Genomic DNA, 288,358 nt, shown 5'->3' with positions numbered 1-288,358 from the left:
GACTAGCAAGAAAGATAGAAATAAATAATCCTGTCAAAAAATTAATTGCACACATGCAAAGCTACCAAAGAGATTTGCAAGTTTCTATGGGGTCTAAACCTACCTAGAAGAAATAAGGTTTAAGATAAGACCTGAATGATAAATAGGAGCTAGTCAGGTAAGGAGTGGGAGACCAGCATTTCAAGCAGGTGATACAGCATGTATGAGAATCCTTGGGCAGAAAGAGCACACAGCAGAGGCAGTTAACTGCTCACCAAAATCTGTGCTCCTCCTTCTAAAGCATTCCATTGTTCCTGGGAAGGTATGTCCCTGGGACCAGTTCTTGCCAATGCATGTGTGTGGAAGTGATGGTGTCACTTCTGGGTCAAAGTGTGGCTCCCCCATCTCTCTGCTGCTGGCTGGATGAGGCTCTCCAAGGTTCTAACGGATGGCAGAGCCATAAGAGAGGAGGAGCCTGGGACCCTGAATCCCCTCCGAGAAAGAAAGATACCCATGGACCAGGTGCATGTATAGAATAATTAATTTTATGTGTTAACTTGACTGGATTAAGGGATACCCAGATAGCTGGTAAAAACATTATTTCTGGGCATGTGGTGAGAATATTGTTAGAAAAGATTAGCATTTGAATTGGTAGACTGAGTAAAGAAGGTCACCCTCACCAATGTAGGTAGGCATCATCCAAGAATAGAAAAAAAAATTTAAAAAGGAAGAAAAAAGACAAATTCACTCTGTTCTGGAGCTGGAACATTTATCTTCTCCTGCCCTCAAACATCAGACCTCCGGGTTCTCAGCTCTTCAGTCTTCAACCCGGCTTCCCTGGTTCTCCAGGTTGCACACAGCATATCACAGAACTTCTTGGCCTCTATAATCAGGCAAACCAGTTCCCATAATAAATCCCCTCTTATGTATGTATATATACACTATCAGTTCTGTTTCTCTGAAGAACCTTGACTAATACAACCTACATTCGCCTGAACAAGAAAAAGAAACTAATGTGTTAAGTCACTGAAACTTACAGGCTTATTTGTTGCAGCAGCTGGTCTTGTCCTCACTAATCCAAACACCATTTGTGGAGCCAAGGGGCAAAAAGAATGAGAGAGAAAGTGTGGCAAGATGTCAAGGTTTAGAGTTTCTAAAGCCTTGCAAGCTGTGTTAAAAAATGTCGGTATTTATCCTGGCAGCAAAGGGAAGCTATTCTTTAAAAGTTCTAATTGAGAGAGAAGCACCTACAGATTTGTGTATTTAAAAGGTCACTTTTCGTATAAGGAGTAAGGAAAGGATCCAGTTTCAGCTTTCTACTTATGGCTAGCCAATTTTCCCAGCACCATTTATTAAATAGGGAATCCTTTCCCCATTTCTTGTTTTTCTCAGGTTTGTCAAAGATCAGATGGCTGTAGATGTGTGGTATTATTTCTGAGGACTCTGTTCTGTTCCATTGGTCTATATCTCTGTTTTGGTACCAGTACCAGGCTGATTTGGTTACTGTAGCCTTATAGTATAGTTTGAAGTCAGGTAGCATGAAGCCTCCAGCTTTGTTCTTTGGATCGTTTCCTTACTCCTTATACGAAAATTAATTCAAGATGGATTAGAGACTTAAATGTTAGACCTAATACCATAAAAACCCTAGAAGAAAACTTAGGTAATACCATTCAGGACATAGCCATGGGCAAGGACTTCATGTCTAAAACACCAAAAGCAATGGCAACAAAAGCCAAAATTGACAAACGGGATTTAATTAAACTAAGGAGCTTCTGCACAGCAAAAGAAACTACCACCAGAGTGAACAGGCAACCTACAGAATGGGAGAAAATTTTTGCAATCTACTCATCTGACAAAGGGCTAATATCCAGAACCTACAAAGAACTCAAACAAATTTACAAGAAAAAAACAAACAACCCCATCAAAAAGTGGGCAAGGGATATGAACAGACATTTCTCAAAAGAAGACATTCATACAGCCAACAGACACATGAAAAAATGCTCGTCATCACTGGCCATCAGAGAAATGCAAATCAAAACCACAATGAGATACCATCTCACACCAGTTAGAATGGCAATCATTAAAAAGTCAGGAAACAACAGGTGCTGGAGAGGATGTGGAGAAATAGGAACACTTTTACACTGTTGGTGGGATCATAAACTAGTTCAACCATTATGGGAAGCAGTATGGCGATTCCTCAAGGATCTAGAACTAGAAGTACCATATGACCCAGCCATCCCATTACTGGGTATATACCCAAAGGATTATAAATCATGCTGCTATAAAGACACATGCACACGTATGTTCATTGCGGCACTATTCACAATAGCAAAGACTTGGAATCAACCCAAATGTCCATCAGTGACAGACTGGATTAAGAAAATGTGGCACATATACACCATGGAATACTATGCAGCCATAAAAAAGGATGAGTTTGTGTCCTTTGTAGGGACATGGATGCAGCTGGAAACCATCATTCTCAGCAAACTATCGCAAGAACAGAAAACCAAACACCACATGTTCTCACTCATAGGTGGAAACTGAACAATGAGATCACTTGGACTCGGGAAGGGGAACATCACACACCAGGGCCTATTATGGGGAGGGGGCAGTGGGGAGGGATTGCATTGGGAGTTATACCTGATGTAAAGGATGAGTTGATGGGTGCAGCACACCAACATGGCACAAGTATACATATGTAACAAACCTGCACATTATGCACATGTATCCTAGAACTTAAAGTATAATAACAATAATAATAATAATAAATAAAATAAAATAAAATTAAATTAAATTAAATTAAAAGGTCACTTTTATCTGCTTGCCTAATGTCAGCTTTGGTTGTTGCTAGATTGGTGGAATGTCAGAGGATTTCATTTTTATCTCATTCTTTGGATCTTTCTGAACTGCTTAAATATCTTGTGATTAATATATTTCACTTTAAGCGCCCCCCCCCAAAAAAAAGTCATTATTCACTAAAGTGAAAATTAACATAATTCCTATAATGTGGACATTACTATCTGTAATGTAGACAATGAGATGCAAAGGGCAGTTAGGAGGTTATTGAAGCATTTGGGAAGAGATGGTGGTGGCTTAGCGTAGAAACACAGCCAGAGTCTCATATTACTCTCCTGCCTAAACCTCTCAGTGTAGAGTCCCAGGCTTCTGTCCAGAAGAGTGAACAGAAGAGTCCATTAGAAGCCACTAAGAGGTTTAGGCAGGAGAGTAATATTAACAGCAATCTGATATGTGTGTTTCAGTTTCTTGGCTGCTGGGTGAGAATGGGTTGCAGACCTGCAGGGGCACGTCTGAAGCAGAGATGCAGGGGGAAGGCCACCAAGGGCAGTCAGGCCTGGAAAGGGAGGAGCTCTTCAGAAGGCAGATGATTGGAAGTGAGAAGCGGGCAGCAGATGGGTGGCAGCAAGGATCACACAAGGGTTTCTGGCTTGGCCAATGGGGAGGTGGAGGTGTTGTTTACCAAGATGCAGAGTCCCAGAGCAGGAAGGGTTTTGTGAGGGAGGATGCTCAGTTAGGGATGCAGTGGGCCAGAGCAGGCAAAGAGGAATCCAGCAGAGCCTCTTTCTCCCCTCCTTCATAGGGACAGGCACTTCCTGTCAAACCTTGGACCAAATTGCTCCATTGGGAGCAATGCAAGAAGAGGAAGCAAGGAAGAGGGAATGGAGAAGAAGAAAGAGGGGGAGGAAGAAAGGGGAGAAGAGGAGGGAGGGGAAGAGAAAGAAAAGGAGAAAGAAGAGAAGGAGGAGGAGAAGGAAGCAAAATTGGAAGCTATCAGCATTAAAAGTGATGGTGCAGGGAGCTGACTGAACCAGGGAGAGAGGTGAATGTTGTAGGTGAGAGGTAAAAGTGATCAAGAGAAAAAGGAAGGCTATGCATGTCCTGAGTCTGCTGTTTGAGTCTTAACAAGGTTAATGTCTTCTTTGGGTAATCAGAAGAAACTATTTAAATGAAGTCCTGTGGGGTAGAGGAGGGAGGAGATAGGAACAGGCAGGGCCGGTGGAGTAACTAGAGAGGTGGTGGGATGGGAATGGTAGTACAGAGGTGCTGGGGCCAGACTGCCTGGGTTCAATGCCAGGTCTACTGCTTTCAAGCTGTCTGACCTAAGGCAGGTGACTTGACCTCTCTGGGCCTCGGTTTCCTCATCTATTAAATGGGAGTGGTAATGATATACCTAATTCCTAGGATGGTTAGAACATGCTCAGTGCCTGGCACATGGCAAGTGCTCAATGAATGTCAATAGAGTGAATGAGTGAGTCGCAGCTGCCACTGCTATTTATAGCAAAGGAGCACTTTTTACAATCACCTAAATGCCGTAGGAGGAAATTTTCCACCCTGTAATCTTAGTGATCTTTCAGGACCCAAAACTAGTTATATTATTCAACCACATAAGACTCTCCAATTAAAAATTAAATCCCAACTTCTTCCTGCAGCCTTGAGGTCTTACACAATCCAGCCCTGCTCACCACTCCAGACTCAGCACATACCACTCACCCCTCGTTCACATCACTGCGGCCCCACGGCCTTTTCTCCCCCATTCCTTGATTTCCCACCTAGGTCTTTGCACATGCTGTGTCCCTGCCTAGAACATCCTTTCCTCTGCTCTTCCCAAGCCCGGTTACCCATTGTCCTGCACATCTCGGCTAAAATGTCCCATCTCAGGTTTCCCTGACAGCCCTGTCCAAAGCCGGCCACTCACTGTCAATCTGTGTCAAACCCTCTTCCTCTTTCCTTCAAGACACTCAGCACATTCATCATTACTTATTTGTTTGTTCCCATGGGTTTTGTCCACCTCTCCACCCCCACTAGCCTGTGAGCTTCCTGAGAGCAGACCATGAGTTTTGCCCTCACCCTTGTATGACAAACCCCTGGCACGGCCTCATTAAAAGTGTGGTAAATAGGCTGGGCATGGTGGCTCATGCCTGTAATCCTAGCACTTTGGGAGGCCAAGATGGGAGGATCACTTGAGGTTAGGAGTTCGAGACCAGCCTAGCCACATGGTGAAACCCCATCTCTACTAAAAATATGAAAATTAGCCAGGCGTGGTGGTCCATGCCTGTAATCCCAACTACTCAGGAGGCTGAGGCAGGAGAACTGCTTAAATCCGGGAGGTGGAGGTTGCAGTGAGCCAAGATTGCACCACTGCACTCCAGACTGGGGGACAGAGTGAGTGAGACTCCATCTCAGAAAAAAAGGCCAAGCGCAGTGGCTCACGCCTATAATCCCAGCACTTTGGGAGGCCGAGGCAGGAGGATCATGAGGTCAGGAGATTGAGACCATCCTGACTAACATGGTGAAACCCCATCTCTACTAAAAATATAAAAAATTAGCCAGGCCTGGTGGCACGCACCTGTAGTCTCAGCTACTTGGGAGGCTGACACATAAGAATCACTTGAACCCAAGAGGTGGAGGTTGCAGTGAGCCAAGATTGCTCCACTACACTCCAGCCTAGGCAACAGAGTGAGACTCCATCTCAAAAAAAAAAAAAAAAAAAAAAAAAAGTGTGGTAAGTAAAGGAACTCCAGAGATCCTCTCACCTTCACGTGGCTTCCCACAAACTCTGTCTTCCAGGAGAGAACAAACACACAGGGCGAGTGTGTTCCAGCCTGCCGTCGGGGGCAGGCTGGTCCATGGAAATGAAGTTGGCATTCTGATGTTTGCAAAAGAGAAAAATGGAAGTGGAGTGGCTGGTAGCCCAAAGATAGGACAAAGAGAAACAGAAGAAAAATATTAGAGCACCCAGAATACAGACCCCTTCTCACAGGCTTCAGGGCTCTATCTAATCTGTCAGGCAGAATAGCAATTCTTAGTTTTCTGGTCTGCTTCCCCAGTAGACTGTGAGTTATATAGCAAGACACATGACAATGCTATGATGATGCTGTGTCCCGTCCCCATCTCCTCTGAGCGCCACGCCTGACATGGAGTCAGCACCCAACATTATTTGTTGAAAGGCTGTTAAATCCTGTGTCGGGTTTCTTCCCTACTTCCAGCCTGTTCTGCAAAACAGGCAAAAACAACTGGCTACTTTCAGACCCTTATAGATTTTAACAGGAGATGAGTCCAAGCAGGAATAAATAAATGTGTTTTTCCTGATAGAAAACCCTCCATGGCATTGATTTTCTTGGTGTTGTCGATGATGACTGCATTTATTTTGTTATCTCTGCTTTTAAACACAGACTAAACAAAGACCCTAGATATTCAAGGTCGATCAACTTTCAAATATCCTTTCCTCTTGTCCTCATAACTGCCCTTGTGTTTCCTTCTTTCTTTTTTTTTTTTTAAAGACAGGATCTTGCTTTGTTGCCCAGGCTGGAGTGCAGTGGTGCAATCTCAGCTCACTGCAACCTCCACCTTCCAGGTTCAAGTGATTCTCCTGCCTCAGCCTCCCGAGTAGCTGGGACTACAGGCATCCACCACCACGCCTGGCTAATTTTCATATTTTTATTAATAGTGGAGACAGGGTTTCACCATGTTGGCCAGGCTAGTCTCGAACTCCTGGCCTCAAGTGATCTACCCACCTTGACCTCCCAAAGTGCTGGGATTACAGGCGCGAACCACCACGCCTGGCCTGCCCTTGTATTTCTAATCTCTGGTTCTAGGTTCTGGATTAAGAAAAGCCCAAGTACAGACTTTGTCACCTGGAGAGAAAAAGTCATTCTAGGGTTTGCTGAATTAATCACAAGGACAATGGCTGCTGAGGCTAGCTGCTTTGCTGTGTGCCAGGCTCTGGGCTGCGTGCCTTGCAAGCATTATATATTTTTAAAGCCAGGACTCTGTGAGGTGGGGATTCATTTTGTTCCCACTTTACAAAAGAGGAAACTGAGGCTTAGGTTGTCAAACAACCTATTTGAGGTCATCCAGATAGAAAATTACAGGCTTATAGGGTGGGGTGGCTCACACCTGTAATCCCAACACTTTGGGAGGCCGAGGCAGGTGGATCATTTGAGGCCAGGAATTCAAGACCAGCTTGAGTGACAGAGCAAGACCCTAACTCTAAAAAACATAAAAGAAAGAAAGAAAGAAAGAAAGAAAGAAAGAAAGAAAGAAAGAAAGAAAGAAAGAAAAGAGAGAGAGAGAGAGAGAGGGAGGGAGGGAGGGAGGGAGGAAGGAAGGAGACAAAGGAAGGAAGGGAGGGAGGAAGGAAGGAAGGAGAGGAAAGAGGAAAGAAAAAAAGAAAAGAAAAGAAAGAGAGAGAAAAAAAGAAAGAAAGGAAGGAGGGTGGGAGGGAGAATGACAGGCTCCACACCTATGTGCTGTGAAAGCTCATGCTCTTGACACTGGGTCCCATGGTACTTGTTTTATTTTTGTTTTCACTGTTACCCTTGATGGGAGCTGGGTCCTGTTCCCCCGCACTTGTAAGCAAGGCTTGTTCCACAAGAGGGCTTTGATAGGTCAGCCTCCAAAAACCATGGGGTTCCTTTGCTGGATGTAATTCTTTTTCTAGTTACTCAACTTCCTGGGCTTTTCACCAGCGAGGAACTATATTTTTACAGATCCATAAAGAAATTCTATCAAAAACTAAAACAAAAAACATCACACTGCCACCAGCGGTAATTACTGCACCGGAGAACCTCACACAGGAGAAATCCAAAAAACACATGATAGCCAGAGTGCGTTCTATCGTTAGCAAGGCAGAAAAGCTACCTTGCCCCTCATTCTTCCTCAACCTTCCTCCCTAATATTGTCATTTAATTTCCGGCTGCTTCTCTTTCTGTCCAGCCCAGCCTCCAAGAAGAGCTCACAGCAATGCCAGGATGACTCTCCGCATATGCACAGAGCAAGGCGTTTTTCCAGCTGTCATTAGCGCTGCCTACGGTGTGCTCTAAGAGGGAGACAGGCCTGGCGTTCTCCAAGCCATTAGAGCACCTGAATAATTTACTACTCTCAGCAAAAGGGCCCTTTCCCTGCACAGTTTCCTCCCACCTCTTCAGGTTTCCTCCAAAGAACTCCTGGGAGCCGACAAAAGGGAATGAAGTGGCATTTTAAAGGAGGGCCTAATCTAAATCTAAAGGAGGGCATCTAAAGTAATTATCTGGGGCCAGAATCCAATTTTGAAATCAAGTAAAGTCACACCAAGATTGCAGTTTTCTCTGTGAGTTTAACCCTGCTGGGGAGAGAAGCAGGGAAGAGACTTCGTGAGAAGCCCAAGGCAGCTTTGATGAGCAAATTCGGCCGAGAGCCCTTGCACCCAAGTGTTGGTGGCTGGTAGGGAACCTCAGAAATGAGCACACAGCCTGGGTGACATTGTAAGGCAAGACAGTGGGGAAGGAAATTTGATGCATGGTATGCATCCTGTTGACATCTGTCCCAGCCTGGGACCCTTGTCTGCCCTCAGAGGACATCCCAGCCCCCTCCGCTGTGTTGCCAGGGCTCCTTTGCTAACTGGCTTCAGGTCCATTCTGCCAACAGGAGGCCCACATAGAGATCAGAGGACACAAGGAAGGGAGAAGCCAGGATATCTCTCCCCCGTCTGGGCCACAGGCAGACATCCTCACAGGAGTTGCTTCTCCTCTGCGACTCCAGCCCCTGCTGTGCAGGCCTGCCCGGGCTCCAGCTTCCACCAGATCTCAGCTCCTGAACTCTACCTTCCTTTCTCTGTCCCACCAGCCTCGGGTGGTGACAGCTTTCTGCCACGGCTGGATCTCTGATTTCATCATCATCCCGTGTTTAACCAATTCCTGCATTTACATCTCTCTGTTTTAAAAACTCAGCATCATTTCTATTTTCCTGATATGACCCTCACTGATAGAACCACCAGAACTGGCTCATATGACCCTGAAAATATCTGATTTTCAAGAATGCAATTTTGCACGGACAGCAACATATACCTGCACCATTTCAGCCCTTCAGATACATCCAGAGTCATAAAGCAAGGCCTCCCAGGGGTCAAGGATCCCTCAAAAAACCTTCCCAACCAAACTTTTGCCCTCTTTGGAGTAATAAAGCAAAGCAAAAAGAATGGGCTTTTGAATCAAACCCACTTGTGTTCAAACTCAGGCTTTGCTTTCTATCAGAAGGAGGACCTTGAGCAGGTTATTTAAGCCTCTTGAGCCTCAGTTTTCTCACCTGCAAAATGGGGAGAATCATCTCTCTATTTTATATGGTTGTCTTGACAGAGAAAGCACCGTTCCTGGCACCCAGTTAATGGTTCCATTAATGTTGGATTCCTGGACCTGAGTAAAGTCTACAGTCACCACAAATACCTTCCGAGGGTGGCAAGTCAGCCTCTAGCACTTGTTCTAGCATTTTTGGTCCTTTGTGAACCTCCAAGAAATGTGAAAGAGTGTTCACAGTATCAGAAAAACCATGATGCCTCCTGAGAAAATACTAGAGATAAGTCATCAGAGAAATACAAAACAAGAACAACAACAAAAAACTCTTTCCTTTAACAGGGAAGTAGCAAGTTCTTGTATCAAATAATAAAACTTTGGACACATGAAACCTACCTGGTTTACGCTTTGACAGAGATGAAAGAAAGAGGGATTTGGTTAAAACGCTTCTGCAAAGGCCGTCCGTTTGGATCGGGGAGAGATGGCTACTGTTTTACAGATTTGGAACTGCCCCAGGGACCTTATTGCTCAGAATCCTTTAGTCTACAGCTGCTATGACAAACTGAAAAGCCAGTCCTGACTTTCTCTTGTGATGTTTAAAATAAACCAAGGGAGTAAAGCCCCTGAGCGAGAATGTGGATTGTTTTTTTTTTTTTTCTTCCCCAAATAAACCCCTGCTTATAACTTTCTATTGCCCATCAGATAAGGGATTATCCTGCTGCTTTTGTGCCTCTATTGCAGGGGCTTCTGAAATAAAAACTCGGATATCTGATCCACAGGCGTGTGAGATGAAAACACTCTTATCCTGACATCTTGATGGATTTCTGGAACAGGGTCACAGATAACAAATCTATGCACTGTCTATCTCTGGATGCTGGGTAGGAGGTAGCCTGGGAGGCTTGAAGACTCAAAACAATCCCTCTCTCCTCTGTGTCAAGGGTCCCTTTAGGTAAAAATAAAGTTATAAGGTGGTAGAGCCCAAACTGCCTCCACTCAGAGCTGTTGCAAATCCAACAAGAGAGATCCAGCATTATCAGATATCTATGTGTGCCATGTGATGCCCACTACAGCAAAATCCGCTAACTGTGCAAGAGGTCATAGGGGTGGGGGTGGCACAAGAAGCTAGAAGGCTTAGCACGCATCTCAGAGGCTCCTCTTTGTCCCTCCTCAGTTGTTAGGTGGCCTCTTGCCGCTCTGAGTCTCTGAGCCTTCATTTTCTCAGTTGCTATATGAAAATACCAGCCTGGGCAACACAGCAAGACCCCATCTCTACAAAAAATTGAAAAATTAGCCTGGTGTGGTGGCACACACTTGTAATCTGAGCTACTCAGGAGGTTGAGGCAGGAGGGTCGCTTGTGCCCAGGAGTTTGAGGCTGCAGTGAGCTTTGATCACGCCACTGCACTCCAGCTTGGGCAATAAACAGAGACCCTGTCTCAAAAAATTAAAAAATAGGCTGGGTGCTGTGCCTCACACCTGTAATTCTAGCACTTTGGAAGGCTGAGGTGGGAGGATCGCTTGAAACCAGGAGTTTAAGACCAGCCTGGACAACATTACAAGCATCCATCTCGATATTGCATGTTCTCACTTATTTGTGGGATCTAACAGTCAAAACAATTAAACTCATGGAGATAGAGAGTACACGGATTGTTACCAGAGGCTGGGAAGGGTAGTGGGGGGCTGTGTGGAGGGAAGTAAGGATGGTTAATGGGTACAAAAAAATAGAAAGAATGAGTAAGACCGTACGATTTGATAGCACAAGAGGGTGACTATAGTCAATAGTAACTTAATTGTACATTTTAAAATAATTTAAAGAGTGTAATTGGATTGTTTGTAACTCAAAGGATAAATGCTTGCAGGGATGAAGATCCCGTTCTCCATGATATGTTTATTTCACATCGCATGTCTGCATCCAAACATCTCATGTACCCCATAAATACATACACCTACTGTGTACCCACAGATTTCTTTTTTTCTTTAGTTTTTAAAAAAGAACCATTTCGCCGGGCGCGATGGCTCAAGCCTGTAATCCCAGCACTTTGGGAGGCCGAGGTGGGCGGATCACGAGGTCAGGAGATCAAGACCATCCTGGCTAACACGGTGAAACCCCATCTCTACTAAAAACACAAAAAATCAGCCAGGCATGGTGGCGGGCGCCTCTAGTCCCAGCTACTCAGGAGGCTGAGGCAGGAGAATGGTGTGAACCCGGAAGGTGGAGCTTGCAGTGAGCCAAGAGGGTGCCACTGTAGTATGGCCTGGGTGACAGAGCGAGACTCCATCTCAAAAAAAAAAAAAAAAGAACCCATCTCTACAAAAATTTTAAAAATTAGCCAGGGATGGTGGTATGCACCTGTAGTTCCAGCTACTCTAGAGGCTGAGGCAGGAGGATCACTTGAGCTGAGGAGTTTGAGGTTACAGTGAACCATATTCATGCCACTGTACTCTAGCCTAGGCAACAGATCAAGACCCTGCCTCTAAAAAATAAAATAAATAGGTAAATGTAAAGTAAAAAGGGAAATGATGATACTCCTAACAAGAAAGATAATCCATGGCCTACCTCCCTCACAGCATTACTGTGAGGCTCAGAGGAGAGAACAAAAAAGTGTTTGATGATAATAATTATTAAATTGTATTGCCTGAGATTGGTTCTTCCAGAAGAATATGAGGGGTTTATTTGGAAGGGGTCTCCAGGAAGCACCTGGAGAGGATGGGAAATGAGACAGAGAGGGAAGAAAGCCAGGAAATGGTGGGCATAATGAGCTGTGGGTGCCTTCGGTGAACTCTTGCTGGGAAACTCAAGGACCTGGTGTAGGACACACCTCAAAGAAATCACAAGCAGGGAGAAGGTAAGTTGATTATTAACTCCCCATCAGTATTGAGGGTTGACTTGGGGTCTGGATGCCTTGACACTTCTGGCTGACCTGATGCACAGGCAACCGTAGGGACTCTGGGAGCCAAAGTAGACCATGCATCTGTGCTAGGAGCCCTAGGACTGCAAGATATCTTTGGAAGCAAGACTTTCAGCCCTAAAATGGGACAGTCCTGGGCACACCAGGAGGGCTGGTCACCCTAGATCTAATCTGTCTGACAGCTGCTTCCAGAGACATTAACCATGTGGCACTTCCAGCATATCCTAAGGACAAGTGAGGATGCCCCCAGGATCAGACTGAAGCCCACAGGGAGGACAGCCTTCAGTGTGCAGAGGTGAGTGCTAGGAGACCATAGGGATAGCACCAAGGCACCTGCAGCTGTGTGCCATGAGCCAAGTGCTGTGCTGAGTCCTTTCCATGGTGTGTCATGTCGTCTCATCATAACCCTGTGAAATGACACAGCTCAGCGAACCACAGAGTGAGTCACCAGCAAAACTGGTATCAAAGCCTGTGATGGCTAGGCCATGGTGCCCCGTTGTTTGGTCAAACAGCAGTGTAGATGTTGCTGTGGAACCATTCATTTTATATGTGATCAACATTTAAATCAGAAGACTTAAGGTAAAGCAGACTACCCTCTGTAATGTGGGTGAGCCCCATCTAATCAGTCGAAGGCCTTAAGAGCAAAGATGGAGGACCCCCAAAGAAGAAGAAATTCTTCCTCCAGACTGCAAGGTAGAAATCTGGCCTGAGTTTCCAGACTTCAGACTCAAGACTGCTACATCAACTCTTGCCTGAATTTCCAACCTGCCTGCCTGCCTTACCTGCCCAGGAGATTTGAGACTTGCCAACCCCTACAGTTGTATGAGCCAGTTCATTAAAATCTCAATCTCAGTCTCTCTCATATATGACTTGTCTTAGGTCACTAAATTTTAGGCAAGTCCAAAAATAATTAGCTAAATAAATAGTTGTTGTCTTAAGCCACTAAATTTTGGATATACATACATACATATATATGTGTGTGTGTGTATGTATATATACATCCTGTTGGGGTGTGTGTGTGTGTGTGTGGATAGAGAGAGAGAGAGAGAGAGAGAGAGAGAGAGAGATCATATTGGTTCTGTTTTTCTGGAGAACCCTGACTAATGAAAGCCCAAGTCTGTTGGCCTCCAGAGACTACTCATGTACTCTGTGCTACTCTGTAATTTGTAAGCTGAATAGTGCCTCTAATTCCCATGCTGCAGGTCTGGTCTTTAGCTCATTGACTGGCAATTATTCATAAAGTTCTGGTCTGCCTGGGAAAATTGCAATAGGGAATATACACCTTGCCCCTCAATATCCATTCTTCCCTTCTTCCTTTAGTAATAAATTCCTTGAATTTTACCTGGGCACATAGCCACCCAAACTAGCTGTAGCTAGCTGTAGCCATGAGAATTTCTGACCGATGAGATGTCAACAGAAGTAATGTGTGCAATTTCTGGGGCAGTTGTTTTAAAGGGAAGAGGTATGCCTCCATTTCCCCTTCTCTCTTTCTTCCTGGAATGTAGATGTGATGGCAAGAATTGGAATAGCCATTTTAGACCATGAAATGATAGCCACGAGCTGAGGATGGCAAAGCAACCAAGTAGAAGGTGCTTGGGACCATAGTGATTGGGAAATTACCACATTAATCCTGGACTGCTTTCTGAGACTCTCACTGAGAAAGAAATAAACTTTTATCTCATTTTAGGCCTCTTGATAACAGGCAAATCTGTATCTAACTAATATGAAGAGGCCAGAGTAGGAACTGGCCCCTGCCATGTGCTTTCATGTTCATTTTTCAAAGTCAGACACAATCGCCCACTACCTTTTTAATCTAATCATTAAAGTAAATGGCTCATTCCTGGTGGCTCAGAAATCTGAACAATTTCTTAATGCTAAGATTTTTTTTTAACAACTAAACTTGGGCATCTCCCCCCTGTAGTTGATTAATTGCATTCGTGGTCCTAGTTAATGTTCTCCCAATAGGCATGCCCTTCGCAACATGATTTTGCAGATTCCCACATCAACAGGTGAGGTTTGCTTTCCCACCCCTTAAATCTGGGCTGGCCTCGTGTCTTGTTTTGGCCACTGAAGTGTCATGAAAGTGGTGGTGTACAACCCCAAACCTGTGCCTCAAGAGACTTCGTGTGCTTTTGTGCTCTCTTGAGAACTGTCACTGAGAACAAGCTTGAAATAGAGGGTTAAACACTAGGTGAAGCAGATATAACTCATCCCAGCCAAAATCATCCTATATCACCTAGCCCCCAGCTGACTAAGACAGATGAGACCCAGCCAAGACCAGGTAAGCCAAGCCCAGACCTAAAGGACCACCCATTTTTCAATCCAGCTTAAATCTGCAACTCACAAAATCATGAACTAAATAAATGGTTGTTGTCTTAAGCCACTAAATTTTGGGTGGTCTGCCACATAGTAATAGCTAACTGGTAATAGTTAACTAATATATATACCCTCTTATTCTGTGTGCTATTCAAGAGCTCAGTAGAAAAGAGCTCCAAGGCAGAACTCCTGAGGTCAGGAGTTCGAGACCAGCCTGGCCAACATGTTGAAATCTCGTCTTTAATAAAAATACAGAAATTAGCTGAGCATGGTGGTGCACACCTATGATCCCAGCAACTCAGGAGGCAGAGGCACGAGAATCACTTGAACCCAGGAAACAGAGGTTGCAGTGAGCTGAGATTGTACCACTGTACTCCAGCCTGGGCGACAAGATGAGACTCCATCTCAAAGAAAAAAAAAAGAAGCAAAGAGCTGAAAGCTTTTGGCTTCCTACAAATGGATGAGTAAATGGATATCACATCTTAAGAAGGTTTTTGGCAATATCTAACATTTTAAATAAACACGTTCTTTAATCCATCAATACCATTTCTGAAAATAAATTCTACAGAAATAGTTGTGCATATACTGAAAAACATATATCAAATATGGTCCCTATAACATTGTTTATAGTGACAAAACATTGGAAAAAATCCACATATCCATCAATTGGAGACTGATTTTAAAAATTATGCTATAATATCCGGCAAAGAAGAAGTATCAATTGCTGTTGTAGTCATTTTCATTCACATTTTTAAAAAATTATGCTATAGCCATACAATAGAATATTATGGCCATGAAAAAGAAAGAATGAGTAGACCCTTAAGTTCTACAAGAAAAATGTACAAGATATATTAGCAAAGAAAACAAATAGCTAAACAGTCTATACAGTATGATCTCATTTATTTAAATCATGAATGTTGATCACATGTGTATACACTCTAGAAAATACGTTTCTAAAAACATTTTAAAAATCTGAGAGTAGGCCAAGAAAACTTTTAGTAGTGGTTGGCTTTGTGGATTGTGAGAGGGTGAGAGAATTCTTGCACTTTTTACTCTATTTCCTTGTGATGTGGGTTTATTTACGAAAATGTGTATTATCTTTATAATTAAATAAAATAATCACAGGGAAACTTTTAAGCATTCATGGCCACAATGAGCAGGTGACAGTGTACTGATCAGGCTTTTTGGACAACATTTCTTTGAACTCAAGTCAGCTTTATTATTTTTAAATTAATTATTATGGGCATATGATCATTGTGTATATTTATGGAGTATATGTGATGTTTTGATACAAGTATACAACATGGAATGATCAAATTAGGATATTGAGGTATCTATCACAAGCCAGCTTTACTCCTAAATGTCATTTTCAGGACCACTGCTAGTTCATACGGCCCTTTGTACGAATTAAGAAAAGGAGCTCTTCCTCCAGCCCCGCCCCCTGTGGTAAACTGAGTTTGGGCTGGACTTCACTCCCAATTACCTCTTACCCTTCAGCAGTGGGCAACCTACATAACCTTACCCAGCAACTCTAGTTATCATTGATGTATTGCTCTCTTTGGTGGATTTAGATGGGATGTGAAGTAGAAGAAAGAGGAGGAGTCTTACTCATTTTCATTGCTCATGAAGCTGTAGGGGAGACAAATGTCTGCATATAAATCCATGTTGGTAGTCTATTCTGAACCTAAGAAAATAAAAGCCATGAGGAGTTCTGAGGATGTGGAATCAGGGCAGCACTGAGGATGCTGCACAGCTAATTCATTCTCTGTCCACTTACTTTTTTTTTTTTAAGTCTGGGATACACATGCTGAACGTGTAGGTTTGTTCCATAGGTATACATGTGCCATGGCGGCTTGTTGCACCTATTAACCCGTCATCTAGGTTTTAAGCCCCACATGCATTAGGTATTTGTCCTAATTCTCTCCCTCCCCTTGCCTCCACCACCCGACAGGCCCCAGTATGTGATGTTCCCCTCCCTGTGTCCATGTGTTCTCATTGTTCAACTCCCACTTATGAGTGAGAATATGTAGTGTTTGATTTTCTGTTCCTGTGTTAGTTTGCTGAGGATGATGGCGTCCAGCTTCATCCACGTCCCTGCAAAGGACATGAACTCATTCTTTTTTAAGGCTGCATGGTATTCTATGGTGTATATGTGCCACATTTTATTTACCCAGTCTATCATTGATGCCATTTACTTTTTAAAATGAACCAGAGGGAAACTCAGTTTACAGAGAAAAATTGGAGGATTGATGACTTTTCCCAAAGCATTACTGGTCACTCTAAGAGCTCCTTATAGATCATTATCTACCTGTTCAAGATGAACAATCTTGGAGAAATTTGATTTATTTCATAAACATTTTGGGGGGCCACCTGTAGGACAGGCATTGTGCTGGGTGCAGGGGATGAATGGTTAGTAAGATAAATATGATCCCTGCCACCATGGATCTTAAAGCTGGGCCACGAAGAGATAAATCAATTAAATAATCACACAAATGCATAATTACAATATGCAATGGGGCTATGAATGAAGCCATGGAAGTGTATAATAGGGGGGTGGTCTCGTCTAGGGAAGTCAGAGAAGATTTCCTGGAGGAAGAGACATTTGATCTGAGGTCTGAAGAACATAGTGGGCTTAACTAGGTAAAGACAGAAGGGGAGAACTTGCCATCTGTTCATTCAACAACATTTTATTAGTTCCTTCTCAGGCCATCCACTGTTCCAATGGGGAGCAAGAGATCAGATGAAGCAGGAGAATGAAGTCAAGATATTTGTCCCCAAGTCCTTCTTTGCAAAGTTGCCTCAGGATGACTGTGTCCCCTGAACTCAGTGATCCTCCAAGGTGACCTGCTCTAAACAATTCTCTCCTTCTGTGTTCCAGTATTCATATTCTCTCCCTCTCTCTCTCTCTCTCTCTCTCTCTTTCTCTCTCTCTCTCTCCATTCATCTCTGCCCAGGAATGGTAACAGCTCTTTTGCTTCTAGTCCTGGGTCCCTGCACTGTCCCTAGGTGTTCTCTTCATTCACATCTTTTTAATCAGTCCCTTTATAAATAACTTGTCCTTAAATTATCCTGATTTCAGTGTGCCATGTTTCCCACTGGGACTCTGACTTATAGAGAAAAAAAATCATAAATTACTCCTGCATTTTCTGCCTGAGCAATTAGGTGGAGAGTTGTACCATTTGCCAAGATGAACACTTGGAGAAAAAAGGGTCCAGGGTGGGAGGAAGAATTAAAAGCTACTTTTGACATATTAGTTGAGCTTCCTAATGAACATTCAAGTGAAGATGTGAGTATATACACAATTCCTAGGTATATATATTACTGCAGGGTAGAGGTTGGGGCTAGAGATATGTATCTGGGAGTTGCCTGCACATCCATAGCATTTAAAACCTTAAGACTGAACGAGATTGCCTAGAAAGGAAGAGAGATGAAGCAGAGAAAAATAACAAATGCACAGGTCCTGCAGCAGAAGAGGTGAGGCACTCTGCTTTTAAGGAACTTGGAAAAAGCCTTTCTGGCCGGAGCAGAGAACCAGAGAGTGGCTTGAGATGAGGCTGCAGAGGCGAAGTAAGGTCCCCATGGTGAGGATTCAGGTCTTTATCTTAAGAGCCTTGGAAGCCATTGAAATGTTATAGGTACACAGGATCAGATCAGTGATTCTAAATGGTGAAGGAGAATGAATTAAAGCTAAGTCCCTGCTGACTGGAAATCAGTCATGATGAAAATAAAACCCATTTGAACATATGGTAACAATGACATTAAGAATTGGGCTCCAGAAATGTGGTTTACCTAATTTCTCAGGACTTTTGCTTTGGAGCAAAGTAGATGTGCTGGGAGGAGCACTGAGAGACCCTTCCCTTTCCCCATTTTACCTTTAAGAACCTACTTCGCAGGGGCAGACATCTCTTCCCCACCAAGCTCTCTGATTCATGCATCTTTGCCACTTCAACTACTGCTTTTTAATTCAGTTTGCTTTGACCAGAAAAAAACTTGCAGCTGAAAAAAGAAGTCTTCCTGCCGCTTATTTCCCCAAGTTCCAAGTGTGAAGGGGGGAACTAAAGCAGTCCTATTTTCACATCATCAACTGCCCAGCTGGATTGTAGCAGTTAAACATGAGAAGTTGCAGGTGAAGCCCACAGCAGCTGTAAGTGTCAGAGCTGGGAGGCACAGGCTGGTTCCAAAGGCAAGGAGAATTGATGGCAATGAGGACCAAAGACTGGCCAGGGAAGAAAATCCAGAATGTAGTCACATCTGATGGATGAAATAGGACCCTAAAAGGCAAGGTTTTTAGACATATCCCCTACCTTCCCTGAACCACTAAAATGCCCCTGGCACCACACAGCAGAGGAAAAAAAGACATCAGCTATTAAGTTCCATTTCTGTCTGAAACAGCAGCAAGATAATTTCCCATCAGTGACCTACATTGTGGCTGCAGCCACGGCTGAATCTGCAGAAACTGACTCCCAGCTCAGGTAAAGGCAAGCAGTTGGAGTTGTCTGATACATCAATGCATGCGTCGAGTAAGTAGCAAGGGAGTTGACCTGCTAGTCTTGAACTTCATGCTTTTCACCCTAAGTTCACTTAGATTCACCTGATCAACCAGTGGCTTTGTGCCTTTGAAATAGCCGTGCGTGCTACAAAGGCTGTATGTGGCTCAGGAAGGCTTTGCAGTGGCAAAGTAACTTTCAGGAAATCTGATGTTTCTAAAATCTGAGTTTATGAAACAGTTATGGGAAGTCATTCACATCACAAGACAATGCTTCCTTTTCATCAAATGAATTCACAACTGGTTTTCCTAAAATAAGTCTAATCTCCTATGCAATTAAGGAGATAGACCAAAACTCTGACACGAGAGCCTGAGATTGGGGAAGAAAGGATAAAAGAAATTTGAGGAAAGCCTGATAATAGCCCAAATCAAGCAAACATTCAAATTCAAACAAACAGCAGCAATTAAATAATAACAACAATTAAAATGTATAGAATACCTGACCTTGTGCCAGGCACTGTTCTCAGCCCTTTACCTAGATTTACTTATTTAATCTTCATAAAATTTAACCTCTAAGATAAGGACAATTATTATCTCTACTTTACAGGTGAGGAAACTGAGGCAAAAAGAGGTTAAGTGATTAGTTGATTTCTAGTAAGTAGAATAGCCAGCATTCGAGCCTGGATAGTCTGAGTCCCAAAAGTCAGTAGGACAATATGGCCCTTCTGACACAAGAAGTTCAATAATGAGATAGGGTTGGATTGTTTCTAAGTCCCCTTTTGTTGCTGACATTCCCTGTGTTTACAAGTCCTAGGGAGTCATAGCTCTGTTTCACATGAGCAGAGGCATTTATTCCTGGATTCCAAGTTGGAGGCCATCTTGATCTGGACTCCCTCAAAAGCAAAGCCTGAGATATGGACTTGGGTACAGATCATTTATTTGGGAGGTGATCCTGGGTACAGGGATGAGGCAATAGGAGAGTGAGATGAAAAGGGAAGAAAATCCATTAAAGATGTGTTAGTGAGCTGGTTACCTCTGTGGGCAACTATGGCTTAACCTTGCTGGGGAGCCTCCAATGGACCATGTGTAATATGCCTCACAATGTCCTTCTGAAGGACAACCTGGGGCATTTATCCACAAATTCTTATCTCCCCCAACCCCCACCATGGAATGAGAGAGATTTCTGAGAGTGTTAACTCCCCAGCTCTTCCAGCCACAGACTGAGGAGCCTCCTGCGATACAGAAGAGATCTCTGAAACACAAAAACGTAAGAGGCCGTGCAGTCGTTGCGCTGTGCATCAGAAGACATGGAGTCGTGGTGCTGTCCATCCTCTCAGTGCTGAAATCAGGTTGCGCAGAGGGGATGTGACGCAAAACACAAAAATCATCTCCAACAGATGCCAGGGGGTGACCTCTCTTGCTACCGTCCATTCAAAACTTGAAGTTGCCCTCCACAGCCCTATGTCTCAGCCCCTCTCTCTCTTTCCCTTATAATGAAGACAAGGACAATTCACTGGAACCAAACTCCCCAGGGGTCCAATCCAGCAGCACTTCCCATTTACCTCTTCCAGGCCTCTAGTAAACTATATATAGGAGATTTGTTTTCAACTATTACATCCAGAAGATATGTTTCACACCCCACATTTACTTCCATCTGTCTAGATAACTACAAATATTCCTTACTGGTCTCCCTGCCATCCTGTCCTGCCCATTCTCCAACCTTCAACCAAAAGCTACTTTCTGGAGAGAGAACTTGATTGTTTACCTCCTGCTTAAATCCCCCAAATATATCCCCATTGCCTTCAGGACATAATCCTAACTCCTCACCATGGCTCATAAAGCCTCTGCCTTCTTCCTTCCTGGTCTGACCTTCACCCTTTCTTGCCTCCAGCCTCTCCACATGTACTCCACACTTAAGCCACATGAACTCCCAGCATTTCCCCTGTACCCCTCTCTAAGCCTTTGCACATGCTATTCCCTTGTGCCGAAATATTTTGACCTTTTACCTACATATTCTTCAAGACTCAGCTCAAAAACTGTTCCCCTTGGGAACTGTTGGCTTGAGCTTCTCAGAACATGCCACCCACACTTCTTTCCCCATCCCACTCTCAACCATGGAGTAGGCCTTTGATCCAGACCCAGTCAATGAGTCAACCAGAGTCTGCCATCCTTCTGAACAACGTGAGCTTTTAGGAATAGACATGTGACCCAAGCTTAGCCGTTTTCTTTGGGATGTTCTAGTAAAACTAGTGAGGAAGACAACCTCTTTCTCTTGGTTTATATGATGGAAAGATGTGATTCTGTAGCTTTGAGGTGAGCATTTTTCATCATATGGTAAAAATGAGACAGTAGCAGGAGACAATGAGGCCAATGCGCTGGGGGTGTATTGGTCTGGACTCCTGGTTTTGAATGACAGAAACCCAATTCAAACCCATTTTAGCAAATAAATAAATAAATAAGAATTTATGGGGCCAGGCAGAGTGACTCATGCCTGTAATCCCAGCACTTTGGTAGGCCAAGGCAAGAAAATCACTTGAGCCCAGGAGTTCAATATCAGCCAGAACAACATAGTGAGACCCCGTCTCTATAAAAAATAATAATAATAAGTAAATTATCTGGGCATGGTGGTGCGTGCCTATGGTCCCAGCTAAGGGGAAGCCAAAGTGGGAGGATTGCTTGAGTCCAGGAGTTCAAGACCAACCTGGGCAACATGGCAAAAACCCATCTCTACAAAATACATATATATAAATTAGTCAGGCATGGTAACACACACCTGTAGTACCAGCTACTCAGGAGACTGAGGTGGGAGGATCACTTGAGCCCAGAAGGTCAAGGCTGCAGTGAGCCAAGATTGCCCCACTGTCCTCCAACCTGGGCAACAAAGTGAGATCCTGTCCCTACCACTGAAACAAAGAATTTATGGGCTCACATTATTGGAGAATCTAAGGGTATATGTTTGACTCAGATCAGGCTTGGCTTAATCCAGAAGCTTAACTAATTCTTTCTCTCTCTCTCTCTCTCTCTCACACACACACACACACACACACACACACACACACACACACCCCAATCACTTAGCCATCCTCATCTCCGCTTGGCTTCACTCTACATGATAGGCACCACCAGCTCCATGCTCATATTCTTCTAGCTTAGAAACCCAGTGGAAAGGATACTTCTTCACCATAAATTTTTCAATCCCAGAGAAGTCTCCTCTGATTGCCCCAGCCTGGTCATGCACCCACCCCTATAGCTAGGGGTTTGGGAAAAATGGGTCACCATGATTAACAGGACCATAAAGCAGGAGTTGGCCAACTATGACCCATGGGTCAACTGGCCTGCTACCTGTTTTTTTGTAAGCAAAGTTTTATTGGAATACAACCACACCCATTCAGTTGCATATTGTCTATGGCTGCTTTCCTGCTACAATGCTTTGGTACTGAACTCAGAGCTCAGCAGTTGAGAGAGAAACCATATAGCTTGCAAAACCTAAAATAATTACTATCTGGCCCCTTCTGAGAAATGCCTGCTGACCTCTGCCATAGACCATGGGAGAGGAATGAGCTCCCATTTTGCATATAGCAAAAGCCAGCACTGCCTCTCATTGTATGACCTTAGGCACGTCACAACCTCTCTGAGCTTTGGGTTCCTGATCTATAAAAGGAAATAACAATACTTTCCTCACAGGATGGATGGATTGATGGATTGATGGATGGATGGATGGATGGATGGATGGACTGATGGATGGATGGATACATAAAGATATCTCATGCTAAAATTTCTTTGTCCAGCATTGTGTTGGAGGAGTGATTAATCTGGAGTGAGTCAAATGGGAGACACACCAGAGAAACACTCCCTTACAGCAGATAAAGAGCTTCATACAGAGTCACTCACGCAGTAAGCACTCAATACATGGTAGACCAAACCAGAAAAGTTAATCAAAACCCAGAGAAAGCAAAGCTGCTCTGCTCAATGAGTGTAGAGTAAATAACTTTGCAGAGGTACAGAATGACTTTCAGCATTTTGTCCTCCCTCCTGCCTACTGAGATTCTGACGCAATTATGTCTCAGTCAGAAGAAAGCAATTTTGTCCCCATTGTATAGAGAGGAGGGGATGATCCCTGCTTTGATGTTCAAACACCTCAGGTGTACAGTTGCACCTCGGGTGCAGCTGCAGATGACCACCAACCCAAAATGCACTAGGTCCTTTTATTTAGGGGGTGGGTGGTGGCTGGGGGGAGTTTGTTCAATGCTACCACAGAAACAAAGTGTTTTCATTTTAAGCAGCGGAATTGCTTCCAAAATCACTTCCTTAATTCCTCACAGAAGGTAGCACATCCACTCGTAAGGGAACATTCTGAAGACTGAACAAGAGACAAAACTCTGAACGCCACAGCTGCTTCCTATCAACAGCCTCTTACTCTTTCTGAGGTTCAGTTGCCTCATCTGTAAAATGAGAGGACAACTGTTTCCTTCCCGGAAGATCCCTTCCATATGTATAGACCGAACAGTGTTTCTACTTGCTATTTTTGCCTTTTAAATAAAACACACTATTTCCTAAAACCTAAACAAGAATCCCAGGTGCACATTTACCAACCACTTTCCACGGGCCAGTTATCTGCTGGGTCCTCTACACACGTTTCCTCCACAGAATCTACACACCCGCCTAAGAAAGCAGGGGCTGTAGTTATCCCCCTTGTCAGATGGAAAAACTAAGGCTTAGGGAGTGGCTCTGGCTTGCTCAAGGCCATCTATCAAGTGAGTAGTAGATCCAAGATTTGAACTTAGGTCTGTCTGACTTTAAATCCCACAATTCTATTTTGCACTTGAGGAAACTGAGGCACCAAAAAGCTAAATGAGGCACCAAAGGTCTCATCCTGCTCCCAGTCACCATTCTGTATTCCACAGGAGTGGGTACAGCAGGAGTCTGAGGCTCAGGGACCCGAGAGTGTATTTGGATGAAGCATTCCATATGTAATCACGTTGCCTCTTCACACGAACCCTCTGAGGTAGGCAGTATAATTATCTCTATTTTTCAGTTGAGGAAACTAAGCCTCTATGAGGCCAGAAGTGAGCCAGTGATGGAATGAAGGCAGACTCCTTTCCCTGTTCTAAAGATGGTACCAAGCCAACTGGTAGATGACCAGAGCTTGTCTATTCTCCCGGGGCTCCACTGCCCAGCTGTCAGATCCCACGAGAATCTATTCATCACCCTGTGCATAGATCAGTGTGGCCTAAGGGTTAATTAAGAGCAAGGGCTGGACCTAGACTTCCTAGATTTGAACCCCTCCTCCACTGCACACTAGCTGTTGGGCGTGTTGCTTAATCTTTCCTGGACCTCAGTTTTTCCATCTATAAAATAGGATTTAAAAAAATAGTTTTGGGATTTTTGTTTGTTTGTTTTGGAGACAGGGTCCCACTTTGTCACCCAGGCTGGAGTGCAATTGTGAAATCATAGCTCAGTATAGCCTCAAACTGCTGGCCTCAAGTGACCCTCCTGCCTCAGCCTCGCAAAGTGTTGGAATTACAGAGGTAAACCACCTCACCCAACCAAAATGTAGTTTTTATAGCTCTTCCTTTTCACTTCCCTTTGGTAGCCATTAGGTGGTACAGAGCAAGACAGGAGACGGGGAGAGGTCAGGAGTAGGATGAGAAAGGAATTGGTATGGGGAAGGGGGTGTGGCCAAAAAAGCAGACTGTTCATATATAGGAAGATTAATCAAATAAGCAACTAGAGTAAGAATAATGTGTGTCACTTTAGTCAATATTAGATAAGGGAGTTACAAATATAGAAAGGGAGAAAACTAGAATAAACCCTGTGGCATTGAATTAGAATTAGAGTTCTATGGTTTTCAATATATAGACTGGTATAGATTGATATATACAGATGATTATGCATATCTATATATTTACTGATGTATATATCAATGCATAGATGTGTAATATGCATATATTTGTTTATCAATGCATATAATATGCATATATTTGCATATGTGTGGGTGTTTATATATTCATATCCATATCTTCCCTACTTCTGTCTCTTAGAGGACCTGGGAAAAGCAATACCCCAATGTTGATGAGTACACCTCATGCCCAGATCCTAGCTTCTAAAAACCATTCACCACTAAAAAGAGACAGAGCTTTTTGGAGAAATGACTGATTGCAGGGCTGGAGCAAGGAAAATGCAAGATGAAACTGGAGTATCCTGTACCAGAAAGCGAAGGGACACTCGAAGAATGATGCGGATGGATCAAAAAGACCTAGGAGTCAGTGTGAAAGAGCTCCTACTGGCCAAACCAGGGACAATGATAGTAATTAATTAGAACCCCATGAAATGAAATTGGCAACAATGAGTCCACACAGTGATCAACTGATAGATAGATAGATTGATTGACAGAAAGATAAAGTTAGATGAGGAATGGGATTTTCACATAGCCTCAAAGTATTTCCCACAAAATAGATACCAATTATAAAAAGGAAAAGGATAACTTTACTTGTAGAAACCTGGCAGACACTGCTTTAATCAAGTGATCAAATTGGATATCATCAGTAATGAGACAGATCAAAATCATGTGCCACCCAACAAGATGCAAGGAGAACCCAGCATCCCTTCTATAATACTCTTGCTAAAGATGCACAATCTGAATTTAATCATCAGAAAACATCAGATAAATCAAATCTGAGGGACGTTCAACAGAAAACTGGCCCATAATCTTCAAAAGTGTCAAGGTTAGGAAAGTCAAAGAAAGTCTGAGAAAGCATTTCACACTGAAGGAGATTAAAGATATATGACAAGTAAATGTGATGCCTGATCCTAGGTGAGATCCTTTCACTCCAAAGGACTTTCCTGGGGGCTAGATGGTCGTGATGTATTCTCGTTCATTTCTTGGTTAGGATGGTTGTAGTGTGGCTAAGCAGGAGAATATCTTTGTTTGTAGGACATAAACACTAAAATATTTCTAGGTGATGAGGAAGCAGGTAGCAATTTACTCCCAAGTGATTCAGTGGGAAAAAAAAAAAACTTTGGTGCTGTACTCACAACTTTTCTGTAAATTTGTGATTGTTTAAAAAAATGGCTAAGTACATAACAAAGATAATCTATCTACTACATGAGATATGAGTGCTAAGCACAGTGCGTGGTGTAAAGTGAGTTCTCAATGTTAACTGTTAATATCAACATCTTTTCCCCCTTCCTCCAAGCCCACGTAGATGGACCATGAGGCACCGTCGGTCTGGAAGGTCAATTAATCAGGCAATCTGGGCACCAGTCCAACAGGAACCATTACCTATCAACAAACTGATCTTGTCCCAATAGATCAAACACTTAGCACCCATTCCTACAGATACAGCAAAACATTTGTTTTCATTAGAGCATTTTACAGACAAGCCATATGATCCATCAGCAATCTGTTGGCTCAACCTGCAAAATATATCCAGTATCCAACACCTCTTATCACTTGCACAGCTGACACCCTGGAAGGAGACATTGTCTTCTCTCACCTGGATCATTGTAACTGCTTTCTAATGAGTTTCCCTGCCTTTGCCCTCAATGCCCTGCAGTCTACCCTCAACACAGCAGACAGAATGGTCCTGCTAAAAATAAAATAAGATGGCCAGGCACTGTGGCTCATGCCTGCAATCCCAACACTTCGGGAGGCCGAGGTGGGCAGGATCACTTGAGGTCAGGAGTTCAAGACCAGCCTGACCAACATGGTGAAACCCCGTCTCTACCAAAAGTACAAAAATTAGCCATGCATGGTGGTGCACACCTGTAGCTCCAACTACTTGAGAGACTGAGGCACAAGTATCGCTTGAACCAGAGAGGTGGAGGTTGCAGTGAGCTGAGATTGCACCACTACACTTCAGCCTGGATGACAGAGCAAGATTCCATCTCAAAATAAATAAATAAATAAATAAATAAAATTAAAAATACATAAATAAAATAAGATTTTAAAATCAGATCCCACTTCCTCTGTCAAAGTCTTCCAGAGATGCTGTACTTCATAGACTTGACAGTGGTCTACAAGGCTCTGTGCAGTCTGCCCCATATCTCACCAACCTCATCTCCTCCCACATTCCCTCTTGCTCACACTGCTCCATTTACACTGTTCCATGAGCACAACAGAGAGGCACCCACCTCAGGGCCTTTGCACTGGCTGTTCCCTCTGCCTGGAATGCTCTTCCCCCCTTATCCACACAGTCAACTCCCTCCCTTCTTCAGGTCATTGCTCAAATGTTACCTTCCCAGTGAGGCTTCTTCTGACGCCCTATTTAAAATCACAACACCCATCATCTCAGCACTCCCTACCCACTTCCCCATTTCATTTTTTCATGGCAATCTTCACTTTCTAAAGCCTCTGTAGTATTTATTTACTCATTTTGTTTGTTTTTTGGACTGTTCATAATTATCATAATACAATCACATACCACATAATGTTTAGGTCAATCATGGACCACATAAACCTACAATAGTGATCCCATAAGGTTATAACAGAGTTGGAAAATTCCTATCACCTAATGACGTCATAGCCATCATAAGATCATAGCATAACGCATTACTCATTTGCTTGTGGTGACGTTGGTATAATCAAATTTATTATGCCATCAGTTGTATGAAAGTATAGCATATGCAATTATGTTCAGTATATAATACTTGATAATAATAATAAATGTCTATGTCACTGATTTATATATTTACTATACTTTATCATTATTTTAAAGTGTGTTCCTTCTACTTATAAAAAGAAAAGTTTGTACATCTGACAAAGGACTAATATCCAGAATCTACAAGGAACTCAACAAGAAGAAAACAAATAACCCCATTAAAAAGTAGGCAAAGAACATAAACATTTCTCAAAAGAAGACATACAAGTGGCCAACAATCATATGAAAAAATGCTCAACATCACTAATCATCAGAGAAATGCAAATTAAAACTACAATGAGATCCCATCTTACACCATTCAGAATGGCTATTATTAAAAAGTCAATAGATGTTGGCAAGGATGCAGAGAAAAGGGAATGCTACTGGTAGGAATGTAAATTAGTACAACCTTTATGGAAAACAGTATGGAGATTTATCAAAGAACTAAAAATAAGCTACCATTCAACCCGGAAATTCCACTACTGGATATATATCCCCCAAAAAATAAATTATTGTATAAAAAAAGACACATTCACTCATATGTATATCACACCACCATTCACAATAGCAAAGTCAAGGAATCAACCTAAGTGTCCATCAACGGATAATTAGATAAAGAAATTGTGGCTATATATATACACCACAGAATACTATATGGCTATTAAAAAGTATGAAATTGTGTCTTTTGCAGCAACATGGGTGGAATTGGAGTCCGTTATCCTGTGGGAAATAACTCAGAAACAGAAAATCAAATATCGCATATTCTCACCAATAAGTGGGAGCTAAACGATGGATACACGTGGACATAGAAAGTGGAATAATAGACACTGGGGACTCCAAAAGGGGGAAGAGTGGGAGGGGATTGGGTGTTGAAAAATTACCTATTGGGTACAATGTTCACTATTCGGGTTGTGGATACAATGGAGGGCCAAACCTCACCATTACACAATATATCCATCAGTGCAACTGAGGAAGACACTGAGAAGATACTGATAAATTCTGGAAGAATTACCACATCTACAACTACATCAAGAACCTTGCTTAGGCTTGGGGCGATGTCACCAAGAAGTATATAAATGGCATCTGCAAGAAGATACTCAAGAGATTTATCCATGACGTCAAAGGATTTGCCAAGGTTGAAGAGGTTGCAAAAATCAACACAGCTGTGGTTGAGATGGCAAACAACTTTGCACATGTGCCCCTTGGATCCATAATAATGAAAGAAAGTTTGCTGTAAAGCAGGATGCCATGTTAGGCCAGAAGCAGCCTCATACATCTGTGTTTACCAAGACTCGTGGCTGCATCATTTTCTTTTGCGCTCTTGTTCTGTCATCATGGTCCCTAAGTGCACAAAATCGACAGCTATTGTTGCCGGTAAGAGGCCGTGTAGAGTGACTGACCTGGAAATGAAAAAATGAAATTGAAAGTGATGGTCGTTGCTCACTAGGCAAGCATGTCCCATTCCTACAGCTATGATCTTGAACAAGAACAGAGTGACTGGAGTTGTTTAAGGATCTACTTCATTGAAGGCAACAAGACTAACAAAAATGGGGCCGGGCATGGTGTCTCACACCTGTAATCCCAGCAATTTGGGAGGCCGAGGCTGGTGGATCGCCTGAGGTCAGGAGTTCAAGAACAGCCTGGCCAACATGGCGAAACCGCGTCTCTACTAAAAATACAAAAAAATTAGCCAAGCATGGTGGTGCGTGCCTGTAGTCCCAGCTAGTCGGGAGGCTGAGGCACCAGAATCGCTGGGACCTGGGAGGCAGAGGTTGCAGTGAGCTGAGATCGCACCACTCCACTCCAGCCTGGGTGACAGAGCAAGACTCTGTCTCAAAAAAAAAAGAAAAAAGAAAGACCAACAAAAATTTGAGATGGCCCCAAATCAGACATGAAGAAACTTCTACTGACCTGGATTGAAGACCAGACATACAAGGGGATCCCTCTCAGCGCCAGGATGATCACGGCTTAAGCAAAAAGTTGGCTTTGCAATGCTGAAAGAAAAGGCTGGACCCGACTATGATGTTGAGTTTACTGCTAGCGCTGGGTGGTTTAAACAATTCAAGAATCGTTATTCATTACATAATGAAAATGTGAGTGGTGCATCTACGAGTGCTGATGTGAAGGCAGCTGAAGAATTTTTGGAAACTCTAGATAAGCTGATTGTAGAGGAAAATGACTTACCAGAGCAAATCTTCCCTATTCTGGAAACAGATGCCTGAAAGGACTTTCATCCATGGAGGCCAAGCCAATGCCAGGTTTCAAGGCTTTTAAGGACAGGATAACCATCTTGTTCTGAGACAATGTTGCAGGCTACCAAATGAAACCCTCTGTGGTCTGGCCTTCAAGCCATGACCTTCAAGCATATCAATAAGCACACATGCCAGAGGAGTAGAGGAGGAAAAAGAAGTCATGGATGACCCATTCCTCTTCCCAGATGCCCTCCTGAATTGCTCTGCCAGCAAAATGGGGAAACACTGATAGAGGAGAAGAACATGCCTTTCACAATTTTGCTTAGTGTTGATAATGCTCCCACCCATACTCCTTTTATTGGTGATCTTCATCCCAATATCAAAGTGGTGTTTCTACCTTTGAACACCACCACCTTGAACTAACCAATGGATCAAGGAGTTATACAGCAGCTTGTGAGGCCTACTATCTGAGGAGGACCTTTGCCCAGCCTACCGCTGCAACTGAGGAAGACACTGATGAATTCTGAAAGAATTGCAATGTCTATAACTACATCAAGAACCTTGCTGAGGCTTGGGGTGGTGTCACCAAGGGGTATACAAATGGAATCTGCAAGAAGATACTCAAGGGATTTGTCCGTGATTTCAAAGGATTTGCCAAGAATGAGGAGGTTGCAAAAAATCAACAAAGCTGTGATTGAGATGGCAGACAACTTTAACCCAGGTGTGGATGAAGATGACACTGAGGAGCTCCTAGAGGTGGTTCCTGAGGAATTAACTAATGAGAAGTTGGAACTGGAGCAGAAATGCATAGTGAAAAAAAGGCAAGAGAAAAGAAAACTGCAGAAGAAGGAAAAGAAGAATCCCCAAGAAAAACTCACAAGGACGGGTTTAGTAGATGTTTCTGTAGACCTCAAAAAGCTCCTTAAAGAGTTTGAAAACAATATGGACCTCAACACTGAAAGGCTTTCATCAATAGAGGGGAATGTTCATAGTGTATTATCTGCTTACAAGCACATCTATGTGCTTGTAAGGAAACAAACCAAAAAGGAAACAAACCAAGCAAACCCCTATGGACATGTTTCTGAAAAGAGTGACGTCCCTTCGAGAGCCTCAGCCATGTCCTTCAGGAGGGACTCCAGAAGAAAGGACTGTTATCATAGGAGATGACAGTTCCGTGCAAGTTCTTGCCCCTGAAGACCTTCCAGTGGAAAAGCTGTGAAGTGGAAGGTAACGATGCTAATACAGCTAATATAGTGTGTGTGTGTTTAACAATGTCTGTGTGTGTAGGCCTAGGCTAATGTATGTGCTTGTGTTTTCATTTTTAACAAAAAAAAGTTTAAAAAGTAAAAATAACATAAAAAGTTCTTAAAGTAAAAAAAGCTTATAGAATAAGGATATAAGGAAAGAAAACATTTTGTACAGTTATACAATGTGTTTGTGATTTAACAATGTCTTTGTGTTTTCACAAGAGTCAAAATTTTGAAAGATTGAAGATAACTATTGGGTACTAGGCTTAATACCTAATACAACAAACCCCCATGACACAAGTTTGCCTATATAGCAAACTTTCACACGTACCTCCAAACCTAAAATAAAAGGTTTTTTTAGGTATATAAAGTAAAAAGGTTATAGTAAGGTAATTTATTTTTGAAGAAAGAAATTTTTAAATAAATTAAGTGTAGCCTAAGCAGACGGTGTTTACAAAGTCCACAGTACTGCACAGTAATGTCCTAGGTCTTTGCCTTCACTCACCACTCACTCACTGACTCACCCCTCACCCAGAACACCCTCCAGTCCTGCAAGCTCCATTCCTGGTAAGCTGTCTACACAGGTGTACAATTATATTTATCTTTCTTTTTTTTTTTTTTTAAACGGAGTCTCGCTGTGTCGCCCAGGCTGGAGTGCAGTGGCATGATCTCAGCTCACTGCAACCTCCGCCTCCAGGATTCAAGCAATTCTCATGCCTCAGCCTCTCGAGTAGCTGGGAATACGGCTAATTTTTGTGTTTTTAGTAGAGATGGGGTTTCACCATTGACCAGGCTGGTCTCGAACTCCTGACCTCAAGTGATCTGCCTGCCTCGGCCTCCCAAAGTGCTGGGATTACAGGCATAAGCCACCTCCCTCAGCCTGTATTGATCTTTTATACTGTATTTTTATTGTACCTTTTCTGTTTAGATATGTTTAGATACACAAATACTTACAATTGTGTTATAGTGGCCTACAGTAGGCAGTACGGTAACACGCTGAACAGATTTGCAGCCTAGGAGCAATAGGCTACGTTATACAGCCTAGTGGTACAATAGGCTATACCATCTAGGTTGGTGTAAGTATACTCTATGACGGTTGAATGAGAACGAAATCACCTAAGGATGCATTTCTCAGAGCACCTCCCCATCATTAAGCCACGCATGACTGTTTTGCTCTTTGAGGGCAGAGGTTTTGTCTGCTTATTTTCACCAAAACATTCCAGCATCTAAACTGTGCCTGAAACATGACAAAAGCAATCAGGGAATATTGTTGAAAATGAATGAATGAGTCATTAAATGAATGAATGAGTTTTTGCATGGGGGAGAGGAAAGAAAGGAGGAGGAGAATAAACTGCAGGAACCACACCAGGTGGTGACACTCTCCAAGATCAAAGTCTCCGTTCTCTGCTGGGTCACTCAACAGCCACCAGTCCAGTCCCCATCCACTCTGGTCCCATGGTTATTAACACAAATGGAGGGAGTGACAGATTTGGAGTTTTGTTGTTTTTGAGAAACAGGGTCTTTCTCTGTCACCCAGGCTGGAGTATAGTGGCACGATCATGACAACCTCAAGTTTCCGGGCACAAGCAATCCTCCCACCTCAGCCTCCCAAATAACTGGGACTATAGGTAAACGCCATCACACCCAGCTAATATTTTTATGTTTTTGTACGGACAGAGTCTCACTATGTTGCCCAGGTTGGTCTCGAATTCCTGGCCTCAAGTGATCCTCCCACCTTAGCCTCTCAAAGTACTGGGATTACAGGTGTGAGCCACCACACCCTGGCTCTAGATTTTTTTAAATTAAGGTCTCCACTTGGCAGCTCCTCAAAAACAATTCCCACATGATCTAGTAATTCCACTCCTAGGTATGTACTCAGAAAACTTGAAAGCAGAGACTCAAATGGATATTTGTACATAAATGTTCATAGTACTATTCACAATAGCCAAAATGGGGAAACAACCCCAATTCTTCCACCAGATGAATAAATGGATAAACAAAATGTGGCCTAGCCATACAATGAAATATTATTCAGCCTTGAAAAAGGAATGAAATGCTGAAACCTGCTAAAAAACATGGAACCTGTAAAACATTATGCTATGTAAAAGAAGCCAAACACAAAAGGACAAACATTGTATGATTCCACTTACATGAGGTATGTAGAATAGGCAATTTCAGAGAAGCAGAAAATAGAAACATGTTTGCCAGGGGCTAGGGAGAAGAGAATGGGGATGGGAATTATTGCTTAACAGGTACAGAGTTTCTGTTTGGAATGATGAAAAGGTTCTGGAAATGGACAGTAGTAATGGTTGAACAACATTGTGAATGTCCTTAATGCTACTCAATTGTATATTTTAAAATGGTGAAAATGGTAAGTTTTATGTTCTTTACGTTTAGCACAATTAAAAAAATGAAAGTTCATGTATTCCATGGCATTTGAAGTCTCCTGTAGCAAGAGTGAGACAGATCTATAGAACTCACAAGCAAACATACCAAGATATAATTAAGTTTTTAAAACGTTGAATGGTTTCCGTTTGGTTGTAGGCGGGGGGGTTGGTTTTTGTTTGGGATTTTTGTATTTGTTTGTTTGTTTTGTTTGTTTGTTTGTTTGTTTTTTGGGAGTTCTTTTGGTAACGAGGTCTCACTCTGTTGCCCAGGCTGGGGTGCAATGGTGCAATCTCTGCTCACTACAGCCTCCACCTCCACCGGGGCTCAAGCCATCCTCCTGCATCAGCCTCCCGAGTAGCAGGGACTACAAGTACGCACCACCACACCTGGATAATTTTTGTTTTATTTTGTTTTTGTAGAGACAGGGTTTCACCATGTTTCCCAGGCTGGTCTGGAACTCCTGAGCTCAAGCAATCCACCCGTCTCAGCCTCCCAAAGTGCTTGGATTACAGGCATGAGCCACCACACCAGCCTTGAATGGTATTAATAATACGAACACAGTTGTATTAAAAATTAAATGTTGCCAGGAGTGATGGCTCATGTCTGTAATCCCAGCACTTTGGGAAGCCAAGGTGGGAGGATCACTTGCGGTCAGGAGTTCCAGACCAGCCTAGGCCACACAGTGAGACACCTGTCTCTACAAAAACATTAAAAAATTATCCAGATGTAATGTCACTCGCCTGTGGTCCCAGCTACTCAGGAGGCTAAGATGGAAGGATCACTTGAGCCCAGGAGGCGGAGGTTGCTGTGAGCTACGATCTGCCACTGCACTCCAGCCTGGGTGACAGAGCGAGACCCTATCTCAAAAAAAAAAAAAAAAGTAAATGTGCATACATATCTATTAATTCATTCAATAAATATTTATTGTCTTCATGTGTCAGACACTATTCTAGGAGCTAGGATTCAGCACTGGGGAAAAAAGTCAAAACTTTCTGCTTCATGGAGCTGGCATAAGTTACATTTTGTTAAAAACAAACAAACAAACAAAAAACCACAAGAATAAAAAAGGATATATAAAAGGGGATGAGAAAGCTTCCACTTTTGGACCCCAAATCATCCCTCATTGTGCAAGAATTTCTTCTTGGCTTTTTCTTACCCAATCTGATAAGGAAGCCTTAGTTCAAGGAAGAGAGGAAGATTTGTAGAAAATTCTAAAATTGGATTAAGGGAGCTTAGCAATGATCAAGCCAATATTCTCAGTGCAGCAGAGAGGTTAGAAATTCTGGCCCTGACATCAGGGAGGCCCGGACTCAAGTCCCACTTCCTCCATAAGTGGCTATGTGACCTTCATTGAGCCATTTCACACATCTACACCTCAATGTCCACACCTGCAGAACGGGGATAAAATTAGAGATGAGATAATGTAGAATGCAATTGCCCTGGCTGCTGGGACTGAACTGGAAATGTCAGCTTTCCCAGACTTCATTCATTCATTTGTTCTACATCCAGGAACTGAGGGGATGTGGATCTGCATTTGCTGCTTAATATATGATGATAACAATGGTGCTAAAAGCTGGATCTACATTGACTGTCTGTAACTTCCCAAAATTCACATGTTGAAGTCCCAACCCTAGGACCTCAGAATGCAACTGTGTTTGGAGATAAGGTCTTTAAATGGTTAAGTCAAAATGAGGCCAAAAGGGTGGGACCCTTATAAGAAGAGGAAGAGACACTAGGGATGTGTGCACACGTAGCAAAGCCGCAAAGCCATGTGAGAGCATGGTAAGAAGGCGGCTGTCTGCAAGCCAGGGAGAGAGGCCTCAGGAGAAACCAACCCTGCTGACGCCGTAATCTTGGACTTTCAGCTTCCAGAACTGTGAAAAATAAATTGCCATTGTTTAAGCCACCCAGCCTGTGGCATTTTGTTATGGCAGCCCTAACAGGCTAATACAAATGGTGAATAAAACAAAATGAGGTGTCTGCCTTCATGGAGTTTATAATCTAATGCAGTATTCCTCAAAGTATGAGCATACAATTACTATAAGAACTTACATCTGTGAATGCACATATTGCTTAGGACTAGGCCTGATATATAACAAATGATAAGAATACACAAGTCCTGCAATCTTTAATACAGATGGGGAAACTGAGGCCCAAAGAGACGGTGGGACTTACCTCAGAGCTCAGTCCTGGCTAGTAGCTCCATCTTTGACCCAACTGATGACCTATGGAAAAAAATTTCATTCTTACTGCCTCTATCACCTTAGTCTAGTAGTACCAACAGTCATAAATTCTCACTAAAGCATTGCATAGAGAGTTATTTTAAATAATTCAAAATAAAAATGTGCCAGGGCACAAAATAGAAAATCTCATTACTCTCCAAGATGAATGGACATGAACTTTTCCAACTCTGAAAGGGAATAAAATGGAATGTAGCACTATCTGAAGTCTACCAAGAGATCTGGTGTATTCTACATCAAAGAACCACAAAAATAAATACTATTGGTTTTAAATTTGTGTAAAGGGGCCTGGCGTGGTGGCCCACGCCTGTAATCTCAGCACTTTGCAAGGCCGAGGTGAGCCTTGAGGCCAGGAGTTTGAGACCAATCTGGCCAACATGATGAAACCCCATCTCTACTAAAAACACAAAAATTAGCCGGGTGCAGTGGCACATGCCTGTAATCCGAACTACTCGGAAGGCTGAGGCACGAGAATTGTTTGAACCTGGGAGGTGGAGGTTGCAGTGAGTCGAGATTGCACCACTGCACTCCAGCCTGGGCGACAGAGTGAGACTCTGTCTCAAAATAAATAAATAAATAAATAAATTCATGTAAAGGAAAAACCAACCACCAAGAATTTTAAATCAGTAATTTTTTGTTTGTTTGTTTGTTTTGTTTTTTGAGACAATGTCTTGTTCTGTCACCCAGGCTAGAGTACAGTAGCATAATCACAGCTCACTGCAGCCTCAAACTCCCAGGCTCAGGTGATCCTCCCACCTCAGCCTTTTGAGTAGCTGGGATTACAGACATGTGCCACAACACCCAGCTATTTTTTTTTTTTTTTTTTTTTTTTTTTTTTTTGTAGAGATGGGGTTTCAATATGTTGCCTAGGCTGGTCTCAAACTCCTAGGCTCAGCGATCCTCCCACCTCAGCCTCCCAAAGTGCTGGGATTCCCGGAGAGTGAGCCACCACACCTGGCCTAATCAGTAATTTTATCTCTGAGAATGTCACCTACAGAAACAACCCTAAGTTGAAGGAAAACAAAAGCATTTTGCACAGTATGTATACTGAGAAAAATGAAAAGCAACCTAAATGCCTGTTAACTGAGAAATAAGTACATTCCACTCAGTGGAACATTATTCAACCATAACAAATTATGTATGACACCTTTACGGGAAATATTTATGTTATCAGGTCAAGTAAAAAAATGGAATATAGAATTGTATATAGTATATGTAGTAATCACAGTTGTAATAAATTAAAAACTAAGCATATAAAAATACCAGTGGGAAATACACTAAAACATTAACAGTGATTGTCTCCATCTGTCTCCTCAACTGTATTTTCCAGATGATCTACAATGATTATAGACATATTCCTTTCAACATAGAAGAAAACCAAATTGATTTTTAAAATATATTTTATAATGTCAGGAAAAAACAGAGTCTGAATTGCCTCCTCAAAAAAAGTCTTATATTCTAAGACTAATAGCAAGAATAATAACAGGAATGATAACAACTAACATGTATCAAGCACTTACTACATGCCAGGCACTTTTCAAAGCATTTGACTTTGATTCACTCACTTAAGCTTTTTCCCATTCATTCTATTGCGGCTGCACCCACCACCCTCCTTGTTATTCCTCAAACTGTTCGCTGCCTCAGGGCCTTTGCACCTACAGTTCCCTCTGCCTGGAAGAGCTTTTCCCTCCTCTTCCCTCCTTTGTATATCCATATGACTCACTTTCTCCACATCTTTGCTCAAAGGAAACATCCCTAGAGAGGCCATTCCTGACCGTCAAACCTAAAGCAACACACACACTCACACACACACACACACACACCCTCTCTAGCCCCACTACCCTGGTTTATTTTTCTTCATGGCTTATTCTATTGATCGCAGCATGAAATTTACTCATTTATTGCCTATTACCCCCATTAGAACATCTCTCTGTTTTATTCACTGCTGTCTCCAGCACCAAGAATAACACACCTATCACACAGTAGATATTCAATAAAAGATAACTAAATATACCCCTAAATATAACCATCCTAGGAAGTAGTTACCTTTATTCTCCCATTGTACAGATTATAAAACTGAGGCATAGAGAGACTAGATCAGGGTCACATGGCCAGTAAGTAGCAGAGCAAGGGTTCAAATGTACAGTCTGGCTCCAGAACTCAAATTCTTAGCCAACAAATGGCTTGATGTGGGGTTGTAATCGTCATGATATTGATAAAGATGGGACAGATTTTTTGAAAGATATCTCCAAAAAAGACAGGCCAAGGGAAATATCACTTTGGTCCATTAAGCATAAAATGTGGGTCTTCAATCCAGAAAAGAAAAACTGGTTTGTGCAAGTGTAATACAGCTCGCCTCCTTTGATTCTTAGCTGTTCTGTGCTCTGGAAAAATAAACCTAAGCTAATCTGTGGCTAAATTCACACTTCAGAGTACCCCCATTGCCTTTAAGATTAACGCAGTCCAAAAACTGTGGGATGCATACCCTCCAGTGTTAGCGAAAGAGACCATGCAGTTAGGACCAGCCCATTTACAAGGTCATCTCCACATCGGTCATCAAACCAACCCTGTAAGTTGGGGACTCTCACCAGGCATCAGCAACACGAGGACAGGGACTGTGTGTCTTATTCACTGTTGAGTCCCAAGCCCCTCAAGTGTCATCTGGCAAACAATCAGCAAACAGTGAGTATTGAAAAGTGGAATTAACATTAGGGATGGAAAAATGGAGGCTCAGAGAGGGGACACCACTTTTCCAAAGTCACACAGCTAGTAGACAGGAAACTGTCCAACCTCACTGTGCACATAATCATTTTGAGACTGAGAAAAGGGAGGCTCCCCAAACCTGTTTGGTGATGTACTGGTCATGAGAGGTGGCTGGGAGAAGTGTGAGCGGCTGAAAGCCTCCAACTACTGCACTTTTCAGGGTCCCTGATGACCCACAGCCTGTGATATGTGAGTGGACGTTTGCCAGGGTCTTTAGAGAAAGGTATTTTTGCTCTTAAAAACAGGCACACAAACGAAAATGGAGCCTCTTCCATGGATGGACATTATATTACATCTGAAAATAACATCTAGAATGGAGAGAGCTATCTTATCACCATTAGGGCTACTTACTGACATTAAGATGACAAAGGAGAAATATAAGGAGAACGTTGGTCTTGGTGAAGTTGTCAAAGCACTGAATTAATCCTGGAGTCACTGTTACATACGATAATAACTTTTTCTTTCTCGTTTAAGCCAATTGAATCAGGATACTTTTTCTTTTGGTCACATCAAAAGCATCCTGGTGCATACAAATAGCTACCATTTAATGAACATTTACTATGTGCCCATAGCACATGGCACCTGCAACTCTGCCACCAGACTAAATGGTGTATGTTTCTTCTCAGATTTAATCCAGTGCAATCTATGAGGCAGATACTGTTATTAACCTCATTTTACAGATGAGAAAACTGAAGCTCAAAACAATATGAAAATCAACCAGAGTCCCATAGCTAGTGGCAGAGCTGGGATTTTAACGTGGGATGGTACCCTTGTGGCTTACCACTCTTCTATAAAACCGCCTCCTATGGCTGTCTACCGGCTGTCCGCTCCCATCTCTGCCCCCATTCAAAACGCCACTCACATTGACAAATTGATTCAGAGAGCAGCTGCTGCACCCACGAACTTATGAATCAGATCTACTAGAAGCGATTGCAATCTTTGAACAATTCTGTGAAGATACTTAAGAGACATCCTATGAAATCCAAAGCAGATGTGATTTACCACCAAGGATGGAAATTCAAGCTCCAGATGGAGTAGAAAGATGAAATTGGCAAAGGAGAGCTCACTTTGCTTTGAAACACCCTACACCTGCCTCTCTCAAAGCAAGATCCTAATTTAGTTCAAGCACTGCTTGCAGAATTTTTTTTCTTGTGATAATCTTAAAACACAGTGGTAAGTGCTCTGCTCCAGTGGTTCAAGCACACATTTCAGAGAACAACAAATTTTCCTGGCAATAAACTGAGAAGATACATAACGTGCCTGGATGATTTATACACCAGAGAATCAGAAAAAAGCCACATAGATAAGGACACAACCAAAGAAACCGGCAGACATTTAACGAGACCAAGTGTGCTAACTCCAAACAAAGCAAAAACTCATACATAATGATGTTGGACAACATGACCCTTTGTTGTAGGGGGAAAAATCCAGGGTGGTATACGGTGTGATATTAAAATCAATGTTGCCTTGTGGTTTGGTCTAGTAACTATCATTTCAAACTCTGGATCTCATTCATAAAGTTTATTTATTTACACAACTTTCACCGTATCTGTTTGACTATCAGTCAGAACTCTCCAGCTTATAGCTGAACAATACTCAACTTTTAAAGTTTAAAAAAATCAAACAAAAATTTATTGTCCTTGACATAATGCTTGGGAGTCTTTTGCTTCAGGTACAGCTGCATCCAGGCACTCAAATGATGTGATCAAAGCTTGGTCTCTCCCCAGGGCATGACTCTGCTTTTCTCTGTGTTGACTTTATTTTCAGTTTCCTTCCATGTAATGAGCTGCAGCTATTCAGGATAACACTGTGCTTTTATTATATAGCTATGTACTGTACTGGAAAGCGAGTTTCTTCCCCACGCAGGTGAGTTTCTTGTGGATATTGACCTCATCTACATGGCAGCTAAAGATGAGGATGAGTAAGGACTGAGCAAAGCTGTTAAAGATGGTTATTTGAGGATCTTTGGCGGAGTTCAAGAGATCAAAAGAATGAGCTAACATATGAAAGTACCTGGCATATAGTAGGTGCTCAATAAACGTTTCTCACTGTAGCAGAGATGGAGGGTGTTGCACCATATCTTCTATGTACTCATCAAATGGCATGCATCTGTGACTGCCTGCCCCAGGTGGGGTTTTTTGGCCCATTTGCAGGGTAGATCAGAAGTGACAGGGCATTCATGCCATCAGGAGCAACCCAGTCCACAAGAGGTGAGTGCTGAAGGACAAACTCCCCTCAGGTAGGTTAACTCTGTAGCTTGTGTTCTGCACCCTCTCCCAGCGTTCCCCAGCAGGACTGAACTCCAATCACCCACAGTGCAAACAGGCTCAATCTGAACAATATCCTTCATTTTATTTATAGATTTAGAAGGTACGCATGCAGTTTTGCTACATGGATATATTTCCTAGTGAAGTCTGGGCTTGTAGTGCAACCATCATCCGAATAGTGTACATTGTACCATTAGATAATCTCTCATACTTCAGCTCCCTTGCACACTCCCACCCTTCCAAGTCTCCAGTGTTTATTATTCCACTCTCTACGCCCACGAGTGCACATTATTTAGCTCCCACTTAAAAGTGAGAACATGCAGTATTTGACTTTCTATTTCTAAGTGATTTCACTTAAGATAATGGCCTCCAGTTCCGTCCACATTGCTGCAAAAGGCATGCTTTCATTCTTTGCATGACTGAGTAGTATTCCATGGTATATATACCATGTTTTCTTTATCCATTCATCTGTTGATAGACACTTAGCTTTTGTGAATAGTGCTGTGATAAACATACAAGTGCAGGTATCTTTTTTCTTTAATGATTTCTTTTCCTTTGGGTTGAAACCCAGTAGTGGGATTGCTGGATCAAATGGTAGTTCTATTTTTTGCAGAACAAAATCTGTTGACTCTCTTCCCCTCCCTGTCTCACCTCCCAACTCCCTGACCTGTGTTTTCTGAGATCACCTGCCAAATAAACCATTTGTACCCAAATTCTTATCACAGAATGTGCTTCTGGGGAAACCCAGGCTAACACGAACATGAAGGCAAACAGCCTAGAGTCATAGAATTTTACACTGAGATGAAAGTGAGGCTGGATTTTAAGCCCGGTGTAGCAGAAACTATGTCTTCTCTTTATTTCTCCACTGCCAGAGCAGGGGTGGGCACACAGAAATGTTGGCTAAATGAATGAACAAAATACTTTAAATTATACTGAAATACAACACAAACACACACATGCTTAACTCTAGCTTAGCATTTACCTAATCTGGATTTGACTTCTGCATCAGCAGCTGGGAGTTACTGGTTAGGAAATAAGGATAATAGGATTCAGGGAGGGATGGAAGTAATGAATTGGGAAACAAGACACATGAGTCATGGTTCTATCCTTGCTACCCACTGGCTGTGGGACCTCAGGTGGGTGATCCAAGCTTCCAGACGTCTTCATCCTCATATGCAAACTGGGTAAAACGTGGTGGTTAAATGCACAGATTTAGGAGCCAGGCTGCCTAGATTCAAATCTCACCTTGGCCACCGACTACCAGCGTGAGTTCAGGCAAGTTACCAAACCTCTCCTGACTTTAGTTACTCTAGTACAAGGTTTCTCAACCTTTAGAGCTATTGACATTTTGGGCCGGATAATTCTTGGAGGGGAGGGGCGCTGTCCTGTGCATTGCAGTACATTCAGCAGCATCCCTGGCCTCTATTCACTAGACGCCAGTAGCACCCATATTGGAGACAACCAAAAAATATCTCCAGACCTTTCCAAAGGTACTCTGGGGGAGATATCACTCCCAATTGAAAAACACTGCTAGAAAATGGAACAATACTAGAACACACCTTATGGAATTGATGTGAGGATTAAATTAAACAATTGAAAGTCTTAGAAGAGTGCCTGGTACTTAATGAATACTGGTTGAGTGATTATTATTATTATTATTATTATTATTACTTATTATCATCTGCCCTATCAACATTTACATATAAATTGTGGGCAAAAGGAGCCAGTGTAACTCAAGGTTAAAAGTGACTTTGAGGCACCCATTTTGACTCTGATTGCAATTGACCAACTGAAATATATAGAATTAGGAAGACCCAAGGTTGAATTCCAACACTGCCACATACTGATTGTATAGAATTGCCAGATAAAATATAGGATGTCCAGTTAAATTTAAGTTCAGTTAGACAACAAATAATTGTTTAGTATGTTTCCGAAGATTTCATGGGATACACTTAAACTAAAAATATATTTGTTATAGAAAACTCAAATCTAGCTGGGTATCCTGAATTTTTATTCACTAAATCTGGCACCCCTATAAATGTATGACTTTGGACAATTTAACCTCTCTACACTTTAGTTTCCTCATCTGCTGAGTGGGGATAAAACTTCCTACCTCATAGAGTTCTTGAAAAAATTGGAAAAAAAATAGTAAATATGCAGTTTAGCCCAGGCCTACAGTAGGCATGAAATAAATGGTAGTTGTCTGAATTATATATGCAGGGATTTTAAATGCTATGTTTGTTATTTACAAAGAAGGTGAGATCCTTGAGAACAATGCTGTCTCGTTCTTTGCTGCGTCTCCAGCATATAGCAGGCTGCAGGAATAGCCTGCACTCAGGAGCCAAACACCCTGGACTGAAGATCCCAGTTCCATCACTTAACTAGCTGTGTGACTCTGGGCAAGTCACTTAACCTCTCTGTGCCTCGCCTGAAAAATAGAAATAATATAACCCACAGTGTAGGGTCATTGCAAAGATTAAGTGAGTCAATAATTAATACAGAATGCTTAGAAAAGAGCCATAATCCTGTTATGTGCTCACTAAATCCGGAAGGAAGGAAGGAAGGAAGGAAGGAAGGAAGGAAGGAAGGAAGGAAGGAAGGAAGGAAGGAAGGAAGGAAGGAAGGAGGGAGGGAGGGAGGGAGGGAGGGAGGGAGGGAGGGAGGGAAGGAAGGAAGGAAGGAAGGAAGGAAGGAAGGAGGGAAGGAGGGAAGGAGGGAAGGAGGGAAGGAAGGAAGGAGGGAAGGAAGGAGGGAAGGAAGGAAGGAAGGAAGGAAGGAAGGAAGGAAGGAACGAAGGAACGAAGGAACGAAGGAAGGAACGAAGGAAGGAACAAAGGAAGGAAGGAAGGAAGCTACACTTTTACCACATCTCAATCTATAGAAGGTCCACCTACCTCTTTCCTAACAAGATAGTTACAAATCTCTACGATTTCTAGCACTTCTCTGACATTAAGATTCCAACCTTAAGCTGGGTGCAGTGGTTCATGCCTGTAATCCCACCACTTTGGGAGGCCGAGGTGGACGGATCACTTGGAGGTCAGGAGTTTGAGAACAACCTGGCCAACATGATGAAACCCTGTCTCTATTAAAAAGACAAAAATTAGCCAGGTGTGGTGGCGTGCACCTGTGATCCCAGCTACTCGAGAGGCTGAGGCACAAGAATCACTTGAACCTGGGATGGGGAGGTTGCAGTGAGCCAAGAATGCACCACTGCATTCCAGCCTAGATGACAGAGCAAAACTCTGAAATAAATAAATAAATAAGTAAGTAAATAAATAAATAAATAAATAAAATTTTAGAAAGATTCCAACCTTCACATCTGACCACATTTAACACCGTTTCTGATCCAGGTCACTTAAAGCATCCCATTCCAAGCAATAGCTAGGATCCTGAGATAGGCTCAATGGAGCAAAATTAGCAAACAAGCAATATTTTACGATAGAGCTTTGAATTTAATAGAGCCAAGGAGCAGGCTGACTGCAAGCAGCAGAAGTTAAATGGTGACCTTTTCAAAATTTGCTTTCTGTGATGCAAATGCTAGCGTATGGCTGCAATCAGATGTTTATCATGTCTGATTAGGAGATTTATGGCCACATAATTCTAAAAGCACAGAAAACAGACACACACCCTAATTCACCTGTGCCCAATTTCTTAACCAAGCTTCTTAATATTTGGCTGTTCAATGTGACCCAACCATTTTCCATGCCCCAGACACACAAACGTCCTATTAAGAATGACTGCATTTCCACTGCAGTTATTTTTCCCACCTTCTATGCTGGGAAGTGGGGAGGAGGGAAGATGCTGAAGGAGAAGGGAGCTGGCAAAGAAAGGAGAGAAAAATCTAGAGCGTTGAGGAGGAGACATCAGAGACTAAAGGATTCTCACTTGTCATGTTCATCATTCTTCACACTCCTCCACTCCATGCCCCCTAGAGAATTTCAGGAAGTTATTGAGATTTGCAAACGGTATTAAATTCCGTGGCCACAATCCCCTACCTCTGCAGAACTTCCATGCACTCAGATTTTTCTGACGGTTGATTCAATCAAAATTTAGTGAACTAAGCATCTATTGCTCCAAACTGAGATGCTGTTCAATTCAAAAAATATTTACTGGGCATCGAGTGTTCCAGGGTAACTGTCCTGAGAAGAAGAAAAAAGAAGTGGGTGCAGAGGAGAAGACAGGGAAAGGAGAGATGAAAGGATGGGGAAAAGAGGGGGTGAACGGAAAGGAGGGATCATTAATGAGCCCCCTAGTTATTAAAGACTGTGTAGTACAGTGGTTAAGGTCACAGCCAATGCCCTGCTGCTTTTTTTTTTTTCTTTTTGAGCTGGAGTTTTGCTCTTGTTGACCAGGCTAGAGTGCAATGATACTATCTCAGCTCACTGCAACCTCTGCCTCCTAGGTTCAAGCAATCCTCCTGCCTCAGCCTCCGGAGTAGCTGGGATTACAGGCACGCATCGCCATGCCCAGCTAATTTTTGTATTTTTTTTCTTTTTTAGTAGAGACGTGGTTTCAACATGTTGGTCAGGCTGGTTTGGAACTCCTGACCTCAGGTGATCCACCTGCCTCGGCCTCCCAAAGTGCTGGGATTATAGGCATGAGCTACCACGCCCGGCCAGTCAGAGCCCTGCTTTGAACCCCAGCTCCACTATCCCCCAGCTGTATGGCCCTTGATGAGTTACCTACCCTCTCTGAGCTTCCATTTTCTCATTTGTACATGGAGATAACTGCCCAGAGCTGCTTGAGCTGTTGTGAGGATCCAACTGTGTGCTTGGCACATGACTCAGTACCCACCAACAGGTAGATGTCACCTCTGTTACCAGACGTCATGCGGAACACTTTGGGGTCTCATCCTCACCTACCCCTGTGATAAAGGTGTCAGTCTGATGTGTACAGATCAGGTTCGGGAGCTGGAGCAGATGATCAGGACTCAGCCCTTTGGTGTCTTTCAGCCATTTCCAGCTGCCAATATCTGCATCTCTGTGGGGGGAGGGGGGCTCCCTTCAACTTTTATAAGTTCCAGGGTACATGTGCAGGTTTGTTACATAGGTAAACATGTGCCATGGTGGTTTGCTGCACAGATCATCCCATCACCTGGGTATTAAAACCAGGATCCATTAGCTATTCTTCCTGATGCTCTTCCTCCCGTCACCTCTCCCCCTGACAGGCCCCAGTGTTACCTCCATCCTTTCATGTGTCCGTGTGTTCTCATCGTTCAGCTCCCACTTATAAGTGAGAATATGCAGTGTTTGGTTTTCCGTTCCTGCGTTAGTTGCTAAGGATAGCAGCTTCCAGCTCCATCCACAGCTCTGCAAAGGACATGATCTCATTCCTTTTTATGGCTGCATAGGATTCCTTTGTGGGGCTTTTTATAGAACCACGAAAGCCTCTCTGGCTGTGCAAACAGAACAGGAAGTACCAGAGTGTAACACAGCCCCCAGCCCCACCCAGGAGGTCACCTTCTACTTACCAGTCCCCTGCCTGCTCTGGAGGCCAGCGTAATGATACACCCATAAACCACTGGCCTTGGAGTCAGTTTCTTGGGAGACCCCAAAAGAAGACAGAGGCTCAGAGGGATTGAGGCAATTGCCCAAATACACACAACTATGAAATAAAGGAGGGGAGGGGTTGAACAAGATCCATCGCACAGGCTTGGATCACTTACCATCTGATCTCCCTAAAACCAATGACCTGTCAATGCTTAGGAAGAAAGCGCCAATCAATGGGAGTTTTCCTGGGCACCCAGGAAAGGGAAAACCCTACAGACCTCGGCCATAGTCTCCTCCTATTCCTCTGATGATAGATTGCAGTTTCTCTGCCATCTCAGGTTTCCTCATCTAATATAGGACATTCTGCCTTCTCTATCTCAGGATACTTGAAGAGATGATTGAGGGAGCATTTCTAGAGACCTTTCTCCAAAACAGTGGTCCTGTGAGAGGTGGTGTAAAAAATAAAGGGCTGAAATAAGGTGGGGGCAATTCTGGGTTTGTTAACCCATTCTGGGAGCCTCACAACATCATTAACGTATTAAAGGCTCTGAGAAGTCCTGCAGAAAACCACCCTGTTGACCATAAAACACTTTTTGAATTAATTTTCAAGATCCCCGTAGAAACTACTGTTCCATAGAACACATTTTGGCAAATACTAGATTAAGGGTTGATTAGAAATGTAGTATTCATCTCATTTACTGTGTAGGATTTCATTAACTCAGATGGTTATCTAATTAAGGTGTGTGGATATGGCCATTGGGATAAGATATGCATAGGTATAAGTAACACACCTGGTGACAAGTAGCTATCTTAGTCCATTTGTGTTGCTATGCAGGAATACCTGAGGCTGGGTAATTTATAAAGAAAAAGGGTTATTTGGCTTATGATTCTGTTGGCTGGAAGAATGGGCATCTGGTGAAAGCCTCAGGCTGCTTCCACTCATGGTAGAAGGCAAAGGAGAGCTGGTATATGCAGAGATCAGGTGGTGAGAGAGGAAGCAAGAAGGGGTGAGAGGGGAGGTGCCAGGATCTTTTTCAGCAATCAGTTTTCGTGGGAACTAACAGGGAACTCGCTTACTCCCCTGCCCCAGGAAGGGTATTAATCTCTCTTCATGAGAGGTTCACACCCATGACCCAATCACTTCCCATTAGGCCCCACCTCCAACCTTGGGGATCAAATTTCAATATAAAATTTGCAAGGAACACACATCCCAACTATAGCAGAAGCCAACACCAGCTAGAGCTGCCCAGGAAATATTATGGTACCAACTGGCGAACACCATCCATATCACGAGATGACAAGAATTCAAAGGATGTAAAAGAACCAGGTGGGGCCCCTGGAAAGGGGTCCCCAGAAGCTTCCGCCTTCGGGCTCTCCTTATCACTGCTCTTGCTGTTGATCCTGGGTTGTGTGATATAATGCAGGACGTGGTGGAGCAGAGGGGAAAATGGAAAAGGTAACATAATACGGAAAGGGGCCTGGCTATGGGAACTACAGGAAAAGTTGATTTATTCAGCATTCAATCCTGTATCTCCTCAATTCACTGCTTCATTGCATTTTATTCCTATTAGCATAATATGCAGAGTATTTCCAAACATATATAACCATTCATACTTATGTCTTTATAATCCTCCAAGCCAATATATTGTGTATGTTTATTGCTTATCTGAACGTATTTCTCCCTTCTAATACAACAGATTTCCCTTCAGCATGAGCCTCCCCAATCCTCCCCACAAAATACCTATTCATGTCTGGGAGGAAGTAGGAAGGAGAAAAAATTAAACAACATTGGTCATGAGTTCACCACTGTTGAAGCTGGGTGATAGGTACTCACAGACTCATACTATTTTGTCTACTTTTGCACATGTTTGGCATTGCCCATAGAAAAAGCATAAAGTATATATTTAAATGAGAAGCACATTGGGGAGGAACATGCTGAAGGGAAATCTGTTGTATCAGAAAGGAGAAATATGTTCACATAAGCGGTAAACATATACAGTGTACTGGTTTGGAGGATTATAAAGATGTAATTATGAATGGTTATATATGTTTGGAAATACTCTGAATATTATGCTAATAGGAATGAAATGTAATGATGAAGGAGTGAGTTGAGATACAGGATGGGAAGAGGAGGAGGAGGGGGCTAGAAGGGATTTACATTTGGGGTTCAACAAAATAGGGTAGAGAGTCTGATGGAGACTGAGCCCCACAGGCATTACTCCCAGTTGCCCTCCAGATGGGGGCCCCTCCTCCACATGTCAATGACAGTAAGCTCTATACAGATTTTTAAAATATAGTAACTGGGGCAGAGCACCTGAGCTAGTGGGTGTTTTGGTGGTCTTCTTGGGAGAAGGTCTAGAGTAGAGTGTGTGAAAGGGCTGAGTATACCTCAGAGAACATGATCATATGGCATATTGAGGTCTACCTCAAGCCCCTACACTCAAGAACGTCCCAGGCATTGCTCTCTGGCACAGTTGTGATCACTGTAAATAAACTAAGTGTGGCAGATGGCAAATTATCTCCCAACCTCTGTTTTCTACTTTTTCCATAGCCGTCTTTCTCAACAGAAGCACTGCTGGTATCCTGGATGGCACAATTCTTCATTGCAAGTGAGTGTCTCACGTAGTTTAGGAAATTTAGCACACCTGGCCCCACCCATCAAATTCCAAGAATGTTCCCCAGTCATCGTGAAGACCAAAAATACCCCTGCATATTTTTAAATGTTTACTAGGAGGGTAATTATGCCTCCAGTTGAGAAACACTGTTCTATATAAAATGTTTGGGTGGGCACAAATTCACCTAGCCAGACATTACATTGTTAGCCCTCCATGTAGCTAGATGTGGCCATGTGACTGAATTCTGGCCAATAAAATGTGAGTAGAAGTGATATGTGGGATTTCTGGGTGCTATTTTTAAAGGATAGTGGGTGGTCTCCATTTAGTCTTCCTCCTTCCCTTTGGCTGGAATGTGCATGTGATGGCAGGAGCTAAAACAGCCGTCTTGGACCATCAGGTGAAAGTCAAATGTTTCAAGTGCTAAGCAATAAGATAGAAAGAGCTTGGCCATTGTGGAGTCACTCTACTGGCCCTGAACTATTTACCCAGATTGCTATATTAGAGAGAAATAAGCTTATATCATGTTTAAGACGCTGATTTTTTTTTATTAAATGTTTGTGAATCCATATTACCTACAGTGTTCTACCTGGGACATAACAACCTAGGATGACAGAGCTCATTCTTCTGGCAGATTTTGTAAGTTGACATGGGTTACTAACATTAGTGGCACCTGCTGCACCCGATCTTTTCCCTTGTTGCTGCCAAAGAGAGTCAAGTCATACAGGAAGAAGAAGAACAAGTTAACTTACGCACCCAGAGCCAGGTCTATAAAGTCCATTCCCTCATAGGCCTTACTTTTCCAGTGTTCAGCAAGTAGATGGAGCTCTGTCCTCCTTACATTTACTCCCCTCCCTCCCCAACCCGCCAAAGATGCCAGTACCGCAGGGAATCACTAAAAGGGGTAGGAGATAGGAGCAATAACAAACATCATTATATTTTCTACTAAATTCAGTGTTTCCCAATATTCAGGCAATCACAAACCTCTCTTGCATTTTTTGTCATGTCTGTGTATAAAAATAACATTAATGACCACCTACATTTACACGGCATTTAACTGCACATCAGGCACTATTCTAAGTGAACTTATATAATCCTAATGAAGATCCTATGAGTTAGAATTATTATCTTCATTTTACAAATAATGAAACTGAGGCAAAGAGAGTAAAGAATACACAGCCTGTAAGTGGCAAAGCTGAGATTCAAACCCAAGCATGCTGACTCCAGAGCCCAGCAGTTAACTACCAACTACATTGCCAGGATATTACCTAGTACATAGAATACCAAACAACAGCCCATAGGCCAATCCAAACCCTGTTTCTGTAAATAAAGTTTTATTGAAACACAGCCACACCCACTTGGTTACATATTTTCTATGGCTACTTTCATATTATAGTGGCATAGTTGAAACAGAAACCATATGGCTCGCAAACCCTAAAATATTTACTATCTAGTGCTTTACAGAAAAAGCTGGCTGAACTCTGACCTACTGTATTATTTATTAGTTTTCTTAGATTAACTTATTGTACTCAAATAAAATTCTCTTAAAGGAAAATTTCATATCACTACCATAAATGGAAAACCAATATTTGCTGAAAGGAAGAGGAAAAAAATGTAAAAACAATGGAAACAAAATAATGTAAAATTCTAGCTAAATATTTTCACCTCCTCCCAGGCTCTGAGTCTAAGATTCTGTCTGTTTGCTAAAGAGAGGGATTGGAGCAAGTGTTAGAGATCCACAAGCACACAGCTGAGACTTTGTTCATGATCTCATCTGGAAGATTGAAAAAGATGGAAAAGAGGATCCACCTTTCTCTATATGACTCACAAGATTACGTAATGCTGTGCCCCCAAATTGTTGCAGGTACCATCAGAAATCATCTGGAATACTACAGATGGGACAACATCCTGCATTAAAGCAGATACTTATCACATGAATCACCAAAAGAGCAGTGATGGACACGCATGTCATCCATTCAAAATAGTGACCCTTTTTTTTTTTTTTTGAGATGGAGTCTCGCTCTGTCACCCAGGCTGAAGTGCAGTGGTGTGATCTCAGCTCACTGCAACCTCTGCCTCCTGGGTTCAAGCAATTCTCCTGCCTTAGCCTCCCAAGTAGCTGAGACCACAGGCGCCTGCCACCACATCTGGCTAACTTTTTGTATTTTTAGTAGAGACGGGGTTTCACCATATTGGCCAGGCTGGTCTCGAACTCCTTACCTTGTGATCGACCTACCTCAGCCTCCCAAAGTGCTGGGTTTACAGGTGTGAGCCACTGCGCCTGGCCGACGCATTTATTTTTTAAATTGGCATTAAACAAGAGCCTCACTGTCACCCCTGAGAATCATATTCTTAGGGAAGAATAGTGTTTGCTTCCCATCTTGACTTAGAACTTGAAAGCCATCTCATGGTCAGAAAATTAGAGACATAACCTCAAGCAGTGCTGCAAGTCTAGCAGGGGAAGATAACAGAGATTTTAAATAACTTGCCCAGGGTCACCTGGCTAAACCAAGATCCAGACCTCAGTCTCATTCCGGGTTTTGAAATATTCATAAATTCTGACTTTCAAGAAACATGTCTCCAAATTCAAAAGAAGTAAAGATTTACCAGCATTTAACAAAAACCTGACTGTCTTATTCCATTTTTCTGTTGCTTATAACAGAATACTTGAAACTAGGTGATTTATAAATAAATTTTACTTCTTAAAGTTATGGAACTGAGAAGTTCAAGGTTGAGGGGCAGCATCTGGTGAGGACCTTCTTGCTGATGGGGACTCTCTGCAGAGTTCCAAGGTAGACCAGGGCATCACACAATGAGGGGGCTGGGTGTGCTAATGTGTCAGCTCAGGTCTCTCTTCTTCTTCTTATAAAGCCACCAGTCCCAGTCCCTTGATAACACATTAGTCCATTAAACCATTAATCCATGAACAGGTTAATCCATTCATGAGCCCTCATGACCCAATCACCTCTTAAAGGCCCCACCTCTCGATACTGCTACACTGGGGATCAAGTTTCAACATGAGTTTTGGAGGAAACAAACACTAAAACCACAGCAATAATTATTTACAAAAACAAAATTAAACACAACAATCACTGTTTTGAAGGATGACTCATATAGATTGTTATCTTTTTTGTTTCTTCTTGTTTTTAGAGACAGGGTCTTGCTCTGTTGCCCAGGCTAGAGTGCAGCAGCATGATCATAGCTCAAGTGAACTCCTCGGCTCAAGTGATCCTCCTGCCTCAGTCTCCTGAGTAGCTGGTACTACAGGCATGTGCCACCATACCCAGCTAATTTTTTTTTTTAATAGAGACAGGGTCTCACTATGTTGCCCAGGCTAGCCTTGAACTCCTGGACTCAAGTCATCCTCCTGCCTTGGCCTCCTATAGTACTGGGATTACAGGCATGAGCCACCACACTCAACCCCCTAAATCCAGTTTTTGAACATAAACTCCTTACTACGGCCTGCAAGGTTCCACAAGTCTAGGCCTGCCCACCTCTCAGACTTCACCTCTCACTTCTCTCCCTTGTCCACTATGCTCCAGCCACACAGGATGACACTTAGAGGAGGCTGTCCAGTGCACTAGATGCCAGGAGTACCACCCCCTCAGTTGTGACAATCAAAAATGTCTCCAGGCATGGCCACATGCCCCCTGAAGGAGAAGGGACACAAAAACGCCTCTGTGGTATCTTTTCTTTATCCCAGTGAAGGATATGTAAGTCGCTAAAGCCACCCTGTGGAAAGCATTCTAAATATGCACTCTCCTCCGAGGACAGTGGGTTTGTCACTTGGAGGACCACTTGTGGTTTATTCACTAAGATGGGCTTGGAGTGTGCAAACTTGAACCCAGGCTGGAACAGAGTGGAACTGCTTGGTATCAGAAAGGGTGAGGAAGTGCTCTTATAAATGGGAGCTGAATAATGCATGCAATGGACAGAGAATGTGGAATGCTAGACATTAAAGACTCAGAAAGATGGAGGAGCACAGAAGGAGGGTGGGTGATGAGAAATTACTTAATGGGCACTGTGTGAGTCTGTTTTCATACTGCTGATAAAGACATACCTGAGACTGGGCAATTTACAAAAGAAAGAGAGGTTTAATGGACTTATAGTTCCACGTGGCTGGGGAGGCCTCACAATCATGGCGGAAGGCAGTGAGGAGCAAGTCATGTCTTACAGGGATGGCAGCAGGCAGAGAGAGAGAGCTTGTGCAGGGGAACTCCTCTTTTTAAAAACCATCAGATCTCATGAGACTTATTCACTGTCATGAGAACAGTGCAAGAAAGACCCGCCCCCATAATTCAGTCATCTTCCACCAGGTTCCTCCCATGACATGTGGAAATTGTGGGAGTTACAACTCAAGATGAGATTTGAGTGGGGACACAACCAAACCATATCAGGCACAATGCATATTATTCAAGCAACAGATACATTAAAAAGCCAAGACTTCACCATATGCAATATATCCATGTAGTTAAATTACATTAGTATCCCCTTACATTTATACACCTTTAGGCCAGGAGTAGTGGCTCATGCCTGTAATCTCAGCAATTTGGCTGAGGCAGGAGGATTGCTTGAGCTCTGAAGTTCAAGACCAGCCTGGGCAACATGAGGAGACCCCATCTCTAAAAAAAATAAAATTAAAAATTAGCCAGGTGCAGTGGCACAGAGCTGTGGTCCCAGCTACTCAGGAGGCTGAGGCAGGAGGATCGCTTGAACCTAGGAGGTCAGGGCTGCAGTGAGCCATAATGCCATGATCACATCACTGCACTCCAGTCTCAGTGACAGAGAGAGAGCCTGTCTCAAAAAAAATGTTTTAAATAAGAAAATATACACTTTTTTGTTAAAAGTGGATTTGAACTTCTGAGAAAAAGTTGGAGGAATTAAAAGGCTAAATCGCTTACCCCATTGAAAAAGAGAAACTCCGTGGCAGTTAGTTCCAAAGAGGGCATCCATTCCTTGTTCTCCAAGGAGGACAATAGAAATTGCTGATGAGGATTTTTTTAATTGTCAAAACACTTGTGTGCAAGACAAGCCCTGCCTCCATTTCACATTGAAATCTTCAGCAAAGTCCACTTTGCTCAGTAGTGCTTTTGTGTGACAAGATTCTCTTAAGGACCCTGTAGAGGTGTAAAGTTTTGTGTCCAAGGTTGTCTCAAGATTAAAGCAGAGACCACATGAGCACAGGCAGAAGCCACAGGACAAGGGTACGGCTGCCATCTGAGTTACCCACTGCGCACCTGTAAAAACTCTACAGATAGATGCAAGCTGGGAGACATGCAGCCCCATATCACCCTGTTTCCCCTACCTGGAATATTTTCCCCTCACCCCCAACCTGCCCATCTGATCCTCACACCTGCCCATCTGACTCTTAATTAGGCTAGCTGGGTGTCAGGGTTAGCCTCATCTCCCACCCCAGGGACTTAACCCACTTTGTTATATTCACCTGTTTAATGTTGCTCCCACCAACCCATCCCACAGACAGTGAATGGCAGCAAGGACTGTACCTGTCTTATTCCACCACAAAGTCCTCAGTGCCTAGAACAGTGCCCAGCCCAGAGGGAGCCTTTAACAACTATGTATTGAGCAAATGAGTTCTAGATTGACCTGAATTACAGGAGATAAAGAAAGCAAAGGGAGTGGATGGCTACTGGTGCCCTGCCCAGAATCTCTTTATCCCCAGCTGCTGTAAAGCACTCACAGTTCCACCCTTCTCCAAAGAATTGGCCTTAGCCAGATGAAAACCACTTTCCCCAGGAGGCTCTGCCCTAACCTACCCATAGGGCAGCCAGTAATTGATAGACACTGTGGTGCAGAAGGCTGTCCTCCTTGTCTCAAGATGACACCAACTCCATGGTGCAATTTATGCTCCAGAGTTCCCCCGTGGCATCAGGCTGAAGTTATCTCCACCTAAGACCACAGCTGTGCTTAGCATTTTTTCTGCCCTCTCCTGCTTTTCTCATTCCAGTTCTTCTGAGAACTCTCCCTCAATAAATCACTTAAACAAGAATTCCAATCTCAGAGAGCCTTAAAATGGGAATAAATCATTGTGAGTTTCAAGGAGTTGAAAAGATATAGGAAAAGCATCTCAATACTACCTAATACATACTGAGGCTCAATAAATATTTATGAAATGATTGGATGGATGGATGAATGGACAGATGGATGGATGGATGGATGGGTGGATGGATGGATGGGTAGATGGATGGATGAATGCGTGGATGGGTGGGTAAATGAGTAGGTGGGAGGTGTTTGGATGGATAGATGGATGAATGGATGGATGCATGGATGGATGGATGGATGGGTAGATGAGTGGGTGGGTGGGTGGATGGATGGATGGGTAGATGAGTGGGTGGGTGGGTGGATGGATGGATGGGTAGATGAGTGGGTGGGTGGGTGGATGGATGGATGGGTAGATGAGTGGGTGGGTGGGTGGATGGATGGATGGGTAGATGAGTGGGTGGGTGGGTGGATGGATGGATGGGTAGATGAGTGGGTGGGTGGGTGGATGGATGGATGGGTAGATGAGTGGGTGGGTGGGTGGATGGATGGATGGGTAGATGAGTGGGTGGGTGGGTGGATGGATGGATGGGTAGATGAGTGGGTGGGTGGGTGGATGGATGGATGGGTAGATGAGTGGTTGGGCAGATAGATGGACAGGAGGATCTATTACCCTATGAAGACAAAAGCAAAACATACTGACTTCACATTGAAGGGAGCAGTAATAGATCATCAGATGGACCTGAGTCTGAATCTTTCTCTATATCTTTCTAGCTGTGTGATCTTGGGCAAGTTACAAACACCTCTGAGCCTAAATTTACTCATTTGTAATATGGGGGATATTCACGACATCTACTTTACAGATTATTATAATAATCCAATGATTTAATGTTTACATAAAGATGTTAGCACTGTGCCTGGCACATAAGGGCTTGATAAATAGTATCTACTATTTTTATTACTACTATCATTTTTATTATTATTTTTATTGACCCAATTAAAAGTGAAATACATTGGAAGGCCCAGGTGGGAGGATCCCTTGAGGCTAGGAGTTTCAGACCAGCCTTGGCAGCATAGTGAGACTTTGTCCCTACAAAAAAAATTTAAATTATCTGGATGTAATAGTGTGGACCTGTAGTCCCAGGTACTGGGGAGGCTGAGGCAGGAGGATTGCTTGAGCCCAGGAGGTCAAGGCTGCAGTGAGCTATAATCCTATGATTATGCCACTGCACTCCAGCCTGGGTGACAGAGGAAGACCTCATCTCAAAAAAAAAAAAAAAAAAAAAAAAGCAAAGTGCATTCCCCTGTTGTGTCGTAATATAGTTAAACAAGCAAAAGGTAATTTAAAAAAAAAAAAAAAAAAGCAAACACCAGTAGCTAATTGTTCAAAGGGGAGAGATTAAGTTCAAGAAAGCGAGCTTTTTCTTGTGTTGGTGAAAATTAAACCCGACACAAAAAAGCAAGTTAATTTATTGGAGGAAAGAAAAAAGTAACGATCTCATCACGGGGCGATACCCTATCTGAGGTCTGTGAGCCTGGGGCCTCCCGAGAAGCATTTATCAATGAGTATTTTCACAACCTTTTTTATCTACAGCCAATCGATAAGTGTCTCCAGGTCCCTCTCTGGTTTGTGATTAGTTGTTTTCATTATTTCTGGTTTGCTAGATGCAGATGGGTCTGTGTGGCACCGTTTTTACATTATCCCTAAACACCAAGAATTAATAGCATAGAAAGTTCTGAAAGTGTGAGACAATGGGGCAAATGCTTTTCTCCCATTGGATCAAGCAAAGATACACACGATCCACTGCTTCTCCTCTGACCCACACCCATGCTGCCACCGAGTCCAAGGCACCACTGGGAGCCTCTTCCCTGGTCTCCCTGTTTTTTCCCTCACCCACTGCTGCAAGTTCCCCTCGCAGCAGACACAGGAATCCCATTCAAATGTAACTCAGATCATATCGCTCCTCTTCTCAAAACCTCCTCCCGGCTCCTCTTTATTTTTTTTAATTTTTAATTTTTTTAGAGATGGGGTCTCACTCTGTCACCTTTGCATGATCACAACTCACTGCAGCCTCAAACTCCTGGACTCAAGGATCCTTCTGCCTTGAGTAGCTGGGACTATAGGTGTGCACCACCCTACCCCGCTAATTTTTTTTTTTTTTTTTTTTTTTTTTTTTTTTGGTAAAGACAGGTCTTGCAATGTTTCCCAGACTAGTCTCAAACTGCTGGCCTCAAGCAAGCCTCCCACTCCAGCTTCCCAAAGTGCTGTGATTATAGGCATGCCATGGGTCCCCTTCGTAATCAGAGGGACAACCTAAGTCCCACGGTGGCTCCAGGGCTCTTCCCAATCTGCCCCATTTCACTGACTTTGTTTTTCATTACTCTCCCCTCTCCTTACTTGCTCCACCACCAGGCAAATTAGCTTCCTTGCTTTTACCTAAACGTTCCAGGCAGACTCCAACCTCAGGGCCTTTGCACTTGCTGTTCCTCTGTACAGAACACTCTTCCCTCGTTATTAACATGCCTCACTCTCAAACTTTCTCCTGGCCTCTGCTCAAATCTCACCTTGTGATATGGGTTTGGATTTGTGTCCCTGCCCAAATCTCACATCAAATTGCAATCCTCAATGTTGGAGGAGGGGCCTGGTGGGTGATTGGATCATGGGGGTGAATTTCCCTCTTGCTATTCTCATGATAGGGAGTGAGTTCTCCCGAGATCTGGTTGTTGTAAAAATGTGTAGCACCTCCTTCTTTGACCTCTTGCTCCTGCTCCAGCCACGTAGGACGTTCCTGCTTCCCCTTTGCCTTTCGCCATGATTGTAAGTTTCCTGAGGCCTCCTCCCCAGCCATGCTTCCTATGCAGGCTGTGGAACCATGAGCCAAGTAAACCTCTTTTCTTTATAAATTACCCAGTCTCAGGTAGTTCTTTATAGTAATGTGAGAAGGGACTAATACGCCTTGTTAGGGAAGCCTCCCCTGACCTCCCTCCCTAAAATAGCAGACATACCCACACCTCACCCACAGTCTACTTCTCCTTTCTCAGTTTTATCTTTCTCCATAGCATCTACCACTGCCAGCATCCCATATAATATGTTCATCTCCCCCACTAGAATGTCAGCACTGGAAGAGCAGGGATCTTTCTCTAGTTTGTTCTTGCCACCTAGAAGAGTGTCTGGCACAACAAATAAGTGCTATACTAAATATACTATATGATATAAACATAAAGAGTATTGACACAATATATAATATTATATAATATATACTGTATATTATATGTATGTATTATATATGTAATCATATGATATTGCAATTATGCTGCATATAACATAATGAAATATTATTAAATATTTATATATAATAATTTATATTATGTTACATATAATATATAGTACATAATGACATGGGTAATAAATACTATATATTACATAAAACTATAGCATATGTTATAATATAATTATATATTGCATGTGATCATAATATAATATAAATGTATAGCACATAATACAAATATTTTTTAAGTAGTTGCTCAGTAAAGAGTCACTGAAGGAAGTAATTGGCCAGGCACAGTGGCTCATGTCTATAGTCCCAAGGCTTTAGGAGGCCGAGGCACAAGGATTGCTTGAGCCTAGGAGTTCAAGACTAGCCCAGGTAACATAGCAAGACCCTGTCTCTACAAAAAAAAAAAAAAGAAATTAATGTTAAAAAATAGAAAGATACATGAGAACTAAAACAGAACAGGCTGAGGAGGGCCAGAGATGACTGGCGGAGAGTTGGCCCCGGGTGATGGCAATGGAGGTGGTAAGAAGTGCTCAGATTCTAGACATGGCTTAAATATGGAGCAGACAGGATTGGTTGATGAATTGGATGTGGAGTAGGAAAGAAAGAGACGAATCAAGGATGACTCCAGGTTTGGGGTCTGAGCAACGGGAAGGATGGAGTTGCCACTCAATGGCATTGGCAAGACCATGGAAGGAACAGGGTCTGTGTCAAGAGACAGTGAATATCAGGAGTTTGGATTTGAACATCTAACTTTGAACTTCCTATGAGACATCCTAGTGGCGGTGCTGAGTAAGCAGTTGGCTGTGCAGGTCTAGAGCTTAGGGGACCCGCCAGGCTGGAAATAGCAAATTTTGAAGTCATATACACTGAGATGGCACTTTAAGTCAAATGTAGGTGGAGAAGGATGGAAGGACTCAGTCCTAGGACATGACGCTGTTTAGAGATGGAAGGAAAACCAGGAGAATGTGGTGTCCTGGAAGCCCAGTGAAAAGTCAGTGAGTATAATGAGCATTTGTAATTAACCTGCTCAGTATCCACACCTCTTCTTCCAGAAACTGCCCCTGATTTTCACTTGGATATCTACCCCAGCCCTACTTGGACCATGTGATCTGCATGTGGCTGTATGCTCAGTTCCAAGCATACAGCACTATGAAAACATGTTGGTTTAGGGATATGCAGGTGACTTCAGCCAAGCCAATCAGAGTGAATTTCAGGACCACTGCAGGAACTACTGGGAAACACTATTTTCAGAAGGATTTGAATGTTGCAGTGAAGCAGAAGTTGCTGGCAATCATCGCACCATCACAGGGGCAGCTTGTTATCTGTAAATGAAGCCCACACAAACAAAGCAGTCTGGAGGTGAAGAAAGGATCTTGGTGACTTCACTTGCTACCTGGATCAAGCCACAACTGAAGCTTGAGGTGTCCTAGACTTTTTAGTTATGTGAACTATTTAGCTTTGCCAGTTTGGGTTGGACTGTTTTGGTAACTCGGAAAAAAATAATTCTGACGAATTCAGAAAGGGAATTGATAAAATCAGTAGGATATATTTATCCAATAGAATATTTTTATGCCACTAAAAAGAATTAGGTAGATCACTACCTGTTGATCTGGAAATATGTCCATGATTATTAATAAGCAAAACAAGCAAATCAGACTTCATACGCACTAGGATGTCTATAATCAAAAAAAAAAAAAAAGACAATAACAAAGGTTGGCAAAGATGTGAAGAAGTTGGAACTCTCATACAGGGCTGGTGGAAATATCAAATGGTGCAGTTGTTTTGAAAAACAATTTCACAGTTTCTCAAAATATGTAACATAGAATTAGGTGCGGTGGCTCACACCTGTAATCCCAACACTTTAGGAGGCCAAGGTGGGCAGATCACTTGAGGTTAGGAGTTCAAGACCAGCCTGGCCAACATGGTGAAAGCCTGTCTCTACTAAAAATACAAAATTAGCTGGGCGTGGTAGCATGCCTGTAATCCCAGCTAGTCAGGAGGCTGAGGCACGAGAATCACTTGAACCCGGGAGGTGGAGGTTGCAATGGGCCAAGGTTGAGCCATTGCACTCCAGCCTAGGCAACAAGAGCAGAACTCCATCTCAAAACACACACACACACACACACACAGAATTACCATAAGGCGATTCCATTCCTGTGTATATACCCAAGAGAACTAAAAACATATGTCTACACAAAAACTTGAATACCAACGTTATCAGCAGCATTATTTATAACAGCCAAAAAGTAGAAACAACCCAAATGTCTATCAACGGAGGAACAGATAAATAAAATGTTGTATACCCATCTAATGAAATGTTATTCAAACAGAAAAGGGAAGGAAGCACTGATTCATGCTAAACACAGATGAACCTTGAAAACATGATGCTAAGTGAAAGAAGCCAATTGCAAAAGGACAGATATTATATTATTCTATTTATATCAAATGTCCAGAATAGGCAAATCTAAAGAAATGGAAAGTAAAATAGAGGTTGCCAGGGACTGAGGGAAGGGGAAGGAAAACGTGTATTACTGCTAATGGGTTTGTTTTAGGAGAGACCAAAATGTTCTAAAATTAGATGTGGAGATAGTCATACAACCCTGTGAATATACTAAAATAATTAAGTTGCTCACTTTACATGTGCAAATTATATGGTATAAGAATTATATCTCAATAAAGCTATTTTTAAAGGGAAATTATAAAATCATATGTGTAGTATGATCCTACTTTGGTAATTAATAAATATGATTTAAAAAACAATTACATGTATGAGTCTCTACATTACAAGATGGAGACTATTTAATTCCCCAGGGTTCCTCTTGAAATGGGCAATGTACTTGTGAGGAAGAAACATTTCAGTAAGCAACTTGGAGAGGGTGGGAGCCCCAGACATGCCCAACTAGCAAGATGTGATCCCAAAACTGCCTTCTAAGGGGGAAGGTCTTCTTAACTGGGGGGTCCTTTGTTAGTTGCAGCCTGTGATGAACTGGGCTTGCAATTGAAGCAGGATCTGGTGCGCTGTGGAATTGCTCTGCAGAATTGCAACAGGAAATTTAGGGAGGAGACCTGGGAGAGGAAGAGAAGCAGGTGAGACTGAGGGAGAAGCCCCTGCAGTGACAAGGCCAAGGGCAGGGAGTGCCTTGGGGGTGCCTCATAGTATAATCTCTTCCTCTGCCTCCTCTAAGAAGGCTTCTATAAGCTCTGCATTGCTCCCCGGTGCTGTGTGCATGGGATGACTTCTTCTGCAAGAACTCAGAGACGTGCTAGATTCTCATGGGGGTTGGCATAGGAAAAATCACAAATCACACTAAGACTTGGAAGCTGACATCTGTGATATGTGTATACATAAATGTAGAAAGTACTCCAAAAGTATAAACGCCACAGCATCAACACCAGTTACCCCAGAGGTAGAACTGACATCAAGGAAGAAGATTCCTTTACATTCTTCTGCCTTGTTTAGATTTATCACGATAAGCATGAACGATTTTGTCGTTCTTAAAAACTAAAAAAGACTACTCAAGCTGGGCGTGGTAGCACGCACCTGTGGTCCCAGCTACTCAGGAGGCTGAAGCAGGAGGATCACTTGAGCCCAGCGGGTCGAGGCTGCAGTGAGCCATGATGGTGTCACTGCACTCCAGCCTGGGCAACAGAGCAAGAACCTGTCTCAAAAGAAGAAAGAAAAAAGACAACTCAAGTGCCACTTTCTCTAGGAAGTCTCCGAGGCAGAAATAAAAACTCCTCCTCTGCATTGCAATTAAACTTTGTTCCTTCCGCTATTTCAGCACTTGTCACTTAAGGAGAATTCACTGTTCTGGGAGCCATGGAGGACAGAAGTTGTTCATTTTCTCTCTCTGATACGGAGCCTATTAAAAGGTACTTTGTAAATATCCGGGGAATAAATGAACAGGTGAGTGAGTGAATGGGTGAGTGAGTGAGTGAATGAGTTCAGCTATGCCCACAGCAACCTGAATCCCACCAGCCTTTGTCCAAGCTCATCCTACTGAGACTGGCTAAATGACAAGGGTGGCCATTTGGGGATGCTGAGCCACCCCAAGGAATCTGGGATTAATTACACTGCCACCAACACCTCAGCAGCGTGGATTTGCAAGTCTTAATTACATGCAGGGACCAGCAGGAATGCTCATTCGCTAACTCCGACCCCAGAGTCTCCAGTATTATTCTTTACACCCCTGTCTCTTCCTGACACCTCTAGCTCCCTAAAGAAAGCAGGGGACAAACGGGGAGCAGAGACGTGCTTCAAACAGGGAGAGAGAAAGGGCTCAGGCTGCAGGAAGCTCATCTACTTCAGCCTCAGACCTCAGGGCTCAGGAGGGAAAATAACTGTCTTCTTGTATTCTTTTAAATGGCTCAGCCAGAGGTGAGGATGGGGAGCTGGGTCCTTGCCCAGAGTCAAAATCTGCATTACAAATGCCTCTCAAACCTACCGAGGGAGGAAGGGATGCTCTTGATAAAGTCTGTTCTCCCAGCTGAGCTGAGAAAGACTGTAGTCTCCTTTGTCTCTGCCAGGAAGCTGCAGGCTCCCAAATTTCAGCTATTGGATCAGCATTTCGGCACTGGTTTTAAGGCATCTGACAGCTGATCACTCCTATCCATCACTCTGGGTGGATACTTAGGAGATCAGGTGGGAAAGGAAAGGAGTATGTTCCATGAGATCCTTTGAAAAGTAGACTTAGTTTCAAATGTCAGCTTCACCACTTAACCTGCTGTGTGGCCCTGAGCACATTGCTTAACTTCTCTGAGCTTCAGTGACACCTCTATTATTTTTTAATCCCCCTACTGCCTGGTGCCTGGAAACTGTTTCTCTCCCAAGATTTTGTCTTGAAATAAGGTATTATTGTCTCTGGGAATTCTCTTCTAAGATGCAAAAACGTTTTGAAAAGTCTCCAACTCAGCCACGAACATTCAAGAATGGATCCAGGTTGGGCGCGGTGGCTCAGGCCTGCAATCCCAGCACTTTAGGAGGCTGAGGATCACTTGAGGTCAGGAGTTCAAGACCAGAAACTACATCTCTATTAAAAATACAAAAATTAGCCAGGGGTGGTGGCAGACACCTATAATCTCAGCTATTTGGGAGGCTGAGGCAGGAGAATCGCTTGAACCCAGGAGGCGGAGGTTGCAGTGAGCTGAGACCATGCCACTGCACTCCAGCTTGGGTGACAGAGAGAGATTCCGTCTCAAAAATAACAAAAACAAAAACGAATGGATCCATTTATCAGAGATAAGCCGGTTGTTCAGCAGGGTTCTGAGGATGGAAGACAACAGACAGAGATATTTTGACTGGAGGAGAGAAGCCCAGAGAGGAAGCTGCCCCCAAAGGCAAGGAGAATAGGGTTGATGAGGGTTGATGCCACAGAGGGTCCTGGGGACAGGATCCGGACCTCAGCGTCCCCATCTCAAACAACAGACAATGTAGATAAAACCTTATTGAGCACTTACTAGCTGCCAGGCATCATTCTAAGGGCTTCACAGATTCTCTTTATGTTTATGAAAACCCCCTTTTATAGATGATAAAACTGAGGTCAGGGAGGTGAAGTAACTTACTCCACAGCTCACCCCACCAGTAAATGGGACAGCCAGCTTGAATTTCCAGAGCCTTCACTTGACAACAGTGGATAGCTATGGTTCTTTGAAAGCACTGAGATCCTTGGACAGGGCCATCAAGTGCAGGAGAGGGCAAAAGGAGAAGGCAAGGTACAAAAAGAAGTTGCTGAAAGACAAGCACCAGCCCCTCTCCACCTGCTCCTGGATCTGCCTCTCTGCAGCCGAGATCTCTATGAGAGGCACAGGAATCAGTACCCTGGTTTGAGTGGGTCCCTAACAAGGGCTGGCTGGCCTGCATGATACGTTTTCCTTCTTTGCTCCCTCTCAATGCCCCCCGAAACTGTTACCATGGAGACCACCTCTCTAGTGGCCAGATCCAGAAGCTGGAGCCAAGTGCCAGGAGGCTGAGAGAAAGGGCTGGCACTGCTTGTATGGAACAATCACTGGAGGCACCAAGGAGGTGGTGCCAGGGTTTACCAGATGGCTGGGGGCAGGAGGCCAGCCCATCTTCACACAACAGGTCTCTAGTTTTGCGAGGGTCTGCAAGGCTCCCCTCAAAACAACAAAGCTTCTACCAGAAAAAAAAAAAATAGCACAGAAACACACATTTTCTGTCTTTAATCATGTCATGCCTTAGATATTCTTGCAGCACCTACTACATGCCAGATCCTATCAGGGTGCTAGGATATAATTATAGGGAATACACAGATCAATATATAAGCCCCCAGTATAAAGTAGTATAAGAACCCCACGTAGAGGATATGGACGAGTTCAACAGTAAGTTGTTCCTCTGCTAGTTTTTGTTTTGAGGTTCTTTCATGGCCATGCTTATTTTCATATTAGCATTAATAATAATACAGCCAGCCACAGAAGCTCCCTGTAATCCCAGCAACTCGGGAGGCTGAGAGAGGAGGATCACTTGAGCCCAGGAGTTCAAGACTGCAGTGAGCCATGATCGCACCACTACACTCCAGCCTAGGAGACAAAGCAAGACTCCAACTCTAATGATAATAATAGTACTAGTAGCAGTGATATCTAACATTCAATCAGCACATAATACACAATGGATCTTTTTTTTTTCGGGGGGGGCAGGGTCTCACTCCTATCCCTCAGGCTGGAGTGCAGTGGTGTGATCTCAGCTCACTGCAGCCTGGACTTCCTGGGCTCAGGTGATTCTCTCACCTCAGCCTCCTGAGTAACTGGGACTGCAGGTGTGCATCACCATGCCCATATTGAGCCTTTTTTTTTTTTTTTTTTAAATAGAGATAGGGTTACACCGTGTTGTCCAGACTGGTCTCAAACTCCTGGGCTCAAGTGATCTACCCGCCTCAGCCTCCCAAAGTGCTGGGATTATAGGAGTGAGCCACCATGCCCAGCCCCACAAAGGATCTTATATGCATCAACTTCTGTCTCCACTATCACGCTATGATGTGGGCATTGATTTTATCATTGCCATTTCACAGACGATGGAATTGAGGCTCAGGGAGATTTATTCACTAACCCAAGGACAAACATCTGGTGTTCTATTTCCCATTGCTGCTGTAACAAATTGCCACAAATTTAGGAGCTTTCAACAATGCAAATTTATTCTCTTACAGTTCTGGAAGTCAGAAGTCCAAAATCAGTTTCACTGGGCTCAAGTCAAGGTGCCAGGGGAGCTGGTTCCTTCTAGAAGCTCTGAAGGGAGAATCCATTTCTTTGCCTTTTTCAGCTTCTAGTGGCTTATAGGCATTCCTTGGCTTGTGGCCCCTACCTCTAACTTCAAAGTGTATCAGCCCAATCTCTGCTGTCATCATGTCTCCTCTTATCTCTGACCCTACTTCTTGCCTTTTCTTTAGAGACAGGATCTCACTCTGTCACCCATTCTGGAGTGCAGTGACAGAATCATAGCTCATTGCAGCCTCCACCTCCTGGGCTCAAGCAGTCCTCTCACCTCAGCCTCCCAAGTAGCTGGGATTACAGGCATGCACCACCACATCCAGCTAGTTAATTTTTTGCAGAGGCAGGGCCTTGCTATGTCATCCAGCATGGTCTTGGACTCATAGGCCCAAAAGATCCTCCCACCTCAGACCCCCACCCTCACCCCCAAGTAGCTGGGTCTACAGGCATGCACTTGTGTTTGTTTTTAGTAGAGACAGGGTCTTACTATGCTCCCCAGGCTCTGCTTCCCTTTTATAAGGACCTGGGCAATGGATTGGGCTCGCCTGGATAATCCAGGGTCATCTCTACATCTCAAGATCCTTAATCACATCTGCAAAGTCCCTTTTGCTGGAAGGCACATATCCGTGGGCTCCAGAATTAGGATATGGACATCTTTGGGAGCCATTACTCCATCAATCATAGCTGGTCAGGGGCAGAGCCAGGATCCAAATCACCAGGTCTGTCTAACTGCAGAGTCTGTTCTTAAAACCACAAGGCCACCAAGAATATCCCTGACACCTCCTTTTCAGGGAGGGGACTACCTGGTCTCTCCAACCAGCATGGAGGGGGATTCACCAAAAGCCCACTCCGCAACAAGCTCAGCAGGCTTTACAGTCAGAAAGTCCCGGGCTTCAATCTCAACAATGACCCATGCCAGATCTGTGTCCTTGGCCATGCACTTGGCCCTTTATGAGTCTCAGTTTCCTCAGCTGTAAAGTGGGAATAATTAGATCCACCTCACAGGGCTGTTGTGCAGGTTAAATTAGGTTATGTAGAGAAAGGGCTTAACACAGACCCAGTGTAGAACTAGAGCTCATTAGACAGGAATTATCATCATCATCATCATCGTTATCATTATTATTAGAAAGGTAGAAACTGGCCACAAGCCAGCCCTTCCAGAATAACCTTGTTAATACCTGGATGCTCTCTTTGGACTTCACCTTGGATATCCTAGAGTTTAAAAAGTAAAACTCAGGCTGGGTGCTGTGGCTCACACCTGTAATCCCAACACTTTGGGAGGCTGAGGCAGGCAGATCGCTTGAGCCCAGGAGTTCAAAACCAGCTTGGGCAATATGACGAAACCCCAGTCTCTACAAAAAAAAATTTTAAATGCAAAAATTAGCTGGGCATGGCGGTGCATGCCTGTAGTCCCAGCTACTTGGGAGGCTGGGGCAGGGGGATCACTTGAGCCCAGGAAGTCGAGATTGCAGGGAGCCAAGATCACGGCATTGCACTCCAGCCTGGGTGACACAGTGAGACCCCGTCTCAAATTTTAAAAAGGAAAACTCTCTCTTTAGGGCCCAGATACTCTTCCCAGGATCCTCTAGGGCCCAGACACTCCTCGGGGAACCCCAGGAACAGAAAAGAGAGCCCTAATCACAGGTGAAAAGTTTAACAGCAAATGTAAGGTGCTAACAGTTTCCCAAGAGGAAAAACAATTGCAAGTTTTCTACCCTGTTTCTCGGGCCTATTAAAGGGGTGTGTGTCCTCAGAAGCAGAGTAACTACACTTAACCTCAATTACACCAACAGAGCCTTTCAAAAGCCAGAGTCATGATGTGGAAGATCAAGCAAGAAGCACATGGACTCATTTCAGCATTGCAAATGCAGTAAAGGCTGTAATTAAAGGCCTCCTGGAGTATTTCCAAATGAATGGCCCACCCCCCAAAAAATATTTTGACAGGCGGGGCTGAGCTTTTCAATAGGCATTGCTCCTTATGTAAAGCAGAGCGTGGGGTGGCAAAAGGCTGTTTTGTTTCCACGTTATTTCTTCACTGGAGTCTTTATAGTCCGGATTTCATTACAGTTCCAAGAATGCCACACTGAAGATCAGAGGAAATGTGGTAGTGACAACTGAGATTCTGGCGGATGTGCCTATATTTGACAAATGCTTTAGCCGCTAGCCATAAGCACATCCGTTCAAATTAAGGAGTAGGAGGGACAGTTACCCTACTGCAGGCTGCTAATTTCATTGAAGGGACTCTAATTATTTTTCCCTTTTTTTTTTTCTTGCTGGCTAGGACAATGCTAGTTACATAAGAGTATTTCTATTGCTAGAATTAAATATTGAAGTAAAAAATAACAACAACAGCCCTGGCCAGGCACAGTGGCTCACACCTGTAATCCCAGCACTTCGGGAGGCCAAGGCAGGTGGATTACCTGAGGTCAGGAGTTCAAGACCAGCCTGACCGACATGGTGAAACCCCACCATCTCTACTAAAAATACAAAAATTAGCTAGGTGTGGTGGTACACGCCTGTAATCTCAGCTACTCAGGAGGCTGAGGCAGGAGAATCCCTTGAACCCAGGAGGTAGAGGTTGCAGTGAGCCGAGATTGCACCATTGTACTCCAGGGGAAAAAAAAAAAAATCCGAGATGCTCTGGGTAGGATGAGTAGGGATCTGGATGGAACTAACACATTCCCAGAAGAGTGGCAGGAATGACGTTCTTATGGCAAAAGTCTTGCACCTTTCCTAGGGAAGTAAAAAGAATGCTCAGGTGTCTGCACCATCAGTCATGGTGGTGGTTACATGACTGCATTCATTTGTCTGAACTCATTAAACTAGGGAGCTGTGAACCAGCTCTCTCCTATGAAAATGAAAAGATATCATTGCATTTGATCAACGAAACTGATTCACAGGCTAAAAGGTAAGAAAGAAAGAACGCTTGACATCTGCCTATAACTGGTTCTTGGAAGTGTTCTGCTTGCTAAAAAGCTGAATTATCTAATGGTTCATTTATTGAACAAGGGTTTTCTTGAGCACCTACTATGTTTAAGACACTGTTCTGGGCTTTGGGAAAACAGCAAAGAATGAGATGACAAAAATCTTTGTCCTCACAGAATTTACATTCAAATGGGGAGAAATAACTGTAACTAAGAAAGTGAATGCATAAAATAACTTTAGACAGCCGGGTACGGTGGCTCACGCCTGTAATCCTAGCACTTTGGGAGGCCAAGGCAGGGGGATCACGAGATCAGGAGATCAAGACCATCCTGGCTAGCATGGTGAAACCCTGTCTCTACTAAAGATACAAAAACTTAGCCGGGCGTGATGGTGGGCACCTGTAGTCCCAGCTGCTCGGGAAGCTGAGGCAGAGGAATGGCATGAACCCAGGAGGCAGAGGGTGCAGTGAGCCGAGATCATGCCACTGCACTCCAGCCTGGGCAACAGAGCGAGACTCCATCTCAAAAATAAATAAATAAATAAATAACTTTAGACACGTTTAAGTGCTATGAAAATAATCAAATAAGATAATGGACTGCAGAGGGACTAGGTGAGCTACTCCTTTAGATAGACCAAGGAAGGCTTTTTTTTTTTTTTTTAATTGAGACAGAGTCTCACTCTGTTGCTCAGGCTGGAGTGCAGTAGCGCAATCTCTGCTCCCTGCAACCTCCACCTCCTGGGTCCAAGTGATTCTCCTGCCTCAGCCTCCCAAGTAGCTGGAATTACAGGCACCCACTACCATGCCCAGCTAATTTTTGTATTTTTAGTAGAGACGGGGTTTCACCATGTTAGCCAGGCTGGTTTTGAACTCCCGACCTCAGGTGATCTGCCCCGCACAGCCTCCCAAAGTGCTGGGATTATAGGCATGAGCCACCACACCGACCTAAGGAAGGCTTCTTAAAGGAAAAGCCATTTGAGCTGAAACCAGAAGGAGAGGCACCAGCCAGAAGGAACAGCAAATGCAGAGGTGGTAACAGAGAGATCAGTGTGGTGCGGCTGGAGCCAAGAGAGCCGGTGAAGTGTAGAGATGAAGAAAGGAAGCATGAAAAGATGAGATGGGAGAGCGGGGCAGGGTCAGATCACTCCGTCCTTTGTGGGCTGTAGGAAGAGTCTGAGTTTTACTCTCAAAGCAATAGGAAGCCATTGATAGATTTCAAGCGAGGATGCAAATGTGGAACAACTATTCTAGTGGTTCAAGGCATGCTTTGGGAGCTACATTAGTTGCTCTGTCACCATGGACACCAGGACCATTGGCCCACTGTGTGTCAGACTTGTGCTGGGGTTGACTTTCCAGAAAGTGGGGCTGGTTATGTTTCCCATCACTGGGATGCTTCTGAACAATAGGCACCAAGATAACAGGTTGGTTTGGGGGGCAGGTCTGTAATTTATTCATGCATGTTGACAGGTGCTGACTCTAGGCACTGGGGATGCCGCAGTAACAAACAGACCAGATCCAGTCTCACACCAGGCTCTGTCATCAGTGCGAGAAGGTGGCAGAGAAGGGGAAGCACAGAGACGTGAGAGCACCAAGAAGGAGCACGTAGCGCAGACTGGAAGGAATCCAGGATGGCTTCTCAGTGAAGGCGAACTGAACAATAGGCAGGAGGTGGAAGGAGAGAAGAAACAGGATTCTAAAGAGACAGAATATCGTGTCCAAAGACCCAGAGATTTCAGAGGAAACTCAAGGAACAGCAATAAGACTCAGCTGGAGCAGAGAATGTGAGTGAATGGTCAGATCTGCACGTTAGGAAGAGCAATCTAATTCCAGCTACTGAGGAGGCTGAGGCGGGAGGATCGTTTGAGGCCAGGCATTTGAGACCAGCCTGGGCGACATAGCAAGACCCCATCTCTACATAAAATAAAATAATTAGTCAGACATGGTGGCATGCACTTGTAATCCCAGCTACTTGAGATAGGGAGAGGTAGGGGTCGAGGATAACCCTTGAACTTCTACCTTCTAGGTCAATCGTCTGGTGGTGGCATTAGATAAGAAACAGTCTGTGAGGGTTTGGGGAAGATGGTGCTCACGAAACATCCAGATATGACATCGTCCAATAAGATCACTACAAACCACACGTGGCTATTTTTTGAATACTTGAAATATGGTTAGTATAACTAAAAAAGTGAATTTTTATTTTATTTAATTTTCATCTATTTTAATCTTAGTGTTTAACTCAAATCTGATTCAGTTCCTGGAGCATTTTAAAGGATGATTGGGACTTAATGATGTCAATATACTTTGCCAATTGTAAATATAACAAAATAGAAATCCAGATCAAATATTTCTGATGAAAAGTGAGCATCCAATGTGAAATGTGCTATAAGTGTAAAGCAGATTTTGAAGACTTGGTCCAAAACACAAAAAGAATAGTATGTCTGCCACCCCTTTTATCACAGCTTACTGTGCATTTAACCCAGAAGCTCAAGCCCTTGGAGATGATCAACTGCTGGCTTCTCACAAGAAGGTTTGCATTTCTCAGGTCTTAAGTTGTGGCATCTGAAAAGCCAGTTTCCCCAAATATCTCAAGAAAACATCTTGATTAAAAGCAGAAGTCCTTAATTAATGAAACAAATAATTAACCTTGAGAACAGAAGTGTTCCCCCAAAGCACAATATATGAATTTGCTAATTTAATTCAATAAATATTTACTAAGAATCTACCATGGGCAGGACACTACTTAACAATGTCAGCCAGGCGCGGTAGCTCATGCCTGTAATCTCAGCACTTTGGGAGACCAAGGCGGGTGGATCACCTGAGATCAGGAGTTCAAGACCAGCCTGGCCAACATGGTGAAACCCCATCTCTACTAAAAATACAAAACTTAGCCAGATGTGGTGGCACACACCTGTAATCCCAGCTACTCGGGAGGCTGAGGCTGGAAAATCACTTGAACCCGGCAGACAGAGGTTGCAGTGAGCCAAGATCGCCCCACTGCACTCCAGCCTGAGAAACAGAGCACAACTCTGCATCAAGAAAAAAAAAAAAAAAAAAAGAGGAGGAGAGAAAGATATAAAAATGCGGTAAGAGAATAAATGAATGCATAGAGGAAAATTTTAAAGTCCCAGGGCATGTGTGGGGAATAGCAAATCATCCCCTTTGGCTTTCCAGGAAAGTTAAGACCAGGTACTAGGCTAAGGAGTCTGTATTCGATACCAGAGGTAATAGAGAGCCACTAAAGGTTTTAGAGCAGGAAAGTGACTTCAAAGCAAACTGCCTTCTGGTTAGCCATAAAATGAACTACATGTCGAGCAAAGAACAGTATATTAAATGGACAAGAGGCCAGGCTAAAATCACAGCAAGGCATTTAGGAGGAAGAGAAATTGCAGAGAGAAGCTAAGACAAATCTGGTTCATTGGTGTTTGAGAATTTCACCAAGAGCCACACTCAAGAAATCGTTTATTTATCAACTCTGTAGTGAAGACAGAACAAGTATTCCCTCAGGGCCGCAGAACTTGCTGGAAACCCTTCAGATGCTCAAAATCAGGTAGGTGATTAAAAAGCACTTTTACAACTGAGTGCTTCTCTTTCTTTTAGCTATGCTATTTAGTGTGTCTTCCAATTAACATAAAACTGCATTAGCCAGTTCCTTGACCCAATGGGAGGAGAAAGAATTCATTGCTCAATTTTTAATATGCCCTTTTAGATTGCAAAGGAAAAAAATGGGTAATTATGTACATAAATATACTGTTCAATTCCTGCATTTAAAAAAATGCTGAACAATTCATCTGGCTTCTATTAAATCTGTGCAACTATTATCTAAAATTATTACAAGAAGTAGGATATAATGAATAGACTTTTGAAAATAAATAGTATGGGTATGCTATATAAGCAATCTGAGGGTGGTGAATTGTTCAAGTCAGAAGGAACCTGTGATATTATGCAACTGACCCCATGCATTTTACAAATGAAAGTAGCCCCGAGAGGCCAAGCAACTTCCCTAAGTCACACAGCAAGCTAGGATCTTGGTACATAGGGAAGTGGCATCTATAAGTACAGGTATGTGGTGCCTTTAAGTGTTGACTCTCTGCCACCCATTGAGCTAAGCACTTTTTATGTATTATCTGATCTCCCCTTAAAGCTCCTATGAAGTAGGTACTGTTTTATCCCCATTTTACAGATGCGAAAATAAGTGAAGTTGCTTGCTGATGTGGTTTGGATTTGTGTCCCTGCCCAAATCTCATGTTGAATTGTAATCCTCAACATTGGAGGAAGGGCCTGGTGGGAGGTGATTGGATCATTGGGGTGGACTTCTCCCTTGCTGATCTCATGATATTGAGTGAGTTCTCACCAGATCTGGTTGTTCAGATCTGTTTAGCACCTCCCTCTTCTCTCACTCTCTCCTGTTGCCATGTTGAAGTCATGCTCCTTCCCCTTCACCTTCCACCATGATTGTAAGTTTCCTGAGCCCTCCCCATCCATGCTTCCTGTTTAGCCTGCAGAATTCTATCCAATTAAACCTATTTTCTTTACTTGAGGTCAGGAGTTCAAGACCAGCCTGGTCAATATGGTGAAACCCCATCTCTACTGAAAATCCAAAAATTAGCTGGCCATAGGGGCAGGCACCTGTAATCCCAGCTACACGGGAGGTTGAGGCACAAGAATCGCTTGAGTCTGGGAGGCGGAGATTACAATGAGCCGAGATGGCGCCACTGCACTCCAGCCTGGTGACATACTCCAACTCAAAAAAAAAAAAAAAACTCTTTTCTTTATAAATTGCCCAGTCTCAGGTAGTTCTTTACAGCATATGAGAACTAGACTAATATAATTGCCCTAACCCTAACCCACAGCTAGTAAATAGTAAAGTTGGTAAGTGGTGAATTCTAGCAAATGCTAGAAGTTGAACTGAAGTGTTAAACCTGTGCTCTTTTCACAAGAGCATATGCAAATTAAAATATTAACTCCGAGACCATGAGCTCACGTAGAACAGTATACAGGGTCACGTCACAGCTTGTGGAAGGGAAGGAGCCAGGGCCAAGCAGGTATTAAGAGAAGAAAGATACATAGATAAGTGGCTGCTCAACACCTCAGCTATCTAGAAGATTATATCACTCGCCTCTACTTTTTTAACAGAATTTTTTTGAGATTCAAGTGATACACTCCATATGAATGACCTTGGAGAGTTAGGAAGAGTTATCCAAAGAATACATTGAACAGACCTTTATAATTATTTCAGGAAGAGAGGAAGAAATCTCTCTGAGCACCCTAAAATGTTATAAAACCCACTGGCTAAAGGAGGAACCCCAGATATTCACTCAGAGCCCACTGCCTCTTGGGTTACACACAATGTACACTAGTAGTTACTAGGTTTCCCAGTTCCACAGGAGATTCAGAACTCTGACTTAGGTCACAAAAGGCTTAGAGGAGAAAGACTTGCTTGGATATAATGGATGAAAGCTAGGCAGATACAGAAAGAGCTAAGGGGAACTATAAAAGCAAATAAAAAGGCTTGCAGGCTAGGGCTATTTAATGCAAGGGCAAACAGTGCTCCATTCCTCAGGGAGAAATCACAGTACAGTGAAGAGTGTGGAGCCTGCTGGAACTATGGGCAAGTCCAACCTCCACCACCCATAAATTGTATAAGCGTTGGCAGGTTACTGCACTTCTGAGTCTAGCAGTTTGTTGTTGGTTTCGTTTTTTGCTTTGTTTGGTTTGGTTTGGGGGTTTTTGTTCTTGTTTTTGGTTTTTGTTATTTGTTTGTTTGAGATGGAATCTTGCTCTGCCACCCAGGATGGAATGCAGTGGTGCAATCTCAGCTCACTGCAACCTCCGCCTCCCGGACTCAAGCCATTCTCCTGCCTCAGCCCCCCTCGTAGCTGGGATTATAGGTGTGTGTCACAACACCTAGCTAATTTTTGTATTTTTAGTAGAGACGGGGTTTCGTCATGTTGGCCAGGCCAGCCTTGAATTCCTGACCTCAGGTGATCTGCCCACCTTGGTCTCCCAAAGTGTTGAGATTACAGGTGTGAGCCACTGCACCCGGCCTGAGTGTGGTGGTTTTAAAATGTCTACAGATTATTTGATATTCCCCCTTTCAAGAGGTAGAGCCCCTTGAATTCTCCTCCCCTTCTAACAAACAGAATAAAGCAGAATTAACCATGTACAACTTCAGACACTAGGTCACAAAGGCTTCCATCTTAGTCTCTGCCTGTCTCAGATTGCTCACTCTGGGGGCGGCCAGCTGCCATGTTGGGAGGCCACTTAAGCAGCACTATGGAAAGATCCACGAGGCAAGGAACTGAGAGGCCTCCAGTCAACAATCGTGTGAGCGTGTCATCCTGGAAGTGGATTTTTCAGCCCCAGTCAAGCCTTCAGAGGGTGGCAGCCCCTGCTACATTCTGACTACAACCTCATGAGAGGCCTTCGGCCAGAATCACTCAGCTAAGCTATCCTGAAATGCTAATCCTCAGAAACCACATGAGATCATAAATGATTGTCATTGTAAGCTGCTCTATGTTGGGTTAATTTGTTATCTAGTAATAGAAAACTAATACACTGAGACACCATTTCTCCATCTGTAATATGAGAATAACAAGTGAGGATAGGGAACATAAGTAGGAATATATAAGATGTCTAGCAAATGCCTGGCATGTGGTAGTTGGTGAATATATGTCAGTTTCCCTCCCTACCTTCCCCTCAAACACACCTGAGAGTGTAACTCTCAGCACAGATGACTGACTTTTATAATATGGAAAAAAGTTAAATTGTTCTGTATCCTTTTTTAGAAAGCAACACAATTTTTAAAGGTGAGGGAGGTGATTCTTTAAAGGTGAGGGAGGTTGCCAGTAAAGTCACCCTCAGTAAAATAGAAAAGTTATATCAACACACTAGCAAATTGATAAGCACACAATCCCTTGACTTCAGACAGATCTAGGCTTCAGGTATCAGCTCTGCCACTGTACCAGCTGTGTGCTCTTGAGAAAATAACTTAACCTCTCTGAACCTCATATTCTGCACATAAAGAATGATTATCTCAGTGGGGTATGATTCAGTCACCTGCAAAATGTACTTATTTAGAACTTTGCCTACCTTGGGGTTCCAGATAAAATGGCCAGCAATTGCCAAGAGAAGTCCAGAACCAGTTGCCTGGTTAATGTGTCCCCTCCCGCCTTCCACAACCAACAAACCAAACGCACACATTCAACTAGGCAGTATGCCGGGGGGCTGGGTTATATACATCCCTTTCCCTTTGTCAGAGGCATTCAAACCAGAGTGACTCCATCTGGAGTGAGGGCTAAGAAAAACGAGACTGGGACTTGCTGGGCTGTTTTCCCAGGATGTTAGGTATTTCTAGCCTCTAAATATTTACAGTTAAGAGAACAGATTCATAATGTTTACTAAAAAGTCCTAAGCCAAAGAATGTCCTGATATCCCGATATCTTGAGAACAAAAGCATTCCTAATTAAAGATAATAATATTGATCCTTACAAAATATAGTAATTAAGAAAATTGATCCTTTATCACAAACCCTTGTAGCAGAGGACATCTTCCCATGATTTTGTTGTTGCTGTTGTCATCCTGTGTATATACAAGCATTGTACTTAGGGTGGGTGTATTCCTCCTCTTAATTTCGGGAACACACTACTCTGTCTATGGAGCAGCTGTCCTTTCAACTGCTTTACTTTCTTAATAAACTTGCTTTTGCTTTGCACTGTGGACTCACCCAGAATTATTTCTTCTGCAAGATCCAAGAACTTGCTCTTGGGGTCTGGATCAAGATCCCTTTCCAGTAACATCTTCAAGAGTGCTTTTGCTACTGATGGGACTCAGGACACACTACTCCAAAATATAGCACCTTGATATATATATAGATAGATATATAGATATATAGATATATAGTTTTTTTTTTTTTTGAGATGGAGTCACACTCTGCTGCCCAGGCTGGAGTGCAGTGGCCCCCGGTCTCTGCTAACTGCAAGCTCCGCCTCCTGGGTTCCCGCCATTCTCCTGCCTCAGCTTCCCAAGTAGCTGGGACTACAGGCGCCTGCCACCATGCCCAGCAATTTTTTGTATTTTTTTTAGTAGAGACGGGGTTTCACCATGTTAGCCAGGATGGTCTCGATCTCCTGACCTCGTGATCCGCCCGCCTTGGCCTCCCAAAGTGCTGGGATTACAGGCGTGAGCCACTGAGCCTGGCCAGCACCTTGATATTTGAGAAAACAGGCGAAGCAGGAAGATCTCTCTCACCTTTCCCCTTGAAGCAATCATAAGACAGTCATTCAAGAGATGCCCTCCCTACACCGGGGGGAAAGGAGCATCCTAATCTCTGAAGACACAGAGAGCTGAACAAACAGGCCTTGTTAAGTTTCCCCAGTTTATTACCATTAGATCATACCCCTTTTGTCCAATTATACTTCTCTATAACTATCTACTTCTTCATCACACTCTCATCACAGGAAAAACACACAGATTTCCCTGTTTCTTTGGGTCTTTATTTTTCCAATGGCTCCCATATCACATAAAACTTAAATAAATTTATATATTTTTCTCTTGCTAATCTGTCTTTTGCTGTATGAGCCTCAGCCATGAACCTAAGACGGAAAGAGAAGATATTTCTTTTCTGCTACTCTCTTTCTCCTACTTTTTTTTTTTTTAATAGGGTCCCATTGTGTGATGCCCAGGCTGGAGTATAGTGGTGTGATCACAACTCACTGCAGCCTCGAAATTCCTGGGCTCAAGCAATCCTCCTGCTTCAGCCTCTTGAGTAGCTGGGATTACAGGCGTGCACCACCACACCTAGTTGATTTTACACTATTCATTTTAATAAAACTTCACATTTATAAATATGTTGGGATTGGGGTAGGGGAGCCTCAACACATACCATGACTTGTCTTAGCCCTGCCCCTACTAAGGTTGGCCTCATTTCTGCAGTGATGAGAACTCCTCTAGCTTCCTCCCCCAAAAACAGTCATCAAGTGTCTGGGAATGTTTGGATGGTAAGCCAGGGAGGTGAACTGTAATTAAAACACAGATGGATAAAGCAGGTACTCCTTTAACCTGCAAATTGAGATCCTGGCAGCCAGCAAGCTCCATTTTGAGCTTGGTGGGCAGAGGGCTTTGTTAGAAAGGCACCATGAAGGAGTGGAAGGAATGGGGATTAAAGAAGGTTAAAGGACTTGGTTAAAGAAGCCAACAAAACCCTCCCAATGGCTGAGTTGCAATTTTTTAAATTACTATTACCTACTTGAGACATATTTTGAAAGACGTGAAGAAGAATAAATGTCCCCAGGAGCAGATTAAGAAGTAAATATCCCCAATACATCTGAAGGCTCTTGTGTGCCCCTCCTCAGCAATACCCACTTCTGCCTTTGCAGAGGGAGCCTCTATTCTGAATTAGGTGTCATTCCAGCCTCATGCTGTTTTTATACTTTTATTACCTATTTGGCTTGTTTGTTTGTTTTTTGGAGACAAAGTCTCGCTCTGTCACCCAGGCTGAAGTGCAGTGGCATGATCACAGCTCACTGCAGCCTCAATCTCCCAGGCTCAAGCAATCCTCCTACCTCAGCCTCCCAAGTAACTGGGACCACAGGCTACACAGGTGTGCGCCACTACGCCTGGCTAATTTTTTTGTGTTTTTTATAGAGATGATTTTGCCGTGTTGCCCAGGCTGGTAATGAACTCCTGTTCTCAAGTGATCCGCCCACATCGGCCTCCCAAAGTCCTGAGATTACAGGCATGAGCGACTGTGCCCAGCCTATTTATAATCTATTTGTGTAATGTTTATCCCTAACTTTATGTAGTTGCTGTGCATATTTTTAAACTTCATGTTAAAAAATAGTCTATATATACTTTTTGGTGCAACTTGCTTTTATTTTCTTGGCATGTTTTTTGGGGGATTCACCCATGCGGATTCACAGAGCCCTGGCTCACTCATTTTCAGTGGCACGAATGTAATGTACATATCTACTTTCCTGTTGATAGGGCAAATTTACATCCCTATTCCCAAATACACTGTGCACAAGATTATAAAAGGAAATAGAATATAAATATTGAAGGCTCCTGTTTTATCAGAGGTATATATCCTAGGAAATGAATCAAACATTTTTCCTATTTACCCCAAAGGACGGCTGTAAGGGTTGAAGAACATGATGATAATAATAAAAGTTAACATTTATCAAGCGCTTGCAGCCTGCCAACTTCAGGCTAGGAGTTTTGCATTAATTGTGCATTTAATCCTCAACACAGCTACTGATACAGTTTGGCTCTATGTCTCCACCCAAATCTCACCTTGAATTATAATCCTGGTAATCCCCACGTGTCAAGGGCAGGACCTCAGGTGGAGGTAATTGAATCATGGGAGTGGTTTCCTCCGTGCTGTTCTCATGATAATGAGTGAGTCTCATGAGATCTGATGGTTTTATAAGCATCTGGCATTTCCCCTGCTTGCATGCCTTCTCTCTCCTCCCGCCCTGTGAAGAGGTGATTTCCACCATGATTGTAAGTTTCCTAAGGCCTCCCCAGCCATGTGGAACTGTGAGTCAATTAAACCTCTTTTCTTTATAAATTACCCAGTCTTGGGTATGTCTTTATTAGCAGCATGAGGACAGACTAATATAGTAAATTGGTATCGAGGTAGTGGGGCACTGCTGTAAAGATACCCAAAAATGTGGAAATGACTTTGGAACTGGGCAACAGGCAGAGGTTGGAACAGTTTGGAAGGTTCAAAAGAAGAAGGAAGACGTGGGAAAGTTTGGAACTTCCTAGAGACTTGTCGAATGGTTTTGACCAAAATGCTCATAGTGATATGGACAATGAAGTCCAGGCCAAGGTGGTCTCAGATAGAGCAGGGAGTAGCCAATAATGTCCCATTTTACAGATGAGGAAGCAGTGGCTCAGAGAGAGGGGAAGTTATTTGACTGAAGACTTATTGCTTGGAGGAGACCAGGCTAGGATGGAACTCAGATCTCTGTCTCACAATGCCGACTACTTAACTTCAGACCCTATGACAGAAAAAGCACTTAGGGTAGGCAGTGAGCTCTCAGTAAGTTGTCATGATTGTTATCCATAAAAATGAACCATTTTTAAGTCAGGCAAGACTATCAGAGGTGGCATTAATTACTCAGCACAACCTAGGGAGAGCACCTTGCAGTATACCCTGTATTTAAATTAAGAAGAAGAAAACAGATGACTGAGTGGATCAACCTTTTCCAAAATCTGATTCTAATTATACCCCCAGGTAGTGCCCTAAATCTGCAAACATTGGAAAATTGCACCACTGTGATTCAGGAATATATGTTATACAATCTCTTTTCACCAGGCTCCGGGTTCAGGGTTAGGAAATAATGCCCTTATTGAGCATATAAATTGTACTGAGTACAAAGCTGAATTCTCTAGCATAGTGACTCAGCCCTCACAGCAACTCTGCAGGCAGACACTGTTATCATCCCGTGATGCCCTCCAGAAGCCTGAGGCTCAGAGAGGGCGAAGCCACTTATCTGAAGTCACTGGGATAGTTAGTGGCAGAAATGGTGTGCCTGTTAATCACTATGCAGGGGGCAAAATCAGGACAGCTATGTGCCAAGTCTCTCCAACCCCTAAGAAAGTTTAAGAAACACTGCATTTAACTTTTTTTTAATATCAGTTAGAGAGGGGAAGGGTGATGGAATATCACTAACATTTTGCTTTATACATGGTTGTATTTATTCTATTTCAACAAGCATACATTTTCCTTTACAGTTAAAATTTTTAAGTCCCAAAGAACATCCAAAAAATCAGGTGAGCAAGTTGAAAAATATTCCAAGCTATAACTAACCCATTTATTCAGGGCCTTCTCAATAAAAAACCAAACTCCTACAAATCAAATTGCAATCAGTAGCCTGTGCCCAGGGCAGGGTCAATATAAACCCTGAACAACTTGACAGTAGAGGTTCTCACCTCAATTTATAAAAATATTAAAATGTAACCACATAAAATATAGAGAGAACTGGGGGTTGAGTCACCATTGACTAGTTGATGCAATGTTACATTGTGTAGGCATGAGATGAAACATGTATTAATTTCAGTTTTATGGTTTTCTTCTTATATTTCAGAGGCTACAACTTATTTCTAGGATGCAAACATTCCCACAGGCCCTCATAAGGCTTATAAGCACCTAGCACTGAGCCTCGTGGTGCCGCATGGATAAACCAGCTGCCATCTTGGCCACATGAATCGAAAGTTAACTTGGTCTTGCTACACACACACCACAACTCGTTTCTCTATTCTTCCATGTTGGTCCTGATAATATGTCAAAGCCAATGTGCAGGCAGTGTGAAAAGATGCTGACAGCAGAATGCTGAGCAGACAAATGATTAATGACTGTGCTGCGGAACAGAGAGGTTAATTACTGACGTCTAAGATATCTGAGGGGAACGTGTTACACACCCATATTACCAATTAACCTCACACCTAAAAAATCATAGTCTGCAATTAATAGAAAATGACTGTCATCCTAATTACAAGGTCTATACAAGAGGCCAGTATTAGGCAAGGAGACTTTTTTTAAAAAAAAATCTCTTCCTGGTTAGTTCCCTAAATTTGTTGGCACCCTTTCAATAAGTTATGCTTAGATTCCATGCCCTTCTTAAAGCTGTCCCCAGAAATAGTAGTTGCTGGTGCTGCTGCTACTGCTGTTATTGGTAACTTTTATTAAGCACTTACGATATGCCAGGTGCTGTGCTGAGTACTTTGTGTGCATTATCTCCCTCCTCCTCCCACTTCACTTATTCATGACCCCTGCCTGCTGCAATTTTTCACTTTTCAGTCTCAAACACTTGGTCTCTAGGGTTTCACAGTCTAAGGAATTCAATTTTACCAAGCACTCTCAAAAGTGGGTGGTCTGTCTAGACTCAGACCAGCCAAACTCATAAGAGTACAATGTATAAATCAGATGGCTGATTTATTGATTCTATTGAAAACCAGAATCATTCAGGGGGAAAAAACTCACCTTCTTCACTAAGCACATTACTTCCTATTCTGAATGTATTCAGGAAGCTATAGCCCACACTACTGATGTCCCTATCACCTTTCTTTGCACACTGAATTGACAACTTCTGGCTGCCCAAGTGTGCTAAGCCAGTGGATAGAGCAGGTCAGAAGTGTCAATGAGATAACACCCCTCACAGCTTTCCTCAACTGATGGATGACTGGTGTGAGTGAAGAATACTTCCTCAGGCACACAACTTTGCACACTGTGCACAACACGGCAGTATGTTCAACCCAGCCTCCCAGAAGTCTTCTGCAGGATTGAGCACCGTTGCCCTCAGCAAAATTCACTCACTACTGCACCCTGTGGTGGCTTACTGGCTTTCACTATCTTACTGCATGCCCTACTAGTGCTTCACGGAATCACCCACCAAATAAACTTTCACACTCAAAATCCTTGTCTCGGGGTCTGCTTCTAGGAAAACCCAGCCTAGCACAGAAGTTATTTGTAGTCCTGGAATCACAGTCAATTGGACAATCATAATGTTGGGTCGCTCCATTCTAGGGATTTGCCTGATGCATGAGTCAGCTTCTCTTGCTTATAGGTCTAGGAATCCTCTTTTCTGGACAGTTTTGGACATACATGCTGACCAGTCTATGCTCCTTCTATATGAAACTTCTATAGAGTCTCAGTTAACAGTCTGTCTTCAGAGGGCAACCAGATGTTCATCTTTTAATTACAAACTTGTTTCATGCACCTACCTGACACAAGTGGAAGTCTCTGGGCTCCCCAAAGTCATCAATCTCATACATACTCCCAGCCAGGATTGGGGATAGGTCATTTACTTTTTTCTTTTAACAGAATTTTTTTTTTAAAAGACAGGGTCTCACTTCCATCGCCAAGGCACAACCACAGCTCACTTTAGCCTCAACCTCCCAGGCTCAGGTGATCGTCCCACCCCAGCCTCCCAAGGCTGTACTCCCAGTCTTGGGACTACAGGAACACACCACTATGCCTGGCTAATTTTTTTGCATTTTTAGTAGAGATGGGGTTTTACCATGTTGCCCAAGCTGGTCTCAAATTCCTGGGCTCAAGTGATCTACCTACCTCAGCCTCCCAAAATGCTGAGATTACAAGCATCAGCCAATGCAACTGGGCTCTTTTAATAGATTTTTAGTTACACAAATAATACATTAAAACATTATATTTTTTATAAGAATTAAAATGGGACGGATAAAGCTCAATTCCCTCTTGAACACCATCTTTTCTCAATAATCCCAGTTCCCTCTCCTCCTCCCCAGAAATAACCCTGTGTCAGTTTCGTGTGTACAGTTCCAAGCTTTTTCCTGTGACTTTATGCAGAGATATGAAGTCATGGAAAAAGTTTGGGTGGGGAAGGTTAATGTGTCTTTCCTCTGTTCATACACTACACTAGCAACAAAAAGTAGAAAAAAGGAAATGTAAAATGCAATGCCATTTACCACAGAATCCAAAAATATTTTTAACCTACAAATAAATCTAACAAAAGATGAGCAAGACCTCTACAATGACAACAACAAACATTACAAAAAGGAGTTAAAGAAAATTTACATAAATGGAGAAATGTCCCATGACCATGAATTGGAAGATTTAATATTATAATTTTAATTGTCCCCCAAATGGTTTATGAATTCACTAGAATCCAAATAAAAATCTAGGGTCTACTTTTATTGAAATTTATTATCTGATTCTAAAATTTATGTAGAAATGCAAACAACCTAACAAAAATCAAGCAATATAGAAGGAGAGTGGAAAACTTAAACTACTGGATTTCAAGTCTTACTCAAAGCTATAGTTATTAAAAATATGGTGCTATTAACAAAATAATAGATGAAAGACTGATGAAACAATACTAAGTCCTAAAGCAGAGCCACACGTATCCAGTCACCTGATTTACAGTGAAGGCATTACTGCAGTTTGAGAACACAGGAAGGGGAAGATAATGGTTGTTTGAATAAATGGTGCTGGATCAATTGCATATCCATGTGGATACTAATACAAACCAAAACTTTGACTCCCTATCTTACACCATACACAAAAGTTAATTGTAAAGAGACCATGTGACCTAGGCAACATCATGAGACCCCGTCTCGAGGAAAAATTTAAAAGTTAGCCAGTCATTGTGGCACATGCCTGTGGTCCCAGCTACTCAGGAGGCTAAGGTAGCAGGGTCACTTGAGTCCAGGAATTCAAGGTTGCAGTGAGCCATGATCATACCACTGCACTCCAGCCTGGGCAAGACAGCGAGATCCTGTCTCAAAAATAAGAAACAAAACAATGAAGAGACCATGAACATATTTAACAAATTATCTATCTTGCTTTTCCCACTCAATGATGTTTTGAGAACCTACCTTTTGTCCATACATACCAACCTACATAACTGTTTTAATGGTGGCTGAGTAGCCCATGCCAGATGTCTCATGGTCTGTGGAGCTGTTCCCTTCACACATGTCTATGTATTTTCTCCAGTAGTGTCAGAGAAATGGAATTGCTGCAGCACAGGAGCTGGGTCATTTTTTTCAGGCCAAGTAGAACTTCCATTTTTCTTCCAAATTTCATTCTCAGCTAGCATTGCTATTGTGTGGTTGCTCCCAGGGGGGACGGAATCAATACTCTACCCAAAATTGGCTTGGATGTCAAGAATGATGAGGCCACATGTGCACTAAGAGTATGGAAGTAATTATTAACTCACATAATGTTTCTTTCTGAGAAGAGCAGGAAAAACACCCAAGCTGGTCTGGAATGGCTTGAGCAAAGGGAGGGGCAATGGCTTTGGTTTTTATTGTGGTTAGAGGGGTGCGGTTGAATGACGGTACTGCGTGGGTGGTTGAACTTCTCCACCAATGCCAAAAAAGATAGTGCACAGGATTTCTTATTGGCTTACCCAGATACGAGGCAAAAGGGGAAGGAGGAGGGAGACGGCTTGGAAGCTGTCAATAGTCAAACATCAAAAATGGAGTATCTCAGCTAAGGGAAATATTTTGCTACATGATTACATACCCTCCGGATCAGTAACTAGTCACTAATTGATTATCTTAGACTCTGGTTTTAGCTTATCATGTCAGGTTAGGCTAGGTTATCTCTTGACTCAGTTTCCCCATCTGAAAAACCATTAGAGAAAGCCACCAAGTAAGAGATATATCTAAGCTGCTCACTGATCTTTTTGTTGAGCATTTACTAGGTGCTAGGTACTATTCTGAGAGCTTTTTCATGAATTAACTCAGAGCCATGTAAAAACTCAATGAATTAGCAGTTATTATCCTTATTTTACAGGTGAGAAAAATGGAAGCACAGAGAGGTGAAGTGATTTGACAAAATTACATAGCCAGTAAGTGTGGAAATGGGCCTCAAGATCAGGCTGTCCAGACCCAGAGCCCAAGCTCTTAATTACTATGGTAGGCTGGGGACTCCTTCAGGAGAGTGACAAATGCCTGTTTCCACTATGCTGTGCAACTTCAGAATCAAATAGAATACCATGTGAGTAATGCCCTCTAGAGTTGTGCAAAAGTTGGGCCTTGCATGCATCAAACACAATGCCTGGAATATAGCGAGTGCTCAATGCACATTGGTGAATTAATCAATACATTTATGCATAATAATAATAACAAAGTGCCGTTATATTATCTATGAAGATACAAAAACCAATACAATAAAATCAACCAAAGAGCTCCAGCTCACACATTGGACATTATTTCAACCTCCCACATCAATAGCAACTAAAGAGAAACTCCCCAATACTAATTAGACTGAGAGCTCCAAGAGAGCAGAAACCGAGTCTGTTTTGTTTTTGCTGGAACCCAAGGACCCCAGCACAGGGCCTAGCATGGAATACTCACTTCAAAAGTATTTGCTGAAAAATGGATGGGTATTTGGACAGAAGATACTCAAATGAATAAATGGAGGGAGGGATTATTATATAGATGATGGATGGATGGATGGATGAGTGTGTGAGTGGACGGAAGAAAGATGATTGCATAGAGAGATGGGTGGGTGGGTATGTGGGTGGAATGAGCAGTTAGAATTATGGACTCTGTAGTTAGACTGCCTGAGTTCAATTCCCAATTCTGTCAATTATTCCAGGAATACAGATGGAATAAGAGGCCAGGAGGTGACCCAAAAGTAGGCCCAGAGATGGAATGAGAGGGTAGTTTGTGAATGAAATAATTGTGGAATACTAGAGCCAAAAAGAACAAATTTAATCAAGCACCCTTTTTGTACAAATGAGACTACTAGAATTCAGAGAGATGAAACTATTGGTCTGAAATAACACAACTGATGAGAGGCAGTACCAAAACAAAAGTCTAAGTTTCCTGACTGTCTTTATTCAATCTACAAACATATATTGAGCATTTACTATGTACCAGGTACTATACTAGGTGCTGGATATACTACATTGAGCAAAACAGACACAGGATCTATTCTCAGAGCACTCAAAATCTGAAGGGAAGTGAGTGTTATATGGGGGAAGTACTAGGAGTTAGGGGAGCATATAACAGTGACAACTAATCTAGTCTAGTGATCAAGGAAGGCTTCCCTAAGGAGGTGGCATTAAAGCCAAGACCTAAAGACAACCGAAAAGATGGATAGGAGTCATTCTAGGAGAACCACTCTTAGATAGCTCTATCCCCAGGATAACTGCCTAATCTCCCTGGACCTCATTTTATATTTAGATGTGGATAATAATTAGCACAATAGACAGCACTCAACAAGTGTTGGTTCTCCTTTCCTTCCCAGGAAGGTGGCCTTTCAATCTAACACACCATCTATGAGGAAAAAGAGTAGCTATATGTATCATCTAATAACACAAACCATAATTATTCTTTTATTCACTCTGTAATATTTCTTGAGCACTGGCTGTCAAGAGCTTTGCTAGACATGGATGTGCAGTTCCTACTCATCAATTCTAATGGAGAATGTATCAGTCAGGATGGACTAGGTTCTGCTGTGTAACAAACACACCAAAATCCCACCAGCTTAACACAACAAAAGTTTACTCCTGCCCCAGAGTCTGTTGCAGGTCTAGTAACTTAGAAATCCAGGTGTTTTAATCACCTCTGGCAACTATAACAAATTAGCATAAATTTGGGCAGCTCAAACAGCAAACATTTGTTTCTCACAATTCTGGAGGCTGAGAAGTTCACAATCAAGGTACCAGCAGATTGGGTTCCAGTGAGCATCCCCTTTCTGGTTTACAGATGATCATCTTCTTGTTGTAGCCTCACATGAGCAAAGAGGGAGAGGCAGCAAGCTCTCTGGTGTCTCTTCTTATTAGGGCACTAATCCCATTCATAAGGGCACCACTCTCAGGTCCTAATCATCTCCCAAAGCCCCATCCCCTCACATCATGTTGGGGGCTGGAATTTCAACATACAAAGTTAGGGAGACACAATGTTCAGACCATAGCACCAAGTTCAAATGATACCCTGATTTCCCATTTTCACCATGAGGACTTCAGACTCAGACTCCATACAGCAGAAAAAAGCACACAGAAAACTCACACAGGCTTTCCCAGGCTTAGGCCTGGGAGTGATGTATGCCCCTTCTGCTCACAGCCCATTGACAGGCATGAGTCATATGGCCCTGCTTAACTACAAGGAGCTGGGAATGGAGAAGTGCCGGGACCATCTGAGGAACATTATTGTCTCTGCCACAGAAGAGATACACACTCAAGTCAGCACACAAACAAGGATATACAGTCAGCCATCAGTATCTGCAGGTTCTGCATCCATAGATTCAACCAACCACAGATCGAAAATTTTCCAAAATAAAAATTAATACAACGGCCAGGGACAGTGGCTCATGCCTATAATCCTAGCACTTTGGAAGGCCAAGGCGGACAGACCACTTGAAGTAAGGAGTTCGAGAACAGCCTGGCCAACATGGTGAAACCCCATCTCTACTAAAAATACAAAAATTAGCCAGGCATGGTGGCAGGCACCTGTAATCCCAGCTATTTGGGAGGCCAAGGCAGAAGAGTCGCTTGAACCTGGAAGGCAGAAGTTGCAGTGAACCAAGTTCACACCACTGCACTCCAGTCCGGGTGACAGAGATTCCATCTCAAAAAATAATAATAACAATAACTATTTTAAAACAATACAGTGTAATAACTATTTAATTTTAATTGTAATCTATTTATTTTGAGACCAGGTTATAAGACTGGCTAATTTTTGTATTTTTGGTAGAGGCAGGGTTTCACCATGTTATCCAGGCTGGTCTTGAACTCCTGACCTCAAGGGATGCACCCAGCTCAGTCTCCCAAAGTGCTGGGATTACAGGCTTGAGCCACTATGCTCAGCCAACAATACAGTATAACAACTATTTACATAGCATTTACATTGTATTAGGTATTTAAATAATCTCGAGGTGATATAAAGTATACAAGAGGACATGCATAGGTTACATGCCAATACTGTACCATTTTATGTCAGCAACTTGAGAACCCACAGATTTTGGTATTCAAGGGGGTCCTAGAACCAACCTCCGGTGATACTGAGGGACGATTGAATTACCATAGCGATACTGCCAGGAAGTTTTTAACTGGATGACCTGGCTTGGGCTCCTGAATTAAGACTTCAGAATGCAGTAGAGACAAACATAAAACCACAGATGAAAAGAAATAAGTGACAATCCATCACAGACTGTCTCAAAGGCAGGTGAGGAGTTCTACTGAGTTATCTGTCCCCGCAGTCTAGCAGTATCCAAGCAGTGATTTCATTTCTGAGCACAAATCACCAAAACAATGCAGAGTGCAGCAATAGAGCCGCACAATTCCCACAGCATCTGTAAGAACAGCCCGGCATGGCATCATACCCAGACTTGATTTACTGGGTGCCATTCTGAAAGTGAAAAGTTCAGCACATCACAGCCTGTGCTTAACTGGTACTGAAGTTCAGCTCAAATAAAACTCGCCAGAGGTCTCCAACTCAAATGGCTACAGGGACCACAAAATGAGAGAAGTGACCTCATGGGACAGGGAGCAAACAAGGTGGCACATGCCCATAGAATGGTGCTCTGCAGGGCCAGTGCAGTGGGTCACATATACCTGCAATCCCAGCACTTTGAGAGGCTGAGGTGGGAGGATTGCTTGAGGCCAGGAGTTCAAGACCAGCCTGGGTAACATAGTAAGATCCCATCTCTTAAAAATTTTTTTTAATTATCTGGTTGTGGTGGCACACACCTGTGGTCCCAGCTACTCAGGAGGCTGAAGTAGGAGGATCATTGAGCCCAGGAGTTTGATGCCAGCCTGGGCAACATAGCAAGACCCCACCTCTATTTAAAAAAATTAATTATCTGGGTTTGGTGGCATACACCTGTGGTACCAGCTACTTAGGGGGCTGAGGTGGGAGGATCCCTTGAGGCCAGGAGTGCAAGACAGGTCTAGGCAATATAGTGAGACTCCATCTCTACCAAAAAAAAACAAAAACAAAAAAACTAAAAAACACTTTTTTAAAATTAGCTGGGTGTGGTGGCACGTGCCTGTAGTTCCAGCTACTCGGGAGGCTGAGGCAGGACGATCACTTGAGCCTAAGGTTTTGAGGTTGAGCTATGATTGTACCACTGCACTCCAGCCTGGGCAACAGAGTGAGACCCCATCTCTTAATTAACTAATTTTTTTTAAAGGTGCTCCTCAATATCACCTAAGTGTTGCTACCTGTGATTAGTTTTAGATTTTAAGAGAAGTGGAAATCTGGATTTTTATATGAGATTTCTCAGTTTTTAAACATGGAAATTAAATAAAATTATTTCAAACACACTTCAGGTTGAACAAAATGTAACTGCCATTCAAATTCATCCAGCAGTCCTAAGTGCTCTGTATCAGCTCTAAAACTATACAACCCTGAGCCTGAGCCAAATCTGAGTCACCCCATGAGCCATTTCCATGACACTGAGCCCTGATGTCCACCCCACTGGGGGACTCATGGAATGAGGAGGAGCTGTGCTATCTTTGTGGATTACAGAAACAACATGGACTTTCTGGTATTCTGTGGCTTATGGGATTCTAACAACAGAGAGAAAGGACCTGCTCAAGGTCACTGGGTGAAAGGTGATTGAGTCGAGGCTGGAACCCTCATTCAGCAGGGTAGTCTCCGAGGCTGGTGGCTGCAATTGCTCAGTGGAATCAGCCACACATAAGTGCCACTCCAGCTGTGCCACTCACTGCCTCTGGGACCCTAGGCAAATCCATTGTCCTCTCTGAGGCTGTTTTCTCAGCACTAATGGGTGAAAATCATAGATGAAGAAATCAGTGTCATGTAAATGAAATCAGTTAAAGTCTATGATGCAAGTGGTCCAGAGCCTGGCCCCATTATTATTTTTCTTTTACTTTTTTTTTTTTTTTTCTGAGATGGAGTCTTGCTCTGTCACCCAGGCTAGAGTACAGTGGCATGATCTCAGTTCACTGCCACCTCCCCATCTTGGGTTCAAGCGATTCTCCTGCCTCAGCCTCCGAAGTAGCTGGGATTACAGGTGTGCACCATCACACCCAGCTAATTTTTGTATTTTTAGTAGAGATAGAATTCCACTATGTTGGCCAGGCTGGTCTTGAACTCCTGACCTCAAGTGATCTGCCCACCTCGGCTTCCCAAAGTGCTGGGATGACAGGCGTGAGCCACCACAGTTTACTATTTTTCATTCCACAAATGTTAATTATGCACCTTCTGTGTTCCACTTACCAAGGATACAGACAAGGTCCCTGCCCTCATGGAGCAAACGGTGCAGGGTGCGGGGGAGACAGACAGGAGATGAATGAACAAATGGATTTATAAAGTATTCATTGTTGTGATTAAAAAGAAATAAAGCTAGCCAGAGATGGCTAGAAAGTGAGAGGAGGTGTCATGTTAAACAGGGTGGTCAGGGGAGGTGTCATATATGTTGAGACCTGGAGGAAATGGGAGAGCCAGGCAAATCTCCCAGGGAAGAGTATTGCAGGCTGAGGGAACAGCCAGTGCAAAGCCCTGAGGCAACGCATGTTCTTGGAGATGTTCAAGGAACAGCAAGTAGGTCATGGTGGTTGGAACTGAGAGAGTAAGGGTTGTTTTTATTTGTTGCAGGAGCAGAGTTGAGGACAGATACTGGGCATGGGGAGTTAAATGGACTGAAGTCGCCAGGAATTTGGTTAGCCCTAAGGCGGAGAGAAAGCACAGTTTGTAAGAGGAAGCCTGAGAACAAAGTTGAGAGGCAGGAATAAGGTAGGCCAGTGAGCAGTGAGGCCTGGGCAGGAGATTTGGGTGTACCAACCCTCCCGGGTTGGCCCCCACTTCCCCCTCCAGCCTCATCTTTCAATAATTCTACTAATTGCCCCCTCTACCAGCCTGGTCTTCTTCCTCCATTCATACCAGAAACCCTGTGTTTCTCCTGCCTCAGGGCCTTTGCATATGCTGTTCCTCCCGCCTGGAACACTCTCCCCCGTTCCCCCTAGAATCCCACTCCTTTTTCCTCCCCCTATTTAATCTCTGTCCATCCTTCAGATTTCACTTTAGGTGTCTGTACCTCCAAGTAGCCTTCCAGATTCCCCCAGCTGAATTACAGCCCCTTTAGAATGTTCCTGGTACCCCTGTGCTGCTCCACATGTCACACTGTGGTCTAATTGCCAGGTTACCATCTGCCTCCTGTGTCCACTGGTTTCTTGGCAAGGGCAGAGTGGGATCTGGGTTCAGTTCTACACCCACAGGCCCCACATCCCCAGAAAACGGGCTTAACTGGCCTAGGAGAAGGCAAAGTGCAGCTGCTGAGAATGTGGTGGAGAGAGGGAAAGAGCGAGGCAGGAGGGCTCGCAGGATCTAAATAATGCACCCAGACATTGAGCTTCTCTTAGAATTTGACTTTACATATTGATATGATTTGGCTGTGTCTCCACCCAAATCTCATCTTGAATTATAGCTCCCATAATCCCCGCATGTCATGGGAGGGACTCGGTGGGAGATAATTGAATCATGGGAGCAGGTTTTTCCCATGCTGTTCATGATAGTAAGTCTTACAAGATCTGATGGTTTAATATATGTCAGTTGTTCCCCTGCATGCACTTTCTTGCCTGTCGTCAGGTAAGACATGCCTCTGTTCCTCTTTCACCTTCCGCCATGATTGTGAAGCCTCCCCAGCCATATGGAACTGTGAGTTCATTAAACCTCCTTTCCTTTATAAATTACTCAGTCTCGGGTGTGTCTTTATTAGCAGCATGAGAACAGACTAATACATCTACATTTCCACAGTCCACTCCATTTAACGGTGTGCATAAAAGGATTGCTTTTGTTCATTCATTTGCTCAACAAATATTTATCGAGCATCTTCATTGTGCCCAGCAATAAAAGGAATGATAAACATCATAGAGGCACTAATCTCACTTCCATATACCTCAGTTCTCTCAATGAAAGCATTCACTGAGCCACCTCGATGTGCTTAGCATAAGCAGGAAACACAGAACTGTGAAAGGCACCTTTCTTTTCTTCAAGAAGATTATAGTCTAGATTTTTGAAGAGATCATCTTGTAAGAATGAATAGAAGCCAAAAACAAACCTCCAATATTCACCAAGGGCTCACAAAGAGCGAGGTGCTCTCCTAAGTGCTTATATCCATTGTCTTAGCCTTCTGCTCAGCCCCACCATGCACCCACACATTCATTCAACAGGTGTGCAGTAAATTTTCTGTGTGCCAAACATCGCTCTAGTTCCCAGAGGTTCAGCAATGACCAAGACAAAGTCTCTACTCTCACATAGATGACCTCTATAGAAGGAAACAACCAAAAAATAAATATACAATATAAAGTCAGGAAGTCATAAATGAGATAAAGAAAAATAAAGCATAAGGGGCTGTGATGTTGTGCAAAAACCTGAATGAAATAAGAGAGCCAACCACACAAGACAAACGTTCCAAGCAGAGGGAACAGCCAGCACAAAATTCTATCAGGTAGATTACTACCATTGCCAGTTCCCAGATAATGAAACTGGACTAACTCTAAGACTTAGAGAGATTAAGCAATTATCCAAGATCACATAGCTCAGAAGTGACAAAATTCAGATTTCAATCCAAGTCTGATTCCACAGCTCATGATTGTCATCACTGTGTGACATTTTCACTCTCACAAGAACCATATTAAGACTATGAATTTGCCTTTGCACACTGCACTAGCTATATCCTAAAGAAACTGATGCATATTTTTATTACCTCTTTCTCTGAATATTTCATAATTTCAGTGTGATTTCCCTTTGACCCAAGAGTTGCCTCAATGAGGTTTCAAATTTCCACAAATCAGAAGGGTTTTTTTGTCTTTCTCAAAGGAAACAAGGGTTAAGTCAAACTCAGTGGAGATGATTCACAGTATTTATGTTGCATTCTATAGTTTATAAAGCACATTTATTCTTCTTCTTCAAAACCCAATGAAATGAATTAGATGGGAAAATAGCCTTCTCATTTTACATACCTCACAAATGTAAATTCCTAACCCAAGAAGAGACAACTAGCAAGTGGCCAGAATAACTTCCCACTATACCTACTGCAGCTCCATAAAGGATCTACCATGTGGAATTTGATGCTAAACTCCTGAGATATCTAGGAGACGGTATCGTGTGGTAGTGAGCAGTGGCCTCTGAAGCCACCCTGAGGTCCAAATCCTCATATTCCTACTTAGAAGTTGTGAATGTCTTCATCTCTCTATGCCTCAGTTTCCTTAACTGTAAAATGGCCATACATAGTAGGACCTTCTTCATTAGACTGTTGGGAAGATTACCTGAGGACATGGTTTCCATCATTCCCAAAATGAAATACAAACACCTTACTATGCACAGGGCCTGTGCAAAGTCATAGGCAAGGCTGCAAGTGACCTGGCCCCTACCCACCTGTCTGCACGCTCCCTCTAGCTTCATTCCTCTGCCAGGCCTTCTTGGACTACTCTTAGCTTATTCCAGCCTCATAGCCTTCACCCTTGCCATGCCTTCTTCCTGGAACATTTTCCTCACAAATCTTCTCACGCCTTACTCCCTCACTGCATTCAGGTCCTTACTCAAATGCCTTTTCAGATGGCCTGACATCCCCCTTCCAGTATTTCTGTCCACTCCCCACAGCTATATTTGCCTTCACAGCACTTAGCACAACCTGCAAGTTACTTATTAGCTAATTTATGTATTGCCGGCCTTCCTTGCAGGTAGAAGAGTCCCATGAGGACTGGAATTTGGTTTATTTTATTCATTACTTTGTCCCCAATTCCTCCAGCAGCTAATAAATAAATAGCGGCTTTGTTAATACAAGCGTGGAGGGCACAGCACAGGGTAGAATGGGGAGAACTCTGGGCCCCTCATCTGCTACATCGCCTGAAGCAGCTCAACCTTTATATGACACATCAGATTTCATTGCAGAAGAATTTCACGGAATTTTTTCTTCTTTTTACATATGAAAAGTAATCATATGGATCAGACTACCAGCATCAGACTGACCTTGAGGCACTTGCTAAAAATACAGTCTCCCCAGTCCACACCTCTACCTCCTTGGACCCACAGAATTTCTGGGGGACTACCAGGAATCTGCATATCAACAAACACCCTGGGTAGTTCCTCAACAATCTAAAGTTTGAGTTCTACTTATCTAGAGGGCTCTTAGTCCTTATTGAATCCCAACATCAGGATTTGAGGTGTGTTGATTCTCTAGAACACTCCTTTTGGCACCACCTGGCCATTTTAGCCAACTTTTTTTTTTTTTTTTTCTTTGAGACAGAGTTTCACTCTGTCACCCAGACTGGAGTGCAGTGGCACAGGATCTCAGCTCACTGCAAACTCTGCCTCCCGAGTCCAAGCGTTTCTCCTGCCTCAGCCTCCCGAGTAGCTGGAACTACAGGTCTGCACCACCACGCCCAGCTAATTTTTGTATTTTTAGTAGAGACGGGGTTTCACCATGTTGGCCAGGCTGGTCTCAAACTCCTGACCTCAAGTGATCCACCTGTCTCGACCTCCCAAAGTGCTGGGATTACAGGTGTGAGCCACTGCGCCCGGCGTAACCTTTTCAAGAAACGAGATTCAATGCGCAGTGATGAGGCCATCCAGGTTTTCAACTGCGAACTCTCCCTTAGTGAATATCACTATGTGGGAAATCATCAAATAAAACTTGACTGAAACTGACTATAATCAACTTGATTGGATTGAAGGATGCAAAGTATTGTTCCTGCGTGTGTCTGTGAGGGTGCTGCCAATGGAGATAAACATTTGTGTCAGTGAACTAGGAGAGGTCGACCCACCTTCAGTCTGGGTGAGCACCATCGAATCAACCGTCTGCAGTTAGGATACAAGCAGGCAGAGGAACGTGGAAGGACTACACTGGCTGAGTCTTCCGGCCTCCATCTTTCTCCCGTGCTGGACGCTTCCTGCCTTCGAACATCGGACTCCAAATTCTTCAGCTTTTGGACTCTTGGACCTAAACTAGTGGTTTGCCAGGGGCTCTCGGGCCTTTGATCGCTGACTGAAGGCTGCACTGTGGGCTTCCCTATTTTTGAGGTTTTGGGACTCAGACTGGCTTTCTTGCTCCTCAGCTTGCAGACAGCCTACTGTGGCACTTCACCTTGTGATAGTGTGAGTCAATACTCCTCAATAAACTCCCTTTATATATACATCTATCCTATTAATCCTGTCCCTCTAGAGAACCCTGACTAACACACCGTCCCTCTGCACACGTGCATACCTCAAAGCCTCAAACAAACAATAATTGGCCCCCCCTAGGCGTCCCCAGTTTTGTTCATTCCTTCCTGGGAGAGCCACTTCACATAAAGTAGAAGTAAATAATTTAAAGTTCCATTCTTAATAACAACTGCAGGAGCTCTTGCTGCACTGTGAGACAACCAAGAGTGTGCCCCCATGGAGTAATTCCGTCCCTGGACTTCTGAGCCATCACGCCCAGGAACGACACCTGAGGTGACCCGCCCCTCTGGAGGTGACCCCCGTGTTTGGACCACACCCCCAGCCTGACACAGTTAATTGGATCAGAAGTAGACCATGTGACCCTGGTTGGACCAATCAGATTCTTTGTGCTAGATTGAGGTGGGAGGTGTTAGTTCAGGCTCAAATATCTGAAAACTCAGCAACTTCCTGGGCCCTGGAGCACAGATAGCGGTGTCAGAGTGAGAGGCATGATGTTGCCGGGAGTGTAGATATGAACATAAACATCTGGTTCCCTTGTTCCTGCTCTTGGGTTCCCTGTGGTGTGCAGATATTCTTAACTCTATTCTCCTTTTGTGTTTTACCTTCAATAAATCCATTCCCGAACAGACTCCAAAATACAAAGTCTCAGATATTTACACGTGAAAGATCCAACAGGGCCTGATAGTTTTTGTGACGCTGCGGACTTCCTTGAACCTTGGTTTCCCCATTTTCTGCAGCCATAATCACTTCTGAGTCCCCTCCCACCAACCTAGGGTTAATCAGGGAATCTTAAGAGTCTCAGAGTCCATAAAGACTCTATAATTTAGCCTTTTAATTTTTTTTTTTTTTTTTAAGACAGGGTCTCACTCTGTCACTCAGGGTGGAGTGCAATGGCACAATATCGGCTCACTGCAACCTCCACCTCCTAGGCTCAAGCAATTCTCCTGACTTGGCTTCACAAGTAGTTGGGACTGCAGGCATCCGCCACAACCACCTGGCTAATTTTTGTATTTTTAGTAAAGACGGGGTTTCACCATGTTGGTCAGGCTGATCTCGAACTCCTGACCTCAAGTGATCCGCCCGCCTCAGCCTCCCAAACTGCTGGGATTACAGGCATTAGCCACCGCACATGACCAGCCCTTTAATTTTGTAGATTACAAACCGAGGCATGGATATAGGATGTAGTTTGCTCAAGGCCACACAGCAATTGAAATAGTAAGGCTAGAAGAGGAACCCAAGTCTCCTGGCTTTTAATGCAGAGCTGCTGCTAGACCTTAGGGAAATGCAAAGGATGGTTCCTTCTTCCTTTCATCCCTTTATCAATCTCCTCCTTTTCTTCTTTTTTTTTTTTTAATTATAGATGTTTCTAGGAGAGCGAATATGAAGGCAAGGGGAGGAATATAGTGCTTCAGAGGTCAAACTCTTGGATAAAGAGAAACTTGGTGCAAATCCTATTCCCTATCTGATCTTGAGAAAAGAACTCAACTTTTCTGTGCCTCAGTTTCCTCATCTGCAAAATGTTGAAAATATTGACTTCAGAGGGGCTGCTGTGAGGATGGAATGAGACAGTGAACAATACCTGGCAGTATTGAATAAATTCTTAAAACAGTAGCTGTTATTGTTGTTGATAATAATGTCGTTATTAGCCATGCAGACAAAAGAACTCAATGAAAATTAGGTCATACCTAAAAGAAGTGAGGCTGCAGGCAAGTGAGGACTTAATAAAGCATGAAAGTCAGAGTTACCTCCCAGCCACTGTCCTCCCTCTGACATACAGTCAATTCAGTTATGGGAGGCAAAGTAAGTTTTAATTCCAGGGAAAATTCACGAAGCCACCCACCCAGCAAGTTTCTGGGGCATTTATCCATGTTTGCCAGGAAACACAAATAGAATCATTGAAAGAGCCATAAACTCAAGGAAAATAAAAAGATGGAGAAATGTTCATGAACAAAGATATGAATCACAACTAGCCATAAGAGAAAAGCTGGCATCAACCAAAATGTCTGTCAACCGGAGAGTAGTTATATAAATCCAGACATGACTGCTCAATGAAATATTACACACACATTAAAAATGTTGTTCATGGCCAGGCTCTCACCTGTAATCCCAGCACTTTGGGAGGCCAAGGCAGGTGGATCATTTCAGCCCAGCATTTCAAGACCAGCCTGGGCAACATAGTGAAACTCCATCTCTACGAAAAATACCAAAAAAAAAAAAAAAAAAAAGCTAGCTGGACATGGTGCATGCCTGTAGTCCCAGCTAGTTGGGAGACTGAAGTAGAAGGATTGCTTAAGTCCAGGAGGTCAAGGCTGCAGTGAGCTATGATCACGACACTGCACTTTAGCCTGGGCAACAGAGGGAGACCCTGTCTCAAAAAAAAAAAAAAAAAGTTGTCATGGCCAGGCATGGTGGCTCATGCCTGTAATCCCAACACTTTGGCAGGCCGACGTGGGAGAATTGCTCAAGCCCAGGAGTTGGAGGCTACAGTGAGCTACAATTGCACCACTGCACTCCAGCCTGGGTAGCAGAGTGAGACCCTATCTCTAAAAAATCATCATCATCATAATGTTCATGAAGACAGGCAAGACACAGAGACATGCTTAGGAAGAAATGTAAAAAGGATACAAAACTATTGTGCACAGTATGAACAGTCATGATTTGTGAAATTATGTATCAAAAAAAGACAAAGAAAATTGCACCAAAATGTTCACATTGGTTCTTTGGATGATGGAATTGTGGATAGTGTTCACTTATCGTTTTTTTATTTTTTTTTCCAAATTGTTTAATGAGTTTGCCCTGTTCATAACAAGAAAAAAATACATGTTAAAATTTAAACATTTGTTGGTAGGTGTGTGAAGGAATCTTAGATCTGGGAAATACATTAGAGGTCATCTGGTCCAAAACATCTTATTCAACGGAAAAAGAAACTAAGCCCAGAGAAGTTGAATAACTTTCACAAGGTCACATAGCTGGTGAGCAGCAAAAGTGGGACTGAACCCAGGTGTCTTCAGTGTCAGTTCAGCTTTGGTTCAAGCACAACAGATTACTAACCTATGCATAGTATAGAGGGAAGGAAAACCAAACAGAAAGGGACATGGAAAAGAAAGAGGGAAAGAAGGAAGGAAGGGAAAGTGGGAGGGAGAGAAGGAAAATCCTAAAACACTTCCCAAGCTACCTACTTCTTTTCCCCCCAAATATTTTGAGTCATTTGTGGACCTGCTCATTTCCATAAAGGCTGAATAATCTTAATTTTGTCAAGATTCTTAATATGGTTTGGCTGTGTCCCCACCCAAATCTTAAATTATAGCTCCCGTAATTCCCACATCATGGGAGGGACCCAGTGGGAGGTAATTGAATCACGGGGGCAGGTCTTTCCCATGCTTTTCTCATGATGGTGAATAAGCCTCACGAGATCTGATGGTTTTATAAAGGGGAGTTCGCTTGCATATGCTCTCTCTCTGGCCTGCCACCATGTAAGACGTCCCTTGCTCTTCCACCATGATTGTGAGGCCTCTCCAGTCATGCGGAACTGTGAGTCAATTAAATCTCTTTCCTTTATAAATTACCCAGTCTCAGGTACGTCTTTATTAGCAGCATGAGAACAGACTAATACAACTCTGCCAAACATTCTTCCTCACTAATATTCCCCCAAGGTAAGAAAACTTGCAGGAAGTAACCAAGGAACAATTTTTGCCTTCTAATTTAATTACCACAGCGCTTGTCTATTAGAGCACTCACCAAGAACTTGGATTTAAATGTTCCCCGCAAAGCCAGTGTGGAATGCAGTGGACTCGGTATCAAGAAAAGTTAATTTTGAATGTCAGTGTAATTCCTACAGGAAAACACTCTTCTATAATTTACCTTCCCAATTCATTAGTGCTTTGACAGTGTAGGGATTTGATATTTTAGTCACATCTTGCAAACTAATCTGCACAAATTCGTTCATAAAAAGACTATCTTGACTAAACTACATTAAAGTGCAAACCAGCTAACTTCCCCACCTCGCCCCCGCCCTCAAATACTGTATACAAAAGACAAGACAAAAGTGTCTGCTAAGTCCTTGGTTAAAAATGGCCTCACCTGGAAAGAACGCTTTCATAGTCATGCCCTTTTAAGAAGGGTGTGGGAGATGGGAAAGACAGGGGGTAGGGAGATGTAGAAAGACAGAGATAAAGAGAAAGAGAGCATTTTATGTTAAATCCAGGGAGATGTGGAGAGAGAGGCAGAGAACAGAGACAAAATGATTGAGACAGACACAAAGAGGCAAAGAGATAAAAACAGTGAATGAGAGACAGACAGGAAGACAAAGAAACTGACAGAGAGAGAAAGATAGAGATAGAAATAGACAGTGTATCTGTTTTTGCTCCTCTCTCTATAGCACCAGGACAGCCCTTAGCCTATAGTTGAGGCTTCTTGTGTATGTGTTTACTTAATCAGCTAATTAATGAGTCAGTGAAACAGTGAATGAAATAGCTGGAAATATGTCAAAATCGAGTTTAGAAATACGAAGATGGGGGAATGTCATAAGAAACAACTTGGCCAGTTATGATGGTGCACGCCTATGGTCCCAGCTACTCAGGAGGCTGAGGCAGGAGGATGGCTTGAGCCCGAGAGGTTAAGGCTGCAGTGAGCCATGATCACACCACTGCACTAGAGCCTGGGTGACAGAGTGAAACTATGTCTCCAAAAAAATTAAAAAGAAGAAATAAAAGAAACAGGTAAGGGAGTTGGCAGTAGTTGTCTCTAGGGATGGACCAGGAACAGAGGAACAGAAACTAATATTTTGTTATAAATATGTTATAATCTGACTTTTAAACTATGTACTTGTATGACTTTGATGCAATACAGCTAATCTTTTAAACAAGATCATAAAAATTAAATGTAATGGCTGTACCAGAATTTTTTTTAATACAAGAAGAAAGATGAAAAGGAGCAAGAGGAGTTTTCCAAATGGTGAGAATTTGGGAAGAGAAGGTTCATGAAGTTCAAATGATACGGGTGCCCACATTTTAATTCTGCGAAAAGTAATCCCTGGGATACTTTGTTCTGAAATGTCTGTCTGAGCCGTGCTTTGGGTGAAGCCAGCTCTGCAGCTATGGTCACTATGGGATTCAGAATCGGGCTCAAGCCAAAAGCAACCAATCAGGGCATGAGGGGGAGACCACAGATGAAACTCTACCCAATGGAAGTACAACCTATTTGACAGTGGTAAACCCAGCCAATCAGATCCTCTCTTGGAAAGTATAAATACCAGGGCAGGCATTCCTGCTGCCCTTGAGACACCATGGGATTGGGGGAGACGGTCTATGAATGTCTTGAAATTGTATACAAAAAAAGTATGTGCTGTAGTTTCCTAGGCACGACAGATAGCTTTAATCAGATTTTCAGAGGAATCTATCATTAAGAAAGAGGAAGAACTAGTAAAATAATAAAATGTTTTAACATTTTTTAATTGGAAGACTTCATGTAAAAAAACCTAGATTTCCAACTTCCCAAAACATACAGTAACATTGAACCTGTCATTTTTCATGGTAATGATTGCCCAGAACTGAGTTGCTGCTGCTCCTATAGATGGAGCATGTGTTCCCAACTCACTATATTCCCACCACTCTTGTGTTTTCTGGCTCTGCCTGCTTCAGTTGTTGACATTTCATGCTCGGACCCTGTAAGCAGCTGACTTTGCAACTCCCAGCTGTCAGAAAGTGGCTAGTTCAGACTAAAATGTAAGTGGTTGCTATGTTCACATTTTTGCAACAGGAGTTTATTGAATCCATCAATCCCTAATGAAGTTCATAGGGCACGTCATTGAGTCCTTCTCAGGTCATGTTTTGGTTCAGGTAGAACCAAAATGACAGAAATCTAGTTCTGGCCATTCTGCCTCCTAAAGATTTATAATCTTCTGTAGATCTTCCCAGATTTCTCTCCATTCTGTTTTTGTTGTTTTGGTTTGGGTTGGTTTCTTAGGAAGTTTTTTGTTTTGTTTTGTTGCTTTTTGAAGACTCATTATTAGTTGCTGGAATTATAGGTTTGCCCCTCAAAAGATTCTGGCCCCCTAGCAAAAGGTGAAGTCAGTAGCACCCTTTGATTGACTCATACTCTTGAAAGCTTGTTTTCTTTCCTGGCTCTGAGGTAACAGTCACAGCCAGCCACTATTGCTGGGGTCATGCTGCGAGAAACCCTGTTACCTTTGCATAATAAAAAGCTGCACTGTTTGAAATTGTCTCATGCTGGGCCCATTTTTCTAGCTGCTTGACACCCACATAGGGACAAAACGACTTTGAATTCAGGGGTGGCAGCGAGGAAAACAAAGGGGTCCTATGTCAGAGTCTGTGCTGCTCTTTATCCTACAAGCTTGAGAACAGTGACTTCCATTATAACTCAGAGGGGAAGAGAGATTTCTTGCCTGAGGCAGGTGTCTAAGAGACTGAACCTCTACTTTACTTGAGTTAATTACATTTGATTCAGTACTTCCTGAATATCATGATGTGAAATACAGTATGTGTGACATGTGGGAATATAAGAATGAGGAAGACAGAGCTATGGCTCCCAAAAAACTTGAAGACTAGGCCAGGCACAGTGGCTCACACCTGTAAGTTTAGCACTTTGGGAGGTTGAGGCAAGAGGATTGCTTAAGCCCAGGAGTTCAAGACCAACCTGGCCAACAAAGTGAGGCCCCATCTCTACAAAAAAAAAAAAAAAAAAAAATCAAAAAATTAGCTGAGCATGATGGTGTCAGAGGCATTTGAACCAGAGCAACTTCATCTTGAATAGGGGCTGGGTAAAATAAGGCTGAGACCTACTGAGCTGCATTCCCAGAAGGTTAGGCATTCTAAGTCACAGGATGAGATAGGAGGTCGGCACAAGATACAGGGCAAAAAGACTTTGCTGATGAAACAGCATACGGTAAAGAAGCCAGTCAAAACCCACCAAAACCAAGATGGCGACCAAAGTGACCTCCGATCATCCTCACTGCTCATTATATGCTAATTACAATGCATTAGCATGCTAAGAGACACACTCACCAGCAGCATGACAGTGACAAATGCCATGGCAACATCAGGAAGTTACCCTACCTGGTCTAAAAAGGGGAGGAACCCTCAGTTCTAGAAATTGCCTACCGCTTTCCTAGAAAATTCGTGAATAATCTGCCCCTTGTTTACCATAGAATCAAGAAGTAGCAGTAAGTACAAGCAGGTGAGCAGCCCATGCTGCTGTTCTGCCCATGGAGTAGCCATTCTTTGTTCCTTTATTTTCTTAAAAAACTGCTTTCACTTTACTCTATGGACTCGCCCCAAATTCTTTTTAGCGTGAGATCCAAGGACTCTCTCTTGGGATCTGGATCGGAATCCCTTTCTGGTAACAGTGGCACATGCCTGTGTTACTAGCTTCCCAGGAGGCTGAGGCAGAAGGATAGCTTGAGCCCAGGAGGTCGAGGCTGCAATGAGCCATTTTCATGCCACTGCACTCCAGCCTGGGGGACAAAGAGAGAGATTGTATTTAAAAAAAAAAAAAAAAAAGGAAAATCTATTGAAAAAAATACAGTAAGTTAAAAAAAAAAAAAAAAAGTTTTACAAGAGGGAATAGCTCAGGGCCCCAGGGCCCTGATAAGAGTAAGACCAGTGTGAACACTGTCATTTTTTTGTATAGCCACACCTTCCAAAATAAACTTCTTCCCTTCACCAAAATTCTTCCCTGCACTAAATTATGTGGGGCCAGATCTGAGCTTCAGGGGTGTGAAAATAAGAACTCAGGGCTGGCTGCAGTGACTCATGCCTGTAATCCCAGCACTTTGGGAGGCCAAGGCAGGCAGATAACCCGAGGTTAGGAGTTTGAGACCAGCCTGGCCATCATGGCAAAACCCTGTCTCTACTAAAAATACAAAAATTAAGGCCGGGTGAGGTGGCTCACGCTTGTAATCCCAGCACTTTGGGAGGCCGAGGCAGGTGGATCACCTGAGGTCAGGAGTTTGAGACCAGCCTGGCCAACATGGTGAAATCCCATCTCTACTAAAATATACAAAAATTAGCCAGGTGTGGTGGTGCATGCCTGTAGTCCCAGCTACTCAGGAGGCTGAGACAATAAATTGGACAGTCTGGCCACACAGGGTCTGCGATTCTGCCTGGCAGCCGTTAAATCTCCCTAGTGGGGCTCCTGGTGACCCCCACAGCTCATCTGCTCAGCACAGCACGGTGGTTAAGAGCCAGGACTCTGGAGCCACCTGCCTGGAGTCCCACCCTGACTTGGCACTTGCTACTCATGTGATCTTGGGTAAGCGACTTTCACCTTGCCTACCTGTTTCCCTATCTGTAAAATCACAGTCATCACAAGTAGCAAGTTCAGGGGGCGTGGTGAGGATTCAATGAATGAATAACTATAGACAGCGCCTGGTGCATAGTTGAAATCAGGTAAGAGTTGGACCCATTGTGCATCTGCCTGGCCCCATGTGCATCCCAGTTTGCAACCCCTGGTTTAGGAGGTGAAATAAAAAGGATATATTGTCGGGATGGGGTTTGGGTAGGGGGCGGAGATGCCCTCTGATTAACTACAGAAACCCTGATCCAGGGAACGTGCTATGACCTGGAGTGGGAGTGAGGATGCAGGTAAAAATCAGACACACTGTGACTCTAGTGCCCAGATTTCAGCACTTTCTGAGTTTCCCGTCTTCCTACCCCTTCGAAAGATCCTTGACCAAAACCCGATGCGGGGTCCCAGCCGGCTCCAGGAGATGCACACATCCACCCTGGGTAAAGGCGCACATCACGGGTGGGTAAAGGCGCACATCCGACACCCCGTGGCTACCGGAGAGGAGCTACCTCGCCACAGCCACCCCGCGACCACCTGTTTCCCTCTCGGAGACTCGCAGGAGTAGCCACGTTGGGGGCCCCTGCCGGGACCCGCCCCTCAAAATCCCAAAGGATAGCGCGGGTCCCGCGCCGTCTCCCCGCCCCCAAGTCCCTCGTCGCCCCACCCCCGGTTCTAGCGCATCCTCCCGCTCCAGCAGCCCCATTCCGGGAGGCAGCGTCCCGCGTCCCCGCCGCGCCCCCACGGGACCCCCCACGGCCCCCTAAGCCAGCACGTGCTGCAGCTCGGGAGGGCAGGACCTGGTGGCCCTCAGCCCCCGCTCGCCTTACCCGCCTGCAGCGTTGGTGGGCCCGTCCCTCCGCCGCCTCCAGTGGTGTCGCCTCTTCCACCGCTGCCACCACCGCGGCAAAGCCACCAGCGCGTGACCCTCGAGCACCAACACCACCCCCCGCCAGGCTCTGCCCTTAAATGTGGGAACAACCGACGATCCTCATCCCCCCACTAGAGGGAAGCTCAGAAAGGGTTAACAAGCCAAGATCAAGGGTTAGGAACACCACTGCCACCTTCCTCCACCAACCCTCTACCTTCTCCATCACCCCCTCTCCCTCTTCTTCCTCCTTCTCCCTCCTCCACCTTCATTACCCCTTCTCCCTCCTCCACCACCCCCTCCCTCCTCCACCACCCCCTCCCTCCTCCATCTTCATCACTCCCTCTCCCACCCCCTCTCCCTCCTCCACCACCCCCTCTCCCTCCTCCACCACCCCCTCTCCCTCCTCCACCACTCCCCTCCCTCCTCCATCTTCATCATTCCCTCTCCCACCCTCTCGCCCTCCCCCACCACCCCTTCTCCCTCCTCCACCTTCATCACCCCCTCTCCCTCCTCCACCTTCATCAGCCCCTTCTCCCTCCTCCACCACCCCCTCTCCCTCCTCCACCACCCCCCTCTCCCTCCTCCACCCCCTCTCCCTCCTCCACCAACCCCTCTCTCTCCTCCACCTTCATCACCCCTTCTCCCTCCTCCACCACCCCTTCTCCCTACCCCACCACCCTTTCTCCCTCCTCCACCTTCATCACTCCCTTTCCCCCCTCCCTCCTCCACCTTCATCACTCCCTCTCCCTCCTCCACCACCCCCTCTCCCTGCTCTACCTTCATTACTCCCTCTTCCTCTTCCACCACCTCCTCTCCCTCCTCCACCTCCCACTCTCCTCTTCCTCTCTCTCCCTCCTCCATGCCTCCTTCCTCCACCACCCCTTCCCTCCTCAACCACCTCTTCTTCCTCCTCCATCACCCCCTCTTTCTTCTCCACTACTCCCACCCCCTCCTTCCTCCACCTCCACTACCCTCTCCCTCTTCCACGCCCCCTCCCTCCTCCACCCCATCCCTCTTCTACCTCCACCACCCCCTTCCTCCTCCTCCCCTTTCCCTCTTCCACCACCCCTCTCCCTCCCCCATCACACCTCTCCCTCCCCACCACACCTCTCCCTCCCCTACCACCCATCTGTCTCCCCCACCACCTCTCCCTCCTCCACCACCCCTCCCCCCACCCCCTCTCCCTCCTCCACCACCCCTTTCCCTCTCCCTCCTTCACCACCCCTTTCCCTCCCCCACCACCCCTCTCCCTCCCCCACCACCCCTCTCCCTCCCTCACCACCCCTCTCCCACCTCCACCACCCCTTCTACAGTTGGGTTTCTCTAAGGGTACAGGCAGAATCCCTTCACATGCCCCTCCCTCCCCCTCAATCATTCCCTCATTTTACTGTTCCCCAAATCACAGAGGCCGTTGCCCCCTGGGGCATTTGCCCTTGCTGTTCCTATACTGGGAACACTTGCCCCCTCTTCTAAGGATCCTCAAAGGAAAATTGAGGGGAGTGGAGGGCCTCAGGGAGTCAGCCAACCAAAGTCCCTCCTTAGCTAGTCTCTGATGGAACTGCTGACCCCAATGTGCAGGGTTTTCATTGAGTGGCTCAGTGCCTAACCTGGACTTTCAGCTCATTTATGAAACTTTCATTTGTGACCCAAATGAAAACGAGTAGTTGTTGGACGTATTCACAAATTAGCTCAAGTAAAGTGCTAGGGAGAGTGTCTGGCACACAGTTGGCACTCCATAATGTTAGTTATTATCTTGTACCTGCATTTGACATGATAGCCATTCCAAGGATGAAATGGAGCAGAACATCTTTCCAGGGCTGAAATCATCTCATTCTCTGCCTCCTTAAGGCAACTGATGCAACCCAGAGGATTGTGGCCAAATGTGGCCTGCAGAACATATTCTGTTTGGTTTCATTGGTGTTCTAGAAAAATGTGACTTCATTGCCAATACTTAAAAACAGAGATCAGACCAGGCATGGTGGCTCATGCCTTTCATCACAGCTCTTTGAGAGGCCAAGGAGGGAAGATTGCTTGAGGCCAGAAGTTCAAAACCAGCCTGGGCAACATAGTAGTGCTGTCTATAAAACCTATGTCTACAAAAAAATTTTTTAACTTAGCCTGGAGGCTGAGGCTCAGAAAGTTCTAGTTAACTCTCCATGGTCACACAGCTAATAAACAAAGGAACTAAAAGTTGAACAGTCTTTGTAACCCAATAACCTTAGCATATTAAGGGAAAGTAGAAAGGGGAGGCCAGGGGTGGTGGTTCACACTTGTAATCCCAGCACTTTGGGAGGCCAAGGTAGGAGGATCACCTGAATCTGGGAGCTCAAGACTGGCCTGGGTAACATTGCGAAATCCCACTTCTACAAACATTACAAAAGTTAGGCGGGGGTGGTGGCATGCACCTGTGGTCCTGGCTACTCAGGAGGCTGAAGTGAGAGGATCGCTTGAGCCCGGGAGATAGATGTTGCAGTGAGCCAAAATCGCTCCACTGCACTGCAGCCTGGCCAACAGAGTGAGACCCTGTCAAAAGAAAGAAAAAGAAAGAAGGGAAGGGAAGGGAAAGAGGAAGGAAGGAAGGAGAGAGGGAGAGGGAGAGGGAGGGAGAGAGAGAGAGAGAAGAGAGAAGAGAAGAGAAAAAAAGTGGTTTACACCAAGCCTTTTTTTTAAAGGAACGCTTTTATTAATAGCACACTTTGAATGCCAATTTGTTGGGATTGTTTAACAAGATTTAAAATTTTAGCTTCATCTAAATTGGCAGTGCCCACTCCCACACGCACTCCACCTCCTTATTTTTCTCATTTAAGCATTTTGAAAAATTCTAAAGGTTTGACTAAAACTGAAAATGCTTCTTATTTCATCCATCCCTAGTTACTGGCAACCGGAGGTGTCCTTTCTGTTTCTCTCTTTTTTTTTTTTCTTCAGCTTCTTTATTTATATTTTACTCTTTGTAGTTTGTAAATTCCCGCTTACCAGCTGCTTGCAACATCAAAATGGCTTTACTGTTAGATTTCCAATTAGGGTTATGCAGTCTTTTGGCTCCATAAACACACACATAAGAAGAAATGTGTGTATGTGCACACACACATCTATATGCTCACACTCCCACTCCTAATGGGTTTGTTTTTTTGTTTTGTTTTGTTTTGTTTTTGGAGATAGGATTTCACTCTGTTGCCCAGGCTGGAGTACAGTAGTGCAGTCTTGGCTCACTGCAACCTCAGCCTCCCAGGCTCAAGCCATCCTCCCGTCTTAGCCTCCCAAGTAGCTGGGACCACAGGCTCACAGCCACCATGCCTGGCTAATTTTTGTATTATTTGTAGAGACAGGGTTTTGCCACGTTTTGCATACTGGTCTCAACTCCTGCTAATAGGTTCTCGATGTCTCTCTGCGTCTCATTTCCCAAAATGTATTTAAAGATCTTAAATTCAAACAACAAAGTCACTGACAGTTTTTAAGGAGCAATTTTTAATGAGTATAATTATACCTTTCATGGGAAATTTTTGGAAAAGTTTGGTTGCAACAGTTAGTCATAAATATGATTCTACATTATAGCTGATTTTTATTTTATTTGTACTTATTTATATTTAGAGACAAGATCTCACTGTGTTGCCCAGGCTGGAGTGCAGTGGCAAGATCATAGCTCACTGCAGCCTTGACCTCCTGGGCTCAAGTGATCCTCCTACCTCAGCCTCCTGAGTAATTGGGACTACAGGTGTGTGCCACTACACCAAGCTATTTGTTTGCTTGTTTGTTTGTTCGGTTTTTTCTTCTTCTTCTTTTTTTTTTTTTTTTTTTGTAGAGGTGGAGCCTGGATATGCTGCCCAGACTCTTGGCCTCAAATGTGGCTCCCATATTGGCCTCTCAAATCAATGGGATTACAGGTGTGAGTCACTATGCCCAGCCAATTTTTCATTTTTAATGCTATTCTGGTTATATTTTCTTAAATAATTTTTGCCTTTTAAAGATATGATGGATGACCAGGCACGGTGGCTCACGCCTGTAATTTCAGCACTTTGGGAGGCCAAGGCAGGCAGATCACTTGAGGTCAGGAGTTCAAGACCAGCCTGGCCAACATGGCAAAACCCCATCTCTACTGAAAATACAAAAATTAGCCAGGCATGGTGGCGCATGCCTGTAGTACCAGCTATTCAGGAGGCTGAGGCAGGAGAACTGCCTAAATCCAGGAGGTGGAGGCGAGATTGTGCCACTGCACTCCAGCCTGGGTGACAGAGTGAGGCTCCATCTCAAAAAAAAAAAAAGATATAAAATATTTACAGATGAAATGCTGTTACATCTGAGATTTGACAATAAGGTGGCCAGAATCATACCACAAAGATCAATTGGCAAATGCTTTACCTAAAAAGGCTTTGACCTGCTGTATCAGCTAAGATCCTTCCAACTGAGAGTGAATATAACACAGTAAACTTTAAACTGGGGAGAAGAAAAGAACTTATTGAATTGTATAACTGAATGAGGAAGGGGTTGAGCTAACTTTAGGTACCTGATATTCCTCCATTGCTGCTTGGCTCTTCTGTCTGCATATTGTCACCTAATGGGGACAAGCTGGCCACCAGCAGCCCCAGGCCACATTTTCTCAGATTCAAGTCCAGCTTCAGAAGGGAGCAGTCTTCTGGTGACTCCTGCCAGCATTCCTGAAATTCACTCTAATTGGCCAGTTTTCATCTAATGCCCATTCCTGAGTCAATTAGTGTGGCTAGTGGAATGGGAAGCACTGGATTGGCTTAGCCTGGGACACGTGGAGAGGAAGGGGAATTGACGATGGGTCTGTTTCTCTGCTGAGGACACCTGCGTTGCCAGCAAGAGAAAACTAATACAGCCTGCACCTGACATAGAATTTTTCAGAAAGTCCCACTACAAGGTGAATTACGGGTGTCTGACATATAATAGGATACGTTAGAAATATATGCAATAATTCATTAGACATCTATAGTGAGGGGAGTGCAGATCAAGTTCTGAAGTCAGACCAGCCCGGGTTCAAATCCTAGCTCTACCACTTGACCCTGGGAAAACAACTCTCTTGAAGCCTCAGTTTAATACTAACCCCTGTTTCCTCACCTGGGAAAGGGGGTTAATAACGGCACTCACGACCAGGTGTGGTGGTTCACGCCTGTAATCCCAGCACTTTGGGAGGCTGAGACGGGCAGATCACCTGAGGTCAGGAGGTCAAGACCAGCCTGACCACATGGCGAAACCCCATCGCTACTAAAGATACAAAAATTAGTCGGGCATGGTGGCACATGCCTTTAATCCCAGCTACTCAGGAGGCTGAGACACAAGAATCGCTTCAACCCGGGAGGTGAAGGTTGCAGTGAGTGGAGATCACGCCATGGCACTCCAGCCTGGGTGACAGAGTGAGATTCCAGCTCAAAAAACAAACAAAAACAAACAAACAAATAATGGCACTCACCTCCTACAGTTGCTGTGAGCTTTCAATAAGGTAATAAATACATGATGCCAGGCGAAGTGATTCATACCTGTAATCCCAGCAACTCAGGAGGCAGAGGCAGGAGAATTGCTTGAACCCAGGAGTTTGAGAACAGCCTGGGCAACATAGCAAACCCCCATCTCTCCTGGGTTCAAGCCATTCTCCTGCCTCAGCCTCCTGAGTAGCTGGGATTACAGGTGCCTGCCACCATGCCCAGATAAGTTTTGTACTTTTAGTAGAGATGGGATTTCACCATGTTGGCCAGGCTGGTCTTGAACTCCTGACCTCAGGTGATCTGCCCATCTCAGCCTCCCAAAGTGCTGGGATTACAGGCATGGGCCACCACACCTGGACAGAATAAAATTTTAAAAAAGACAATATGTGGGAAGTCCCTGGTGTATAGTAACCCTCAGTAAGTGGCAGATGTTGTTGTTTATGACTATTACCAGAAACGGGGCCCTAACAGATCATTATGGCAATGATGATCCTAAACAGTGAAAAACTTAACATGATTCTGGCTTTGAAAGCAAAAAATAGAAACTAGGCTTAGGACAACCTGTTGAGACATTTCTGCCAGGGCTATTTTTATTCTCCAAAATGTGATGTTGGAAAGAAACTCACATTTGTATGTGCCAGGTAGCAACATATTTAATCTGACTTCCAAGCAGTGGATATTTTCATTCGCACTTTTTTGGATGAGAAAATTGAGACTGAAAGATGAGGTGGAGATGGAGGATTATAGCATTATCTTTGTGACAGAAGTGGTAACATACATCAGTATCATACCCTTAATGCTTGAAGATCTGTAATAAGTAGCCAAGGAAGGAAGCAGATAGCACAGGGTAAACTGAAGAAAGCAAATGAATTATCTATTTACACAGTGTGGCAGAATTAATGGAACCAACAAGGGTGACAAGGTACACAGGGCCTAGCTACCATGAGAGCTGTGACCACCCCTAGGCAGACGGAAGAAGACTCAGAGTCACTATGGGAGAAGAGTATGAATGGGGACCAGTATGGCAGGATTTCCTAATTTTTTCAAGTGTAAATCCAATTTATTTATTTATTTATCTATTTATTTATGAGACAGAGTCTCACTTTGTCGCCCAGGCTGGAGTATAGCCATGCAATCATAGCTCACTGAAGCCCTGACCTCCCAGGCTCAAGCGATCCTCCCACAACAGCCTCCCAAGTAGGCAGGACCACAGGCAAGGAGCATTACACCTGGCTACATTTTTTTTTTTGAGAGGGGGTTGTCTCACTGTGTTGCTCAGGCTGGTCTCGAACTCCTGGGCTCAAACGATCCTCCTGCCTCAGCCTCCCAAAGTGCTGAGGTTACAGGCGTGAGCCACCATGCCCGGCCAGCTTTTTTAGATAAAATCTCCAAGTATATAAATGTTAACAATTGATTTCAAAGAATTTTAAACACGGTGGAGGCATCCTCCAAAATGAAATACATATCCAGACAGTTGCAGATAGTTTATGACCTCTGCTCTAGACTTTTAGGGCACCCTGTGTGTCCACTCCTTTTGAGGTTGGTAGATGTATTTACTTCTCTTGCTTGATTGCTTTTCTCTTTCTTCCTTGGTCCCTTGGATTCCTTTGGTCCTCTCCAGGGAGACAATGTGGGTTGTCAGTCATTCAGTTCTGTCCATTTGCTCTACAGAGTGGGATGGATGGGTAGGCAGAGGAGGAAGGGAGCACTTTGGTGATCATAAAATGGAGAAGTGGGGAGTAAAAGGTCCTCACTAGGGTCTCACTTCAAGCTTGAGCATCTATAAGGTGCTACTCAAAGTGTGTTCTCTGTATTTTTTTTTAATTAATTTTGGAGACAGGGTCTTATTGCCCAGGCTGGAGTGCAGTGGCTCCATGATTGCTCACTACTATCCTGACTTCCTGGGCTCAAGTGATTCTCCCACCTCAGCCTCTCGAGTAACTGGGACTACAGGCAAGTACCACCACCACGCCTGGCTAATTTTTTGTGGAGCTCAGGGTAGGTCTCAATGTGTTGCCCAGGCTGGTCTCAAACTCCAGGCATCAAACAATCCTCCCACCCTGGCCTCCCAGAACCCTGGGATTACAGGCATGAGCCACCACGCCTGGCCAAAGTGTGGTCTATAGACTAGTAGCATTGGCATCACCTGGAAGCTGTCTAGAAATTCAGATTCTCACAACCCACTCCACACTTACTGTATTAGTCCGTTTTCACACTGCTATAAAGAACTCCCTGAGACTAGGTAATTTATAAAGATTTAATGGACTCACAGTTCCACATGGCTGAGGAGGCCTCAGGAAACTTACAATCATTGCAGAAGGCAAAGGGGAAGCAAGGCACATCTTATATGGTGGCAGGACAGAAAGAGTGAGGTGGGGAACTGCCACACAGTTTTAAACCATCAGATCTCATGAGAACTCACTCACTATCACAAGAACAGCATAGGGAAACCTCCCCCAAGAGCCAATCACCTCCCACAAGGTCCCTCCCCTGACACGTGGGGATTGCAATTTGACACGAGATTTGGGTGGTGATACAGAGCCAAAGCATATCACCCACTAATGCAGAAACTCTGGGAGTGGTGCCCTCAGGGAATCTGTATTTGAACAAGTCCTCCAGGTGATTCAGATTCAAACACTTCAGTACTGAAGTTTGAGGTTAGATGACTCCTGAATGTTTTATGCTAACATAATTTATGTCTCTTTTTCCACCTTCAGTTACATTTGTCCCAGTCTGTTATCCTGGCCAGACCCCAGAAACAAGAGGAGACTAAGAACCCCTGGCATCACATTGAGAACCTTGAATAGCTCTACCCACTGCCTTTGGAATACATAATCTTATAATTCCATAATGAGCAAATAGCCCAATTAAAATGTGGGCAAAATATTTGAACAGACAGTTCACAAGAGAAGATATATAAGTGGCCAATGAACACATGAAAAAGTGTGTAGCATCTTTTTTTTTTTGAGACAGGGTCTCACCCTGTCACCCAGGCTGGAGTGCAGTGGTATGATACAACTCACTGTAGCCTTGATTTCCCAGGGTCAAGTGATCCTCCCGCCTCAGCCTCCCAAGTAGCTGGGACCACAGGTGTGCACCACCACACCCAGCTGAATTTTTTAAAAATTTTTTGTAGAGACAGGGTTTTGCCATGTTTCCCAGGCTGGTCTCCCAACTCCTGAGCTCAAGCAATCTGCCGGCCTCAGTCTCCCAAAGTGCTGGGATTATAGGCGTGAGCCACTGCACCCGGTTGTATGCAACATCCTTAATCAGTACGAGATGCAAATTAAAACCTCAATGAGGCCGGGCCGTGTCTGCTGAAAATATAAAAATTAGCCAGGCATGGTGGCACGTGCCTGTAATCCCAGCTGCTTGGGAGGCTGAGGCAGAAGAATCACTTGAACCCAGGAGGCGGAGGTTGCAGTGAGCCTCCGCCTCCTGGGTTCAAGTGCACTGCACTCAAGATCACGCCACTGCACTCTAGCCTGGGAGACAGAGTAAGACTCCATCTCAAAAAAAAAAACAAAAAACAAAAAACCAACAGCAATAACAAAAATCAAATCAAAACAAAAAAAAACCTCAGTGCCTCAATGAGATACCACTACACACACACCAGAATAGCTAAAATTAATAAGACTGACAATATCAGGTGTTTGTGATATGGAGCAACGGATTTTTCATCCATTGCTGGTGACTATGCAAAATGGACCAGCTTTGGAAAAGAGTTTGACAATTTCTTACAGCGCTCAGCATACACTAAACACGTGACCCAGAAATTTCACTCCTAGACATTTACCCAAGAGACAGGAAAACATACACCCATACAAAGACTTGGACACAGCAGCTTCATTCATAATAGTCAAAAACTGTAGGTGACCCAAATGTCCACCAATATGTGCACAGATAAACAAATTATGGTCTATCCATACACTGGAATACTATTTAGCAATTAAAAAGGAATGAACACAAAAATAACATGAATGAATCTCAAAAACATTATGCTGAGCAAAAGAAGCCAGACACAAAAGATTATATATTGTTTGAATCCATATATATGAAACTCTAGGAATTTTTTTTTTTTCTTTTTTTTGAGACAGAGTCTTGCTCTGTTACCCAGGCTGGAGTTCAGTGGCACAGTCTCGGCTCACTGCAACCTCCACCTCCCAGGTTTAAGCAATTCTCCTGCCTCAGCCTCTGGAGTAGCTGGGATTATAGGTGCCTGCCAGCACACCCAGCGAATTTTTGTATTTTTAGTAGAGATGGGGTTTTGCCATGTTGGCCAGGCTGGTCTTGAACTCCTAACCTCAAGTGATCCACCGGCCTCGACCTCCCAAACTACTGGGATTATAGGCGTGAGCCACTGCACCCAGCCTGAAACTCTATAAATCTATAGTGATAGAAGGCAGTTCAGTGGTTGTCTGGGGTTGAGGACATAGTGATTGATGGCAAAGAGGAATGAGGAAAGTTTCTGGGGTGACAGAAATGTCCTATATCTTCATTGGGGTGGCAGTTACAGGGGTGTATACATCTGTCAAAACTCATCAAACTGTCGACCTAAATTGGATGCATCGTTGCATGTAAATCACAGATCCATAAAGTTTATTGTTTATAGAGTTATTGCATATAAATTACACTTTGATAAGGGTATTTTTAAGTGTTCATTTTGGCCCAGCTGTGCCCAGGCCAGAGAAAATTGCTAATAGCAGAAGGGACAGTGTGTTTTGTGAGCCCTGAGCCTGTGGTCTCATAGATGTTCTCGCTTCAGCTCAGAGGCAGTTCCTCAGCGTGGAGGTTTTTCCCACATCAAATAACTTCAAATGCCCAATAATTGGGAAGTGAGTGTCTTTGGCTCAGTGCAATTACCAAGCACTCCTCACTCTGACCCTTGAGCCAGCACAGTGAACACCAGGCTACAGATTCTTCAAGGAGTGGGAGGAGACACCCTCGGGGCTGTCTGGGAATTCTCACCAGCCAACTGCAAGCTCCTAATTGGAGTCAGGTTCATCAGGGTTACGTTCTGTGGTTCCTGAGCCTTTGGGGTGGGAAAAAATCCACATGCGTGGGGAGGCACTGACATGACAGCAAGTCAGATTGGTTTCTGACCACGGCAGCAGAGCTGTCATGTCACACAACTCTAGGGGACGCCACTCTTGAAGAATGTTATGAGAATGAGCCCTGGAACCGGACAATGTGACAGCCCCAAACCAGGCACCTCTGTGAGGCGGGCTCTGGGAATATAGTAAGTAAACAAGATAGACATTGTTACCCTCAAAGAGGCTTACAATCTGGGGAGGAATGTAAGCATTGAACAGAGACAAATAAATATATCATTACAAATGATGATACACGCTAGGGAGGAAAGGAACAGGAGCTGCAGAGGGGACCACATGGGGTACTGAGCTTGGGCTGTGGAGGGCAGGGAGGCTTTTTGGGGGAAATGACCCATGCAATGAAACCAGAAAAGAGGAACAAAGAGAGCATTCCAGAAAGACAGAAGAACCCAGAGAGAGGCCCTGAGGCCACAGAATCTCAATGTATCTGAGGAGGTGAAAGCCCAGTGCAACTGGAGTGTTAAAGGAGGCAGCAGCCAGGAAGCAGGTCATACCTGACTCGTAGACCATGATGAGAAGGTTGGATATCATCTCGAATGCAATGGTGAGTGTCTTCATTTGGGTTCCCCCAGAAACTGACCCTGAGTCAAAGATGTGACTGCAAGTAGTTTATTTGGGAAGTGATTTCAGGAGGCACTAGAGAGGAAGGGAAAGGAAGGAAGCCAATACAGGATGCATCATTAAGCAGCTTACCACTGGGACAACTGGGGCTCAAATCCAGCAAGGAGCCTGAGGAGATCCATAGAGCACTACTCAATGGAATCCCAACCAAGGGGTGAGAGATCTGGGATATTTATCCATCAACTTCCATCAGTCATTGGTTGAGGAATACTGCGGGTGGGGGGGGGCGGGGCTGGGGGTGGAGTAGTGTTTACTCCTGGCACTTCTAACCTGCCCTTCAAATAGCCAGATAAAGCCCCCAGACTAAGAGTCAAAGGGGCTGCTGTTGGAAGCCATGGGGTCTGCATGCCCAGAAATGATGTGTGCCCAGGACCTATGAGCAGGGCATCCACAATATCTGCAACCGGGAGCCACTAAAGGATTTTAAGCAGAGTGATTCTCTTTTTCTTTTTGAGACAGGATCTAGCCCTGTCACCCAGGCTGAACTGCAGTAGTTCAACCTTGGCTCACTTCAGCCTCAGATGATTCTCCCACCTCAGCCTCCTGAGTAGTTGGGACTATAGGCATGCACCACCACACCTGGATAATTTTCATATTTTTTGTAGAGACAGGGTTTTGCCATGTTGCCCTGGCTGGTCTTGAATTCCTGGCCTCAAGCAATCCTCCTGCCTCAGCCTCCCAAGGTGCTGGGATTACAGGCATGAGCCACCACGCCCGGCCACGTAGAGTGATTTTTCTGGAGAACAGACTGTAGGCAACAGAAATGGGAGCAGAAATCTAGCTCAGAGCCTGCTGCAGTGGTTCAGACAGGAGATGGTGGTCGCTTGGCCCAGAAAGGTGGCAGTAGGGGTAGGGAGAAGTGGGAAGGTACAGCAGGGTCTGGTGATGGATCAGATGTAGGGATGAGGGAGAGAAAGCTGTCAAGGATAGCTCTTAAATTTCTAGTTTTAGTGACTGGATGAATGAAAATGCTATTCTCTGAGAGTGGTAAGATTAGAGAAGAGGATACTGGTATTATTGTGAAACTCAATTAAATTAAATGAGCTATTGTAGGAGACAGCACCTAGCCCAGGGCCCATCCTGTGCTAGGTACTCAGTGTGAGTCTGCACTTTTCCTTTTTTTTTTTTTTTTTTTTTTTTGAGATGGAGTCTCACTTTGTTGCCTGGGCTGCAGTGCAATGGTACAATCTCAGCTCACTGCAACCTCTTCCTCCCAGGTTCAAGCGATTCTCCTGCCTCAGTCTCCCAAGTAGCTGGGATTACGAGTGCCCACTACCACACCAGGCTAATTTTTGTACCTGTTTTAGAGATGGGGTTTTGCCATGTTGGCCAGGCTGGTCTCGAACTCCTGACCTCAGGTGATCTGCCTGCCTCAGCCTCCCAAATCCCTTGGTTGGGATTACAGGCATGAGCCACCATGCCCAGCCGGTTCTGTGCTTTTCGTTCCATTCCCACACTCTGATGACAAGATCAAGGCCTGCCAGGGCCCATGACAGATGATGAGTTTGAAACATTTAATCTCTGGGAAATAACCCACAACAGAAGCAGACATCACAGCTCAAATTGGCAGGTTACAACCCAATCCTGGAGGCAAATTCCAAAAATTACCTTTATTCTGGCTACACTAGGGCCAAAGCTTTTTCCTGCCTTGCAGTGATTATGGCATAAACTGAGTCTTAGGGCAATGTGGTCATTTTCCACTGTTGGTGTGCTTTTAACTCAGTATTTTAAAACCATTCATAATTTTCCTCTTAAAGCATGGCTCCAAAATAAAAACAGGAAAGCAAATATTTAGGATTTGTTCCAGAAGAACTGAATCAGTCACTCATGTATTCAACAAACATTAGCATCCAATGTGTATTAGTCCGTTCTCACACTGGTATAAAGAACTATCTGAGACTGGGTAATTTATGAGGAAAAGATGTTTAACTGACTCACAGTTCTGCAGGCTGTACCAGAAGCATGGCTGGGAGGCCTCAGGAAACTTACAGTCATGGCAGAAGGCGAAGGGGAAGCAAGCACGCCTTACCATGGCGGAGGAGGAGAGAGAGAGCAAAGGGGGAGATGCTACACACTTTTAAACAATCATATCTCTTGAGAACTTGTTCCCTATCATTAAAAATGGCAAATGATGCAGTCACCTCCCACCAGGTCCCTCCACCAACACTGGTGATTACAATTCAACATGAGATTTGGGTGGAGACACAGAGTTAAACCATACTAACATGTTTTCAAGGCAACTGGTGGAAAGACAGAAGCCTTCTTAAGGAGCTAATTCATGTGGACAGAGATGAGATGGTTCACAAACAAGAAAGAAATTGACACGAGGAGTCAGACAAGAGGTGGTTACTTCCACAAGTGGCTTTACTGGGAATGGTGAGCCCTGAAATGGTGTGACTGACATAAAGGTGGAGACACATGCAGAATTCCCTGAAAAGGGAGTGCAGATCAGCACAGTGACTTCAGAAAATTGTTCTGTCTACTAAAACTGAACATGCATGCACACTCTATCCCACGAATTCCATTCCTAGGTATATTCTAAAGAGAAACGCTTCCAATTGTTCACTAGAAGACACGTACTAAAAGGTTCCAGGTAGTACTCATAATAGCAAACAAAACAAAAACTAGAAACTATCAAAATGTTCAACAGTAAACAGGATGAAAAATTGTGGCATATTTACAAAATAGAATACTATACAGCAATGCAAATAAATGTTTTACAACTACATGCAGCAACATGGATGAATCCCACAAATATAGTGTTGAACAAAAGAAGTCAGACACAAAAGAGTACATACTATATGATTCTATTTATATAGAGTGCAAAAATAGGCAAAATCAATACATGTTAATAGAAGTCAAAATAGTGGTTCCCCTTGTTGAAGGATAGTGACTGGAAGAGGACACATGGGGACTTGGGGGCTGGGGACTGTAACATTCTGTCTCTTGACCTGAATGCTGGTTACATTGGCATGTTCAGTTTGTGACAATTCATCGAACTACACACTCAATGGTCTATGTGTTTCTTTGTATGAATGTTTTACTTCAATATGAGTTAAAGGCGGGCACAGCAGCTCACACCTGTAATCCAAGCATTCTGGGAGGCTGAGTTGAGGGGATCACTAGAAACCCAGAAATTGGAGGCTGCAGTGAGCTATGATCACACCACTGCACTCCAGCCTGGGCAACAGAGGAAGACCCTGTCTTAAAATAATAATAATGATGAGGCCGGATGCAGTGGCTCACACCTGTAATCCCAGCACTTTAGGAGGCCAAGTCAAGCGAATCACTTCAGCCCAGGAGTTTGAGACCAGCTTGGGCAACATGGTGAAACCCCCTCTCTACAAAAAATACAAAAGTTAGCCAGGCATAGTGGCATGTGGCTGTAGTTTCAGCTACTCGAGAGGCTGAGGTGGGTGGATCACTTGAGCCCAGGAGATGGAGATTGCAATGAGCCATCATGATGCCACTGTACTCCAGCCTGGGTGACAGAGTAAGACCCTGTCTCATAAATAAATAAATACGTTTTTTTAATTGGAGAAAAAAATAATAATGAGTTAAAATTGGAGGAAAAAGTTACCTGAGCACCTACTGTGTGCAAAGCCCCTTTATTTCACCCATCTGAGGCAGGCAAACCCCAAAATTGGGGCTCACCCCGGGAGGGTTCTTGGCTTCACGTAGGAAAGAATTTAAGAGCAAACCAACACAGTAAAGTGAAAGCCAAACAGAGTACAAGCAAATGGCTGCTGCATAGGCAGAGCAGCACTCCTGGATTGCTGGCTAGCTACATTTATAGCTACTCCTTAACAGTATGCTAAATAAGGGGTGGGTTATTCACAAATTTGCTAGAAAAGGGGTGGAGAGTTCCCAAAACCCAGGGTTCCTCCCCTTTTAAACCACATAAAGTAACTTTTGGACATTGCCATGGCATTTGTAAACTGTAAAGGTAATGCCAGAAATTACCTTTATTCTGACTACACTAGGGCCACAGCTTTTTCCTGCCTTGCGGTGATTGTGGCATAAACTGAGTCTTAGGGCAATGTGGTCATTTTCCACTGTTGGTGTGCTCTTAACTTAGTATTTTAAAACCATTCAGGGCCGGGCACGGTGGCTCAAGCCTGTAATCCCAGCACTTTGGGAGGCCGAGACGGGTGGATCACGAGGTCAGGAGATCAAGACCATCCTGGCTAACACGGTGAAACCCCGTCTCTACTAAAAAATACAAAAAAAAACTAGCCGGGCGAGGTGGTGGGCGCCTGTAGTCCCAGCTACACAGGAGGCTGAGGCAGGAGAATGGCGTAAACCTGGGAGGCAGAGCTTGCAGTGAGCTGAGATCGGGCCACTGCACTCCAGCCCGGGCGACAGAGCGAGACTCCGTCTCAAAAAAATAAATAAATAAAAATAAATAAATAAATAAAACCATTCAGAATTTTCCTCTTAAAGCATAGCTCCAAAATTCCAGAAATTACCTTTATTCTGGCTACACGGGTGGGAATGTCTTTTAACATGCAAATGCATTATAATTAGTGTATAATGAGCAATGAGGGCAACTAGAAGCCACTTTCATTGCTATCTTGATTTTAGCTGGTTTCAGCCGGTCCCTTTACTGCATCCTATTTTGACCGGATTCTGTTTTGATCAGCGGGGTTGTGACCAGGGTCATGGCTAGTGCTTAGAAAACAGGTCCTGCTGATTTCCTACCTCACATCTTCCTTTCCAATGTAAGCAAATAGATTATTCCAACTTCTACCTCCACAGTCAATGATTATCCTTGTATATGCCTCATGGGGGCCTGTGAGTGTGTCTTTAAGATGTGCCAAGCACAGCGGTTCATGCCTATAATCCCAGCGCTTTAGGAGGCCAAGGAGGGTGGTTCACTTGAGCCCAGGAGTTCGAGACCAGCTTGGGCACCATAGTGAGGCCCAGTCTCTATAAAAATAAATAAATGATAAACCTGGAGTTGATGGACTTTGTGGGGAGGAGTAAGTAGTCCTTAAATGGGCATCAGGGGAGCCATGAATCTCCTACAATTATATGCAAAATGTTGCTTGTCTAGGAATTTTCCTGGGGAGATAGCCTAAGGCATTCTCAGATTCTCAAAAAGATTACCGACCCAGGATGAGCTCAGAATCTCCAGATTCTCCCAGTCTTGCTTAAAGCACACACGTGTTTTCAGAGCTCATACCTGTAGTTGTTGGGATCAATTACACCTTGCTTGATTCATTTCACATCATTCCTCTAAACTAGCAAATGTACAGCCGTGTCCTACCCGTCATTTGTCAAAGCTTCAAAGAATCACACCATGTCCCGTTCTGATCACTTCACATAACCACTCCCCAACACCAGGCATATGTCTGCTTCTTGTTTCTTACTGTCCCATAAAGGCTGCTGTGAATACCTTTGTACAGATTGGTTTTTCCTCCTAAAGAGTCTTCTTGGAGTGTTTTTAAAAATTGCAGGAAGTGGGTCAAATGGTACCAACAGTTTAATACTCCTGGATTGCTACCAACCACATTTTCAATGCAGCAAGAATGGCTATTAAAAATCACCTACGGCCGGGCGCGGTGGCTCAAGCCTGTAATCCCAGCACTTTGGGAGGCCGAGACGGGCGGATCACGAGGTCAGGAGATCGAGACCATCCTGGCTAATATGGTGAAACCCCGTCTCTACTAAAAATACAAAAAACTAGCCGGGCGAGGTGGTGGGCGCCTGTAGTCCCAGCTACTCGGGAGGCTGAGGCAGGAGAATGGCGTAAACCCGGGAGGCGGAGCTTGCAGTGAGCTGAGATCCGGCCACTGCACTCCAGCCTGGGCGACAAAGCGAGACTCCGTCTCAAAAAAAAAAAAAAAAAATCACCTAAAGGATATGACAAAAGGGATTGTTTTAGCTTTAATTCATCATTGATCTTCCTCTTGTCCCCCCATAATAATAGTCATCTATCCTTGATAAAATAGGAGAGTGAAACATAGTTATTACAATAATGGAAAAATACCTATTTTCTGGCAAGATATTTCATGCTTCTGTGCCCTTGGAAGTTCCTCTGAAATTTTTTCCTATCATTCACCATAACCAACATGTCAGTTTCAGGGTAAACAGGCAAGATGGGGGGGGAAAGGGTGGACCGTTGCCATAGCAACAAAGGATTTCAGTGATGAGTATCCATGGTGATTGTTGCTACATTCTGAGTGGCTTTAAATGCTTTATTTAAAATACATAACAATTGTGCAGCTGCTGAGGATGTTATGAGGGGAAGAGAGAAAGGGGCTATTTGCTCTTTTATGGATACGTGCTTGGCATGGTTTGAAGGATGAAAGATAAGGTGGTTTAAGGACAGACATACTCCATTTGTGATGCTATTTAGCAGTTAGCAAAGACTGCTATCCCTCTAACACAGAATGCTCTCACATCTCTGGGTCCCACTTGTGCCTCGATCGCCTACTCGACAGGGTAAGGCCTAAAATAAACTCAGGCAGAAACCAGCCCCCACTCTGCTCCTTCCCAGGGCACCCTGCCCCCACCTTGGAATAGAAACACATGGGGCTCCAAGGAGAACTGAGAGCTCCCAAGGGGCAAACCTCATTGGATGCTTAAAATAGCCAGGGATGCCAGGGATTGCAACACAGGGGCTCTTTATCCTTTTCCATCCCCAAATTCACATGGAATATGAGTTGGAGAAACGGGGCTAGACCTAGGTCTTCTAATTCCTAATCCAGGGTTCACTTGTCCTTTTATATTAGAATAAAGTTTGGCAATGAATAGTAGAGACCCAACATAACAGGAACTTTAACAAGATGGAAGTTTCTCTTTAAAAGAAAAAAAAATAAAAATAAAAATAAAAAAGCAGTGGCTCAGGGACCAGGCTCTTTCCGTCTTGTTGTTCCACTGTATGAAGACTCCATTCTCAGGATCACTTCATAACTGAATATGGCTGCCTGATTCCAACCATCACATCCAAATTCTGGGACACTGGAAAGAGGAAGAGATGAAGAGATAAAAACAAAGGGCCCAAACAGCCTTTTTTTTTTTTTTTTTTTTTAAGAGACAAGGTCTCACTCTTGTTGCCCAGGCTGAAGTACAGTGGTGTGATCATAGCTCACAATAGGCTCAACCTCAACTCCTGGGCTCAGGTGATCCTCCCACCTCAGCTTCCTGAGTAGCTAGGACTACAAGGTGCACACTAGCATGGCAGGCTATTTTATTATTTTTTTGTGTGTGTAGAGACAGAGGATCTCACTATGTTGCCCAGGCTGGTCTTGAACTCCTGGCCTCAAGCAATCCTCCTGCCTTGGCCTCCCAAGGTGCTGAGATTACAGGCACGAGCCACCGTGTCCAGCCCCCAAACAGCTATCTTTTAAAGAAGATTTCTTCCGGGCCGGGCATGGTAGCTCACACCTGTAATCCCAGTATTTTGGGAGGCTGAGGCGGGCAGATCACTTTAGCTCAGGAGTTCAAGACCAGCCTAAGCAACAAAGTGAGACCTTGTCTCTACAAAAAATACAACAAATTAGCCAATCATGGTGGTGCACACCTGTAGTCCCAGGTACTCAGGAGGCAGAGGCAGGAGGAGGGCTTGAACCTGGGAGGCAGAGGTTGCAGTAAGCTGAGGTCATGCCACTGCACTTCAGCCTGGGTGACAGAGCCAGACCCTATCTCAAAAAAAAAAAAAAAAAAAAAATCCTGGAAACTGTTATCTGACACTTCCCCTTATATGTCATCTACTACAGGGCCTTACCTAGCCACAGTGGAAGCTGGGAAATATATTATTTATTCTGGGTGGCTGTCCTGTGACTATGGAGCGATGGGAGAACCAATAGTGGGGGATAGTCAGAGTCTCAGCCATATCCTCTTAAGTGAAGGTGAGAACCAACCTAGCCGCCCTCCCTTTGCCCTCTCCTCCTTCCTTCCCCACCTCCTCCTCTTCCTTCTTGCCCCCTCCACAATCTCCAACTTATAGGGCACCACACAAACATCCACTGAGAAGGCAGCTTGCTTTATCCTCATGCTTTGAGTAATGACAATGACTCAAACACTACCGTGCCCTCAAGCTGCCCTCTTGAGTAAGTCTTTAGAGTTGTCCATCCATGGAAGGTCAAGTTCCTTTCAATGACAAGTCTAGAGTCATTGACACTCATCAGGCTGTGAGCCCCAAAACCATAGGGACACTGTCCTGTGAGGGTCTTATAGGCATAGGGAGTGAGGGAAGGAAAGAGGGAGAAAATGCTATCAAGCAAAAGGGACTTGCTGCCTGATGGGCTAGAAAACCAATACCATGACACTGGGATTTTGAGAAAAGAAAAGCTTTATATTGAAAGTCAGCTCCCGAAGAGACAGGAATCAAGCTCAAATCTTGTCTCCCAGGGCTGGCTTTAAGCAGTAATTTTATTAGAAAAGGTTTAGGAGGTGGATATTGGAATTAGTAGGTGATTGGTGGAAGGAAAGAGGAAGGCTGGAAAGTTCTGGGCCATGGGCAGTCATCTCTTCCTGCTATCTCATTGGTCTCATGTGCAAATTTGAGGGGAGTTAGTATGAAACACATGGTGGAAAGTCGGGCTGTGACGTCAACAAGCCCGTTCTGCGCGGACTCCAGTTGGCCCTATTGGGTCCAACCAAGTTCAGCCAGTTCCTTTATCTCCTAAGTGGAGGGAGTTTCCGTGTGTCAGCAAGTTGTTCCTTTTCTTATCTGCCATTCTGGAAACTCAAGATTTTCTGTTAGTCATTGGTTTCTTTAACTCTTTGGAGGATGGTTTCAAAAGAAGTTCTCACTGTCCAGATTCATCTAGAGCGAGGACTTGTGGTGGTGGTTGAGATTGCACACAATCACCTTGGGAGAAATTCATTCCCTTTTCTATTCCCTTCCAATCCTTCTGCTTATGAGGAGGAGAAAGTCTCAGGCTAGTGCTACAGGGTTCTGAACACCTCTCCCGCCTTTGCTAGTGTTTTTTTTTTTTTTAATAAAGAGGGAACAGATCTCGGCCCAGAGCTTTAAGTATCCCTAGATATCCCTCAATATTAAACCTGGCGTGCAGGGCAGATGCTAACTTTTGTTTCACAAGAGTTGATGTTTTATCGAGTAAGTTGCCTTGCTAGAGCTTAATAACGTTGTTTTGTTTGCCTCGTATTTATTGTCATTTACTTTCATTTGGCAAGCAAAAGGATTTTCCATTTATATTTGTGACATTTTTCCTTTTAAATAAATGTCTTTACATTTTAAAAAGTGAATTGATTTAAGGGGAAAAAGAGTTAGCTAAACAATAGTATGGGTGGTACAGGGATATGTTAAAAGCGTAACTGAAATATGAGATACACAGGTTTGATGGAAAATACAATTTATTTACTTATTTTTGTTTGTTTTTATATATTTAGAGACAGGGTCTTACTCCATCTCCCAGGCTGGAGTGCAGTGGTGCCATCATAGCTCACTGTCGCCTTGAACTCCTGGGCTCAAGCGATCCTCCTGCCTCAGCCTCCTGAGTAGCTGGGACTACAGGTGCGTGCCACCACAACCAGCTAATTTATTTTTATTTTTATTTTTATTTTTGTAGAGGTGGGGGTCTCACTTTGCTACCTAGGCTGATCTCAAACTCCTAGTTTCAATCTATCCTCCTGTGTTGGCCTCCTAAAGTGTTGGTATTACAGTGTGAGCCACCATGCCTAGCTGAAAATACCATTTATAAGGCTAGAAAAGGCCTGTATTCTAATCTGAGTTCTTCCACTGCCCTACTGTGTGGCCTCAGACAAGTCTCTTCATCTCTCTGAGCTTCTATGTCTTTACCTGTAAAAATGAAGAAAACTGGGCTCAGTGGTTGCTAAAATCCCTGCTGTAAATGACATGAATTCTGGGCATCTATAGAACCCCAAAGTAATTTCTGGGGACCCCAGACATCACTCCTGTAGCGACTTCAGCTTCAATTGTGGCTTGCCTTAATGAACATTTGTGACTACCTAGAACAGCAAACACTTAGCTTAGTGATGGAGATTCATCTGTATTCAGAGCCAGGCGCACTGGTTCATGCCTATAGTCACACCACTTTGGGAGGCCGAGGCGGGAGGATCGCTTGAGCCCAGGAGTTCAAGACCAGCCTGGGCAACATGACAGAACCCCACCGTCTCTACCAAAAAAAAAACCCCACAAAAATTAGCCAGGTGTAATGGCACATGCCTGTAGTCCTGGCTACTTGGGAAGCTGAGGTTGGAGGATTGCTTGAGCCTGGGAGGCGGAGGTTGCAGTGAGCTGAGATTGTGCCACTGCACTCCAGCCTGGGCGACAGAGCAAGATTCTGTCTCCAAAAAGAAAAAATATCTGTATTCAGAACATTACCAATAAATAAAGATTTTTAAAGCCAGTGGAGAGCCATCTCCCAAACATGCAAAATTAGACTTAATTATTTTTAAAACAATACATCTCTTAATTTGCAAATGAGCAGAACTGAATGCTAAGTAAGGTCTTATTTTGGATGCTAACTACAGTAGCTTTTTCAACTGGAGATTTTCATACTCTGTCTTCACACCTCCCCCCAAATGTTTATTAATAACTCTGCCTTTTCCTTGGTTTTAAATTATCTCTAAATATTAAAGCTTGTGTGCAGAGCAGATGCTAACTTTTGTTGTACATGAGTTGCTTGTCTTATTATGACCCAAAACAAAGACTCATTTCCCATTTTCTCAAAAAATGCTGGGAGATGGTCTATTTCGGAGCTCTGGACTTCCAGCCAGAGGGAGACAAAGACCCACTCTCTGACCCTCAGACATGTCCATACCTGAGTGCCCAGGCATCTCAAGAAATGCATGTTAAAACCACAGTTGGATATCATTTTACACCCATAAATTAGAGAAAATGGAAACATATGACTATAGCAAGTGTTAGCAAGGATGTGGAATTCTTATAAACAAGAAGCCGGTGTAGGAAGGTGGCAGTTTGTGTGGTGGACAGAATGGTGGCTTTAGAGTCATTCATTCAACAAATACTTATTGAGCCCCTACTGGATGCCAGGCGCTATTCTTGGTGCTGGGAATGCAGCAGAGACTAAGACAGACAAAATGCCTTGCCATGGAGCTGATGTTCTCGTGGATAAGCGTGAACCACACACAAAATAAGTAAGTCATAGGGTATGTTAGATAATGAGAGGTGCTAGAGAGAAAAAGAAGGAAAGAAGGAGCAATTGAGGTGGTAAGAAAGAATTGCAAGTGTCAACAGGGCTGTCAGAGAAGGGTCAATGAGATGACTGCTGGGTAGAGACTTTAAAAGGAAACAAGCCTATGTGGATATTTGAGGAAGAGTATTCCAGGCAGGGGGAATAAAAGCCAGTGCAAAGACCCCGTGGTAAGAGTGTGTCTGGTCTGCTTAAGGAAGAACCAGGGGGCCTGTATGACTCCACTACAGTGAGCAAGGAGACGAATTGCAGGACAGAGAGGGAACATCTGGGGCTTATAATCAGGGTAAGACTTTTGGCTTCTACTATAGGGGAGTCACAGGAGAACTCTGAGTAGCATCCCTCAGGCTACTGGGTTGAGAACAGACTATAAGGTGGAAGGCAGTAGGGAGGACATAATCAGGGAAACCCAGGAAGAGGCTATTACAATAGTACAGGTAAGAGGTGATGGTGAGTGGACCAGGTGGGAGCAGCGGGCGTGGGGAAGAGAAGGGAGGTACTGAGTATATTTTAAAAGTAGAATCAGTGGCACATAGACACCATGGAATACTGTGCAGGCATAAAAAAGTATGAGTTCATGTCCTTTGCAGTGACACGGATGAAGCTGGAAAACATTATTCTCAGCAAACTAACACAAGAACAGAAAAACAGCTGGGTGCGGTGGCTCATGCCTGTAATCCTAGCACTTTGGAAGGCCGAGATGGGTGGATCACGAGGTCAGGAGATCAAGACCATCCTGGCTAACACGGTGAAACCCCGTCTCTACTAAAAATACAAAAAATTAGCTGGGTGTAGTGGCGGGCTCCTGTAGTCCCAGCTACTCAGGAGGCTGAGGCAGGAGAATGGTGTGAACCCGGGAGGTGGAGCTTGCAGTGAGCTGAAATTGAGCCACTGCACTCCAGCCTGGGCAACAGAACAAGACTGTCTCAAAAAAAAAAAAAAAAAGAAAGAACAGAAAACCAAGCACCGCATGTTCTCACTCATAAGGGGGAGCTGAACAATGAGAATAGATGGACACATGGAGGGGAACATCACATACCAGGACCTGTCGCAGAGTAGGGGGCTAGGGGAAGGATACCATTAGAAGAAATATCTAATGTAGATGATGGATTGATGGGTGCAGCAAACTACCATGGCATGTGTATACCTATGTAACAAAACTGCACATTCTCCACATGTACCCCAGAACTTAAAGTATAATAAAATAAATAAATAAAAATAGAATCAATAGACTATACTGACTCCAAATAAAATTAAGTTCGAATCCCAGCTCGAAGACGTATCAGCTACCTTTGGTGAGCCTCAGTTTCCTCACCTGTAAAATGGGGATAATCATTCCCAACAGGGCTATGGATGAGGAGGCAAGTGAGCTGGTGCACAGTGAATCGAAGTTGCTATTAGTGGCAGTAATAGTAGTTATTTATTTATTTATTTATTTATTTTAATACAAGGTCTCGCTCTGTTGCTTAGGCTGGAGTGCAGTGGCATGATCATAGCTCACTGCAACCTCCATCTTCTGGGCTCAAGTGTTCCTCCCACCTCAGCCTCCCCAGTAGCTGGGACTATAGGCACACACCACCATGCCTAGCTAATTTTTGTATTTTTAGTAGAGATGGGGTTTCACCATGTTGGCCAGGCTGGTCTTGAACTCCCGACCTCAAGTAATTCTCCCACCTTGGCCTCCCAAATTGCTGGGATTACAGGCGTCAGCCAACTCGCCTGGCCATTATCATTTTTATCGTCTGCTTCAGCCAGTGTCCCTCTCCCCGTGGCTCTGCAAACCACCCCACAAAGCCTTCCGGAGGCCACCAGGGGTCACGGAGCCATGTTCTAGTATGGAAAAGGAAATGGGTCTGATTGGAGATGGACTCTAAGATGCCAATGTCACCAGCAATGTGCAAACATGGTGGATCACAGGCACAGGAGGGGACTGGCCTGCCTATGACTCAGCCAGAGGCCAGGAGCACTCACTGCCTGTCTTCCTTCCCACTCTCCAGCCTCAGCTTCTCTCTCTCTTCCTTGTCCATCTCCTCTCCACCCTGAACTAACTGCAGCCTCTTGTTCTTTTTTTACCTTTTTTTTTTTTTTTTAGACAGAGCCTTGCCCTGTTGCCCAGGCTGGAGTGCAGTGGCGTGATGCCGGCTCGCTGCAACCTCCAGCTCCCAGATTCAAGCGATTCTCCTGCCTTGGCCTCCCGGAGTCCTGGGATTACAGGCGTGAGTCACTGCGCCCAGCCAGCCTCTTGTTCTTGATGGAGAAGGTTTGAGCTGCATCTGACGGGCTTGAAGATGTAGGAAAAACATAATAATTATGACCTGCCTTTCCTACTGTCTTTCAGCAAGAGACCCAAAGTGCTTTCCAACGTTAATGAGGCTGCTGAGGTTCCCAGCTGCCAAGCAAGTGGGGCAGGTCACAAACACAGCTGGAGACAGAGCTGTCAGGGTCTTTCTTCCTGTTGCCTTTGAGAGGCCTCCAGGAAGAATCAGAGCTAAATCCGAGAAATATCTGTCCAGTTCCAAAAGGAAAAATGAATCTATGATTTTGGGTCACTTCTTTCAGTGATAGTAAAATGCAACACAGAAAAGAGAAACCAGAAAAGCTTAAAATGTTTGTGAAAGGAATCTTACATAATTAAACTGATTACCAGCAATCAGCTTATCCACCTCTGCCACAATCAAGCTGGAAATCAGCATCATGTCATTCAGTCGATCAACAAACACTCACTGTCATTTCTCATGTCACTCAGACATGCTCTTTCTTGTTTTGTTTTTTTGTTTTTGTTTTTGTTTTTGTTTTTGAGATGGAGTCTCATTCTGTAACCCAGGGTGGAGTGTGGCTCACTGCAACTTCTGCCTCCCAGGTTCAAGCAATTATTTTGCCTCAGCCTCCCAAGCAGCTGAGATTACAGGCATGTACCGCTACGCCTGATTAATTTTTGTATTTTTAGTAGAGATGGGGTTTCACCATGTTGTCCAGGCTGGTCTCGAACTCCTGGACTCAAGTGATCCACCCACCTCAGCCTCCCAAAATGCTGGGATTATAGGGGTGAGCCACCACACCCGGCCTAGACATGCTCTTTCTGACCTCTCTATTTAAAATAGCATCCCACTGACCACCCCCCGTACCATCTCCACCATTCTGTGTTGTCTTACCCTACTTTGTCTTCTTGTACTTATTACTCTACCAAATTAGGATTGTTTATCTGTTTTCTCACTGTTTCCTTCCTCACCTGAAAATAAACCTCATGTCTGCCTTATCTGTGGCTCTGCCCCGGCACCTAGCACAGCGTCTCACACATTGTAGGACCTCAATACATATTTGTTGCATGAGTGAATGAGAGAGTGAAGGAAGAAAGGTACAGCACTTTGAGGTAGGCGGGACTGATATATCTACATCATTTAACAGCTGAAGAAACAGGCTCAGCCACACGGAAGCCAACAGCCCAAGGAGGAGAAGGGAAAACGACGAACAGGGATGCCTGCTGTGTGCCAGGGACTGCGCCAGGTGTATTGCACAAGTTCTCTCATCTGAACTCTTTAAAAACCCATGAAAAAGTCAGGGTTACCCATATATTACAGATGACTAACAAAGTTCAGAAACTGCCTTGTGGTAGACAGAATAACACCACCCACTCCCACAAGATAGCCACATCCTAATCCTTGGAACCTGTGAATATGTTACTTTACATGGTGCAAAGGGTAATTATGGTTGCACATAGAATTAGGTTTGTTGACTGGATGCAGTGACTTATACCTGTAATCTCAGCACTTTGGGAGGCCAAGGTGGGAGGATCACTTGAACCCAGGAGTTTCAGACCAGCCTGGGCAACATAGACAGACCCCATCTCTACAAACAAACAAACAAACAAACAAAAAATAGGCAGGCTTGATTTTGCACACCTGTAGTCCCAGCTACTTGGGAGGCTGAGGCAAGAGGATCACTTGAGCAGAGGAAATGGAGGCTGCCGTGAGCCATGATTGTGTCACTGCACTCCAGCCTGGGCAACAGAGCCAAACAAAAGAACTTTTAAAAAATTAAACAGAATTAAATTTGCTAACCTTAAAATAAAGAAATTATCCTGGATTATCTGGGCAGACTCAGTGTAATCACAAGGGTCCTTTAAAGATTGAAGAGCACTTGGGAGGCTGAGATGGGAGGATCACTTGAGCCCAGGAGGTCGAGGCTGCAGTGAGCCATGATCATACCGCTGCACTCCAGCACTCCAGCCTGGGCAACAGAGTGAGACTCTGCCTCAAAAAAAAAAAAAATATATATATATATATATATGTGTGTGTGTGTGTGTGTGTGTGTGTGTATATATGTATAGAAGAGGGAGGCAGAGTCAAAGGGATGCAACATGAGAAAGACTAAATCAGCTATTGATGGCTTTGAAGGTTGAAGGGGCCATGAGCCACAGAATGCAGGCATCCTCTAAGACAGGAGTCCCCAACCCCCAGGCCACCAGTTGGTACTGTCTGTGGCCTCTTAGGAACCAGGCCACACAGAAGGAGGCAAGCGTCAGGCAAGTGAGCAATGCTTCATCTGTATTTATAGCCACTCCCCGTCGCTCACATTACTGCCTGAGCTCCGCCTCCTGTCAGATCAGCAGCGGCATTTAGATTCTCATAGGAGCACGAACCCTATCGCGAACTGCTCATGCAAGGGATCTAGGTTGTGCACTCCTTATGAGACTCTAATGCCTGATGATCTGTCACTGTCTCCCATCACTCCCAGATGGGACCGTCTAGTTGCAGAAAAACAAGCTCAGGCTCCCACTGATTCTACACTGTGGTGAGTTGTATAATTATTTCATTACACATTACAATGTAATAATAGAAATAAAGTGCACAATAAATGCAATATGCTTGAATCATCCTGAAACCATCCCCCACACCATCACCATCCCGTGGAAAAACTGTTTTCCATGAAACCAGTCCCTGGTGCCAAAAAGGCTGGGGACTGCTGCTCTAAGAAGCTGAAGAAGGCAAGGAAACAGATTCTCTTCCTAAAGACTCCAAAAAGTGGGCCGGGCGCAGTGGCTTGCGCCTGTAATCCTAGCACTTTGGGAGGATGAGGTGGGTGGATCACCTGAGGTCAGGAGTTTGAGATCAGCCTGACCAACATGGTGAAACCCTATCTCCACTAAACATACAAAATTAGCCAGGCGTGGTGGCACATGCCTGTAATCCCAGCTACCTTGGACGCTGAGGCAGGAGAATCCCTTGAACCTGGGAGGCAAGGCAAAGGTTGCAATGAACTGAGATCACACCACTGCACTCCAGCCTAGGCAACAGAGCAAGACTCTGTTTCAGAAAAAAGACTTCAAAAAGCAATGCAGGTTTTTGACACCTTGATTTTTGCCTATTGACTTTAGCCCATTGCGGTTCTGACTTTCAGAACTGTCAGATAATGAATCTGCGGTTTTTAAGTCACCAAGTTTGTGGTCATTCATTACGGCAGCCATGGAAGACAAGCACACGCTTCCCCATCACAGAGGAGTAAGGGATTGCAATTAGACCCACAGATCATTGACTGCTTTTGAAGGGAATGTGCTCAGCTCTCAGAGGGACTATCCTGTCCTGAGCTGAGTGAGCAGCAGGGACATGACCCCTCCTGGCCATGACTGATTGCACCTGGGAGGGACAGCCAAACCAAAATAGGTCAAATAGGCCAGGCTTAGTAGCTCATGCCTGTAATCCCAGCACTTTGGGAGGCCAAGGCAGGCGGATCACTTGAAATCAGGAGTTCAAAACCAACTTGGCCAACATGGGAAAACCTCATCTCTAAAAATAAAAAAAAAAAAATTAGCCAGGCGTGGTGGTGTGCACCTGTAGTCCCAGCTACTAGGGAGGCTGAGGCAGGAGAATCACTTGAACCCAAGAGGCAGAGATCGCAATGAGCCAAAATCACACCACTACACTCCAGCCTGGGTGACAGAACCAGACTCCATTTAAAAAAACAAACAAACAAAAAAAAAAACGTCAAATAGCATCTCTCCTTCCTGGGGAATTTGGAATTGAGACAGAAGCTCCAAATAAGTTTCTGTTTAGAGCATCCTCAGGCCAAATCTGGCTTGTGAATGGGATTTACTGGACTCATACAGCATTTTAAAACCATTTTTGTTTGTTTTAACTAGTTACCAATAGGTTTTAATCTTGAAATTTCATAATTTCAGATTCTGGATTGCCTACTTCTCTTCCAAGTTCAGAGCCCCTACCACTAGGAGCCCACATTCCTGCACGGCAATCATTGGCCAGAGCTTAGTGCTTAAAAGGGGGTTGTACTTTCCTCTTGGTCCTAAGAACCACAACATCCCATTCGCTTCCCAAGACCCAGTATCCATGAACATCGTCCCTCAGGTTTAAGCTACGGTGTGCCTTTCAGCAGGGAAATGTCTCTTACCCACATGTGGCAGCTGTCTTCCCTTTGCCCCTCCACACCCCTCTCTGGCTTCCCCATCCTGCCCAAGGACTGCATCAATGGGCTCTCTGGATTTCAGTTGGGTTTGGCCAATGGGCAATACCAGCAGGAGATCCAGGGCATGGAGAGTGTGCTGTCAGGTTATTTATTTGACTGGCTCCTTCCCAGTGGGGTTGCAGAGGACTGACTGCAGCTCTCCAAGGAAAGCCACGTATCCCGTCCAGGCAGCCCTCTCCAACCACCCATGGCTTCTGGATTCCAGAACCACTCCCATCCCCATCCTTTTGGGCACAGGAATGGTAACAGCTCTTTCAGAACTAGCCCTAGGGTACTGGCCGTGTGGCTTCCCACAGCGGATCCATGCCTTAGTAAATACTCCCTGTGTTAAACCCTCCCTCCTGGGGGCATCCTAATGAGGATTTGTCCTGTCTCCTGATTGACATGTCATGTTCCTATCAAGAAAGGGAGACTGATCAGGCACAGTGGCTCATGCCTCTAATCCCCTCACTTTGGGAGGCCAAGGCAGGAGGATCTTTTGAGTCCAGGAGTTCAAGTCCAGCCTGGGCAACATGGTGGGACCCTGTCTCTACAAAAAATTTTAAAAATTAACTGGGCATGGTGGTGTACATCTGTAGTCCCAGCTACACGGGAGGCTGAGGTGGGAGGATCGCTTAAGCCCAGGAGGTCAAGGCTGCAGTGAGCTATGATCATGCCACTGCATTCCAGACTGGGTAACAAAGCGAGATCTTGTCTCTTAAAAAAAAAGAAAAGGGAACTGAGAAGGCCCTGTGAGTTTCCCTCCACTGTTGTTCCCATTGACATCACCTGCCTGACAAAGGTTCTAAGTTTGAGATCCCCATGTTGTATCTCTTTCGAGTCTTTGAAGAAAGCCCGTGAAGCCACTCTGTTGTCAGATGCATAGAAAAGTAGAGAGAGAGAGGACAGGCGCCCTGATCCTCAGCAGCTTCCCAGTACTGGCTCCTGTCCCTCAAGAGGACTGGCCATACTTCCACCCTCCTGGGTCCAGGAGCCACCCCTATGGATACCACCACCACCACAGAGACCCCTTGGGCTCAAGCCAGTGTCAGAGTGGGCTTCTCTCTTTTTTTTTTTTTTTTTTTTTTTTGAGATGGAGTCTTGCTCTGTCGCCCAAGCTAGAGTGCAATGAGCGATCTTGGCTCACTGCAACCTCCGCCTCCTCAGTTCAAGCAATTCTCCCTGCCTCAGCCCCCCGAGTAGCTGGGATTGCAGGCACCCGCCACCATGCCCAGCGAATTTTGTGTTTTTAGTAGAGGCGGGGTTTCACCATTTTGGCCAGGCTGGTCTTGAACTCCTGACCTCAGGTGATCTGCCCGGCTTAGCCTCCCAAAGTGCTGGGATTACAGGAGTGAGTCACTGCACCTGGCTGGGTTTTTCTTTCTTGATACCAAAAGACCCCTAGCTGCAGAAAAGACTAAATAAGACCTCAGGTGGGGTAAATATTTGTCTTCTCTCTATGCAGCTTCTATTTCCTTTTTGATTTGAGGAATTGCCCTGCCCCTTTTACTAAAGGTGAGCAGGCTGTCAATTTTGGTGCCAGGCCCACCCTGCCCTGGGGACCACTCTTTAAAGGGTCCTGCTTGGCCTCTGGCCATGTGGGTAAAGAGTTTGTGGGGTCCCAGGAATGTGCCCACCCTGAGTCCATGCCCTTCCTTCCCAGCCTCTCAGAGTGCAGGACAGAACCAAGGGTTAGAAGAGAAGGCAGAGTGGACCATAAACCAAGGGCTGGCCCCTCCCAAGTCACCACATGCTGGTCCATAACTCTGAGGGGTCCAAGATTCTAATTCAAACCTGGCCTTCCAGGTCCTTATTCAGGTATATGTGCCAAGGTAGGAGGACAGATCATACTTCATCTAATAGTTTATCTGGTTGCTTTACCACTTGTAGACAAGTGGTGCAAAGGCTTCCTTTTGTACTCTTGCTTTGAGCGCCGCAAATGTGGGGAGTGGTGCTGCAAGGTACCTCCACCACCCCAGGGCAAGAAGCAGGCATGGAAGCCAACCTTGGCCAATTGGATACCCCCTGCCTACAATCTACTTCCTAAACCTTTGGCTTAACCAAAAGTGAACAGATTTCTGTTGCTTGCAACCAAAGAACACTAACAGGACTGCTCAGCCCCAAAGCCCATTTTTCTTTCCATTAGAAAAGGAGGGGCTGGGTGCAGCGGCTCACACCTGTAATCCCAGCACTTTGGGAGGTTGAGGTGGGCTGATCACCTAAGGTTGGGAGTTCGAGACCAGCCTGACCAACATGGTGAAACCCTGTCTCTACTAAAAATACAAAATTAGCTGGGCGTGGTGGTGCATGCCTGTAATCCCAGCTACTCGGGAGGCTGAGGCAGGAGAATCGCTTGAACCCAGGAGGCAGAGTTTGCAGTGAGCTGAGATTGCACCATTGCACTCCAGCCTGGGCAACAATAGTGAAACTCCGTCTCGAAAAAAAATAATTTTTTTTAAAAAGGAGGTAAATACACACTAGGTCTGTATCCATTAAAGACAGAGGATACAGAGAGGGAGGAAGAGGGGGTCGGAAGGCCTCCTCAGGTACATCTCACAAGGAGGTGTCCAGAGACTGAGTTGGTCCCACTCCTTCCTCCCTACCCTTAGACCTACTTCTTTGTCCCCATCCTCTACCCCTCTTTCCCCCACCCCCACTGACTCAGGCATTAAGATCCACTAGGTTATGAGGCCAGGTGTGGTGGGAGCTCATGCTCATAATCCCAACATTTTGGGGGGCCCGGTCTCTACAAAAGAATTTAAAAAGTAGCCAGGCATGGTGGCACCTGTAGTCCCAGCTACTTGGGAGGCCAAACCAGGAGAATCTCTTGAGCCCAGGAAGCTGAGGTTGCCGTGAGCCAAGATGGCACCACTGCACTCCACCCTGAGCAACAGAGTGAGACCCTGTCTCAAAAAAAAGATCCACTGAGTTGCACAAAAATGTTGTACATTCAGCTCCAGTCTCCACCCTCCAATGCATCAAACCAAACAAGACAAATACATTTTTTTCACTAGAAATCATCAAAGCCTCCACACTTGATCCTCTGTCTTCTGTAAATATTTCTATCTCATCCCCTAAAAGTGATCTCACTGAATGAATGAATAATAATCTGAAGAGAGAACCGAGGGGTGATTTACATCATTTCAATGAGAGCCTCTATTATGCAAAATTATTATTCAAATTATGCAAACATCATCCTCTCAACTGGATGAACTTGCTCCAGCTGGGAGCCGACCATTCTCTGCAGGGCAGCAGGAGGGAGGAAGAGAGATTGGGAGGGAGGAAGAGAGATTATGAGACACTAGAGTGGCTGGGAATGGCCCACGGAAGAGATCGGTCTTTGTGCAGTAAGTTTGCTCCTGCATCAATTTCTCACTTGAAATATGCAAAAATCTCAGTCGGGCTTGGTGGCTCACACCTATAATCCCAGCACTTTGGGAGGCTGAGGCGGGTAGATTACTTGAGGTCAGGAGTTCGAGGCCAGCCTGGCCAACATGGTGAAACTCCATCTCTACTAAAAATGCAAAAATTAGCCAAGCATGGTGGTGGGCGCCTGTAGTCCCAACTACTCAGGAGGCTGAGGCACGAGAATTGCTTGAACCCGGGAGGCAGAAGTTGCAGTGAGCTGAGATTGCGCCATTGCACTCCAGCCTGGGCGACAGAGAGAGACTCTGTCTCATAAAGAAAGAAAAAGAGCGAGAGAGAGAGTGAGCAAGGGAAGGAAGGAAGGAAGGAAGGAAGGAAGGAAGGAAGGAAGGAAGGAAGGAAGGAAGGAAGGAAGGAAGGAAGGGAGGGAGGGAGGGAGGGAGGGAGGAGAAGGGGAAGGAGAGGGGGAGGGGACGGAGACGGGAAGGAAGGAAGGAAGGAAGGAGAGAGAGAGAGAAAGAAAGGAAAGAAAGAAAAAGAAAGAAAAGAAAGAAAAAGAAAGAAAGAAAGAGAAAGAAAGAAAGAAAGAAAGAAAGAAAGAAAGAAAGAAAGAAAGAAAGAAAGAAAGAAAGAAAGAAAGAAAGAAAGAGAAAGAAAGAAAGAAAGAAAGGAAGGAAGGAAGGAAGGAAGGAAGGAAGGAAGGAAGGAGAAAGAGAGAGAAAGGAAGGAAGGAAGGAAGAAAATATGCAAAAATCTTAGTCATTCCCCTTAAATCACAGGAAGTAAATCCTTCAGATATTGTGGCTGTAGATCAAGAATACTTGTAACAGCAGCTCTAAATATTCCAAAAATATTGGGAAGAATGGGATTCTTTTCCAGCAGAAGGTCTTATAGATGTGAGACAACCTGCAAAAAAAAGTTCAGTTTTCAGGGTAAATGAGAGAAAGGACAGACGTTTTGCACAACAGAGACCAGCATCCATTATTTTCAGTGTGGATGTTAATACTGCTAGTAATAACCTTATTCATTTGCCAGAGTTTCTTCCTCTTTTTTTTTTAAGAAAATTGTATTGTGACTTTCACCTGTTTAAGGGCTTTTAGCAGCTTCCCATTCTACCCAAAGTACAATCAAAGCCCTCATGCTGAGGCCTAAGGCCGCTGTACCCCTTGCACGATGGGGCTCCTTTCTACTTCTCCAGCTGTTATCAGAAAGCGGTCCCAATCCAGGCCCCAAGAGAGGGTTCTTGGATCTCATGCAAGAAAGAATTCGGGGTGAGTCCACAGAGTAAAGTGAAAGTAAGTTTATTAAGAAAGTGAAGGAATGAAGAATGGCTCCTCCATAGGCAGAGCAGCGGCATGGGCTGCTTAACTGGGTACACTTACAGTTATTTTGTGATCATATGCTAATCAAGAGGTGGATTATTCATGAGTTTTCTGGGAACTAAGTGGGCCCCGGATCAGAGGGTTCCTTCCCCTTTTAGACCATTTAGGGTAACTTCCTGACGTTGCCGTGGCATTTGTGAACTGTCATGGTGCTCGTGGGAGTGTCTCTTAGCATGCTAATGTATTCTAATTAGCGTGTAATGAGCAGCGAGGACAACCAGAGGTCACTTTCATTGCCATCTTGGTTTTGGTAGGTTTTAGCTGACTTCTTTATGGAAAACTGTTTTATCAACAAGGTCTTTGTGACCTGTATCTTGTGCCAACCACCTATCTCATGCTGTCACTAAGAATGCCTAACCTCCAGGGAATGCAGCCCAGCAGGTCTCAGCCTCATTTTACCCAGCCCCTATTCAAGATGGAGTCACTCTGGTTCCAATGCCTCTGACACAGCCTTTTCCCAGGCTGCTAGCCTGCTCCCTCATCTCCTGCAGCCATACCTTTAACTCCTAGAATAGGCAGGACTCCTTCCTACCCGGGACTGTTGCCTGTGCTGTTTTCTCTGCCAGGAAAGCTCTTCTGCCCATTCCTTGGCTGGCTGCTTCCTTCTCATGCTTCAGGTTTCTTTTTAAGTGTCCCCTCTTCACAGAGACCCTCCCTGACCTCCTAAAACGGGTGCCTCCAACCACCTCTCCCACCTTCCACCCATGCTGCCATTTTTCCTTCACAAGATGCAATTATATACTTATTTGTGCCTTTATTTATTTTTTCATCTGTTTCCCCACCAGGCTATAAACTTCAACAAGGTAGGGATCGTATCCATCTTGTTCACAGCTGAAGTTGCAACACCTAGCACAGTGCCTGGCACAGGGTGAACCTGCAATTCAGAAGGAATTAATGGGGTTGGGTGTGGTGGCTCACGACTGTAATCTGAGCACTTTGGGAGGCCAAGGCTGGCGGATCACTTCAGGCCAGGAGTTCGAGACCAGCCTGGCCAACATAGTGAAACCCTGTCTCTACTAAAATATATACATAAATATATACACACACAAAACTTAGCCAGGCATGGTGGCTCGTGCCTATAATCCTAAGTACTCGGGAGGCTGAGGCATGAGAATTGCTTGAACCCAGGAGGTAGAGGTTGCAGTGAGCCGAGATCACACCACTGCACTCCAGCATGGGCAACAGAGCGAGACTGTCTCAAAAGAAAAATAAATAAATAAATACTGTGTATGGAACGGACACAGTGGCTCATGCCTCTAATCACAGCCCTCCAGAAGGCATAGGCGGGAAGATCTCTTGAGCCCAGGAGTTCAAGACCAGCCTGGCAAATGTGGCAAAACCCTTTCTGTACAAAAAATACAAACATTAGCTGGCCACAGTGGTGCACGCCTATAGTCCCAGCTACTCACGAGGCTGAAGTGGGAGAATTGCTGGAGCCTAAGAGGTGAAGTTGCAGTGAGCCGAGACCACACCACTGCACTCCAGCCCGGGTGACAGAGTGAGACTCAGACTAAAAAAAAAAAAAAAAAAAAAATTACTGTGTATGATTATGTATGATTTAGCCCTCTAATTATCACATACAAGTTCCTGGGGCACAGAGAGTATGCCTAATGGCCTAAGGAGTAATTATCATAAATGGTGGTAGTGATAACTGTCATTCATTGAGCATATACTGTATGGCAGGTACCATGCTAAGCACTTTATTTACAAGGATTCACTCATCAAATCCCCCTGGACCATGAACCAACCGTGTGACCTTTGGCAAGTCTTGGCTTCTCAACTGTGAACCAGAACTGACAATGCCCACTTGTGTCTCCATGCCCTGAACAATGCCTTGCACCTAGTGAATAAATATGCTAATAATGACACTATCTGAACACTCACTGTGTGCCTGCTACCATGACTGCCTCATTGATCCCCAAAACAAGGCAGTGGTGTAGGTGTGATTACCACCCACTCTCCGAAGTGGCATTCCCCAGGAAGCTGTCTCTGAGATCAAGTTTAGCATCCAGGTGACATATTAAGGATGTCCCTTGGAATCAATCCCTGGGGACGATTGAGGAAGGAAGCAGGAGTGGGCATAGGCAGAAGTTGAGCTGTGATGCAGGGCCGACCACATCCTAGCCTACCCTACAGGGAGTCCTGGAGCTAAACTGGTGATGTCTCAAGTTGGGTCCAGATGGACAAGCCTTTATGCCCCATCTCGATCTGCCTTGGGCTGTGAACTGTCCCAGGAAGTGGAATAACCTTGAACAAGGTGATTCTGCTGCTGAAGGGATTGCTAAAGGGATTAACAGCTGAGAGCCACCTGCTGTCAGCACCCCCAGCAGCTGGGGCAGCAAGTCCTCCATTGGAACTGAGGCTTTGATGACATTACCAAACTTGCCCATAGCTCATAGACAAAAACTAGCAGAGTCAGGAGCAGAACCCAGGACTATCTGATGCCCATGTTCCCCGACTCCTTTTTTTTTTTTTCTTTTTTTTACCACTAGATTGCAAAAAGCAGTGCATTCACCAAAGGAGTTCATAACTACTTGGATAGAGGGAATAAAAAAGAAAACATTCAAAAATGTATCAATCCAAGGTTGGACAGCCTGGGAGCCTGGATATATGATAAATAGGAAGGCTGGGCTGTGGGGCCCGAGCAAGGAAAGATGGCTGGGTCAGGTCTGGCCAAGGTGCCTTTAGCAGAGGTTGCTAGAATGAAAATTTTGTATTCGGGGAAAGATAACGAAATCATCATTTTTAAAAACATCTCTCTGAGATGGCAAAAGGCCAGGGAGATAACCCAGGTTTGTTTTTTTTTTTTTTTCCTTTGGAGCGTTGCATGACGGGAAGCACCATTAACACTTGGGAAAGATGAAATGCAGCCGGAAAGATTAAAGAATCGCACTGCACTTTCTTCCAGAGACTGTGAGGACTCAGGCGTGTCCCCAGAGAGAGGTGGCAATTGCAGACAGTTTCACAGATGATGACGAAGTAAAACAAGCACACGATGAGGAAGCAAGCGGTCTAAGCCCCAGCCCCAGCTCTGCATCGACAAACATGCTGTGTGTCCTTGAGCAAGCCACTTGCCCTCTCTGAGCCTCAGTGAGAATGAGTTACAGTGAATAGAGTGAGGCAGGTCTGCTTTACAGAAGCCAGGTATAATAGGGAGTGAAATCAAAAAGGGTTGTCTCCTAATAATGTCTTAGATTGTTTTTTATTTTTTATTTTTTTGTCACAGACACACTTTGCACATCAAGCCTGTAACAAGAGCATTATTTCTACAAAGAAAAATGCTCATTTCTTTTCCCAGCACTTTGGGGGGCCAAGGTGGGCGGATCATGAGGTCAGGAGTTCGAGACCAGCCTGGCCAACATGGTGAAACCCCGTCTCTACTTTAAAAAATACAAAAATTAGCCGGGCCTGGTGGAGGGTGCCTGTAATTCCAGCTACTCGGGAGACTGAGGCAGGAGAATCACTTGAAACCAGAAGGCAGAGGTTGCAGTGAGCCGAGATTGTGCCACTGCACTTCAGCCTGGGCGACAGAGCAAGACTCCATCTCAAAAAAAAAAGAAAAGAAAGAAAAATGCTCATTTCTCATTGACTTTGAACACAGTCTCAATCCACCTTTTGTTCTTCCCCTTTCAAAGTGGCACTGGTTAAAATAAATACTTCACTTTTCTCCTAACTCTACTGTAACAGCAGGAATGTGCTAATACACGACAACAAGTGGCACTCAACCACCATGTCACAGACACAGGAAGTGGTAAGGACTCTGGCGAAAGGAACGCTTGGGCCCCCTGGAAAGGGGGTGGCTGCCATTTGTTGCCAGGGAAAAATGCAGACCTGGTATTACCAGGCAGTCCTGTTTTTCAAGAGAAAGCTGAAATCTGGGCTGTATGTGGTGACATGTGCATGTAGTCCCAGGTACTTGGGAGTCTGAGACAGGAGAATTGCTTGAGCCGTGGAGGTCGAGGCTGAAGTGAGCTATGATCACACCACTACACTCTAGCCTGGACAACAAAGTGAGACTCTGTCAGAAAGGAAAGAGAAAGAAAGAGAGAGAGAGAGAGAGAGAGAGAGAGAGAAAGAGAAAGAAAGAAAGAAAGAAAAAGAGAGAGAGGGAGGGAGGGAGGACAGGAGGGAGGGAGGGAAAGAGAAAGAAAGAAAGAAAGAAAGAAAGAAAGAAAGAAAGAAAGAAAGAAAGAAAGAAAGAAAGAAAGAAAGAAAGAAAGAAAGAAAGAAAGAAAGAAAGAGAAAGAAAGAAAGAAAGAAAGAAAGAAAGAAAGAAAGAAAGAAAGAAAGAAAGAAAGAGGGAAAGAGGGAAAGAAGGAAAGAAAGGAAGGAAGGAAGGGGGGAGAGAGAGAGAGAGAGAAAGAAAGAAAGAAAGAAAGAAAGAAAGAAAGAAAGAAAGAAAGAAAGAGAAAGAAGGAAAGAAAGGAAGGAAGGAAGGAAAGAGAGAGAGAAAGAAAGAAAGAGAAAGAAAGGAAGGAAGGAAGGGAGGGAGGGAAAGAGGAAAGAAGAGAAGAAAGAGAAGGAAGGAAGGAGGAGAAAGAAAGAAAAGAAAAGGAGAGAAAGGAAAGAAAGAAAGGAAGGAAGGAAAGAAGGAAGGAGAAAAAGAAAGCTGAAATCTAAATTTGAGTGAAAAATCTCCTTTTCCTCTTCATGTTAACTAATTTGCTTTTTTTTTTTTTTTTTTTTTTCTTTTTGAGACGGAGTCTCGCTCTGTCGCCCAGGCTGGAGTGCAGTGGCGCGATCTCGGCTCACTGCAAGCTCCGCCTCCCGGGTTTGCGCCATTCTCCTACCTCAGCCTCCCGGGTAGCTGGGACTACAGGCACCCGCCACCGCGCCTGGCTAGTTTTTTGTATTTTTTAGTAGAGATGGGGTTTCAGCATGTTAGCCAGGGTGGTCTCGATCTCCTGACCTTGTGATCCGCTCGTCTCAGCCTCCCAAAGTGCTGGGATTACAGGCTTGAGCCACCGCGCCTGGCCTAATTTGCATATTTTTAAAACCCTGTCTGGGAGAAGAAAATGGGAAGTGACTGTATGATAAATACAGGATTTTCTTTTGGGGTGATGAAAATGTTTTGGAACTAAATAGGGGCTATGGTTGCACCACAATGTGAATGTACTAAATGCCATTGAATGGTACTCGTTAAAATTCTTAATTTTATGTTATGTGAATTTCACCTCAATTTAAAAGAAACAAAAACAAAAAATCCTGTCTGGGATCAAATAAAATGCATGTAGGCAGATGCATCTGTAATTCCAGCACCTTGGGAGGCCAAAGTGGGAGGATTGCTGGAGCCCAGAAGTTTGAGACCAGCCTGGGCAACATAAGGAGACTGCATCTCTACAGAAAATTCAAAAATAAGCCAGGCATGGTGGTGGGTATGTGTGGTCCCAGCAACTCCAGAGGTTGAGGTGGGAGAATTGCTTGAGCCTGGGGAATGGAGGCTGCAGTGAGCTATTATCATGCCACTACAGTCCAGTGTAAGACCCTGTCTCAAAAAAGAAAAAAAAAAAAGATGCATCTATGGATCTATGGGCCACATGCCACCTGAGGGTTGTTGAATGGGATCCCTGGACCAAGCCTCCCAGCTCTGGCTCCATGAATGGACAACAGCCTGGGCACTCCAGTACAGCATCCCATGGGAGACAGGTACATAAATAATGCCATTTGTGGTCCCTAAAAGAGGGCATATGAGGTGTGTTTCATTCCCCTGAAAGCCATGCCAGAGATAGCCAGGGCCATCCTCCCTAAGTTGTCCTGCCAATTCCAACTAGCGCTGGTGGCTTGGCCTCACCCAGCCTCTGCCTCCAGCACTTGGCATTTCTCGCGCCTGGATGCACCACGCACTGAGGAGCAGGGTGAAAAAGATCATCTGTGAACAGAAGCTCTTTCCTGCAAACTGCTCTCCACAAGTCCTGTGTCCTTGCCCATTCCTCTCTCCCACCCCATGTCTTCTGGTCTCTGAGGTTCTATTAAATCCTTTAAGATCTTTAAATCCTGGAAGATGCTCAACTCTTGCCACACCATGCCCCAGCCCACCACTGCACCCTCATGGCCTTTGTCTGGACTGTCACTTCCACAAGGACAGGCGTTTTGTCTGCTTTGTTTGCTGCTGAGGGCCCCAGGGCCTACAGTAATACCTAGTTTACCCGGCTTGGTGAATCTCTGCTGCTGGATGAATGCTGTTCCCTCTTGAAGACTCAGATCCAGGTCTTTGCCTGCCTGGTTCATGACGAGCCCTCTTGTCATTCAGGCCTCAGGTCAATGTCACCTCCTCAGAGAGGCCTTCCTTGACCACCCTATCTAACCACTGCCTACCACCGCCCCTCCACCTCCACCACCAAGTCATTCTCTAGCCTAGAGATCAGCAAGTCAAATCCTGCCCACTGCTTGCTTTTTTGTTTGTTTTTGTGTTTTAAGACAGGGTCTCACTCTGTTGCCCAGGCTGCAGTTCAGTGGCACCATCATAGCTCACTGCAGCCTCGGATTCTTGTGCTTAAGCAATCCTCCCACCTCAGCCTCCCAAGTAGCCAAGATTGTAGGCACACACCACCACATCAGCTAACTTTTTTTATCTTGGAGAGATGGGGTCTTGTAATGTGGCCCAAGTTGGTCTCAAACTCAAGATCACTGGGCTCAAGTGATTCCTCCTGCCTTAGCTTCCCAGTGTGCTGTACCAGTCTGTTTTTGTAAATAAAGTTTTATTTGAACACAGCCATGCCCATCCATTTGCAGATCATCTGTGGCTGCTTTTGTGCTACAATGACAGAGTTGAACAGTTGTGGCAGAGATCCTAGGGCTCATGAAACCAAAATATCTAACACCCAACCCTTTACAGAAAAAAATGCGCTGACTCTGCTCGGTCCATTATCCTTCTTTATTTTCATGGCATTTCTCACTGTTTGAAATTGTCTTGTCATTTGTTAACTTGCTACTTGGGCTGTCTGCTCTCACTACTTCATGAGGATGGGAATTTTTTTTTTTTTTTTTTTTTTTTTTTTTTTTTTGAGACAGAGTCTTGCTCTGTCACCCAGCCTGGAGGGCAATGGTGCGATCTCGGCTCACTGCAGCCTCCGCTTCCCAGGTTCTGCCTCAGCCTCCTAAGTAGCTGGGATTACAGGCACCCACCACCACACCCAGCTAATTTTTGTTTTTTTAGTAGAGATGGGGTTTCACCATGTTGGCCAGGCTGATCTCAAACTCCTGACCTCAGATGATTCACCGCCTCGGCCACCCAAAGTGCTGGGATTACAGGCGTGAGTCTCCATGCCCAGCCAGAGTGTAGGGATTTTAGTGTGCCTTGTTCACTTGCGGTTACCCTAGGCCCAGAACAGTGCCTGGCACACAGTATACATGCTAGTTACCCTCATTCCTGTCCACTCCCCCCTTGGAGCCATCCTCCACCCTGCCTATGTCCTGGACCAGGAGCTGACCCCCAAGGACTTCTACACCCTGGTTCCAGGCAGGTCCAGCCAATAGAAACTAGTACTCATAGAGGCCAGGAGGGCAAGAGGAGGAGGAGGTCCAGGTGCTCCCTTCCCACCCGCTTCCTGATCTGGGCTGTTTCATGGCAAAAACTGCGACAATGCACCTCCCTGACAACAGTGCCTGCCAGCAGCCCCTCCTCTAGAGCACTGGCTGTCACTGGGTTCCCCCAACACTCCCTTCACCCAACAGGTGGTAACTGCTCCTCACCATGCTAGCCCCCAGCTCAGTGCCTCAACATACGCTTCAGTTCCCTTGACCTCACCCACCTCGTGATAAACAGTCTTTTTATCAGATTCACCTCAATTGAGACGCAGTTAAACTGTGCCTTCTCTTTCCTGGTGGAACCCTGACTGACAGAGCAGATGCTCAATAAATATGGGTGGAAAAAAAAATGAATGAGCAGACAAATAAATGTGTGGCTACAGAGGAGAAATGGAGGATTAGGGGAAGGATTAGGGTTCAGTGTTAGGGACCGATAAGGGTTACAGTTAAGATAAAAGTTAGGAGTAAGGGTTAAGTTTATGGCAAAGCTTAGGACGAGGGGACAGGTAAGATTAGGATTAGGATATAGATAAGGGTTAGGATACAGGTTAAAGTGAGGGTAGGTGTTGGGATGGGGTTAGGGTTAGCGTAGGATTAAGGTAAAAACTAGAATTTGGATCTGTTTACAAAGCAGAGGGAGACTGTATGACACAGAAGTCCAGGTGAAGGATGGGCACAGTGGCTCACACCTATAATCTCAACACTTTGGGAGGCCAAGGTAGGAGGATTGCTTGAGACCAGGAGTTCCAGACCAGCTGGGCAACATAGTGAGACACCCCTCCCCCCATCTCTACAAACAAGTTTTTAAAAATGAGCCAGGTATGGTGGTGCACGCCTATAGTCCCAGTTACATAGGAGGCTGAGGCAGGAGGATGACTTGAACCCAGGAGTCCCAGGGCACAGTGAGCCGAGATTGTACCCCTGCACTCCAGCCTGGGTGACAGAGCAAGAGCCCGTCTCTTGAAAAAAAGAAAAAAGAAAAAAAAAATCCAGGTGAGCTGCCCACAGCTGTCCCTGATGTAGCATTAAGACTCCTCCATCTGTCTCTGCTGCCTGTAGAATGGGAGGTGCCTGTCCGATGCAAAAAGCCCATTAATTACCCTGGCTGGAGGTCAGCTCCCACACCCACACTCACTCCACAGACAGTACATTTTAACCACCCGCCCAATGATGGCCCTTCACGAGGCACGGGCATCATGACTAAAGGACATCAGACCCCAGCCTTGAGCAAGGTCAGATGCAAGGAGTCCAGCTCTCCCCGTCCCCTTAAATGAAGGCACCAGGCTCTGTGGCTGTGAAAGGAAGACATTTCTCCCTTCAGATAAGCGATTTTATCTCATTTTATCTTAGAGACAAGGTCTTGCTTTGTCACCCAGGCTGGAGTGCAGTGGCATAATCATAGCTCATTGCAGCCTCAAACTTCTGGTCTAAGTGATCATCCCACCACAGGTGTGAAACATCACACCCAGCCAGAGAAGCAGTGTTTTTTTAAACTACTCAGTACTGTTGTTTAGCATATACTCAGGTGCTTCCATCTGGCTTCCTCCTGTGTCCAGTGCAGGCATGTTTGTAATGTATAGAATTCTAGATACCTTGGCCAGGCACAGTGGCTCACGTCTGTAATCCCAGCACTTTGGGAGGCTGAGGCAGGTGGATCACTTGAGGTCAGGAATTCGAGACCAGCCTGGCCAACATGGCAAAACCCCATCTCTACTAAAAATACAAAAATTAGCTGGGTATGGTGGCACATGCCTGTAATCGCAGCTACACGGGAGGCTGAGGCAGGAGAATCACTTGAACCCCAGAGGCTAAGGTTGCAGTGAGCCAAAAATCACACCACTGCACTCCAGTCTGGGCAACAGAGAAAGACTCCATCTCAAAAAAATAAAAAATAGGCCAGGCGTGGTGGCTCACACCTGTAATCCCAGCCCTTTAGGAGGTCGAGGTGGCCAGATCACCTGAGGTCAGGAGTTCAAGACTAGCCTGGCCAACATGGTGAAACCCTATCTCTACTTAAAATACAAAAAAATTAGCCAGGTGTGGTGGTGCACGCATGTAATCCCAGCTACTCAGGAGACTAAGGCAGGAGAATCGCTTGAATCTGGGAGGCAGAGGTTGCAGTGAGCCGAGATCGTACCATTGCACTCCAGCCTGGACAACAGAGTGAGACACTGTGTCAAATTAATTAATTAATTAATTTTAAAAATAGGCAAGAAGATCAATTGAACCCAGGAGTTTGAGGCTGCAGTGAGCCATGATCATTCCACGGCCCTCAGCCAGGATGACAGATTGAGACCCCTGTCTCTTAAAAAATTAAAATAAAATACCAATTAAGACTTAAAGTGGCCAAGGTGTGGAGATTTGTTGTAAGGGGGTGTCACTTCTGTCCTTGACCTGTTGAGAAAACAGTAAGGGTAAATAAAAGCCAGGCACAATTTAAGAGACAGCCTAGGCCAGGCACGGTGGCTCACATCTATAATCCCAACACTTTGGGAGGATGAGATGGGTGGATCACCTGAGGCCAGTAGTTTCAGACAAGCCTGGCCAACATGGTGAAACCTCGTCTCTAATAAAAATATAAAATTTACCTGGGCATGGTGGCGCATGCCTATAATCCCAGCTGCTCGGGAGGCTGAGGCAGAAGAATCGCTTGAACCCAGGAGGCAGAGGCTACAGTGTGCTGAGATTGCACCACTGCACTCCAGCCTGGGTGACAGAGGGAGACTCTGTCTCAATAAATAAATAAATATGGCCGGGCGCGGTGGCTCATGCCTGTAACCCCAGCACTTTGGGAGGCCAAGGCGGGTGGATCACGAGGTCAGGAGATCAAGACCATCCTGGCTAACAAGGTGTAGCCCCATCTCTACCACAAATACAAAAAATTAGCCGGGGGACGTGGCGGGCGCCTGTAGTCCCAGCTACTCGGAGGCTGAGGCAGGAGAATGGCGTGAACCCGGGAGGCGGAGCTTGCAGTGAGCCGAGATTGCGCCACCGCACTCCAGCCTGGGCGACAGAAAGACTCCATCTCAAAAAAAAAAAGGTTAGTATCTTCCAGAGAAAGGTGCCTCAAGCTTTGCCTCCCTAAATCCTTGCTATATCCCATAATGGGCCTCTTTTATTTTGCTGCCCAGTATGCACTCCCCCTCATCTGGTAAGAGCACCCCTGTTTTCTTTAGGAGAATTCCCCTCCCCGACTTTTAGTCCATGAGGTGTAGGAAAGGCCAATCCACGCTCTCTTCCTAGGGGTCGTCACAGGACCCAGGCCTGATCAATGAGTGCATTCCTTCCTCCTGCCCATAGGGATTGGTTCAGGAGTAGACATGGGACCTGTGGTGATCCAATTCAAGCCAATCCCATAGTCTGTATAAGAAATATCAGGAAAGAGGGGCTCTCTTTTCATAGGCGCTACAGAGAAGGTAGGATGTAAGCCTACCTCTATCTCTACCCAGTAAGCCTGGAGATACTGGCAGCCATCTTGCCACCATGAGAAGAGAAATGGCCTCCACACAGCCAACACTGAGTCAAGAGATAAATTCCCTCCAACTTTATTGGAGCCTTGGGATCCAGTCATACCTGAAACTGGACCACTCCCTAGTGAGCACACAACGCAAACTGTTATCTTAGTGGGAGAATAAAAGAGGTGTGTCTCTGGCAGAAGCACTGTAAGCATATGCAAAGGCCCTGAGGCAGAAGCATTTTTGTGAAACAGAAAGCAAGGCATTGTGGCTGGGTTCAAAAAGCAGCCACAGGCAAGAGAGGAAGAAAATGAGATCTGAGAGAATGGCAAGGGCCAGGCCATCCGGGGTAGGTCACAGTAAGGATTTAGATCTTTATTCTAAGGGCAATGGGAGAAGTTTCAAGGAGAGGGTTAATCGTCTGATTTGAGCAGGGGGGTTTGTTTTCTGGTTGTTTTTGTTTTGTTTTGTTTTTTTTAAGACAGTGTTGCTCTGTCATCCAAGCTGGAGTGCAGTGGCACAATCTTGGCTCACTGCAACCTCTGCCTCCTTGGTTAAGCCATTCTCCTGCCTCAGCCTCCCAAATAGGCAGGACTACAGGCACGCACCACCACGCCCAGCTAATTTTGTATTTTTAGTAGAGACGGGGTTTCACCCCGTTGGCCAGGCTGGTCTCGAACTCCTGACCTCAGGTGATCCACCCGCCTCAGCCTCCCAAAGTGTTGGGATTACAGGTGTGAGCCACCGTGCCCAGCCTGATTTAAGTTTTTGCAAAGTTCACTGAGGTTGCTTCAAGGAGAATGCACCGGGGTGAGGAAGCGAGCAGAGCGGATGTTGTGGGGGACCATGTGGGGGACAATTATAATCATCAGGTGAGAGATATGGTGGTCTGTAACAGCATGTGTCTGAGCTGCTGCCCCTGGAAAGACTGTAGAGAGGAGGGGAAGCTGGCCATGTCCTGTACTTTGGCAGCTACATGATGTGAAAACTAATGCAACTTCTCAAGAAAGATTTGCTGCACCCCGGCAGTCATCCGAATTACCGAATCATGAAGAGTTAACACAATCAATAAATCTACACTTGCTGGGCAAGAGTGCTGTTTTGCATACATACAGCCATGGAGCAAAAAGCCATCAGCTATTTCACTGGTTGCATGCAGTCGCCCTTAAGCTCTAACAACCTGGAAGCTGGGCCAACCGTGTCTGCCAGACAGAGCCTCTTACACCTGTTTTGTCTTTTCCTGCTTTCACTCGTCAATGATTTCTTCATCTGAATGATATTTCTCCTGAGTTACAAAGTGGCAGATGTTAATTATGAATGGAAAAGATTCCTTTACAGGGGAGAAATCTGACAATATCACTTTAACCAGGTAATCAAGGCTAACATCATTGATAATGGGACAAATGACATTATGTGCCTGGTGATGGAATGCACTAAGAACACAGCATCACCCATATCATATTTTTACCAGAAATATTTAACTCCAATGCAATCACCAGGAAGCAATCAAACAAATCCACACTGAGAGACTGTAACAAATACCTGATCCATGCTCTTCAAGTACCCATGCCATGAAAGACAAAAAGAAGCAAGGGACTGTTCTGGATTCCAAGAGACTGAATAAAAGTGACTAATAAATGCCAGCATGATTCTTAATTGGGTCCTGGGCTTTTTTAGCTGTAAAATACATTACTGGGAAAACTCAAATACTGACTGTATCTCATGTGATAGTATTGTATCAATGTTAAATTTTCTAAATATGAACAATATATTGTTATGAAAAAGAATGTCTATGTTCTTAGGAGATGCACATTGCAGTATGGAAGGGGTGAAATGCCATGATGTCTGCCCTTTGTACCCAGGAAAAAATAATAAGATAGAGAGAGAGAGAGAGAGAGAGAGAGATAGACAGATAGATAGATAGACAGACAGATAGGATAGATAGACAGATAGATAGATAGATAGATAGATAGATAGATAGATAGATAGATAGATAGATAGATAGATAGGATAGATAGATACAGAGATACAGATATATAGATACAAAATAGATGATAGATACAGATAGATGAATACAGATAGATCAGATAGATAGATAGATAGATAGATAGATAGATAGATAGATAGATAGATAGATAGATAGATAGAACAGATAGTTGGATTGATAGCTAATGATGATAGATAGATGATTGATAGCACACATGTGGCACAATGTTAAAGATGGCCACATTAGGGTGATGGGTGTGGGTGTTCATCGAATCAGTATATTATTTTTGCAGCTCTTCTGCAGACTTGAAATTTTTCAATTTTAATACATTGTGGGAGGCTGGGCGTGATGGCACTCACCTATAGTTCCAGCTACTCGGGAGGCTGAAGCAAGAGCATTGCTTGAGATTAGGAATTAGAGACTGCAGTATGCTATGATCACACTTATAAATAGCCACTGCTCTCCAACCTGGGCAAGATTGCAAGACCTTGATTTAAAAAAAAAAAAAGAAAAGAAAAATTCATAATTTTGTTCAGCACTCTCAGGCATGTGTGCAAACACACACACACACCCACCCACCCACCCACACACACACACACACACACACACACAGGGATTGGTGTCCTACTGTCATTATGGCAAAGAATCATCTTCCTGGTGAAGAACATTGGCATAGCCATGAATCCTGGTTTGCCTGAGACAGCCCCAGTGTACACCTGTAATCTGACATGATTATTAATATTGCACCAAAAAAAAAAATGCTAGGTATGTCAGAGTTGTTGTCCAAAGTAAAAAGAAACATCACCTTCACCTTCTGAGATATCAGCGTACATTTACTCATTCATTCAACAAACTTGTTCTGACCACCTGGTGGTGAGTCAGAAACTGGGCATACCACACTGAGCAGGGTCAGCAAGGTTCTAGCCCTCAGGGAACTGATGGTCTAAAGCCAGGCTTGGCAAACCACAGCCCGGCCCACAGGCCAGTTCCAGCCCCACTGCTTGTTTTCATATGACCTGTGAATTAGGAGCCATTTTACATTTTTAGATAGTTGGAAAACATTAAAAGAAAAATTAGCTGGGCATGGTGGTGTGTGCCTGTAGTCCCAGCTACTCAGGAAATTAAGGTGGGAGGATCCCTTGAGCCCAGGAGGTCAAGGCTTGCAGTAAGCTATGATCTTCCCACTGCACTCCAGCCTGGGTGACAGAGTGAGACCCTCTCTCAAAAAAAAAAAAAAAAAAAAAAGGAAGGAAGGAAAAATGATATTTTGTGATTGTTTTTATGTGAAAATTAAATAAAATTTAAACTTCAATGTTCCTCAATAAAGTTTTATTGGAACACAGTCGTGCTCATTCATTTATGAATCATCTCTGGCTGCTTTTGCACCACAGCAGCAGAGTTGAACAGTCTCGACAGATATCATTGTATGACTCCCAAAAGCATCAAATATTTACTATCTGGACCTTTATAGGAAAAGTTTGCCAACCCTGGTCTAAAGTTGTATTTTCAGTATAGTTTCTAAGGTTTCTGGAAGTGAAGTAAGATCATGCATCTTACTTCAGTAAGATGGTGCACAGCACTTAATAAATGCTCAACCAGCAGATGGCAGCTAATGGCCTTGTGTTAGTCTGTTCCCACAGTGCTATAAAGACATACCTTAGAGTGGGTGATTTATAAAGAAAAGAAGTTTAATTGACTCACATGGGTGGGAAGGCCTCAGGAAACTTACAATCATGGCAGCAGGTGAAGGAGAAGCAAGGCACGTCTTACATGGCAGCAGGTGAGACAGCGAAGGGGGAGTGCCACACTTTAAACCATAAGATCTCATGAGAACTCACTCACTATGGCAAGAACAGCAAGGGGGAAATCCACCCCCATGATCCAATCACCCCCCACCGCCAGGCCCTTCCTCTGACACGTGGGGATTACAAATTTAGATTATGAGATTTGGGTGGAGTGCAGAGCCAAACCATATCAGGCCTCAATTTACACATCTGTAAAATGAAGATAACCATAGCACTACCCAGTGTGGTTGTTTTGTGGATTTAGTAAGAGAATGCATGTCAGGCACCTTAGCACAGTGCCTGTATATATAAGGGGACTTCAAAAAATCCATGTATATTGAAGTAAAAGATAAAAATATAAAACATAAATTTTATTTCTCAATGTAAGCTCCATCAAGATCATGACTTTTTTCCTTTTTTTTTTTTTTTTTTTTGAGACAGGGTGTCACTCTGTCACCCAGTCTGGAGTGCAGTGCCACGATCATGGCTCACTGCAGCCTCAATCTCCTAGGTTCAAACAATCCTCTCACCTTAGCCCCTAGAATAGCTGGTATTACAGTAATGTGCCACCATGCCTGTCTACTTAAAAAAAAAAATTGTAGGGACAGAGTCTTACTATGTTGCCCAAGCTGGTCTTGAACTCCTGACTTCAGGTGATCTTTCTGCCTCAGCCTCCCAAAGTGTTGGGATTATAGGCATGAGCCACTGTGCCCAGCAAATATCATGACGCTTTTGTAAGTCATGATACCAGCCATTTAGTCCATCCCTGAAGAACTGAGCATCCTGGGAATTGAACCATGTCAATGCAGTCTTTTTTACATTATTAACTGAAGAAAAATGGGCCCTTTGAAGATTTTTTTAAGATTAAGAAACAAAAAGAAGTCAGAAGGTGCAAAATCAGAACTGTAAAGTGGACGCCTGATAATTTCCCATCAAAACTCTCACAAAATTGCCCCTGTTTGATGAGAGGAATGAGCAGGAGTGTTGTTGTCATAGTGGAGGAGGACTTTCTGGTGAAGGTTTCCCAGGTGTTTTTCTGGTTAAAGCTTTAGCTAGCTCTCTCAAAACACTCTCATAATCAGCAGATGTTATCATTCTTTGGCCCTCCAGAAAGTCAACAAGCAAAATGCCTGGAGCATACCAGAAAACTGTTGCCATGACCTTGCTCTTGACCAGTCTGCTTTTGCTTTGCCTGAACCACTTCTACCTCTTGGTAACCATGGCTTCGCCTGGGCTTAGTTTTCAGGATCATAATAGTAAAGCCATGTTCCATCTCATGTTACAGTTCTTCGAATAAATGTTCAGGATCTTGATCTCACTTGTTTAAATTTCCATTGAAAACTCTGCTTTTGTCTGCGGCTGATCTGGGTGCAATAATTTTACACTCATCGAGTGGCATTGCTCAACTGTAATTTTTCACTCAGAATGGTGTCAGCAGAAGCAATGGAGATTTCTATGATGCTGGCTATTGTTTCTGCTGTTGATCATCAGTCCTCTTCAGTTAGGACACAAATAAGATTAATTTTCTCCTCAAAAATTGATGTGGATGATCTGCCCCTGTGCCCCTCAATTTTGACATTGTGGGTTTTTGTTTGTTTGTTTGTTTTTTGTTTTGTTTTGTTTTTTTGAGATGGAGTCTCACTCTGTCGCCCAGGCTGGAGTGCAGTGGTGCAATCTTGGCTCAGTGCAACCTCTACCTCCCGGGTTCAAGCGAGTCTCCCACCTCAGCCTCCCGAGTAGCTGGAATGTCAGGCGTGTGCCACCATGCCTGGCTAGTCAATACTGTCTTGTCCATTCTTAAAATGAGATATCTTGTAAACTGCTGATTTATCTAGGGCATTGTCCCCACATGCTTTTCATAAAGCATTAGTGATTTCACCATCCTTCCACCCGAGCTTCACCATAAACCTGATGTTTGTTCTTGCTTCAGTTTTAGCAGAATTCATGTTGCTCTGACAGGAGTTCTTTTCAAACTGATGTCTTATCCTTCTTAGTGCCTCAAACTAGACCCTGTTAAGACATGTTGTAACAAGTTAGTATGAGTGCATTTTGGTGCAAAAAAAACTTGGAGGCCGGGCGCGGTGGCTCAAGCCTGTAATCCCAGCACTTTGGGAGGCCGAGACGGGTGGATCACGAGGTCAGGAGATCAAGACCATCCTGGCTAACACGGTGAAACCCCGTCTCTACTAAAAAATACAAAAAAAAACTAGCCGGGCGCGGTGGCGGGCGCCTGTAGTCCCAGCTACTCGGGAGGCTGAGGCAGGAGAATGGCGTGAACCCGGGAGGCGGAGCTTGCAGTGAGCTGAGATCCGGCCACTGCACTCCAGCCTGGGCGACAGAGCGAGACTCCGTCTCAAAAAAAAAAAAAAAAAAAAAAAAAAAACTTGGAGAGCCATACACAGTTGTTTGTTTGTTTGTTTGTTTGTTTGAGATGGAGTCTTGCTCTGTTGCTCAGGCTGGAGTACAATGGTGCCATCTTGGCTCACTGCAATCTCCGCCTCCTGGGTTCAAGTGATTCTTGTGCCTCAGCCTCCCACGTAGCTGAGACTACAGGCACCTGCCATCACACACGGCTAATTTTTGTATTTTCAGTAGAGATGGGGTTTCACCATGTTGGCCAGGCTGGTCTCAATCTCCTGACTTCAAGTGATCCACCTGCCTTGGCCACCCAAAGTGCTGGGATGACAGGCGTGAGCCCCCATGCCCAGTTGTAATTCTTTTTATGCAAACATTGTATTATTTGCTTTTGCACATTGCCGAACGTGCAAAATAAATGGTCTCATTCTGTTCATATGACTCCATGATTGGCTTGTCCCCCTCAACCCTTTGTATGATTTGTCTGTGTTGATGTGATCCACTCCTTTCCACTGATGCATCAGACTTCGGTGTATGGAACATAACACTGACACCATAACCATTTTTCTTTAAAGGGACGTTTGCAGGGGGTGGTCTTCTGTTGTGGGCTTCTACAAATAAACAATCATTCTCGCCAGCACAGTGGCTCACACCTGTAATCCCAGCACTCTGGGAGGCTGAGGCAGGTGGATTGCTTGAGCTCAGGAGTTCAAGACAAGCCTGGCAACATAGCAAGACCCTCATCTCTACAAAAAATTCAAAAGTTAGCCGGGCGTGGTGGTGCGTGCTTGTAGTTCCAGCTACTCAGGAGGCTGAGGTGGGAGGATCGCTTGAGCCCGAGAGGCAGAGATTGCAGCAAGCCAAGATCCCACCACTGCACTCTAGCCTAAGCAACAGAGCAAGACCTTGCCTCAAAAACAGGCCATGCGTGATGACTCATGCCTATAATCTCAATACTTTGGGAGGCCGAGGTGGGCAGATCACCTGAGGTCAGGAGTTCGAGACCAGCCTGGCCAACATGGTGAAACCCGTCTCTACTAAAAATATAAAAATTGGCCGAGCATGGTGGCAAGTGCCTGAAATCCCAGCTACTTGGAAGGCTGAGGCATGAGAATCACTTGAACCCGGGAGGCAGGGGTTGCAGTGAGTTGAGATCATGCCACTGCACTCCAGCCTGGGTGATAGAGCTAATCTCAGCCTCAAAACAAAACAAAAAAAACAAACCAACAATTGTTCTTATGATGTCTATTAGCTCATTTAATCCTCACAGTGGCACCGGGCAGTATGGTACAATTGTCAGCCACATTCTTCAGTGAAGAAACTGAGGCTCTGGAAGCTTAAGTTACTTACCAAAATCACACAGGCACGACTCCTAACCAGCTCTTGACTCCCAGCCTTCCCCCACTCTCAACTCTTTAAAATCACCCTCTCCAAAATGGAAGCACTTCCCCCAATTATCCAAGGCCAAGGTGATGATCTACCTATCTCTGTTCCCAAGATTAAAACCCATTAGCAAATAATAACATGTTTGCATCTCCTGTGTGTGTTTGAATTAAATTTCATTCCATACCAGGGAGAAAATCTAACTGAAGACTTCCAATACTAATAATAGACTGTAATAAAAGTAAAAGGGTTTTGCTTAACAATTACCTCTTGGAAGAGCTATCTAAACCCTAATGCAATCTGTGAATATTGTTCACTGATTCTCCCTGCTATGCATTACCAACTGGTAAATTCATACGACCCAGGAACAGGCTATGTCAAAGGCCTGAAAGACATTCCCTAGCCCCATAGGAAGAACACAGCTGTTTACTGAGCACCCACTAAGCGCCAGGCCATCCATTAACATTAAACTTCTCAACAAGCCGTCCCAGCAAAGTAGACAAAGTAGCTCCATTTTTCTAAAGAGGATGGGCGGACCGAAGGCCTTTACTGACATGCCCAAGGTTGCACAGCTGGTAAATGGCAAAACCAGGACAGTAACCCAAGCCTGCAAAGTTCCAAAACTCTGATTTTCCTCCTAAATCAACATGCCTAGAACAGAATGCTCCATCTGCACCTGCAGCCTAAAACGCAGACGTATTTATCGTCGTCAACCAAAACGCCTGTTTTAACTTACCCTAAGCAGAAACCTGATGGTTGATTGTCAACTCTAAAGATAGGAATTAGATGGTCCTAAATAAGGGTTTTAGTGCATTTGCAAATGTGGAAATGGTATTCAACACAATAAATCAATGCACAATAGGACATCGCTAGAGAGTAATTTGTGTAGCTGAGGCGCTGGGAGTTTCTTCCGTCTATCACTCAAACCATTGTTAGACATTTTCTAAAGCCTTCATACAAAGCAACACTTGGGAGAATCAACACTTTAGAAAGAAAGAAAGAAATTGATTTTCCTATGAGAAAAAAAAATAATGGTCATGAGAAAGCAACAATCAAACATGGATGAATGAAGATGAAAAAAAACAACTACTTTTTACAAGTCTAGAAATCCGTCAAGACTCAGACATCCGTCACCTCCTGAACAGATTTTAATTTTAGAGTTTGCTTCCTTTACATTTTTTTTTTCCTTTTCTCTTCCTATGGTTAGATGGATGTAACATATGCTTAGGATTTCACAAATTCAGTTTTGGTAGGTGCAATGTCTAAGAATATCTGAAGCTATTTTCAAGACATTTTGTGATAATGCTTGTCTTGTTCTTTGAAATCTAGTCTTTGGATTTCTTCTTACTCCATAGCTTAGACTTCGTGGCTTCTCTTGTGATATCAAATGATTCTCAAGAGATGAGCTGACCCAGGCATGGGCATAATTTCCAACAGCCTTTATCTCCACATGGAAATCCTCCAGTGCAGTGGCGCATGGTGGCTCATATCTGTAATTCCAGCACTTTGGGAGACCGAAGCGGGAGGATCGCTTAAGTCCATGAGTTCAAGACCAGTGTGGGCAACATAGTGAGATCATGTCTCTACATTTAAAAAAAAAAAAAAATTAATTAGCTGGGTGTGGTGATGTGCACCTATGGTCCCAGCTACTCAGGAGGCCGAGGCAGGGGGATCACCCGAGCCCAGGAGTTCAAGGTTGTAGTGAGCTGTGATCACACTGCTGCACTCCAGCCTGGGAGACAGAGCAAGGTCCCGTCTCTAAGAATAAATCAATAATCCTCCAGTGCAGCTTGTCTCAAACTGCAAATGCACTTATGAATCCCCTGAAGATCTCGTGGATAAAATGCAGATTCTGATCCAGTGGGGCTTGGGTGGGGTCCAAGACTCTGCATTTCCAATAGTTCTAGGCCAGGCTGAGGCTGCTGATGCACAGGCCATACCTTCAATGTTACTCTCCATTTGCCCCCCATCTCCACCCCAGATCCATTATCTGCCCTGCTCTGTGCCAGGGAGGCTAAGCCCTGCAGGCTGCAGCACCTGCACAGCTTGGCCACCTGGCCTGCAGATGGGCTGGGACAATGAGAGGCAGCCCTGGAGATCAAAGGGAGGCAGGAGAGAGAGGTCAGTGCATTTGGCCCTTCCCTGCTCAGTCCTTCTGGGGCTGCAGCTCCAGCAGGGGAGTCCTTCTCCATGGCTCCAGGTCTTTCCAGATTCCAGGAACACTGTTCTTCCATCCCTGTATACATTTTTTTTTTTTTTTTTTTTTTGAGAGGTAGTCTCACTCTATCATCCAGGCTGGAGTGCAGTAGTGCTATCTCAGTTCACTGCAACCTCCACCTCCTGGGTTCCAGCGATTCTCCTGCCTCAGCCTCCCAAGTAGCTAGGATTACAGGCATGTGCCACCACGCCCAGCTAATTTCTGTATTTTTAGTAGAGATAGGGTTACACCATGTTAGTCAGGCTGATATCAAACTTCTGACCTCAGGTGATCCTCCCACCTCAGCCTCCCAAAGTGCTGGGATTACAGACATGAGCCACTATGCCCGGCCTATCATCCTTATATCCTTAAGGCCCAAGGGTACTGCGATAAGCAGAATAATGGGCCCCCAAAGATGTCCTCATCCTCATCCCTGGAATCTGTGAATATGTTACTTTACATGGCAAAAGGGAGTTTGCAGATAGGATTAGGTCAAGGATCTTGAGGTGGGGAGATTATTCTGGATTATCTGGAGGACCTGATATCATCATCAGGGTGTTAATAAGTGGGAGACGAGGCAGGAATGTCTAAAATGAGAAATGTAATGTGAGAAAGGCTTGACTGGCCATCGCAGGCTTTGAAGATGGACGAAGGTGTCACGAGCTAAGGAATGTGGGCAGCCTTGAGAAGCTGGAAAAGGCAAGAGAGCAGATTCTCCCCTAGAGCCCCCAGAAGAAAAACACCCTGCTAATGCAGGTGTACTGAGCTCCTTCCTGATGCAGGTCCCTGGTGTTTCATGGGAGGCCATGTTGCAACCCTGAACTCTGCTGACTTACACAAACAGTCCCTTCTTAAAATTCCCTTCGGTTCAACCCTTGTGAGTGAACTTCGTTTTCTTCCCAGATGCTGGCAGATATCTGGCACCTCAGATACAACTTTAAAATGTTCAAGACTGAACCCATCATTTTTTCCCCAAATCTGCTCTTCCTTTTGGCTGTCTAGTCCTCAAACGTGCCCAAGCCAATTCCTGCAGCAGGCCATTTGCACGTACACATCCTCTTTCGTGAAATGCTCTCCCTCCAGATCCTCATGTGGCCGCCTTCTCTAGAATGATGTCATTCACTCATTCACTCACCCATTCATACCTACCTTGGGCCAGGCACTGTTCTAGGCACTGGAGATACTGCAATAAACAAGGCCAAGTCCCTGTCCTCTTGGAGCTGGCATCCTCAATCAGAAGACAGACAACTCATCAACAAATAAAAAGAGCAGAATAGGCCGGGCATGGTGGCTCATGCCTGTAATCCCAGCACGCGGAGAGGCCAAGGCGGCTGGATCTCTTGAGGTCAGGATTTCGAGACCAGCCCTGCTATTGGCAAAACCCCATCTCTACTAAAAATACAAAAATTAGCCAGGCGTGGTGGCATGTGCCTGTGGTCTCAGCTACTCGGGAGGCTGAGGCACGAGAATCACTTGAACCCAGGAGGCAGAGGCTGCAGTGCGCTGAGATCCCGCCACTGCACTCCAGCTTGGGCTACAGAGTGAGACTCTGTCTCACAAAAAAAAAAAAAACAAGAAAAGTGTTTGAATATATTGTTGGGTGAATGACAGCATCGTGAGGCAGGAGGCTTGGAAAAGATCACAGAATCACCCAATGCTCCTCAATCAGGGGAAACACTAACGGCCTCCAGGGGAATTTGGTAATGTGTGGGACGTGTGTGGTTGTCACAGTGACTATTGACATTTACTGGGCGGAGGCCCAGGAAGCAAAAAATCCTAAAATATACCAGAGTCTGATGCAGTAAAGTTCTGCCCACTCCAAAAGGCCAGTAAAGAATTTGGCTTTTATTCTGAATGTGATGGGAGGCCACCAGGGAACAGGAGGGCAGCGGAATCCCATGTGCATGTTTAACAGACAGCTCTGCGGGGAGAATGGCAGAAGTGGGGTCTGAGTGGAGATGGGGAGGCCACATAAGATCTTAGCAGATCAGAGCTGGGTGCGGTGGCTTACACCTGTAATCCCAGCGACGCAGGAGGCCAAGGCAGGAAGGTCACTTGAGGCCAGGAGTTTGAGACCAGCCTGGCCAACACTGTAAAACCCTGTCTCTGCTAAAAATACAAAAAAATTAGCTGGGCATGGTGGCGCATACCTGTATTCTCAACTACTCCAAGAGTCTGAGGCATGAAAATTGCTTAAACCTGAGGGGCAGACTGCAGTTGAGGGGAGATCACGCCACTGCACTGCAGCCTGGGTGACAGAGTGAGACTCTGCCTCAAAAAAATAAAATAAAAAACTTAGCCAGTATGGGGGCCTGTGCCTGTAGCCCCAGCTATTAAAGAGGCTGAGGTTGGGGGGATCCCTTGAACCCAGGGGTAGGAGGCTGCAGTGAGCTATGATGGGGCCACTGCACTCCAGCCTGGGTGACAGAGCAAGACCATGTCTCTAGTGGGGGAGAAAAAAATCTCACCATGTTCCAGGAAGACTGGTGCCTACCTTCTTGTCCTTCAGAGATAACAGAGGCTCCCCATGGTGGCGGTTGCAGGGCTGGGGAGAAGCGACAAACTGTGGATATATATTTTGGAAGGACTGTGAGCAGAAGTGGCTGGGGGGCTGAAAAAGCAGGGTCTGGAATGGGAGCGGGAAGGAAGGAGTCAAAGCCAACCTCTGCGTTTTTGTTTGTTTGTTTTTGAGACAGAGTCTCGCTTTGTCACCCAGATTGGAGTGCAGTGGTGCAATCTCGGCTCACTGCAACCTCCGTCTCCCGGGTTCAAGCAATCCTCCTGCCTCAGCCTCTCAAGTAGCTGGGATTACAGGTGCCCGCCACCACGCCCGGCTAATTTTCATATTTTTAGTAGAGATGGGGTTTCACTGTATTGGTCAGGCTGGTCTCAAACTCCTGACCTTAGGTCATCCACCCACCTTGACCTCCCAAAGTGCTGGGATTGCAGGCATGAGCCACTACACCTAGCCAGTGCCACACTTTTAAACCATCTGATCTCAGGAGAACTCACTCACTATCATGAGAACAGCATGAAGGAAACCGCCTCCTTGATCCAATCACCTCCCACCACGTCCTTCTCTCAACGTGTAGGGATTACAAGTCAAGATGAGATTTGGGTGGGGACACAGAGCCAAACCATATCACTCTATAAGCCCGCTGACAGTGTTTGGCACCTAATTGTCAGTAAATTAAAGGAATTATTTCCTTCAATCCTTCGTCTTAAGGTCTTGGTCCAGGCTCCCTCCATAGCTGTTTTGTTTTTCATCTTGTATTCAGCCTGTGTGTGTCTCCTCTCCCTAAATGGGCCATAAAGTCCATTCAGACAGGGATTAAGACAAGTATTTATTTTATATTCCTCAGAGCACCTAGCCCAATGCCTGGTTCATCGTATGCATTAAAAAGTGCTTGAATGGGTGCATGCACGCATACTGCTTGGTAGTTTTGAATACGAAAGAAAATCTGAAATAATTCTCAACTCACTCACCAGGATAATTAAGACTGGTCTCACATGGTGGCTGAGACAAGGTTTCAGCATCCTGGGAGTGCTGAGAATGCATTTCCCAGGCTGTTCTCCCCATCCCCACTGAGAATTATAGTCACAGCAAGGCCAAAACTGCAACTCACACATAAAGGGTAGCTATCCCACATGCACCTATAGAAGGGCATTTGATTGAAATTGATCCTACTGATCAATAAGTCCAGTCATGGCAGTCAGTTGTAAAGAATTAAATATCTTGGCTGGGCACAGTGACTCAAACCTGTAATCCCAGCACTTTGGCGGGATTACAAGACAGGAGGTTTGCTTGAGCCCAGGAGTTCAAAACCAGCCTGGAGAATATAGTGGGACACCATCTCCACAAAAAAATTAAAAAAAAAAATAGCTGGGTTTGGTGGCATATGCCTATAGTCCCAGCTACTCAGGAGGCTGAGGTGGGAGGATCACTTGAGCCTGGCAAGCAGAGGTTGCAGTGAGCCCAGATTGCACCACTGCACTCCAGCCTAAACAACGAAGTGAGACCCTGTCTGAAATAATAATAATAATAATAATAAAATATCTTTATTCCTAAACTCAAAACAAGACAGAACCAGAATTCAATAGGCAAAAATGCCAAGAGACATGAAGAATTCCCAGATCACGTGAAAACCACATGGAAAGACGCTCAGCCTCACTTTAAAGAGAAATGTTGCTGGGTGCAGTGGCTCACGCCTATAATCCCAACACTTTGGGAGGCCAAGGTGGATGTATCACTTGAGCTCAGAAGTTCGAGACCAGCCTGTCCAACATGGCAAAACCCTTTCTTTACAAAATATGCAAACAAAAATAGCCAGACGTGGTGGTTTGTGCCTGCAATCTCAGCTACTCGGGAGGCTGAGGCATGAAAATTGCTTGAACCTGGGAGGCAGAGGTTGCAGAGCCAAGATAGCGCCACTGCACTCCAGCCTGGGCAACACAGCAAGACCCTGTGTCAAAAAGAGAGAGGACAGAGAGGCGGGGGGGGCGGGGCACAGGGCGCAGTGGCTCACTGGTTCACGCCTGTAATCCCAGCACTTTGGGTGGCCGAGGCAGGTGGATCACCTGAGGTGAGGAGTTTGAGACCAGCCTGGCCAACATGGTGAAACTCAATCTCTACTAAAAAATACAAAAATTAGCCTGGTGTAGTGGTGCATGCCTGTAATTCCAGCCACTGAGGAGGCTGAGGCAAGAGAATTACTTGAATCTGGGAGGGAGAGGTTGCAGCAAGTTGATATTCCACCACTGCATTCCAACCTGGGGGGCAGAGTAAGCTCAGGTTCTCTGAATTCTAACCTCACTATAATTCACTCCTGTTTGCAACCATCAATTTAAGTTAATAATCTTATCATTGTCTATTCTAATCAAATGACAAATATTTGAATATACATGTCTCCCTGACTACACTGAGCTCCTCAGATGCGTGAAATATTTTCTTCATCTGCTTCCCGGTGCCTAACCCTTATTGGGGATTTAATCTTTGCCAAATGGAAAATTTAGATCCCAAACAAACTCTGTTTAGTTCAGTGTATCTATGGTCTTACCAGGTAGAAATGACAACATGTCTGCGCATCACATATAATTCCTTTGTCCGTAAACTGCTCACAGATTTGCAGTTATTGCTTTCTTGTAACCCTTATTTCAGTAGCTATATTTTATATCATGATGGTATTTGAGGATCTAAATGGTCTGACCTCCAGTGACTTGAATATCATCAGCTCACTGCTAACTGTCACCACTGACAAAATAGCAAATCTCTATTTCTGGCTCATCCCATTTGCAAATTCAGTGTTTGGAAACTTAGCTAGTTCCTAGGGGAAAAAGAACAGCACCTGCAAAATCAAACCATTCACTTGAGGTCACAGTCCCCTTTTTGCTACTCCGTCATAGAGGCAAAGAGAAGAGAGGGATGAAAGGATACATGTCATATGAGCCAACAGTAGACCCTCACACCGGAAGCTTTTTCATTCACAAGATGATCACGTTGAATAAACCCTTATCTCTCCGCATGATTTGTTGCAGGGATTCCGGCTCTGCCTTTAATGTACTCATTTTCTTGGAAACTCTTCTTGTGAGTAGGAACTACACAAACAGAAGGTCCTTTCATGGCATGACCAAGGACAAGATATTGTCACTGCCCTCTAACATGCGATCCAGGACCTCAAGAAGTATTATGTGGAATGAGGTGTCTCCAAGCAATATTGTATACGGCACCTCTTCTGAAACCCAAGGGTAATCACCAAACAGTATTTTGAAAACCCCGCAGTAATCCTCCAGCGCGATACACACTCTTAGCCCCTCTTCATGGCTCTCATCTTGTTTGGAACTAGTTGTCTCACTTCTGTCTTTTGTCTTGGCTCTGGGCAGCTTCAGGAACTGCCTTCTGACGTGTGCAAGGTCTACCTCCCTGGTAGACAGGCATCCCATCAGGTTGTTTCGGGCAGCGTTCCTCCCCAGGGCACAGGTGTAGTGCCTGGTATTTTGAAGGCACTCTGTTATTTTTATTTATTTATTCTTTCGAGAGAGTCTCACTCTGTCACCCAGGCTGGAGTGCAGTGGTGCAATTTTGGCTCACTGCAACCTCTGCCTCCTGGGCTCAAGCAATTCTCATGCCTCAGCCTCCCAAGTAGCTGGGATTACGGGCATGCGCCACCAGGAGCAACTAATTTTAGTATCTTTAGTAGAGGTGGGGTTTCGCCATGTCGGCCAGGCTGATATCGAACCCCTGGCCTCAAGTGATCCGCCCATCTTGGCTTCCCAAAGTGCTAGGATTACAGGCGTGAGTCACTGCGCCTGGACCATGCTCTGTATTTCTGAATGGACAGGTGACAGGACTAACAAACTAAACCAGCTAGATCTGATTAGATGTATTAAACAATTCAGATGAGACTGAGAGGGGGGTCATAGTATTTTACAGTATAAATAAGTAATCCAAATCATTCCTTATATTTATAATAAAGAATAACCACTTGTTTTGCTATCTATAAAATGGCTTCTTTCTGCCCATGTCAGTGCACATTGTTGTCAGAAGAAAGTGGCTCTGTTGGTATGTAATCTAAACCTACTCTAAAGGAAGAGCTGATGTGCCATAGCAGATAATTTACTCCTCCTCCAAGCCTCCTTACCATCCCTTTACTTCTTATCCCCACCTAATACTACTTACATTCAGTTCTGTGTGTTTTCTAACAATTTCCTCTGTGTGTGTGTGTGTGTGTGTATGTGTGTGTGTGTGCGCACACATATGTATTTTTTGGGGGGATGCAGTGAGAATGGGTGAGAAAGGGTCTCACTATGTTACCCAGACTGGTCTCAAACTTCTGGGCTCCTGGGTTCAAGGAATCCTCCCATCTCAGCCTCCAAGTAGCTGAGATTACAGAGGGGCACCACCACACCCAGCATTTCTTCTATACTTTACACAGACTACACTTTTTACTCTTGATTTACTCATAAGTTCTCCCAAATAGAACTCCTTATCTCCCAATGCTATTTCTACAGGAAACTCTCAATGAATTCTTGAGGAACTCATGCCTTTATTCTGTATTCCAAGTTACTCTAGGTAAGAGCTGCTAAATGTCAGTATTTTGCCAGTGTGAGAGGTGGAGTGACCAATAATCCCATTTTTTTCCCGGACATTTCTGATGAAGCAAACGACAAATGCAATCATATAAGAAAATGGTTTTATTCCTAATTTTTAGTTCCCATACAGTTTACAAATACACTTTTACTCTGATAATACAGCTTTGCAACTAGCAAAGCAGTTGCGCTAACACCCATAAATATAGGTGGGGAGACAATTAACATCCACTAATGTTTCTCTACATAAACTATTCTTTTAATGTCATTCTTTAAAAAACAGTTGCAAATAGACTACATAATATACGTGGGCAAAAAGGCAATTAAGTGAATCTCTTGAAACACTAAATGTATAATAAACAGCATATTATCAACATTTACATGATTCACATCAAAATGATGACATCCTAAAACGTATTCCTTTTAAAGGATAGATTTATCAATAAAATATTACATATCTTTTAATACTCTGGTACAATACTTCATATACTGCAGGAAAATTAATTGTAGGTCTAGTCATCAGCTTAATCAGGGATCCTTTTCCCATTAGCTTTTATTAATAAAAGAATCACAATTAGGTCATAAATAAACAGGCAAATTATTAATTACATGATTTGAGGCTTAGGATGAAAACTTGTCAAAATTAGTTTGATATACAGCAAAGTTATACAACACACTAAAACCAACTGTTCAATAGTTTTTGCCTTGTGTGAACTGCCCATAGTGAAAAAGGAACAAATTTTTAGTGATGAAAGATACAATAAACTATATTTTGGAACTTTTCAAGAGGAAGAAGGAAAAAAGATTTCAACAAAATTAAGGGCAAATACAGATCTTAACAAAGGCATCCTGACATCAGGGAGGCCATGTGCTTGCTATATGTAAAACCTGATTCCCCCAACAACATACAGAGAACGAAAACTGCACTGGCTTTGTAGTTATGTCTACAGTCTAAGTTTCCCTTATGGACACTAAGCTACAACAAAACACTTCACAATTGCAAACCTTTCCACAGCCCCCTCAATTAAAAATAACTCAAGATGTTATTAGTTCTTAAAATCCCCAATAAAATAACCTCTAAAAATAATCTTGACCATTTTCCTGGCTGTTTCCCCGAAGCAACTGGGCTCTTTAAAGAATGCACACACACCAAGAAAGTCCTACCCACGTCTTCTCCTCCCCATTTAGCTACATTTGAAAAGACCTTGGTTTCAGTGGGAGAGATGACCGTAAGTTTCAGAAGGGCCACACACTACACATGAAGCGCCTTTTAGGTTTTTTTTTTTTTTTAAGTTATTAAGACTGTGAAATTCAGCTTTTTTTTAAAACCCCAATACCATGTGCCAGATAACTCTTTTACCCCAAAATATAAAATCCTATGCTTATAATTTTAAAATCCTCAGTGAGCTATGGAATATTGTGCATATTTAATACCTACCAGCAACCTAGAAGTAGATGGTATCCATGTGTCTGTCACACCGACTTTCCAAATAACCTCGTTCACCCATTACTGACTGCTCTGGCCCTGGGCTCTCTGACTTCCTCAGAAACCACCTCTTTGGAACTTTCATTTCCACAACTTTTTTTTAAACCTGCACCTTGAGCTTTCTCCATCATCCCAGCCTCTCGGCCTCATTCCATCTCATGTAAAGTAAACTCGTCTGAGAACCTGCGATCATCTTTTACCAAACACATCATAAGCCTTAGCAACCTAGGGACTATGATCACTCTGGCCTTGGCCTAAGTTCACATAAGAACATGACAGTCTGCTGATTTCGTGGAGGGAAATCTAAATGAAATCAATCTCTTATAACAAAGCAAGCTAGCCAAGATCAGGTATTTCCATTCTGAGTATAAAAGCAACTGGTCTTAAGCAACAGGCAGAGATGTTAATGTGGAAGATACATTTGTACAATCAAACTCTTGTGTGCTGGTGAAAGACTTTACCCCCAAAGTCGAGTCAAGACAAAACCAAAGCAAAATGGAGAATGAGTCAATGTAACAATGCAATAAAAAGAACAGGATTCAAGTGTCTTGCTGCAAATACTGAACTGGAATCTTTTTCTGTACAAGTTTGACTAGAAAACAGCAGTCACCTTTCCCTAATAAGGGAATCCCTTCAGGCCACACCTGTGTTCTGAAGCAATTCAAAATTCAATGAATATTGGGGGGCGGGGGTGGGGGCTGATATATATTTTGTCAGTGAGAATGGCAGCCAAACTACCTCAGAGTCTCAAAGGACTGAGAGACCTCAGAAAGGAACTACTACCAGGGCTGGATCTAGGCCTTCCTTTTAGGAGCCAAAGTCAGAAGAATCCAAGGAGACCATAACTTCACGGCAAAGATGCCATAGCATTATTACCGTCACAAAAGTCAACCAATGATATTTTCATTGAAATATCCACACTGAATGATGATTCAACCTATGAGGCAAAGAGGGATGTCTTTGGAGAAGGCACTTAAGGTAGAACATTAGCAAATCTTACTGGTTGGCTAAAACAAAAATGAGCTCATTCAGCCTGGCTGGAGGCCTGTTAGGGCTGTTCCTTCTTAGTGTGGCCTGACTAAAAAACAGTGGCATTAAGAAAGAGTCACATTTCCCAAGTCTGGGGATGCCCAGTGGGGTTGTGCTGCTTTCAAAAGGCCTGTGTCTCTAAACACATCCATCCTCACAAGATCAGTTTTCCCAAGTGCTGGTTCCAAAAATAAGTTCAGGGCTGGCAGAAATCATTCAGGAAGCTTCCTGAAGGCCCTCTCTTCATTTCTCAGTCTCACTTTCAGCTTGTCCCAGTTACTATAAGCAGCTTCGGCTTTCCAAGGTCACTAGCAACTTCTACTTTTGCTAATATCCTTGGTTTTCCATGGCACTGGTTGTGACCCTCTATTAGACTAGTGGCCCCCCAATTAACTGCACCTCCACTTCACACCCTTTTCTTGAATCTGAGCTGGGCTTGTGACTTGTTTAGTAAGTAGAGGGCATACCCCAGCTCTCTTCTGATTAGCAAAAATCATCATCATCATCAACAGAGGGAAGTAGAAGGGACGCTGCGACAATTCTGGACTTAAGTCTTCAGAAGGCCTGGTCACTTCTGCTTTTGAGCTCTTGGGAGCTCTGAGCTGCATGTGAGAGGTCGAGCTACGCTGCCAGCCAGGCCACTGAAAGAGACTACACGGAGAAGGAGAGACTCAGGACTGCAGGCAGAGAGAGAAGCCCAGCCATCCCAGTCTCTCCGCTGACCTGCTGACCACATGAGTGGCCACCTGCAGGCTGGCAGAAGAACAGCCCAGCTGAGCCCAGCTCAGATTAAACAACAGTTGGGGGTGGGGCTTTTTAAGCCACTAAAGTTTTGGGTAACTTTGTCAGCAACATTTGACAACCAAAAACACTGGTCATTCATAGATGCCTTTTTTCTAAGTACAAGACAATTACTCAAATGCAAAGAAAATATGGCAAACGTTTTCCCACCACAATCTTCTCAGTCAACAGCCGAACTGTAATTGGTCAACGGCTGAAAAAAAAAAACAAAAGCCACACCTCTTATCTTAATTCATAAATATCTATGATTCTTTTTCTGTGACTCTTTAATGCCAATACAAAGGTAGACCAGTCAGCTTCTGACAGTCTCAGGCACTGGCTTAATTCTCATTTAGCCAAAAACAGAAGCCATCAAAATGAATTATCCACGACTGGATACATGATGGCAAATGCAATTGTTCTCCTTTTCTAGGATGTTGTTACTTAATTTTCCCAAATCATTTCTTCTTATCATCCCCCGCAATGAGGAAAAATAAAAATTAAACTGGTTAAGGTTATAAAAAGGAAAAAAAAAAAGCCTATTACTAGAATTTGAATCCCATAATCTGCAAAATACAGTACACAATTTAACTGCTTCCTCAATTTAAAACAAATTCTATAAAATATAATGTTGTCTACACTGTAGAGATGATTTCTTCTTATCTGAGGAAATGAGTAATTGGGAAGCAGGTATTGTGGAGTTAAAATACAGTGGTCTTCAAATGGTTTTAAATTTTGCTTATCAAAAGGTAATCAACCACAATGCAAGCCTTCCAAATCCAAATTCTGTCTTCACATAAACTTTCTTGCATCTGTTCTTGATATTTTTAGGGAGAGGGTGAAAGTCCACATCTGGGGAAGAAATAAGTTAGAGTTTTTAAGGAACATATATCTAAAAACTTAACAAAGCATTAGGTGATTTTAAGGTAGACTTAAAGCTTTTAACTACACTACCCATTGAAGTGGAATTTCGACATGAAATACTGACACTGAGTTTCTACCTTTTTTTTTTTTTTTTTTTTTTGAGATGGAGTTTCACTCTTGTGGCCCAGGTTGGAGTGCAATGGCGCGATCTTGGCTCACTATAACCTCCGCCTCTCCTGCTTCAGCCTCCCGAGTAGCTGGGATTACAGGCATGCGCCACCATGCCCAGCTAATTTTCTATTTTTAGTAGAGACGGGCTTGTCTCTACTATTTTAGTTGGTCAGGCTGGTCTCGAACTCCTGACCTCAGGTGATCCACCCACCTCAGCCTCCCAAAGTGCTGGGATTACAGGCGTTAGCCACCATGCCCAGATAAGTTTCTAATTTATCATTAAAACATGCATCACATACTTGGCTCACACTTAAAAAAGGTAATTGATAGGGAGGCGACGTATGGCAGAGATGAATTTCCAGCAGCAGAGCTGGAAGGGATGTAGGTGACCCAGTCGGAGGCCAGGTGGTCTAGCACCCCATGCCACACAGCTGGTCAGAAGCTGACTGAAATGAGAACTCAGGCTTCCTGACTTCCAGCCACCCAGTGCTGAGTCCCAGTGATTCCCAGATACCTACAGATCATCCCCCAGCACGGCCTGGGTTAACCAACTCTAATAAAAATTGCAGGAACAGTGATACCTGCACTCTACCACCAGTATCAGCCATTTCTCTGGAATAAGTGCTAGCCTTGCCTCATGCAGAATTAATTCTGTATTTGATTTTAATGTTTAATGAACTCTAAACTAAAACCATCTTGGAAAAAGAAGTATAGGGAGAGGAAAAAGGAACCTGGTTTGTAAAACTCAATTATGGTACACTTTGCTAAAACATTCCCAAATTGCTTGCCTGCTTAAAAATACTGCCAATTATATAAAAAATTAACCAATAGAGCGCTTGCATTTAAATACCTATTTCTGTGCTGAAGTTTTGGCAGGTTTTCTCATCTGAAACTTTTCTGCTGTTGCATCAGGCCCACGTTTTCATAGACTCTAGCACTGTCTTCTCTCATTCTGGAGAGAAAAGAAAAAGAAAGACATTTACAAAAATGTAGACCATGCTGTTTAAGCTCACATGATATTTATAAAACACATACTACATTCTTTGGGCACCAGATATGGTACAGACACAGTTCCTGTGCCTAGGACCTGATACTCCCAGGGAGAGAAGACATAGCCATACAGCAATATAATTACAGAAGCAGAAGTGAAATAAGGTGGGGTGCGGTGGCTCACGCCTATAATCCCAGAACTTTGGGAGGCCAAGGCGGGTGGATCAAGAGGTCAGGAGTTCGAAACCAGCCTGGCCAATATGGTGAAACCCCGTCTCTACTAAAAATACAAAAATTATCCGGGTGTCGTGGTGCACACCTGTAGTCCCAGCTGCTTGGGAGGCTGAGGCAGAAGAATCTCTTGAACTTGGGAGGTGGAGGTTGCAGTGAGCCAAGATCGTGCCACTGCACTCCAGCCTGGGCGACAGAGTGAGACTCCACCTCAAAAAAACAACAGAAGTATAATAAAAGCCTCGAGTCCTGATGTTCCCTGGTGTCTGGCAGAAAGCAGGTTGTTTTAAGGAGGGCTGTAGGATGAGGCATTTGAATCACACTGTAAAGAATGGTTGGAAACACACACATAGAACAAATCCTATTAATTTCCAGTAGAGGGATGTGAACAGGCAAAAGATCCAAGAAGGGAAAATACAGGAGCAGGCAGACAGTGATGACAGATCTATTTAGCCCCAGCTCAGGTTATGTGAAGGGCAATGGGTGGTTTAGGGCCTAGGACGGAGGACCAAAGCATCAAGATCCTAGACTCCTTTCTGCTGAGCAGGGAGGTGACATCAGAGCAGTCCAGGAGAGTGAGGAACCCAGCAGCTGTGGGTGCCAGGCTGAGAGGGGCCAGTGTATCCCAGATCTGAACCCTACAAGGGGGATGACGGGAACGAAAGGCAGACAGGCTGTCTGTCACAGGCATGCCACTGGTACTGAGGGAATCATGACAGCTGATTTGGTCATGCCAACAGGAGGGAAAAGCTTTCCGGCAAGGACTCAGAACCCTGGCATTCCAGTTCCATTGAAAATTATTGCAGAGAGCAATTTAAAATATCAATTTTCCCAGGCAGTCCACTGGGAAAGAAAAGAAAAAAGGCAGAAAGAACTGGCAACTTGAAGGAGAAAATACCTCTGCTGTATAATTTCATTTCAATGTTAAATAGAAAGCAAATGTTAACACAAACCTCATATATGCCACCTAAAACATTTATATAGAATATTAAAATCTGCAGGGGCTTAAAAATCCACATCAGAAGCAAACAGAGAGAAGATTCTTAGGGAAAAATAAAAGGTATATGTTATACTAACAAGTGACTTTTGAATATATAGAAAAATAATAACTTATAATTGCTATTCATATAATCAATTTAACAAATGCTTTCCTACTGTGTTTTAAATAAGGAGTCAGGAAGGTTTTTCTGCGAAGGACCTGAGAGTCAGTATTTTAGGCTCTATGTGCCATACGTCGTCTCTGTCACATATTATTCTTCGGGCTTTGTTTTGTTATTGGGTCTTTGTTTTGTGTTGTTTCATTTTACAACCCTTTAAAATCATTCACAGACTATACTGTAACAGGCCATGGCCCAGATCTGGGCTTGCGAGCTATAGTTTGCTGACCCCTGGTTTAAACATCCAAAGTAGATTTCTGTTGACTAGTGGCAAATGAGTGGATCATGGCTGGGCTGACACATTAGTGGTCAATTTATTTACTTTTATTTTGCAAAGAGCCTTAACACATCATTAAGACATATGACCTTCCTTTGTAACAATCCCCAGCCCATCAAAAGAAAAAGTAGATTCTTCTTGGAGAACCACCACTTGATATACTTAAAATCCCATAGAATCCTAGTTAGCATAGCAATCAGCCTTCAGTTTAGGAATTTTTTTTTTTTTTTTAGACAGAGGTTCACTCTATAGCCCAGGCTGGAGTGCAGTGGCATGATCTCGGCTCACTGCAACATCCGTTTCCTGCGTTCAAGCGATTCTCCTGCGTCGGTCTCCCGAGTAGCTGGGATTACAGACATGTGCCACCATGCCCAGCTAATTTTTGTATTTTTAGTAGAGACAGACTTTCACCATGTTGGCCAGGCTGGTCTCAAACTCCTGGCTTCAAAGTGATCCACCCACCTCGGCCTCCCAAAGCGCTGGGATTACAGGCGTAAGCCACTGTACCTGGCCAGCTTAGGAAAATTAAAACATGGTTGAGATAGCATTAACACAATCCATAAATATCACCAGTCAGAGACACACTAACAGTGAGGCAACAGGAACGTGCACCAGTGAAAGGCATGTGCTACAAACTTGTTTTTTTGTTGTTTTTGTTTTTTAAACCTTTTTAAACCGCCATGACCAGGTAAAAAGAATTTCCTTCAGTACTACTTACTCTGCACAGGGTGGCGTTGGAGTACAAGGCGGGAGGGGGCTCTGATCTCCACTCGTCTGGTCCGCTAGAGAATACTTAATATTTGTATATTCATGCCCTTTCCTCTTGCTTTTCTGAAATTTAGAAGAGTGCACATGTGAGGGACAATGGATATTTTAAGGGGATAAAAAAGCAAAAAAGGTATTTTGCCCAAAAAAAGAAAAAAGAGAGAGGAAGAAAAAAAAATTGATAGACAGGTTGAGAATACTGATACATTGACTAAACTGTTAGGGGATTCACCTTCTCAAGGTAAATATACAGTAGGAGTGAAAAGTACTTTTGAACCACAGACTTTGAAAGCACAGCATCACTCATTAACAATTTACTGTACCGAACCAAATCTCCCTGTTTCTAAGAGGGAATTCACACTTTCTTTGCCACATTAGCATCTAATCATTTCATAGTTCATGTGAAACACATTTCATGGTTTTTCAGGTAAACAGCTGGGAAAAGAACTCCGAAAATAAAATCACCCCAACTAGAAATGGCACACAAGAATGAAAGATGGTAGCACTCTTATCAGAAACAATAACACACTTCATTGTATCGCCCCTCGCCCCTGGAAAAAACTCTGGCACCTTTTTTGTTTGTTTGGAGACAGAGTCTTGCTCTGTTGTTCAGGCTAGAGTGCAGTGGCATGATCTCGGCTCACCGCAACCTCTGCCTCCTCTGGGGTTCAAGCGATTTTCATGCCTCAGCTTCCTGAGTAGCTGGGATTACAGATGCCCACCACCATGCCCGGCTAACTTTTTGTTAAAATTTTAGTAGAGATAGGGCTTTACCATGTTAGACAGGCTGGTCTTGAACTCCTGAGCTCAGATGATCCACCTGCCTCAGCCTCCCAAAGTGCTAGGATTACAGGCATGAACCACCACACCCGACCCACCTTTAAAACTTCATTTTTGGTTCTGATGATACCCTGGGGGGAAAAAGGCAAAGAAAACCGGCAGTCATGCAGTCTCATCTCGGATGTGGAGTGAACTATATTTGGTAGGACATCTAGTTAGATGGTTTATCACCCTTTTCTACTCCTATAGGCACCTGGAAACAGCCAACTCTGGAAATCTAATCCATCAGATGAGCATCATTATCTAATGCTGACTTCACTATAGGATTGCCCTTAGGGTAGCCGTATCAAATACTAATGTATAAGCGTTTAAGCCAGGCCTGGTGGCACAAGCCTATAGTCCCAGCTACTCAGAAGGCTGAGGCAGGAGCATTGCTTGAGCCTAGGAATTGAAGGCTGCAGTAAGCTATGATCGTACCATTTCACTCCAGCCTGGGCAACAGAGCGAGACCCAACTCTAAAAAATAAAAAATAGGGCTGGGCACAGTGGCTTATGCCTGTAATCCCAGCACTTTGGGAGGCCAAAGTAGAAGGATCACTTGAGGTCAAGAGTTCGAGACCAGCCTGGTCAACATGGCAAAACCCTGTCTCTACTAAAAATACAAAAATTAGCTGGGTGTGGTGGCACACACCTGTAATTCCAGCTACTCAGGAGGCTGAGGCATGAGAATCACTTGAACCTGGGAGGCGGAGGTTGCAGTGAGCCAGATCAGGCCACTGCACTGTAGCCTGGGTGACGGAGTGAGACTGTCTCAAAAAATAGAAATAAAAAATAATGTTTTGCCTAATACTATTTGCCTCTGTTAAAGTAGCCAAACCAATTTATTAACTGATAAAGCAGTCAGTAAGAACTTATAGTGCAGGGAAGAAGTTGCAAAACAGACATCCAAAGCAAAAATGTTTTGTTTGGTTTATATACTATTTTGATTTTTTGAACAGCCATTTTCTTAAAACAAAGACTTGCAAATAACCATTTCTGAATAGCAGTCGTAAACGTTTAGCACTGAAAAATCTTTGCTTATATAAGAAACAATCCTTAGAAAGATAAAATATAATTCAAAATTAAATATTAAATGGAAGAATTGGCAAGAACTTTTGTTTGGTTTTGTTGTTGTTGTTGTTTTTGAGATGGTCTCGCTCTGTCACCCAGGCTGGAGTGCAGTGGTGTGATCTGGGCTCACTGTAGCCTCTGCCTCTCAGGTTCAAGCAATTCTTTGCCTCAGCCTCCCAAGTAGCTGGCATTACAGGTGTGCACCACAACACCTGGCTTATTTTTGTATTTTCAGTAGAGATAGGGTTTCATCATGTTGGCCAGGCTGGTCTCAAATTCCTGGCCTCAAGTGATCTGCCTGCCTTGGCCTCCCAAAGTGTTGGGGTTACAGGTGTGAGCCACCACACATGGCCCTTTTTTTTTTTTTTTTTTAAGAGACAGGGTCTCACTCTGTCACCCAGGCTAGAGCACAGTGGTCTAATCATAGCTCACTGCAGCCTCAAACTCCTGGGCTCAAGCAATCCTCCCACCTCAGCCTCCCAATAGCTGGTACTACAGGAACATGCCACATTCAGCCAAATCTTTTTTTTACTTTTTGTGCAGAGGGGGGTCTCATTATGTTGCCCAGACTGGTCTCGAACTCTTGGCCTCAAGTGATATTTCTGCCTCAGCCTCCCAAAGTGCTGGGTTTACAGGCATGAGCCACCATGCCCTGCTAGCAGAGATCATTATTTTAAAACTTACCTGCCAGGCACTGTGACTCGTACGTGTAATCTCAGCACTTTGAGAGGCCAAGGCAGGTGATCACTTGAGGTCAGGAGTTCAAGACAAGCCTGGCCAACATGGTGACACTCCATCTCTACTAAAAATACAAAACTTAGCCGGGTGTGGTGGCGCACACCTGTAGGGGCTGAAGCACCGGAATCACTTGAACCTGGGAGATGGAGATTGCAGTGAACCAAGATACCACTGCACTCCAGCCTGGGTGACAGAGTGAGACTCCCTCTCAAAAAATAATAATAAAATATTTTTTAAAAAATAAATAAAACTTATCCTGAGGTTTAAAAATCTCAACTCACTTTTTAAAATAAAAATTTTAAATCTATAATAAATAGGAACTGAAGAGTAAAACTGCTTTTTTACTCAATTTTTTTAAAAAGTAACTTTTAAAAACACATGACATGAGATCTACCCTCTTAAGAAACTGTTAGATGTGCAGTATTGTTAACTATATACCCACTGCTGTATAGAAGATCCCTGAAGTTTTTTGTCTTATATTACTGAAACTCTATACCCATTTAACAGTTAATCCCTATTTCCCCCCACTACTCAATACTTCCTTGAAAATAAAAATCAGTATTTCTATTAATACATAAAGTGATTACAACAGAATTTTCTAGTGTGGAATAATTCGTATAAATGAAACAGGAATTACTTCAATGACTCAAAGGAATCCAAGGAAAAGCATTAAAATGTTGGAACTTGGGCCAGGCATGGTGGCTCATGCCTGTAATCCTAGCACTTTGGGAAGCCGAAGTGGGCGGATCATGAGGTCAGGAGATCGAGACCATCTGGGCTAATACGGTGAAACCCCATCTGTACTGAAAATACACAAAATTAGCCGGGCGCATGGTGGCACGCGCCTGTAGTCCCAGCTACTCGGAGGCTGAGGCAGAAGAATCCCTTGAACCTGGAAGACAGAGCTTGCAGTGAGCTGAGATTACGCCACAGCACTCCAGCCTGTGCAACAGAGCAAGACTCTGTCTCAAAAAAAAAACAAGAAAAAAAAAATGTTGGAACTTTTTAGCTTCTGTAGAAGACCAAGAAATAAAACTGACTCACAAATCAGATGGGCTCGTCTTAGTACTGTGACAGCACAGGCTGTGTGATAGATCAAGAGAAATTCTCAGGGAATAGGGATTGTTTTGTTTTGATTTGTGTTTGTGGAGTAGAGGGTAATGTGTTTCTGAGGCCTAGAAAATCATTTGAAATTGATCTATCTCCACCCAAATTCAATGTCACAGCACAGTAACCAAGCCTTCTGCAATGTTCATAATAAATCCTATGGCCTTGCCAACTGACACACAACCAAGATTGAGAGAAGGGATCAATCACAAGACTCCGAAATCATCTGGTATTAAGTATCTTTCCATGTGAAGTAACTGATTACACTCATAAACCTTAAATTACAAAAAATCAAAGGCCAAGAGCAGGAAGAGAGGGTAAAATGAAAACACTTGCCTTGGTTACAGAGCAGCCTAGACTACTTGTCCAGTGCACTCTGGGTTCACATTTGAAGACTACAAACACCACGATTCCTTCCACTATCCAATCATGAAATCTTGCTGGTTTTACTTCGCTCTGTGCTCACTGTCAGTCCCACCCACTCTGACCAAACCATGACGGATTCTCACGTGCAGCGCTGCAGCAGCTCCTCCCTGGCCCCTGCAGCTGCTCAAGCCTGGAGCCCACCCATTCTTCACCCTCAAGCCAGAGTCCTCTTTCAAAATGAGGGTCTCTTTTTTTTTTTTGAGACGAAGTCTCACTCTGTCACCCAGGCTGGAATGCATTGGCACAATCTTGGCTCACCGCAGTCTCTGCCTCCTGGGTTCAAGTGATTCTCATGCCTCAGCCTCTCAAGTAGCTGGGACCACAGGCATGAGCCACCATGCCCAGCTAATTTTTGTAATTTTGGTAGAGACAGGGTTTCACCATGTTGCCCAGGCTAGTCTCAAACTCTTGGTCTCAAGCGATCCACCCACTTCAGCCTCCCAAAATGCTGGGATTACAGGTGTGAGTCACCACACCTGGCCTAAAATGAGGATCTTTTTATGCCATTCTCTTGCTTCAGACTCCTCAATGACTTCCATTTCCCTCCAAATAAAGTCTAAAATCTGTAATATGCCTATAAGCCCCACCTCTCCCTCCAAACAAAAAATCTGGTCTCAGCTTACTTTTCTAATCCCCCCATCACACTCCACATTGTACCCCAACTCCTTCTATTCCAACCATGCTGGATTTATTTCCATTTCAGGAACACGACTACTTAAATATTGCCAGTGCCTGGCACAGTACAACCTACTTTAATTAATGCAGGAATGAATGAACAAGTATGAAAAAAACAAGGAAATGAAGGGAGCTGTGTGAAGAAACAATAGGGCACAGGGGGGCACAGTCTCATGTTAATTCAAATTTTACATCTGGTAAAACTTCAGTTCCATGAGGCAACAACCATGGCTATCTTCTTCACTGTTACCACCTCAGCATCTAATCAATGTCTGCAACAGAAAAGGCACTCAAATACTTCTCAAAGGAATGACAGACACCAAACAAAAAGAAAGTGTTTAATAAAATACGAGCAGCTGAATATCAAGTGCCACACAAGGCCAGTTTAAATCTTGCTCATTTAATGTTGCAACAACTGAAATTCAGCCTGTGCAACCCCATTTCTATTCCAGCTCTGCTAGCATGGAATTTTTTTTTTTTTTTTTTTTTTTTTTTGAGAGAGAGTCTCGCTCTGTCGCCCAGGCTGGAGTGCAGTGGCACAATCTCAGCTCACTGCAACCTCTGCCTCCCAGGTTCAAGTGATTCTCATGCCTCAGCCTCCACAGTATCTGGGATTACAGGTATATGCCACCACGCCTGGCGAATTTTTGTAATTTTGTAGAGACGGATTTTTACCATGTTGGCCAGGCTGGTCTCAAACTCCTGACCTCAGGTGATCTGCCCGCCTCAGCCTCCCAAAATGCCAGGATTATAGGCCTGACCCATTACAGAATTTTTAAAATAATTTCCGTCCTTCAGTATGATTCACTCAGAGAGAACACTGTTCCGATCTCTGCATGCTGAAGTGTAGAGATGCTCCCTGTGTGGTGTGTATTTCATTCAAAGAAGAAGTGCCTAGTTGGCAAATACAGTTCTCACAGGGGTATAGTTAGTAATTCTGAAACTACTTTACACCTATACCAGGGTTGAACAAATGAGTAGATAGGTTGGTGATAATGAGACTGGGGTTTTTCCCTGTTAGAGAAAGAAGTCACAAATAAGCAAAAGGAAGGCAAGAATGAGCCCTGCAGCAATGGATTAGAGTCTGAGACATCAGTATGAACTCATGTTTAGCTTAATATATATACAGATGGCCAGATACAGAAAACAATGATAGATAGATGTGAATCCATGGATTCATATACAGCCATACGTTTTCTAGCTCTATCTGCTGAGAGGGCCTAGAAGCAGCAATGAGCATACCCAACACCCAGACTAGTTTCTAAACCCCAGAGTCTAAAGTAAAAGGAACCAGGGCTCCATAGAAATGGATGATTCTAGGGCTGTGGCAGGGAACAACAGAAGAGGAGCCTGGAACATCTTTTGTAATGCCAAAGTAGAGAAGCACTCAGAAACAAGAGGGTGGGGACATGTCAAAAGACACAGGAGCCAATCTGAAGAACCTCCCAGTGACCAAAGCTGTAACAATTTGAGCAAGAAAAATAGATTATAACCCAAGGTATAAAATAAATATACATGCATCTCTATCAATATAAATAATGGAAAAAAACAAATGGAGAGAAGGAACAAATCTTTCTTACAAAGGGACTCTAAATAAGTTATGTAGAAACCAGTCATTCCAGTTTCAATTAAGCTCCAAGAGATGGAGCTTTATTTCCTTCCTCTTGAGTATGGTCTGAACTAAACAACTTTCTTCCAAAGAATTGAACAGGGAAAGGGGAAAAGAGTATAGGCAGTCCCCAACTTCATGATGGTTTGCCTTATGGTTTTTTTTTTTACTTTATGATGGTGCAAAAGCAATACAACCCTTCTGTTTTTCATTCTGAGTACAGTACTCAACATATTACATGAGATACACAACACTTTATTATAAAATAGGCTTTACATGTAGGCTAATGTGTCCTGAGTACATTTAAGGCAGGCTAGGCTAAGCTGTGATGTTTAGTAGGTTAGGTGCATTAAATGTATTTTTGACTTATGATATTTTCAATTTATGATGCGCTTATCAGGCTGTAATCCCATCATAAGTTAAGGAGGATTTGTAATTATACAGTGAGAAAAATCTGGCAGATACTAACTAAACCAACAGACAAGTTCAACATCACCAGGCCATGTTGATAACATTTACCTCCAAGTGATGAGAACACTTAACAATATACCTCTGTGGTATTCTTCCCAAAACTCCATTACTCAAGTCTAATCATGAGAAAACATAAGATTAACACAAGTTGAGGGATATCCTACAAGATATGTGACCAGTACTCTTAAAAATCGTCAAGGTCGCCGGGCATGGTGGCTCACACCTGTAATCCCAGCACTTTGGGAAGCCAAGGCGGGCAGATCACAAGGTCAGGAGATCGAGACCATCCTGACTAACATGGTGAGACCCCCGCCTCTACTAAAAATACAAAAAATTAGCCAGACGTGGTGGCGGGTGCCTGTAGTCCCAGCTACTCGGGAGGCTGAGGCAGGAGAACCTCGTGAACCCAGGAGGCAGGGCTTGTAGTGAGCTGAGATCATGTCACTGCACTCCAGCCTAGGCAACAGAATGAGACTCCATCTCAAAAAAAAAAAAAAAGAAATCATCAAGGTCATGAAAAACAAGGAAAGCCTAAGAAGCTGTCATAGATTGGAGAAGACTACAGAGACAAGTGTGACCAAACTCAATGTGTGATCGTGAATTGGATCCTGGAATGGAAAAAGGATATTCACTGGAAAACTGGCAAAATCCAATTAAACTCTAGAGTTTAGTTAATAGCAATGTATTGATGTTAATGCTTTAGTTTTGATAAATGTATCATGGTTAGGTAAAATGTTAACTTCAGGGGAAACTGGATGAAATGTATAAGGAACTCACTCTACTATACAGATATGTATAACGCTCCTCGACTTTATGGGGATACATCCCAATAAACTCATCGTAAGTTGAAAATATCACTAGTCAAAAATGCATTTAAGGTATCTAACCTACCAAACACCACAGCTTAGCCTAGCCTACTTTAAACGTGCTCAGAACACTTACATTAGCCCATAGGTTGGCAATATCATCTCACAATACCTATTTTAAAATAAAGTGTTGAATGAAAAGTGAAAAACAGAATGGTTATATTGCTCTCAAACCATCATAAAATCAAAAATCATAAGTCGAACCATCTTAAGTCAGGGACTGTCTGTACACATGTGTGAGGTTTTACAGAGAGGGAACTCAAACAGAGCAGTAATTGATCAGCTAATTGGCAATTCAAAGAACGTTGCAGCAGTACAAACAAGTAGATCCAGTGCCCAGATCTTGGTTTCAAACTACTACTCTTCACTAAAAGGAATCAGGTTCCTTTGAAAAACGGCTGGGAAAGGAGAAGATGAGCCTAGACCATCTTCTAAAGTCTAAAGAAGTGCTTGAAAATGGAAACGGATCAAAAGGACAGAGTACCCAATCTGAAAAGGTTCCCACTAGCCAAATTCAAGTCAATTCAAGCAATAACAACAAAAATAGTAGTAAGGTGCCCATTCTGATAGACATGAATAAATAAATAAGGGAGAAAGAAAAGCCCTTCCTTATGGTAAGCTTGCAACTAAAAACAGAAAAGGGAATGATGAACCTAAAAAGTTCTAGAAGAAAGCATATTGGGAAAGCACCATGACAGTGGTCGTGGCAATGGTTTTTAGGATTTGATACCAAAAGCACAGGGAACAAAAGTAAAAATAAATAAGTGGAACAACATCAACATCCAAGTTAAAGTGCAGTGGCACCATCTTCGCTCACTGCAACCTCCGCCTCCCGGGTTCAAGAGATCCTCCTGCCTCAGCCTCCCAAGTAGCTGGGATCACAGGCGTGTGCCACCACACCCAGCTAATTTTTTAGGCTTTTGGTAGAGATGGGGTTTCACCATGTTGGCCAGGCTGGTCTCGAACTCCTGACCTCAAGTGATTCGCCCTCCTCCGCCTCCCAAAGTGCTGGGATTACGGGCGCGAGCCACCACGTCCAGCAGGAATATTATTTTTAAAAAGAAGAAAATCCTGTCATTTGCAAGAACATGGATGACATTATGCTAAGTGAAATAAACCATCACTTCCTGATCTCATTTGTATGTGGAATCTAAACCAGTCAAACTCATAAAAACTGAGATTAAAGCAGTGATTACTAGGGGTTAGGGGTGGGGAAAACAAGGAGACTTTGGTCAAAGGGTACAAACTTGAAGTTACATAAGATGAATACATTTTGGAGATCTAATGTACAGCATGGTGATTATAGTTAATAATAATGTAATGTCGCTGGGCATGGTGGCTCATGCCTGTAATCTCAGCACTTTGGGAAGCCGAGGTCGGTGGATCACCTGAGATCAGGAGTTCAAGACCAGCCTGGCTAGCATGGTGAAACCCCGTCTCTACTAAAAATACAATAATCAGCCAGGCATGGTGGCACGTGCCTGCAGTCCCAGCTACTTGGGAGGCTTAGGTGGGAGAAGCACCTGAACCCAGGAGGCAAAGGTTCTAGTGTGCCAAGATCATGCCACTGCACTACAGCCGGGGTGACAAAGGGAGACTCCATCTTAAAAAAAAAAAAAAATGTACATTTAAAATTTACTAAGAGTGGCTGGGTGCAGTGGCTCACACCTGTAATCTCAGCACTTTGGAAAGCCAAGGCAGGCAGATCATTTGAGGTCAGGAGTTCGAGACCAGCCTGGCCAACGGGGTGAAACCCCATCTCTACTAAAAATACAAAAACTAGCCGGGTGTGATGGCGGGCGCCTGTAATCCCAGCTACTGGGGAGGCTGATGCAGGAGAATCGCTTGAACCTGGGAGGTGGAGGTTGTAATGAGCCAAGATTGTGGTACTGCACTCCAGACTGGGTGACAGAGCAAGACTCCATCTCAAAAAAAAAAAAAAGTCACTGAGATGTTGGCTGCATTATTTAACTCAATTTTGAAAATCACTTCACAAAGTATACATATATCAAAATATCATGGTATATACTTTATATACAATTTTTCTTTGCCACTTATACTTTTAAAAGCTGGGGGAAAGGCAATAGTGGAAACAGAAAATTGCTACTTGGCAAATACCACGGTAATAATTTTTTAGGCAAGAATTTAATCAATGAATATAAAATTAGTAGGCAAAAAGTATTATGAGAAATAGGTAATTTACACAGTCTCTAGTATCTACCAACAAGATATTAACTTAAAAGGGAAAAATAATAACTTTATGGTCAAGAGATTAACTTAAAAGGGAAAAATACTTTTTTTGCTTAAAAAAATGTAGCAAAAATACTACTTTTTGCTACATTTTTTGCTATGCCTGTAGTCCCAGCTACATTTTGCTCAAGTAACTTTATGGTGGACAAATTTGACAGACACCACCTTATTCAAGTGATCAAAGTTAACACCACTAGTAATGAATCAGATCAACAGTGTGTACCTGATGTGATGTACCAAGAAGACTACAATAACATTTCTGTGACAGTCCTGCCAAAAATGCATGACTAGAATATAGTCAAGAGAAAACACTGGACAAAACCAAATCGAGAGGCATTCTACTAAATAGCTGGCCTAAACTCTTCAAAAACATCCAGGTCATGAAAAATAAGAATGACTGAGAAACTGTTCCAGATTAAAGAGACTAAACTGGCCAGGTGTGGTGGCTCACACCTGGGTAATCCCCCTTTGGGAGGCCAAGACGGGAGGGTCACTTGAGCCCAGGAGTTCAAGGTCAACCGGGGCAACACGGTGAAGCTCTATCTCTACAAAAAATACAAAACTTAGCCAGGCATGATGGTGCATGCCTGTGGTGCCAGCTACTCAAGAGGCTGAGGTGGGAGGATCCCCTGAGCCCAAGGAGGTCAAGGCTGCCGTGAGCCATAGTCTCAACACTGCACTCCAACCTGGGCAACAAAGTGAGACCCTGTCTCAAAAAAGAGAAAAAAGATACATTATAACCAAATGCACTGTGTGACCCTGAACTCATAAAAGATACTAGCAGGACAAACTGGCAAAATTTGAGGATGGTCTGTAGGTTAGATGATAGTATTATATCAGTGTTTGTTTTCTGATTTTGATCACTGTATCAAATAATTGTGACATTGGTTATGTAAGAGAAAGGCCTTATTTTTAGAAAATATACACATTTTAGAATGTGTAGGCTTAGATTATTTATTTTTTAAAATGAAATGATATTTAGAGACAAAGCGGTATAAACGTTTGTAAGCAACAAACATTTTACCTTTTACAATTCACACTTTTAATTTTAAACAGACAGAATAAATGAATGATAAAGTTAAGTATGCTAAAAAGTTAAGTCAGGAAAGTTAGGTAAAGAAAATTCCACAGACTACTTTTGCAAATTTGAGGGGTTTTTTTTTTTCCACTACTGTAATTGGAAGTTAACAAAAAAGTCTACGTCCAAGGAACTGGCAGAGCGTGAGAACTGTTTATAAAAACTTGAGAATTTTCTCAATCTTGCTTCGTTTGCACTTTCCCCTGGATTCCCACATCTGATTTTATATTCTTCCTTCCTTGTGCTGTTTCTTCTCTTCCTTCCCCACAGTTCTTTACCCATCATTACTTTTTTTCACTGATCCTTTTTTAGCAAATTCTTTCACTCCCAAAGGTCATGAACACTTCATAATTTTAGAAGTGACTGTATTTTAGAATAACCAATTATCCTGAATGAGTTTTTGTTCTTTTGCTTCATTTATAAATCAGTTGGGTTTAATGTTGTGTCTGTCATTTAAACTTTCTACTAAATTAAGTACTTCTTACTTTACCACAATCAGCCAGGCAGCCAGTTCCCAGATAAATTCAAACCACACAATGCAGAAAACTATACATTGCAGGATTTCATTTTTAAAAATAAATAATCGGCCGGGCGCGGTGGCTCAAGCCTGTAATCCCAGCACTTTGGGAGGCCGAGACGGGCGGATCATGAGGTCAGGAGATCGAGACCATCCTGGCTAACCCGGTGAAACCCCGTCTCTACTAAAAAATACAAAAATCTAGCCGGGCGAGGTGGCGGGCGCCTGTAGTCCCAGCTACTCGGGAGGCTGAGGCAGGAGAATGGCGTAAACCCGGGAGGCGGAGCTTGCAGTGAGCTGAGATCCGGCCACTGCACTCCAGCCTGGGCGACAGAGCAAGACTCCGTCTCAAAAAAAAAAAATAAATAAATAAAAATAAAATAAAAATAAAAATAAATAATCGAAGCCTACATATTTTTAAAACCCAGAGGTCACTAGCTCAGTGGCTCACACTTGTAATCCCAACACTTTGGAAACCCAAAGTGGGAGGGTTGTTTGAGCCCAGGAATTCAAGACTAGCCTGGGCAACGCAGTAAGACCTTGTCTCTACAAAATAAAGATAAAAAAATTAGCCGGGCATGGTGCCACAAACTTGTAGTCCTAACTACTCAGAGAGGCTAAGGCAGGAGCACTGGTTGAGCCTAGGAGTTCAAGACCAGCCTGGGCAACATGGCGAAACCGTGACACTACAAAAAATGCAAAAATTAGCTGGGTGTGGTGGCACATGCCTGTAGTACCAGCTACTTGGGAGGCTGAGGTGGGAGGATCGCTTAACCCTGGGAGACTGAGGCTGCAGTGAGCCATGATTGCACCACTGCACTCCAGCCTGGTCAACAGAGAGAGACCTCTCTCATTTAAAAAAAAAAAAAAGACATTCCTGAACATGCTCCAAATTGTAGTAACTATGCTACATTTGCTTTGTATTTACTAGGAAATCCTTCTCTTTGGGCAACTTTTTGCCTAACTATTCTTGGGCCAAATTAAGTATAATGGAAGACATATATAAAATAACTTATAGTAACCATCTAAATATTTCATATCACTTAATACAAATTCAGATTTAAAGCACTGAAGTTGGCCAGGTGCAGTAGCTCACGCCTGTAATCCCAGCACTTTGGGAGGCCGAGGCGGGTGGATCACGAGGTCAGGAGATCAAGACCATCCTGGCTAATACGGTAAAACCCCATCTCTACTATAAATACAAAAAATTAGCCGGGTGCGGTGGTGGGTGCCTGTAGTCCCAGCTACTCGGGAGGCTGAGGCAGGAGAATGGTGTGAACCTGGGAGGCAGAGTTTGCAGTGAGCCGAGATCGTGCCACTGCACTCCAGCCTGGGCAACAGAGCAAGACTCCGTCTCAAAAAATAATAACAATAATAAATAAAAATTTTTAAAAAATAAAGCACTGAAGTTCAAATTTTGACCTTAATTTCTATACATACAGTTTCTGAAGATGTCTATGTATAATAAAACAATTCCGTATGTCTGTGTGGACTGAAAACCTACTAAACTAATTAGCAGTTACCTTACTTTGGCCCACCAAACTTTGATAAAGTGGCTGCTATTCTGCTAGTCTAGAAATCTTTCAAATATTGGTGGCAGGTCCCATTCTGAAAAGAGCTCAGCATTTGGAGAAGCTGAGTTCTCTGGAAGGCAATGAGCAGAGTAATGCAGGCAATCGTCACTGATGTTTAGACACTACCCCATCTGCAGCATGGCAATGGGGTTGAGGGGTGGGGGAGAGAAGCACAGCCCCCAAAAGAGCAGTTCTCCTCATTTCCTTCATCTCAGCATATTCCTAATTAACTCAGCTTTGTGCCTGTTATGAATAGCTTCAGATGGAAAGGCTCCAATTCCACATTCCTCTTCATTATGCACAGCTTATTAAAATTGAAATTTCACTGTTTCCAACTCGACCAAATTAGTGGTTCAAACTGCTGTGCGCTATTAAGAGTGAGGCATTCGTTTTAAAGGATGGAATCAGGATAAACATGGCCTGGATCAAGGCTGGAACAGGCTAGAAACTTCAAGGCTTTGAGTTTTATGCTTGCCACGTGAGCCTGGGAACATCAGACCTTTCTGCATGGCAGTTCTTCAATCTGGCAGGCCAGGCTGATAGGATGGTGCCCTTCCCTAAGCTCCTCTGCAGTGAAAAATCAGAGCTGAGAAGTAGAGAATAATTAACAGTTTCCAGAAGCCCTTTTAGTTGGGAGTTTGTTTCCCATTCCCAAATCAAACAGTTGTCTATCAGAGCCTCTCCTCCTGCTCAAAAGGAGAGCGTATCCAAGAGGCCTAGAAAGAGAATGCGAATCTGCATGCCAGCCCTCAGGCTGGTACCTGCTCTTCTTCAATCCTGCGCTGTAGTGTTTCAATATAATGCTGGACCGCCATATAGATAAATCGGTACTGTGCTTCTGTCTGGACCATCCCTGACCTCTGAGACCGCACCATCTGGATGGTTTTGGGAACGTCAATGTCGCAGTCAACACCTACGAAGGAAACATCAAGAAGAATAAAGAGAAACTGCAGAACCAGGATGAAGTTGTTTACACACAACTTTTAGTGGACTCACAGACAATGCTGATTTAGTCTTTGTTGTTTTAATTGAGCATGTTGCAATGGCTACAGTGTTGAACTTCTGACCAATACCAAAGATCCCAGAAGACTACATAAATAATAAAGTGGCAGAGGTCAGGATTCCCTCACTTTCCAACAAATCACCCCATACTGTAAACAAGGTTCAGGTGGCTGGATAGAGACCACCACTGTGTATGCAACAAAAGGCCACGGCAGTGGGTTCAGCAGCTCCTAGACTTCATTTTATGCCAAAAGCTCAAATAGTGTCACTTCTGTTCTCAAGCAGACACACTGAAGTCTTCAGCCCAGATTTTTGTGAAAAATTTTTCCCATTCAACCTCTCTTCCCTAGGCTGTTTTCACGAGCACTTTCCTTCCATAAACTAAAAACAGAAACTGTCACTTCTTGCCCGCCAGATGACCCACCTTTCTCTCTGATGATGTCAATAAGAATATCAATCACAATGAATGTCCCTGTCCGGCCAATTCCAGCACTGCGGGCAGAAGGACAAAAAGCAGGGACAACAGAATCATTCATGGGGGTTTCAGACTCAAAACCAAGCCATTAGTATTAACAGAAACAATGTCTACTCTTGGGAGCTATTTATAAAATTGTCTCTTTATGTTTGAAAATATGTTGGCAAAAAGCACAGGGCTTTGAAGTCAGCCCAAACCTGCTCTTGGAGTTCAGCTTCTCCAGTACAACGTGCCTGAGTTAAGTCCCTTAACCTCTCTGACCCTCAGTTTCCGCATCTGTGAAATGGGGACAACAGCACATACCATACAGAGTGCTGGTTGGACAGAATGAAACAGGAATCGTATACAAAAAAATACATCAAAATTACTGAAAGAGGGCCAGGCACAGTGGTTCTCGCCTATAATCCCAGCACTTTGGGAGGCCGAAGCAAGATGATCACTTAAGACCAGGAGTTCCAGACCAGCCTGGTCAACATAGCAATACCTCGTCTCTACTAAAAACACAAAAATTAGCCAGGCATGTTGTCATGCACCTGTAATCCCAGCTACTCAGGAGGCTGAGACATGAGAATTGCTTGAACCTAGAAAGCAGAGGTTGCAGTGAGCTGAGATCGCACCACTGCACTCCAGCCTGGGTGACAGAGTGAGACTCTGTCTCAAAAAATAATAATAATAAAGTTACTGAAATAGAAGAAATAAATAATTTTAAAAATTAAAAACAAAAAACATTGTGCTCAGAGGCTGGCTCAATAAATGGTAGCTTCTTTAACAACTGGACAAATAAAAAAGTTTCACATATATCTACCTGCCCAAGAAATGAATGAGATTTAGGAGACCCAATGTTCCCCAGTATAATCATGAAGCCCAGACTGGAGAATCAGCAGCCCACAGACTCATTACAAAGGTCACAGCACAGCTTCCTTCAAAGGCGTTGGTAGAAAGCAGCTGGAAGCTTGTGAGGCAAACAAATATAGTGTTGGGGAAGAAATATATTTATGGTAGAAGAGAACAGAATGGGCCAGGTGTGGTGGCTCACACTTACAATCCCAGCACTTTGGGAGGACAAGGCAGGTGGGTCACTTGAGGTCAAGCATTCGAGACCAGTCTGGCCAACATGACAAAACCTTGTCTCTATCAAAATACAAAAATTAGCCAGGCGTGGTGTCAGACACCTGTAATCTCAGCTACTTGGGAGACTGAGGCAGAAGAATGGCCTGAACCCAGGAGGCGGAAGTTGCAGTGAGCGAAGATGGTGCCACTGCACTCCAGCCTGGGCAATAGAGCAAGACTCCATCTCAAAAACGAAAAAAAAGAGAGAGAGGACAGAACCACAGGGAGGTGAATCATAGAAGAAAAGAAGACAAAAGGGAACCAAGCAAAAATGACTTAAGGGATCCTCAAGAATCAGGTCTATTTCCACTACATCCCCATCACCTCAATACCTACAAAGCAGTCAACAGCTACAAAGCAAACATTACAAAGAATAAGGAGAAACTGCAGAGCGAGGATGAAGTTGTTTAATGCACAACTTCTAGTGGACTCAGAGAGCATGCTGACTTAGTCTTTGCTGTTTTAACTGAGCATGTTACAATGGCCATGGCCAATGGCAGTGCTGTAGGGTCTAGAAGAAATATGCCTTGGGATCAAAATGTCCCCTAATGCAGTTGCTCTATGCCTCAAACAGATATTAAATTCTTTCTACAGTTAAAAAGCTAGGGGTAGATAGGTAAAAGCAAGCCTTGGGCACTAAGAGACAGGGACAGGCTGTGGCCTAGAAGGGCAGCAGGAGCTGTCACCTGCAGTGCACCACGACCGGCCCTGCATCCATGATGCTCTCCTGCTTATGGTGCACCTCCTCCAGGAAGTCCAGCACGCCCCCGGGGTCGCTGGGCACTCCGTGGTCCGGCCAGGTCCGAAAGTGGTATTGCCAGACCGTTCTCTCCGTATTCCCCTGGAGTAGAGCCAAGAAAAACCAGAAAAGAATTAAATAAATCAAGAGGTTGAGGAATCACCCAGTTCCGAGCTTTCCTAAATCCAATGTGAGCCAATGGAGAAGAAAAGAATCTCCCCAGGTTCCACTGAGAGGTCCTCTTCATGAGGCTCCCAGAACTAGTCTCCTTTTCGGCAATCCTGCAGGCAACTCTTTGCCTCTGTCATATGAACCAAGAGGTATGGTATGGCAATTTGTTCTTTCAGGTAACTACACCCTGAATCATCTCTCTGAATTACCAGCAACAGGTAACATCCCCGTTCCTCTGCATCCCTGTGGCACTCAGCTCTGGAGGCAACTGAGACCTCAAGGGACCCAGGTCTCTCCTCCCAGCAGAAGAGGAAGCAGATGAGGAAACAGGCATTCACTTAAGACATTCATTCCTCTTTGTTTTTTTGATACCCAACCTTCCCCACCATATAAACACAGACTTCTATTGTAGTATTGTTCTTTTTTCTTTTCCCCTCCAAGACAGAGTCTCGCTCTGTCGCCCAGGCTGGAGTGCAGAGGCGTGATCTTGGCTCACTGCAACCTCTGCCTCCCGGGTTCAAGCGATTCTCCTGACTCAGCCTCCCAAGTAGCTGGGATTACAGGCACGCACCACCATGCCCAGCTAATTTTTGTATTTTTAGTAGAGATGGGGTTTTGCCATGTTGGCCAGGCTGGTTTCAAACTCCTGACCTCAGGTGATCTGCCTGGTACAGGCGTGAGCCACCCAGCCTGGTCAGTATTTTTCTATTTTAAACTTGTATTTAATGCAAAGCAGATAAGAACACAGGCTTTGCTATCAGATAACTAGATTTAGGCTCCAATTCCAGGCACTCACACTCACATGGCCCTTGGGTATCTCTAAATCTCAATTTCTTCATTTGCAAAGTGGGAATAATAATCTCTCTCTCTCATAATGCAATTGTAAGGACTCGACAAGCTCGCTGAAACACTCAGTCTCTGCCCAGCAAATAGGAAGAGACTCAGCACATTACGGCTATTTTGAGGATAATGATAATTTATAAAGATCAACAATGGCACCAAGACTACAGAAGACCAAAAAGTATCACGTTTCTTGCTACATCTTCTTCCTATATAAGTGGAGACAATATAAGCTAAGTGACTTTTTTTTTTGAGACAGTCTCACTCTGTCATCCAAGCTGGTGTGCAGTGGCTTGATCTCAGCTCACAGGAACCTCCACCTCCTGGGTTCAAGCAATTCTTGTGCCTCAGACTCGACTCCTGAGTAGCTGGGACTACAGGCGTGTGCCACCATATCCAGCTAATTTTTAGTATTTTTAGTAGAGACAGGGTTTCGCCATGTTGGCCAGGCTGGTCTTGTACTTCTGACCTCAAGTAATCCACTGGCCTCGGCCTCCCAAATGGCAGGGATTATAGGTGTGAGCCACTTTGCCCAGCCTTAAGTGACATTTTCAAAAGGGATTTAAAAAGATACTTTTCTCTTTTTTCTTCTTCTCTTCTTTTTTTTTTATTTATTTTTAAGAGACAGGGTCTCGCTCTGTTGCCAAGGCTGGAGTGTAGTGGCATAATCACAGCTCACTGCAGCCCTGAACTCCTAAGCTAATGCAATCCTCTTGCCTCAGCCTCCCAAAGTACTGGGATTACAGGCGTGAGCCACCGTGCCCAGCCCTCTCTCCCATTTCTACTTGACAGCTACATTGTTCCAGTTCCTCTCACTATCTCTACCATAGATTCAACCTCCATCCCTCCCCATCATCAGAATGACTGGACCCTCTCTGACATCAGAAATCTAAACATCCACCCTGGGCCACAACCACACTGGCTTCCAGATCCTTCTGGTCCCCTTGTCACTTCAAGTAGCCTCCAGACCACTGACCCCTCCCTCCACTTTGCCAACTGCATCCTCCTGCCCCCGTCCCCCTCATCCAGCCAGGAGTCCCCATGCTCTGGGGACAGTCTCTGTCTACCATGTGCCTCCACTCCTTGACCTCCTCTCCATCCACTGCACCTGTGCAAAGCCCCGGGCCTGGATGAACCATGTACTTTCTGTTTTGTGCCCTAGAAGCCAAGTGTCCTTCGAGAAAAACCAGGCGATGGGTATCAGTATATTTTCATGTTCATCACCTCAACTGGGCACTTGGCACAGCACAGACATTTCTGGACTTCTTGCCCTGCTACACAATTACGATTTCATCTTTTCTCCCTTTCTTCAAATATTCTCTCTCTTCTTATTCCCTCTGACTGTCTGTTGATGGCCTTGCCTCAAGCTTCCAAGAGGATGGGGAAAGTAATCACTCTCAGTTCACCTACCAGCATCTGTGGCCACCTTCTCCTTCTGCCCTCCTGTTGCCACAGAAAAAAATGTCCCTCTATTGAGCAAAACTGATCCATCCACGACGCTCTGCATCCCACCTCCCCTCCGCATCCCACCTCCACCCTTGCCTCCCTGACCGCTCCACTTCAATGTGTCCAAGGCATCTCAAACTTTGTGTGTCCACAAAGAAGTCCTTGATCCTCTCAGCTTCCTCAGGTCCACTGCCAACCCCCCGCCAACCCTTCTCAAGCTAGAAAACTGCCAGTCACCCTGCACACCACCCTCGCCCTTGGTACACTCCTCCACTGAACCCCTGCACGTCTGCCTCCAGTCAGCTCTACTGGGTCCTCTTCTTTCGGGCACCCTGGCCACTAGCCTAGTTCAAGCCCTATTATTTTTTACTCTGACAACTGCAGTACCTCCAAATTGGTCCTAATCCCTAGAACAACTCCTGCCCCCTCCAGTCTCTACAGGGTGGAAGGGACTCTCTTAAAAGCTTAAATCCAACTCTGGCTGCTTACTACACTTAGGACAAACCTCCACAACCTCCTTTGCTGACTCAAACACATTGTTCCCTATGCCTTAAGAAACCTCCCTTCCCTTGGCCAGATGCGCTAGCTCACGCCTGTAATCCCAGCACCTTGGGAGGCTGCATGTGGCAGCAGGATCACTTAAGTCCAGGAGTTCAAGACCACCCTGGGCAACATAATGAGACACCTGTCTCTATAAAAAAGTTAACAATTGGGTGGGCATGGTGGCACACGCCTGTAGTCCCAAGCTACATGGGAGGCTGAGGCGAGAGGATCACCTGAGCTTAGGAGGTTGAGGCTGCAGTGAGCCGTGAACGCACCAGTGCACTCCAGTCTGGGTGACAGAACAAAATTCCGTTTCAAAAAAAACAAACAAAAGTCCCTTGCCCTTCTTCCCCCTCCAAATGAACCCTAAACTCCTGCATTTTTTCTTTGTAGCCCTGATTACGGTTTATAATGATATATTTATATGTGCGATTACTGGGCTGGTAGATTACTGGCCAGTACAGCATACACTTGGGAGTGCAGGGATTCCATCTGTTTTGTTTCCCAGCTCTATCTTCAGCAAGCAGCATGGTGCCAGGAACCAAGAGGTCATTGAACAAATATCTCTGAATGAATAGATGAATGTCCACATGACTGTTCAGATGCCCAGCTGAACATATCCAGAAGAAAACAAATCACTGCCCACATCAGACCTCCTTCCAGCTTTTGTGGTGTCTGCTACAGCACCACTGTCCACTCAGACTCAGACTTCTACAATGTGTCTTGAATCCCTCTTCCTCATCCAAAAGCCAAACAATCCCCATGCCCTGCAGACTTCACCCCCCAGCACCTCTCACATCTACTGCTTCTCTCCCAGTTTATTCTGGCATTTTATATAATATTCCATTCCAAAGGAAGGAACAAAAAAGAACAACTGCGGAAGTCTGTGGATACTTGGAGAGGAGGCCATCAACCTATGCCCCTGCAGAGGACTCCTAACAGGCCTTGCAGCCACTCAGGTCACCCTATCCCAATCTCCCACCCAGGGCTAGTCTCGAACTCCTGGGCTCAAGCGATCCACCCGCCTCAGCCTCCCAAAGTGCTGGGATTACAGGCGTGAGCCACGGCGCCTGGCCAGTTATTTGTTTTTAAATCATCCATCTCCCTAGGCTTGATGAGTGCAGGAACACCAACTGCCTTGTTCACAATGTACCAGTACTGCCTAAACTGTACCTGGCACATAGAAGGAACCCAATAAATGGCTACTGAATCAATGAGTGAGCGAATGCATGCATGTATGCAAACATGAGTAACGGCAAGACCCTGAATTCCTACGCACCATCAATAATTCCCAAAGTCTCTAGAATACGACAATATACTTACTTGTCCAACCTTTGAAAGTTTAAGTTCTCTTAGCGTATAGTCATGAGCAGCACTTTCTTTGACATTCCTAACACGCATGACGCCATATTCTTTTAGAGCATACTCATCAGGCCAGTATTTGACACATTTACTCTGGAAGGGATCAGAAAAAAAGAAAGTTAATTCTGAGAACTCTGAAATAAAAGCCTAAACCAGCAACAAACAAATGTTCAAGTCTTGCTTAATAACCACCAACATGGAAAATGGCCGGTTTAGCATCTGTCAGGTTTTCAAGGAAAAGGAAAGAAGAGTTCAAATAAGAAAAGCAGGCGTTCACAGGACCAGGCAGCAGTGGGAGGATAAAGGCGGCTGGTGCAGTTACCTGATGCAAGCACATGTCAAAGCAGAGTCAATGTTTGTTTATCTGTAAAGAATCAGGCCAGGTGCAGTGGGTCATGCCTGTAATCCTACCACTTTGGGTGGCTGAGGTGGGCAGATCACTTAAGACCAGGGGTTCGAGACCAGCCTGGCCAACATGGTGAAACCCCATCTCTACTAAAAATACAAAAATTAGCCAGGCATGGTAGCAGGCACCTGTAATCCCAGCTACTTGGGAGGCTGAGGCAGGAGAATTATTTGAACCTGGGAGGCGGAGGTTGCAGTGAGCTGAGATCATGCCACTGCACTTCGGCCTGGGTGACAGAGAGAGGTTCTGTCTCAAAAAAAAAAAAAAAAAAAAAAAAAAGGAAGAGTTCAAACAAGAAAAGCAGGTGCTGGGAGAACCAGGCAGAAGTGGGAGGAGAAAGGCGGCTCGTGCAGTTGTCTGATCCAAGCACATGTCAAAGGAGAGTCAATGCTTGCTTATTTATCGCTAAAGAATCAAAGATGCAGAGAGAAGGACTAACCAATGTGAGAGTGCTGGCTAGCAACCACTGAGGTCTGAATTCTAAGATCTGCCAGTCACTCCATAGGGAAGGCAAGCACAGATTCTGGAGGAGTCTAGGCTGCCCAACAAGCCAGACTGTCTGCTTCATTTCCGCACCAGTGTAGGAGGACTCTGTGCCTTATCTAACCCAAGTGTGAATAACTCTATCACAGAAAGGCAGCCCATGGGGTTTTGAACCAGCTGCTTTTTCTATATCCAGACCCATCTGATACCTCCTCTACACGTCACTTTCCCTTAACTGGGTGCCTGGGAATGCCAAGTCTGCAGTAGCTGCTGGCTTCAAGAGCAGGCGGATTGAAAAATATGGCACCAGGAAAACCATTCTTGCTGCCAAAAAGGAAGCTACTTCACTCAGTGAGATGAGTTTGTATCTATTTGGTGATATGTTCTGGGCAGAGAATGCTTCTGTGTTCTGTTGTTTTCTGGGCAGTCATCCACACCACTCACTTTCCAAAACCACCAAGACACAAATATCAGCAAGAGAAATTTACCTTGTATCTTAGGAAGACAGAGAAATTTACAGACATAAAACTGGAAATAAGAGAGCAGCTACAGACATCAACAGTCAGAGTCAATGATTAATTGAAAGAAAAAAAGAAAACATGGTAGGAGGAACGTTCAATAAAAGGATGTGGTCTTGGTCAGGCGCAGTGGCTCACACCTGTAATCCCAGCACTATGGGAAGCCGAGTGGATCACTCGAGGCCAGGAGTTCCAGACCAGCCTGGCCAACATGGTGAAACTCTGTCTCTACTAAAATTACAAAAATTAGCCAGGTGTAGTGGCACAGCCTGTAATTCCAGCTACTCAGGAGGCTGAGGCAGGAGAATCGCTTGAATCCAGGAGGTGGAGACTGCAGTGATCCAAGATCGTGCCACTGCATTGCAGCCTGAGTGACAGAGTAAGACACAGTCTCAAAACAAAAAAAAAAAAAAAGAAGGATGTGGTCTTTTATTTATTACGATTCTCAATTCAGCTTTCCCTCCAGTATTTTGTAGATTCAAATACCTCAGACAAATTTGATGCAAATTTTAGTTTCCCCAAATAAACACTCCTAATATTAATTGTACTCTATGCTGTCACTGGCCAATCAAGGCTGAGGACTGCTCCCAGTCATTACACGGAACTCACCAGGGAATATAAAATTAAATCATGACCCTGAAAAGAACGTTTTAGCTAACTTTAAACATCAGCAAACTGCTGCAGCCCTCCCCCTAGTTTCTAAACTCTTGTGGAAACCTTGGCAAATAAATTCTAAAATGTGAGAACTAATACATTGTCTTTTAAAATAGAGCCCAGGAATCAAACACAGTCCACAGTCTGGTTTGTCTTCTGCGCACTGGGGGGATACTGAGAGTAGGTTGTCAGAAAGGTCTGTGGAGAGAATCAACGCCCATCATGTCATCCTCCTGGCACCACCAAAGTAAAGAGGAAGAATGAGACAGGGAGCAGAGACTAGGACATGGTGGTGAGGGGTGGGGCAGGGTGATTTGGCCCTAATGCCTGTCTATCCAGGAGAGCTTCTGAAAGGGACTGATACTGACTCCTCTAAAGCAACACAAGACCCCTCTCTTCACAATCTTCATGTCTTCTGAGAACAGGTGAACATCCTACAGCTATAATCAGGCAAAAAGGAGGATGAAGGGCTTCATTCTTCCTATCCACATTTAGGGCAAAAAACACTTGCCTGAAGCAGAAACTACAAAGATGTTTTAATCAGTCTATTATTTCAAGAACACTGCAGGCAGTTGCTGAAGGAAACCTTTGTTTCACGATGGCCAGATCTGGCCTCAAAAGTATTCAGAAGTATACCAACTAGGAGTACAACAATGAAAGTCTTATGAAAATCACACTGCCCTTCACGTCCAATATGAAAATTACAGTAGGAAGGCTCAACTCCAAAGTTCTCCATCTGCCTTAGGTTTAATTTATAGGTATGACTGCTACATTCCACACAAAATCTTAAATAAACCAATTAAAGGATATCTAAAAAAGAACTTTCACCAGAACACAAACAAAAACACAGAACTTTTCCATATTTTAAAAAAAAACCATCATGGTGGGCTCACTTCGAGATAACACAGAGGGCTGTCACTCGATAAGATTTGTCTGCTTTTCTGTAGGTGTGGGATGCTACAATTTATTTTTTTAATCTGAAGTGTCTTGAAGAGTATGGAGTAATGCGTCCTAGGCAGGTGCTGCTGGTGGGAGTGAGCACTGGGGCAGCCATTTGGGAGGACAGTTAGGCAGAGTTAATTAAAATGGACAACATGGCCAGGCATAGTGGCTCACGCCTGTAATCCCAGCACTTTGGGAGGTCGAGGCAGGAGGATCACCTAAGGTCAGGGGTTCCGAGACCAGCCTGGCCAACACGGCGAAACCCCGTCTCTACTAAAAATACAAAAATTAGCCAGGCTTGGTGGCACGCACCTGTAGTCCCAGCTACCTGGGAGGCTGAGGCAACCAGAATCATTTGAACTGGGAGGTAGAGGCTGCAGTGAGCTGAGATCGTGCCACTGCACTCCGGCCTGGGCAACAGACCGAGATCCTCTCTCTAAAAACAAAAAACAACAACAGAAATACTCCATACGTTCAAAAGGTAAGGAAAATGCTACACATGTTAACAGGAAAGATATAGATGATATTAACACTTCTAGAGATGAAAAATACAATGTCTGTGGTGAAAAATACTCTGGATAGGATTAAGAGCAGATGACATACTGCAGAAGATTAACTTAGAGACATAGCAAAAGAAGCTATTCAAAATGAAACATCGGGGGAAGAAACTGAATAAAATAAACCAAGTGTCAGTGGGCTACAAGACAACTTCAAGTAGCCTAATACATGTATGACTTGTGTCCTAGGACAAGGTTGGACAGGGTACTTTTTTTTTTTTTTTTTAGAGATGCGGTCTTACTACATTGCCCAGGCTGCTCTCAAACTCCGGACCTCAAGTGATCCACCCGCCTCGACACCCCACAGTGCTGGGACTATAGGCATTAGCCACCATGCCCAGCCCAGGGTATGTATCTGAAGAAACTAAGACTGAACATTATCCAAATTTAAGGAAAACTACAAATCCGTGGAGCCAAGAAGCTTAACAAACCCCAAGCAGAAGAAACATAAAGAAAACTACACCAAGGAATAACATAATCAAATTTCTCCTAGTCCCTTTTTTTCAGAGAATCAGTTAGAGTAAGCTTAATTCATTTATTCAATTCCTAAACATGGCCAGTCTGACACATGTGATACTTTAAAAACAGTTTAGCAGAAAAGAAGTTTCTGTGATTTACCTTTCCTCTCTCCACTTCTTTCGTTGTCATGACAATCACTCGGGAGTTTTCTTGGAACACCATCCGCCAAAAGTCGTTCACTGTGTTCTGCAGGCAGCCTTGTGTGGCAATGTAACTCTTTTTGGGCTTTGAATTGTTGCACTTGGTTTCAAATTCAGGCTAGAAATTTAGGAAGAAAATTCTTCAAACATCTTAAAGTTGCTTTCAGGACATGAGGAAGGATTTAAAATACAAAAACAGGCTAGCAATGTATGGTCAGAAAACACTGTGAAAAGCAAAGCTTACCATGATGATATTTGCATTGATGTAATCTGAAACAGGCTCATTGGGATCACCATCATGTAGGACAACCCTGGTATGATCAACTAGAAGAAAAAGAGACCACAGTCATGCAAGTCCTCGGACTGCTTCAGGAAAAACCAGTTCAAATCAGTTAATCCCCAGCCTAGTCCAAGTTTTGTCCATTTAATGATTAAAAAAAAAAGAAAAATTAAAGCCCAGGTAAGCACGACAGTAACATAAACACTGCCTGATGCCTCTCATAATGCTATCTTCACAATTTCCTAGTTTTGATCATATGCTATGGGTATATAGGATGTTATCACTGGGTATATGGGAAGCTGAGAGAAGGTACAAGAAAACTCTCTCTGCTATTTGTGTAACTTCTTATGAGTTCCAAAATTGTTTCAAACCAAGAAATTTTGGACTGGGCACAGTAGCTCAGGCCTGTAATTTCAGCATTTTGGGAGGCCAAGGCAGGTGGATCATATGAGGTCAGGAGTTCGAGACCAGCCTGGCCAACATGTCGAAACCCTGTCTCTATTAAAAATGAAAAAATTAGCCAGGCATGTTGGTGCACATCTGTAATCCTAGCTACTCGGGAGTCTAAGGAGCAAAATCGCTTGAACCCGAGAGGCGGACATTGCAGTGAGCAGAGATCACACCACTGCACTCCAGCCTGGACGACAGAGTGAGACTCGGTCTCAAAAAAAAAAAAGAAAAGGGGAGGGGGAGTTTTAAAAAAAAGAAGACTGAAGTATAGATATATGACATGATGTCTGAGATGTGCTTCAACATAATTCAAGGAGAGAGAAGATATGGATCAGAGTATAGATGAAACCGAGACTGTGCATGAGTTGATAATTGTTGAAGCTGGGTGATGGGCACATGGGGTTCTATCTGCTCTTGAATATATTTGAAAACTTCCATAATAAAGAGGGTTTTTGTTGTTGTTGTTGTTGTTTCTAATTTCTTTTTTGAGACAGGGTTTTCCTCTGTCACCCAGGCTGGAGTGCAACAGCACTATCTCAGCTCTCTGCAACCTCTGCCTCCTGGGCTCAAGCAATTCTTGTGCCTTAGCCTCCTGAGTAACTGGGATTACAGGTGCGTGCCACCACACCTGGCCAATTTTTGTATTTTTAGTAGAGATGGAGCTTCGCCATGTTGGCCAGGCTGGTCTTGAACTCCTGACCTCAGGTGATCTGCCCACCTTGGCCTCCCAAAGTGCTGGGATTACACGTGTGAGCCACTGCACCCAGCCAGGTATCTTTTAGTGAAGCATAATGTAGTGGACTATCACAAGGCTCCGATAGTATCAACTGTCCAAATTGTGTACAAAAATCCATTATTGGTATAAAAATCTGAGTGCTCTACCTACACGACATATTTTGCAATGGGAATTAGTAAGACAGTCATGTGTCTTAAAAGAAGAATGTCCTTTCTGCTTCAGACTCCTCATCTTTAAGGAAATGAGATGTTCATCAGAGGAAACATCTAAACAAGACCTTTAAGGGAGGGCAAAGCAATGTTCTATTTAGATACTGCATACCATTGGTCCCTTCACTTTCCCATACACTTTATACCATATAAATACCACTAGACCCCTGAGCAGACGTCAAAACTTAGACATAGAAAGGACAAGGTAGCCAGGCACGGTGGTCCACACCTGTAATCCCGGCACTTTAAGAGGCCAAGGCAGGAGGATAGTTTGGGCCCAGGAGGTCAAGACCAGCCTGGGCAACATAGTGAAACTCTATTTCTAAAAATTGAAAAAATAAATTCCAAAAAAAAAGGATAAGGCTTCCTCAAGGTCACTAGTACCATGCTGCAGCTCAAACTGCTTCTGTGCAAATTCCTCACTGCCTTTTCTCAGTATTACGAATGCCTCCACTTTCCCCCATCCTCACATACACACATTACAATATCCATGTAGATATGATATACATATATACCATGTATATGTACATATGCATGCAGAAAGAGAACAACTATATTTCATGCATAGACACACACAAAGGACGGTTTACAAGATTTGACAAAATGGTTCTGACCTGATAAGACATGAGAGCAATGCTCTCGAAATTTGATCATGGCTCCCAATCACACAGTTTTTCAATGCTGAAATATATACACATATGCACTATATGCAAGCAAGCCTTATTTGTAAGTTGGATAAATACAGTATGCATAGCCAGGTACAGTCGCTCATGCCTGTAATCCCAGCACTTTGGGAAGCCAAAGCAGGAGGATTGCTTGAGCCTAGGAGTTCCAGATCAGCCTGGGCAATACAGTGAGACCCCCATCTCTATATACAATCAATCAATCAATAAAACATTATGCACTCACTGCAATCAATGTAGGCCTCAGATAAATTTTTCTTTTCCATTTTTTTTTTAGGGAAAGGATATAAATAAAGAGAAGTTGTAAATGTTCCTTCCTTTCTCCTCAGTGCACTGCCTTGCACAGCACATCAATGGAGAACCCCCTGCATTAGAGTGTGATGCTAAGAACAGTGACTTTGGGGGCTCTAGTGCCAGTTCTCCCGCCCACTCCCCTTCACTTATAACCTGCTAAAATGGTCTAGGAAACTAGGATACTAAGAATGCCTCCTTCCTGTGCATGTGATATGGATTAAGTGAGATAAAAATGCAAAAGTTCAGCATAGAGTTAGACCTCAGGAGAGAGGAACTGTGACTGGTTTAGTGCAGTTTCTGAGATCCTCATGCAAGGCCTACATCCTTCCAGGGCTTTTTCCCTCCTGGTTCAACTTGGGCTTTGCCTGGTGGCATTTGGGTGTTACAGAAGGTACAGCCGGGCACAGTGGCTCACACCTGTAATCCCAACAATTTGGGAGGCCAATGAAGGCAGATCGTTTGAGCCCAGGAATTCGAGACCAGCCTGGACAACATAACGAAACCCTGTCTCTACAAAAAAAAATTACAAAAAATATGTACATATACATGGTATATATGTATATCATATCTACATGGATATTGTAGAGTGCAGTAGCTGGGCATGGTAGCACGTGCCTCTAATCCCAGCTACATTGGAGGCTGCAGTAGGAAGGACCACTCGTGCATGGGAGGTTGAGGCTGCAGTGATCCATGATCATACCACTTCACTCCAGTCTGGGCAACAGAGTAAGACCCTGTCTCAAAAATAAATAAATAAATAAGTAGAAAAAAAAAGAAGGTCTACATCCTTCCAGGCCTTTTTTCCTCATGATTCAACTTGGGTTTTGCCAGGTGGCATTTGGGTGTTACAGAAGGTACAGCCAGGCACAATGGCTTACGCTGGTAATCCCAACAGTTTGGGAGGCTGAGGCAGGAGGACCACTTGAACCCAGGAGTTCAAGACCAGCTTGGGCAACATAGGGAGACCCTGCTCTGCTAAAAAATTTATTATTTTTTTAAATTATTTTTTGTTTTGAGACAGAGTCTCACTCTGTCGCCCAGCCTGGAGTGCAGTGGTGCTCACTGCACCTCCAGCTCACTGCAACCTCTGCGTCCCAGGTTCAAGTGATTCTCCTGCCTCAGCCTCAGTCTCCCAGGTAGCTAGGATTACAGGCATCCACCACCACGCTGGCTAATTTTTGCAATTTTTAGTAGAGATGGGGTTTTACCATGTCGGCCAGGCTACTCTCAAACTCCTAAACACAGGTGATCCACCCACCTCCGCCTCCCAAAGTGCTGGGATTACAGGCGTGAGCCACTGTACCCGGCCTACAAAGAAAAATTGTAAAATCAGCCGGGTTTTTTTTGAGACAGAGTTTTACTCTTATCGCCCAGGCTGGAGTGCAATGGCGCGATCTCGGCTCACTGCAACCTCCGTCTCCTGGGTTCAACCAATTTCCCACCTCAGCCTCCCGAGTAGCTGGGATTACAGGCACCCACCACCACACCCGGCTAATTTTTCTATTTTTAGTAGAGACAGGGTTTCACCATGTTGGCCAGGTTGGTCTTGAACTCCTGATCAGAGGTGATCTGCCTGCCTTGGCCTCCCAAAGTGCTGGGATTACAGGAGTGAGCCACCACGCCCGGCCCACGAAGTCTTCTTCTGAGCAAAGTTTAGGTATATACCCTTTCTCCAGTAACTTGAGCTCAGGGGATCAGCAAGCAGAACGGTTCTAAGAGCCCTCAGGAGGTATTTGTCTGTTTCCCACATAAGGGAACTGAGTCCCAGAAAGGAGACAGGCCTTACCCAGGACTCACAGGCCCAGTGAGGAGGAGTCAAGACACAAATCTGGCACCCTGAGGTCCCTGACACTGAGAGATCTCAAGCCTTGAGATGATCTATCTTGGGCAGACAGAAAATTAATTAACAGAAGGAACCAATCGCAGACAAAGCCACCTAGTGGCAACTTTACTCAGTAATCAGCATCACAGGAGCTCAGTGAATGAAGCCATCAACCCCCACCATGGTTGACTATTTTGGAAACTGCTTGCAATTAAAGAAGCTAAGGTCTCAGATGTGCTAACAAGAGCACATGACCCTGAGGAAAAGTACAGAGGTGCTAGGAATCAAAATCTCTAAGAGTGACTATTACTGAGAGGAATATTGATACTTACAGGGCAGGATGTTTTTATATCTATTTTTGTTTTTGTTTTCTTGCCTTTGACCCTCTTTTCGGCTGTACAGAAGTTTGCACTCCTGTTGTTGTAGTGTCTGGAAAGAAAGAAAAGTCAATATTATCACGTGTCAAAGAGTCACAGTAAAAGAAAAAAGTCTGGCTCAGCATTCTTTCTTTAAGGAATTCATTCTAGGAAATGTTCACAGTTGTATGCAATAGCTACAAGAATGTTCAACTGAGTCGGGCACGGTGGCTCACACCTGTAATCCCCACACTTTGGGAGGCTGAGGTGGGCAGATCACTTCAGGCCAGGAGTTTGAAACCAGCCTGGCCCACATGGTAAAAACCACATCTCCACCAAAAATACAAAAATTAGCCAGGCATGGGCACCTGTAATCCCAACTACATGGGAGGGTGACACAGGAATCACTTGAGCAGAGATCATGCCACTGCACTCCAGCCTGGGCGACAGAGCAAGACTCTTATCTCAAAAAAAAAAAAAAAAAAAGGTTCATCTGAACGCTGCAACAACAGTGGAGAAATGCTGAAAATAATATAAATGTCTAACAGGAGACAACCGCCTAAATAAAACCATTGTTCATTCACACAAAAGAATGTTCTATGTCCATTTAAAAAGATGTACTAGGAAAATAACACCTTGGAAAAATGATCAAAGTGAAAAGAAAGTCAAACCTTCAAAATAGTATATGATGTAATCATATGCTTGCATTCACCTATGTACAAAAGAAATGGCATAAGGACGCCGTGATGTGCATCTGTAGTCCCAGCTACTCGGGAGGCTGAGGCTGGAGGATCGCTTGAGCCCAGAAGTTCAAGACCAGCCTGGGCAACAAAATGAGATGCTATCTCAAAAAGAAAAACAATTTTTTAATTTTTTTTCCTTAAAAAAAAAGGCAGAAGGCCAGGTGCAGTGGCTCACACCTGTAATCCTAGTACTTTGGGAGGCCAAGGCGGGAGCATCACCTGAGGTCAGGAGTTCAAAACCAGCCTGGCCAACATGACGAAACCCCATCTCCACTAAAAATACAAAAATTAGCCAGGCGTGATGGCACACCCCTGTAATCCCAGGTACTCGGGAGGCTGAGGCATGAGAATCGCTTGAACCCAGGAGGCAGAGGTTGCAGAGAGCCGAGATCACGTCCCTGCACTCCAGCCTGGGTAACAGAGGGGGACTCCATCTCAGGAAAAAAAAAAAAAAAAAAAAAAAGTGGGAGAAGAACCAAATAGGTAATGGTGATTTCTTTTCCCCCAAGGTAGCAGGATTATGAAGTCCTTTTCTTGTTTTTTTTCCCACTGTGTTCTCCCTTAAATTTTCTACAATGAAAAAATAGAATATTTATAAGAAGAAAAATCTTTAAAAATAACAATTATAAAGAATGAAACCCAGCAAGGATTGGCGTAGCATATACAAATAACAGCTGTGATCTATATTCTTTTTTTCTTCTTTTTTTGTTTTAAATAAGACAATCTCTCTTTCTTTCTTTCTTTCTTTCTGTTTATTGTATGATGGAGCCACTGCACTCCAGCCTGTGTGGCAAAACAAGATCCTGTCTCAAAAAAAAAAGTCAATTTCAAGGGCTAATCAGTTTACAAAAAGCCTAGTGTTTAATGGGAAATCACAAATAGGCAAATCAAGAAAGTAAAAGGTAGGCTAAGAAAAGAAAATTTATATATAAAATGCCAAAACGGCTACCCTTAAAAGAGTCCTACAAGGAAAAACAGAGTCATATTTCACAAACAGCAGCCCTGTTTTATTTCCATTTCATTTATCTGAATTTCACAAATAAGTATAAAAGTCTGGACTTTAAATTGGTATTTGACTCTCAGTTTCAAAATGCAACCTTCAGCCTGGACATAAGCTCATCACAAAAGCGTTTAATTAGCTGAAACCTGGACAAAAATAAAACCTAATGTAGGCAGAACTGTGACAAGAAATCAGTCATTTGATTTTTTTTTAATGAGCTCAGGGGTAAGGAGTCAAAGCAGTTTGCCCTCTCTGGGCAAGCATTTCTTTGGACTGTGAGCCAGTCTTACCAAGCAATACTGCTGTGTTAGGAAGAAAGTTTTTTTTTTTTTTTTTTTTGAGACGGAGTCTGGCTCTGTCGCCCGGGCTGGAGTGCAGTGGCCGGATCTCAGCTCACTGCAAGCTCCGCCCCCCGGGTTTACGCCATTCTCCTGCCTCAGCCTCCCGAGTAGCTGGGACTACAGGCGCCCGCCGCCTCGCCCGGCTAGTTTTTTGTATTTTTTAGTAGAGACGGGGTTTCACCGTGTTCGCCAGGATGGTCTCGATCTCCTGACCTAGTGATCCGCCCGTCTCGGCCTCCCAAAGTGCTGGGATTACAGGCTTGAGCCACCGCGCCCGGCCAGGAAGAAAGTTTAACCTTGATTTTTAGACAGGTTATTAAGGTGAGGTTCAAAAAGAAATTCAAACACTGAACTGAATCAGTCACTTCAACTAAATGAAGTGAAATGACATCAACAAAAAATACAATACCGGGGGAGGGAGACTGGGACTAATTAGCAGCTTGATTTAAAACAAACTTGGCAGGAAAGCATTCAGGTCTTCATTTATGAACCCAACTTCACATGACACTTCACTGAGGTGGGGGGGTGGCAGGGTGCACGTGGCCAAAGCAATCACTATGCAAGGTGAATTTCCTCCAGTTCCTGTTTAATTACCCTTCAACTTCTGCCTCCACTTTCAAGATCAAGTCCAAGCTGTTCAGGATGATGCACGAAGCCTTCTAATCTCTGAGCTAATCAGGGCCTGCCTCTTAAGTTCCCTTCTGTTTTGCCAAGCTACTTTGCCTGTCTGTGCCTCAGTTTCCTCCAGTGTGAAATGAGCGCAATCCTTTCCATCCCAAAGGGCTGGGGTGAGGGTCAAATGAGATGCATGTACATCACTATACCGTGTGTGAAATACAACAAAGCAAGTACATAGATACTGGCTCTTGCTATGAAATCAATATTGCTACATGAACTCTACACTGGCTACTCCACATGTGGTCTGTAGACCAGCAGCATTAGCACCACCTGGGAGCTAGTTAGAAACCCAGGCCCAGGTCCTACCCAGACTTAATCAAAATATGTATTTTTGCTTGAGGACAGGAGGTCAAGAACAGCCTGGGCAATATGGTGAGAGCTGGCCTGTACAAAAAATTTAAAGATTAGCCAGGCATAGTGGCATGCACCTGTAGTCCCAGCTACTCAAGAGTCTGAGGTAGGAGGATTACTTGAGCCCAGAAGGTCAAGGCTGCAGGGAGCCGTGACTGCAGCACTGCAGGCCAGCCTAGGCAACAAAGCAAGAATCTGTTCCAAAAAAAAAAGGCATCTTCAAGATGCTTTGGCATCTCTGCATACCACCTCTTACACTATTTGTTTCCTTTAACTGACCTCCACTTTTTCTCCTTCACAAAATATATTTCAAAAAGAAACTGCCTCAGCCAGGCCCGGTAGCTCACACCTATAATCCCAGAGCACTTTGGGAGGCCAAGGCAGGCGGATCACCTGAGGTCAGGAGTTCGAAACCAGCCCAGCCAACATGGCGAAACCTAGTCTCTACTAAAAACACAAAAATTAGCCGGGAGTGGGGGTGGGCTCCTGTAATCTCAGCTACTTGGGAGGCTGAGGCAGGAGAATCACTTAAACCCAGGAAGCAGAGGTTGCAGCGAGCCGAGATTGTGCCACTGTACTCTAGCCTAGGTGACAGAGCGAGATCCTGTCTCCAAAAAAAAAAAAAAGAAAAAAGAAATTGCTCTTACTTGCACATATTTTTTTAAAAATTTCACTCTATATATATAGAAGGTAAGCAGAAAAGGGAATGTAACAAAAATGAAATATTACCAAATTCTACTTAGATACTGGGGCATTCCTGAGGCTTTGTTAAAAGAAAAAAAAAAGACATAGGCAAACGTTAGAGGTAGATGTTAAAGACTTACTACTACCATATGGAGACCTTCTTCAGGCTTCATCTAAGGACCAGATAAGGATGAAAAAGAGAAAGCCTTTCTCGTTTGCTAATTTATCTTACCTACTGTGATGGGGTAACACCAAGAATCATCTCACAACACAAATGGAACACTTTGCCAGACTAAATTCAGAGTTCCAGACCAGGGAAATCCTCATCAATATTCATTTTGGCTGGGCCACCCATCATCAGGTCTGCCAGAGGCTTCCCTTATTCCTTTTTTTTCCTTGAGACAGGGTCATGCTCTGTCGCCCAGGCTGGAATGCAGTGATGCAATCACAGCTCACTGTAACCTCATACTCCTGGGTTCAAGTGATCCTCACACCTCAGTCTCTTGAGTAGCTGGGTCTTCAGGCACACACCACCACACCTGGCTAATTATTTTACTTTTTGGAAATACAGGATCTCACTATGTTGCCCAGGCTGGTCTCACACTCGAGGACTCCAGCCCTCCTCTGGCCTCAGCCTCCCAAAGCACTGAGATTACAGGCGTGAGCCACTGCGCCTGTCCTGCGCTTTCCTTATCGTGCAGTAAGTTCCCAATCACCTCTTCCAGGCAGACTTGGGGTTTGAACAGTGCACAGTCAAGATGGCTGCTGGGTCCAGAGACTTCCACAGAGGACAGGACAGGCGCCGCTGCATCCCAGGCACAGGTGGGTGCTAATTGCCAGCAGCTGACAGCTGTCACAGATTGATAGTAGCTAACGGCGCATCTCTCTCCCAGCTCCTTCCCTAGTGCACCCATTAGCCCAGCCTCATCTGCACCTGGGGCTCAAGTTGCCTAAACATATTTCATTTCCCATAGCAGAAGATGCCATCCATCTAGAGATTGCAAATACAAACAACTCAGAAGTTGTGACTTTCCATGCTCTGCTCACAGAGGCTCCCAAATGCCATCTGCTAAGGGCGCTTCCTCCCCAGTACCAGGCTTATGGCTCTAAGCTCCAGAAGAATATCAAATAAACCCTGCTCTCCAGGAGAATACATTCCTGTCAGGGTTTATCTTCCACAAGCTCCCTCCCACCAGTAGTCCCCGGGGCACAAAAGCTACTAATGACCTGTCAAGCTGAATGTCACCGCATCTCCATCCTTCTCCACTGGCCTTGGCAGGGATGCTAATGAGGAGACTTAGGGCAGGCAGCAAAAAGGACAATGTAAAGCAGGGACACAGGCTGCCAGACACCCCATTTTCCCAAATAATACATCCAAAGGGTTTGCACCAAACTGTGAACTCTCAAAAAGGACCAGAGGCTAGTTATAGTCACCTGACTGCAGGAGTCTAAACAGATCAAGAGCCAAAGTGCATAAAACTATTAAATCTAATGATACGGTTTGGATGTCTGTCCCCTCCAAATCTCATGTTGAAATGTGATCTCCAGTGTTGGAGATGGGGCCTAAAGGAAGGTAGTGGATCCTTCATGAATGTTTTGGTGCCAGTGAGTGAGTTCTTGCTCTAAGTTCACATGCAATCTGGTTGTTTAAAAGAGTGTGGTGGCCGCGCACAGTGGCTCACGCCTGTAATCCCAGCACTTTGGGAGGCCGAGGTGGGCGGATTACTTGAGATCAGGAGTCCAAGACCAGCCTGGCCAACATGGTGAAACCCTGTCTGTACTAAAAATACAAAAATCTGCTGGGCATTGTGATGCGCGCCTGTAGTCCCAGCTACTCAGGAGGCTGAGGCAGGAGAATTACTTGAACCTGGGAGGCAGAGGCTGCAGTGAGCTGAGATCACGTCACTGCACTCCAACCTGGGCAAAAGAGTGAGACACTGTCTCAAATTAAAAAAAAAAAAAAAAAAAGGCTGGACGCGGTGGCTCAAGCCTGTAATCCCAACACTTTGGGAGGCCAAGACGAGCAGATCACGAGGTCAGGAGATCAAGACCATCCTGGCTAACACGGTTAAAACGCTTCTCTACTAAAAAATATAAAAAACTAGCCGGGCAAGGTGGCGGACGCCTGTAGTCTCAGCTACTCGGGAGGCTGAGGCAGGAAAATGGCGTAAACCCGGGAGGCGGAGCTTGCAGTGAGCTGAGATCCGGCCACTGCACTCCAGCCTGGGCGACAGAGCCAGACTGTGTCTCAAAAAGAAAAAGAAAAAAAGAGTGTGACACCCACCCCACCCTCGCCACCGCTCCGGCCATGTGATCGTCTGCTCTCCCTTTGCCTTCCTCTATGACAGGAAGTTTCCTGAGACCCTCACCAGAAGCAGATGCTGGAGTCATGCTTGTACAGCCTGTAGAACCATAAGCCAATTAAACTTCTTGTCTTTATAAATTACCTAGCCTCAGATATTCCTTTAGAGCAGTGCAAAACGGCCTAACACACCTAATAAACTGTTAAAACGTATCCACAGAAAGTCAATGTCCTAATCCATGTTGTACAAGTGAGTGCCCAACAGCACTACTGACTCTGGAGGAGGTAAGTTTTCATTGTCTCCCTTATGTAAATGTAAGACCATCCCTTACATTTGTGGCCACTGAGCATTCTTGCTCCCCAGCCCAGACCCCTGCCAACCTAAATGCCAGGAGTAGCAACCCAGTGACTGCAATAACCAAAATAGAGCCCAGAGGCTTCCAAAGCCCTTGGATTGAAAACCACTGGACCTGGCTCTTGACTAGAATTTCAAGAATGAAAGTGGAGGAAAAGGACCAAGGAGAGAGGCAGACAGAAAACAAACTGGCTGAGTCAGGCATCCCCAGGCACCATGACGATGCCCTAATGACCATTTCGCCTGTACTGCTCTGAGCAACAGAGCCAAATACCTAGGGAAGAAAAATAATGACACTCACATTATGGCCAGACCAACCTGTATGGTTACTTTACTTACTTTTTTTCTTTCTTAAATATTTTATATTTTTAATTATTGGCCCACCAAGTAGAGAGATTACTTTTTAAAACAAAGATACGGCCAGAGGCCATGGCTCACGCCTGTAATCCTAACACTTTGGGAGGCTGAGGCAGGCGGATCACCTGAGGTCAGGAGTTTGAGACCAGCCTGGCCAACATGGTGAAACCCCATCTCTACTAAAAATACAAAAATTAGCTGGGTGTGGTGGCGCACACCTGGAATGCCAGCTACTTGGGAGGCTGAAGCAGGATAATCCTTTGAGGCCAGGAGTTCAAAACCAGCCTGGGCGACATAGTGAGACCCCCATCTCTGCAAAAATTGAAAAATTTGCCAGGCATGGTGGCACATGCCTGTAGTCCCAGCTACTCTGGAGGCTGACGCAGGACGATCCCTTGAACCCAAGAGTTCAAGGCTGTAGTGAGCTGATTGTGCTACTGCACTCAAGCCTGGGAGACAGAGCAAGACCCTATCTCAAAAATGAATAAATAAATAAAAAGGCATGGTCCTTGGAGGAAAACAGGTCTGACACATGAAACAGCAGCAAATAGTACAAGGCAAATCTATAACTGTGTGATTTTTAATTATGCACTGTGGAATTTAAGGAATGAGATCCATGAAATTAACTGAAGAAGGTTTCTGGGAGGAGCTGAAGCTGAAAACAGGTAAAAAATTTAGATGGGTATAGGCAAGAAAGGGAAGCAACCTGGCAAGTTGGGGGTGGGGGGGCGAGTGCAAAGGTGGCATGAAGCCAGCGAGCACGCGGGAGAGTGAAGGAGACCAGGCAGCAAGTCTGGAAGCTGTGAACTAGGAAGTAGGGGGAAAGGAGAAGAGATGGCAAGAGTGAGAAAAACAGTGGGGGCCTTAAGAACTGGGCAGGAGAATCTCAATGGCTGAGTGAAAGAAAGCATGGCATGGTAGACATGGAGTCAGAAGTCCTCAGGTTCAAACCTCAGCCAACCATTTGCCAATCACATCCCTGGGGGCAACTTTCTCACTTCTGGAAGTCACTTTCTTCATCTTCAAAACAAAATAGGTGACCAGGCATAGAGGCTCACACATGTAATCTCAGCACTTTGGGAGACTAAGGTGGGCAGACTGTTTGAGCCTAGGAGTTCAAGACCAGCCTGGGCAACATGGTGAAACCCCGTCCCTACTAAAAATAGAAAAAATTAGCCAGGCGTGTTGGCGCGCACCAGTAGTCCTAGCTATTTGGGAGTCTGAGGTGGGAGGGTCACCTGAGCCCAGGAAGTTGTGAGCCAAGATCATGCCACTGCACTCTGGCCCAGGCAACAGAGTGAGACTCTACCACAAAAACAACGACATAAAAAAAGCCATGGGGGACGTGGGGAGATAAGGAACAAAAGAGAAAGAAATACTCCAACAGATAGAAAGGAATTTCTCCAGAATATAACATTTAGCTTATGGAATAAAACCTCTAACTACTGAAATGTTCTAACCACAGGAAGGTAGGAGCTCCTCTATTAAGTCTGGGAACTCAGGCGTAGATAGAAAACCCTAGTTAAAGGGCAAGCCTGCCACCCTGGAGCATTTTTAAGCATGAGGTTGGAGCCCTGCTTGAGGGTTTTGTTCCCTGCGGTGTTGCTTAGTCACCAATGGGAAGATTTCCACTAGAGATCACCGACAAGAATTATTATTCTAGGCACAGCTCTGGGGTGCAGTTAAAGTCCTGTTTCCATAAAACCTAACCATCTCAAAGTAGAATTTATAGCTCCCCTAAGCAGGATGTAATCACTTTAAAGAAATCAAACTGGACTGTGGATGTGAAGACACACTAGCTTCTCCTGGAGAACATCAGTTAGCAGAGCGGCTGGTGGAATCCGGGACATCTATGAAGCTGTCAGTGAAATGACCACAATGCTAGTGCAAGCTGAAAACAGCTTTGGACCACCACAGAGAAGACAGGCTAGCATGACAGCAGGCTGGGCTTTAAAACAAGAAATAAATGAATTACTAAGGTAAACAAGTGTTAAAGCCCTAGGAAAAAATAACCCCAGGTAATAAGGTGTTGTATGGGGGTTTCTTGTTTGGGGCTTTTGAGGGGTTTTTTGGTATTGCAGTATTTTTTAAATCTAAAAATGGTTTAAAAACTAAAATCTTTCTGAAATTCAGCACTACCAATTCTTGGGCACGTGGGTACAGGGATCTCAAAGACTAAAACGCACATCCTACATCCATCCACTTGGCTAGCTTAGTTGGTAGAGATGAGACTTAAACTGTGGTTTCACCACACCTCAAACAGGGGCTCCACACGAACACAAATTGTTGGATAACAAAGCAGAACATCTCAAAGCAAAGCCCAGAACATTCCTTCATATGTTGTAAGCATCAGATAGCTATTCTTTGAACAGACACAGAGGGTCTGAGTCCAATACTACTCTCTTGATACAGGAAATAGCTCAGATCCAACATGCCACAGATACTTATTTTGTTCCTACTGTGTGCCAGGCTTTCAGCTGGATTCTGGGGCTACAGGGAACAAAATAGGACTGCCTGTCTTTGTGGGGTCTGTGGACTGATCTGGGTTATTTTCCTAGAAAATATGCACATAGGCCAGGCACAGTGGCACGTGCCTGAAATCCCAGCACTTTGGGAGGCTAAGGCAGGAAGATTGCTTGAGGCCAGGAGTTCAAGACTAGCCTGGCTGCACATGTACCTGGGAACTTAAAATAAAATAAAGACCAGCCTGGGCAACATAGCGAGACACCGTCTCTTAAAAAAAGGTAAAATTTAAAAAAGGAAATTTGCAAATAGCAGACATAGAACAGTAGGATCAAACTGTGCCTCTTTATTGTTCCCTATCAGTTTCATCTGAGCAAAAACCTCTTTTTAATTTTTTTTTTTTTTTTTGAGACGGAGTCTCACTCTGTCGCCCAGGCTGGAGTGCAGTGGCCGGATCTCAGCTCACTGCAAGCTCTGCCTCCCGGGTTTACACCATTCTCCTGCCTCAGCCTCCTGAGTAGCTGGGACTACAGGCGTCTGCCACTTCGCCTGGCTAGTTTTTTGTACTTTTTAGTAGAGAAGGGGTTTCACCGTGTTAGCCAGGATGGTCTCGATCTCCTGACCTCGTGATCCGCCCGTCTCAGCCTCCCAAAGTGCTGGGATTACAGGCATGAGCCACTGCACCCGGCCCGTTTTGTTTTGTTTTGTTTTGTTTTGTTTTTTGGGACAGAGTCTCACTCTGTCGCCCAGGCTGAAATGCAGTAGTGCAATCTCGACCCACTACAAACTCCACCTCCTGGGTCCAAGTGCTTCTACTGCCTCAGCCTCCCGAATAGCTGATATTACAGGTGCTTACCACCACGCCTGGCTAATTTTTATATTTTTAGTAGAGACAGGATTTCACCATGTTGGTAAAACCATTTCACCACCAGGCTGGTCTCGAATTCCTGGCCTCAAGCAATCAGCCTGCATCGGCCTCTCAAATGCTGGGATTACAGGCATGAGCCACCACACCCAGCCATAAAACCTCTCTTTATTCCAACAGACCTTCCTATGTTATCTGCTTCTGTGGACTCATAGCACATTACACCAATACCCACACAAATTATTTATGAACTTCAAGGATGGTAAGTACTATAAAGGAATGGATGTGTTGCTATGCACACACATATAACAGGAAGAATGCCCAAGCATGGGGATGGGAATCAAGGAAGGTTTCTTTGCAAAAATGCCCTTGATGCTGGGGACTGAAGAATGAAGAGATGTTAGCCAAATGAAGAAGTGAGGCAAGAAGAACATTCTAGCACAATCCCAACTGTAATATCATAAAATTCATTGAAGAATCATCTTCCAATTGAATGTCTCACAGGCAACTGAAACTTCAACATATCCAAAATAAAAGCCGATCACCTCCCCCAAAGACCGTTCCTTCCAGTCCTCCATGCCTAAGAAAATGGCAACTCCATCCTACCCAGTTGCTCAAGTCAAAAGTGTTCATCTTATTCTTGACTCAGTTCTGTCATGCTATACGATCTATCAAATCCACCTTCAAATATTGGCAATTCTACCTTCAAAATAGCTCTAGAACCCAACCACCTCTACTGCTGCTGTCCTGAGCCAAGCACCATCACTTTTCTGCTCAGATGATTACAACAGCCTCCTTCCTGGTCTCCCTACCTCCACCTACCCCTCATAGACTGTCCTCCACGCAGCAGCCAGAGTGATCCCCTTGCTTCTGTATTTAAAACTTTTCACAAGCTTTCCATCTTCCTCCAAGTAAAAGCAAAAGGCCTTCTAGTGACCCACAATGCCCTTCATGATGGGACCCATCCACCATTGCTCTACCTCTATCTCCCTCTTGAGAGAGGGTCTCACTGTGTCACCCACGGTGGAGTGCAGTGGCATAATCAGGGCTCACTGCAGCCTCAAACTCCTGGGTTCAAGTGATCCTCCTGCCTCAGCCTCCCTACAGGTGTGCACCACCATGCCCAGCTCTTTTTTTTCTTTTTTTCTTTTTTCTTTTTTTTTTTTTTTTTGTAGATAACCCGAGGTCTGGCTCCGTTGCCCAGGCTGATTTCAAACTCCTCCCACTTCAGCCTCCCAAAATGCTGGGATTGTAGGCATGAGCCACCGCACCTGGCCTTTTCAACTTCTGTCTTGTACATTTCCCATCCACTCCAATTGTACTGGCCCGTGTGCAGATTGTGCAACATGGTAAACAAACCCCCACTTCAGGGCTTTTGCATTTGCTGTTCCCTCTACCTGGAATGTTCTCCCTGAGGTTATATGCATGGTTGACTCCATTATTTCCCTCAGAGCTTTGCTCAAATGCCACTTTATCAAAGAGACCTAAACAGTAAAGGCCTATCAAAACACCCTTTTAATCTTACACTACTTTGTTTTCTCTGTAGCACTTAACACCATCTCACAGATTGAACATTGAACTGTTTCTTTGTTTACTGCCTGTCTCTCCCACTTCACTGTACACTCCATAAAGAGTGATTTGTTCACTGCTCCATCCCCAAAACCTAGAATAGAACCAGACATAGAGTCGGTGTTCAATCAATATTTGCTGAATGAAGCAAGGAATAAGTCACTGCCACCAGCAGTGTCTACAGTTTTTGGTAGATATTTTTGGGACATCTGCCCAACTCGCTACAACCCTCATCACTGAAAACTATTTCTCCCCAAATGTGTCCACAGCAGACACTTTTGTTCTACATGATCATGTCATTGACATTGTTCTTTGGACTAGAGATGGATGGCATCTGAGTCAATGAGAATCTCTGAGACTTTGGTACAAAGACTGAAAGTTGCTAGTTTCAGTATCTGAAAGGGGCTAGAAGTAGGGTTTGTAAGTCAAGAGGCAGAAAAATCTACTGAAGGGAAAAGAATGAAGCAGGTGTATGGAGAGCAGGGATACTGGATACAGAGGGGGGTTAAAGGAGGAAGACAAATGGAAAGAAGAAAGCCCGAGGGACTGTCCATCCACAACCTGGCTCCTGCAGTGCCTTGCAGTCGGTTGCAATGTCCAGTCTCAGCCCACAGTGCCACCTGGCAGCTCAGGCCTATAGGACTCAACAGGGAGCAGTAGGCACAGAGAGAGGGCAAAAACCTTTTCTTTTTTTTTCTTCTTTTTTTTTTTTTTGATACAGAGTTTTGCTCTGTCACCCAGGCTGGAGTGCAGTGACACATCAAACTGGACTGTGGCACAATCTCAGCTTACTGCAACCTCTGCCTCCCAGGTTTAAGCAATTCCCCCTGCCTTAGCCTCCCTAGTAGCTGGTATTACAGGTGGCTGCCACCATGCCCAGTTCATTTTTTGTATTTTTTAGTAGAGATGGGGTTTCGCCATGCTGGCCAGGCTGGTCTTGAACTACTGACCTCAGGTAATCCGCCCGCCTCAGCCTCCCAAATTGCTGGGATTACAGGCATGAGCCACCATGCCTGGCCCAAAAACCTTTTCAATACAACCATGCAAATATGCACTTCACCACAATGCACACGGCCGATTCAAGTGTACAATAACGCATACACTGCAGACACAAAATTGCAGAATTATAACTGGCCTTTTCATTTAGTTAGTGTCAGTCTCATTTGAGCAGAACTTTACTTTATTTCAACAAATCTAAAAATATTATCCATCTCTTTACATTCTTGAGGAGAGATACTGCAGGAAGTGAGAGATATTTACACAGATCACAAATGGACAATCTGTTGGACACAGTGGCATATGTCTGTAATTCCAGCCTCTCAGGAGGATCACTTGAGCCCAGGAGTTCAAGGCTACAGTGCACTATGACAGTGCCTGTAAAGAGACACTGCACTCTAGCCTGGGCAGGATAGTGAGACCCCATCTCTTTAAAAGAACTTAATAATTGGCCAGACATGGTGGCTCATGCCTGTAATCCCAACACTTCGGGAGCCCAAGGCAGCCAGATCACTTGAGATCAGGAGTTTGAGACCAGCCTGGCCAACATGGAGAAATCCCATCCCTACTAAAAATACAAAAAAATTGGCTGGGAGTGGCAGTGCGTGCCTGTAATCCCAGCTACTTGGGTGGCTGAGGCACAAGAATCACTTGAACCTGGGAGGTGGAGGTTGCAGTGAGCTGAGATCACACCTCTGCACTCAAGCCCGGGCGACAGAGTGAGACTCCATCTCAAAAATAATAATAATAATAACTAATAAAAATTAAAATAAAAAAGAAATAGGCAATCTGTAGGGAAAAAAAATCAGAGACTTGGGTTTGCAATGTCTAGATCATATAACATATCCTAGAAGAAAATCATCAACCTGAATTTATTTCAGCAGCAAAGGAAAAAAGAACCAAAGAGCTTCACAAGAGACTTCACATTTTAAAGTGCATCAAAGGCAAAAGTAATGTCTTCTGGATAAAGATACCTGAAATGACATGTAGAATTTTACAGAACACCAGGAGCCGGGCATAGAAACAAATCAGAGTTAAATTACCAATGGCATTGCAATTTAGAGCTCTGGTTTGTTCTAAAGACTATCAGAGCACGCTGTAAGAAGAAAGTGATTCCAAATTTATCATCTTCCAGGAAACAACTAAGGTACAATCACTAAAATGATAATGCTTTGCTATTGTGGATCAACTTTAGCTTCAGAGGATTTAGATTATGAGTATCTGCTTTCAAGTTTCTAATTTTTTCGATAATGGCTTATTCTGTTCTCAGCCTTATTTCCCTGGTTCCAACCTCAAAGAGCAATTTTTTAAAACAGACTGAATTTGAGAAGCAAGTACATAGGAGATCTAGAAAGCAGGCCATCAGCTATTTAGATATAGCTTCAATTTCCATGAAACGTTAATGCCCTAATTTAGTGCACAACAATTTTACCACCTCAGTCTGACGTCTATGGAGAGCCTGTAGAGTATAGATATGCTCTCGTTATTTTCCACTTCCTCCTAAAGTCAACTCAATTTTTCCCTTTTGTTGTTAATAATGTATAAAAGATGACCACAATTTGAGATGTGACAGTGTGAAATCATCAGGTCAGCATTTAGAACCAACCATGTTTTTCCATGGCCAGAAGAGTCAGGCTAAGAGTTCCTTCTAAACTCACATCTTGACCCCACCGATGGAATTTGCAAAAAATACCCCATTGCCACACAAGCCCTTCATGAAAGTCTGACTTTGTTCCTAAGCTTCGTTCTAAGTGACCCTAGTATTAAAGAAGCTCCCATGGTACCAGATAACCTGTAATGTTTTTGTTTTAAAGAAATTAATTTTTACCAGATGTGGTGACTCACACTTTAGGAGGCCAAAGCAGGAGGATCATTTGAGCCCAGGAGTTTGAGACCAGCCTGGGTAACATAGCGAGACCCTCTTTTCTTCTTCTTCTTTTTTTACTTTGTGTGTCTATTATTTTAAATAATTTTAAAATGTTAAAAAATTTATTTTGAAAAATGCTGTAATTTTTAAGTTCACGGTCATTTACACAAATGATCAACTCAGGTATCATTTGTAAAGGAAGTATAAGAGTCTATTGAATCTAGATTACAAAATAGCTCACTATTTTTTACATTTAACCAAAATTTTAATTAAAACAAGTAGTTTGCAAATGTTATACTAAAAAGTTAAAGCATGCTAACCAAAGTCATGTATAATAAAAGTTATAGATGAATAATAACCACCATCTTATAATACAGAACATAAAAAATGTTAATATTACCAGTAGTCAGCAAAAGTAAAACAGGATGCATACACAAGGCTATTCACTGTAATCCTCTTTGGAATATATTTGGCAACTACCCAAATGCCCATCAATAGGTTGAATAAACTATGGTACAACTACACAATGGATTACTATACAGTAAAAAAATGAATGAAGACTATCTCTAGACACTACTATGGAGTGATGTCCAGGATATTTAAAAAAGCAAGGTTAGAAAAAAGTATGTAAAGTTATGCTATTGCTTAAGAAAAAAATGGGATATGGGAATATCTTCTCATATTTTTGAAATGTAATGATAAACCATAACTTTTCATACTATGGCTAAAATGTAGACAGGAAAGGACAAGGATAGAAGGTAGACTTCTTTGAATATACTTTGTTTTTTCAATTTGACTATCAAATCCAGTATTTGTGTAATTATAAATAAAACTTAACAGAAAGAGATTTTTTAAATGAAACAAATAAACTAACCATGTACCCAGTTAGCATACAGCCACACAGACAGAAGGACGATTACAAATGAGTCTAAGGCACAGGAAGTTTTTTTTATATATATTTGTTAAAAACAGAGTCCCTGCTCTGTCACCCTGGAGTACAGTATCACAATCATATCTCATTGCAGCTTCAAACTCCTGGGCTTAAGCCTACTCTCGCCACAGCCTCTCAATAGCTGGGACTACAGGTACGTGCCCCCATGTCTGGTTAATTTTTAATTTTCTTTTGTAGAGACAGGGTCTCACTGTATTGCCCCGGCTGGTCTCAAACTCCTGAGCTCCAGCGATCCTCCCTTCTTGGCCTCCCAAAGTGCTGGGATTATAGGCGTGAGCCACTGTGCCCAGTAGCATACAGTAACCTGACTACACATTTCTGAAGGATTTTTTTTTGAAAACTGCAAAAAATATTAAACTGTTTTCAGTAATCATATTATTGGGAAGTGATTATTCTGAGACTGCTGTGTGTAATGTGGGATAAAACAAATGAATAATCTTATTATGGCTTCAAGAAGTAGGATTTTTGGCACTAGAGAAAGGAGATACATGGGTAAGATCAACGAGGTTAGTAGAAATCTGGAAGCCCTGAGTTTGATTTGGAAGTATCAATTGAACCCATAATAGATTTCAAATCAGGAAAAAAAATCTGGCCAGGCTTGTTGGCTCACACCTGTTGTATACCTATAATCCCAGCACACTGGGAGGCTGAGGCAGGAGGATCACTTGAGCTCTGGAGTTCGAGACCAACCTGAGCAACATAATAAGACCATATCTCTACTAAAAATAAAAATAAAACAATTAGCTGGGCATGGTGGTATGTGCCTGTAGTCCCAGCTACTCAGGAGGCTGAGGTAGAAAGATTGCTTGAGCCCAAACACTCAAGACCAGCCTGGGCAACAAAGTGAGACCTCATCATCTCTACAAAAAAATCGCCAGGTGTGGTGGCATGCACTTGTGGTCCCAACTACACAGGAAGCTGAGGCAGGAGGATCCCCCGAGCCCAAGAGTTCGCGACTGTGTATTTGCACCATTGCACACCAGCCTGAGCAACACAGCGAGACCTGCCTCAGAAAAAAAAAAAAAAAAAGAAAAAGGAAACTGCTTAGTAAGAAGGAAGAAATCAACAATGATTTCTCGGCAATGAAAAGCTTTTTATAGAAATATTCCAACCTAACAAATGAAGAGGAATGATAAAATCACAATATCACTACCATACAGTCCCTTTTGAATTAATGGATCTAAGTAATAATGATCAGGAGCTGCTAAGAAAATCAGAGAAGAAACAACAGGACATAAGCACCTCCTGAAACACCACCATGCATGCTGTCTGGCCAAAGAAAACTTATATCCAGTAAAGTATCTAGATATATCAACTTCCAAGAAATATAAGGGATGGATACATGGTTAAGTCCACCACAGAGAGACACTCAGCAAAATCCAGACTATAAGTAATTCTCAGGACTAAGGATCTGCTTTCTTCAACAGCAGAAAAGACAGGGAGATGGGGAAGGAAGACAGAGCAAGAGAGATGGAAGGGGCGTCAAAGTATTCAAAGGGACTTAAGATTTTTTTTTCTTTTTTGAGATGGAGTCTTACTCCGTCTCCAGGCTGGAGTGCAGTGGTGTGATCTCGGCTCACTGCAACTGCTGCCTCCCGGGTTCAGGCGATTCTCCTGCCTCAGCCTTCCGAGTAGCTGGGACTACAGGCATGCACCACCATGCCCAACTAATTTTTGTATTTTTAATAGAGACGGGTTTTCACCATGTTGGCCAGGATGGTCTCGATCTCTTGACCTCATGATCCACCCACCTCGGCCTCCCAAAGTGCTGGGATTACAGTCGTGTGCCACCATGCCCAGCCTTAAGATTTTTAAAACAGAAATACTATGAGACTTAGTCAACCACAGTGTGTGAAGCTTATCTGAAAAATTATTGAACAAAATATTTTTTAATTATAAGACAACTGGTATAATATGAACAATGTTGGGTTATGGGGTGCATTTTTAAGGATTCCACAAATATTGAAATATTTATAAATAAAAAATATGTCGGGGATAATTGATAAAGCTGATAATGGCATATCAGGATCCTTTATATGAATCTGTTTTATACACATTTGAAATTTTTTCATAATCAGGGTGGAAGAAAGCACTCCCAATTCAAACAAATTGCTGCCGGGGACAGTGGCTCATGCCTGTAATCCCAGCACTTTGGGAAGCCGAGGTGGGTGGATTACCTGAGGTCGGAAGTTTGAGACCAGCGTGGCCAACATGGTGAAACCCCATCTCTACTAAAAATACAAAAACTAGCCAGGCGAGGTGGCGGGCACCCATAGTCCCAGCTACTTGGGAGGCTGAGGCAAGAGAATCACTTGAGCCCAGGGGGTGGAGGTTGCAGTGAGCTGAGAACGCACCACTGCACTCCAGCCTGGGCAACAGAGCGAGACTGTCTAAAAAGGGAAAAAAAACAAATTGCAAGTGTGTGTGTGTGTGTGTGTGTGTGTGTGGCAATCAGGAAAATGTGAATAGTGACTGATATATGTTAATATTAAGGAATTACCGCTAATAGTTTTAGATATGATAATGCTATTCAGGTTATAATTTTTTGAAATAAAATAGTTACAGATGAAAGATGTGTAAGATTTGCTTCAAGGCCGGGAACAGTGGCTCACACCTATAATCCCAGCACTTTGGGAGGCCAAGGCAGGCAGATCACCTGAGATCAGGAGTTTGAGACCATCCTGGCCAACATAGTGAAAATGCCGTCCCTACTAAAAATACAAAAATTAGCTGGGCGTGGTGGTGCTCGCCTGTAATCCCAGTTACTCAGGAGGCTGGGGCACAAGAATCGCTTGAACCCGGGAGGCGGAGGTTGTGGTGAGCCAAGATCAAGCCACTGTACTCCAGCCTGGGGGACAGAGACTCTATCTCAAAAAAAAAAAAAAGAATTATTTGCTTCAAGACAAGTCAGGGCTGGGGGAGTGAGTGGGGCATAGTCGAAAAAGATTGGCCATAATTGGCCGGGCGCAGTGGCTCAAGCCTGTAATCCCAGCACTTTGGGAGGCCGAGACAGGCGGATCACGAGGTCAGGAGATAGAGACCATCCTGGCTAACACGGTGAAACCCCGTCTCTACTAAAAAAAAAAAAAAATACAAAAAACTAGCCGGGCGAGGTGGCGGGTGCCTGCAGTCCCAGCTACTTGGGAGGCTGAGGCAGGAGAACTGCTAAACCTGGGAGGCGGAGCTTGCAGTGAGCTGAGATCAGGCCACTGCACTCCAGCCTGGGCGACAGAGCGAGACTCCGTCTCAAAAAAAAAAAAAAAAAAAAGATTGGCCATAATGTCAACAGTTGTTAATGCTGGGTGTCAGGTATACTGCTATAACTATCCCGTTCTCTCTACTTTTGATTATAATTGAAATTTTCCGCACTAAAAAATTTTGGAAAAATCGGTTTTCCATTCAATTTTGATGAGTGATTTCTAAAACTTCTGTATCTCCCCATCTTACCTCATGAGGCTTTATGAAGGTGAAATGAAGTGAACATAATGTAATGAATGACTGCTGAAATGCTGCCTTTTATTATCTAGGCAGGTGGAGGACAAGGAAGGCAACAGTGAGGCTGAGACTTCAAAATTCTGACTCATTATGTTTATCATCATTTTTTTTTTCTTTTGGGACAGGTTCTGGCTGTTGCTCAGGCTGAAGTGCACCGGCGTGATCTCAGCTCACTGCAGCCTCAACCTCCCAGGCTCAAGCAATCCTCCCACCTCAACCCCCAGAGTAGCTGGGACTGCGGGTGTGCACCACCACACCCGGCTACTTTCTGTATTTTTTGTAGAGATGGGGTTTTACCATGTTGCCCAGCCTGGTCTCAAACTCCTGGAATCAAGTGATCTGCCTGCCTCTCCCTCTCAAAGTGCTGAGATTACAGGAGTGAGCCACCATGCCCAGCCTATCATCACTTTTTCATTGATGCTTTTCATCACTATTTTCCTTCTCTCAACTAGAAGCTCCCTTTAAAGGCAGTAACCTTATCTGTCTTGTTCACCAGTGTCTTCAGAGCCTAACCCAATGCCTGGGATGAGAGAATAAACTCAAATTCAAGTCTCTGTTCAGCAATGTTGAGCAAGGACTGAGAATGTTCTATTCTACACCCCTCCCCGGTGCTGGAATTCAATCAATATCTGTGGTACGGGCCAGGCACAGTGGCTCACGCATGTAATTTCAACACTTTGAGAGGCCAAGACAGGAGAATTGTTTGAGCTCAGAAGTTCAAGACCAACCTGAGTAACATAGTGAGACCCCATATCTACAAAAAATGAAAAATTAGCTGGGTATAGTGGTGCACACCTGTAGTCCCAGCTACTCAGGAGGCTAAAGTAGAAGGATGGCATGAGCCCAGAAGCTGGAAGCTGCAGTGAGCTATAACTGCACCACTATACTCCAGTCTGGGCAGCAAAGTGAGACCCTGTCTCAGAAGGAAAAAAAGAAAACAAAACAAACAAACAAAAAAAAACTGTGGTATGAAGGTTGAACAATTTACTTAACCTCCCTTAGGTCCCTCAAGCTGGAAAATGGGAAATCATATCTATCTCAGCAAGTTGTTCACACATACTGTGGCTAAAAGGACTTTATTTGCCCAGTCATTCACTTATTCATTCATTCCACAAATACTTATAAATTGTAGTCCTACAAAAAGCGTAGAATAATCATTCCCATAAAACAGAACAGGAAAATAAAATGATGTAAACATGAGTTAAATGTAAATACTCATTCAACAAACATTTACGGAGTTTGTGCCATGTTCCAGGCACTGTGCTATGTGCTGGGGACAACTGCAAAGGTAAATATGCCAGAATCCTTGTTTTTGAAGTTTTCTGTCAAATGGATGAGGAGAAAACGAAAGAGATCACATTGTCAATGGGTAAGTGACATAGAAGAGTGCAATGGGAACACATCACATTCCCATCAGGGACATTCTCCAACCCAAGTTAGTTTCAGGAAAGAGATCAGTTCACTTACAGTCAGGAAACAACAGATGCTGGAGAGGATGTAGAGAAATAGGAACACTTTTACATTGTTGGTGGGAGTGTAAATTAGTTGAACCATTGTGCATGACAGTATGGTGATTCCTTAAGGATCTAGAACCAGAAATACCATTTGACCCAGCAATCCCATTACTGAGTATATACCCAAAGGATTATAAATCATTCTACTATAAAGACATATATGCACATGTATGTTTATTGCAGCACTATTTAAAATAGCAAAGACTTGGAACCAACCCAAATGCCCATCAATGATAGACTGGATAAAGAAAATGGGGGCACATATACACCATGGAATACTATGCAGCCATAAAAAAGAATGAGTTCATGTCTTTGCAGGGTCATGGATGAAGCTGGAAACCATCATTCTCAGCAAACTAACACAGGAACAGAAAACCAAACAATGAGAACACGTGGACACAGGGAGGGGAACATCACACACACTATCTGGGGATGGGGGGGAACTCCTGGACTCAAGTGGTCCGCCTGCCTCACCCTCTCAAAGTGCTGAGATTACAGGAGTGAGCCACCACACCCAGCCTATCATCACTTTTTCACTGATGCATTAAAGGGGAGGGAGAGCATCAGGACAAATACCTAATGCATGCAGGGCTTAAAACCTAGATGATGGGTTGTTGTGTGCAGCAAACCACCATGGCACATGTATACCTATGTAACAAACCTGTAACGTTCTGCACATATATCCCAGAACTTAAAGTATAATAAACAAAAATAATTAAAAAAAAAAAAAATCAGTTCACTTAACTTACCAGAGTCATCAATTTGAACTCTGAAATTAAAGCCACCACATTTCGCATGTCAAGGTGGGTGGATCACTTGAGCCCAAGAGTTCAAGACCAGCCTGGGCAACATTGCAAAACCCCATCTCTACAAAAAAATACAAAAATTAGATGGGCGTGGTGGCGTGTGCCTGTAGTCCCAGCTACTCAGGAAGCTGAAGTAGGAGGATCACTTGAGCCCAAGAGTTCAAGACCAGCCTGGGCAATGCTGTAAAACCTCACCTCTACCAAAACTACAAAAATTAGCCAGGCATGGTGGCATGTGCCTGTAGTATCACCTACTCAGGAGGCTGAGATGGGAGGATCACTTGAGCCCAGGGAGGTCGGGGCTGCAGTGAACCAAGAGCACGCCACTACACTCCAGCCTTGGTGACAGAGCAAGACCCTGTCTCAAAAAAAAAAAAAAAAAAAAGCCACCACAAGGTGTTTCTCTTTTATTCATACCCATTTGCTGCACTAAGGCTACAGATTCTTTCTAAAGACCCCAGTGCATGTTGGAAATCTTTCAAAGAAATTAGATCCTTTTGTTTCTCTGAGATTTTGCCACCAGTCCAAACCAAAAGAGCCAAATGGAGCGGCTGGCACATCCATTGACTACTCACTGCCAACTCCCTTCCCTCAGAACACAATGCTCTTCTATTTCGAAGAAGCCCTCGTAGCAACTTGTTCCACGTCAATCAATGGCTGAATTAAAAAAGGACGTCAATTTCAACTCTCTCAGGTCCAATTCCAAACACAAGACCAACTTCTCCTCCACTAAAAATAGGATATAACAACTCACAAAAAAACAGTTTTTTAATAACTTACCTCAAATTCTTCCCAAAAGCCTTGTTTGACTTTATCTGTGGTCTCAGCTAATTTGCTTAGTTCTCGAACTCTGCTTTCTATTTCAGCAGCATTTATACGAGTCGTGTTAAGGGGCTGATCGAGTACGGCAGTTGATGTAAAATAAAGAAAATATTACAGAAAAGGTTGTTAATGCAAAAATAAACAAAAAACAAAAAACACTTCTATGTTGATACTCATAAAGGCACGGACAGAGAGTTCGTAGGACCCTGTAATTCACAATAAAGGTTTTCAAATAGTTTCACCACCTTTTCTGTTCAGCCAGAAAATGTGTCTGTCTTCAGTCTCCACATACACTTTATTTTGCTGATATAAATTCAAGTCTATTTTTCCTTTTTTTTTTTTTTTTTTGAGACGGAGTATTGCTCTGTCGCCCAGGCTAGAGTGCAGTGGCGCGATCTTGGCTCACTGCAAACTCCGTCTCCCAGGTTCACGCCATTCACCTGCCTCAGCCTCCCGAGTAGCTGGGACTACAGGCGCCCACCACCACGCCCAGCTAATTTTTTGTATTTTCGGTAGAGACGGGGTTTCACCGTGTTAACCAGGATGGTCTCAATCTCCTGACCTTGTGATCCGCCAGCCTTGGCCTCCCAAAGTGCTGGGATTACAGGCGTGAGACACCACGCCCGGCCAAGTCTATTTTTCCTTATGAATAGACTACAACATTATTTAGAGAGATTATATCATTTTCCACTATCATAAAGGTGAACTTTGAAATAGCAACAATGCCAAAGTGAATAAGTGAGGTTACCTAAAGGTAACCAGAAGTGGATCTATAATGAAAATTTTCTTTAAAACTGTGTACGGCCTTAGGCCAGGCACAGTGGCTCACGCCTATAATCCCAGCAGTTTGAGAGGCTGAGGCGGGCAGATCACTTGAGGTCAGGAGTTCAAGACCAGCCTGGCTACATGGTGAAACCCCATCTCTACTAAAAACACAAAACTTAGCTGGGTGTAGTGGCACCACCTGTAATCCCAGCTACTCAGGAGACTGAGGCAGGAGAAGCTCTTGGAGCCGGGACACAGAGGTTGCAGTGAGCCAAGAACACGCCACTACATTCCAGCCTGGCTGACAGAGCAAAACTCTGTCTCAAAACAAAACAAAAAACAAAAAACCTCTGTAAGGCCTTTCACAGATAAATATGGGAATAATATAAATCTGGAATATGTTTCCAAGTACTATAGGAGGCAGTCAGTGAGTGGAGTAATAAGAAGAAAAGATTTAGGGCTGGGTGTGGTGGCTCACGCCTATAATCCCAAAACTTTGGGAGGCTGAGGCAGGCGGATCACCTAAGATCGGGAATTCGAGACCAGCCTGGCCAACATTGTGAAACCCCGTCTCTATTAAAAATACAAAAATTAGCCGGGCATGGTGGCAGGCACCTGTAGTCCCAGCTAATCAGGAGCCTGAGACAGGAGAATCACTTGAACCCAGGAAGTAGAGGTTGCAGTGAGCCGAGATTGCACCACTGCACTCCAGACTGGGTGACAGAGTAAGACTGTCTCAAAAAAAAAAAGATTTGATGAGTTGAAGCTGGGATGGGTACACAGAGGCTGATGACACTATTCTGTCTACCTCTGTATGTTTGCAAAATTCTCTATTAGGACTTTTTTAAGGTTTTTTTTTTTTGAGACAGAGTTTTGCTCTTGTTGCCCAGGCTAGAGTGCAATGGCGCAGTCTCAGCTCACCACAACCTCCACCTCCCAGGTTCAAGCGATTCTCCTGCCTCAGCCTTCCCAAGTAGCTGGGATCATAGGCATGCACCACCAAGCCTGGCTAATTTTGTATTTTTAGTAGAGATGGGGTTTCTCTGTGTGGGTCAGGCTGGTCTTGAACTCCCAAACTCAGGTGATCCACCCACCTCGGCCTCCCAAAGTGCTGGGATTACAGGGGTGAGCCACCGCGCTCGGCTTTTTTAAGTTTTTAAGGAGAAAGCTTGAGCTTTCCAATCCGCTCACCTGCTTGAGTTGTAGTACTGTACCCAATGTTTCCACCATAGGATTCTTCTTGTAATGTTCCACAAGATCTGTCAAAGAATCAAACCGTTCTCCTCCGCCAACGTCATATTTCAGTTCCTTTCAAAATAAACAGATGACGTTTATTATTTGTTACCTTTATGTTACATTGGTGTTTTCAAGCACTCTCATATTCACTACAGCATTATTCACAATAGCTAGTATATGGAGAAAACTTAAATGTCCATCAAAAGATAGATAATAGGCTGGGTGCAGTGGCTCACGCCTAAATTCCAGCACTTTGGGAGGCCAAGACAGGCGGATCACTTGAAGTCAGGAGTTCGAGACCAGTCTGGCCAACATGGTGAAATCCTGTACCCACTAAAAATACAAAAATTAGCCAGGCTTGGTGGTGAATGCCTGTAATCCCTGCTACTCAGGACGGTGAGGCACGAGAATCACTTGAGCCCAAGAGGCAGAGGTTGCAGTGAGCCAACTGCACTTTAGCCTGGGTGACAGAGGGAGACTCTGTCTCAAAAAAAAAGATAAATAATAAAAATGTGGTGTGTGTATACAAATATACTAAAAGCGTAAATATACTCAGTATACTCAAGTATAATAATATAGTAAATATGCTAATATACTAATATACTAACCATACTAATACATTAAGTATAATAAAAGCATATATGACCTTGACTAAGTGAGCAAAGAAAATCTGCCTTTGGATCAGGCACAGTAGTTCACATCTGTAATCCTAACACTTTGGGAGGTTGAAGCAGGCAAGCCTTTTGAGCCCTAGTTCAAGACCACCCTGGGCAATGTGGCGAAACACCATCTCTACAAAAAATACAAACACTAGCTGGGCATGGTGGCACACACCTGTAGTCCCAGCTACTCAAGAGGGTGAGTGAAGGAAGATCAACTGAGCCCAGGGAGGTTGAGGCTGCAGTGAGCCATGACAGAGCAAGATCCAGTCTCAAATGAATAAATAAATAAATATTTAAAAATAAATAAATAAACAGAAGGCTAGGCACAGTGGCTCACGCCTGTAATCCCAGCACTTTGGGAGGCCAAGGCGAGTGGATCACGAGGTCAAGAGATTGAGACTATCCTGGCCAACATGGTGAAACCCCATCTCTACTAAAAAAAATACAAAAAATTAGCCGGGCATGGTGGCAGCCGCCTGTAATCCCAGCTACTTGGGATTACAGAAGAAGAATCACTTGAACCCAAGAGGCGGAGGTTGCAGTGAGCCGAGATCACGCCACTGCACTCCAGCCTGGGCAAAAAGAGCAAAACTGTCTCACCAAAAAAAAAAAAAAAAAAAAAAAACAGAAAGACAATCTGACTTTGAATGTAACGGTGTTTGTCTTCTTCCAGCAGAAAAATCACTCAAAGATTTGGGTCACCAGACCCAATGTGGTGAAACTCCATCTCTAGGTGACAGGGCAAGACTCTGTCTAAAAAACATAAATTAATTAATTAATTAGAATAAAATAATTAATTAATTAATTTTTTTAAAAAGACAATCTGACTTTGAATGTAATGGTGTCTGTCTTTTTCCAGCAGAAAAATCACCCAAAGACAACATCTTGCCAGGCCCATAGTTCAACTGGAGATTTACCTGACAGCGAATCATAACATGGGTCACTTTAGACTTGCCGTCATTGCTCTCCCCTTTGTCATCACCAGTGCGCACAGAGAGAACAAAATCTCCAGGGTGGCTCTGGCTCTCTCGTACAAGAAAACTACCATGTTTTCCTTTTTCAGTTAATAATTTCTCTGCTTCTTTCCCAGAGAGGTGTCCATGAAACCACCTAAAGTTTTTAAAAAATAAAAAAGAATTTAGCTCTACTATGGGTGCATGTTGTTCTTTCACAAAACTACTACATACAGTCAGCTCTCCTAAACACAATTAAAAAACAGACACATTCCTCCAAGGGATTGATCAATCCCACCTGAGACAGAAAATTTGCATCCCATGCGGGCAGGAAAAACCACAAAGATGGTAAGAATGACCACTAAACTTCTTAATTGAGCCCAGTCGTTTAGAGACAAATGCCCCCAATCTTTCCTGTTTTTTTTTAATCCCTCCTCTTTTAAAAATGCAATTTGCCATTCATCCACTGCCCAATCTTAAAAGGAACAACTATTTAATTATAGCCATTTAAATAAGTTACAGGCCAGGTATAGTGGCTAATGCCTGTAATCCCAACACTTTGGAAGGCCAAGGCAGGAAGATCACTCGAGGTCAGGAGTTCAAGACCAGTCTGGGAAACACAGTGAAATCTATCTTTACAAAACAATTAAAAATTAGCATGGTGGCATCTGCCTGTAATTCCAGCTACAATATGAGGCCGAGGCAGGAGGATCACTTGAGTCCAGGAGGTTGAGACTGCAGTGAGCTATGATCATGCCACCACACTCTAGCTTGGGTGACAGAGCAAGACCCTGTCTCAAAAATAAATAAAGTTGGCCAGACACGGTGGCTCACGCCTGTAATCCCAACACTTTGGGAGACTGAAGCAGGTGGATCACCTGAGGTCAAGAGTTCGAGACCAGCCTGACCAACATGGTGAAACCCTGTCTCTGCTAAAAATAAAAAATTAGCCGGGCGTGGTGGCGAGTGCCTGTAATCCCAGCTACTCAGGAGGCTGAGGCAGGAGAATCACTTGAACCCAGGAGGTGGAGGTTGCAGTGAGCCGAGATCGCACCACTGCACTCCAGCCTGGGTGACAAGAGCGAAACTCTATCTCAAAATAAGTAAATAAATAAATAATTTAAAAAATAAAGTCGTAATAAAAAGTTGTAATAGAGACAGGCGCGGTGGCTCATGCCTATAATCCCAGCACTTTGAGAGGCCGAGGTGGGCAGATCACCTGAGGTCAGGAGTTCGAGACCAGCCTGACAAACAGGACAAAACCCTGTCTCTACTAACAATACAAAAATTAACTGGGCATGGTGGCACATGCCTGTAGTCCCAGCTACTTGGGAGGCTGAGGCAAGAGAATTATTTGAATCTGGGAGGCGGAAGTTGTAGTGAGCCAAGATCACGCCACTTGACTCCAGCCTGGGTGACAGAGTGAGACTCCATCTCAAAGAAAGAAAGAAAAAGTTGTAATAGAGACAGAAAATCATTTTGAATGTTTGTCCTTGCTTTGGCATGTAAACACTCAATTAAAAAGGATCTTCATTATAAATTAATTCAAACATTTCAACCTTTTCCATATATACAACCTATAATTCAACAGCCTCCAGTGTCTTTGGACTATATCCTGAGTGATCATCTCAAACTGTGTAATGCACATAAGACTTGGAGTAAAAATGAGGGATTTTGCTAAAAATATGAATTCCCAGGCTCCACAGCCATCAATATCAATACACTTAAGTCTGAATGAGGCGCAGGAATCTGCATTTAAACCAGCACATCAGACAGTCCTGATGCAGGCATCCAAGGCCATCCAAGGACAGACTTTGAGACAATACTGCTCCATGTTACTATGGGAAGCATTTTAACCTAGTTCTATTAATAAAGTGGCTTTTTCCCTCAGGATCTTGGTCAGAAAGCAAGCACTATCATGGCAGGTGGTGTTAATGGCTCATCATCAAACGAATAAACTTTGAGTTATTTTTCATCCACACTCAACTGAAAACAGTAAAATTTAGAAATAAACTGTACAGAGTTGGCTGACAGTCTTTTGCCTGAAGCTATAGTGGTAGCTAGAGAAACAAATTATCAGCACATAATAGCACTGACATAAAGGTATAAGCTAATAAAATCATACCTGAAGACACAAAATATACAAACTAAGAGATCCTGAATTTGCACCAAGTCAGAGAGGAGACTGGGAGTGTACAAAACAAATACAATCAATAAATAAGTCAAGCCCATGCTTTCATCAGGCTAGTTCCAATACAGGGGGACAGATCTTGAAAATAACACAATTCTCTCTAAGTAAGGTCACTCTCACATAATTGTGGAGATAACATTAAAAGAATTGATGAAAAAGCTGACCCTCTGAGCTCTCTGCTTTTCCACTTCTGAGCTTAAACTGACATCTGTTGGTGGCACTGCTGAATAACTGGTCGAGAGCCACCATAGAAAACTGCTGCTATTTTGGTGTCTCCATTATCATTTGTTTTCTTCTAATAACTCTCAAAGATTATCCGCCAAAGTTCAATAAGTCTTAAAACTAATACATGTAACCAAGTATATGCAGGAATGCTATGCAATCCCCATAGGATGAGTGTAAGTAACACTGATTAAAACTTTTGCAAGAAAAAGGTACTCTGAAAATAATTTGATGCTATTAGTCTCACTTTAATAATTCTTTAAAGATTACAGCTCAAAAAACAGTCACAAGCCTTTGGAGTCAGAAAGTCATACACAGACCTCAGTCATGCATTTCTGACACATAGGGCACAAGGGAGCAGCAGACTTTGTGGTCACTAAAATGTTACTGACCTTTCAGAGGTAGGATCTGCACAGTTCAGAGGATATTTAAGCTCAATAACATCTCCATTCTTCTCTTTTAATTGCCCGTGATGTTCCATGTAATACTGGACCAACTCTGCCAAAGTGGCAAATTTCTCCCCTCCATACAGGTCATAGTAATCACCAGTGTTCTGAATCTTGATGTGGGTGACAGCTCCATTTCTTCTAAAATAGTCCATTGGAAAGGGAGGCAAGGGGACAAATAACGAGTTACACCAGTAAAATCAGATCTCATGTTCCACGTCAGACTTCATCTAAATGTTGAAAGAAACCCAAGAAACGAATTTACCCATTCCCTATAAGAAATATGATGGGTGAAATAACCACATAATCAACCAACTCAACACAAAGGTCTTTTTGTTTACCTTGCATATGTTTGCTCTTGTTGCCCAGGCTGGAGTGCAATGGCGTGATCTTGCCTCACTGCAACCTTCGCCTCCCAGGTTCAAGCAATTCTCCTGCCTCAGCCTCCTGAGAAGCTGGGATTACAGGAATGCGCCACCACGCTCGGCTAATTTTGTATTTTTAGTAGAGATGGGGCTTCTCCATTTTGGTCAGGCTGGTTTCAAATTCCTAACCTCAGGTGATCCACCCACCTCAGGTGATCCTCCCAAAGTGCTGGGATTACAGGCGTGAGCCACCACGCCCGACCTATCTGGTATATCTTCTATTTTGAAAGACTGGCCTATCGAATTGCATATATTAAGTAACAATAACTGAATAGCTACCAAAAACCATTTTGCTTTTTAATCATAAAAATGTATAAACAAATTGTGTTACATTACTATTCATACAATGGAATACTATGCATTGCAAAAATTGCTGTTACTATTCATGCAATGGGATACCATGCAGCAATTTGTTTGTTTTGTTTGTTTGTTTGCTTTTTTGTTTTTGAGACAGAGTCTCACTCTGTCGCCCAGGCTGGAGTACAGTGGCACAATCTCGGCTCACTGCAAGCTCCACGTCCCAGGTTCACGCCCTTCTCCTGCTTCAGCCTCTCAAGTAGCTGGGACTACAGGTGCCCGCCACCATGCCAGGCTAATTTTTTTTGTATTTTTAGTAGAGACAGGGTTTCACCCTGTTCGCCAGGATGGTATCCGTCTCCTGACCTCGTGATCTGCCCACCTCTGCCTCCCGAAGTGCTGGGATTACAGGCATGAGCCACCGTGCCGGGCTACTATGCAGCAATTAAAAAAAAAAAAAAAAAAAGATAGCCAGGCACAGTGGCTCACGTCTGTAATCCCAGCATTTTGGGAGGCTGAGGTGAGAGGATCACCTGAGGTCAGGAGTTCGAGACCAGCCTGGCCAACACGGTGAAACCCCGTCCCTACTAAAAATACAAAAATTAGCCAGGCGTGGTGGCGGGCACCTATAATCCCACCTACTGGGGAGGCTGAGGCAGGAGAATTGCTTTAACCTGGGAGGCAGAGGTTGCGGTGAGCTGAGATCACGCCACTGCACTCCAGCCTGGGCAACAAGAGTGAAACTCTGACTCAAAAAAAATAAAAATAAAAATAAAAAGACACATGTAATTTTAAAGACACATGTAATGACACAGTTTTGAATATGAGGTAGTGTTATCCCAAAGCACAAAACAATATATGCAAAAGGTTACTACATTCATGGAGGCATTATGTATCATTTTAAAATACTGGACACAACTAAATCGCTACCTGCTGGTGACAGTATATAGAAGTTATGAAATATTCACATGATAGAATGCTATCCAGCTGATTAAAAAGATGAGAGAGATCACTAAAAGATTTAGGTAAGTGAAAAAAAATTACAAAGAAATATATTTAATGTTCTACTTGATGTGTAAAAATAAAAGGAAAATAGTAATAAAAATATAAATTTGCTTATTTTTGTAAAAAGAAACATAGGGCTGGGCATGGTGGCTCATGCCTATAATCCCAGCACTTTGGGAGGCCGAGGCAGGCAGATCCCTTGAGGTCAAGAGTTTGAGATTAGCCTGGACAACATGGTGAAACCCCATCCCTACTAAAAATACAAAAATTAGCTGGGCACGGTGGTGTAATCCCAACTACTTAGGTGGCTGCGTCATCAAAATCACTTGAACCCAGGAGGCGGAGGTTGCAGGGAGCTAAGATTGTGCCACTACACTCCAGTCTGGGCAACAGAGCAAGATTGTCTCAAAAAAAAAAAAAAAAAAAAGAAAGAAAAAGAATGAAAGAAACACATAAGAATAAACAAGAAATTAATAGAAATGGCTACCTACAGGATGGAGATAGTGTGGTACAAAGGAGTAGGAGTAAGAATGAGATTTCTCAGGCCAGGCGCGATAGCTCACGCCTGTTACCCCAGCACTTTGGGAGGCCAGGCAGGTGGATCACTTTAAGTCAGGAGGTCAGGACCAGCCTGGCCAACATGGTAAAACCTAGTCTCTACAAAAAAATACAAAAATTAACCGGGCATGGTGGCACATGCCTGTAATCCTAGCTACTCAGGAGGCAGAGGCAGGAGAACTGCTTGAACCCAGGAGGCTGAGGTTGCAGTGACCCAAGATTGTGGCCACTGCACTCCAGCCTAGGCGAAAGAGCGAGACTTTGTCTCAAAAAAAAAAAAAAGTCAGGCATGGTAGCTCATGCCTGTAATTCCAGCACTTTGGGAGGCCAAGACAGGTGGATCACCTGAGGTCAGGAGTTTGAGACCAGCCTGGTCAACACGGTGAAACCCCATCTCTACTAAAAATACAAAAATTAGCTGGGCATGGTGGAACACACCTGTAATCCCAGCTACTCTGGAGGCTGAGGCGGGAGAATGGCTTGAACCCAGGAGGCAGAGGTTGCAGTGAGCTGAGATCATGCCATTGCACTTCAGCCTGGGCAATAAGAGTGAAACTCCTTCTCAAAAAAAAAAAAAAAAAAAAAAAAAAATTAGATCTTTATCAATCAGCATAGAGCTCAAAAAAAAATTTTAAGTTGCAAAATGATACATACATTATAAATCCATGTATGTGAATTTTTAAAACACAAAAACCAACTTTGTATTGTTCATACACAGTACAAATGCAGTACAACTATAAAAATATGTTCAGGAAGAATATATGCCAACCTCTTGGTGGTTTCCTCTGGGCAAAGAGGGAGGGAAACGAGCCTGGGCAGGGGAACAAAGGGGACCACAACTTCCTCAGTCATGTTTTACTTGTTGATAAAGGAAAGTGAGCTGAAGAAACTCTTAACAAGTATTTTTCTTGTTAAGAAATCAACAGAGTCTGAGTGTGGTGGCTCATGTCTGTAATCCCAACATTTGGGAGGCTGAGGCAGGAGGATCACTTGAGGCTAAGAGTTAAAGATCAGCCTTGGTAATACAGTGAGACCTCATCTCTACAAAAAATATTTTTGAAAAGTGCTGAGCATGGTGGCACAAGCCTGGAGTCCCAGATACCCAGGAGGCTGAGGCAGGAGGATCACTTGAGCCCAGGAGTTCAAGGCTGCTGTAAGCTGTGATCGCACCACTGCACTCCAGCCTGGACAAGAGAGCAAGAGCTTGTCTCAAAAAAAGAAGGCCAGGCATGGTGGCTCACACCTGTAATCCCAACACTTTGGGAGGCTGAGGCAGAAGGATTGCGTGAGGCCAGGAGTTCAAGGCCAACCTGGCCAACATTGGAAGATCCCACCTCTATAAAAAAAAATTGAAAAGAAATAAAATGTTTAAATAAATCAACAGGAAGGAAAAGAAAAATGCAGAAACCAGGTTCAAGATGCATGGAACAAGGCTTAAGCACTGGAGGGCTTAAGAACTTCTATGACCTGCTCCAACTCACCTTCCATGAGGTCTCAGGGGGGAGAAGAAGGGCCCTTCTTATTCCCCTTCTGCTAAATGTCCAGGAGGCCACTCCGTAAACCCTGAAGGCAGCCCAGGGCTCAGGGAAGGCCTTCAAGCTGGAAATGCAGGCAGCAAGCTGTCCAAGCATGGTTTTACCACCTCCTAACCTGGAAAACACTCTCAGGATTCTCTCTCTTCATTCCAACTTACCTAACGGAAAGTGTGAAGTCTCCAGGGTTACTTTTACTAGGCCTTGCCAAAAAACTGCCATCAACTCCTCTTGTCAACAGTAGGTTTTCCGCCTCCACACCAGTGATATTTGGGTGAAACCATCTTAAAAAGAGAGAGAGAGTAAGTAATAAAAAAAAAAAAAACCACACTGTCAGCACTACTTTCCACAACAACACAGCTAAGATGCATTATGAGCAGAGTAGTTTTAGAAAATACAAATCAAGACCTTCCCTGTCCCTTCCCCCTCTTCTCCTTAGTCAATGCCTCCTCCTTGCCTTTCCTTTGGTAGAGACCTGGGATTCAGTAGGCGGGGCTGGGGATACGATCAGAGGGACTGGGACTAGGGTATTAAGACTGTGCACTGATGGGGCCAGGCCCAAGAAAACAGACCATGTGGTCGCAAGACTGAGCACATGGAATAAATATCCATAAACTAGAGGCAGGGCACAGTGGCTCACGCCTGTAATCTCAACATGTTGGGAGGCCGAAGCAGGTGGATCACCTGAGGTTGGGAGTTTGGAAGCAGCCTGACCAACATGGAGAAACCTGTCTCTAGTAAAAATACAAAATTAGCTGGGCGTGGTGGTGCATGCCTGTAACCCCAGCTACTTCAGAGGCTAAGGCAGGAGAATCGCTTGAACCCAAGAGGTGGAGGTTGCAGTGAGCCAAGATTGCACCACTGCACTCCAGCCTGGGCAACAAGAGCGAAACTCTATCTCAAAAAAAAAAAAAAAAAAAAAAAAAAGAATAAACTACTTAATAAATAAGTTACCATGTTAAGGATAGCAAGCCAGGTTTCTCACTGTTGGGAAGGGAGACACATATATGAGAAGGGAGAAAGCCAGAATAAATTCCATGATGTTAGACTGTAATTGGAGGTATTAGTGCAAACTCTAATTTTTAATATATATATATGTAAAGACAGATATGTAGATACAGAAATATATACGTATATGTATGATTCTGAATGGGAGCAGTGGCTCACGCCTATAATCCCAGCACTTTGGGAAGCCAAGGTGGGCAGATCACTTGAGGTCAGGAGCTGGAGACCATCCTGGCCAACATGGTGAAACCCCATCTCTACTAAAAATACAAAAATTAGCCGGGCGTGGTGGTGGGCACCTGTAATCCCAGCTAATCAGGAGGCTGAGACAGGAGAATTGCTTGAACCCAGGAGGCAGAGGTTGCAGTGAGCCATGATTGTGCCACTGCACTCCAGCCTGGGTGACAGAGCAAGACTCCATCTCAAAATAATAATAATAATAAAGAAATATAGTCCGGGCACGGTGGCTCACTCCAGTAATTCCAGCACTTTGGGAGGCTGAGGCAGGTGGATCACAAGGTCAGGAGATCGAGACCATCCTGGCTAACACGGGGAAACCCAGTCTCTACTAAAAATACAAAAAATTAGCTGGGCGTGTAGTCCCAGCTACTCGGGAGGCTAAGGTAGGAGAATGGTGTGAATCCGGGAGGTGGAGCTTGCAGTGAGCCGAGATTGCGCCACTGCACTCCAGCCTGGGCGACAGAGATTCCATCACAAAAAAAAAAGAAATATATGCTTTGGTGTATGTGTACATGTTTTTATGATTACACACACACACACACACACACACACACACAATTTCCTAGGTCTCTTCTGAAAGGGTTTGGAAGTAATGACACTCCAGTAGCAATCACACCTAACACCTCTATCTTGGTTTCTACATATTGGGTTTTTCATTCTCCAATGAAAGGAACTGGCCTCTTTGAAGAAATGGCTGATCCCAGGGTTGGGGCAGTAAAAGTAAGAAGATGAAATTGGAACATCCTATTGTGGGCCAGTAAGAAAGAGTTCCAACAAGGAGCTATGAAAAGGACACAAGAGACAAATTGCAGGATCCTCCACTGGCCAAAGAAGGGACAATTTGTACCTCAAAATAAGCAATGACAGTAACAGATTATAACCCATGGAATAAAATAGTAAATAGTTCATTCTCTTGGTTTCCTATTTTTTTAACTAATTGTTTGCTTAAAAATTGAAACATGGAGGCTGGGTGCGGTGTCTCACGCCTGTAATCCCAGAATTTTGGGAGGCCGAGGTGGGCAGATCACTTGAGGTCAGGAGTTCAAGACCAGCCTGACCAACATGGTGAAACCCCATCTCTACTAAAAATACAAAACTTAGCCGGGCGTGGTGGCACGCATCTGTAATCCCACCTACTCGGGAAGCTGAGGCAAGAGAATCACTTGAACCCAGGGAGCTGAAGTTGCAGTAAGCTGAGATCATGCCACTACACTCCAGCCTGGGTGACAGAGTGAAGACCTTGCCTCAAAAAAGAAAAAAAAAAAAAGTGGAAGTACCATATGATCCAAGAAAAAAAAAAAAATGGAAGTACCGTATAATCCAGAAATTCCACTTCCAGGTATATACTCAAAGTAATTGAAAACAGGGATTCAAATTGGTATATTTCTATAACTCATATTCATAGCAGCATTATTTGCAAAAGCCAAAAGGTGAAAGGAAACAGCATATATAGATGGATGAATAGATAAACATTCTACAGCGTATATAGATGGAAGAATAGATAAACATTCTAAGTGAACTAAGCCAGTGACTAAAGGACAATGTTATAGTTTGAATGCCTGTCCCCTCAGGTTGAAACTTAATCCTCAGCCAGGCACAGTGGTTCATGCCTATAATCCCAACACTTTGCGGGGCTGAGATGGGAAGATCGCTTGAGCCCAGGAGTTCAAGACCAGCCCGGGCAACATAGTGAAACCCCATCTCTACAAAAATTGCAAAAATTAGGGCCAGGTGCAGTGGCTCACACCTGTAATCCTAGCATGTTGGGAGGCCAAGGCAGGTGGTTCACTCGAGCCCAGGAGTTCAAGACCAGCTTGGGCAACATGGTGAAACCCAGTCTCTACAAAAAATATAAAAATTAGTCAGGAATGGTGGTGTATGCCTATAGTCCCAGCTACTAAGGAGGCTGAGGTGGGAGGATCACCTGAGCCCAGGAGGTCAAGGTTGCAGTGAGCCAAGATCATACCACTACACTCCAAGCCAGGCAACAGAATAAGACCCTGTCTCAAAAAAAAAAAAAAAAAAAAAAAAAGGCCAGGCACGGTGGCTCACGCCTGTAATCCCAACAGTTTGGGAGGCTGAGGCGGGCAGATCATGAGGTCAGGAGTTCGAGACCAGTCTGACCAACAGGGCAAAATCCTGTCTCAACTAAAAATACAAAATTAGGCAGGCAAGGTGGCGCAGGTCTGTAATCCCAGTTACTCTAGAGGCTGAAGCAGAAGAATCACTTAAATCCGGGAGACGGAGGTTGCAGTGAGCCGAGATCGCGCCATTGCACTCCAGCCTGGGCAACAAAAGCAAAATTCTGTCTCCCAAAAAAAAAAAAAAAAAGATATAACCATGAAGAGGAGTCAGGCGGGATGCAAAGAAATATCCAAATTAAAGGCCAGTAACAAGACTTAGCAAGTAATGCAATGCATTAATGCATAACCTGGAAATATAATGGACCAAAACAAACAAAATAAAAGGGAAGAAGAGTTTTTGTGGTTGTTTTGTCTTTTGCTATAAGGATATTACTGAAACAATTTGAAAGAGGTACAAAGATTTGATAGTAGTCTTGTTATAATATACATTTTGGTGATATACTGTGGTTATGTAACCAAGTATCCTTGATTTTTAGGACATATACACTGAAGTATTTCGGAGCAATGAGACGCCATGTCTGCATTTTACCCTCAAGTGGTTCCAACAAAACTTAAATACAGAGACACATATATATACTCATGTATATATACATGTGTATTTTATATGTAGATGTGCATTTTATATATAAAATACATACATATACATGCAATACATATATATGTGTAGTGTATATATAATTTATATATATAGATATATTACACAGAAAGAAAGAGAGAGAGAAGGCAAACATGGTACAGGTTGAGTATCCCAAATCTAAAATGCTCCAAAATCCACGGCCAGGCGCAGTGCTTCACTCCTGTAATCCCAGCACTTCGGGAGGCCAAGGCAGGTGGATCACCTAAGGTCAGGAGTTCAAGACCAGCCTAGCCAACATGGTGAAACCCTGTCTCTACTAAAAATACAAAAATTAACTGGGCATGGTGTCACGTGCCTGTAATCCTAGCTACTCAGGAGGCTGAGGCAGGGAGAATTGCCTGAACCTGGGAGGCAGAGGTTGCAGTAAGCCGAGATTGTGCCACTTGCACTGTAGCCTGGGCAACAAAGCGAGACTCTGTCTCAAAAAAAAATGGGCCGGGCTTGGTGGCTCAGCCTGGTCACTTTGGGAGGCTGAGGCGGGCAGATCACCTGAGGTCAAGAGTTCAAGACCAGCCTGGCCAACATGGTGAAACCCATCTCTACTAAAAACACAAAAATCACCCGGCATGATGGCAGACGCCTATAGTCCCAACCACTCAGGGGGCTGAGGCAGGAGAATCACTTGAACCCAGAAGGTGGAGTTTCCAGTGAGCCAAGATCGCTCACTGCACTCCATCCTGGGTGATGGAGCAAGACTCCATCTCAAAAAATAAATTAATTAAATAAATAAATAAAGTGCCCATATGACACTCAAAGGAAATGCTCATCATAGCATTTCAGGTATTTCAGATTTGAGATTTGGGGATTAGAGATGCTTAAGTATATAATAAAAATATTCCAAAATTTGAAAAAATCTGAAATCGAAAACACTTCTGGTCCCAAGCATTTTGGATAAGGGATACTCAAGCTGTATAAGGTTGACTTGTAAATCTGGATGAAAAGTAAACATGAATTATTTGTACTATTTTGCAACTTTTATTTAAATTTGAAATTATTTCAAACTAAATGTTTTTTAAAACCCACAAATGATGAAATCCATCATGAATGGCATCTGCTTCAGAGGAGACCTCTCTAGTTTCCAGCAAAAAGATATTCCTCACAGATTCCAAAAGTCACTGAGATTCATGGCAACAGTAACTTCTAACGTCAAATTATCCTGGATCTTTCTAGGCTAACAGAATGCTCTGAAATGCTCCCAGGAATATAAGTCAATACTAAATGCAGAGTTCTGGTATTGACAATCAAGTGAACTTTTAAGAGACTTCTCCACAAATATTGACCCAATTCAAGTATCTTACAATAGAGAAAGAGACCAGGCACAGTGGCTCACACCTGTAATCCCAACACTTTGGGAGGCCAAGGTGGGCAGATCACCTGAGGTCAGGAGTTCAAGACCAGCCTGGGCAAAATGGCAAAACCCTGTCTCTACAAAAAATACAAACATTAGCCAGGTGTGGTGCCATATGCCTGCAGTCCCAGTTACTCAGGAGGCTAAGGTGGGAGGATGACTTGAGTCTGGGAGGCAGAAACTGCAGTGAGCAGAGATCGCACCACTGTACTCCAGCCTGGGCAACAGAGCGAGACCTTCTCTCAGATTTTAAAAAAAAAAAAAAAGGGCTGGGCGAGGTGGCTCACACCTGTAATCCCAGCACTTTGGGAGGCCGAGGGGGGTAGGTCACCTGAGGTTGGGAGCTCGAGACCAGCCTGACCAACATGGAGAAATTCTGTCCCTACTAAAAATACAAAATTAGCCGGGCATGGTGGTGCATGCCTGTAATCCCAGCTACTCGGGAGGCTGAGGCAGGAGAATCGCTTGAAACCGGGAAGCAGAGGTTGCGGTAAGCTGAGATCGCCACCACTGCACTCCAACCTGGGCAACAACACAAAACTCCATCTCAAAAAAAAAGAAAAGAAAAATCATAAAGCTCAGATCAAAATAATGAAATACTCATTTGCTTTTTTTTTTTTTTTTTTTTTTTTTTTGAGACAGAGTCTCACTCTATTGCCCAGGCTGGAGTGCAGTGGCATGATCTCGGCTCACTGCAAGCTCCGCTTCCTGGGTTCATGCCATTCTCCTGCCTCAGCCTCCTGAGTAGCTGGTGGGACTACAGGCACCCGCCACCGCGCCCGGCTAATTTTTTGTATTTTTAATAGAGACGGAGTTTCACCGTGTTAGCCAGGATGGTCTCGATCTCCTGACCTTGTGATCCGCCCGCCTCGGCCTCCTAAAGTGCTGGGATTACAGGCGTGAGCCACCGCGCCCGGCCCTCATTTGCTTTTTACTCCCTCTGAGAGCTTGTCAGATTGAGTCTTGGCCCGGTGACTCATACCTATAATCCCAGCACTTTGGGAGGCCGAGGCAGGCGAATCACCTGAAGTCAGGAGTTTGAGACCAGCCTGGCCAAAATGGTGAAACCCCATCTGTACTAAAAATACAAAAATTAGCCGAAAGTAGTGGCATGCAGCTGTAATCCCAGATACTCGGGAGGCTGAGGCAGAAGAATCACTTGAACCCGGGAAGCAAAGGTTGCAATAAGCTGAGATCGCGCCACTGTGCTCCAGACTAGGCGACAGAGCAAGACTCTGTCTAAAAAAAAAAAAAAAAAAAAGGCCAGGGGCGCGGTGGTTCACGCCTGTAATCCCAGCACTTTGGGGAGGCCAAGGCGGGCGGATCATGAGGTCAGGAGATCGAGACCCGCCTGGCTAACACGGTGAAACCCCATCTCTACTAAAAATACAACAAAATTAGCTGGGTGTGGTGGTGGGCACCTGTAGTCCCAGCTACCCGGGAGGCTGAGGCAGGAGAATAGCATGAACCCAGGAGGCGGAGCTTGCAGTGAGCCAAGATCTCACCACTGCACTCCAGCCTGGGTGACAGAGTGAGACTCCATCTGAAAAAAAAAAAGAAGACTGAGACAGAATAGAATTTCACCCAGGAAAATGTCAACCTCAATTTATGTGACACCTATTATTCTAGCACCCAATACTTTTGCATTCAGAATGGTTAAACTATTCTGTTAAGAAAAAAAAACCCCTTACTTGCAGCTTCTTTCATCTGTGGTTCCCACATAGACGCCCAGAGCTCTAAGGGATCAAAAAGTAATGACAACTGGCTTCTAGCTATTTATAATTTTTCAAAAAGGTATAATGAAACTCTTACATTAAGCCTCAGTTTGTCTACGTACATAAGCTAATTAAAATGTCAACTCTCTTTTGCTTTTGGCTGCAAAACAATTATGCTAATTAGGTGTGGCAGCTGGAAACTGAGTGGCATATGTGCCTTCTACCAAGAGGAAAAAAAAGGAAAAACTAATTATTATATAATACAGGTGTGGCGACCAAATCTTTCAGAATATTGGGTTTATGGTTTGGGTTTAAAAAAAAAAAAAGATAATCCAGCCATGCACGGTGGCTCATGCCTGTAATCCCAGCACTTTGGGAGGCCAAGGCGGGTAGATCACCTGAGGTCAGGAGTTTGAGACTAGCCTGGCCAGCACAGTGAAACCCCCGTCTCTACTAAAAATACAAAAAATCAGCCAGGTATGGTGGCATACGCCTGTAGTCCCAGCTACTCAGGAGGCTGAGACAGGCGAATCACCTGAACCTGGGAGGCAAAGGTTACAGTGAGCCGAGATCACAGCACTGCACTCCAGCCTGAGCGAAAGAGCGAGACTCCGTCTCAAAAAATAATAATAATAATAATAATACAAAAATTAGCTGGGCATGGTGGCTGGAGCCTGGCGCCTGTAATCCCAGCTACTTGGAAGGCTGAGGCATGAGAATCACTTGAACCCCAGAGGCAGAGGTTACAGTGAGCTGAAATCACACCGCTCCACTCTAGCCTCGGCAACAGGGGCAGACTCCATCTCAAAAATATAATAAAATAAACATAAATTTAAAATTTTTTTTTTAAAAAAGGCAGTCCCTTCCCAAATGACGGGCTGAGAATCACTAACACATGGTGGCAAAGCCTTAGCGGTAGCCACATAGACTCTGGTGCCAGATTGTCTTGGTCTGAAGCCCACCTCTCTGTGACCCTGGGCTAAGTTAAGTCCTCTGTTAAGTCCTATAAAATGGAAGGTGTAATAGTACCCATGTCATAGTGTTGTTGAGAGGATAAAATGAGTTAATATTTATAAAGTATCTAGAAGAGTGCCTGGACTTTCAGGTAGCCAAGGACAACAATGATTGCCTAAATCCATCTCTACCCACACATCCTTCAAAACCAACATAGAATTAAAAACAAAACAAGTCAGGCACAATGGTTCATGCCTGTAAATCCCAGTGTTTTGGGAGGCTGAGGTGGGAGGATTGCTTAAGGCCAGGTGTTCAAGACCAGCTTGGGCAACATAGCAAGATCCTATCTCTACAAAAAATTTAAAAAGTAGCCAGGGGCCAGGCGCAGTGGCTCAAGTCTGTAATCCCAGCACTTTGGGAGGCTAAGGCGGGTGGATCACTTGAGGTCAAGAGTTCAAGACCAGCGGGGCCAACATGGTGAAACCCTGTTTCTACAAAAAATTACAAAAATTAGCTGGGTATAGTGGCATGCACCTGCAGTCTCAGCTACTCGGGAGGCTGAGGTGAGAGAATTGCTTGAACCTGGGAGGCAGAAGTTGCAGAGAGCCGAGATTGCGCCACTACTCTCCAGTCTGGTGGACAAAGCAAGACTTCGTCTCAAAAAAAAAAAAAAAATTAGTCAGGGATGGTGGTGTGCTCCTGTAGTCCCAGATACTCAGGAGGCTGAGGTGGGACACCTAAGCCCAGCAGCTTGAGGATGCAGTAAGCTATGATCAAGATGCCACTGCACTCCAGCCAGAGCAAGCAGGGGACCCTGTCTCTAAGAAATACACACAAGAAAACAATAAACAAATAAAATGACATGAAAACCACACCCTCAGCTTAAGAGAATGCCCAAACTTCCAGATTACCTGTAAGCAAAAAAAGAAAATATACCAAACGTCAGTGAGTGACTGCTCATCCTCCTACTCCAAGCCTTTGTGCAAAAGAAGAGCATTCTGAGAAAAAAAGCATGGTGTAGAGAACAGGGGAGCTAGTGGCAGGCCTAAAATTGCTCTAAAACCACCCCCAGAAACAGAAAGTCCACCCAAAGTGTGAAAATACTGCTGGTACATCAGAGCCCTGTTTATGGAAAGGGGCATGATTCCAGGGGGAAAGACTAAAAAGTTGTGGAAATAAGTCAGAAAACCTAGAACAAATGCGTAATTTTTCAGGGAAATGCAGTCTACAAAAATTAACCCATTAGAGTAAGAAAACTTAGGCAGACCAATTTGTATTTAAAAAAAAATAGAGGGAGCCTCTCTGAACCTATTCTGGTTCAGAGGCTGCCTGATTAAAAATAAGAAAAAAATAGAGAAAACAATTAAGGAACTACCACACAGAAAATCACCAGGTCCAGATGGATTCCCAGTGGAATTCTACCAAACCTTCAAAGACCAAATAGTCTCAATTCTTAAAATTATTCCTGAGTACTAAAAAGAAAGGAAAACTTCCAACTTCCTTTTACAAAGTAAATATAACACTGATACCTATACCAGATAAAGACGGCACAAAGAAAAACAACAACTAGAGACCAATGGTACTCATGAATATTGATACAGAACTTCTAAACAAAATATAAAAAGAATCCAATACCACATTTAGAAAATAATGCACCATAACCAAGTGGTTAGAACTAGATATCATACCACATATCAGAATAAATTTTAGGCTGGACACGGTGGCTAACACCTGTAATCCCAGCACTTTGGGAGGCAAAGGCGGGTGGATCACTTGAGATCAGTAGTTCAAGACCAGCCTGGCCAACATAGCAAAACCCCATCTGTACTAAAAAAAATACAAAAATTGGCCAGGTGTGGCAGCAGGTGCCTGTAATACCAGTTACTCAGGAGGCCAAGGCAGGAGAATCGCTTGAACCCGGGAGGCAGGAGGCAGAGGCTGCAGAGAGCCAAGATCATTCCACTGCACTCCAGCCTAAGTGACACAGTGAGACCCTGTCTCAAAAAAATAAAATAAAATAAATAATAAACATAAAAGATGAAACAATGCAATACTAGAGGAAAACATGGGTGAATTTCTTGTTAACCTTAGAATAAGGAAAGGCTTTCCACGACTCAAAATCCAGGGGCAATAAAAAAAAGATTAATAAATCTGGGATAATTTTAACATCATCTTGCTTTTTAAGAAAAATTCACTAAATGGTAAAACCTCAAAGACTGAAGTCAGTTCTAACTTGCAATTTGAGAGTCTTTAAACAAACCATTCTTTGGAAACCAAGAAACTTAAATTCAACTCCATTGAGGCGGACAACTTACAACCCACAGTCCCTCCCACTGAGTTCAGTGCTATTCTCAGCCAAAAAAAACAAAAAACCTTCATGTCAATTATAAAAGCAATGACGGCCGGGTGCGGTGGCTCAAGCCTGTAATCCCAGCACTTTGGGAGGCCGAGGCGGGCGGATCACAAGGTCAGGAGATCGAGACCACAGTGAAACCCCGTCTCTACTAAAAATACAAAAAATTAGCCGGGCGCGGTGGCGGGCGCCTGTAGTCCTAGCTACTCAGGAGGCTGAGGCAGGAGAATGGCGTGAACCCAGGAGGCGGAGCTTGCAGTGAGCCGAGATCGCGCCACTGCACTCCAGCCTGGGCAACAGCGTGAGACTCCGTCTCAAAAAAAAAAAATAAAATAAAATAAAAATAAAAAATAAAAGCAATGACATGCCAAGGCTCAGAAAAACAGCCATACTATTAAAGCTGGATGCATATTTTGCTCTTCTAGCACTTACTCATGTTTTTCAACCCAAAAGACTAATACCCATGTAAGGGGAGAAGTATCAGGAAAATGCTTCTGAAAAACATATTTTAAAAATTTGATTTGAAGCATCTCTTGGTTATTGAAGCAACCTACACAGCCAAACCACTGTCTCAAATCCCAGAATGTCACATCTCTTGGGCAAGCTAATTAATCTCTCTGCTTCGGTTTTTACATCAACAAAATGTGGATAATAATAGTGCTTGCCTCATAAGAAATGAGAATTAATGCACATAAAACAATTATAAAGCATATAAAACTATTAAAGCTTGTTTGCTTGTTGTTACCTTAATGAATACATAAAACTATTATTGACTATAATTTCTCTACCATGGATTGTAGGTTTCATTAATATGCAATTACTCTAGTATTAAATAACTTATTATTTAATAATCTTTATCTTGAATGCTACTTAGCCCAATATTATTGGTACCACCTGACTCTCTTTTGCCCATGTTTGTTTTATTTATTCTTTGCCATTCTGGGCCAATTTGTCTTTTTAAAGCAGAACACAATTAAATTTTTTTTCATTTTTCAAAATATTTTTATAAAATAGAGATGGGGTCCCACTATGTTGTCCAGGCTGGTCTCGAACTCCTGGGCTCAAGTGATCCTCCCACCTCAGCCTCCCAAAGTGCTGGGATTATGGGTGTAAGCCACCATGCCCAGCCTGGATTTTTTCTTTTAATTCCATCTGGGTCAGCCATTAATTGAAGGACTTAATCCATTGTCACTGACAGCTCATGTTTGGTATCGTATCTGCTGATTGTTTCCTACTTTCAATTTTTTGTTTTCTGTCTTCTGCCACTTAGTGACTTCAGTGACTGTCTACTTCAGGCAGATACCTGTTTCTTATTCTAACAGGATCCTAATTATTTTAAATTATACTGGTAGCTATATTGTAGCATTTAAAAAAAACACCTTAATCCTACAGTTCCCAGGTTATTATTGAAGGGAAAATAACTTTTGCCTCTCTTGGATGGGAAGTGAAGAATTTCTGGCTGTTGCTCTACTAGTCCCCATTAAATGAAATACAGCAGGCTCAGCAGTTGCTTCTTTTTAACCACCAGTTAAATAGCCTAGGCCCACACAATCTACCTGCTTATCTGTTCCCTGTCACCACTGTCATCTCTTCTTTTTTAAAAATAGATTCTAAAAGAATTTATCATATTTGTCCTTGACCTCACCCCTGTGATGGCAGCCTCAAACATACTATTATTAACTGCTTTTATGAAGATCTTTGTACAGGGCGGGGCAAGGTGGCTCACACCTGTAATCCCAGCAGTTTGGGATGCTGAGGTGGAAGGATTGCTTGAGGCCAGGAGTTCACGATCAGCCTGGGTAACGTAAGGAGACCCTGTCTCTACAAAAAATTTAAAAATTGGTGGGGCATTGATGGCACACACTTGCAGTCCCAGTTACTTGGGAAGCTGAGATGGAAAGATTGCCTGAGCCTGGGATGTCGGGTTGCAATGAGCTGTGATTGTGCCACTGAGCTCCAGCCTGGGCAACAGCATTTTAGGAGGCCAAGGCGGGCAGATCACTTGAGGCCAGGAGTTCCAGATCAGCCTGGGCAACATGATGAAACCCCATCTCTACCAAAAATACAAAAATTAACTGGGCATGGTGGTGCGTGCCTGTAGTCCCAGCTACTTGGGAGGCTGAGGCACAAGAATCACTTGAACCTAGCAGGTGAAGGTTGCAGTGAGCCAAGATCACGCCACTGCACTCCAGCCTGGGCAACAGAGACTTTCTCAAAAAAAACAAACAAACCAACCCACAGCCTTGTATGTATACATATATACACTGACATAAATGTGCATGTGCATATACACACTCCCTCTGTGTCTGTGTGAGACACACTTGACACACACAGAAATGGGATTCTCTTGTTTTACACTCTGATTTTTTCACATACTACAACTTGAAAATCTTTCTTTTTTTTTTTTTTTTTTTTTTTTGTTTCTTTTTTTTGAAATGGAGTCTTGCTCTCTTGCCAGGCTGGAATGCAGTGGTGGGATCTTGGCTCACTGCAATCTCTACCTCCCAGGTTCAAGCAACTCTCCTACCTCAGCCTCCTGAGTAGCTGGCACTACAGGTGCATGCCACCATGCCCAGCTAATTTTTGTATTTTTAGTAGAGACCAGGTTTCACCATGTTGGCCAGGATGGTCTTGATCTCTTGATCTTGTGATCTGCCCGCCTCAGCCTCCTAAAGTACTGGGATTACAGGCGTGAGCCACCGCACCTGACTGTAGATCTTTCTATATCATTACTGTGTTGGGGTTTTTTTGTTGTTGTTTTTAGACAGGTTGCACAGGTTGGAATGCAGAGGTGTGATCATGGCTCACTGCTGCCTCAACCTCCCAGCCTCAAGCAATCCTCCCACCTCAGCCTCCTGAGTAGCTGGGACTACAGGAATGCACCACTATGCCCAAATAATTTTTTTATTTTTTGTAGAAATGGAGTCTTGCTATCTTGCTCTGCCTGGTCTCGAACTCCTGGCCTCAGTCCTCCTGGCAATGCCTCCCAAAGTGTTGGGATTACACGTGTGAGCCACCATACCTGGCCCACATCCAGGACTTCTTAACATTTTATGGGGGGGTATTTTTTTTTTTTTTGAGATAGGGTCTCACTCTATCTCCCAGCCTGGAGTGCAGTGGCACAATCATGGCTCACTACAGCCTCAACCTGCCAGGCACAAGCGATCCCTCCGATCTCAGCCTCCTCAGTAGCTGAGACCAAACCTGGCTAATTTTTTTATTTTTCCTTTGTAGAGATAGGGTCTTGCTATGTTGCCCAGGCTGGCCCCAAGCTCCTGGCTTCAAGCAATCCTCCTTCTTTGGCCACCCAAAGAGTTGAGATTATAGGCATGAGCCACTGCGCCCAGCCAGTACCCTTTTTTTCAATGGCTACATAATACCCCGTTGTATGAATGTGCCATCCATAATCTGACCCTTCTTATAGGACATTTATGTTATCCTCTGGTTTTTTGTTATTACAAATAATGCAGCAGAACATATCCTTCACAATCATTTTTACATACTTTTACAAATAAATCTGTAACATTAAAGTTTTAGAAATAAAATGGCTTTCTCAAGATACGATCATGTATTGCTTAACATCAGGAATATGTTCTGAGAAATGCATCATTAGGTGATTTCGTCATTGTGCAAACATCATGAAGTGTACTTACACAAACTAGATGGCAGAGCCTACTGCACACCTGGGCTATATGGTATAACCTATTGCTCCTAGGCTACACACCTGTACAGCATGCTACTGTACTGAATACTGTAGTTAACTGTAACACAATGGTATTTGTGTATCTGAACACATCCATACATAGAAAAGGTACAGTTTAAATATGATATAAAAGGTTAAAAATGGTGGCCAGATGCAGTGGCTCACACCTGTAATCCCAGCACTTTGGGAGGCTGAGGCAGGTGGATCACTCGAGGTCAGGAGTTCAAGACCAGCCTGGCCAACATGGTGAAACCCCATCTCTACTAAATATACAAAAATTAGCCAGGCTTGGTGGCGTGCACCTGCAGTCCTAGCTACCCAGGAAGCTGAGGTAGGAGAATCACTTGAACCCAGGAGATGGAGGTTTCAGTGAACCCAGATCACGCCACTATACCCCAGCCTAGGTGACACAGCAAGATTCCATCTCCAAAAAAAAAAAGGTTAAAAATGGTATGTCTATACAGGACAGCTCCATTATAATCTTTTCTTTTTTTTTTTGAGATGGGGTTTTGCTATGTTGTCCCCACTGGTCTCAAACTCCTAAGTTCAAAAGATTCTCCTGCCTGGCCTACCAAAGTGCTGCGATTACAGATGTGAGCCACCATGGCCCGGTCCATTATATTCCTTTTTTTTTTTTTTTTTTTTGAGATGGAGTCTTGCCTTGTCGTCTAGACTGTAGTGCAGTGGCCCGATCTCACCTCACTGCAACCTCCGCCTCCCAGGTTCAAGCAATTCTCCTGCCTCAGCCTCCTGAGTAGCTGGGATTACAGGTACCCGCCACCACACCCGGCTAATTTTTTTTGTATGTTTTTAGTTGAGATAGGGTTTTACCATGTTGGCCACGCTGGCCTCAAACTCCTGACTTCAGACAATCCGCCCACCTCGGCCTCCCAAAGTGCTGGGATTACAGGCGAGAGCCACCGCGCCCAGCCCATTATATTCTTATGGGACCACCATTATGTATGCCGTCCATCATCAACTGAACCATCATTATGTGGCACATGACTGTATATAATTTTTTTATTTTGACAAATATTGTCAGACCACCCTCAAAATAAGGTGCTGGTCTGAATGGGCATACAGTGTGAAATCTGCTGTGTTCCCTCACTTGTGCCAATACTGCATATATTACCAGACTCTTTCATCTTTGTCTATCTGATCAATGGAAAATGATGCCATGTTAGTTTGCATTTCTTTGTAAGACTGAGCACTTTTTCATGTTTTCAGACCACTTGTTTTTCCTTTTCTATGAGTTGTCAGTTTGTTGTTGCTCATTTCCTATTAGATTTTTTTCTTATTGATTTGTAGTTCTTGATATAACTAGAATATTACCCTTTACTGTATGTGTTGCAAATATTTGTCTCCGTTTTTTTTGGGTTTTTCTTTTGCCCCCCTTTTTAGTCTGTGGCATTTTTTTTTCCTACAGAGGTTCATGTTGGCATAGTTAAATTTATCAGATTTTTCCATTATGATTTCTGGGTTTCTTGCCATGCTTAGAAACTGTCTTAATTCACAGCAGTGTTGTGTGGTAGAAATTAATTAATACATGGAAAATGCTTAGCACAGAACCCGCCCTTGGAGTTTCACCTTTGCAACTAGAAATTTAGATGTTATCCGGAAGAAAACATTTAGAATAAAGTCACAGACCTTAATGGGACCCTGCACAGCATGGCCCCTGGTTGACTCTGGTTCTCTGATCACGTCTCCGATTTCCTCCAATTGCCACATGTGACTTTTACATGTGCTTTTCCCTCTGGTGGTCCCACCGTCAGATCCCCCATCCTACCTTCTCAACAAACCCCCTGCTTCTCAGGGGTGATACTCAACATAGCAACATAGCATCTAATCACACATTTCTACAGCCTCCAGGTTGAAGGCTAGACTGGCAGTTCCATGAGGGCAAAGGACATGTCTATTTCTTTTATTGTTTTTTAGAGATAAGGTCTCGTTCTGCCCCCAGGCTGGAGCGCAGTGGCGTGATCATGGCTCACTGCAGCTCCAACTCCTGGGCTCAAGCAATCCTCCCACCTCAGCCTCCCGAGTAGGAACATGTCTATTTCTTCACCACCGTAACCGCAGCCCCTAGCAAATGGTTAATACAGAGCAGTTCCTTACTAAACATTTGTGGCCAGAAGGGAAGGAAGAGCAATCTTGGGGTGAGCCCCATCACTACCCTCTCCTACATCCACACAGTTTCACATCTGTGACGTGGGTGGTGTCAACAGGAGGCTGTCAAGGATGACTCCAACTTCCACGTACTCAAGAGGAAGAGGCAGAAGGTAGCTGACAAAGCCCTCTTCAAACTGGTCCCACCAGCTCTTTATGTGGCAAAAAGATGGTCATTGTTTTTAATACACAGTCTCTTCTCACCCAATCGGTGGTGATGACAAGGATATTTTTCCCTATCTGAATGCTACTGTAGTCATTTTAATAAGAATTTCCAAAGTGAATGTCTAGGGCACCTATGCATATGAGCCAAAAACTTGCCCCAAAGCCTCCCCATGCATTTGGAAACACCAAATGTTGATATCTGAAACTAACTTGCAGTCTGGGTAACAAAGTAAGACCTCATCTCCAGAAAAAAAAAAAAAATTTAATTAGCTGGGTGATGGCACATGCCTATAGTCATAGCTACTCTAAAGGCTGAGGCAGAGGCCAAAGGTTTGAGACCAGCCTGGGCAACATAGTGAGACCTCGTCTCTAGAAAAAAAAAAAATGTTTTTTAATTACCCAGGCATGGTGGCCCACATCTGTGGTCCCATTTACTTTAGAGGCTGAGATGGAAGGATTGCTTGAGCCCAAGCATGTGAGGCTGCAGTAAGCCATGACTGTGCCATTACACTCCAGGCTGGGTGATAGACCAAGACCCTGTCTCAAGATAAAAACAAAACAACAACAAACCTATACGAATCACAAAATAAAAAAGATGATTTATCCATACTTATATTGTTACAAACACTAATTTTTCCACAATTATGAACTGGCTCTGATAATAAGAAAAAAGCAATATATGGCCAGGCATGGTGGCTCACACCTTTAATCCCAGCACTTTGGGAGGCTGAGGCAGGCAGATCACCTGAAGTCAGGAATTCAAGACCAGCCTGACCAACATGGTGAAACCCCATCTCTACTAAAAATGCAAAAATTAGCTGGGTGTGGTGGCATGTAACTGTAATCCCAGCTACTTGAGAGGCTGAGGCACAAGAATCACTTGAACTCAGGAGACGGAGGTTTCAGTGAGCTGAGATGGTACCACTGCACTCCAGCCCGGGCAACACAGCAAGACTCTGTCTCAAAAAAGATAAATGTAATATGTTGGCTATGATACATTACAGCAGTTAAAATTACAGCTATACTTACTGAATGTTTGCCACGTGACTGTGTGCAAAGCAGACTTGAGAAATCAAACTTTTCACTACTACATTCTGCTATTTATTTCTAAAAATTTCTTTTTTTAAATACCCTTGTGCTTGCTCTTATCTCATATTTCTAAAAATTTCTTTTTTGTTTTTTTGTTGTTTTTTTTTTTGAGATGGAGTCTCGCTCTGGCACCCAGGCTGGAGCACAGTAGCACAATCTCAGCTCACTGCAACCTCCACTCCCGGATTCAAGCGATTCTCCTGCCTCAGCCTCCCAAGTAGCTGGAATTACAGGCATGTACCACTACACCCAGCTAATCTTCCTGTATTTTCAGTAGAGACAGGGTTTCACCATGTTGGCCATGGTCTCAAACTCCTGACCTCAAGTGATCTGCCCGCCTCGGCCTCCCAAAGTGCTGGGATTACAGGAGGCATGAGCCACTGCACCTGGCCCACCCTGTCTCTTAAAAAAAAAAAGTAGTTTCGGCCGGGCGCGGTGGCTCAAGCCTGTAATTCCAGCACTTTGGGAGGCCGAGACGGGCGGATCATGAGGTCAGGAGATCGAGACCATCCTGGCTAAAACGGTGAAACCCCGTCTCTACTAAAAAAAAAATACAAAAAACTAGCTGGGCGCGGTGGCGGGCGCCTGTAGTCCCAGCTACTCGGGAGGCTGAGGCAGGAGAATGGCGTGAACCCGGGAGGCAGAGCTTGCAGTGAGCTGAGATCCGGCCACTGCACTCCAGCCTGGGCGACAGAGCAAGACTCCGTCTCAAAAAAAAAAAAAAAAAAAAAGTAGTTTCAACTGCCAAAGGTGAAACTAGGTAAACACCACCTACATCCATCAGCTAGATCAGCAACAGAAGATAAGGTAGGTGGTCTTCTCCTTTACCCTTTTATTAAATAAACTGTATTATTTCATTTACAACTTATAATTATGCTATCCTGTTATTAAGAACAAACAGATGAGAATAGTATTTTCAGGGAAACTTAGTAACCAGTATTTAGCACAGAGGCTGGAGACAGTAAGGACTTAATAAACATTAGTTTTCACTATTATTATCATTATTATTATTAGTGGATGTTATGCAGGATAGATACTTCTCATGCATAATTTTGTTAGTTTCACATAGGCAATTGTGACATGTATATCATTTAAGTTAACACTGCTTTTTCATATACTTCTTCATGGCTCTGGAACTGTCTCTACATTATTTCAAGCAATAGTTAGAGGCTGGACATGGTGGCTCACACTTGTAATCCCAGCACTTTGGGAAGTCAAGGAGGGCAGATCACCTGTGGTCAGGAGTTCAAGACCAGCCTGACCAACGTGGAGAAACCCCATCTCTATACAAAATTAGCCTGGTGTGGTGGCACATGCCTATAATCCCAACTACTCGAGAGGCTGAGGCAGGATAATAGCTTGAACCCAGGAGGCAGAGGTTGCAGTGAGCTGAGATCACACCATTGCACTCCAGCCTGGAAACAGGAGCAAAACTCCATCTCAAAAATAAATAAATAAAAAATATATAGTTAGAAATTGAAATGGCTATTCCATGACCATCTACTTGAGCTTTAGTAGATTTTAAACTTCCTTCCATAGCTTTTTTTTTTTTTCCAAAAAGTATTCATAATTACCAAAATGCTTCCTGGTTACAGGTTTAATACGTGTATTCAATCACTGACAATTTTGTGATTTGCAACTTGCTTATCACTAGAGTAAGGAGCAGTTAGAGTTAATTCGACCCTGAGAACTTAGTAAGGGAAGATAAAGAACAGTGGAATTAATAAAAATCTTTATGTAGGGCCAGCCTCAAACGTTATAAGCACTTGTAATATTAGTAAGTGAGGCAAAAAAAAAAAAAAGACAACACATATCTTGACCATCTCACACCTAGCATAATTTGACACAATAGGATTTAGTTTACAAACCGAACCAATAAATGAAAACTGCAATGTAAGTACATCCATATAACCTGGGAGGAGGGGAAATGGCAAATCAGTATGGCCTCATTTGAGTTTATCAACTTTATTACAATTAATACAGAATGATTACAGTTAATTACAATTGACACAGAGGGTCCAGATAAGATGAGAAGAGACAAATAAATGTTCAGTCCTCACCATTTATATAGTAGGCACTTGATCAATGGCTGCTGAGTGAATGAATTTTGATAGGAGTAAAGGATGAAAAGACACTGATGGGCTAGGCACAGTGGCTTATGCCTACAATGCCAACACTTTGGGAAACTGAGGCATGAGAATCACTTGAGCTAGGAGCGCAAGACCAGCCTGGGCAACATAGCAAGACCCCATCTCTATAAAAAATGAAAAACTTAGCTGGGCATAGTTGTATGCACCTGTGGCCCCAGTTACTCGGGAGGCTGAGGCAAGAGGATCACTTGAGCCCAGGAGTTTGAGCTTTGATGAGCTATGCTTGCATCATTGCAATCCAGTGTGGGTGACAGAGCAAGACCTTGTCTCAAAAAAAATAAATAAATAAATATAAAAATAAAAAAACACTGAAGGGAGGGGGTAGAGAAAGAGTTACGAGGAGAGGGAAGTAAGCATCCTTCTCCTCATCTTGCTCATTCTAACACCTGCAAAACCTGCCAGCTCCCGACAATCCCTTCTAACCAGCCATCATCTAGCATTATCTATATCTATATCTATATATTTTTTTGAGACAAGGTCTCACTCTGTCACCCAGGCTGGAGTTCAATGACATGATCTCGGCTCACTGCAACCTCTACCTCCCAGGTTCAAGCAATTCTCCTGTCTCAACCTCCCAAGTGGCTGGAACTACAGGCATGCACCACCACGCCTGGCTAATTTTTGTATTTTCTGTAGAGACAGGGTTTCGCCCATGTTGCCCAGGCTGGTCTTGAACTCCTCAGCTCAGGTGACCTGCCAGCCTCAGCCCCCCAAAGTACTGGTATTACAGGTATGAGCCACCGCGCCTGACCATTGTCTATTATTTATTAAGGATCACTGGCCAGGTGCAGTGGCTCACACCTGTAATCTCAGCACTCTGGGAGTCCAAGGAGGGAGGATTGGTTGAGCCCCAGAGTTCAAGCCCAGCCTGAGCAACATAGTGAGACCTCGTAATTACAAAAATAAAATAAAATAAATTTTAAAAGATAATAAGGTCATAATACAGCCCAGGTAGGTACCACTCATTTCACAGAAAGACACACACACACACACACACACACACACACACCAGCAATTGGGGAAAAGAGCCTCAAATCAATGTCTAAAATAAGCTCCAGGGCCTATTACACATGACCCCTGTGTTAAGTGGGTTTTAAAAAATGGAAGACGGCCGGGCGCGGTGGCTCAAGCCTGTAATCCCAGCACTTTGGGAGGCCAAGACGGGTGGATCACGAGGTCAGGAGATCAAGACCATCCTGGCTAACACGGTGAAACCCCGTCTCTACTAAAAAATACAAAAAAAAACTAGCCGGGCGAGGTGGCGGGCGCCTATAGTCCCAGCTACACAGGAGGCTGAGGCAGGAGAATGGCGTAAACCCGGGAGGCGGAGCTTGCAGTGAGCTGAGATCTGGCCACTGCACTCCAGCCCGGGCGACACAGCGAGACTCCGTCTCAAAAAAAAAAAAAAAAAAAAAAAAAGGAAGACATAATTCCATAATTCCTGTCTGTAAGAGTTTACATTTCTCAGCAACAAAAAGAGAGGAAAAAAAAAAAAGTTTTGGCCAGGTGTGGCGGCTCACGCCCGTAATCCCATCACTTTGGGAGGCCAAGGCAGGTAGATCACCTGAAGTCAGGAGTTCAAGACCAGCCTGGCCAACATGGCGAAACCCTGTCTCTACTAAAAATACAAAAATTACCCAGGTGTGGTGGCACATGCCTGTAATCCCAGCTATTCAGGAGGCTGAAGCAGGAGAATCAGGTTAATCAGTGGGGCAGAGAGGTTGCAGTGAGGCAAGACGGTGCCACTGCACTCTAGCCTGCCCTACAAGAGTGAAACTCTGTATCAAAAAAAAAAAAAAAAGAGTTTACAAACCTGAACTATTTGCCAGGAAATCACACCCGAAATCTGAATGCAGATCTGCAAAGGCTCGGGACTTATGTCAAGTGAGTTTTTAAAAAAGATGCTGATGAAACAAAAAGAAAATACAATGATGCTGAATATTTTATCTATGCATCCCCCTCCCCCAGTGATGTGGGGAAACAGTCAAGCTGGCCAGTAATTTCAGGAACTTCATCTCAAGGCTGCTATACTGAGAAAGGAGGTTTAGGCGGGGGGCAGCAGCCCACACCTGTAATCCCAGCACTTGGGGAGAATCGCTTGAGCCCAGGAGTTCAGACCTCATCTCTATAAAAAATCAAAAAAATTAGCCGAATGTGGTGGTGCACGCCTGCAGTTCCAGCTATTCAGGAGGCTGAGGAGGGTGTATCCCTTGAGCCCAGGAGGTTGAGGCTACAGTAAGCTATGATTGCAACATCACCCTCTAACCTGGGTGACAGAGTGAGACCTTGTCTCAAAAAAAAGAGGGGTGAAATTTAAACTAGGGATCCAAAGTCTAATTTCAGGGTGGGAGTGGTTTGAGGGATGAGAAATTACTTAATGGGTATAATTTAGACCTTGTCTCAAAAAAAAGAGGGGTGAAATTTAAACTAGGGATCCAAAGTCTAATTTCAGGGTGGGAGCGGTTTGAGGGATGAGAAATTACTTAATGGGTATAATTTACATTATTCAGGTGATGGTACACTAAAAGCCCAGACTTCAATGCTGGACAATAGATTCACGTAACAAAACTGCATTTGTAACCTTTAAATGTATGAAGTCTAATTTCAGTTTCTTATATGCATATAAATTTATATCTTTCTTACCTGCTACTCCAAAAAAATTATTTTATTTGTTCTTGGGGAGTAAGTTTATAGTTTGTTACTTTCTACAGATTAGAAGAATATTCCTCATTTCTAATCTAATTAAATTTTAATATTCTATAGTAAGAGAGTAAGTTATGCAGAAAAAAAAAGGGGTCAATAGGGACAAGTATCATAAGTAAAAGGCTACAAAAAAGTTAAATTCTTGAAAAGTGTTCTAATGCATGCTACACTGTATTTCATTTAACTAGCCCACCATTGATGAACATTTCAGCTGTCTCCAACATTTTGCCATCACCAACAATAATGCAATAAATATCCTACTGAATGTAAAAATTTTTTTGAAGTTGTTAGGCAGGGCGCAGTGGCTCACGTCTGTAATCTCCAACACTTTGGAGGCCGAGGCGGGTGGATCGCCTGAGCTCAGGAGTTTGAGACCAGCCTGGGCAACATGGCAAAACCCCACCTCTACACACACATACACACACACACACACACACACACAATTAGCCAGACATGGTGGCATGTGCCTGCAGTCCCAGCCACTTGGGAGACTGAGGTGGGAGAATCACTTGAGCCTGGCAGGCAGAGGTTGCAGTGAGCTGAGGTCGTGAGCCTGGGTGACAGAGTAAGACCCCATCTCAAAAAAAAAAAAAGCCGGGCGCGGTGGCTCACGCCTGTAATCCCAGCACTTTGGGAGGCCGAGGCGGGCGGATCACGAGGTCAGGAGATCAAGACCATCCTGGCTAACACAGTGAAACCCCGTCTCTACTAAAAATACAAAAAATTAGCCAGGCGTGGTGGCAGCCACCTGTAGTCCCAGCTACTTGGGAGGCTGAGACAGGAGAATGGCATGAACCTGGGAGGCGGAGCTTGCAGTGAGCCAAGATTGGGCCACTGCACTCCAGCCTGGGTGACAGAGTAAGACTCCGTCTAAAAAAAAAAAAAAAAAAAAAAAAAAAAAAAAAAAAAATTGTTAAAGCAGCTTTTTATCTTTTTTTTTTTTTTAAAGCAGCTTTTTAATGGTAGTGCATAGCTATGTCTTTATAAATCACTATTTTCTCATGGAGTTTCATTGGTCAGCATCTCTGCTTTGATGACAAGACAATAAACAAAAACTACCTCCAAAAAAGACTTTCCACAAACTACTTCTACCCAAGTTCAAAGCCTCTCTCATCACTTGTCTCATCTCCCTGAATCTACTCCTGCCTCCTACAATCCTTCCTTCACAGCAGCCAGAGAAATATTTTAAAATAGATCAGCTCATGCCACTCCCCTGATCACATCCTTCTATGATTTTGCATTGCTCTAAAAATACAATCTGCACTCCTCTCCATGGTCCACATGACACTAAAGACATTAAGAATCCCTGTGTGGTCTGCTCCCACCTACCTCCCATCTTCCCAGCCTCACAGTTCCCACATGTGCTCTCTCCCAGTCTTCAATCACTCCAAGATCTTCTCCCACTTCAGCACTTTTGCATTTGCTGTTTCCTAAAACCTGGAATACTCAATGCCTAGCACGGTACCTGGCACAGAGTTACCCCATGATAAATAGTTCTTCAATGGATGGATAGATATTCCATTAGAGTGGGCCAGTGAGATGATAAAAACTTGAACCATTTTCTTTAAAATAGACATTGTAAAGGCCAAGTACAGTGGTTCACATCTGTAATGCTAGCACTCTGGAAGGCCAAGGCAGGCAGATAGCTTGAGCCCAGGAGTTTGAGACCAGCCTGGGCAACATAGCAAGACCCTATTTCTACAAAAGAAATAGAAAAATTGGACAAGTTTGATGCCATGTGCCTGTAGTCAGTCCCAGCTACTCAGGAGGCTGAGATGGGAGGATCACTTGAGCCCAGGAGGTCGAGGCTGCAGTGAACCAAGATTATGCCATGGCACTCTCCAGCCTGGGCAACAGGGTAAGACCCTGTCTCAAAAAAAAAAAAAAAAAAAAAACACATTGTGCATGTGTATATACATGTGTAGACAGATATACACATTACAGAAACACATACAATGTGTCTTTGTGTTTATATGAGTATACAAATATACATATATACACATACATTCTAAACAGTATAATCTATACCAATAAATTTCCAATTTCAGGCTGGTGTGGTAGCTCATGTCTATAATCCCAGCCCTTTGGAAGGCCAAGGTGGGCAGATTACTTGAGGCCAGGAGTTCGAGACCAGCCTGGCCAACATGGTAAAACCCCATCTCTACTAAAAATATAAAAATTAGCCAGACTTGGTGGCATGCACCTGTAATCCCAGCTACTTGGGAGGCTGAGGCACAAGAATTGTTTGAACCAAAGAGGTGCAGGTTGCAGTGGGCCAAGATTATATCACTGCACTTGAGCCTGGATGATGGAGTGAGATTCTATTTAAAAAAAAAAAATTCAAATTTCATTTTGGTACTAGCTTTATCAAATTAATTTGATGCTGGCATAAAAGTCTGTCTCCCTCCCTAAATTCAGTGCTCCTCACGAACATGGATAGTATTTTTCCTATTTCAGTGTTGTCAAAGAGCATCAGATATACACATTTGCTCAAGGCACAAAGTCCTCCAAAATTCACAGTAAGAACTGGGCTGCATTTTAGGGCATCTGAATCCATTTCAGGGTCTCCAATCCTTGGTTGGGGTCCATAACACCCAGAGACCTTGCCAACATCACTTTTTGCCTCTTTCTTCCTTAAAAACGTTGGCGTTGGATGGCAAGTGCTGTCTGTTTCCCAGAGGGAAGGGGAATAAACTGAGTGTCTCTATTGTTCTGTGGCTGCCTAACAAAGTACACCACGGCCTGCTAGGAACAATTACAAACATGAGTTGGCTCTGCTTTTCCAGCATCATGTGCCACTCATAACAGTCTCCACATTAACCATGGACATGAGGGATAAGTCATCTTAGCAGCGGCCCCTGCACTTGAGCAACTCTAACCAAAAACTTGGCCTTACATCGAGACCTAACGTTAATAAAGACATCCCAGTTTCAACTGGAAAGACACAGAACTGTTAGTTTTCAGCAAGGCAAGTTTATTTACTCCTGCAGGAGATAAACAAACGTGGCCACCAGAGAGAGCCCAGGACAAAATGTACTTGACCTGCAAGAGATAAACCAAAAGCCTCCAGTCTCAGAACAAGCTCAATTTTCTGCCCCTCTCAGCTCATCGTCGCGTATGGATTTCAGAGGAACAAAAACAGATGTAAAGGAGGTACCACATGCTGAAGGAAGAGTTGGAAAATACAGGCAGTTGGTTTCACAAAGGCAGAGAAGGGCAGAGAAGCAACCTCAAAATCTAAACCCAGTACTATCACTGCTACATGATCAAGGAAGGAGTCACTTAATTGCTCAATGCCTTAGTTTCCCTACCTATGATGCTGAGAGATATCAGTACATTGAGTATACTTACATTTTAATTACTGGATGCATATAAAAGTCTAACCCAAAAGGAGTTATTTTGATAATTAAGCAAAACAAAATTCAGACCACTAATCGTCATTCAGGTCACCTATCAAAACTAACTGCATTCTCCCATTCTCACATTTCTGTAGGATTTTTTTCCCTCCTAGAATTTATTACTACCTGAAATTATCCTATTTAGTCATGTGTTTGTCTGCTCTCTCTCAGCCATGAAAATAGCAATATTGGCTGGGCGCGATGGCTCATGCCTGTAATCCCAGCACTTTGGGAGGCTGAGGCGGGTGGATCACCTGAGGTCAGGAGTTCGAGACCAGCCTGACCAACATGGAGAAACCCTGTCTCTACTAAAAATACAAAATTAGCCAGACGTGGTGGCGCATGCCTGTAATCCCAGCTACTCGGGAGGCTGAGGCAGGAGAATCGCTTGAATTTGGGAGGCAGAGGTTGTGGTGAGCCGAAATCGTGCCATTGCACTCCAGCCTGGGTAACAAGAGTGAAACTCCGTCTCAAAAAAAAAAAAGAGAGAAAAGAAAGAAAGAAAGAAAGAAACTAGCAATATTTTCCTATCTTACTGCTTTATCCTGCCTGGCTCATTAACTTCCTGTTGAATGAATTAATACTAGGTTAAAGTAATTTGAAGGCCAGACACAGTGGATCATGCCTGTAATCCCAGCACTTTGGGAGGCCAAGGCAGGAAGATCGTTTGAGCCCAGGAGTTTGAGACCAGTCTAGCCAACCTGGCAAAACTCTGTCTCTACAAAAAAATACAAAAATTAGCCGAGTGTGGTGGTGCACACTTGTAGTCCCAGTAATCGGCAAGCTGAGGAGGAAGGATGGATTGAGCCTAGGAAAACAAGGCTGCAGTGATCGCACCACTGCACTCCAGCCTGGGCAACAAAGCGAGACTCTATCTCAAAAAAACATAATAATAACAATAATAATAAAATTCTAGGGCTGGGCAGGGTGTCTCACGCCTATAATCCCAACACTGCAGTAGGCCAAGGTGAGAGGATCGCTTGAACCCAGGGGTTTGAGACTGCCCTGGGCAACACAGTGAGACCCCATCTCTATTCAAACAATTTAAAAATTTTAAAAAAACAAAAAAATTTTAGGAGATATAAACTAATATATAGTGACAGAAAGCAGAACAGTGGCTAAGAACAAACGAGGGATTACAAAAAACATGAGGCAAAATTACGAGGGACAATAGATGTGTTCATTATCTTGACTGTGGTGGTGGTTTCCCAAGTGTATATGTATGTCAAAACTGATCAAATTGTACATTTAAATATATGCATTTAATTGCATGTCATTTATAGCTCAGTAAGGCTGGTTAATAAAACAGACTTATAATCTAAAAAATGATAAATCATTCAAAATTCTGTGTATTATGTTCATAATCTGGCTTTTTGGGTGGTACACAATACCAGGGCTGGAGGGGAAAAGGAACAACTCCATTTCAAACTGTCATCTTTACCACTTGCTGCTTTGACTATGCCCACACTTCCATGCTTCTAAACTAACAAACTGTACAATGTAGGGTCTATTACTACACAGATCTTTTCCCAACCCTCAGCCCCCTAAAGCAGCAAATCCTTACTTGTCTGGAAGAGCAGACACCAGGAACAAAAGGCTCAATGACTATTAGACAGATTAAAGAATAGACAACTGTTTATTTAAAAGCTCCCTAAAGAATTAGAACATTTGAGGCTATACACTGTTCCGTTGAAATGCAGTTATATATTACCCAGATCCGCAAGCACTTGCCAACAGACCTGTCCAAGTCACTCACTTCCTACGAGTTCTGTTTTCTTTTTTCTCCCCTTTTTAAATTCCAGATCCATGTAAGAATAACATGCCAGGTCTGTTTGGAGGAGACATTCCTAATATTTTGAAAAATCTCATTCAGGCCGGGTGCGGTGGCTCACGCCTGTAATTCCAGCACTTTGGGAGGCCGAGGCAGGCGGATCTCGAGGTCAGGAGTTTAAGACCAACCTGGCCAACATAGTGAAACCCCGTCTCTACTAAAAATACAAAACTCGGCCGGGCACGGTGGCTCATGCTTGTAATTCCAGCACTTTGGGAGGCCGAGGCGGGCGGATCACAGGGTCAGGAGATCGAGACCATCCCGGCTAACATGGTGAAACCCCGTCTCTACTAAAAATACAAAACATTCGCCAGACGTCGTGGCGGGCACCTGTAGTCCCAGCTACTTGAGAGGCTGAGGCAGGAGGATGGCTTGAACCCAGAAGGCGGAGCTTGTAGTGAGCCGAGATTGCGCCACGGCACTCCAGCCTGGGCAAGAGAGCGAGACTCTGTTTCAAAAAAAAAAATTAGGCCGGGCGCAGTGGCTCAAGCCTGTAATCCCAGCACTTTGGGAGGCCGAGACGGGCGAATCACGAGGTCAGGAGATGGAGACCATCCTGGCTAACACAGTGAAACCCCGTCTCTACTAAAAAATACAAAAAACTAGCAGGGCGAAGTGGCGGGCGCCTGTAGTCCCAGCTACTTGGGAGGCTGAGGCAGGAGAATGGCGTGAACCCGGGAGGCGGAGCTTGCAGTGAGCTGAGATCCGGCCACTGCACTCCAGCCTGGGCGACAGAGCATGACTCCGTCTCAAAAAAAAAAAAAAAAAAAATTAGCCAGGCATAGTGGCATGCCGATAGTCCCAGCTACTTGGGAGGTTGAGGCAGGAGAATCGCTTGAACCTAGGAGGCGGAGGTTGTGGTGAGCCGAGATCGTGCCACTGCACTCCAGCCTGGGCTGTTAACAGAGTGAGACTCCGTCTCAAAAAAAGAGAAAAAAAAAGAAAGAAAAAAAAATCTCATTCAAATAGCCTCAATAGCTTGAATCGTTTTTTAAATGTCTGAGACAGTGACCATAATTGAACAACCATGGAAAAGAATAGACAATGGGTCTTAAGTGTGAGTGGTATATAGAGTGATTATATAAAATAGCAGGATCATTATCTGAAAACAAGTCACACTACTGTTTGACAACAAAATTAAGGCTTACAAGTGGTTAGCAATAGTTACAAAATAATAGAAGCAACATAGTGATTAAAAGTAGGGATTCTGTCTCCACCACCTACTAGCTGTGAGGTTAAGCAATCTACTTAACCTCTCCGAAACTCGGTTTACTCATCTTTACAATGGGGATAATAGTAGCCATCTGAGAGGGCTGTCGTCAGAATTAAGCAAATGTTAGCTATTAGTAGTAATATTACCCTGATCTTTCAAAGGATCTCATTAACTCACTAATTCTCCTTAGTTTCAAATCTTGTCATTTACTAGCATGTTGCTTCTGGGCCTCGGTTTCCTCATCCATAAAACGGGTACCAGTAAAGTGACCTGACTGTTAAGGTTGCAGTGAAGGATTAAATAACGAGATGCGGCTCCCTTCCTTTCCATCTCCCAAAGCGAATATCGCAAAGGAAGGAAATACTTCTAGTGGCTGCAGATACAGTCAGTTTTTCCATTTCTGGCACGTGAGGGGTGGGAGAAAAAGAAGACACAAAGGGGCACATAAAAGGGTCAGGGGTCCTTCGTTAAGACCCCAAATGCACGCAAGTGGCACAGTGACCCAGAACGACTAGACCACTGGGGGCCCGGCCCCGCGCAACTCCCATCTCGTGTCCCAAGGAGCCTCCCCAAGTGAGCAGGGTTATTTCGGAATCACCATGAGGCAATTCTCATGAGGCAATGGGTCAGGAATGCGGCGCTGAGCCGGGCCGCTGGCGCCCGTGGTTCCCTAGGCGGCTCTACCTGCCCCAGGCCTGACGGGCATCCCCCGGGCTGCCGCAGCCGGAACTCAGGGAGGCAGGAAATGAATGGGGACCCAAGGGGTGGGGGCGCGGTGGGGCCGGCCCCCGGGCCGAGGAGGGACAGGGGACGAGGAGGGAACTGGCCCCCAATCCCGATCCGGGGCGGGAGCCCGAAGCCCGGCCGGGGCGCCCCCTTCCGGACGGGGCTGACCGAATGCGGCGGGGGCCGGGCCGAGGCCCGGGCCGGGCCCCTCGGGGCTCCTCACCTCCGCGATGTCATGTTCCTCCCGCCCTCCGGCTCCGCGACGGACCCGCTCCTTGCTCAAGCTCCACTAGGCTCGGTCACATCGGGCTGGCCCGAGGGAGGCCCGCTCGGGACCGGACGCGGGGCAGAGCCAGCCGGCCGCGCACAGACCCCCCTCCAGGCCTGGGGATCCCGGAGACTGTGCAGCCGCCCCCCAGCCCGGCTCGCTCCTCCTCCGCCCCCGCCCTTCGCCGCCGTCGCCCCCGTGATGTCACCGCTAGCGACGCCCGCCGCCACTTCCTGCTTCCCGTTAGCCGAGGACGGAGCCACGGCCGGGAATGGCAGCGCGGGGGTTCCGCGGAGGCGCTAAGCGCAGCGTCCAAAGCATCCTTGCTTCCTCCCGGAAATCGCGGCCGCCGGGTGTGAGCTGCGCGCTCGGCGGCTACGCCACTCCACCGACCGGGCGCGTCCGGGCCCACTGCCACATCGATTTCATTCATTTCGTTCCACAAATCGCCACTCGACTCATTAGCTGTGGAACCTTGGGGAAATTACCTACTGTCTCCGAGCCTCAGTTTCCTCCATTAGGCTGGGCGCGGTGGCTCACGCCCGTAACCCCAACAATTTAGGAGGCTGCAGCAAGAGTGTCGCTTAAGCCTAGGAGCTAGAGGCCAGCCTGGGCAAAAAAGACCTCATCTCTACAAAAAATGCAAAACCCTAGCCAGGCGTGGAGGCTGCGGCGGGAGGATAACTTAAGCCCGGGAAGTCGGTGCTGCAGTGAGTCGTGATCACGCCACTGCCCTCCAGCCTGGGCGACAGCAAGACACTGCCTAAAAAAACTAGTAATAGACCGGGCGCGGTGGCTCACGCCCGTAATCCCAGCACTTTGGGAGGCCGAGGCGGGCGGATCACGAGGTCAAGAGATCGAGACCATCCTGGCCAACATGGTCTCCACTAAAAATTCAAAAATGAGCTGGACGTGGTGGCGTTCGCCTGTAATCTCAGCTACTTGGGAGGCTGAGGCAGGAGAATCGCTTGAACCTGGGAGGCAGAGGTTGCAGTGAGCCGAGGTCGCACCACTGCGCTCCAGCCTGCAATAGAGCCAAACTCCGTCTCGATAATAATAATAACAAATACTACTTTGGGGTGGGAGCAGTGGCACACGCCTGAAATCCCAGCACTTCCCTTTGGGAGGCTGAGGCGGGCGAATCGCTTGAGTCCAGGAGTTGGGAACCAGCCCCGGCAAAATAGTGAAATCCCATCTCTACAAAAAATACAAAAATTAGCCGGGCGTGGTGTCACGCGCCTGTAGTCCCAGCTACTCGGGAGGCTGAGGTGAGAGAATTGCTTGAGCCTGGAGGGTCGAGGCTGCTGTGAGCCGAGATCAGGCCACTGCACTCAGGCCAGGTATGGTGGCTCACACCTTCATCCCAGCACTTTGGGAGGCCGAGGCAGGAGGATTGCTTGAGCCTAGGAGTTCAAGATCAGCCGGGGCAACATGGCACGACCCTGTCTCTAAAACAAAAAACAAACAAACGAAAAAGCTGGGTGGTGGGGAAGTATTATTTTGGACACTGTGAAGCTCGAGGAAGAGGGCAAGGCCAGAAACGGAGAAGCCAGTCAAAATACGGGAATACTGTAGTATTCTGGTCTGGGAATAATGGTGACTCAGACCAGATTGAGAAGAGTAGAGTTTTTTTACTTGATTGATGCCCATATAACTCATTGAAGGCTACAGATCTAGCTGGGTGTGGTGGCTCACACCTGTAATCCCAGGACTTTGGGAGGCCAAGGTGGGTGGATCATCTGAGGTCAGGAGTTCAAGACCAGCCTGGCCAACATGGTGAAACCCCATCTCAACTAAAAATACAAAGATTAGTCGGGGTTGGTGGCGCACACCTGTAGTCCCAGCTACTCCGGAGGCTGAGGAGGGAGAATTGCTTGAACCAGACAGACAGAGGTTGCAGTGAGCCCAGATCGCACCACTGCACTCCAGCCTGGGCGACAGGACAAGACTCTCAAAATAAATAAATAAAGGCTACAGATCTAGTGAATGGCAGAGCCATAAATTTAACCCATATCTATATAGCTCCAGCATCCTCATTGTTTTAATGCTTGCCCATTTCATTCATATACAAATGACTTTCATACTGTGTGCTAACTGCTTCAGCACTCATGTGCTCCTTACAGAGATCACCTTTAATATATGTCAATTTAATTCACATAATAGCCATTCAACAAGCATTTGTCCCTCTCCCTAAACCTGGCCACCTAGATGACAAGCAACATTTTAACTGATCTCAGGCCTGCAGGCCTAAACTTCCTAATCCAATCTCCACATAGTAGCCAGAGGAATCTAAACTACAAAACTAGGTGGGGCACCGTAGCTCATGCCTGTAATCCCAGCACATTGAGAGGCCAAGGCAGGTGGCTCACCTGAGGTCAGGAGTTCGAGGCCAGTCTGGCCAACATGGTGAAACCTCGTCTCTACTAAAAATACAATTAATTGTGGCCAGGCACAGTGGCTCACACCTATAATCCCAGCACTTTGGGAGGCCGAGGCAGGTGGATCACCTGAGGTCAGGAGTTTGAGACCAGCCTGGCCAACATGGTGAAACCCAATCTCTACTAAAAATACAAAATTTAGCTGGGTGCAGTGGTAGGCACCTGTAGTCCCAGCTACTTGGGAGACTGAAGCGAGAGAATTGCTTGAACCCAGGAAGTGGAGGTTGCAGTGAGCCAAGATTGCGCCACTGCACTCCAGCCTGGGCGACAGAGCGAGACTCCATCTCAAAAAAAAAAAAAAAAAAAACTGCAAAACTAGTCACTCCCTACATTGAATTCGTCAATGGCTTCTCCTTGTTTTTAGGATGAAATCCAAAAAAAAGAAAAGGTTTATCCCCCCGGGTGTGGTGGCTCACGTCTGTAATCCCAGTGTTTTGGGACTCCTAGGTGGGAGGATTGCTTGAGCCCGAAGAGTTCAAGAACAGCCTGGGCAACAGATTAAGACCCCTGTCCCTACAAAAAAAAAAGTTTTTTGTTTTGTTTGAGGCGGACTCTCACTCTGTCACCCAGGCTGGAGTGCAGTGGCGCAATCCCGGCTCACTGCAACCTCCACCTCCCGGATTCAAGTGATTCTCCTGCTTCAGCCTCCCAAGTAGCTGGGATTACAGGCACGAACAACCATTACCAGCAAATTTTTTTTTTTTTTTTTGTATCTTTAGTAGAGACAGGGTTTCATCATGCTGCCCAGGCTGCTTTCCAACTCCTGACCTCAAGTGATCCACCCACCTCAGCCTCCCAAAGTGCTGAATTACAGGCGTGAGCCAGCATGCCCGGCCCAAAAAAAAGTTTAAAAAAATTTTTTCAGACACAAGGTCTTGCTATGTTGCCCAGGCTGGCCTTGAACTCCTGGCCTCAAGCAGTCCTCCCACTTTGACCTCCTAAGGCCTTGGATTTACAGGTGTGAACCAATGCACCAGAGTTTTTTAACTCTGATCCCCAATCACTTCATCAGCCCGTCTCCCCACTACTCACTTCATTTTCTATGATCCAGCTATGCTGAATGACTTTCAGCTCCCCTCAATATGCCATATTCTTTCCCAACTTAGAGCCTTTTAACAGTTTGCTTTCTTTCCCCAGAGGGTTCTTCCTGACTCTCCTCCACATCAACTCTATGCCTCTGATCTCAGACTAGGAGCCACTTCCTCTGGAATACAAGCCTCACCTGATTCTCTAGTCCAGGTCAGCTGGTCACCAAGACACCTATCCTTAGAACCTAACACACTACACTATAAATCTAAGAGCCTGTATCATATAAGAAGCATCCAATTAAGTTCTTTCTTTTTTTTTTTGAGACGGAGTCTCACTTTGTCTCCCAGGCTGGAGTGCAGTGGCGCCATCTCGGCTCACTGCAAGCTCCCCCTCCCGGGTTCAAGCCATTCTCCTGCCTCAGCCTCCCAAGTAGCTGGGACTACAGGTGCTCGCCACCACGCTCGGCTAATGTTTTGTAATTTTTTTAGTAGAGATGGGGTTTCACCACATTAGCCAGGATGGTCTTGATCTCCTGACCTCATGATCCGCCTGCCTTGGCCTCCCAAAGTGCTAGGATTACAGGTGTGAGCCACTGCACCCGGCCACTTGATCTGGCAGCCTGGGTGTCTATAAGCAAGTCATTTGACTCCTCTGTGTCTGTTTCCTTCTCTGTAAAATAGGAATCAAAATCCTACCATAGGGTAGGTTTGTGAAGTCCTTGGAACAGTGTCTGGCAAAGTCAGCACTTGATAAAAGCTGGCTATCATTTGTCTCTTTTCCAAAGTAAACTATTAGCTCTTTGAGTGCAGGAACTACTACCTCCCTAGTGTTTCCTATATTCTGCATACTCTGCAACTAGAATGAATTATCTTTCTAAAATACAAATTTAATCACGTCACTCCCCTGTTGTATGAAGGAGGTTCAAACCCTCTAGCATTAAGTTGAACTCCTTCCCTTAGTACATCAGTCCCTTCTAGATATGGCCTGTGCCAACACCCTCACATAATCTGGCAGTTTCTAAAGGCTTCTAGCTGTTTCTTGCATCCCTGCCTTCCAAAATTTAGTTCCTACTGCCCGGAATACTCTTCAAACCCTTCTCCATCTGGAAAACAGTCATGCAAGGTTCAGCTCCAAGTTAAGCAGCTCCTCCAGAAAACATTCTTTCACTTTTTGAGAATAAAAGAGAGACTCCCTTCCTATGCTCCTGAGGTTGCCTTTTCATGCCGCTATCAGCACCTAACACATTTCAACATCATTGTGGGTTCTGTCATTGTTGTTCTGTGTCTTCCTCTAAATTATGAGCTCCTTTTAAGACAAAGTCATTGTCTTTTTTTTTTTTTTTTTTTTTTTTTAATACAGACAGGGTTTTGCCATGTTACCCAGATTGGTCTAAAACCCCTGGGCTCAAACAATCATCCTGCCTCCGCCTCCCAAAGTGCTAGGATTACAGGCATGAGCCACCGGCTGGTCTTCCCATCTTTATGTGCCTAGAGTAGTGCCTGGCATATTAATTTATATGGCCAGGCATGGTAGCTAACAGGAGGATCTCTTGAGACCAGGAGTTTGAGACCAACCTGGGCAACATAGCAAAAAAAAAAAAAAAAAAAAAAAAACTCCATCTGAATTTTATTTTACTTTATTTTATTTTATTTGTTGAGACGGAGTCTTTGCTCTGTTGCCCAGGCAGGAGTGCAGTGGCACGATCTCGGCTCACTGCAAGCTCCACCTCCCAGGTTGACACCATTCTCCTGCCTCAGCCTCCCAGTAGCTGGGACTACAGGCGCCTGCCACCAAGCCTGGCTAATTTTTGTATTTTTAGCAGAGACAGGGTTTCACCATGTTGCCAGGCTTTAAAAGATTTACTGTCTAACAAAAAACAAAAAATACAGCTGAGGCAACATTGTGAGACCCCGTGTCTACAAAAAATGTAAAAAAATTAGCCAGGTATGGTGGTGTGCACTGTACTCCCAGCTACTCAGGGGGCTGAGGTGGGAGGATTGCTTGAACCCAGGAGGTTAAGGCTGCAGTGAGCCATGATCTCACCTTGCATCCCATCCTGGGCGACAGAGTGAGACTCCGTCTCAAAAAAAAAAAAAAAAAAAATTAGGCTGGGTGAGGTGGCTCAGGCCTGTAATCCCAGCACTTTAGGAGGCCGAGGTGGACAGATCACCTGAGGTTAGGAGTTTGAAACCAGCCTGGCCAACATGGTGAAATCCCATCTCTAATAAAAATGCAAAAAAATTGCCAGGCTCACGCCTGTAATCCCAGCACTTTGGGAGGCCGAGGCAGGCAGATCACAAGGTCAGGAGATCAAGACCATCCTGGCTAACACGGTGAAACCCGGGCTCTACTAAAAACACAAAAAATTAGCCGGGCGTGGTGGTGGGCGCCTGTAGTCCCAACTACTCGGGAGGCTGAGACAGGAGAATGGCTTGAACCCAGGAGGCAGAAGTTGCGGTGAGCCAAGATCACGCCACTGCACTCCAGCCTGGGCAACAGAACAAGACTCCAACTCAGGAAAAAAAAAAAAAAAAGGTTAAGTGTCTGCAAAAATGTCTGCTTTGTGATTAAAGTGCTGCACAAATTTCAGAGAATTTTATACATGCAAAACTAAGCTTAATAAAAATATTTACTTTATAACTAACATGTTATTTTGTCCAACTAATGAATTGTAAATTTTGCAATACCGCAACAAAACACAAGAGGGGGTTCATCTACGTTTTTATTTTATTGACAGGTCATTCAACAACTATTTTGGGGTGTTTACTAGGTGAAATTCTCTGAGATTGCCAGAAATTTTGAGGGGCCCACGTAAGCAGCTGTGCATTTCATTCATTCATTGTAGTATATTTACTGCAGTTGAAGTTTCTAAGAGGTGCTTTGCTGAGGAAATTTGCTAAACAAATAAAGCTGCTGACATTCCCATTCTCAAAAAAAAGGGCAGTGTTCATCTGATCATTGTATTTGTATCTTCAGTCAATCAGAATCAGAAAAAGGCTAAATGATTCCCAGAGACACAGCCATGAAGCAGGTGGTTTCGATCTGAAAAAAAATCAAGGTGAAAAGCTCTAGCAACCAGAAAAAAACAAATGGAGGAAAATGGAAAACGCAAGATAGAAGGTATTACAAATGTGTACATGTTGGCTCAAGGGCTTTGAAGCAGTAAAGAACTATCACATATACTGTGTTATTTTGCAAAAGATAACAAGTATTCTTATTTTTAATTCTAACATGAGCAAAACTCTCATGCATCTTCATTAATCATCTCTTTAATCTTGCAGCCTAATGGTCAAGAGTGCAATCTTTGGAATCAGATCTATGCTGTGAGCAAGTTACTTAATGTCCTGGACTTACCTCAGTTTCCTCATAATAGTATCGTTCACAGGTTGTTGGGAGAATTAAATGAGATAAAGCAAGGCACATTGCATGCAATATTGCTTATTATATCCGGCGCATAAACTTTAGCAGAATACTTAACAACAACTAGGATGTTGATGATCAGATGATAGTGGTGATGATGGTGACAATAACAAGACCTAACAGTTGGCCAGGCATGGTGGCTCACGCCTGTAATCCTAGCACTTTGGGAGGCTGAGGTGGGTGGATCACTTGAGGTCAGGAGTTCAAAACTAGCTTGGCCATCATGGTGAAACCCTGTCTCTACTAAAAATACAAAAAATTAGCTGGGCATGGTGGTGTGCGCCTGTTCTCCCTGCTACTCGGGAGGCTGAGGCAGGAGAATCACTTGAACCCGGGAGACAGAGGTTACCTTGAGCCAAGATCACGCCACGGCACTCCAGCCTGGGTGACAGAGCGAGACTCCATCTCAAAAGAAAAAAAAAAAAAAGAGCTAACACTTTTGTAGCATTTACCATCCATCAAATATGCTTCTCAGTACTGCTGTGTATATTATTTAATGTTCCCAACAACCTTATGAAGTAAGTTACTATTGTTATCCTCACTTTATATTTTTTTACTTTTTTTGAGACAGAGTCTCATTCTGTAGGCCAGACAGGAATGAGAAAGGCCATGTACAAGAGGAAGTACTCAGCTGCTAAATCCAAGGTAAGGGAGAGGGGACCACTGACTTTATCTCAAGTGACAAGATTAGGGCTCACTGCACTGCAGCCCAGACCTCCAGGACTCAAGTGATCCTCCCGCCTTAGCCTCCCAAGTAGCTGGGACTACAGGCACTAACCACCACACTCAGCTAATTTTGTTGTTGTTGTTGTTTTTGTTTTGAGACTGAGTCTGGATATTGTTTTGAGACTGAGTCTGTTATTGTTTTGAGACTGAGTCTTTGAGGCTGGAGTGCGGTGGGACGCAGTGGCAGGATCTCAGCTCACTGCAACCTCCGCCTCCTGGGTTTAAGCGATTCTCCCGCCTCAGCCTCCCGAGTAGCTGGGATTACAGGCGCCCACCACCACGACCGGCTAATTTTTGTATTTTTAGTAGAGATGGAGTTTCACCATGTTGGCCAGGCTGGTCTCAAACCCTTGACCTCAAGCGATCTACCCGCCTCGGCCTCCCAAAGTGCTGGGATTACGGGCGTGAGCCACCGCGCCCCGCCATTCCCCCCCGCCTTTTTTGAGACGGAATCTTGCTCTGTTGCCCAGAGCAGTGTTGCGATCTCGGCTTACTACAACCTCCACCTTCAGATTCAAGTGATTCTCCTGCCTCCGCGCCTCGAGTAGCTGACATTACAGGCACTCACCACCACGCCCGGCTAACTTTTGTATTTTTAGTACAGACGGGATTTCGCCATATTGGCCAGGCTGGTCTCGAACTGCCAACCTCACGTGATCCGCCTGCCTAGGCCTCCCAAAGCGCTGGGATTACAGCCGTGAGCCACCCCACCCGGCCTAGGATTTACTAGTTTTTTCTCATTAGCGAAATACTACATTCCCCATGATGCCCCAGATCCGGAAGGAAGTGAGACTCGCACTTCCCATGATTGCTTATAGACCGGAAGCCGAGACCTTAGTTCTCTTTCCCATCTTGCAAGGTAAGAATGGCAGGGTTCTCTGCAAGACTCGAGTTCAGGACTTCAATCCTTCGCCATCCGAACCTGGAGGGCATCCAGTCGACACCTGCAGGGGTCGGACATGCCCAGGGCTAACTGAGAGGCCTTCCAGACGCTTCATTTTTGCCGTTTGGGTTTGCGGCGGGGCACGAAGAGGGTGAGGTAGAATGCCGTAGTGGCTTCCTCCGGCTGTTGGCCACGCTCTTGGACTAGGGGAACGAGGCCCTTTCGGGGACCCGTAGCGTACTGGTGGGTGTTAGAGGAAGCGGGGCGACGGCGCGTGCATTGAGTTCCCGGTCCTGGGTTCCAGAGGATGACAGTGAGCGTGTCGCAGCCACGTTGGGCTTCCGCACTGAAGCCAAAACATTTCGCGTCTCTCAGCATCCGCGACCGGAAGTCGCCTCTTGGTCTTTGCGATCTTTTTCTGTTTGGGCTCAGTTTGGACTGATTGTTTGTGTTCGCAATTCCTAAATCGAGTTTCTTGAAAAAAGACACTGCTTTTAAGGGTTAAGACGAAAGGTACTAAAAGGAATTTCAAGTTCTGGTCCTGGTGCTTCCAACCTGTGGGCACATTTTGCATCTAAGTTTTCTAATTCGCAAAACAGTGATAAAAAAATAATGGTTGTACGGACTTCTGACTGCTCAGTATTTGGCAAAAACCTAATAGGTGTGAGATAGTTTCAAATCCTCAAGAGAATAGTTTATAGTGTGTTGGGGAGACAACCCCCAAATGAGACATAGTGAAGGTTGGAGTAGAATGGGTAGAGTTGAAGGCCTGTATCTTACCGGGGAAGGGATTGTAGTCTGGGGAGCTCAGCCCATTCATGTACAGGTTCGTCGTTGTCTTGTTAAGAGATGAAATGCCTTACTAGCTGGGCGAGGTGGCGGGCGCCTGTAGTCCCAGCTACAGGGGAGGCTGAGGCAGGAGAATGGCGTAAACCTGGGAGGCGGAGCTGGCAGTGAGCTGAGATCCGGCCACTGCACTCCAGCCCGAGCGACAGAGCAAGACTTCGTCTCAAAAAAAAAAAAAAAAAAGAGATGAAATGCCTTTTTTGTCTACAAAAAATATTTGTAGATGGCGGGTGAAAAAGTTGAGAAGCCAGATACTAAAGAGAAGAAACCCGAAGCCAAGAAGGCTGATGCTGGTGGCAAGGTGAAAAAGGGTAACCTCAAGGCTAAGAAGCCCAAGAAGGGGAAGCCCCATTGCAGCCGCAACCCTGTCCTTGTCAGAGGAATTGGCAGGTATTCCCGATCTGCCATGTATTCCAGAAAGGCCATGTACAAGAGGAAGTACTCAGCCGCTAAATCCAAGGTAAGGGAAGAGGGAACCACTGACCATTATGTCTTACCCTTTATTGGCATTCTCTTATTGTTGATGCATTTGTGTCCTTGCAGGTTGAAAAGAAAAAGAAGGAGAAGGTTCTTGCAACTCTTACAAAACCAGTTGGTGGTGACAAGAACGGCGGTACCCGGGTGGTTAAACTTCGCAAAATGGTAAGATATGGGGACACTGTAAATTGGATTTTCGGTTTATGCTTGAATGCTGAAGGTGTTTTTGAATACTTTGATACTGTAAGTTTCTGCATACCAGAGAATTTCTGGTAGAAAATAAAGGGCTCTGGGTTTGCAATTTGGCTTCAACATTCACTGTTAATCTTAAATAATTTAAGTTAGTCTTCTGTGCTTTGTTCCTTTGCATATAAAATGGGAATGAGGCTGGGCATGGTGGCTCATGCCTGTAATCCCAGCACTTTGGGAGGCTGAGGTGAGCAGATCACCTGAGGTCAGGAGTTCAAGACCAGCCTGGCCAACATGGTGAAACCACATGTCTACTAAAAATACACAAATTAGCCGGTTGCGTGCCTGTAGTCCCAGCTACTCTGGAGGCTGAGGCAGGAGAATCGCTTGAACCCGGGAGGCAGAGGTTGCACTACTGCACTCCAACCTGGGCGACAGAGGGAGACTCCATCTCAAAAAAAAGATGGGAATGAGGGTTTACCTCCAAGAGTTACTATGGAGATTAAATGAAATAATACAGAGCCTGTTGTATAGAACATTTCCCACTAGAGCAGTGTTTCTTGGCCCCCTTTACCACACACAAGACCCAATGTAGTCTCAGGATTTGCTCTGTGATTTTCGTTATGAGAACGTTCCCAAGTAAGTTACACCAAACAGTTTCACAGTTGAAGATTACTGCATGAGAGGGAAGTTGACAGTTGTCTTGTGAACTCGTTTTCCTATTAGGTGACAATAACTCCAAATAGGTTATTGTGAGTTATTTGTAGTTACGTCTTTAATGGCCCTTGCATGGTGTCTAACTTTTGCAACAAATGATCTGCCAGTTCTACTGTCTGGTTTTATGCAATTTGTTTTCCTTTGTGCATGAAGTGGGAGTAAGACTTGTTGCTGTGAGGATCAGATGAAGTGGCTAGGATATTAACACACTTTACTTGAAATGGAAAACAAGCCATGTATCCCTAATCTGCAAAATATGGCATGTCACACGTGTAATCTCTGGGGTTTAGTTTTTGCTCAGGATTACAAAGGTGACTTGCTTGATGCTTTATTTGCTTGAACACACAGCTCATTCATTAAATGGTTTCTATCCTGTTTTGCACACAGGATGCAGAACCATAATTGACCTTTTCCAAGTTTAAAATCTACTTAGCAGAAATGAAAATGGAATCGTGTAAATGTTATACTTCAAAATAAATAAAAAGACTATAGCAAAAGTTTGGCTGACATAGCTCGCTTCTACCAATCTGAATGGCTTATTTAAATAAGTTGGATCTATGGACTCTCCCCAGCCTAGATATTATCCTACTGAAGATGTGCCTCGAAAGCTGTTGAGCCACGGCAAAAAACCCTTCAGTCAGCACGTGAGAAAACTGCGAGCCAGCATTACCCCCGGGACCATTCTGATCATCCTCACTGGACGCCACAGGGGCAAGGTGAGAGTTTCTGTGCTTGAGGAGCTTCACTGCAGCTGCCTGGGGTTCCTGGTGGCAATGCGTTTGCATGCTAGGTGTAGTTTTCCTTTATTTACCTGTGTTTGGGGCAAGGGGAAATGATCTGCAAGATACAACTTATTTGTGGCAAATAACAAGTTTAATCCATGGTGATTTATTAGCCATTTCCTGCTGTTGATTATGTTACACATGTTCATTTGCTCAAAAATATATTTATGCCTGGAGTGTACTACCTTAGTAGCTTGCTGTGGTTGCTTCCAGAACTGCTGAGCTATATACATATACATGTAGAAATTTCCTTTACCCAAATTTAGATGCTTGTGATTTTATGAATTTAGAAGTCAGTTTTTAATTGCAGAAAACTAATTATTTTCTTTTTTAACTTACAGAGGGTGGTTTTCCTGAAGCAGCTGGCTAGTGGCTTGTTACTTGTGACTGGTAAGAAAATCCTTGGATTGTGATGTTCTGTGAAACTTCCATTTTTAAATGCTTGCAGTATACACATTTGTTTGCTACTGCCTACATGGTAGACACTTTTTAATGCCACAAGTGTCTGAGGCCCATTTCATTGCCTTGTGTGCATGTGGGTTAGACAGGTGGTCTTTCTTGTGTAGCAGCATAACAAGTAATGGTCACCTAAATTGCCGGATGACGATTGTTCCCCCTTTTCCTTGCTAAATTACTTTTTCCCCCTTAGGACCTCTGGTCCTCAATCGAGTTCCTCTACGAAGAACACACCAGAAATTTGTCATTGCCACCTCAACCAAAATCGATATCAGCAGTGTCAAAATCCCAAAACATCTTACCGATGCTTACTTCAAGAAGAAGAAGCTGCGGAAGCCCAGACACCAGGAAGGTGAGATCTTCGACACAGAAAAAGAGGTAAGTTTCTACTTGTCTCTCCTGTGTTAGCACTGGCCCTTCTTGTGAAAAGAAACAGGCCTCAGCATTGTTGCACAAAAAGAAGAAAAATGAAAGGTTAAATAATGAGGAATACCAGGAGATACTTAGTGTTCCAGATTCTTCTAAATTGAGTAGTTCTTTTAGCAGTTTGGGAGCTCAACTTAGAATTCTGAAGTTTGGTGGAATTGTGTGGGAATTAACTGCTATTGGGAATGTGCCCTTACTTATCCTTGGTGTGTACTACAATATACAAAAGCTTAAGAGCTGTTTTTATTACGTAAAAAATGGGTTGTATTTCACAGCATTCCAAGGAAAGGATTGTCAAAATTGTCTTTAATGTTTTCTAAGTATTCTTGGACATTAGTACTTGTGAGACAGGACTCCTTAGTTGACCTCTACAAGTAATTTGATATGTGCCTGTTTTAAAATGTTTAACTTTCTCTTTATTTAGAAATACGAGATTACAGAGCAGCGCAAGATTGATCAGAAAGCTGTGGACTCACAAATTCTACCAAAAATCAAAGCTGTTCCTCAGCTCCAGGGCTACCTGCGATCTGTGTTTGCCCTGACGAATGGAATTTATCCTCACAAATTGGTGTTCTAAATGTCTTAAGAACCTCATTAAATAGCTAAGTACATTTTGCTTGTGTCTCTTGTAAATTTTTGGTTTTTTAAAAAAATTCTTACTGCCTAAAGGTGTAGTTTGACCATGCCAGGTCACCTGGGGATTTCCTTTGTAGAGAATGGGATTGGAAGGGAGTGGTGTCTACAGGAGAGCTTGCTTGTTGGCTTTGCATTGGTGTTCTTGGCTTCAGATTCATTCTTGGTGCCTGGCTAATAACTTTGTCATCCACCTTCTACCAAGGTAAGGTGGTGGCATTTTCCCACTCGGCCCTGAAGAAGTCAGTGCTAAACTACATGGATGAGAGAAGAGAATAACTGCTGACTACTCAGACAACAAACTCCCATTTCTCCCTCGTGTGCTCAATTCACAACTCCTCCCCAATAATTATGAGGCCGTGTTCTGTTTCCCAGGCCAGTGCAGTGGAAGTTCATGGGCACATTTATCACGTATTACGGCCCCAATTCCTATTGCCTGGGCTAGTTCAACTCTTGGTCTTTAGCTTATTCTTCTGCCTAGACCTCTCAAGGTATTGGGATTATAGGCATAAGCCACCGCACCCTGCCAGGTTTGTGCATTTTAATTTTGGCAGTTTCTCCCACTCTCCCAAGTGTTAGACCAGTTTATTTGTTCTGATAATGTACAAGAGTACCCGTCTTCTCATAGGTGGGTTATCAAACTTGGATTTCTGCCGATGGGAAAGTGAAAAATGGGCTGGGTGTGCTGACTTCCACCTGTAACCTCCACATTTTGGGAGGTGGGACCAGGAGGATCGCTTGAGCCTAGGAGGTCCAGGCTGTGGTGACCTGTGATTTCACCGCTGCACGGCATCCTGGGCAACAGTGACACTGTCCAGAAAAAGTGAAAAAAGGCCAGGTGCCATGGCTCAACCTGTAGTCTCAGCACTTTGGGAAGCTGAAGAGGGCTGATCAACTGAGGTCAGGATTTTGAGACCAGCCTGGCCAACATGGTGAAACCCCGTCTCTACTAAAAATACAAAAAAAAAAAATTTTTAGCTGGACGTGGTGGCAGGTGTCTGTAATCCCAGCTACTTGGGAGGCAGAGGTTGCGGTAAGCTGACATCACACCACTGCACTCCAGCCTGGGTGACAGAGCAAGACTGTCTCAAAAAAAAGCTGTTAATGTTACTAGAATATTTTTAAATGACATATTATGTTTATATAAACATTTTTATTAAAAACTTGGGCCAGGCACAGTGGCTCACTCCTGTAATGTGTGCACTCCAGCCTGGGCAACAAGAGCAAAACTCCATCTCAAAAACACAAAAAAGCCCAACCTGGTGGCATGTACCTGTGGTTCTGGCTACTTGGGAGGCTGAGGTGGGAGAATGGCTTGAGCCTGGGAGTTCGAGTCTTCAGTGAGCTATGATTGCACCACTGCAGTCCAGCCTGGGCAACAGAGCAAGACCCTGTCTAAAAATAAAACATTCTCCAAAGCAAAAAAGTATGAGGACAATGGTTTTACATTTCTGCAAATGTCTTTCATGTCTGGCTTCATAGGAGGCAGATTTTCATATCTGCTTCTTCAATCTATTGCAGTATCACATTATATATTACACCTTGGGAAAACAAACTCCATTCTACACTGGAGTTGAAAGGACAGTAGTATGACAAATCGTTTTAACTTCACAGGTCCCTTTTCGAGGATCTCAGGAACACCTAAGAATCCCTAGATCCTACTTTGAGAATCATTGCATTAGCCTCTGCATTGTTTCAGAGGTTTGGAATCAGATTCCATGCCTTTTGTTTTGACCAATAGAATGTGGCATAAGTGATGTGGATCATCCAGGCCTAGGCCTTGTGCAGCTGCCTTTCTTTCCCTCCTGGGACACTGCTGCAGCCATGCATAGAAGCCAGGGCTAGCCTCCCTGAGGGTAGATGAGACCATAGGGAGAGAAAGCCAGCCAAGAGCCAGCTTCAACCACCAGCCATGCAAGTGAGGCCAGCCAGCCACAGTCAAACTTCCAGATGCCTGCAGTCACATGAATGACCCCAGGCAGGACCAGCAGAACTACCCAGCAGAGCCTAACCCAAAATGCTGACCCACAGAATTATAAGCACATAAAATAGTTGTTCTAAGCCAGTGTTTTTTGCTTTTTGTTTTGTTTTTTTTGAGACGGAGTCTTGCTCTGTTGCCCAGGCAGTGGTGCCATCTCAGCTCACTGCAACCTCAACCTCTGCCTCCCAAATTCAAGTGATTCTTCTGCCTCAGCCTCCTGCATAGTTGGGACTACAGGCACCTGTCACTGTGCCCAGCTAATTTTTTTTTTTTTAAAGTAGAAACAGGGTTTCACCAAGCTGGCCAGGCTGGTCTGGAACGCCTGACCTCAAGTGTTCCTCCTGCCTCGGCCTCCCAAAGTGCTGGGATTACAGGCGTGAGCCACCATGCCTGGCAAGTGTCTTTATTTTCTTTTACTTATCCAGATGAGCTAACTTTCTAAAAGTTACCACATGTACTGCTTTTATAACAAAAGACTATTGTTATTTTAAAAAGCAAATTGCAGAAAATTATGTGAAATACCACTTTTTTTTTTTTTTTTTTTTGAGACGGAGTCTCGCTCTGTCGCCCAGGCTGGAGTGCAGTGGCCAGATTTCCGCTCACTGCAAGCTCCGCCTCCCGGGTTCGCGCAATTCTCCTGCCTCAGCCTCCCGAGCAGCTGGGACTACAGGTGCCCGCCACCTCGCCCGGCTAGTTTTTTTTGTATTTTTTTAGTAGAGACGGGGTTTCACCGTGTTAGCCAGGATGGTCTCGATCTCCTGACCTCGTGATCCGCCCGTCTCGGCCTCCCAAAGTGCTGGGATTACAGGCTTGAGCCACCGCGCCCGGCCAAAATACCACTTTTTAAAAAGTATATGTGGGAGGGTATATTCATGGCAACTTGAATCTATGCTCCCAGAGAGAATAAAGAAAAGAAGAAAATATATAAGTTTAGTTTTACAACTATGTAAATGTGTGCATAAATACAAAAGTTAAAAAGGAATACGATTTACACATGAATTGAAAACATGTCTACACAAAACCTGTACATAATTGTTTATAGCAGCTTTATTCATAATTACCAAAACCTGGGAGCAATTAAGATGTCCTTCAACGAGTGAATGGATAACTTTGTGGTACATCCATACAATGGGACATAATTTAGTGATAAAAAGAAATGAGCTATCAAGCAACAACATACATAGAGGAACTTTAAATACATATTGCTAAGGGAAAGAAGCCCATCTGAAAAGGGCTTCTTTCATATACTGTGTCATATTATATACTCTATGATTCCAGCTATATGACATTGTGGAAAAGGCAAGACTAAGGAGACAGCAAAGAGATCAAAGGTTGCACATAGTGGTGGGTGGAGAGGGAGAGATGGATGAGTGGACCACAGGGGATTTCTAGGACCAGGAACCTATTCTGTGTGGTGCTAGAATGGTGGATATTTGTCATTATCCATTTGTCAAAACCCATAGAATGTACAACACAAAGAGTGAACCCTGACCGGGTGTAGTGGCTCATGACAAAAACGACAAAAAAAAGTGAACCTGAATGTGAACTATAGACTTTGGTTAATAATATGTCAATATTGGCTCATCACTTTTAACATATATACCATACTCATGCAAGATTTTATTTTATTTTATTTTATTTTATTTTATTTTATCTTATCTTATTTTATTTTATTTTTTGAGACAGTCTCACTCTGTCGCCCAGGCTGGAGTGCAGTGGTGCGATCTCTGCTTACTGCAAGCTCCGCCTCCCAGGTTCATGCCATTCTCCTCCCTCAGCCTCCCGAGTAGCTGGGACTACAGGCGCCCGCCACCACGCCTGGCTAATATTTTGTATTTTTAGTAGAGACGGGGTTTCACTGTGTTACCCAGGATAGTCTCAATCTCTTGACCTCATGATCCACCCGCCTTGGCCTCTCAAAGTACTACAATTACAGGCGTGAGCCACTGCGTCCGGCCCGCAATATATTAACAATAGGGGAAAATGGGGGATTATGAAAGAGGTATATAGGAAGTCTGTACTTTTCACTCGATTTTTCTATAAACGTGAAACTGCTCAAAATTTAAAGCCTATTTTTTAAGTGTATGTAGAGACTTATATGTGCACTAATTTCCAGAAGAACACACACACAAAAAAACTTTTACAGAAATTACATATGGAAAATTGAACTGAGAATTAGAAACTTTTTTTTTTTTTTTGAGATGGAGTCTCGCTCTGTAGCCCAGGCTGGAGTGCAGTGGCCGGATCTCAGCTCACTGCAAGCTCCGCCTCCCGGGTTTACGCCATTCTCCTGCCTCAGCCTCCCGAGTAGCTGGGACTACAGGCGCCCGCCACCTCGCCCGGCTAGTTTTTTGTATTTTTTTAGTAGAGACGGGGTTTCACCGGGTTAGCCAGGATGGTCTCGATCTCCTGACCTTGTGATCCGCCCGTCTCGGCCTCCCAAAGTGCTGGGATTACAGGCTTGAGCCACCGCGCCCGGCCGAAACTTTTTTTTTTTTAAGAGAAGAGGCCTCACTGTGTTGCCAGGCTGGAGTGCAGGGGCTATTCATAGGGACAATCATTGTGCACTAAAGGCTCAAACTCCTGGGCTTAAGCAATCTGCCTGCATCAAGCTCTCCCGTAGCTGGGACTGTAAGTGCGTACCACCACACTCAGCAATAAGAACTTTTACTTTCAGGCTATACCCTTATATACTGTTTGAAATTTTTTTTTTTTTTTTTTTTTGAGGCAGGGTCTTGCTCTATTGCCCAGGTTGGAGTGCAGTGATGATATCACAGCTCACTGCAGCTTCAACTTCCTAAACTCAAGCAGTCCTCCTGCCTCAGCCTCCCATGTAGCTAAGACTATAGGCACAAACCACCATAGCTGGCTAATTGTTTCTACTTTTTACAGTAGACAGAGTCTCACTAGGTTGCCTAGGCTGGTCTTGAACTCCTGAGCTCAAGCGATCCTCTTGCCTGAGCCTCCCAAAGTGCAGGGATTACAGGTGTGAGCCACTGCGCCCAGCCTACTTTAATACTTTTTTTTTTTTTTTTTCCAAACAGTTTTGCTCTTGTTGCTAGCCTGGAGTGCAATGGCACGATCTCAGCTCATTGCCACATCTGCCTCCTGGGTTCAAGCGATTCTCCTGCCTCAGCCTCCCAAGTAACTGGGATTACAGGCGCCCGCCACCATGCTGGGCTAATTTTTTTGGAGGAGTTTTTTTTTGTATTTTTAGTAGAGACGGGGTTTCACCATGTTGGCCAGGCTGGTCTCGAACTCCTGACCTCAAGTGATCCACCCGCCTTGGCCTCCCGAAGTGCTAGGATTATAGGCATGAGCCACCACACCTGACTTTTTTTTTTTTTTTTTTTTGAGACGGAGTCTCACTCTGTAGCCCAGGCTGGAGTGCAGTGGCCGGATCTCAGCTCACTGCAAGCTCCGCCTCCCGGGTTTATGCCATTCTCCTGCCTCAGCCTCCGGAGTAGCTGGGACTACAGGCGTCCGCCACCTCAACCGGCTAGTTTTTTGTATTTTTTAGTAGAGACGGGGTTTCACCGGATTAGCCAGGATGGTCTTGATCTCCTGACCTTGTGATCCGCCCGTCTCGGCCTCCCAAAGTGCTGGGATTACAGGCTTGAGCCACTGTGCCCGGCCTTTTTTGAGACGGAGTCTCAACCTGTCACCCAGACTGGAGTGCAGTGGTGCGATCTCACGTCACTGAAACCTCTGCTGCCCGGGTTCAAGTGATTCTCCTGCCTCAGCCTCCTGAGTAGGTGGGATTACAGGCACCTGCCACCGCGTCTGGCTAATTGTTGTATTTTTAGTAGAGATGGGATTTCACCATCTTGGTAAGGTTGGTCTTGAACTCCTGACCTCATGATCCACCCACCTCGGCCTCCCAAAGTGCTGGAATTACAGGTGTGAGCTACCGGGCCTGGTTTTTTTTTATTTTTTTTTTATTTTTATTTTTTGAGATGGAGTGAGATCACTCTGTTGCCCAGGCCGAAGTGCAGTGCCCAGCCTGTTATGGTGTCTTAAAGGATCAAATAATATTAGCTAATATTGACTGGGTACAGTGGCTCATGCCTGTAATCCCAGACCTTTGGGAGGCAAAGACAGGAAGATCACTTGAACCCAGGAGTTCAAGACCAGCCCAGGAAACATGGTGAGATCCTGTCTATACAAAAAAAAAAAAGGAGAAATTAGCTGGGCACCTGTGGTCCCAGCTACTCAGGAGGCTGAGGTTGGAGAACCGCTTGAGCCCAGGAGGCAGAGGTTGCAGTGAGGCATGATCATGCCACTGCACTCCAGCCTGGGCAACAGAGCAAGACTCTGTCTCAAAAAAAAGAAAAAGATGAAGAGTAGTAGCAACTATGAGTTTCAGTCTGTTAAATTCAAGACGTGCCAGAAATAGTGAATTTTTCAGTTTTTATTTATTTTTTAGTTTTTCAGACTGGATCTCGGCTCTGTTGCCCAGGCTGGAGTGCAGTGGCATCATCACTGCTGCTCGCTGCATCCTTGACTGCCCTGGCTCATGTGATCCTTCAGCTTTAGCCTCCTGAGTAGCTGGGACTACAGGTGCTTGCCACCATGCCCAGCTTGTTTTTGTTGTTGTTGTTTCTTTGTCTTTCTGGGTTTTTGTTTGTTTATTTTTGTAAAGGCAGGATCTCACCATGTTGCCCAGGCTGGTCTCAAACTTCTGGACTCAAGCATTCCTCCCATCTCGGCTTCCCAAAGTGCTGGAATTACAGGCATGAACCACTGCACCTGCCCCGGTTTTTAGAAGTCAACTTGCTTCTGACTTTTAAAATCCTGTAGATTAAACTTCAGGTATTCTTAATTTATTTTTATCTTTTGGAGACAGAGTCTCACTCTGTTACCCAGGCTGGAGTGAAGTGGTACCATCTCAGCTCACAGCAACCTCCCCCTCCCAGGTTCAAATGATTCTTTTGCCTTAGCCTCCCAAGTAGCTGGGATCACAGGCGCCAGCCACCAAGTCTGTCTAATATATATATATATTTTTTGAGACGCAGTCTCGCTCTGTTGCCCAGGCTGGAGTGGAGTGGTGCAATCTCAGCTCACCACAACCTCTGCCTCCCAGGTTCAAGGAATTCTCCTGCCTCAGCCTCCCGAGTAGCTGGGACTACAGGTGTGCACCACCATGCCCAGCTGATTTTTGTACTTTTAGTACAGATGGGATTTTACTATGTTGGCCAGGCTGGTCTTGAACTCCTGACCTTGTGATAAGCCTGGCTAATTTTTGTATTTTTAGTAGAGATAGGGTTTCTCCGTGTTGGCAAGGCTGGTCTCAAACTATTGGCCTCAAGTGACCTGCCTGCCTTGGCCTTCTAAAGTGCTGGGATTACAGGCATGCGCCACCACACCCAGCCTACATTGTGTATTCTTAGGGCTTGAGGTAGATCCTATTATTCAAAAGATGGCAACAATATCTCTCACCCTATTTGGTATTCTTTTTTTATTTTTTATATGTTTTTATTTTTTATTATACTTTAAGTTCTGGGATAACATGTGCAGAATGTGCAGGTTTGTTACATAGGTACACATGTGCCATGGCGGTTTGCTGTACCCATCAACCCGTCTTCCAGGTTTTAAGCCCCACATGCATTAGGTATTTGTCCTAATGCTATCCCTCCCCTTGCCCTCAGCTCCCTGACAGGCCCCAGTGTGTGATGTTCCCTTCCCTGTGCCCATGTGTTCTCATTGTTCAACTCACACTTATGAGTGAGAACATGTGGTGTTTGGTTTTCTGTTCCTGTTAGTTTGCTGAGAATGATGGTTTCCAGCTTCATCCATGTCCCTGCAAAGGACATGAACTCATTCTGTTTTTATGGCTGTAAAGTATTCCATGGTGTATATGTGCCAAATTTTCTTTATCCAGTCTATCATTGAAGGGCATCTGGGTTGGTGCCAAGTCCTTGCTATTGTGAATAGTGCTGCAATAAACATACGTGTGCATGTGTCTTTTTTTTTTTTTTTTTTTTTTTTTTTTGAGACGGAGTCATGCTCTGTCGCCCAGGCTGGAGAGCAGTGGCCAGATCTCAGCTCACTGCAAGCTCCGCCTCCCGGGTTCACGCCATTCTCCTGCCTCAGCCTCCTGAGTAGCTGGGACTAGAGGCGTCCACCACCTCGCCCGGCTAGTTTTTTGTATTTTTTAGTAGAGACGGGGTTTCACTGTGTTAGCCAGGATGGTCTCGATCTCCTAACCTCGTGATCCACCCGTCTCGGCCTCCCAAAGTGCTGGGATTACAGGCTTGAGCCACCGCGCCCGACCCGCATGTGTCTTTATAGTAGAATGATTTATAATCCTTTGGGTATATACCCAGTAATGGGATTGCTGGGTCAAATGGTATTTCTGGTTCTAGATCCTTGAGGAATCGCCACACTGTCTTCCACAATGGCTGAACTAATTTACACTCCCACCAACAGTGTAAAAGCATTCCTATTTCTCCACATCCTCTTCAGCATCTGTTATTTCCTGATTTTTTAATGATCATCATTCTAACTGGCATGGGATGATATCTCATTGTGGTTTTGATATGCATTTCTCTAATGACGAGTGATGATGAGCTTTTTTTCATAAGTTTGTCGGCTGCATAAATGTCTTCTTTTGAGAAGTGTCTGTTCATATCCCTTCATATCCTTCACTCACTTTTTGATGGAGTTGTTTATTTTTTTCTTGTAAATTTGTTTAAGTTCCTTGTAGATTCTGGACATTAAACCTTTGTCAGATGGATAGATTGCAAAAATTTTCTCCCGTTCTGTAGGTTGCCTGTTCACTCTGATGATAGTTTCTTTTGCTGTGCAGAAGCTCTTTAGTTTAATTAGATCCCATTTGTCAATTTTGGCTTTTGTTGCACTTGCTTTTGGTGTTTTAGTCATGAAGTCTTTGCCCATGCCTATGTCCTGAGTGGTATTGCTGAGGTTTTCTTCTGGGGTTTTTATGGTTTTAGGTCTTACATTTAAGTCTTTAATCCATCTTGAGTTAATTTTTGTATAAGGCGTAAGAAAGGGGTCCAGTTTCAGTTTTCTGCTTCTGGTCAGCCAGTTTTCCCAACACCATTTATTAAATAGGGAACCCTTTCCCCATTGCTTTTGTCAGATTTGTCAAAGATCAGGTGGTTGTAGATGTGTGGTGTTATTACTGAGGCCTCTATTCTGTTCCATTGGTCTATGTATCTGTTTTGGTATCAGTACCATGCTGTTTTGGTTACTATAGCCTCGTAGTATAGTTTGAAGTCAGGTAGCATGATGCTTTCAGCTTTGTTCTTTTTGCTTAGGATTATCTTGGCTATACAGGCTCTTTTTTGGTTCCATATGAAATTTCAAGTAGTTTTTTTTCTAATTCTGTGAAGAAAGTCAATAGTAGCTTGATGGGGATAGCATTGAATCTATAAACTACCTTGGGCAGTATGGCCGTTTTCACGATATTGATTCTTCCTATCCATGAGCATGGAATGTTTTTCCATTTGTTTGTGTCCTCTCTTATTTTGTTGAGCAGTGGTTTATAGTTCTCCTTAAAGAGGTCCTTCACATCCCTTGTAAGTTGTATTCCTAGGTATTTTATTCTCTTTGTAGCAATTGTGAATAGGAGTTCACTCATGATTTAACTCTCTATTATTGGTGTATAGGAATGCTTGTGATTTTTGCACATTGATTTTGTATTGTGAGACTTTGCTGAAGTTGCTTATCAGCTGAAGGAGTTTTGGGGCTGAGACGATGGGGTTTTCTAAATATACAATCTTGTCATCTGCAAACAGAGACAATTTGACTTCCTCTCTTCCTATTTGAATACGCTTTATTTCTTTATCTTGCCTGATTGCCCTGGCCAGAGCTTCCAATACTATGTTGAATAGGAGTGGTGAGAGAGGGCATCCTTGTCTTGTGCTGGTTTTCAAAGAGAATGCTCCCAGCTTTTGCTCATTCAGTATGATATTGGCTATAGGTTTGTCATAAATAGCTCTTATTATTTTGAGATATGCTCCGTCAACACCTAGTTTATTGAGTGTTTTTAGCATCAAAGGGTGTAGAATTTTATTGAAGGCCTTTCTGCATCTATTGAGATAATTTTCTGGCTTTTGTCATTGGTTCTGTTTATGTGATGGATTGCGTTTATTGATTTGTGTATGTTGAACCAGCCTTGCATCCCAGGGATGAAGCCAACTTGATCATGGTCGATAAGCTTTTTGATGTGCTGCTGGATTTGGTTTGCCAGTATTTTATTGAGGATTTTCACACTGATGTTCATCAGGGATATTGGCCTGAAATTTTCTTTTTTTGTTGTGTCTCTGCCAGGTTTCAGTATT

General features: G+C 44.2%; 2 protein-coding genes, 5 long non-coding RNA genes and 1 pseudogene across 40 annotated transcripts in view; 6 read left to right on the top strand and 2 right to left on the bottom strand.

Annotated features, from left to right (window-relative positions):
* Positions 1-103,843, bottom strand: part of RPH3A (rabphilin 3A) — a 334,954-nt gene extending 231,111 nt beyond the window's left edge. For 13 of the 25 annotated variants that reach the window (XM_077955194.1, XM_077955204.1, XM_077955172.1 and 10 more), the window contains exons 1-2: positions 103,760-103,843; positions 35,395-35,444 (exon numbers count right to left, since the gene is read on the bottom strand). The gene's annotated coding sequence lies outside the window, so the exon portion shown is untranslated. The remainder of the gene's footprint in view (positions 1-35,394; positions 35,445-103,759) is intronic. The other 12 variants (XM_077955193.1, XM_077955170.1, XM_077955182.1 and 9 more) reach the window with 1 other exon arrangement.
* A 44,920-nt stretch (positions 103,844-148,763) lies between these two features.
* Positions 148,764-265,204, bottom strand: PTPN11 (protein tyrosine phosphatase non-receptor type 11). Of its 9 annotated transcripts, none has more exons than XM_077952848.1 (16): positions 265,005-265,183; positions 235,403-235,525; positions 231,371-231,562; positions 228,530-228,722; positions 226,906-227,022; positions 224,908-225,021; positions 202,766-202,862; positions 198,204-198,283; positions 197,919-198,077; positions 193,702-193,833; positions 189,326-189,492; positions 187,479-187,546; positions 186,814-186,965; positions 172,805-172,917; positions 170,282-170,383; positions 165,192-169,248 (listed from the first exon to the last, which is right to left on the bottom strand). In XM_077952848.1, the coding sequence occupies exons 1-15, from the start codon at positions 265,016-265,018 to the stop codon at positions 170,314-170,316; spliced, it is 1,791 nt and encodes a 596-aa protein (XP_077808974.1). In that variant the 5' UTR covers positions 265,019-265,183; the 3' UTR covers positions 165,192-169,248; positions 170,282-170,313.
* LOC144333095 (uncharacterized) lies at positions 181,008-183,500 on the top strand. The gene is made up of 2 exons (XR_013401452.1): positions 181,008-181,556; positions 182,417-183,500. It is a non-coding gene; the product is annotated as an uncharacterized LOC144333095 (long non-coding RNA).
* On the top strand, positions 190,958-194,435 carry LOC144333074 (uncharacterized). Its single transcript, XR_013401426.1, has 4 exons — positions 190,958-191,137; positions 192,469-192,570; positions 193,457-194,123; positions 194,287-194,435. It is a non-coding gene; the product is annotated as an uncharacterized LOC144333074 (long non-coding RNA).
* LOC144333078 (uncharacterized) lies at positions 204,217-208,554 on the top strand. The gene is made up of 3 exons (XR_013401430.1): positions 204,217-204,850; positions 205,164-207,181; positions 208,031-208,554. It is a non-coding gene; the product is annotated as an uncharacterized LOC144333078 (long non-coding RNA).
* On the top strand, positions 219,820-224,487 carry LOC144333083 (uncharacterized). Of its 2 annotated transcripts, XR_013401435.1 has the most exons (3): positions 219,820-220,007; positions 222,091-222,185; positions 223,820-224,487. It is a non-coding gene; the product is annotated as an uncharacterized LOC144333083 (long non-coding RNA). The 2 variants fall into 2 exon arrangements; XR_013401436.1 differs by lacking the exon at positions 219,820-220,007 and having other exon boundaries at positions 221,911-222,185.
* Positions 248,408-265,177, top strand: LOC144333101 (uncharacterized). The gene is made up of 2 exons (XR_013401459.1): positions 248,408-248,753; positions 263,733-265,177. It is a non-coding gene; the product is annotated as an uncharacterized LOC144333101 (long non-coding RNA).
* Positions 265,205-265,294: 90 nt separating the features above from the next.
* On the top strand, positions 265,295-278,049 carry LOC712820 (ribosomal protein L6-like; annotated as a pseudogene).
* Positions 278,050-288,358: the final 10,309 nt, after the last annotated feature.

Source organism: Macaca mulatta, chromosome 11 (assembly GCF_049350105.2).
Source record: "Macaca mulatta isolate MMU2019108-1 chromosome 11, T2T-MMU8v2.0, whole genome shotgun sequence".
NCBI classification, from domain to species: domain Eukaryota; kingdom Metazoa; phylum Chordata; class Mammalia; order Primates; family Cercopithecidae; genus Macaca; species Macaca mulatta.
This window is presented reverse-complemented; position numbering and strand designations above follow the sequence as displayed.

Excerpts from the sequence above, each read along its gene's own strand:
- PTPN11 (XM_077952848.1), bottom strand. Across the intron at positions 231,563-235,402 it reads GACTTCACACTTTCCGTTAG|AAATGGAGCTGTCACCCACA; the intron begins GTAAGTTGGAAT and ends CTATTTTAGAAG. Across the intron at positions 198,078-198,203 it reads TCAATGCAAATATCATCATG|CCTGAATTTGAAACCAAGTG; the intron begins GTAAGCTTTGCT and ends CTAAATTTCTAG.